At 40.4% G+C, this 235,918-nt stretch overlaps 7 protein-coding genes, 1 long non-coding RNA gene and 2 other non-coding genes across 15 annotated transcripts in view; 6 read left to right on the plus strand and 4 right to left on the minus strand.

Moving 5' to 3' along the window:
- Nucleotides 1-60,207, minus strand: part of cacna1ha (calcium channel, voltage-dependent, T type, alpha 1H subunit a) — a 131,252-nt gene extending 71,045 nt beyond the window's left edge. Inside the window, exons 1-2 of one of the 3 annotated variants that reach the window (XM_008416667.3) lie at nucleotides 59,652-60,201; nucleotides 57,551-58,071 (exon numbers count right to left, since the gene is read on the minus strand). In XM_008416667.3, coding sequence (XP_008414889.2) covers nucleotides 57,551-58,047 — 497 coding nt within the window. In that variant the 5' untranslated portion in view covers nucleotides 58,048-58,071; nucleotides 59,652-60,201. Of the gene's footprint in view, nucleotides 1-57,550; nucleotides 58,072-59,651 lie in introns of all 3 variants that reach the window. The other 2 variants (XM_008416668.3, XM_017306279.2) reach the window with 2 other exon arrangements.
- Nucleotides 60,208-96,872: 36,665 nt separating this feature from the next.
- On the plus strand, nucleotides 96,873-100,213 carry b9d1 (B9 protein domain 1). Its single transcript, XM_008416666.3, has 7 exons — nucleotides 96,873-97,065; nucleotides 97,227-97,295; nucleotides 97,464-97,572; nucleotides 97,940-98,036; nucleotides 98,168-98,230; nucleotides 98,400-98,467; nucleotides 98,593-100,213. Exons 1-7 carry the CDS (start codon nucleotides 97,000-97,002, stop codon nucleotides 98,736-98,738), a joined length of 618 nt encoding a protein of 205 aa, XP_008414888.1. The 5' UTR covers nucleotides 96,873-96,999; the 3' UTR covers nucleotides 98,739-100,213.
- Nucleotides 100,214-100,307: 94 nt separating this feature from the next.
- On the minus strand, nucleotides 100,308-126,140 carry epn2 (epsin 2). 2 transcript variants are annotated; one of them, XM_081609834.1, is made up of 10 exons: nucleotides 125,952-126,140; nucleotides 116,665-117,371; nucleotides 114,871-115,025; nucleotides 110,072-110,184; nucleotides 109,108-109,212; nucleotides 108,717-108,837; nucleotides 106,228-106,377; nucleotides 105,761-105,853; nucleotides 104,531-104,758; nucleotides 100,308-104,216 (listed from the first exon to the last, which is right to left on the minus strand). In XM_081609834.1, exons 2-10 carry the CDS (start codon nucleotides 117,090-117,092, stop codon nucleotides 103,903-103,905), a joined length of 1,707 nt encoding a protein of 568 aa, XP_081465960.1. In that variant the 5' UTR covers nucleotides 117,093-117,371; nucleotides 125,952-126,140; the 3' UTR covers nucleotides 100,308-103,902. The 2 variants fall into 2 exon arrangements, with proteins under 2 accessions (XP_081465960.1, XP_081465961.1); XM_081609835.1 differs by lacking the exon at nucleotides 105,761-105,853 and having other exon boundaries at nucleotides 125,952-126,137.
- An 8,708-nt stretch (nucleotides 126,141-134,848) lies between these two features.
- On the plus strand, nucleotides 134,849-168,329 carry grapa (GRB2 related adaptor protein a). The gene is made up of 5 exons (XM_008416665.3): nucleotides 134,849-135,205; nucleotides 141,592-141,689; nucleotides 143,507-143,626; nucleotides 154,215-154,383; nucleotides 166,687-168,329. Exons 1-5 carry the CDS (start codon nucleotides 135,128-135,130, stop codon nucleotides 166,870-166,872), a joined length of 651 nt encoding a protein of 216 aa, XP_008414887.1. The 5' UTR covers nucleotides 134,849-135,127; the 3' UTR covers nucleotides 166,873-168,329.
- Nucleotides 168,330-172,235: 3,906 nt separating this feature from the next.
- On the plus strand, nucleotides 172,236-185,881 carry LOC103469150 (uncharacterized). The gene is made up of 5 exons (XM_081609836.1): nucleotides 172,236-173,267; nucleotides 174,594-174,761; nucleotides 179,618-179,742; nucleotides 180,396-184,134; nucleotides 184,742-185,881. Exons 1-5 carry the CDS (start codon nucleotides 172,815-172,817, stop codon nucleotides 185,330-185,332), a joined length of 5,076 nt encoding a protein of 1,691 aa, XP_081465962.1. The 5' UTR covers nucleotides 172,236-172,814; the 3' UTR covers nucleotides 185,333-185,881.
- Nucleotides 185,882-197,925: 12,044 nt separating this feature from the next.
- Nucleotides 197,926-219,408, minus strand: LOC103469144 (sphingosine kinase 1). The gene is made up of 5 exons (XM_008416664.3): nucleotides 218,920-219,408; nucleotides 209,019-209,168; nucleotides 205,559-205,653; nucleotides 205,094-205,209; nucleotides 197,926-203,903 (listed from the first exon to the last, which is right to left on the minus strand). The coding sequence occupies exons 1-5, from the start codon at nucleotides 219,344-219,346 to the stop codon at nucleotides 202,997-202,999; spliced, it is 1,695 nt and encodes a 564-aa protein (XP_008414886.2). The 5' UTR covers nucleotides 219,347-219,408; the 3' UTR covers nucleotides 197,926-202,996.
- A 1,219-nt stretch (nucleotides 219,409-220,627) lies between these two features.
- Nucleotides 220,628-222,125, plus strand: LOC103469143 (uncharacterized). The gene is made up of 5 exons (XR_534311.3): nucleotides 220,628-220,857; nucleotides 221,069-221,110; nucleotides 221,284-221,337; nucleotides 221,517-221,575; nucleotides 221,766-222,125. It is a non-coding gene; the product is annotated as an uncharacterized LOC103469143 (long non-coding RNA).
- LOC145552698 (small nucleolar RNA SNORD49) lies at nucleotides 221,376-221,450 on the plus strand. The gene has a single exon (XR_014088829.1). It is a non-coding gene; the product is annotated as a small nucleolar RNA SNORD49 (small nucleolar RNA).
- Nucleotides 221,618-221,691, plus strand: LOC145552697 (small nucleolar RNA R38). Its single transcript, XR_014088828.1, has one exon. It is a non-coding gene; the product is annotated as a small nucleolar RNA R38 (small nucleolar RNA).
- Nucleotides 221,852-235,421, minus strand: fbf1 (Fas binding factor 1). Of its 3 annotated transcripts, XM_008416661.3 has the most exons (31): nucleotides 234,966-235,421; nucleotides 234,757-234,787; nucleotides 234,248-234,298; nucleotides 234,118-234,163; nucleotides 233,971-234,034; nucleotides 233,840-233,890; nucleotides 233,618-233,750; nucleotides 233,422-233,496; nucleotides 232,119-232,259; nucleotides 231,920-232,031; nucleotides 231,566-231,693; nucleotides 231,380-231,473; nucleotides 230,198-230,617; nucleotides 230,052-230,117; nucleotides 229,938-229,984; nucleotides 229,518-229,826; nucleotides 229,111-229,163; nucleotides 228,990-229,037; nucleotides 228,767-228,898; nucleotides 228,592-228,692; nucleotides 228,292-228,498; nucleotides 225,240-225,347; nucleotides 224,378-224,517; nucleotides 224,176-224,294; nucleotides 223,934-224,056; nucleotides 223,665-223,841; nucleotides 223,383-223,559; nucleotides 223,171-223,308; nucleotides 222,988-223,087; nucleotides 222,772-222,902; nucleotides 221,852-222,003 (listed from the first exon to the last, which is right to left on the minus strand). In XM_008416661.3, exons 1-31 carry the CDS (start codon nucleotides 234,966-234,968, stop codon nucleotides 221,914-221,916), a joined length of 3,615 nt encoding a protein of 1,204 aa, XP_008414883.2. In that variant the 5' UTR covers nucleotides 234,969-235,421; the 3' UTR covers nucleotides 221,852-221,913. The 3 variants fall into 3 exon arrangements, with proteins under 3 accessions (XP_008414883.2, XP_008414882.2, XP_008414884.2); XM_008416660.3 differs by having other exon boundaries at nucleotides 229,518-229,984; XM_008416662.3 differs by lacking the exon at nucleotides 229,518-229,826 and having other exon boundaries at nucleotides 234,966-235,420.
- Nucleotides 235,422-235,918: the final 497 nt, after the last annotated feature.

The raw sequence follows: 235,918 nt of genomic DNA on the forward strand, positions 1-235,918 counted from the left end.
ACCGTAATGTAGGCCCCCTAGTGGCCAGGTAATTATTGCCCCAAATTAACCAGATTGTGAGTGACACACTGAGCTTAACTTTCAGTTTCAAAAATCCAGCATTCCTTGGGGAGTGAGCTATCCGCAAGATGAGAACAATGGATTGCTGCAGTTTTAACTCAGTTAGTGTTGCATCAGTCCTGTAGGAGTGGTACACGTGTACAGTTGCGTTTTCACAGTAATTGGTGCATGTGGTAAGCGAAGAAACGAGGCTCTAGCCAAAATGTAATTAATATTTATGCAGATCTGAATTCCAGCGTGCGATGCACTCAAAGAGAGAACTTTCATTAGAGTTGAAAACCGTGTGTGTTTTAGAGTGGGGCCTATATTTGCTAAAGATAAAACAGTAATTATTTATGTTGCAGTTAGGTTCAGGACATCTTTGCACAGGAAGCAGTGAAAATATCCAAACCGACTGGCTGTACTCCTTCTACATGTACAAAAATGTACTAAAAAATTCTTTGCTTGGACTCATGCAAAGAATTGACAGAGAAAATTCACATTTTAATTTGAAGACGTCTATTTGGAGGGAAAATATCCTTCATTGCACACCATTACTCAATCTAACAATTCTGATTAAACAAATACAACTAAAGAAATGTTTGCTTCACATGCGTGTATGTTTGTTTAAGGTGATCAAAGTATCCAAGACGTTTCAATCTATGGTTTCCTGCTTCTCTTGGGTACGTCTGTCACTCTTCAGAATGGGAAAGACAATGCTGAATGTGTGGACACGTAATGCTAAACGTTACATCAGAGCAATATCCAAACTCATTTTACGAGTCGAGGAAACATTTATATCAATTTCCCCAGCATTCATTTCGCTCGACCCGATCAGCCAAAGAAGCGAATAGGGAGACAAGATGAGTTTGCTTTAGCTTGTTACTTTAGCAAACTCCTCCATGTGCAATCATCATCAGCGGAATCAATTTTGATTGCGCTACATTACAGACCGAAGCTGCATGTATGGAATCAGATATTTATGTAGAAACCAAGAAACCAACAACAAAAAAAGAGAAATCCTCGAAAGTCCTCTGTGACTTTGCCTAATCCATATTTAGTTCTGCTTACTGTGTTTTTTCTTCAAGAATTGAATGTATTTCTATTCTGACTCATGCTGCAGCCTTTACTTACTATTCCCAGGTTTGTCTGTTTGTTTTTCCATTTCTCTCAATCTCTCAGTTCTGTGCCATTCATTTGCAAGCATGCTGCAAATGAACTAACCCGTGAAGGATTCCGGTAATTACTCATCAGTATTCAAGAATTACTTTCCTGTCATTCCTTGTGGATATTCCTGCTGTATAACTAGGGTTCTTGGAGGAGTCTCCCTCTCCATGGTCAAGTTACAAGTCTGCTGAATAAGTTCTTTTGTTATTTTTATCAAATTGTCAAAATGCTCTGACATCCTCGAGGAGTGCTCTGAATCCGAGTCCTCTGAAAAACAAAACTCAAAGCCTGAACACAAAAGATTTGTGTAGTTTAAGGTGAAACATCTTTATTTATTTAAATTATGCATTACGTGAGAGAAAGAAATGTACTGAAGTCCTCTATTTGATGATATATTTTCTTTTTCTCAAGAAGCAGAGAGACTGAAAACTTGTCTCCTTGTTATTTAAAGTGAGATGGGACTTTTTAAAATTGTACTATTTGTTTAAAATAGTACAAACAGGAATTATGAAGATTTCTTAAATTAAAACAGCTTTTGTTTATTTGCCTAAACATACCAATGACCTTTTGGGATTTTTATCCAATATGTGATTATATACTTTTTAAGCTGAAAAACATAAATATAAATCAAAATCTTGGAAAAAAAACAACTCTTAAATTTCATATTGTTATTATGGTCTGTTTTGCAGTGCTCTGTTGAACCTGAATAGCGTAGTAGCTAACCACCGACCACACTCCAACAAAATTAATTAATTACAATTTGAAATAAAGTTAAGAGCAAAGTAGGCATTCACACAAGGATAACACACACTGAGTACGCAGAAGTACTTCACGAAGCTCTGCAAAGAGAACGAACGTAGGCACAACACTTTTAAAAGACGGAAATTAAACAATCCCAGCCTGTCTCCACTAATTTACAATATGCTTCTACATGCGATGACATAAAGAAAATTAGACATCTGGGAAATCCAGTGTGCGTATGCGTTCCATCTGAACACGTCCCTCAAACGCACACCAGCGCAGACGGATTCGAGTAACATAAGGTCGACCTTTCCTTCGCAGATGAAAGATGCAGTAATCTGCAGAGGCATTAAAAAAAAGAGAGATTTGAATATTCAAAAAAGCTGTCTTTCTCTCTCCCCCCCCCTCTGTTCCTTCTTGTGCTCTGTTTTCTCTAATTCCTCTTTAATCTCTAGTCAGCACCTCATGAGCTCCCTTCTGTCTTCAGTTCCCTGCACATGCGCAGAAACACGCAAGTATAATGTGTGAGTCTTCAAAGCAAAGCCAGACTGTCGCTGGAGAGTGAACCCGGTGCACACTCTGACTTTCGTTTTGCAATATATATTGTGCTCCATGTTACCATGAGCGGGTTTAAGCGCGAATCCTGATGTAAACGACGCCTGACTGGCCGTTAAGGTCATCTAGTGTCTGTGCATAAACTGAGTGGGCCAAATTGGATCTGTGTTGTCATTCTAAATGAAAATGCATGCCACGAATCGCCTCTCCTCATAAATCCTGCATTGAGTGACTGTCCAATAGCTCAGTGCTGCTTAAAACCTGCCCCTTGACTAAAGTCCTTCAACACCTCATTAGATCTGTTTGCCTGGAGATTATTTACTCACTCGCTGAGCTGTGTCCACACCGGAGCTCAAATCAAAAGTTATAGCAGTTTGAAACTATATCATGTTTTATTTCATGTTTAAAAGAGAGAGAGAGAGAGAAAAACTAGTAGTAAAGGAAATATTTCACTGCAGGTTTTAGAGGTGGTTCCGAAAATTTTACCAGCCAGCGGCACCTGCATCAGTGCAATTATTCCCCACTAACAAACGTGAATGACTCAGCTTGTGTTGTGGAATTACTTAACAATGCAAGCCGTCCAAGGTAAACAAAGCACCAAATATCACAAACCATCCTTAAGAGCCTGTTAAATGTCTACAACCTTTTGCCATGGCAACGTCTCGCACCTGCAGCAACTGTGACGGCACTCAAACACATTCACAAAGTGAAAACTCACACAAAGTCAGATTAGTGGTATGTGATATGTCCAGGATTTAGTTCTTTTACAACGTCTTACAAAAACTAACTTAACGTGAACGCCATCATTTTAAACTGTGAACCATTAAATTTCATATTTCCGTGCTGCTACAGTGCTCTCTACGAACTAAAGGAATTTCTAGCATCAACAAATAAAATAAATGGATATTTTTCTTTTACTGAAATAAGGCAACAACAAAACTAACTGACAAAATTTCGATAAAAATAACTTTCCAGGCACGTGATGGCCAAATATTTTCCAACTCATCTGCCCTATTATTCTCCTCCAAAACCCCTTCAAAGGCAAAAAGGTACATTTTGCACATATAAACCTTAAAAACTGAAAACTACTGCTAAAAGTAGAAATATGTTGCAACAGACACCAACCAGTTGGAAGAGAGAAAGCATTGACCCCATGAGTCCTCTGTAAAAGGTGTACATGGAGGCACAGCGGCACGAACACACAGGTGAGATCTCACAGCTTGCACAATGTCAAGCCTATTCTGCAATGCACACAGTGTCAGGCCTACTTTTGTTAAGCTGTCAGATCGGCGGTGTGGCATGTATGGGCAGAGCCAGGCTGCAGAAAGCACAGAGAGGAGGAAGGAGGCTGCGGTAAACATTGGAGATGCAATAAAGCTCCACAGAGAACAGAGATGTCTGGTTGTTTGCCGTCAGAGCGCTGATTCATGCCGATGGCCGCTCACCTTGAGTTAGGTTAATTAACCCCACATTTTCAGCGCTTTAACTATTTATTTTTTTTGTGTTATTATTTAATTTTTTCTTTTCCTGCCTCTAATTTCCTCCGACTCTTCTCCATCCGGTCTCAGTTCACTAGTTTTTTTTTGTTTTGTTTTTTTATAAAAGAGAAACTATAGCTGAATCTTAGCTCAGAGGCAGAACTTCTCCCTGTCTGCTTCATGGCTTTGTGTTTCTGTTCTGCAAGAAGACCCCGTTTTAAGAAGCCCCATCTGGCCGCAGCTCTTAAACTTCCCACCGCAGCAGCATGAATTGTGTTTTATTAATTTGTTCCTTTGCAACATTCTCACACAATTATTCTTTCAGATTCAAGCAAAAGGGTGCTCAAATAAATTGGTGCAATGGTTTGGAGCTTCTTTTCATTTTTGCATTGTCTGTAAAAAGCAATAGGACAGAATGCCAGTGGATCCAGTGGCATGCTACATTTCTGGTTGTGCTAGTGGTCACGTGAAGTGGTCACAGTTTAAAGAACCACACGATTCTCGTCCAGTGCTCACTGGGTGTTGCGCTCAGTCGTTAAATGTCATCTTTCATCTCAAATGGATACATTTCAGACAGTGTCTCTGCCTCATCCTTCTCAATAAATGGGGAGGATGAGAGGAATTAGGTGTCTAAGGTTCGGATCAGCGACCAGTCACAGCACTTAGCTCTGCCACGAAGACAGATGGCCCAGGGAGGGCAAAATTATGCATCCACACACACACAGAGACAAAAGAAGCTGGGGAATGAAACCGGCAAGAATGAAATACCTTTTGTTTTTTTTTAAAGGTTTGGGGGTTAGCGGGGCTCTTACGTTTCTTACTATGGAAAAACTGTGAAAAGAAGGTGGTGAAGGGAGACCGAGTTAACATAAAACGTGAAGCGATATTTGCCCTGTGACAGACTGGCGACCTGTCCAGGGTATACCCTGCCTCTCGCCCGGAGCGTTGGCTGGAGATGGGCATCGGCACCCCTCCCGACCCCACTAAGGGACAAGGATGCAAGAAAATGGATGGATGGATGGGTGAAGCGATGTTGTGTAACAAATCTACATTGTCACTTTTACACATGTGATAAAAGTTGCAAAAGTAGTATTTGGTTACAAGCAACTTTTTTATCATGTTCCACTGGGTGAGCCAGTTTAACCAACAAGTTTCCATCACACATGCTGTTTGGTACGCATCATCTTCAACTTCTTTAAAGGTTATTTGTTTTACTGAACTCGTCTTTGTGTTTCTTCCTGACTGATTAAACATTGGCATGGTTCCTAGAGATGTCTTCATCTGTTCACATAGAGACTTGTAGCAACTTTGCCAGGCAAAAGTGTCTGGAAGCATGGTGGTTGGGCTTAGAGCTAGCTGTTGTTACATTTGATGTACTTGGTGTCAGAAGTTATGAGATCATTGTGAGTTTCCCCCAAAATCTGACCAACGTGAGTCCATGACGGACATCTTCTGCAGATTATTTTATCTAATATGAATGCTGATGCTTTAAAGCAGTGGTCAAATTTTTATGTTTCAACCATAAGCTCCACTGTATTTTACTGGGATTTCAAATGCAAGAAAAGTGCTTCGCCACCCCGGTCCTCAAGACGTACTGACGTACATTTTATAACCAACTCGTACGTTAAATAGCTGCTCCTAATGTGTTTTCCTGTACATGGGTGCCGAACTGTTTCACATAAATCTCATCCCTCTCCTGTGTGTCTATGGGGAGCACATGTAATTTCTCTAATGCACCACATATTTTTTGATTTAATTTTCCAACATGACATCAATTCTTGCTGATGTCAGAGGAAATTTAATCTCATTACCGAGTGGGACTATTAACCACAAACCACTTCTGAAAACAAGATTCCCATGCCTGAAGGTATTCCTTTCTTGTAAAAAAAAAAAAAAAATCCCACAACACCTTCAACTTGTTCCTCTCCCCTCCCACTTACCTTGACCCTCAATTTCACCCCATTATTTTCCTTCCCCTTTCTTCCTTATTATCCACCTTCTATCTCTACATCTTTTACCTCCCCCTTTTTTCTTTACAGCTAAACCTCATTCTTCTCCCTCTCTTCCATGTGTCCAACCAATATCTTTAAACGGCTTTTTTATAGAACGGTGGTGGAGGTGCTAAATGCAATACCATCACGGTTAATACTCACACCCCAACACTCCTTACTCAGCTCACTCAGCCTAATAACAATTTACAAGCATGAGTGCAACGTCAAAAGCACAGATATGCATGCATTTGAATTAAATCCTTGTTGCAAAACAAATAAATTAATAATAAACCTTAAACCTCAAATAGAGAAAGACAATTGCAAATGAGATCCTGAAAGTACTCTACTTCGCTTTTCAGAAACCCGACAAGAAAGGATATCACATCGTGTAACCGCATGATGCGTCTATTACCGCATGTTCGTTTGCTGGTTTTACATACGAGTTAATGCAAGACCTGCAAGAGCCTTAGTTTGAAAATGGACAAATCTCCTCTGCTAATTAGTAAATAATATGCGCTTGGACTGGAGGTCTCACACATCACTTTCACAAAAAAAAAAGCCTCTCTACGCCACTGAGTCAGTGGTGAGCAAATCTCAGAGGAACTTTTTTCTACTTCAACCAGAACGCAGCTTTGAAGAGCGCTGCAGGACTCAGAGCTTCTCCAACTGTTGGCATCGCATGACTGACCGTCACAAGCTGTTGGTCCTCCTTCCTTCACCACTCCATTCCCTGTTAATGAGCACTCTCTCCCTTCTTCCATCTTTTTTTTTGCTTTTTCCGCCCTAAGTCCAAAAACCAATCCATCCTCCCTTCCTCTCTTGTTCTCTTCACGTCTTACTGATCTGCCTATCTCTGTCAATGTGGCGATGGAGCGCTTCCAATCCAGTTCCCAAGTCTTCTTTTTGATTGAGATGATTGTTCATTTGCTTCACCATCTGCCACATAGGAAACACAACGATTACCTCAAATTTAAGAGATCCTCCGCGCCACCTACTGCAAATTGCTACTTTACGGATTTTGCCAGCAGGATGACAACCTGCAGAGCCGCCGGAGTGTCTCGTGTGTCTGCTGTGTGAGCGTGTTTTGAGCCGGTTTTATGTGTGAACTTCCAGATTGGCTCGTCTTGCTCGAGTCCCAGAGGAGAGCCTGATTCAGAAACAGAAACTCATAAATCAGCCATGTCCCTAAACTCGCTCCTTTTTTTTTTCTTTCCCTTCAACTCCCTGCTCTGTCTTTCATCTCTCCATCCTCGAATCCCATCGTCCCTCCTCCAGCAGTGCCTCTGAGAGGGGGCTGAGGCATCAGTGACGCAGATGCATCAGGATTCCCTCTGTTTTTTTTCTTACATTCCCCTCTGCATGCCTTTTTTTTCCCTTCTCGATTAAATATTCCACCTGTGAATCTTCCGCAATCACGACTCTTCTGTCTTTGAAAGTGTGAATCGTTCCGAGCAAATTACATCAACCAGAAACAGTAGACTATGGTAGCAAGATAAAACTACACATAGTTTTTAAGATCTTTCGCGAAAGAAGACACATTGCTGTTGTGGTGCGTTTTGCACAAGACAAACTGTTCTGAATATTACAATTCCATGGTGAGAGTCCAATTACTGTCATCTGTTACATAATATACAGCCACAGTCCGTATGTTTCCAAGTATACCAAGGAAGAAAAATGGTGACTGTAAAGGCAGGAGGGAGAAGAAGCCCTAAATAGAACAGCTGCATCTGATGGGGATTGGCCTTAAACCTGCACTGCATCACAGACTCACACACCACAGAGTCTCAGACATGTACATGAACAACAGTAAAACCATCCACTCTGAGGTACTGCACTCCTTATGTCTATGTACACAGAGTCACATACGGTCCAAACTGTCTAAAACTTTTTTTTTATTATTCCCCTGACATTAATCTTATGACAGAAGCAACGCTGAAGCATTCTGTAATCTCTCTGTTCGGTCTCTTATTTCTTTTTTTTCCCCTTTGCCTCAGTGAGCAAAAGCAACACGACCGGTGACAGCTGAAAATCTGTGAGGCGTTCGCACATAGCAACGTGAATGTGCAAGTATTTGCGATGGCGAGACTCAGATTAGTACTCCTCTCAGCATTAGCGAAAGGACGTAAGGTTGAGAGAACAGGAAGAAAACTGAAGGAAGTGTTGTGGCCATAACTTCTATCAACGTAGGTTTTTATTTAGGCAGGTAGAATGAGCTATAAATTATGACTACTTTGGGAACTGTTGGACCCGTTATAGAAATCAAGAAGGGATGTGGTGGAGATATTTCTTGGTTTGTTAATGTTCGGTGTGATAAAATGATTCTTTTGAACACTTTTTGAACTTGTAAGATCAATTTTAAGTGAACTTTCGTTCACATCTAAGTTGTAAGAAATTGTTGGTTGCTATTTTTTGCTAGAAATTAACAAGATATTTTTCAAACTATCAAGTCAGAAGTGTTTTCAACAAACAAACCACCTGTTGCCACCCAAGTCCTTTTCTTGGAATAATTTGGGTTTCGGAGCTTAGAAAGCTGTGACTGGTTCTGCTGGAGATTTCTTCCTATTATAATTAAGTTGTTTCTTTCCACTGTCGCCACTGGCTTACTCAGGATGAGTGATCGCATTAAAACAAGCAACTTCATGCAACTGGCTGAACTTTCTTAAAGAGATAAATCGACTGGCATTAAACAATCAACTGACTCTAGAAGTAGTGCGTCATGAAAGTAATTTAGACTAAACTGAATTGTGCATAAGTGGAAATGAATTGTATCGTTTTGTTTCAAACTGTCTTGAGATTCCCGTTTTTCCTAATCAGGACATACATTTAAATAAATTGAACAAGAAGCTCCACCTGGATAACATTGGGTTCTTCCTTATATATCTATTTGTGTTGGCTGAAGCTATTCACCCATTATTTCAGAGTTTGATTTCTCCTGTAGTGAAAAATGACTGCAGATGTAAATAAAGGCAGTTTTATTTTTGCCATTACTGTTAGTATTTTTGCAGTTATTTAGTAGCTATTGATTTGGCTGTTGGTACTCAGCATGTGGTCCTTCACTCAAAACAAAGTTGGTGTCATGAATAGAATATTTTGGGGTCAGTTAAATCTTTATATCTTAAACATAAGAAAACTGAGCTTTGACCATGAAATCATCATGCAGTTTTTCTCAACCTGGTCAGACTAAAAGCAAAAGCGAAAAGGAATCTTTAACCCTCCTGTTGTCCTCGGGTCAAAATGACCTGAGATTTGTATGTGTTTTCCTCATAGTGTACATTTATCATCTTGGTAATCTCAACTGACCCGACAAAGGAAAATGTTTCTTCGGATTTAATGTTAGAAAAAAAGGTTACATGTCTTAATAAATCGCATACAAATATGTTTTCAGCTGTTCTATTTACAGTCAGAAATACAATAAAATTGAAAACTTTTGTTTCTCTAAAATTATTGTTAAAAATAATTTAAAGAGCACCGCTTCTAATGTGAACTGACATTTGTTTGATCAAACTCACACACTCTTTCCAATGCTTTTAACCGATTACCAGTGGAACGACGGACATGTCAAATAAGTGAGAAAATCATTGGCACAAAGATTTTGCTCATTTTAATAATTATGATCTATGAATGACTTTGACTAAAATAAATGTTTGCATTCAAAAAGTCCTTTTAAGTTGTTGTGTGACTATTTCACACTGACTAAGGAATGATTAAAAAAGAAGAATCTATCTGAGCCCGAAATTAATATAGGACTCATTACGTAAAAAAAAAAAAAATAGGCAAAACTGAGGAGGCAAAAATGAAGACCGTTGTATATCTTCTGAATGACTGGGGCTTGGGCGCTATGCCATGACAAGACTTGAATAGCAGGAAGTGGCCAGAGCGAAGAAGCTTAAATCATTTTAGCCGTGTGTCTTAATAACTGTATCCCTATTATTAAAGTGTTTATAGTCTGTAACAGGGTTCCTGTAAACGTGTGTAAATCATTTCCTTGTTCCATCTCTAGGTCACGACAGCCGCGTCTCACTGTCAGACATAAACATTCTGGCTGATCGCTGTGATTACGAGGGCCACTTTCATCCTACATGCTACTCTCTTTCAGTCTCTGACACAGTTTCTACAGGATTCTGGTTGCTTAGTAACCAGCCGCAGTCCAAAGATTCCAGTGTCCGTGGAGAGAAAGGGAGAGAGGACGGGAAGGTGGAGCGTTTTGTGTCCTTTGTCTTGATTTTAGCCACTTTGTTGCAATTCTTCTTCATTTTCTCAAGTCTTCTTCCCAACCTTTCCTCCCTTCAAAGCTTTCTATCTCTTTTTCCTTCTCCTCCTCCTTTTTCCACACCAGTCTCACGCTCTAAATTGTCAAGGGAAAGGCACAGGGAAAAAAAAAAAAATCAACTCCCTCTCATTTCCCTTCTCCTTTTGCATTTTTCTGTGTTTCCTGTCTCTGCCTCTGCATGGCAGCTTCACCACAAACACAAACAACATAATACCAGTATAATCCAGTACACGTTTTAATCTCTTCTCATAAGAGTACGCTTATACTGATCACCCTATTAATCCTGAACTGTTAAAACACTCAGATGATTAACACAACCGTTAAATATTAAATATTTTCCAAAACCAAGTTGGCGGGAAGAGAATTTAAATGACACGATATCGAACAGAAGCTACAGCGGCGACGTACAGGAGTGTTTGGCCGATCAGGTCAAGTGTTTGTTTGGGGCCTTATGGCTCTCTGGGGAACTATATAGTGCTGACCCAACCGTACCGTTTTACTGCTTTAGTGTGTTTTATGGATCAGCACTGCTTCACTGATTGTTGGGCTGCACTGCAAACAGGGAAGGGGAATTGAAAGAATAGCGAGAGGGAAAGAAAGGAGAAGAGGGTGAGATACAGACAGGTGAAAAAAGGTGCCGCCAATGAGAACATGCAGAAATATGGGTATATGATAAATTATGCAGTATTTCCATTTATTTAACAAAAAAATCAATTTTATATATAGATTTTTTTCCCCCAAAACATATATCTATGTTTGGAATATCCTGCCTATCCAGTCGCAGTCAATAAAATTGACCTAAAATTACTTAAGGATGTGGGGGAATCCAAAATAGTGAGTCAGAATTTTGTAGGTGTTGGGTTAAAAAAAAATCTCTCGACAAAAACCCTTGAAGTCAAATGAAATTTAAAAAAAAATGCACCTAAAATGTTTCCGACATTGTGTCAGCATGCCTGAAAGAATGTAAAAATCCTTAGACAGGTTCAGGTCGCAAATGAAACTTTTGTTTTCCTTATTCCTGGTTACCTATGGATAACATTTAAAATCCTGAGGATATATAAGTGTTTACTTTTAGGGTGAGAATAGGGGGTGAGTGGGTGACAAATTGAAGACAAAGTGTTAAGAATGATGTGCCTTTTAATTTGACACGTTAGCATTCTTAACGTCATCAAAAAAGAAAACTGAGCTTTTACGATAAATGATCAATAAACAAATACTATAGGTGAAATCCTTCATGCCTCAATTGAGCTATTTGATAGTTTTACAGCATCCAGTATTCATCCTTCATTGTATGATTTAGTGAAAGATAATTCCACTTTTGATTACATTCTGATGATTCATGTCGACTGTCTCTCTTAATAAGACAACAAATTGAAATTTTGGTTTTATTTGTTTAGCAGTCAAGACAATTCATGAAAATAAAATAAAAAGACTAAAGAAAGCATCTTCAGCAATGTGTATTGATGCAGCCCAAATGGCCAACTCGCATAGACCCCCATCACATGAACCGAACCAGAAAGGTCAAAGCTTATTGCTTGTATTTCTCTGCACCAGCAGATGGCCATATGCCCTGCCCTGCCTGGCAGCATATGGGCATCTGGACACACACCAAGTCATGAGTGGTAAGAACACACTGAGAGACATTTTTACACACCGCACACACGTCCACATACTAATGATGCAGCCTAATAAATAGATTTAGCAAAACTCTGCAACATATGCATCGATTAAGATCCAATCTAATACAAATACCCAAGCCATCAAATTCGATTAAAACGCCCCAAACCCAGATTAATATGTGAATTCACTTAGGAGCCTTCTGTTGGATCTCTGTGTGAACCGTTATGTTTGGTGTGTGTATGTATATGCAAACCCTCCACGTGTGTGGAGGGTTTGCATATACATCCGCCTGTGTGTCTGCATATGTGTGTGGCGTATCCAGACTAGAGTGTAGCCATGCGTGAACAGTTAATCTTGGCAGCTTTCTCTATGAGCTCACCTGATTCACTTGCACAGATTGCCCTCTAATGACCGGCCACATTCTCGGGTTACTATTATATAAGCACCGCCTCGAGGCTTTTATCTTTGTTGCATTGTAGTCCAAGACACTAACTGTTGAACACTCTGTAAGAAAAGCGAAGCTAATTTGATTCATGCTTGCCACCCAGCCAGGAAGGGAAATGATTAGAAAATAAGGAGCGTGAATCTAATGCATTGTTAAGCTAATTATTTTTCAATAGTTCATCCATTTGGCTTGATCAAGTAATTGTTTTAATGCAATTTTCTGCTTGGTTCAATTTCAATTTCACTTCACTGCGACATTTCAAACTTCATATGCTTTCACTAAATAGTGTATTTGGAGATGCAAATAGGAGACGGCTTAATTGAAACTGTGGTTTTCTTTAAGTGGAAGGGTGAGGCCATTTGAAGGGAAAGTACTCCATACAACCTATAAGTGCACTTGGTAAAGTAAGAATTTTCTTCCTCATGTTTCAAATCAGTCTGTAACTGACCCATGCAGGATTCCATCAGCAGGTATTAGAGTTACAGTACCGATAACCCTGTTCAGATGCATGTTGCATTACTCAGGACCGTCTCTTTCAATGGGAGCAAATTAAGCTGCGAGTAGTATAGCATATGTACTATAGCTCAGTGAACCACGTGCTCTATGTCTGAACTACGTTTTAACAACACAGCGTTCGAGTATTGGGCTACTTCGTGCCGTTTGTGCACCATTTTGTCCTTTCGAGTCCAGCACTCGCATGGATGCTGGTGGTTTGGAATGATCACATCTTTCTCGTTTGCAGTAAGAAGATACGGAGTAGGATATCAGCAACAGATGCAACCGCACCAACTGACCTGTGTGCTGTCATGGTGAATAAGATCCGATGACGTGGCTTTACCACGTTATGTAAGCAAAGGCCACGGTGTGCTCACTGATACATCTGTCTGCATGTTTTCTGCTCTGAACTCGTCCTCCGGTGTTGGTTGATGCTGTCGTTCTGACAATTGTCGGCGAGTCTTGCATTAACAACCAAACTTGCAAAACTGGTGGTAGAAATGTCTTACATACTTGGGATTGTGTGCTTTCCTACTTGCTTGAGTTCTTAAAGTTGGTAATCTGTCATGATATTTCATATCAGCTGAAATAGGGATGAGAACCAAAGTAAATCCAAGTAAATTGTTGTGTAAAGTAATAATTTATGTAAACAGTTAACTGCACTGGAAATATATAGTTTTAGGTGAACAAGTATGGTAAGAAATAAATGGTAATTAAAAAAAGGGACAAAATGGTTTTTTAGTGGATAAAACTTGGTGATACTGACCCAGAACCAACTGACACACTTTGCAGATATCTGCCTTGGACCAATGCTTAGAGCCTTGGAGAAAATCACACAACTTGTTTTTCAGGCCGCAGATGAAATTCAGTGCTTGTAGTAAAAACTTTGGTTTCCTTTCAATGATTGTGAGCGGTAGAAAAAGTGAGCTGCTAGAGGGATTTTTGTTTTTTTTCCTGAGAGGACCAAATACGGTCCTTGTCCTTGTGGACCGTGTTTAGTCCACAAGGACACAGACGTCTGTGTGGATGACTGACGGAACCAACAGAAGTATCGCCACCCAGCATAGGAGTCAACTTTACGTCACTTTGATCGTAACCTTACACATTGGTTAGCTGACATAAATAATCGTGGCTCTTAGTTAAAGCGTGCCAAATCGGGGTAATCTTTCTGTTCACATGTGGACATGATTGACCAAAATGCAACCATTGATTCCATCTGCATATAGAGTATGTGTTGACTTCCTCACCTTCACCTCCCCTCCTCAATAACATGCGAAAGTTACAGTACCTGGGGCATAATGGGGCCCTTTAATCGCTCACTGAGAAAAGATTGTTCCTGTATAAGAAAGACTCCGGGCTTCAAAAGGATGACATTTATCTTACCTCCATTAAACCTGTGTGGTTTTTTTTTTCTTTTTCTATCAGGCGCTTCTCTTTTTAATTTAGCAACAGAGAGCTTCACTTCTGTAGCGGAGCTGGAGGGTCTGCCTTGTCCAGTGAATTATTGGGGGACAGAGACTGAGAACGAAAGGGGCAATAATAGAAAGACCAACAGGAATCGAGAGAAGCAGAGCAGACATAAAACTCAAGCGCGACACCTGGAAGATGATGACAACAGGAAAGGACAATCTAACCTTTCCAGACACCAACTTTGGTCGGTGTGCAGAAAATAAAACAAAGTGTTCCGGGTATTGTCACGGAGATGAAAATATAGCTCTCTTTTTTTTTGCTGTATTCATTCCCGGCATGGCCAAATATAAACAAACATCTGTGCCAGATTCTGACAGATTAGTAAATGTCATGTTTTCCTGCTCCTTCATTGGAAACCTAAATCACCGGAAATCAGTTGCAACTACTTCCTTCCTGAGAGTCGACTCCAAATCACTTCTGCTACAGAGAGACAGGCTGAGAATGACGAGACAAAAAAAATAAGTTTGAGGAGGCAAGCAATTCCAGAGAAAGAGCAAAGGGCAGTGTTACTGTACCTTTTTGCCATTTTATTAATCCGAACAGAGACATTTGCATTTTTTTATGAAGCTGCAGATATTGCTTCCTAATTTTGTTACAGGGAAGGTAAAATGGACTGTTTAGTGTAGTTAGTCGGTAGTGGAGCCCAGTAGGAAACTCCAGCATATATCTGGTGCTGTAATTGGTTTTTATTAGGAGCAATTAATCCAATTGATGCAATTAGAGAGGGCACTTCAATTTTCTTCCTTGGCTACATGGTCCTCTGATACTGATCTGCAATGACATGCGCACTGAGAGAGGTGCTTTCAAGGACGTAGTAAATGATAGTGGAACTCGAGAGTTTGTGATTTCCGTTTATGAAAATGAAAATGCTTTGTTATAAACCAGCTTGTCTTTGAACAATCCTTTTTAGCCTGAAGAACAAACTAAAGGAAACACATAAACAGTTTCAAATGTAGGCAGAATATGTGTTTTGCAAAATCTGGCTGCTGTGATGTAATGAATGTCGCTAAGTGCAGACATATTTTCTAAAGTCCCATCAACAAAATCTGCATTTTACACCTTCTGCACCAATCAAAAACCTTCTAAGCAATGTGCTTTTTGGTAACTAATTCAGCTAATTAATAAAATGCCAAACCAAATTTTGTCATGATTACATCTTCGTGATTTTTGCCATCTCTTGGGTTTCCTTCATTGCTTGTGGTAAACTGCAAATAGCCTTCTTATAACTTTCCATAAACAATGGGTTTCTTCTTGCCACCCTTCCAAAAGGTTGGATTTGGAGATCACGAGAGCGTAGATCTCCTCAGCTAGTTACCATTTGTCCTCGGATGCTTTCCTAATTAATGTCGCGACTGTGGACTGCAATGTTTTGTATATTAAGAATCAAACAGTGCTCCAGGTTATTAAAGCGTGGGATACCATTCTAAAATCTAACACTACTTTTAGCTTCTCTACGATATTTTTCCTGACCTGTGTGATGTGTTCTGTGTTTTTTATGATGCCGTTTGTTCATTTATGTTCTCTAATGCCCGTGGGACCTTCACAGGATGTCTAGATTCTCAAAAATGTTAATTTACAAACCAGTGAGCTATCTTCACTAATGAGGTTACTTCAGAACCCAAATGGTTGGATTTTGATTAGGGGTGTTTATGTCAGAAAAACCAATGTTTGATATCATTGATCGTCAACTTTTCAGTTATGCATAACAGTAGATTAGCTGTAATGTTACAAAATCTAAAACAATTGAAAATGTGTATTTTTGCAAGGCACTGTATTTACAAGAAGCTAAATTTAGCTGCTTTATGAAGTAAGAAAGAATGGAAGCACCGATTTATTGATTTTTGGATAAATCTAACAAGTCTGGACTATGATTTGGTCAGTAGAGTAACCCTCTTGATCTACAGGTATCAGTAGTCCTTTTCACATTCTGCTTAAAGCAGATAGGCTCAAAGTGGACTTCATTAAGAGCTCAGTGTCTCAAGTAATTGACACAGAATAAAGACCTCAACTCTGGTATTATTTGTTGCTTATGCTGCAAGTTAGCTTTGCATAATTGGCTTTGTGTTAACAGCATGGTTGGCTAGAGTGACATTTTCCGTCAATGCCAAATCCCACAGACCACCTTGGCACTTCAGCTACCTGCATCAACAGCTTAGTAAGTATCAGTGGCTTCTCACCAGAGACCTCATCACCTATTCCCCTTTATCTAAAACCATGAAGCAAATCTGTCTTTTAAAACGATTATGCAAATAGAGTTAATATCCATCATGGAAGTGACATTTAAACTAATTCTAATGGATGTGGGTCATCCGGTCAGGCCCAAAGAGGCTGAATCAACTGGTTGCCTCAAATGGCAACCTAAGCAGCTCCACTGCCTTTTTGTAAATGACAAACAGAGGTTAGTATTCTTTTGCTAAATGTGGCCAAGAGTACAAGTGTACCATTTGTCGACTGAACAAGGATGACTTTCCATTCCACACAAGCACTGACGAAGCATAAGAAGGTCAAAATAAAAAAAGAAACATTTGCCAAAGTTAATGGTTTTCTGTCTTATTTGTCTCTCTGCCTTTCTCTTCTCCCATGTGTTGGAATTTTTCCCCATCTGTCTTGAACAGAGAGAGAGAGAGAGAGAGAGAGAGAGAGAGAGAGACAGCATCATGTCCAGAGGATGTCTCACTGCGCTAAAGGTGCTTTTTTATGGCACATTTACAGAAGAGCAGGCAAGATACATGTTTCTGTATCATTTTATCTGCCTGGAAAAAAGCAAAAAGAAAAACAAAAAAAAAAAGATACAGAGCGCAACATTCACATCGAAGACCTTCTCACAGAAGGAATAAAGGAAAGCTATTCAAATGTAAAAAGCAAAAAGAAAGTTTATTACATTGACATTATCTCAGAGATAAAAAAAAAAAACATATTGCAGTGATTCAACTGTACGGAGGGCTCCGCGGTACACATTGTTCAGTAAACAATAGTTAAATAGCATTTAATGTAGCGATAGCAACAGCTGACGACAACGGGATGCACCTTGAACAGGACCTACAACCTGCCATGACAACTGGTTCACGTCAGGATGGAGGATGGCTGAGTTTTTTTTCTCACAGGAAGTACACGGGTTAATATTAACTTGTGCATATGCAGAAGGCAGATAAGATTTCAGGAAATTAGCTTTTTTTCTATATACGAGATGAATCATTTGAAATCTCTGTTGTTTTACGGGGGGAACATTCTGTATGCATCTTAATAAATACACGAAACACACCTCAATATACTGTATTGCATATTAACAACCAGACTATCGGGCCTAGTGAAAATTACCATGGAAACAGAGCTCGCATGGACCGCAATGAACCAAAAGCAAAAGGCATCAGGGGATAAATTTGCTGTTTTTTTGTGATTTCCATATTAGGATTTATGTTTATCCTTGTTCTGACAATGTACCATATGGTGTTATTTTTAGACAGTACCTTGGAAATTATTTACTACGTGTCCAAAATGTTGTAGTCTTACATCTGTAAATCCTGGTTGTGTTCTTGTTCAGTAGCACAGTCACAGTTACAGTAACAGTCCTTTAAGGCCTATTAGTTTGTTTTGTTTAACTGCAGGTTCGTTAATTAGGGCTATCCGTGTACAGTAAGAGATGCTTATTACTCTCATTAACAGAATGGGAAAATGTTGTGATTAGGACGTTTTTAAGTCATTACACCAATTATACACATGCACTTAAAAGCCTTTGCTCTATTAGCTACCAACATTCTCTGTCAAATGCACAAGCTGCAACTGTCTAAAACAATACAAATGTGATATATTTGCACTTATCTGCAGTTTTTTTCTCTCTCTCTCTTGCCTCTTCCAGTTGCTTTGTCCATCTCTGAATCTGTTCGCCATCATTTCAAGCCTTACTCCCTCCTTCCTTTGTTTTCTTGCTTGTCCAATCAAACGAGGAGCTAACGGGATTTGTGATGTTTTCCCCTTGGGGGAGGAGCACAGTGAAGATTTAGCTTATTCTAACACTATTTCTTTCAGACCTGCATGTGCGTCATCACAAAGCTGAGGTTCCGTTACTTCAGGGTCCATAGTATGGTCTTTCATTAATCTTCCCCAGGATTATTTGCTTTAGAAACTGCATTTAGTTAATTTACACAAATTGTGTTCTTGCACTCTGCCTGGAAGCTCACATAAGTTTTGAGAGAGAAAATGCAACACTGTCAGCCCAAACCAAGTTTCCGATTAATGAGTTTGAGCATGAGTTGATGATGACAATTTGATACAATTTTTAGTATTTACCAATTAGTAATGATACAATAGTATTTTTTTTATAAGCAGTTACAGGTAATATGAGCCATACATTAATTCTGTTCATGTCATGTTACTTACTGAGGTACTCATATTCAGATATAAGTTAGATAACTGTAAAAGTTAGTTCACTTCTTTTTAAATGGTAAAAGGACAGAACTGACTTTTCCAGTCATGCTGATCACTCAAAGTGCTTTTACTGCAGCCTCAATCACCCATTTGCACTGGCAGACATATACACAGATCAGTAAGCAACTTGGGATTAAGTTGTGACATGCCATGCTGAGGTGGAACATTCACACATGATAGGAGGATTGCAAGACAACTACCACTGAGTCATATGGCCCAAGCTAGTGTTAAACAACTGGCCAATGCTTAGTTGTTCAAGACGATGTAATCACAAGATCTTCTGTAGCCAATGGCTACCAAGCGTAAGTGTACCAAGTGTTCAGGTGTGTGAATTGCAATCTGTCAAAATGACTGGTGGCCTTCAGATTTTTCCATCATTGTTTAAAGATACTATATACTGTAAGGCAGGCAATACAATAAAGCTTCCACCAGCAAGCTTAACTTTTGGCTTATTTTAAGGGTGATGTGCACAGAAACCTTGCTTTTACCAATTGTTCTACTGGGTACTAAGAAACCTACTGTCAGCTAACAGCTAATAATGATTTGCGTAAACATAAATACTTTCTAAATACTGACAGATTCTAGTTGTTTTCTTGGCTAGCTATGTCTAGCATCTCCTTTACTTCATGTGATCAATATTCATTTCCTGTACCATTCCGCTTCTTTACACATGGCTTAATTTATGACCAGACTATGATGTTGCTTCATCTGCCTTCCCTCACAGAGTTCCTTTTGAGTGTGACTGCATGTTGTTGAGAGCCACAGCATTGGTATCTGCTTGATGGGAGCCAAGTGCAAACATACAGTGTTTTATCTTGATCAAGAGCCAGATCATTGATGGTGTACATTATTGTGTCTCAAGTTGCGGTTTCCACGGAAACAGACACCGTATGTACAACAGCCTCTCTATCTCTGTGAATGAGCTATACCATGATGTTCAAAGTGGTGTGGGTGGGCAGAAGTCTCTTCGCTGTGTAACACACAGCTCTGTCTGCATAATGCCGTTTTCTTAGACAACAGCAACATCTTCTTCTCCCAAGCCAAATGTTTTGCTTTTTGTCCAAAATCAATGAATTCAAAATGGAAAAATAAATAAATAAATAAAATATTTTCGCAGTATTTCAAAAGATGTTGTAGTGTCAACGATACTGAAAAAAGACTGCAGTGTGGTTCTCGCATCTTTCACAGTGAGCGTGATCCAACACACACACACACACACTAACTTAGACGTCTCTTAAGACCATATTGCAGTCTCGTGTAGGTGTAAGACAACATAACAAACACATTTACTGTTTGGTCAGCTAATTAATTAATGGCAGTGATATAGATTTGGCTACGCAAACAATGTTTTTTTTATTGGTAACGATTGTTTCATAGCACCACTGATGCAATAAAGGACAAATGGATATTCTCACCATAGGCCTGTAGATGTATAGTACAATCACAATCTTCTGTCAGTTGAATAGTTGTAGCGGCACAAATGGAAATTGTTAAATATTAATCAAAGAAGAGCTCTCAGTCTGAAGGTAACGAACAGACATTGCCAAGTAAAACTGTAGCCAGTCACTGCCCTAAAATGCTTCTTAAAGTGGATTTGAATTATTTAAGCACAGCTTTACATAAAAGCACTGTTGACTCAGACTGAGAGGATACAATAAGCTTCCACCAAAAAGGAAGTTAAAAGAAATTAAAATATATTTTGAAAACAAGAAGCATTTATAAACCCAGGGTTTTCATGCCAACTAACCTCTGTAGAAGAGTGTGACATTTCTCTTCAAAAAGTGCAACTAGATTCAATAGATATTTACTTAAAGATGTTCTTCTGCTTGTTTGCAGTAAATCAAGTTGAATCTATACTAAACTTGAGCAGCCTGAGTTGAGTTCTGACTTTACAAGAAAAGATGCTAATGCCTACGGTCATTCAGAGGGTTATAGCCACTCACACACACACACCTTTCATTTAGCTTATAATTCAATGTATTTTAAACAAGGTTTGCAGAGGCTTTAGGAAAGAAACACGCCGAAGGTCTCAGATATCCTCCACTGTACTTAACAGAGGGAATGAGCGACGATCCTGCTCGTCTCTGCCCTCAGAAAGCCTTTTAAAACTAGAGCCCTGCAAGGTAAAATTAGGAAATCAGAAACATTAGGTAAAAGATTTAGATTGTCCTCGGTTTTTCAAAGGCGAGAAAATCAAGAAGATGTGAATTTTTTCTGAAGAATAGAACTGCGCAATTATGCAGACATAAAAAAAAGTTTACTCCTTCTAACATCTACAGATTTAAGACAAAAGGCAGCAAAATAAATGTATACAAAAAACTCATTACTGCTCTTCTTAACGAAGTTTACATAGTTTGTTCTGATCATTTGCGACGCATCTTTTATTTAAATAATGCTGCTTTCCTTCACATAAGGATCCTTATTTGAATGAATACATAAACTTGATCAAAGTTGTGAGCCTCACTCAAACTTTGAGTTTTGCATAACTTTTTAATGCATTTGCAAAGAAAAGGTGCCAAACTTTAACACTTTTTTTTCTTCTAAAAAATGATTGAAATAGGATTTCTTTTGCCTTATTTCCTGCTTCTGTACTTGCATGAATTGACTCAAAAGTAACGTCTTCACAATTTGATAAAGTTGCAAATATTGCAACCTAGAGGTTGCAATATTTGCCACCTCTAGGTGGCAAATATTGCAAAGTTGAGATGAGGGGTGGCAAAAGATGTCGTATGATGTCATTTTTTCATCAAAAGGTGCCTTAAAGAGTTGGTGCAGAGCTGTGCACACGAATGCAACCAGGGTGTTAAAGTCTTTTTTTAACATTTCTTTTCCTCCCCTAAAACTGGTTTGTTTTTCACTTGGACTATAAACGATGTAAATCCCATTGATGGCAACATTTTTGTGTCTTTATAATCTCCTTTATTGTATCACTAAAATATTGCATTTTTAAAGGGTATGTGCACACTTTGGACAACAACTGCATAATACCTTTGTTAAAAAAAACAGATCTATCCGAGAATACTGATTTAAACAGCATAAAATACAGTATCTACATTTTTTTTTTCTTTCCAACCCTCCTGTTGCATTTTAGTCCCTCTCTCCTATCAGTGAGCTACTTGGCAGCTGAGCTCTCCACTGTCTCCCTCCTGTTATCCAACCTTATCTCTCTCCCCACGTCTGTAGGGCCTGTCACATGCTTGAAGAAACCCAGCAGCCCACCACGGCCCTGCTTGACAGCCTCCTGCTGTACACTCGTGTGCATAAATGGCTTTGTCCAATGGGTATATGAAGAGATTATTGGCAGCTTTCATAGCAGAGCATGACAGTACACAAGCATCTCCCACTCCCACCTCTGTTTGTAAAGCGTGTGTAAACACAAGCATTTATTGTGCGTGTATTGATGTTTCTTTTTCTTCTTGTATTTGCAGCTACAGCGTGCATGTGGTCTAATCTCCGGATCACTCGTTTAACAACTACAGCTTAGAAACCAACTTTGATCCAGTTGAGTGCATCAGGGGCTTAAACCCTCCATGTGTACCGATACTCACGTTGCACCTCACAGACACGCGCGTGCGCTCACACACACACACACACACAAACAACCGAAAAGAAAAACAAACAAAAACAAAACCCTCATAATCATCCTCGTAATTAGTCTATGTTGTCTAACCTCTGTTGAGACCATCAGCTCAGTTAATTTTCAGACATAATTTGTTATCTTGAGGCCCTGCTTGTGATCCTTTCCAACAACGCAATAATGTGTACGCCTAAAAACATTGCTTCTGATGAAAAATATGTCTAATTCGTTTCTAACCAATACGACAATTCTGTTTTCAATTACTCCCCTAAGAGATAAAAGAGGTTTTCTTTGGTTTAATATTTTTAATGAAGTAAAACAAAGTCCCATGGGCATAAGATGACCTTCCTGAATACTTTGAAGGCAGTCTCACAATAAGTCACACAATTAGACTTATAGAAACTTCACAACAAACTGCACAGCAAAAGATATACAAATAGCCCATTATATGCATAATCCATGCAGTGGTACTTAAGTTAGAAATTACACCAAAAGACAATTGTTTTGGATAAATCCATCATTCTGGTAGCACTTAAAAGTCAGATGGATACCATTCTGACACTCTCAACCAAATAAAATAGTTTATTTCGTTGGTAGCAAAAAAAAAAAAGCTCTTTAATTTGATTCTTTTTCTTCATGGTGTGACATGTTTAAAGATTAAAGTCAGAGATATTAGAATCGTGCCTCTGTAATGGGTGACTATTTCCATGATATATATCAACGTGTGTCTATTCGCTCAAGCAGCAAGAGATGGAGAAGGAATTAGATTTTCAGTGAAAAACAGGAAGGCAGAAAATATTGCAGCAAAGTTGAGCATTCTACCTACATCACTGTTGGAATTGTTACAGGAATGTCAGAGATGAGGTAAGGAGTGAGATTTTCAAGGAATGCTAAAAAAGACTGCTACCTATTCTAAACGATGCTACTTGGGAATAAGACAATTTAAGATGTAAACTACTCATTTTGATTTTGTTTAAAGTATCAGTAAAACTGCTTTATGATGACACTGCTCTGACGATAAAGACATTAGAATATTGCTACTCATAATATGAAAAATTACTCAGCTTTCACGATGGCTGGGAAAAAAAATTCTTAAATGCTGTTTTTATATTTTCTTGCATTATATATCTTCAATCAGCTAAAAACTGTGTCTTCATATTAAGCTTTAAAAACAAAAATAAGAAAATTCTGGTCATAACGTGTGTGACATGCAGGGGCACAACTACACATTATTCAGGTGGATGCGAAAACATAAATATTGGCGCCCCTCCCCAAGGAAAGTACGTCAGGGTGAAAGAGCGTAGAAAACATACGCCCCCCCCCCACAACCCGAGGCGACGATATGTGAAGGGTAAAACTCGTTACATTTAGTGTATGGGAAAACATCATCGGCCCGCCGCCCCCTCCAGACTGGGTTTTGACGCCCCCTCTGGTGCTGCGCCCCTATGCGTAGTATGCGCTGCATACCTACTTTTTGCGCCACTGGTGACATGCAATTAGAGAATGCAAGTAAAGTTCGACATTAAATAGATATATATTAAGTTTTAACCAAGTACTACATGTTTTAATTAAGTATACCGGTATTCTTTCCTTCAAACAAAATTTTAATGATAAACATTACATTTTAACTAAGTTACTCAGGACCAGCAGTGTCCATTTACTTTGAGATTTAACCAGCAATTCCACATTTAGTCTAACTGAGGTTTGCCCTTCCAAATGTGTGCGCAGATACATTTGCTATCAAAATGACTTTTTGTACATCGTGTATTGTAATTCTCAAAGATAATTTCAAAAACTAGCCTGAATGTTATTGATAGATAAACATAGGATCTGAAAATTTAAAATAGAAATTGTGCAAGATAATTGCATCTACAGCATTTCTTTTTATCGTTGATTTTTACAGAAAGTATGTCAGAGGAGAGCTGATCTGTTTTGTTTCCCCATTTGCAGCGCTGGTTAGTTTGTGAGCAAAGAGTTTCAAACTCCCCACTGGTCTTACCCCTTGCTCTGATGTACACCATCAACCTTATTTGTGTCCTTTTCTTGTTCCGTCTAAAAAGAAATTTTTGGCCCTAGTGGACTCCAGTAAAAGGAGTCGAGGCGTTTAAAGCACTGCAGCTAGAAGCAGGGGCACACCAGAGCACAGCTGTGAGTGTCATAACAAATCAGTCTTTTTATTTTTAATAATTTAGGAACTCAGAGAGCTCAGCATCTAAGGCTGCGGTAAGAGGTTACAAGTTGACAAGGAAGCCCGAAGCATACCTGCGAGAAAACACAGTGAGGGCTTTGAGAAAGCTCTGACTAAACCCTTTAGAGAATGGGACATTTTATTTATCCATACCCCCCAAAAATTGTTGTGCTTAAATAACTCAGGTACACTGGGAAAAACTTTACACAAATTTTAGGCAAATGATCGAAAAGCCAGCTTTTCAGGGTCTCTCCTAGGGGAGGGAAAAACTTTATTTCTGCTTTGAGAAGTTGTTTATCCACATACTAATTGGATGGAACCAAAAACTTCAGCTATTGTGACACTGTTCACTCTTGCATGTAAGTTGGCATAATGAAAAACATGTAATGTGGGTCTAGGATATTAAGTGCTTTTTCGAATACTGCCTTGCCTTTAGTTGTCGTAGATGCATTTTATTTTCTATAATAGATGAGCATTGGGATGAAACCACAGAGTTATATGATGGAGTACAATACTGTTGGAGTGATGTTACTATCATATTTAATTTTCTTTCTGTGCTCAATATACTATTATTATTATTTATTAACAATAAACAAATATAATTGCAACAGTCATTATGTTGCATTATTTGTGCAGCCATAGGCAGAAGAAATATTATTCTGTTTCAAATAAAAGCAATCACTTTATAAGTATATTTATATATATATAAGTGTATTTTTTACACAAGGTAATATATGGAAAAAACCTCATACCAACATGTGGTTAAAAGGGAGTGTACTTCCTGTTAGCTACGACGGTAAAAACTGATCGTCTTTCCTTTTCTTCTCCTCTTGTTACATATTTTTTCCCTACGCGTGCCGCTCCTCCTTTCCTCTCCTCCTCGTGAAAGGTCAAATCTGTCTCCGCCTTTGAGATAAATCAGCTCCCATCGCATCAGTGTGCTTACGTCGTTATGCTAAACCAGCATCTAACAACAAGTTTACGCACTTAGACACAGACCCCCTAACATGAGTGGCATTCACTGTAGAGTCGCATAAAAACAGAAACATTGCAGGGAGCATAATTAAGAGAGTCATTCTCCGTAGCTCTGTTGGCTCATAGTTACTTACACACACTCTCTCACACACACACACACACAGGCACACCCCCACACACACCCGCACCACACACACACGCACACACACACACCCACACACACATTTATGCACAGGCCCGGTCATTTGATGTCGCAGCACTACAAAGAGCTTTAATATCACATTTATCTTCTGTCAGAGACACTTATTGCTGAATCAAGTTTTTTTTTCCCCTCATATCTCTCTCTCTGCTTTTCTTTTCAGGTGAATCAGTTTCTCTGCGTACACTGAGAAAAAGAGACGGCGGTTTTTTTTGTTTTTTGTTTGGTGGTGCTGTTGTACTAGAGAGTAGATGGATGTAACACTTGGCATCTTATGGACTGCACTGCCTCTGCGATTAGGACTGAATATTTTAAAAAGGCGATGGAGACAATATGTTGGCTAACATCAGAGGAGATTTAAGGAAAGACGGATATTGAAAGTTCTTTTCCCCCTGGCTCTATGTTTCCACACTACTATTAGGGTCTGCGTTCATCTGTGTGTATTTGCCCATGTTGGGTGTAGGCATGTATTTTATGTTCAGGAAGAGATGAGGCATAGGTTGATAGATTCTGCTTATTCGACCTTCAAAACTCTGTTATACTCCTACACTCTGTCTCTGTTTGTCTTGTTCTTTCATTTACCAAGGACTCTTTCTGAACCTCTTCATCCTATATCAACTCTTTGTTAATGAGATTAACCCGTCGCCACCCTTTCTGTACTGATCGTTCTGTACTTCTGCCTGAATTATTCAATTCCATTTGATTTTCTTTTACTCATGACCTCTCTTTGCTGAAGCTTGTAATGCCCTGCCACCCAGAAAATTTTGAAAAATGTTCCAAGTCCCTCCTGCTTGGTGTTTGTATGCCTTGTTGATTTGGTTTAAAAGTATTGCTGTTTCATGAGCTGCAGCTTCTGTCTCCACACACACCACATTCAGTGCGTCCTCCCTTGGTTAAGTTGGCCGTCTCCTCAGGTGCTGACCATGCAACTCGAGATTCATTCAACCAACATACATGTATCTTTCTTGAAAGAACCGTGACCACAGCAAGCATTCACGCCATTCTTAAACTCCTCTTTTTGTTTGATCAATCATGTCATGAAAATCATCTTTTCATGACTCGGGCATTTTTCTTTTCTACACCGTGTACATTTATACGCTCATTTCATTAAAACCAATGAAGGACAACTGCTAATGTCCAACTCTATGAAACCCATTGGTAATGAGCCATATATTAACCACACCGCAGTGTTCAAAATGTGTGAAAAAAGTAGTTGAAATCGCTGTAAATATTACAGTAAAAATTACATCATTCAATATAATCTTCACTTTTAGAGTGGAAGATGCTTCCTGGAATGGATTTATTAATTTCTTTCGCTGAATTGCTAAGGATCAGCCAATATAATATATGAGTAGGTGTATAGACACACCAGAAGACAGACACAGATTTACAACCTAAATGGGGCGATACTTCAGCTTGAACTGACGCATGTGAGGCCAGCCAAGGTAGTCTTAAATTACCGCAAATATTGGCCTGTTCCACACGTCTTCTGAAACTGCATTCTGCGTTTTCTCTCAAAAATTTCTGCCAATACGTCTACCCCTTTAGATGACACTCACCTCCCTTAAATTAAATGTCACTAAGCTCACCCTTAGAGCCCTACTCTTTTCTGCTCTCATAAAATGCATATGTGCATGCGTCTGGATGGAGCATCAGTCGTGTGCCACCAAATCCATTTAGAGAGGCTCTCCATTACTCCTAATCAGAGAGCATGCAAAAGGACCGTCGTTCCATTAACCTCACCAGCAACCTCTCCCACTGTAACACACACACACACACTCAAGCAGAAATGCTCAGATCAAAGTTTAGTTTTCCATTTAAATCTATCAATACAGCATTCACCAGTGACTGATGATGTTGAACTCCATGACTCGGTCAAGTCTGGGACATTTACACAGATGATTAGGGCTGAAGCGATTCCTCGAATGATTCCAGTACCACGATCATTAAAATTCCTCGAGGAAAATTTATCTGCCCCAAAGCCTTGTTAAATTATGTTTTATTATGTAGCGCACCGTGTTTATTATTTGTGGTGGGCAGCGCTATTACTTCCGCCTATGAGTCGTCGTGAAGTGCTAGCAGCATGGTGCTGGTGCTTTGTCAGGGTTTGGGGACAAATACGGATTGTTGAAGTTTGCGGCGCGATGTTTGGACTGCAATAGCTTTTCTGCCATCGGTACAGCGTAACCACGGTTTTGGAGCGAACGGTAGGAATGGCAGAGAGAGATCCGATTCCTCGAGTAATCGTAAAAATATTCTAAGTACTCGATTGCTAAAATATTCTTTTACAACAGCCCTATAGAAGATGTAATGAAAATGCAATTAGATTTAAAAAATGAAGCATAACTATAAAACCTTTGTCGGACCTGATGCGCAGAGAAACCCAGCCATCAAGTTTGAAAAGCTAACTGCTCAAAGTTACATATGGCAGTAAATGCACTAAAAAAATACAGTGCAGAAGCTTAGCAATTTGCAAACTTAGTATGATTTAAAAATATGTACAGTTGCTCATTTTAGCAATTTTAGTAGGCAAACAAAAGACTGAAATCAAATCACTGGTCGGTTTTATTACTTTTTCTCCATGAAGTCAGCTCTGAGTGAAGGATTTTCTGACATTATAACCCGGTACCACATTATCCAATTATACTAAAAAGCAGTTAATGAAACACCCTCATTAACGGAAGTGGAAATAGCTGTGGAAGAGGCTTAAAATGGGTGAGGAAGAGCCAAACTCTACTTGCAAGGTGAGATTGTGGAAGACAGTTTAATGTCATAGGTCATTTGCAATGACAATAAGACACAACGCAGTTGTCCTACAACAGCACAGTATTACCCAGTCTAAGATTTTAAAGCAGACGGAGCTTTTAAGATGTCTAGTAGAAGCTCTCTCAAAGAAACACAATGGAAAGGAAAGCATTAAGGACTACAGGAGCAGTGACAGGTCAAAGATACTTGAAGAAGTTCATTTTCCCTGAAAACCTTTAGCATCTCCGGTAGTGCCATCTCTTTAGAACTGGCAGGAAATAGTGGGGCTACAGCCATCTAACATCCATCTAATGAGAACGACCAGAGGTGGATCTCACTGAAAACATGCACTTGCAACATGTCAACAGGGTAACAGAGCCAAGCACCTTAACTATGGATTAAAATATAGGTGCTGGAGTACAAAAAAAAAGAGCTCAGTGCACTCGGTACTGATGAGCCAAAATCTGAAATATTTATTTGTGGATAAATATTTCATATTATTTGAGTGTCTGCAGGCAACAGTGACATGCTAAAAGTTTGGGGGCTGCAGTTCTGCAACTTGAGATACAGGAAGATATTTATCCACCATACATTATGATGGTCCTCCATGGCAGCAGATATGAATATGCATATGCTCATGTCTGCAGGCAAACCTTTTTGGGTTTTTTTTGGGGGGGAGGGTTCAATAATGACTTTCTGCCTTTTTTCCAACTTATCTGCTGTGACACTTATAGCTCAGTGGCATTGCTAGCTTACCAAAGAGTGAGTGACTTAGTTGGTGTCACCCAGCTTAGCCAGTTCTACACCGGGCTTTAATTAGGAGCATCAGAGTGAGGGGGATTGAAAAGAAACGAAAGCCACACTTTTCAAATTTTTATTGTAAAAACCTTTCCACCTCTGTAATGCACCATGATTTTAATCTATTGTGAATAACAGGATAAAATCAATAAAGGTCTGTAGTTGTAATGTGAGAAAGTATAAAAAAAAAGATTCAAGAGAGAGGAAAACTGCGAGGCACTGTATCACTGGATAAAACATGTTTCTTAGATAAGAAGGGCATTTAATAATGCCAGCATTGCATAATCACAAAACTGCGCCAGAGTTTCAAGCAGCATTTTTTCTGTTGATTCAGCTCAAAAACTGGTTTAATTTGCGTCAGTGTTGGTTTACCTGCAAAAAAGGATCCCTCTTTTTCTTCTAAAGCTGTTTCTTTGTAAACCATAAACTTATCTAAATGCAAATCCTGCCATAAGCAAAAACTACAGTCCTCCCACAAGTCCACAAATGGGGAACAAAGTTGTGACTATTCGGACTTTAAGTGTTCTTGTTCAAACAGTAGTAAAACTTTGTTTTGTCCTCTGCTGTGTCCTCTTCTCTCTGTTAATACTAAGATTGTCTGAGCTTCAGTAAAAGAATTATAATCTACTACTGTTTTTTTTAACATCGTCCTCTGGTTTTCTTCCAAGTTCTCCCATTTTCTTGATGACCGCGCGTTGCTGGTTTCATTAGCTGTTGGCGCTTTGGCACATCTGCATGTCTAGGTGCTGCTTTGACCTTGCGATAGCTGTTTATGACTAAGGTGGTTCGGAAAGCATTAAAAAACAATTTACAGATCAGCTGCTAATTGAAATGAAGAGAGCATCAGCGGTGTCAGAGTGATTGTTCATTGTTTGAAAGCCACCTGGAGCCTTGCCCTTTGGGGACTTGCAGGCTTATACGCACAAAGAAAGTCCAATGAAAAGGAGAGAAGACATGCAGAGGTTCCTTCTTGTTTTGCTTATGCAAAACAAGAAGTTGTAGTATGTTTTGCTGCATCACAGCTGAGACGCGCACAGAGAGTTACAATTAAAAAATGTGCATTTCTCGCACTTATAGTTCTATGCAGATTAAGCCAGAGAATAAAACATCTCTTGGCTGTGTGCTGTGCTGCAGCACTGCAGCAGAAGACTCAACTCTCTTCTTCTTACTTCCTCCTCATCCTCTAGTGTTTGTACTGTTTATCTTTAATCTTCATCGCTTTCTTTCTTGTTACAACATCACCTTTGTCTTTCTTTTCCTGTAAGTTGCCGGTCTTTCTCATCTTTTGTCAGCGCTTTGCTTCCCCCAGTTTTCTTTCTCCTCACTCGTCTGTTTTCTGTATTTCCTCTCTTTGTGTATGTGTTATTTCGGTGATCTTGTCATGTTTGAAGTTCCTGTCTCTTATCACTTTATCTTTTTCCCCTTAAAAGAAAAAAAAACCCATCATCCTCGTTGTTATGCCTCATTTTTCCATAGTCCCATTAGCCATGTTTACGCTGAAGCTGCGACTCCATTAACAGAAATTAATGGAGTCCAATTTAGTGATTGAACCACCTCATTCAAGCACTTCGATCAAAATATCACGCCCATTGGGAAATGAAAATTTAATTTCATGAATTCCTATTGCACTTTGATAGATGACAATTCTGTTATGTAACCATTACTCCCATTACTGCCTATTGTCAGGGAGGCTGATCATCTAGAATCAAGTCCAGTCAAGAGAATCAAGGTTGTTTCCGTTTCTTACGGTTCCCATTTGCTTCTGGCCAGGTGTTGAGAAACGCCAAGTAACACTATTCATGAAATAATGTGTGGATTTCTCCTTACAAGTCAGAGTCTCTTTGCCCCAACTTTAAGGTACATTTTTTCCACACTGTGAAATCAGAACAACCTATATTCACATCCAGGAACAGAACAACACAAATCGTATGGACCAGGACATGACAGATCATCCAGCAGCGTCAGCAGACAGATCCACTGTAGTCTTAATTTAGCCCATTTTAAAGGAAGGTGTTGTTTGTTAGCATAGTGTTCTAGAATAGCCAATGTGTAAAAAAAAAAAGTCAGTCATTCAATATGAGGTTAAACTACAAATGCTCTCGGTTCACCAGAGAAAACTGCTCTGTTCAGTCTCTCCTAATTTCCTGCTTCATGTTGCTCAAATACCAACTAAACATTTGCCGTCTAAATTCAAATTCAAGTTGTAGACCCGGTTATTACTACTGTGTCATTTGTTGGCCATTGTTTTTGGACTGATGTCTTTAGTTTGGTAACATCAGCTCTTTTTGCTAACTTTTGGCTATGCAAGTTAGCAAAAAGTTCGTCAATTTCTTCTTTCAATATTTTTTTTTTTTAATATTTTTTGATTTTAGACATGTAACTATTATCAGTTGAAGCAACAAAACAATGACCTTGACAGTGCTTGACCTTTAATAATCTTACCCTGTAAGCATAATTTCACCAGGGCTTCATAAGTGAATGAAGTGAATTTTCTAAATCACCAGGACTGGAAGTTGTTCAACTTTCTGCACAGCTTGAGAACAGTGCACCTAATAGTTCATGTTTCTTTTACAGCCAGGTCTACAGCAGTGGGCAGATAAGCTGATGAGTCAACATCGCCATCCCATGTTTTTTTTTGTTTTTTTTCCCGTCTTTTTGTAAATCACTGCAGTAAGTCTAGCCTTACAAAATTTTAGCCGAGCTCAAAAGTACTGCAGAGCACTCTGCACTTACTTCTGTGTGGAAATTCACAAAAATGCCGCTTTCGTAAAACAGACACGTTTTCAACAGTCTTGATCTGTTTAGAGGAGCACAGCAGAAGACATGGAGACACAGTTTAGTATCTCAAATTTAGCAATTCTAATGAGTTCATCAAATCTGTGTAAATCCTACTGTGTTGGAAAGACAAGCAACAAATATTATTATTATTACTTCATTTGACATACTTCCATCTGTAGAGCACTGGTTTCCCTCAAACCAAGTTGTTTTTTTCCCTTGCTTAACCCCATATGACAGTCTCCTCTTTAGATAAGTGTGCCCTTCAAACAAGCGCACAAACAAAGCCAAGCGAACCAGCATCAGTGGAAAATAAATGTCACATGCCTCCTCTCGTGGCTGATATTGTTTTAGCCATCACAGGGGGTTACTATCAAACACCATCAACAAAGGCGGGCACTTTACTGGGCGAGTGGTCATCTTTTACTAGCGTGCAATCCCAGCCTATTGAACATACAGTTCAGAATACTAATTTTTTATGTTATTTTTTTCAAATTTAAGCACGAGTAAGTCCTCTGTCTTTTGAAAAGGTCATAAAATAATAATAAAGGAAACTGCAGCATCTGATAAAGATCTATGGAAAACATGGCCATAAACATATATTCCCAGTCTCTTTACCCATAACCAACCTCTCCCCCCGGCACACAAACACCCACACACATACCAAAACAAAGTGCCGCTCTCCATGTCAATTACCAAATTAGGAAAAAATATTCAGTATTCCACAGACATCATGTTCTTCCCATACACATGCATTTGATGTACAACAGAGAATATATTTTAAGAATGCTAAAATACTAAAAATAGAAATAATAAGTAGCAGTGTGGTGAAATGCAGTAGTCTGCAATGTACTATAAAAATAAATCTATTTTGCAGAATAAATGTGGTATTAGAAGTCCTGCTACTGGTCTCAAATATTTCACACAACACTACCTGTCAATAAGTGAAACCTAGGAGAAATTTATAAGCTTGCTTTTGTTTTTCTTCCCAGAGGCGGTTGTACACAAAGTAACAAGGACCATTAATTCAAAACATTTCGTGATTACGGGAAAACCCTTGAACCTCATCTGCCTTGCTGCCTGATTGGGACTAATAACGTTGCCAGAGATGTTTATGTTTCTCGTGGTAATAACTTGAGAAATATTAAGAAAGGGCAATTCAAAATTTTTTATTTGACTATTGCGCTGAAGTATGAACCATTATCCACATGATATAGTCCTAGTTATGCCTGAACCCAATCAAGTTTGTCTCAATAACAAACAACAAAAATATATCCCTAAAGATTCATCTGAGTAAAACAAGCCACTGGACTGTTAATAGCCTAAAAAATCCATTTGCTGCCATGAAGCTTAGCAAATCATCCAGAAGGGTGCTGATCTGGTGCTGATGGCAAAAACAGACATTATCCTCTTTGAGCAATTAATACAGCATAAAGTACTGCATGTTTTTTAAGACTTTTATCAAGAGTTTTCTCTCATTTTCTCTCAGGTTGCAAATGCCGATTTTGTACAGCCGATGGTCCTGCTGCTGGCGTCACTGCTGGAGAGATTCGCTATTGAGAGTTTGCTAGTTTGGACTTAAAGCGCTCCGATCCGACAAGCATCCTCATCTAACTTCCTCTTCCTCACACATACCCACACATCGCCCTCAGCCCGTGGCTATCTGATCTGTTTGTTAGCGCAGCATCTCATTAAGTCTGTGCTCCCGGTGCTCAGCGGTGCCAAAAGAGGGGTCCGTCCAGCGTCCGTGGCCACGCTGACACAGGGCCGCCAACCGGAACAAACTAGATCAGCGCGCGATGCGTGGGAGGTCCATCACACACACTCATATTAGCGCCCCTCCGCAGAGCTCGGCGCACGCACACGCACATACACGCACACACACCCACACGCAGTGTATGGTTTGCTGGAAAATCTGAGAACCAGACACATGGACACACAAATGACAAGTCTTGCAATAGTTTAGATTATCTAATACTGATTGCAACCCAGAGACGGAGATGACATTTGGACTTCCATAAATGCACGTTAAGAAGCTCATACACGTTCAAACCACCGAGCACCGCCAATGCTACGTCTACGCATCCGTAGCTGAAGTTTTTAAAATGACTCATTGCTCTCACTGCGCTCGACTGCAAATGAAACTTTTTTTTTTTATATCCTCAGAAAACAAAGTACATGAAGTCTGGATCTAAATGACAAACACTGCAATCATGCAAAAGTTGTAAAGAGCTAGTTTTCATTCCGCTTCCCCTTGTGTTTCCCTACATGCCTGTGTCGCCTGCAGCTTCAACGGAACTGCCAGGAAGAGTTTGTTAGATGCTAACATCAAATAAAAATGCTTACAACATCCAAACTAATGTCCATTAAGTCAACGGGGGTAAGTGGCTGACTGAGTAAAGGGATGAATTAATAAATAGTCATAAAGCATATCACTTTGAAAGATATTTCTTCACCCTAGTCCTAGTTTTAAGTGCTTGTCTGACTGTTATTGTCTGATTATTAATATTTTTAACCAAATATAACTGTTTTCTTTTTTTGTCACTGTGTATATCAGTTATGTCTTTGTATAACAGTGATGGAAAACATCCAGAAAGATGTCAATATTTGCATCTGTCCTATCCTTACTGACTCCAAAAGCTTACCCTATGACAAGGTAAGAAATAAATCTGTTACAAGGGCTTTTAACAAATTTTAAGTGGAGTAATGGCTTTTGATACGAGTGATATGGATCGGTGCCCAGGGCGTCAATCTGTCTGTTGGCAGCATTGGCACTCAAGGACGAGACCAAAAAAAGAAGTCAGCTGCTTCACAAACAAGATTTCAGTTGTTTATTGGGGCATTCATGAGGCCAGGAATCAGCAATCATCAAAGACTGTATATCAGATTCAAATCTTTAAGGCGGACATTTTGGTGCTCGTACTGTTGATTTTTTTCCCGCAATAGTTGTGTCTCCTACAAGTTTACTGAAAAGTTTAAAAATAAAAATAATTAAAATTAATAATAGTAATCCATCCATCCATCCATTTTCTTCCGCTTATCCAGGGTCGGGTAGCGGGGGCAGCAGCTTTAGAAGGGAGGCCCAGACTTCCCTCTCCTCAGCAACTTCTTCCAGCTCCTCCGGGGGAACCCCAAGGCGTTCCCAGGCCAGCCGAGAGACGTAATCCCTCCAGCGTGTCCTGGGTCTTCCCCGAGGCCTCCTCCCGGTGGGACGTGCCCGGAACACCTCGTCAGGGAGTCGTCCAGGAGGCATCCTTACCAGATGCCCGAGCCACCTCAACTGGCTCCTCTCGACGTGGAGGAGCAGCGGCTCTACTCTGAGTCCCTCCGGGATGACAGAGCTTCTCACCCTATCTCTAAGGGAGAGCCCAGCCACCCTGCGGAGGAAACCCATTTCGGCCGCTTGTATCTGTGATCTCGTTCTTTCTGTCATGACCCAAAGCTCATGACCAGATGAGGGTGGGAATGTAGATCGACCGGTAAATCGAGAGCTTCGCTTTTTGGCTCAGCTCTCTCTTCACCACGACGGACCGGTACAGCGCCCGCTTCACGGCAGACGCTGCCCCAATCTGCCTGTCGATCTCCCGCTCCCTTCTTCCCTCATTCGTGAACAAGATCCCCAGATACTTAAACTCCTCCACTTGAGGCAGGATGACCCCCCTGACCCGGAGAAGGCACTCTACCCTTTTCCGGCTCAAGACCATGGCTTTAGATTTGGAGGCACTGAGCCTCATCCCGGCCGCTTCACACTCGGCTGCGAACCGCTCCAGTGACAGCTGCAGATCACAATCTGATGAAGCCAACAGGACCACATCATCCGCAAAAAGCAGAGATGTGATCCTAAGGCCACCAAAACGGATCCCCTCAACACCTCGGCTGCGCCTAGAAATTCTGTCCATAAAAGTAATGAACAGAATCGGTGACAAAGGGCAGCCTTGGCGGAGTCCAACTCTCACCGGAAACGAGCCCGACTTACTGCCGGCAATGCGGACCAGACTCTGACACCGGTCATACAGGGACCTTACAGCCCGCATCAAAGGGCCCGGTACCCCATACTCCCGGAGTACCCCCCACAGGGCCTCCCGAGGGACACGGTCGAACGCCTTCTCCAAGTCCACAAAACACATGTAGACTGGTTGGGCAAACTCCCATGCACCCTCCAGGACCCTGCTGAGGGTGTAGAGCTGGTCCAGTGTTCCACGACCAGGACGAAAACCACACTGCTCTTCCTGAATTCGAGATTCGACTATCTGACAGACCCTCCTCTCCAGGACCCCTGAATAGACCTTAATTGGAGCAGGGGTGTGCTCCAATTACCCCCCTGTAATTGGAGCACACCCTCCGGTCCCCCTTTTTAAACAGGGGGACCACCACCCCAGTTCCCCTGTTAAAGATAATAATAATAATAATAATAATAATAATAATAATAATAATAATAATAATAATAATAGCATAAACAATGGCTGTTTGTTTGCCACAAACTCGGTCCACTACCTATTTTTTTGTTTTCAAGAAGGAAAAGTCATTGGGAAAATCAGAATGCTGTGCTCTCAGAGGTCTTGGCTAACGGTCCCTTTGTGGCCATTTCCACCAAACTGGTTCCCGTGGTTCCCAAGCACACAGACACTAAATACTGGGTCATGCTTTAAAACCTGCTGGGCCAAAGCAAAGCATTGCTCTACAGCAGCTAGGGTCAAGCTAATTGTCATGAGGCGGTGTTTTCCGGTGAGTAGAAACGCAGGCAGGAACCAGGATGTAGCAAAAATGATGAATTTAATGACAAGAACTCTCACAAGGAACAACAGGGAAACAGCACGAGGAAAACTGGTAGCACGGAGAAGGTGACATCAATAGACGTAACAGTTGACAATCAGTAGACATGCAATTGACAAGGACCCGACGAAGAACACAGACAACAGGGGAGACTAAATACACACGGGGCAATCACGGGAACGAGACACACCTGGGAGACAATCAACGGGGAAAGACGCAGAGACAGGACTAACAGGGAACAGAATCACACAGAAACTAGAAAATAAACACATAGAAACACGGATCATGACAGTACCCCCTCCTCAAGGGGCGACTACCAGGCGCCCAACAAAAAGAGTCCAAAAAACAAAAAACAACCCAACAGGGTGGGCGGAGGGGCGACGGCAGGAGGGCCAGAGTCCAGAAAACAAAAACCAGATCCCAACAGGGTGGGCGGAGGGGCGACGGTAGGAGGGCCAGAGTCCAGAAAACAAAACCCAGATCCAAACAGGAATCCAAACACAAAAACCCTTCCGGGGGCCGTCCACGGCACAGGAGGTAGACCTCTCGTGGGAGGTCCGGCGGGCGGCGACGCAGGAGGCGGAGCTTGAGCCGCGGTGGGCGGCGACGCAGGAGGCGGAGCTTGAGCCGCGGTGGGCGGCGACGCAGGAGGCGGCGCTTGAGCCGCGGTGGGCGGCGACGCAAGAGGCGGCGCTTGAGCCGCGGTGGGCGGCGACGCAGGAGGCGGCGCTTGAGCCGCGGTGTGCGGCGACGCAGGAGGCGGCGCTTGAGCCGCGGTGGGCGGCGACGCAGGAGGCGGAGCTTGAGCCGCGGTGGGCGGCGACGCAGGAGGCGGAGCTTGAGCCGCGGTGTGCCGGTCGGAGCGCCGGCTGCTGCAGGCGCTGGAGACTGGGGTTCGGGCGGAGCAGAGGCCGTGGGCTCGGGCGGAGCAGAGGCCGTGGGCTCGGGCGGAGCAGAGGCCGTGGGCTCGGGCGGAGCAGAGGCCGTGGGCTCGGGCGGAGCAGAGGCCGGGGGACCGGCAGGACGGCCGGGCGGAGTCTCGGGCGGAGCACCGGGGAACTGCGCACAGGCAGCGGACTCGGGGAGTTCTGGAGCTGGGAGCTCGGGAGGAGCACTAGGGGACTCTGGAGGGACGCTAGGGGACTCTGGAGGGACGCTAGGGGACTCTGGAGGGACGCTAGGGGACTCTGGAGGGACGCTAGGGGACTCTGGAGGGACGCTAGGGGACTCTGGAGGGACGCTAGGGGACTCTGGAGGGACGCTAGGGGACTCTGGAGGGACGCTAGGGGACTCTGGAGGGACGCTAGGAAGCTCTGAGGGGACGCTAGGAAGCTCTGAGGGGACGCTAGGATGCTCTGAGGGGACGCTAGGATGCTCTGAGGGGACGCTAGGATGCTCTGAGGGGACGCTAGGATGCTCTGAGGGGACGCTAGGATGCTCTGAGGGGACGCTAGGATGCTCTGAGGGGACGCTAGGATGCTCTGAGGGGACGCTAGGATGCTCTGAGGGGACGCTAGGATGCTCTGAGGGGACGCTAGGATGCTCTGAGGGGACACTAGGATGCTCTGAGGGGACACTAGGATGCTCTGAGGGGACACTAGGAAACTCTGAGGGGACACTAGGGGACTCTGAGGGGACACTAGGGGACTCTGAGGGGACACTAGGAAACTCTGAGGGGACACTAGGAAACTCTGAGGGGACACTAGGAAACTCTGGAGGGACACTAGGAGACTCTGGAGGGACACTAGGAGACTCTGGAGGGACACTAGGGGACTCTGGAGGGACACTAGGGGACTCTGAGGGGACACTAGGAAACTCTGAGGGGACACTAGGAGACTCTGGAGGGACACTAGGAGACTCTGGAGGGACACTAGGAGACTCTGGAGGGACACTAGGAGACTCTGGAGGGACACTAGGGGACTCTGGAGGGACACTAGGGGACTCTGGAGGGACACTAGGGGACTCTGGAGGGACACTAGGAAGCTCGGGGAGCTGCACGCCGGCAGCGGGCGCAGGAGACTCGGGGAGCTGCACGCCGGCAGCGGGCGCAGGAAGCTCGGGGAGCTGCACGCCGGCAGCGGGTGCAGGAAGCTCGGGGAGCTGCACGCCGGCAGCGGGTGCAGGAAGCTCGGGGAGCTGCACGCCGGCAGCGGGTGCAGGAAGCTCGGGGAGCTGCACGCCGGCAGCGGGTGCAGGAAGCTCGGGGAGCTGCACGCCGGCAGCGGGTGCAGGACAGGGTGACCAGGCTGTGGCGGCTGGAGACGGGCAGGCTGTGGGAAGAGACGGAGCTGGCTTAGGTCTCGCAGCCAGCGCCGCCACCACTGCCTGCCGTTCCTGCTCTACCTCTTTGTAGAAGTCCTCCAAGCCCAGCAGAGGAAGAAATGGGATCCATCTGTCCAGGTGGACCGCCATACGTGTGGTGGCGTTGAGACGGCTGAACAGGGAACTCGGATTTGCCATTTCGACGTCATACTTCCTGATTTCCCTTAACAGGGAACGACGGTCTGCTGGGTCCATGGCGGAGTAGGCTGCGCTCCTCACCATTTAGTGGTCGGGTCCTTCTGTCATGAGGCGGTGTTTTCCGGTGAGTAGAAACGCAGGCAGGAACCAGGATGTAGCAAAAATGATGAATTTAATGACAAGAACTCTCACAAGGAACAACAGGGAAACAGCACGAGGAAAACTGGTAGCACGGAGAAGGTGACATCAATAGACGTAACAGTTGACATTCAGTTGACAAGCAATAGACAAGGACCCGACGAAGAACACAGACAACAGGGGAGACTAAATACACACGGGGCAATCACGGGAACGAGACACACCTGGGAGACAATCAACGGGGAAAGACGCAGAGACAGGCCTAACAGGGAACAGAATCACACAGAAACTAGAAAATAAACACATAGAAACACGGATCATGACACTAATGAGGAACAGCAAATCTAAATGTCAAAAGAATCATCTTCAAAACTTATGAAATGGAGTTCACTTTTTCAGAAATTATTTGACTACTTTCCTTGTGTTGTGTGTTCCAGCTTACCTCAAAATTTCTGGGTTTACCGTTTTTGCTCTCTGTTGTATTTAAATATTGAGCAACTGTTTCTATTCCTTCAGAAAGTTGAAGAAATACTTTTTGACAATGATTCGACAAATTATGGTTCACTTTTGATTGTTTAAGTAAAAAAGGCCCAAGATTTAAGAATATTTCATCCTAAATGTTTAGGATTGTCTCTTGTCTCTTGTACTTTGTACATTGTTCTTGACTGTACCACAGAAGTATGCATGTGCTTCTAGCTAATTGTTCAACATAGTCTCACTTCTCCCCAGACAAGTATATAACTGCTCAATTATAGCGCTACTTCATCTAAAAATCAAGCTGCTCAACAAATGGAAGGCCTCCCGGACTTCAGCTGGGTCAGCTGTCTCACATCCCTCTTTCATCTTGTATAAAGGTTCTCTACGTGTGTGTGTGTTCATCCAGGAAAAAGCCATGCGTATGTGGCGCAGTTTTCATGTCTGTTTGAACTCTGATAATAGGGTCCATTAGAACGTAGACAAGAGGCCACAGAGAGCCGCGATCCTTTATTACGGCCTAATGGACGTTAAACGGCAACGTCCCACGTGCACAACAACCTCACGGCAGCAGCAAATAGGCAATGCCTGCAATGAGACAGATCACTCTCCAGGACATAATTAAAGATCATCTGAACTGTCAGAATTGCAATCCAGTCATATTGACTCGGTGCTGTCCGCGAGACTGCACGCCTGGGACAACAATGCCAAGTTCGATGCGGAGCAGAATAGATCAGCTACAGGGAGGACGGTTCAATGGGTTTGTTTTAATCACGTCCGTGCAGAGATGTGCAGCTCCTGGTTCCAACTGATGTACTTCCACAGTCTCTTTCCCATTGTAGCCTCCCACCTCTTATCTGTTTCATCAGAACAAATGAACCTTAAGTACGTTCATAGGATTAACATCTATGGAATTTGACAAAGTAAGGACAGACTTCCCTTAGACAAAGTTCCTTAAGAGTAAAATTGTTAAAAGATGTGGCATGAAAATGGAATCAGCCTGGTTGAACATACTCTTCAAACTTCCTACACCTACACATTTTTATTTCATTTTTTTGCCAAATTTTCTGCATAAAAAGGCTGAATAGAGGAAATCTCTGAGTAAGCATTCATGCTAAATCATTCCATTATAAATTTGACAGAACCTTTAGGGTCATTGTCCTACTGAAAGAGAGACAACTAAGGCTTTCAGGGAACAAACAGATCAATTTATACTGAGAATAAATTACACACAAGTGGGCTATTTCATAATTGTTTGATTAATGAAGGCATTTGGCAGCACAACATTTTTTTAGGGGTTTTAGACTAAAGGGGCTGAATGCACAAGAGACATAATTAGATGGGATTACAGAGCAGCCCCGCCTTTTTTTTTTTTTTTATAATGCGTGAAGCAGATTGTTTAATGGGTGATGGAAGAAGTTCAAACTCCGACTTGACATGCATTTGGTCGTATGCTTTAATTCAGTCATGCAGCATAAAACAAGCAGATGCGATGGCTCCTCTCTTACATCGCATATATCTTTGGGAGTTCACTGGCAGTTCAGTTATCTCCTTCAATGGGTACAAAGTCAGCCAAAGAGATCAGACATGAGCAGCCGTTTGGGCTCCGAGCATGAAGGTCGACCTGGCCTAACAGTTCCTGTCTTGATCACCTCTAGTGCTGCAGCCTCCATCAGGAACTTCAGAGAGAACAGTAGCATGGTTTGAAACGCAAATTTATTTTCGACGCATTTTTTTGTCCCCCTTTCTTTTATTGACACCGATGCGTTTCATTTAAAGCACAATGAGCGACAAAAACTGCAGTATTGCCTTCAGCTCCCCTCCCCCAGGCTTTATGAACACACACTCTTACTACTGAACAGTCATAAATAATACAGATATTGACTCAGCACTCAAACATGGACACGCACGCACACACACCCGCGCACACACATACATATGTTGTAGGCCGGCGATCCTTCCCCTCCCCTACGCTCTAACGTGCAGCAGTGCTGTTCTGTTGCCTAGAAACCAGGTAGAGTTTCCAGTTTCCAGCTAGATCTGCACTGTCGAGAGAATCCCACCATCCCAACTTCTCCCTCTGACTCCCTCCATGAAAACGCTCATTTATTCACATGTGGTTATGATGTCCCCATCATTACATGTACACAGACTATCCAGCTGGTAGCTCTTTCAACTCATCAATCTCCATCTTCACGCAAAGCTCAACTAGACGAAACAGGGACACGGAGCTGAAAGAGAGAACGAGAAGAGGCTGCAGATTTTAGGGTCTCTAAAGGGAATGCAGTGGAGTATCCAGATATATCTATTATACACAACTGCGCTGAAAGCATCTCTTATCTAACATGCACACAAGGGTGAGCACATCTGGCACAATAAGCAATTGTTTTTTTGTTTGTTTTCTTACCCTCTGTTTAATTTTACCCCCAGCTTCAAATAGCTGAAATACACAAACATGCAAATATAACCCAAATCACAAATAAGTATCACCTTCATTTGCTTTTAAGTTAATTCAAGCTTCTTTATGAGCAACAAAAACCACAAACATTAATCACAAACATTAATAAAGGAATATGCTTGGAAAAAGAAAAAAAAAGTTAATTGCGCTTCCTAAAACATCGCCGTGATCTCCTATTCGCTCACATGGGAAGACACACTTGGCCGTACCATTGCCATGACAACCCCGAGCTGGATGCTGATGGGTTTCCCGGATCTTTTATTTATTCACCAGCTCGACATTACTCTTTTATTCGCACGCATGTGTATCTTGAAGCATATGAGCATCCATGCGTGCACGCCCTCACTTCCCTGGGCACACAAATACGCGTTTTACAAGCCCGTCCAAACAGCGGCGTCAGCGGCGCAGAGGAAGTCTGGCTTCCCAACGTGTTCTCGGCAGAGCCGATTGGCCCCCATGCGCACATGTGTCGAGCTCTTGCCTCAATATTGTGATCTGCCCTGGCAGAAGAGGTCATTATGGTCAAGTGCTATGTCATTGCCTATCTTTTTTTTCTTCTTTTTCTTTTTGACAGTAATTTCACCCATCTTTCAATCAATAACGGAATCAGCAGCAGCATAAGAGCTGCTGTGGTATTCTTGTGAGGAAACAGAACAGAGCACTGCACGTTGTTGCACACGGAACATTTTTTAAGCTTATTAGGAAACTATAGCACAAATTGTACACTGCAAGCACAACAAGGCAATTTGACATAAAAACATAACTGAGTGCTACTTTGAAGACGTTGCGCACAAAAAGAGATTAATGATCCCTTTAGGAGTCTTTCCCCAACACCTCAATGCCGACCTCTGGACTACAGGTCCTTCTCAAAAAATTTGCATATTGTGATAAAGTTCATTATTTTCCATAATGTAATGATAAAAATTAAACTGTCATATGTTTTAGATTCATTGCACACCAACTGAAATATTTCAGGTCTTTAATTGTTTTAATACTGATGATTTTGGCATACTGCTCATAAAAACCCAAAATCCCTGTCTCAAAAAATTTGCATATTTCATCCGACCAATAAAAGAAATGTGTTTTAATACCAAAAAAGTCAACCTTCAAATAATTATGTTCAGTTATGCACTCAATACTTGGTCAGGAATCATTTTGCAGCCTTCAATGCGGCGTGGCATGGAGGCAATCAGCCTGTGGCTCTGCTGAGGTGTTATGGAGCCCAGGATGCTTCGATAGCCTTAAGCTCATCCAGAGTTTTGGGTCTTGCGTCTCTCAACTTTCTCTTCACAATATCCCACAGATTCTCTATGGGGTTCTGGCAGGCCAGTTGAGCACAGTAATACCATGGTCAGTAATACCAGTGGTTTTGGCACTGTGAGCAGGTTGTGCTGAAAAATGAAATCTTCATCTCCATAAAGCTTTTCAGCAGATGGAAGCATGAAGTGCTCCAAAACCTCCTGATAGCTGCTGCATTGACCCTGCCCTTGATAAAACACAGTGGACCAACACCAGCAGCTGACATGGCTCCCCAGTCCATCACTGACTGTGGGTACTTGACACTGGACTTCTGGCATTTTGGCATTTCCTTCTCCCCAGTCTTCCTCCAGACTCTGGCACCTTGATTTCCGAATGACATGAAAAATGTGCTTTTATCTGAAAAAAGTACTTTGGACCACTGAGCAACAGTCCAGTGCTGCTTCTCTGTAGCCCAGGTCAGACGCTTCTGCCGCCTTTTCTGATTCAAAAGTGGCTTGACCTGGGGAATGCGGCACCTGTAGCCCATTTCCTGCACACGCCTGTGCACGGTGGCTCTGGATGTTTCTACTCCAGACTCAGTCCACTGCTTCCGCAGGTCCCCCAAGGTCTGGAATCGGCCCTTCTCCACAATCTTCCTCAGGGTCCGGTCACCTCTTCTCGTTGTGCAGCATTTTCTGCCACACTTTTTCCTTTCCCACTGAGGTGAACTGATACAGCACTCTGGGAACAGCCTATTGGTTCAGAAATGTCTTTCTGTGTCTTACCCTCTTGCTTGAGGGCGTCAATGATGACCTTCTGGACAGCAGTCACGTCCGCAGTCTTACCCATAATTGCGGTTTTGAGTAATGAACCAGGCTGGGAGTTTTTAAAAGCCTCAGGCATCTTGTGCAGGTGTTTAGAGTTACTTTGTTGATTCAGATGATGAGGTTCACTGCTCGTTCAGAGAACCTTTTCATGATATGCTAATTTTTTGAGACAGGGATTTTGGGTTTTCATGAGCTGTATGCCAAAATCATCAGTATTAAAACAATAAAAGACCTGAAATATTTCAGTTGGTGTGCAATGAATCTAAAATATATAACAGTTTAATTTTTATCATTACATTATGGAAAATAATGAACTTTATCACAATATGCTAATTTTTTGGGAAGGACCTGTAGTCCAGAGGTCGGCATCGAGGTGTTGGGGAAAGACCTGTATGTTTGCATCCTCAACCGTGATGTAGGGCAGCTCCTCTAAATCACTTGGTTTTTCACCTACAACTGCTGACACTCCATCGTCCTGTTTTATAGCCTGGATAAATTTACTTCTGCTAGACTCAGTCCTCTTCCATACTTCTCACTTTGCCATCAGGAGATCACGCACCGACGGCCACCGTAGTTTTATCCACGCATGTAGACCAATAAACCCGCAGGGTTCAATCCACTTCAAACACTGAGGAACTGACAGGAATAATAAAAAGGAAGAAAAATGCCCCAACAATTTTAGCAATAGGTCTCACGTTGAAAATGATCTATTTGCCTCTCATGCCTGCGTTTATATATGTGTGCGTGCGTGCGTGTGTGTGTGTGGGGGGGGGTATGCAAATATAATGCAATAGCCTGAAAATAAAAACGAATCCCTCCCCCCAATGGAGCAACATGAAAACATGAAAGATAGGAACAAATCACTGCTCATGCATGTTTGAGCAACATAAAAAGACCAAAGAAGGAGAGGTGAAGGAAACGAGGGCAAAGAAAGAGCAAACATTATTCAGCTGCAGCCAGAAGAAGAGAGTGAGAAGGAGGAGGAAGAGGAGAGGAGAGGAGAGGAAGGGGGTAGGGATAGGGTGGTGTGGGGGTGGGGGGTTTACTTGAGAGTGGAGTTATGTCTTGATGTTGGAACATCACTGCATCCCCACTGCAGCAACCATCAACTGACAACAACAAAAAAGACAATAGGAAGCACAACATAGCTGGCTGAGCGCAGAAAAGTGCGTGCTCATCCCTTACACCTGTGATTGGCTGAAAGCCGTGACCAACTGACAGACGACGGCAGCAGCAGCTTGTTAGAGCACACAAACTGTCCGGGAAGGGCTGGATTTAAACGACTGGGTTCAGCTCTTTTCACCGCTCACGCTGGCCCTGTTCATCTTTCTCGGCTCAGCTCAACTCTTGCACCATTCCTCTGAACGCCCAGATTTTCCCCCTTTTATCCTGTTTATCCATTTCATTCTTCCCTTCTGCTCTTGTTCTGTTTTTGACTTCCTGTCCTCCCTCTTTGAATTCTCTTGTCTGTTTTCTGTCTTAGACTTTAGGGGAGGGGGGGGTTTCCTCAACTTTCTGGATTTGTCAATCTATCTTTGGCTTTCTTGTTCTCTTTTCTTCTTTTTTAGCCTCCCATTCAGCAGTGCACATGTCCCCTCACTGGAATCGTTCAAGTGCAAACAGAGTAATTCTCCAACTATCAAAGTTGTGATTTTTCTTTTTTCCGTTAACATTTTTTGGAGGATGTTTTCATTGAGAGGTTGGATGGTGGTGGACTGATGCATGGAAACACACAAGCAGACCATCACCAACAGGAGGCGCTTCCATAGCAACAGCTGCTGAAACATCCCAACCCACAATATCAATTGGCCAATCAGTGCGGCAATGCCGCTACAGGGAACCTGAGTGATGGCTTGCCGAGTTAAAAGACAAACTGAGTAGATGGAGCAGTAACTCTACAATGACCCTATTGTTTTGTTCTAGTTTTATGCCAGCTTTTGGTTTACATTTTGTCAAGTCTTCCATCGGTCTCCACATTGAGGTAAATGTTCTCAGAGCTGTGATGAACAACCGCATGAACCTGGAACATGTCAAAGAAGGAGGTTGGATTACTCAGCTGGACAGGGGTGAAAAGAAATGCCTGGTGGCTTCTCCTTAGAATTGTTAAGAGTCGACAGTGAATGTGGTCCACCGGGATGGAAATAGGAATGTTTCTGTGTTACGGTTATTTTATAAGATACTGGAGTCAGACAGTAGAGGAATGTTGTGCAAAGGACAGTAAAGAGGAGCTAAACAGAGACATAAAGCATGCAAGATAGTAACATACACTGCATTGCAGAAGTATTCACATCCCCTGAACTTTCTCCAACTTCTAACAGAGAAACGTTCAATCCATCTGAAAATGTCGCAGATGACATAACTGCGAGCCTACCAGGAAGTGGAGCTACCCGCTAACGACGACCATTCTGCTTCGCGAAACAGAAAATAAGAAACTCACCAAAGCTGAAAACCAAAACATGCTTACACAAGCTGGTAAGAACAGGACCGAAAAGACTGTCAAAATTACGTAATGTACAGTTTATAATGTTTATGGTAAATTATCAAACTAAGTCTTTCAGTTTGTTTTGCTTCTTTGTAGTTAAATGAGGTCTAACAGGGCAAAAGTCAGCCTTACAACAACTTCTAGATTCATATATGTAGAGATCTACAGCAACAACACAGAGTATTGCTCAGTAAGGCTAATCATGTCAAAGTATTACTGCTTGGATTTTTACACCAATCTCATTCGTCATATGTATACTCACTTGAGCTTAGTTGTATCCTGTACAGCTGTAGAAAATTATTTGACAGTTAAAACCGTGCAGAAGAAGATTGTGATGAGGATCAGGGTGGACTGGTATATAAAGATTGTCTCATATCCATATCCAACTGGGAACTGCAAAAACAACAGCATCATCTACCACAGCTGCCAAAATGCCAACAAGTAGACAAGGTGATGATGAATCCATTCCATCCAGCAAACGCACCATGACTGCACACCGAGAACGATCCAATGTATGTTATTATTAATAGCAGAAAAGGTGAGGTGGGCCGTCGCAGAAGTAGTCCTTCACAGGTTACCTGGCCAAGTCTTCCATGTTGTTTATGCACTTTACAAATAATTTAGTGTACAAAACAGCTGCTTTAGATATTCTCTGCCTCAGTTCTGCGTTTCACAGAACCGAGGCAGTATCAGCAGTATACCATGTCATCACCACTTGCTTCAGCCTCTCAACAGCATCCATCATAGCTAGTAGATCATCAGAGTCGTCTTCTAGCTCAAGCATAAAAGGCTAAACCATTTACAGAAGGAAGGCTTCCTTTATCTTAGTTGTATTATTTGCTCAAAAATTGTGTTTGGCTATTAAGGGTGTCGGAGTCTGCCAGAGTCTGCTTATTCTGCACAGTGCTCACTAACACAACAAATAGCCCTGAAATGTAAATGTGTCCCCCATTATTAATAACTAGCTCAGCCATTCACTTGCAGACATCACCTCTGTTGCTATTTACTCTAATAAAACCCATGAAATACGACTGGGAGAACAAGATCTTAAAAATGAACTGGGTCACAAGACAAAATAAATATGCAGAAAACCTAAAGACTAATGACAAAAGTGTGTTCGAGCAGTTGTTCCAAGATTCCTTAGACTCCCTGACCCCAGAAACAAGCAGCTACCTTCTTTATTCAGACTAGCCTTAAATCTCTGACAAAGCACCTTAATTACAATCTGACAAGCACGACTTGGCAAAGTAGCAGAAAGTGCTTAAAAATGTGTCAGCAGTAACGTCGTGGTTTTTCTGCAGCCTTCTACAGTCGTGGCTGGTAAAGCATGACTTTCTTCTTTTCTTCTACCAATGTTGTAACAATATAATCTGCGGGTCCTCCCATAATCCCTGTGGCAACATACATTGAGAGAAATGTCTATCATCTGGCCAGACATACTAACATTGGGCCACAGTCATTTTCACATCAGACGCTCAGCGCCTTGGGCAAAAAGTAAGGGTCATTGCCTGGACACGCGTTGTGTGTGTGTGTATGCGTGCGTGCATGTGTGTGTGTGTGTGTGGGGGGGGGGGTGTGCGTGTGTGTGTGTGTGTGGGGGGGGGGGGTGTGCGTGTGTGTGTGTGTGTGTAGGTGTGTGTGTGTGTGTGTGTGTGTGTGTGTGTGTGCGTGTGTGTGTGTGTGTGAATACGCACAACTCCCCGTTCATCACTTGTAAGCACTTTGGCACACACATGCATACGCACACACACACACAAATGAGAAGAAGCACTATTAGTTCCAGATCGTTTTGCGACGCAGTCTGTAAACATTGAGCAGAGGGATAAACAAAGATCCTATTGCACTTGAAGTAATCCCACAATACACACACCTTAACACCCCGCTTGCACACAGGGCAAGCTGGCTTGCTTAAATGACTTCCATGCATACTTAGACATAAACATTATTAAACACCTGGAGGGGTACAAGACATATTTGTTTATGCATTATGTTTAGCTAATGCACTGAGAAACAAAAATAATGTTCAGTGTTGGATTGGATATCGGTTCGCAAGTAAAGAGGAAGTAAAATGAACTACTCCGCTGATCCCTTACAAATGTTTTACACTCTTGGTTAACATTTTCTCACGTTACAACCTGAAACTGTAACGGCTTAATATGCAGTTTCCTTTACTCCGATGCCCCAAAATAAAATCCAACGCAATCTGTGGGTGGTTTAATCTCAGCGTGAATCCCACCGCTTGGTGAAGGCTTCAGAGAATCGGGGAGGATAGGAAAGTCAGTCAGAGTTCCTGGAAAAAAACCTCCTCAGGAGCTGCAAAAGACTTGAGTCAAGGGCAGAGGTTCATTTTCCAGAAGACACTAACCTGAACATAAAGCCAAAGATACATCAAAATGGGTTAGAGCAACACATGCTCATTGTGTTAGAATGGGACAAGTTCAAACCAATATCCAATGGAGAATTTGTGGCAAGACATACATTTTGATATCAACAATCTCCATTCAGTGTGACTCAGTTTGACCTGTTCTCCAAATAAAAATAGGCAAAATCTTCAAAGCTGTTAGAAACATCCAAAAGAATTGCAATCATAACTGGGACAAAAGGCTGAATACAAACACACGCCACAGTTTATTTTGCTTTTTTTTCTGATTTTAATCTGTTTAACGAACAACTCTGTATAATTTTCTTCAATCTAATTCATAGCTACGCAACCCTTTGGGTTTGTCTATCGCATAAAATCCCCCAAAAGATTGCGATTGGAATACAACCAAGTTTGAAAACATCTAAGAGCCATTACCGCTTTTAAATGGCATTGTTTCAAATTAGTTAGCACAAAATTGGTAGCCACACACTGCGGTTGGACTGCACAGGAGTAGCAGAGTTTCGTACGTCACAGAGACAGGATCCCTCAAGTCTCTGCAGAAAAATGCACCTAACGACCCTCAATCTGCTGTTATGATGAGCACAGGCCAAATATAATGAGTCACCTAGCAGGCTGGCAAACACACATAGATGCAATGCTTAATATAAATTGAGCAAGACAAAGCATTTCACCTGTCAAGGAGGGAGCAATGAGCAAAACGCCTGTCTTTTGTACACACGCCCTCATCCTCTCACTTTCTCCTCAGGAGGCATGTCTGGGTGGCAACAGACGGACAACCCACCGACATCAAGGACAGCTATCATCATTCCTCACTCTGAGGAGATAAATTTGATTTCGGATGTAAATACACAGAGACAAAAAAATATAAATATATATCTGAAATTATTTAAATGCATCACGAGTGACAGGATGTGGGTTATGTCAAATTTGTCACCTGAGGGCAGAGCTGATTAGGATTCCTTTCGCTGATAATGTGGTTTATAAAAATAAAAAAAACAGCCCTCCTTCAACTTGAATGATCCCACTGAAGCAGCTTCGATTCTGCCAGCTATCTTTCTAAAGATTTCTAATCCATCGAAATTGCAAATAATATCTGAGATTGCAAATGCTTGAGTTATTTCTCACTGACATTTTCGCTACCAAAAGTTCAATGAACACGTCGGTTGCTTGCTTCAGATGTATAAGTTTACCTTGTGACGGGAATGTAACGCAACTTTGACAACATGGCAAGTTGGCACATACAAGGGAGAGAAGACCAGAAGCAAGAACGCTACGAGTCTCTTAGCTGACCTGACATGTTCAGAACACGAAAGCGTGAAATCCCATTGCAACCATTTTCCAAGTAAAAACATGAAGGTATTTGCAAAGCCCTAAGCATTTTGTTGTCCATATAGGGTTCTCTGAGGCTGTGTACCGCAAAAGTCCACTTGAAATTACCCTTCTTGTGAAGATGAAGCAGCAATGAAAAATTATCAGGGGCTGCCAACCTTCGGTCGCTGAGAGCAAGGCTTGTGGGCTTTTCACCGAGAGGCACCAGTAGCATTGAACTCATTGTTTATGAGACATCTGTGAAGCAATAGGAGGATTACTGAGCAGAGCAGAACAGGACAGACTAATTGCAGTCCACTGTAAAAAATAAATAAATAAATAAAATGTGAACATGTGTACTTTTATTGTTTTCGCCAGAAAGAAAAAAAAGTTTAAAGAGGGATGCTAAGGTCTAGAAATGCAGTAATAGAGACAGTTAACAGTGCTGCTAAGTCAACTGGATTTCTACTTTTTTTAACACCGTTTTTCTTGTTAATTGATTGAAGATAAAGGTGGAACCAGGGATAAAGTACAAGACCGCACTGGGCGCCACCTCTGTCATCTAAGATCCAAAACTCAAGGCTACAATTCACACAGGCTCCCCAAATTTGAGCAATATTGGATTGGAAAAATGTCACTTAATCTGAAGAGCGTCGGTGTCAATTGCAACATTCATTAAGTGGAATCAGAACATGACAAAAAGCATGGATGAATAAACACCATGGGCAACGTTTTAACGCCTCAGCCTACCAGAACAACGTTGTTGACTTAGTTCGTCCCTTTGTGACCAAAATGTACCCGTCTACTGATGTCAGTTTCCTGAAGGACAGAACTAGAGGACACATCTGTAACAGCTGTATGATGCTACCATGGTAATATAAATCAAAAAATGTATCAAGAATGTTTTTGGCATCTTGTCGAGGATGTGTCTGAAGAATAAAGGCCATCCTGAAGGCAGGGCGCAATCTGTAATTGCTGCCTGAAAAGAACCAGGGAATTTTCTGGACATCTTCAGCAGTTACTGTACAGCCCTGAGTGCATTCAGTTGATTATTGATGACGCACATTTTTAAAAGATTAATGACATCGGCTGTCGCGCTGAAATGCCATTAAGGTAATTGTAAGCAACTGCTGACAGATCCTAATTGCCACAGCAAATTAATGACTCACAAGTTTAATATTTTACAGTCACTTCTATCTAATTTTGATTTGTTTCAGTTTTTTTTATTTGCACCAAGAATACAGGTAGAAGAATAGTTTCTTCTTTTTTTTCTCACCACTTTCACTGTACCTCATTGTTGCAGAGCGTGAAGCTGCGTTTACAATTCAAGTAATATTTACAAAGTCTACTATGGACCACCGGGTTTGTAGTGTTTATAATGGGCCGTGAACACACACCCACTCATCTAGAGACACATAGGAATTAAACACGGCTAGATATCCTTTGAGATCAGCTCTTATGACATAACCTGGTTCAATTCTTATACAAGCGGTTATAAAAGCAATAGCAGGCATGTGACAGTGTGAGCCCTGCTCATTAGCCATGCTCACGCATAAAAAATATTCAACTCTCTCAACAAATTCAGGGGAAAAAAAATATGTATTTTTTTATATTATATATTTTAAGACATATTTCTATGTCTTAAAATATAAAAAGAAAAAAAGCGCTAAACACAGGAGCATGTACTTTTTATCACAAACATCCTGGTTAGCTATTACTCTGTCATAACAGGGACGTGGAGAACAGGCAAAATTGTGGGTATCGAGGTATACCAATGTTTTAAAAAGTTATCTTTTGAAAACAGTGAACATTTTGTGTTGTGCTTTTCCTGGTGTCCTTTCAATGAGATGCAAACATGGCCCTAGCTTCATTGCTGTGCACTGCAGGTCAGCTCACTGAAACGTCACAACACTTTTCCATTGTTTGCAAGAAACACATTTAGAAATGTATCCACTCACAAAACAAAGTGTGGGAAGGAAATGAGTGCACCCTATCACTCTTATTAGGGTTATAATAAACAGATTCACATTATATGTGCTATAATAAACATACCTAAAGTGGTAGTTCTGCATGCAAAACCAATTTATTTTATTTGAAAGACACTGCTGTTGATTCTATTTTCTTCCGAGTTTCTTAAGTATTATCATTTGTCAGGTCAAAAATAAATAATAACAACAAAAGCAGAATAATAGAGAAAGTAGGGATTTTTGACAATTCATGGGCTTTTAAATACGGGCTGCACAATATATTCGCTGAAATGTCTCTGTGTGAACAATAATAATATTGCTAAGTACTCAAAGGAATGCAATATTTGTTGCCTGCTATTTCTACCCACCACCACCTGATGCTCACCTGATGCAGATTTTAGTCAAGATCCTAAAGGTCACAGAGAATTTTGAAAGCAATAATATCGCAATCCAATTTCCCGACATCATGCAGCCCTGCGCCGTACTTGCTGAAGTCAAATAAGTGAGTGTTTGTGCAGAAAACACAGTTGTAATCTGGGATCACAGCTTGAATTAAAATAATCAGACTATAAACACAGTGAAATTCAACATCTCAGATATTTTCCTTGCAGTTATTTCTCTAAAACATGGCAATTTACATAAAAATGTAGTTTTGTCACCAGTGTAGCATGTCACATTTTTTTGGGATCAGCTGCAATGACTGCCAGAGGCCCAGTGACTGCAGAATGAAAATCAACTTTAGAGGTATTTTTGTTTTGTTTGTTTTTTTTAGCAGGAATAATTTTTACAACCAATTAGTTGACCCTAAGCAATGCATAAAATTAAAGTTACTCAAGTGGCCCTTTGGACAATTCACTGAGCAGCCCCGCTCTGCAACAAGGAAAATGGTCCAAAACAATAATGCAAGCTACTAATAGATTTAACAAGGTTTTTTTTTCTTTAAATAATTACTAATATTTACTAATAAATATTTTGCTTGTTTTTTGTCTTAGACAATGAATACAAAGTAAAATACCAATAAATAAGTGGTATAATCAATATAATGACTGTGGTAGCATACCAGACTCACACCAATTTATGGTAACAGACATATTTTTTGGACTGTGGAATGAAGCCAGAGAGAACCAAGAGAAACTCATGCCAGCAAAGGGAAACAATTTGATCGCATTTTAAAAAATGTAATGCATTACATTTAACATGCAGCTGTGTTGCATACTTAACATCTGTTAACGTTGACTGTTTTCATAATCGATAGAAAGGCCAGTCTCGCATTGACGTTGACCTTTCATGAGCCTATTAAGACCCGGTGGACACAAAAACATAAAAACAAATGTTTCAGATACTACCTAAGTGGGTTTGCACAAGCCATTAATCATTCAAAAGCCATTTGGATAAAATAAAATAATACAATCAAAAAAACTGAATAAAAATCTTTCACAACAGAATATGCCAGTCAGATCCCCTTTCTCTACCACAAATGCACAGTCAATGTCATCACTCCCATATTTATTGAGACATTAAAGCACTGGATCTATACTAAGCTCTCCTGAAGAGAAGGGTCGTGTAGAACAGCCGGCTGACACACACCGACCTGTTCAGGCAGATCACCGATATGAGCTTTTGACCTACGTCACGGCACCGTGCTGAAGAAGATGTGATTCATCAACTTCACTTGCGACAGCTAATCAACGAAAGTAAACAAATTTTTGCATATAACATTGAACTGATGTAACTGATGCTGCATGAATGTTTCAAGGGTGTTTTTCTGAGAGTTTGCTCATGTTTAAGAATATGGAAACACACAGGATGTAAGAGACCCTGACTGTATCTACACCTTCTCAAACGTCAAACAACTTGACGATTCATCTCCAAACCACTGAATCCCATAAGAGCTCCAGACTTTTATGGACTGCTGTCACAATGAAACTTCAACTTCACATACATACACAGAAATACGTAAAATATGCAAGACTTTGAAATGCAATCAGTCGACAGCAATAGGGTGCTACAACTACATATGACAAAAAAAAAGAAAAAATCCCAATTGAAAGAAAATATTTGGTTTGCATTCTACAAACATACATGTAGAAATAAAGAGTGTTGGTGTCAATATGCAAAATTACTTTAGCAGCAGTAGCATAAGTGTTGCTTTTCTGTTGTCAATAAAAGCGATTACAATAGGTAACACAATTTAATTGTCATTGCTGTTCAAATACCATGAGAATCTCATATTGTATAAGTAAAGCCAGGCATAAAATCATTTACACCTCCCACCAAATTAAGTTAAAAGTAGACATATAACTTGACCCAAATGGTTTTTTGGCTGGAATTAGCTTTTAACATTTTTAAGGAGTCCCGACTTGAATTTATGAGAGGATATCTGTGAAGGGAACTAAAGATTAGGATGATGGCAAGGAAGTCGTCCAACCTCTGACTTGAAGCTCATCTCAAAATGCTTGTCCACAAATGTGAGAGGGATTTTAATACTGGATTGTTAATACATGCTTTTGTAATTCTTCACCAATAATTGCCTGCATGAATTTTTCAAAAGTCTTTGTCATTAAGAATCTGGAACAAAGTTCGTGGTTTGACAGAAATAAGTTTACACCTAAAATCTGTCATGGGTGACGTGGAGGGGGGAGAGGTGGAGGTGGTTAAGACATTTTCAGAATAACTACACATTTACATCCTTAGTAACTTTCAAATAGCAGACACACTGTAATGTATGTGTGTCAACATTGCATACACCACCCACCTAAGTGCACCCTGTGAGAAGTACCTGCAGTCATTAATCTTCAACTTCTTTTTGACTGCCGCCTTTGTTCTTTTTAGACTCAGCTAAATTGTAGTGAAACGTCCCACAGCTGGATATTGCACGGGGAAACTGTCTAACAGTGAACATAAATGGGTTTCTGTTAGTATTATATATAAAACTGAAGGGAGCAATACTGTTCATTCAATTAACATTTTTGGAAAACCGCAAACTGCTTGGTTATTGGGAAAGGCTGAGAGGTAGAAAGAAACAGAGAGAAATAACAAACTGAAATCAAACATACAGTATAAAAATCCATCTGATTCTAGTTGGAAAGATTTTGCTGAACACAAACCACTGTTTGTAGATTTAACTTGACTTCATGTGTCCTTTTTGTGTACATTTTTTCTTTTCTCCTTTTTTCTGCTTATATCTGCACTGTAAAAAAGAATAAAAGATTCAAATCGGATTTAAAACTTTCCCCCAATAGCTTAATCAAATCCTAAAGTCGTGATCAGAAGAACTTAGTTCCCTGCTGAGATGTCTATTTATGCATGATTATTTTAATAGAATCATAATAGTTTCTTATGTACAAGTTTGTTATCAGGATTACCTAAAATATTATAGACATAAGCTGTTTACTGGTACCAAAGTATACAGATATTTTAAGGAGCTACAGGTCTAAATCCATCTATAATTTCCGTTTTACTCTTTCACTATGAGATACTCATAGTGAGATACCAGAAATACCGCATGGTTTTCAGCAGCTTTTGTGCTGACTCTGTCGCTATGAGCTCCTGGTCCGCTGGCTGAAACAGTTCAAGTTAATTTAGTTTGTGGTAATAAGACCAAGTTACAATAAATCCCATTTTACAAATAGTTACAGAAATAAATCATTCCAATATATTCCCATCATAGAGTTGCAGTCAAATCCAAATACAGCACAAAGGAATCCTTATTAAAATACAAAACTTATCAAAATCAATTGATCATTCATGCCCGTTGGTGGAACGATATCGACCTAACAAGACACAACAGACTGTAATAAGCCATGATCTTTACAAAAAAATGTAACTTTGCCAACTTGTGTGTTGCCTGATAGAAGTCAAAGCCTCAACTTGGATCAAAATGACTCCAAAGCCAAACAAAAAAGTTCAGACCATGACGCCATGGTGCGCAGTGTTTGCTGGGTGTTTTCACCAACGACGGGATCAGCTGATCGACCGATCAGCTGTTCCCGCTGATCGGGAACAGCGGGATCAGCGGTAAAGGTTTACCGCTGAAAAGTAAATGTTTACTACATCACATCTTCGCGCTTTAGCACATTAACTATTTTCAGAAGAGAAAAAGTTGTTTTTTACGAAACTGAGGAAGCTATTTGTGCTTTTCTTGCGCGATACTTCAAAATGCAAACAAAAATTGTTACTGGAAACACAATTATGATTTTTTGGTTTTGCAATACTGGCATTAGGGGATTGAGATAAAAAATGAAAAACACATTGTATGGACTACTCAAGCCTTGATTAGACTATTATACATTAGAATTTGATCAAAAACCAATTTGGTAAAGCTTGACTGTATTTGTGAAAACAAAATATATGACTCTTTATTCTTCTCATTCTTGTGACCCTAATATTGTATCTGGTCTTGTGAACAGGATGTATTTTTACACCCCTAGCATTTATTAACGCCAACAAGCATTCCTACACAAATAAGGTCAGCTTGACCCTACTGGACCTCACCAGACTGCATCCATTAGTTCTCCTGTTTGGGAAAAGGTGCTGCTTTCACTGTGCAAACAGTGCTTGATTGACTGACTGGATTAAGTACCAAAGTATTTTTTTACTAACAGCACGTTTTTACCAATCACCAAAAATTCACCATACTGATATATTAAATCAGCTAAGCACAAAAGTTCATCAAAAGCACCATCCAACCATCTACAAGAACAAAGGGAAGTGATGCCTCTCAAGGCTATTTTCCACACCTCCGAATATTTACCCATTAGTTCAGACAGGTGACTTGCTGCATATGTTGACAATGCTTTGAAAAACCAAAACTTTTAGACAGACAAAAAAGCTTTCCATGTCTAGTTTATATGGATACAGGATTTTTGATTCAGATAGAAAAAACTAGAACTTATCTGCCAGTTCTGCACCGAACAGGTTTTCTATTGCTTTTATGTGCTGTACTGGAGAGATGGTGGCCCCTTGTATTGACCATCCAACAACCGCCAACGACTCATACAACCTTTACCATAACCAGACAAACCAGGACGAGGACACATTCGGGCTTACCAGTCGTCGGATCATGATCTCCGGCATATGAAAGGATATGGGTTACAGACCATACGAAGACACCAGTTGCGGGGCCTTGTTGTTTGCTTCAGGCAGAAGAAGGCCACAGGAGCCAGGGCCGGATACGGCTGCTGCTCCTCCTCCTCGGACACGCAGTCCGGGTCGCGGATTGGAGCCGTGATGCGGACTCCCAGCGTAGGCCCAGCTTCCATTTCCAGCTCTGGCTCCTGCTCCTCCTCACATTCCTGAACTTCTGCGCTCCACTCGTCTCTCCTTTCTCCTCGACCGCCACAGCTCCCTCTCCTCTTCTTCTCCACCGCCTCCTCCTTCTCTTCCTCCCGCTGCTGCTGCTTCTGCTTCTGCTCCTCTTCTCGGCCTCCTCCTGCTCCTCCTCTTTGTCCTTCTGGGTCACCATTGTGATCTGGGGCGTCGGTCCTGTGGCCCGCAGATACAGAAAGCCTCACGTCCTCCTGTACCTCGCCCTGCTCCTGGCACTCTTCGTACTGAAAGCGCACTCTCCCTTCGCCATCAGTCATGATAGAGCATCAGGCAGAGCCACTCTAGAGGAGAGGTCAGAGGATTAGAGGTTGGAGGGAGGAAGGGAGTGGTTGGTGTTCGGAGATCAACACCAGACATGCAGGTGGAGGAAGGATTGTTTGCGAAAAAGCAAAGGAGTGACAGAGTAAAAAAAAAAACAACTAGAGTGAAAGAGTGATCAGCTCAGCACAGATAAATCACACAATGAGCCAAGTAAACACTTAAACCATTCTGTCCATCAGTCCCTTGGCAACACAAGAACTTGCTTCAAGTGAACGTACTACATAGCGGCAGAATTTTGCAAACCCTCGACACTTTTGCGCAATCATTCTTCCAACTTAGCTGGTTCTTAAAAAACATCAAAGACAGCAACACCTTAAATTCACTCAAGTGTTATATACAGACAGATTCAGAGAGATTTAAAACCCGGGTAGAGGTTCTTCCTTCTTGCAGGACAACAATTTTAAACATGTAGCCAGGGCTGAAATTCTGTGCCATTCTTACCTGCAAATGTGTGTGCTACAATGGCCCAGTCAAAGCACAGACTTAAACTTGACTAAAAATATGTACCAAGAGTTGAAACTTTCTTTTTACAGACATTCTTCATTGAATCTTACTAAGCCTGAGCTGTTTTGCAAAAGGGAATGGGTAAAATCATTTTTTTTTCAATGCTCAAATCTGGAAAACACCAGCTGCTAAAGATTTTCAGCTATAATTTCACTGACTGTTTTTTTTTTTTTTTCAAAGCATATTTATTCTGAGGAAGCCCAAAGGCATGTCACACTTTAGATTTTTATTTTCTTTGTGAAAACTTTGCTTCGATTTCTTCCCATCTCACTGTTCTGCCCAATTTATCAAACATAAACCCACTAACAGCTAAGGTTTGTGGTCATAATTGGGAAAAAAAAATGGCAGTGGCACATGAACAAACCACTGGCAGTGAGATTTTCCAAGGCATCCCACATTTAGACAGGCTTTTTGAAGCGTATTGAGTGCAGAGATATCTTACTTCCACAGATTTACACTGTGATATAATAGAAATAGTAAAGATTTTGTTTATTTATTTATTTATTTATTTTATTCCTGACTCCTTTTCTCTTCCTGTTGCTATGTGATTGAACAGATGGACCGCTCTGTCTCTGATATACTGAAGGTTTTTAGCCCACACCATTCAGTGGTAGGCATACAGGAGTATGCGCCAAAAAATGAGGGGGGAAAAAGCAATTTACGCCACACTAATCCCGATTATTATAATAAATGGAATAGCATCAAGAACGAAACATTAGCCCTGATAATCCAACAAAGCAGACTTTACTCTTTTGAAGCTTTTTTTAATGGGCTTTTGTTCTGACATGAGAAAAGAAAAGCGCATTAAATTGTCCAACTCGTTTCATAAAGGATTTTTTTTCAGATCGCCATTAAAATAAAAAATTAAAAAAAACGTTGCAGTTTTTAAGTAACTGTGCCAAAGGAAACAACACCGGAGGAAAGGGAGCGCTCGTCATCCCTCTTTCTGATTCTTTTGTCGCGTGAAGTAAATTCTGGACTTGATGAGCTTTCAAAGAACGGAGGCAAACGAGACAACTTCTTTGTTTTCAAATACCTTATCAAGACGGAATCGGGAGTTCCCATAAGCATGATCCGTGACTTTCCGACGTTCTAGCGCACCCAGCCTTTCTCAGCAACCTGGACCTTCCCTTTTCCTTTCTTTCTTTCTTTCTTTCTTTCTTTCTCTCTTTCTTTCTTTCTCCCCTTTCTCTCCACACAGCGCGTGTCTTTCCTTTGCTCGTAAGTAATAAGGAAATAAAACCAGTTAGTCCTTAAAGAAAAAGAATCACGGACTGAAGTCAAAGAAGTCGCTTTAAGTGGTCCTCATCTGCGCCTTCAGTCAATTAAAGACGGAACATCTCCCCATGCCTCCTCTCTGCTACCAGTCCATCCTCGCTAAGGAGTTGGTTACGCAGCGTGGAGCGGAGATGCGCGCGCGGGTGGGTTGGGCCGCGTGGGCAGCCTACGCCTGAAAATCCCCGTGTGGACGGTCTGACACGAAGAAACTTGGCCCAGGACCTGGAAGCCCTGACACGTGATTCGACGTCCGCTAGGAGGAAAAAAAGAAAAGAAAAAAAAAGAAAAAGGTTTCTCGCTTTGAGACTCACAAGTACACACAAACACGCGCGCGCGCGCGTTAAAAAACACCCACCATGCTGTGCGGGCACGAACCGCAGTGTAAAGTGGAGCAAATGTTAAACATGCCTGTTTTGCATGCATTATTGCTCTCTCTAATATTATGATTAGATATGTTTTTCAGGGTTGAGTAAAAAAAAATAGCTACTCTGCTTACTACGAGTAATCTCACTTAATGAAATACAAACATATTTTAAACAAAAATGCACCAGACACAGATGCAATCCTACAGTTTATATTACAGTGAGACCTCTTGCGTGTACTCAAGCTTTGTTGTTCTGATGTCATTTTCTCTCTCCTGAGCCTTTTGTGCCGTCTGGAAATTAAGAAGGCTAAGGTACAGGCTGTATACTGTTATTGTAAGCAACAAGCTCTTTCATATTGCTGGAATATTGTTTTTTATGCTTTAACTGCTTTCAGTTTCTTCCCCAAGTTTCCGTCTGAGCTCTGACTGACTGCTGCTTGCTCAGTTAGCACCAAGGATAAAACCCCCTGGGATCTGCACCAAACAGCCATATTATATTGTGATTAAATTACACAAATGCTGCGCTTTTTTTTTTTTTTTTGGTGGTATCAGAGTAAAGGGGATGGAATAAAATGCAAGTCAGACCTGCAAGTGCAAGTGATTGGAATGAAAAGCAATTCCACAAGAAAATACACTAAAGTTTGAGGCTGCATTGTGATAAGATGTGAAAAAAGTTTTTTTGTTTTTTTTGTTTTGTTTTTTTAAAAGAAGGTGTTTATATTTGTACGAGGTGCAGTAAGTAACAGGAAATTATGTCTTAACATCCAGATCCTCCAGCAGTACCTGGAGAAGTGCTTTCTGGTGCTAAAAGTGGCTTGCATGCTTTCATTTATTTTCAGCTGTGAACAAAAGCTTAGAGTGTGCTGAAAGATCAAGCTCTGCACCACCCGCCCCCTGACACCTGTCTTTCTCCCCCACCGGTCTGTCTTTCCTGTCTGCTCCTAGTGCATGCACAGTTGGACTCCTATGCTCATTACTGTAGGCTTGGCCCCAAAATGTCTCGTATGAGGCCTTAGCTAATGTTGCCTTCGCTGTCACACCCTACCCAGCTGCCCCACGCTGCCCCTTTGTACCCTCACATAACACCAGTCTACTTGTTATTGCATTCTTTGGTTTGACTCTCAAGTTATGTTTTTTTATTCCTCCATTTACCAGCCATAAGCTGTGACTTAAATAAGGTAAATTCAAAATCTCAGAACGTGTCCTGCAGGTGTCTCTGCAGGATATAAATGCAGTCTGTTGGAGCAACAACGGGTCAACTTTTGTTGTGTACTTTCATTTACACAGAACACATTTTAAATCAAATGTTCCTCACTCAAATGACATTCATCCTCCCCTCAGCTGGAACTATCAGTCTACCTTTGCTTAGTACTTCCAATCACTGCCCTTCCTCTTCCACCCTCATCCCGTCATAGTCCATCCTCGTGTCCACTCCAACTCCCACACTCCCATCATTCAGCCGTTTCCTCTTCCGTTACTCATCTCTCATCAGTTGATCCTTTTTTTTTCTACTGAAGTAGAGTAGAAAAAGAATACCATCACCAACAAAGTGGTGAGACTTCTGTCAATACAAATATATAAAAAAAAGGTCAGGCATTCAATAACACACTGGAGAAGACCAAAACAAAACATTGCATGATTGTGCCGCCAAGTCAGGTTTAATCGTATAGCACATTTCAGCAACAGGACAGTTCAAAGTAATTTACACAATAAAAGCATAATGCAGTAATCAGTTGCGAAATAAGTAACAAACCTTGCATTTTGTCAAATGCCGTCATGAAAAAGATCAAGAATAATCATTTTCAAATTTGTTAATCAATGTTCTGGTTATCGTTAATTCAATAAAACTCTTAAAAGGTGGGTTTGTATCCTTGGTTTAAAGCGTTTTGAACAGTCCCATAATGAAACAGTGCTGTTGGCAGAATATTGCTGTTCTTCATTCACCACGGAGACTTAACACTGATAAAGTTGGGAGAAAGATTGATGTCTCTACAAATAAAACAAAAAAAATGTCAAAAAGCACATGTGTAAATAAAACGTAAGCACTTTAGAAATGTTTGTTGTCAGCACATTTTGTGAAACTTACACGATGGTTCGGTCAAAACTGACTGCCGTTACGATAACTGTAACAGGCATTTTAAAAATGTGGAAAGGTGCATTAAAAGCATAATGCGGAAACCAAAGGTCAAACCAGTATATGAACAAAAAACATGGTTACAAGTTACTTACATTTCTCACTTTGGAATGTTTCTGTAAACTTTTAGGGATTTCCATGGTGACCTGCAGTTGTACCAAAAGGTATATGCCATATTAATTCGGTGGGACTGGATGCAATTGCACTCTGTACTTCTCATTTGTACTTAAAGTGATTGTTGAAACTATATACTCTCCATTTTTCACTTTGCAGTTATGAATTTTGTTTTTGACGAATGACGTAAAATCCCATTTACGTAAAATCCCATGTGGTTTTGATGCCACAAAATGCACAAAAAAAAAGTTCAACGGGTACAAATACTGTTCTAATTCGCTCCAAATATTGTGGGAAAACTGCTTGTGCCACATGCAAACTCATACCACTTTAAGAAAAGAACAAAAAAACAACGCTGACAGAAACTGCAAGCGCCATCCTGTCAAAGAGACTCTGTGACTGACAAGTGATGTCTGCAGAGGCATGAGCCAACCACACAACAAAGACATCAAAGTCATCTCCAAAGTCATGAATAAGAAAAACAACAAACACAACAGCATGTAAGGATACTGCAATTTTCTTTTTTTTATTTATTTTATTTTTGTTTTAAAGCATACCTCGGGTCTCAGTTCAGTCTGCATCCATGCTTGCCTCGTTCACTCCTCCCACTCATGTCTCTGCTGGCTGGTGTCTTCACTTTTGCTCAGCTGACGTATATGAGGAGGGGGAGACCCTGCACGATCGACATCTTTCAAGGAGCTTTCCTGGGAAACGGGCCCAAGAAAGGAGGTTGCGTCAAGTTTGCTCTGCATAAAACCTGCTGAATTACGGGGCGTTCGTGAGATTTAGTCAAAATCTGCCTGAAAAGAATCCCACACTTTATAGGTAGAGGAGAGATTGCAAATTAGACAGTATTCTGGTGCTTTTTTTATTTTTTATTCCTCTTTAAGTCGGATGCCAAGCTAATCATTCTAATTAGGGTAAGGGAGAGGGAAAAAATACCAACGTATTCATAAACACACAACAAGAACAGAGGAAACGGTTATATAATCATGCACAAACACACACACACACACACTCTCTCTCTATCACACACACACGTGCACACGCACGCATACACAGAGTCAGCAGGGGCTCTGCAGCTTTAGAAGGGAGTCTGTCATACTAAATACTGCACCCAACCACATCTCAGTCACAGATACCTGCCTATGTAAGCTACATAAAAGAGCAGTAGACCGGCTTATTTTTGCAAGTAAATGTGATTTACTTCAAGCACATTTCTGTTTTTTTTTTTTGGGTGGGGTGTTTCTGTACAAAAATACTGAGCTGCAAGTAGGAAACGGGGCGGGGGGGGGGCATTGACTCTGAAACCCCTCAACTGTTAATAAAGTGTAAGCTGATTTTGACATTTTTGTTAAAATCAGAATGGAAATACAGACTGTGTATTAACAGGCTGGAACACAAAGAAATGCAGTTTTCTTGATTGTTTTACAGTGGTTCTTTATAGTTCATGCATTTAATTATCAGTTTGATACCAATTGATTGCTTAACATCTTACTTTGCTACCTGCTGCACATTGCCATTTTTTGCAGTGCAGCTAACCCATTTGAAACACTTATTTTGATGATATATGAAAACAAAGATCAAACATTCTTTTCCCCTATCCTCATAAAAAATAAAAAAAATCCTATTTTTTGTCTGTTAACAATGTCTGATTAATACATTTAAGTTTAAAAACTGTGGTTAAAGAAAAAAAACAAAAGCTGGCTTTTTTTGGTAACCATTTCACCTTTCCTCAGACGCGGCTACATTACTGCGTTGTGTGCCGACTTGGATCAAGCACATATCTAATAACATAATCTCTGGGTGATCTAATCTTTAGCTTTTTAATAACATACTCTCATCCAGTGTGTGGAGCACATCTCTGCTCCATCTCAATGTAATGAAACTCCTAAGCCTCTTAAATATGAACTCCTCCACAGGTTTTCACCTTAGAAGCTCTTTTAATATACAAAATGCTTCTTCAGGCCATGTGATGATCTGGTGACATGGAGAAAGTCACCAACTCTCTATTAATGGCAAAGACTGAATAGTGGATAAGAACAAAGCTCCATGTGTTTTTTATTTAATCTATAATGAATAATTCAATAGTCACGTTTTTTTTTGTGGCCTCGAATGTGTGCTTGCTTCAAACAGTTACAGCACACAGCACTTTGTAATTTAAACATCTTTTCATCCCTATTTCTTTTCTGACTTAGTTTATTAAGAGATTTGGTCAGAATCATACATTTTACTTCACATACTCGCAATTTTTAATTAATGATTCTTGCAGAATTTGAAATGTTGAGTTTACTTGTTAATCATGATTTTTTGGCATAAATGTATAAATTGAAGGCATAGATGTTTAAAATCAACTACAAGGTTAACTTGCCACAATCTGCCAAGAAGTTGACATTGAGTACTTTCAAACTGTAAGGAAGTATGTTGCGCATAAAAATTAATACTTGAAAGTGAACAGGGCTGTTCCAACTTGCTGGTATAGTAGCTATGTTAGTACACTGCCCTTAGGAGTTGTATAATTTAATCAAAATGTTGATATTTGATCTTTTTATTTTCTGAAAATGTTTCACAATAAGGTTAAACTTCATTTCCTTGTCATTTATGCAGTGAGTCCCGTCCATGCAAGGTTTGGCTCCACGCTTTTGCTAGCTGTGTTTGTATTACTATTTTAAACATGGCGGGTGTAGCATCCGCTTACTCTGTAGCCAACCACATAACTTTTCAAACTTTCCAAAAACCAAATATGGAAATACTTCCAGTTAGGCGATAATAAACACGTCTATTTGATTCGTAAGCTTCATTAGGAACTGAAGCAGCACAAGCACCATATGATGTCCGAAAGTCAAACCCGGGGACTACAGATGAACAACAACAACAAAAAAGGGGAAAATATATTGCAGTTTCCTTTCTAGAGCTGCTGAATGCATTCTGAAATTACATCCATTGCTATGTTTTCATTTTGTCTTAAACATTGGAAAGATTAGTAACTTGTGCCTCTGGCTCGCTCTATAAAAGTTAAAGAAAGAAAGAAAAAAAGATCATATTTGATTATGTGGATAATGTGACACCAATCAAAATTAAGTAGGATAATTTTCTTAATGGTAGATGTAATAGAACAGGTGCATGGGAGGAACACCAGCCCATCTGTTTAAATTGTTGTATGATGTCACTGATTGCATCACTGGGAACTACCAAATGGAGGGTGTTCTCTTTTGTCACGTGTTGTTTTCTTTCTTTAAAGTAGCCTTTTGAGTTTCCCTGTATGAAATGTTTTATTTTTGCAGACAATTTAGTTATGTAGATGTGTTTGTAAATTAGATTAATAATCTTACCTGTCTCCTTGTTTAGATTTTGTTGTTTGGTTTCACCTGTTTTCTCATGTGCAGGTGTGTTGCCAGTTCTGTATAGAACTAGTAAGATTTTGGCTACATGAGAAAAGGAAATCAGAAAACAAAGATGTTAAAGGATAAAATCCACCATAAAAACTTGGAACTGGCTGCTGATTCTTCTTCCTTATCACGTTTTCTGACCCTTTGACAGCACTATCCCACACCAATAAAGGTTATCAACTCTCAACAGCCATTAAAAGAAAGGGATGACAACAGAAGCAGAGATGCAAGGACGCAAACCTTCCTGTTACTGCACGAAATGGTTTAGCTAAACAAAAGCCAAACAAAAGGTTTTTGTGCACAAAACAAACAAAATTGGTTAGATTTTGTGAAACATCTCATATAGGTCACAGTATTTTCAAAGGAAATCACAAGTCAGCCACAGGAGGAGCCTAAACCAAACTACTATGAATTAAAATCAGCAGATTATTAATGAAGTACTGCATTGAACTTTACAAATGTAGTTTTTACTATATACAATGAAATTTATTTGGTTTCTAAGACAGGACAACATGCTGTTTTATCTTTTTTTTTTCCTGTGAAAATCAAATGCTAATGGAGCAATTTACTTTATTTTTGTTTTTTTCTTCATGGTTTTTTGTTTGTAAAATATAACAAATTGATTAGATATTTTTTGCCACAACATAAATATTAACAAGAAAAGATAGAAAAAATACATCCTAAGGCATGTGATAAATTTGAGAGCTTTTTTTTAAATTATTTGTTTGCTTGTTTTGTGTTTTTTTGATTAATAACTAAAATTAAAACTGACCAAAAATGTTTTGATGAGAACTACTGGATTAAACCAAGATCATTTTTATGATCATTTCTAACACCTCTCCTGTTCAATGGGAAACCTGTCTGAGAGAAATCTTTATCAAGTAAACACATGGGGCCCTTCATGGGAAGGCCTTAGAATTTCATGCTACGCCCCTGGCCTCATAGTAAAGACGACCTGCTTGCTTTCACACACAAACATTTGAATTCTGGCTGTAGCACAGCAACATCCTCCACCACAAGCCTTTTGGTTACGTTTAGCTTTTTATTAGTCGATATATTAATTCATTATGCAACCAGTGTAAACATGTCAGCTTTACCCTTTTCTGCTGGAACTGCTTCACCCAGAGAATACAAAAAAGGGTTTGATTATCCCATGTATTTATTCATATTCTCTTGACATTTTAGGTAAATTAGCACCCAAAATACAAGAATTTAATGTTGTTGGAATTGAACTGTTATCAAATCTTACAAAACTCAAGTGCTTGATTTAAATTATTTAGCGCCCCCTCCTCACCAATCCCCTGTCCAAATGTTCCTGATGTGAGAGAATTAGCGAGTGGTTCTTGATTGTAAAGATCTTTCACTCATTATTTCACCAGCACATATTTTTCTCCTTTCAGACTGAAGCAATGAAAATGTCTCACCGCATGTGTTTTGTATTTTTTTTCTTCTTTACCAAATTAGACCACATTGATTTTTTTTCCTGTAAACATTGCTTGCTTAATACAGAACTGTCACCAGAAATAAACATTATCTTTATTATTTTTTTACTGTGGAGTTATCCAATGTTTTGAGTCATAATGCATAGTGATTTGTCTAAGGTGTGGTAGCCTGTCTGAATAACTTTTCTTTGACTAAACGGGAGAATATTTTGCTGCTACAACGTGGTTTTGCTCTACTCATTGTGACTAAAACAGCTGCCATATGTGCAGCGCCGAATGCCACTTTAAAGGCTCCTAAGTCATCCTAAGGATGACACATTAGAAAGAGTGATTAAGGTGAAGATGACACAGGGATGAACAACAAAAGCGAGCAGACAGACAGAAAGACATAGAGCTCCTCTGCTGACTCATAAAGCTCTGTTAAGTCTCATAACTAGAAACGTCTTTGCAATCCCTGCATTCTCAGCTGTGTGACAATATGCGTGTGCATTTTTGTGTGTGTGCATGTGTGTGTGTCCTTGTGCAGCTGTGCATTCCAATCAGAGATTTAACCCTCTTGCCTCCTCTCAGAAAGTAACCCCCCTCCTCGCTTCCCCTTGCCACCAAATTCTTTAATATCCTTTGCTTTCCTACCATCTGGAGGAGTCTCTGATACAGTTCAAGCGATAAGTGTGTCTATTCCTCGGTATAAACAAGTCGGTTTGTCTTGTTAATCTGCAGTAAGTTGTTTTTATCAGAAAGTTATGAATTGCAAAGATCTACTTTTTTTTCCCCTCTCCAGTTCTCCTTTGCAAAACAGGTCAGGCTCAAAGACTCAATAGAGAGTACTAGTTTGTTTTGCCCTGCCAAATATTCCCAATTGGCCCTTTGACTAGGCCATTCATGCACAAAAATGTGCTTATGCATTATTTAACTAGGTGTATGATTATGGGTGTTTTACTTTGGAAGATGAGCCTGTTCTTTTTCAGACTCTCGCTCAGTAACTGCTGGAAGTTAGTCTTCTTTCAGATTTAACCAGGGCAAAAAGCTAAAATTGGTTTCATCTGACCAAAGCTCCTTATGTGCTTATGGCAAACTTTATAGAGAATAACTGAACCCTCTCAACAATGTTTAAGGCTATAAGCCTCTTTCTGAGACACATAATTCTCAATTTCACAGAGTCATTGAGTCTGTTTATGCTGTTTATGCAAGAAACAGTATTATCATTGTGTTTTTGATTAGTTTTTTTTTATTTATGGCAATTAGTCACCACATTTAAACCAATAATTAAAGTGAACACTTTTTTTTCTTCTTCTTCTTTTTCTTCTTTACAATATAATGCAATATATAGTCTAACTCGGCTGGATTAGGTTTTGGATTTATACCAAACACTTCCTAAAGATTATTTGTTATTTCTAAATTGGCATTCCAAAAGAAATGTAATAAACCATGTCGTAGTCAGAAACTGGAACAACTAGATGAGCAAGGCATTCACACTGCCAAGACCCCTCCTGTTACAAACCTGAATATTTTATGAGATAAATCCACCGTTAGCTTAATATTATAAAAGGAAAGTCAACACAGAAACTGACAGTGCAATGGGCTGAGTGTGCACATGTACGTGTATACTTTTAGATTTTTTTTTTTTTTTAGAATTTATTATCATATTTAAATAAAGCCATTTGAAGAAATAAAAGCAATTTAATTTGGCTTCAAAATATTATCATCAAGAGTCAACTTCTTAGGAGAGAGAACACAAAAAGATATAAAAGGGTGAAATAAATAATGAAACATCTGTCCATCATCTTCCACTTATCAATAGAATGACACCTGCACCCGGTGCCCTGATTCATCCATCAGTGTTCTACTCAAGTCCTTAGGTAAAAATACTCAAACTTCTCTACTCGCCTCGTCAAACCTGTAGAAAGTTTCTCCACTTTTACAAAAAAGTTGAGAGGCATGGCCTCAGAACTGGAGAAGTTGACTCTCGCCACCATCACTCACCTTGCAAACCACAGCAGTTCATGAAGTGAAAAGGCTACTAGCACAACACTGCAAACCCCTCTGTGCTTTACACACAAATGATCCCCCTGTTTAAATTCTCAATCTACCCCAGCATTTCCTAAACAAGATTCTTAATCCCCCTGCCTGTCATATTTTCAGTGTTCTGCTGCTCCAACAGGCTTCATTCAATTAAATGGATCATTATCAGGTTTGTACTGAATTAAACGAAGGACTGACATGCTCAGCCATTTATTTTAATCATCTCTTCTGTTAGAGGAAATGTGATACATGCCAGGGAGGCTGCTTGAGGAACAAGACTGAGACTTACTTACAGAAGTGCCGTACACCAAAATGTGTAGCTGCAGAATCTCAACTTTTGTCTTTTGCGTTTTTGATGAGTCCCATGCAAATTACATTTTTGGTAATTTTTATATTTGTCGCTTGAAAGAATATACAGGCTACGTACACATATCTTGCAGTGACAAAGTTTCTCAGTTGCAAATTTGACCGAGCGCCTGTCTGTGGGGAGTTGACATGTTACATCCATGCAATGGTCTAAATTTACTTGTCTAGCATTACTCCAAAGTTCATCTAGGGTCAATTGAATTTTCGTATTGCAACCAATAGGGCCAGTTTGATGGCAGGACGAAGAAGATGAGTAGGAACTGCATCATCTGGGGTTGGATTGGAGAAGAGCCACTGTTCCTTCCCCTCACAAAGAAGTCAGTACGGTGGTAATGTAAGGGTCTTCAAATCCAGGCCTTGAGGTCTTGTGTTTTGTTTTGTTTTTTTTCCAAGATGTCTCCTCACTCCAAAAACACCTGAATCACCTCCTCAGTGCAGTCAAGCTCTCCAGAGTCCTGCTAATGACCTTCTTATTTGGCTCAGATGGGTTGAAGCAGAGACACATCTAACAGATGGGACCTCTAGCCCTGACTTTGAAGACCCCTGGTCTAATGCCTTCTTTCAGTCATTGTCTGAAAAGCCCCCCTCCCCCAATGTAAAAAGACTGCAGGAAAGACCCTAAAAGTCACAGGAGAGACTACACATACCCTAAGGCTTGTTAACAACTTGGGTTTAGTGTAGGAGGTGAGAAAAGTGTCTGAGTACATTTACTTGAACATAACCAGTACTCTTATTTGCTGCACTTTCTACCTACATTGCTGCATCTTGACTCAACACCGAATCGAATTGCATCACTCTCACTCTTACCCACAAAGGGAAAAAAACCCACAGTACACAAATACCTGCACACAAAATAAATTGAGAGGCTTATTACAACTAAGTGTCAACTATTGTCCTCCGTGGCAAAACGCGGTATTTGTCAGTGCTCTGAAATGTGCATTTGTGCGTTTGTGAGGAAGTTTGTGTATTCCGAGGGTTGCAAGGTTGGTGAAACCTTAACAAGGTCTGTTGCAACCTTGCTTCCATGGAGTTGGCCTGACTACCCCTGACTAATGAGGCCACACACACAAACATGCACAGGAGCTGATCTTTAAAAGTCTCAAAACAAGCATGGTGTCTCACAGTTTCCTTCAAGCTGCCTCGGAACAACCTTGCTCATTAATTCATTTCCTGAGATCAAGTATGTGGGGAGAAGTGCATGCATGAGGCCAAAAGGGCCGCGCACCCGCAGTGTTTTTCCTCAGCAAATCCTCCCAGTTGCCTCATTCCCCCTCTTAAAATCACTTTTATTATAGATTTCAGGAAAGTAACCTATAAACATTAACCCAACATGTTGTTCTCCATTGGACAATTTCCATCCATTGTAAATTGTTGGTGTGAATATATGCTTCGGGGAAAGATTAAAGCATACATTTGTCCAGATGTATTACAGTCACCCAAGCATACTGTGATCCAATCTCAACACAGCCCTTGTAGCAACCTGCTGATTTAAATCTTACACACACACACACACACACACACACACACACACACACACACACACACACACACACACACACACACACACACACACACACACACACACACACACACACACACACACATTCCTGATCTACAGATGTTGTGCGGTTGGAAGATGCGGAACAAGAAAACATTTGCATCAGTTGGCGATAATCACAGTTTCATCTTGGCAACCAATCAGAAAGCCGCTTACAGGAACTGATGACAGATGGACTCGTAAGCTGGCGGTACGTTTTTACCTCGGGGCATCATCGTTCTGTCGTTCTTCAGGAAGATTTGTTAAAAACTATTAGCTCTTGACGTGACCTGTAGCTGATGGTGTATGCAATCAAATCAACTGTAATGACAATAGCAACCCTTTTTTTTCTCATGTGATTTCTTACTAAAGACGATCTTTCTATGGCTGCTTCTGATATCTCCACAGTTTTAGGCGTTTTCTTAGGCAAATTGCTCAGTAAAATTCTGTGGTTTGTAAAACTAAAAATGCAACAGTTCAAGTCTGCAGTGGTCAACGATAGTCTGCTGGAAAAATAATAGCTGTGGGGGCTTGCATCATTATCTCAGCAAGTCAGTAAGATTTACAAGTAAAACTAAATTGAGATTTGAGAATATAGACATTTTTTAAGTTGATTATGTAATTTAAGACTGTTCAGTTGACAGCAATAGCAGCGCTGAGGGAAAGTCGAGTAAAGTATGTGTGAGACCTTTTTTTTTCCACTTCTTCCATCCATGTAGTTTTTAATGAAATACACAACCATCTCAGTAAAGGAAAACACCGTCAACTGACTGTCTGATGCTAAATGTTTCAAATAAAACGATGATCTGTTATGAAATTGTAGACTGTGAATACCCAAGTGTTGTATCCCATTCCGAATTGATTTAAACAGCAAGTCAGTTTAAGTAGCTGAGGTTAGTATGTGGTTGCGAAGATGGACCAAATACCTTGCTGATGACGGCTCCACCATTTTAAAGATGATGTTTTTGTTTTTGAAATGACAAAACCAAGACAATCACCAAAACAACGAACCCATTTCAAGTGGTCAACAAAAAAAACAAAACAAAAAAAAAAAAAACATTGTGAAGGGACTAAAACTCCAACACGAAAAAACTGTTAAGTTACGTGACATATTTTTACAAAAAAAAAAAAGAGTTTGCTCAATGTCTTTTTTTTTATAACTTTTTCTAGCTTTCTTCATTTTGCGTTGTACACATTTAACTTGTGATTGACCAACTGGCTGCTTCTGCTAAAGCCCAACACATTCCTTTCAACTACTTTTTCAAAGGTATGCGTGCGCGTGTTTGTGGGTATGGTATGAACATACACATACATACCTTATGTGTGTGTGTGCATTCGTATCATAAACTGTATGGTTTATTTAGGATGGTGTGGAAAACTACACATTGCAGCTGTCTCACCTCAGATCAAGAAAGAGTCACAGACAGACTAAATAGAGACAAGAGGAATGGCATAGAACAAGTGACTGATGCATTGAGGAGGGTTATGTTGTACTATGTTAATGTTAAATAAATAAATACATTGGATTATGTAAAACTGCTTTGAGAAAGATGAAGTTAGATTTTAGATCAGACGTATTTGCAACCATTACTTCCTACAGCTTAAAATGAATCCAACACAAAAAGCATTGAGGGGCAAGAAATAAATCAATTTTGCCACTATTTTTCCCTCCGGAGGCATTAGTGCAGCCTTATAAGTCTGAGTTGTTGTCACTCTCACGTCCTAATTGATCTACCTTATGTTTTGTGACGAACCTAAAGAACTTACCTTTTTTCCAAGTTTGTGCATTGTATTTATTTTGTTGTTAAGATTGTAAATGATTTCAAATTGTATGCATGCGTACAGCTCATTGCTTATTTAATACACGCCACAGATAATTAAGAAGTAACACTGCCAGCATCTAAACCTCAAAGCTTATTAACTGTGGCAAAATTTTGCTCGAGTTCTTTCCAAAGCATCTAACAGCTTTTGGTTTTCTTTCATTAACTTGTGTAAATAGCACTTACTTTGTACTATAAAGTTCTTTTATTTCAGAATGTTGCGATAAAACGGTTTCTCTCCTACAGCTGGCAGCTCATATATACTAGAATTTTTTAAAAAGAAATTATCTTAAGACTAAGTTCTTAAAAGCTAAAAATGAAACATAAAAAAATCAAACGTGGCGAAATGTTGGTGTGTCAGACGTGTCCTTATTTTCACACCATATTCATCTTATGAGCACGAGGAAGGAAAAGTTTGTTTTCTTCAAATAGTATGTCATTACCTCCATAAAATCTCAATCAATTTGTTTTCTCGAGACACTGCAATGGTCATTTCTATTTTATGCTGCTGGTTGAAATTTACTAAGGATGCAACAAATTCAGCATGCTTAAATGACATTTTATTTTCAGTCGTATTCACCATAAAGCGCAGCTTAAAGATTTAAAAAAAAACTTTTATGAGGTCTAGTCCACGTCGACCCCAACTGGTTACTGGCACTCACACAGGTGTTGCTTTAATGAGCCGTATTAAACCTCAGTTAAAATTAGGCACACCAATGCCGAACGTTATGAGCTCAAAACCTACATAAAAAACTTTCTGTGGGTGAAGCTTTATGTGAAAAGCAGTTTTCATCCAGATCTACTTCACCCTATATTACACAGGCTATTACGGTTTTTAGTGTTCCTAATAAATCTCAATCGGTGTCATTTTCTTTTAAAGCAACTTAAAGTCAACTAATACTTGACTTGCAGTGGTGAGAGAGCACGAGGGTTCAGGAAGTAGCTCTCTGACTTTCTTGCTGCAAGAATCTGGTTTATATTAATATAATTTAAAACAACGATTTTTGAATGATTTTTTTTATTTTATTTCTTTTTTTGTATTTGAAATTTATGCCAGTGCCATAAAAAAAAAGTTGAACTGGTGTTATAACAGCACAAAAGCACAGCTTAACTACTAATAATCCAGATTCATAGCAAACGGAGAGAAATGAATGAAACAAGGTACAAAGAAAGAAAACATGGGCAGGGGGGCAAGTGTCAGGACAACTGTCAAGACAGATATGGGAGTGTGGAACAACTTGCAGTCAGTGAAAAAAAGATGAGTCAGATGAACGGGTTCACGTTGGTTCAGTGGGCGCACAAAAACGGGGTTTACTGACAAGCCCGGGAGATAATGATGACAAAACACTCATTAAATGAATTAAGATGAACTTACTGCTATTGCAACATTGATTCAATTAGAACGAAACTAGAGGCCGATACGAGACAGAAAACAAAATAGGGACGCAGAGAATTGACAGAAAGAAAAATAGAAGGAAGACAACTGATGGTCAGGTCCAATTACCGAGAAAAATGTCCCCTTCGGCACATGACACGGTGTGCAAACACAGGCCTCTGACAGGTGTGTGTGTGTGTCTCTGTGTGTGTGTCTCTGTGTGTGTGTCTGTGTGCGTGCGTGCGTGCGTGTGTGTGTGTGTGTGTGTGTGTGTGTGTGTGTGTGTGTGTGCGTGTGTGTGTGGGTGTGCGTGTGTGTGTCCTGCTGTTGTGCTAGACAGAGAGTTAACTTGTGCATGTGGTGGTTAGTGCCAGCTGAAAACGTGCTTTTATCGCTTTCGGTTATAACACATCGCCCTTGTTTCTTCAATCTGACACGAAACGGTTAGCATAATTTCCTCCGACATATTCAATGTACTTTGTTAAATGAGGGGACTGTGATTCAGAGCACAGCACGTTAAGTGTTTGACTCCAAGTGGAAGAAAAAGGAACGCAGCTTCTGCCGAGTTACATCCATTTGTTCTTTTTTTCTCACGTGAACTGCCCGGGTTCAGATCAATTTATAATGCAGTAATGGATGTTTAAAGTGTTGCCTGAGGTTTTGTATGCTTTAACAGAAAGCAGCTTGCCAAGGGAAAAACATTGTTTGTTCTATTGCCAGTATCCTCTGGTTAATTGCCAGCCTGTTGATGCTTTATTTTGGAGAAGATTGTTGCCCCTTTCATGTATCAAAGGATGTAATAACCGTGTTGTGCCAAAGCACAAAATTGCTTTCTACCACCAAAAACTTCTGATGAACAGATTTTTTTTTGGTGGAGAATTTTATATGGTTTTTGCATACAGTCATGGGAAAAAAAATAAAAATAAAGCCCACTTTGTCAATTCTGGGGTTTTATACTTCAGCGTTCCGGCCCTTACCAGGAACTTTTCTAATCTCGACGCCACAAAAGTACAGTTCTGATTTCAAAATATTCACATATACTCACAAAACAACTTGATTGGACACAAGTAGTCAACTGACTCTGAATCAGCCAATCACACGGCAGCAAACCAAAGTATTTAGGTGAGCTGGTGTGGTGAATGTAGGTTGCAGCACCAGAACTAGAAAGAATATGGATTTAAGAGATTTTGATGCAAAATATTTCCTCGGTAATTTGCAGATTTTCTTTTAGAGAATGTGATTAAGTAAAAAAAAACCCATTAACCTTAACAGTAACCTTCTGCTTTGCCAAATCCTGCCTTTCTTCTTTGTGACTTTTCTCCTCCCCGAGACAGTCGAGCCTCAAGACATTAATCCTTGTACATCTACACGCCCAGTCGAGTACACGAAAACAGACATCTAGGTTTGAGGCACTAAATTCACACTCACTAAAAGTGGATGGTGAGCCTTTTAGCATTACAGCCAGTTCTGATATTTGTCCAGCGCTTAAGTGGCTGGTGAAAAAGAAGATACAGTACAACCAATTCCGACAAAAGCCTCAAAACAAACATTAAAAATATGCTCAAGAAACCGAGTCGGCCTTCAAGCTGTGTCGCGCAAAGAGTGAGCGCATTAGCGGCAGCTTTAGTATAAGAAGGATTTATCTATCCCCTGGAGAAGTCCTTGCTCTGCCGCAGCACAATACCACTGGAAATGCATATAAGGAACACCTGCACGCATGATGCAACGCTCACGTGTGACCGACTCATGCAGACAACATCCTCTGTCCGGGAATTCTTCCCTTCACCTAATGGAGCATTTGTGCATGTAGGTCATTATGCAGTCAAACTGTATTCAGCGTGAGCGCCCGCCTCATCGCTGTGTAAGCGACTGAGTAAAAGCAACACATCACTGCACAGGGCTGCAACTGGAAACAAATCTCTGTCATTCATGCGGCCCTCTAGTGTTCCATCACTTGCCTTTTGACACGACGAGCCTCGCTGAGCAGAACTGACAAGGAGAAACGTGTAGCTCAGCGGGCTGAACGTCCAGCGAGCTCCAGAGAGCCACCGGGAAGCAGAGAAAGCGTCTTTGCCTCCTGCACTGCTTTAAATCAAGCAGACGTCCGTCGTAAAAGCAAGTTACCCAAGTTTTACTGATGTTATTGCTACAATGACGTTTGCATTTCTATCACAATGGCAGTGTCTTTTTTTTTTTACTTTTATATACTTGTTGTGCCTGTTTTTAAAGAAATAAAAGTGTCACAACCCGCCTTGGAAGCCTGCCAGTGTGGCCAGAAACATCCAATACCATTTGTCGGGCAACTCTCCTCAGCCTTTCAGAGCCCGGCGAGATCAAATCAATCAAGTCTGTGATCTCGTAACAATCTTGCAGATTACAAAAGAGGCCAGATTGTTGGATTTTCTGTGATTTTTGAAAGTTCTCACCGCTCTTGCATGTCTGTCTTCTGAGGCACAGCCCCGTCCTAGCACATACACTCACAGAGCAGCAATCCCTCTGAAGATAGAGCTTAATATACTCTTCAAAAAGTTTCTTTAGGGACCCTGCAGATTGCACAATTTTTCTGTGGTTACAAAAAAAAAAAAAAAAAAAGAAAATCTTCACACAGTAAAATTAGGAGAAATCTGCAATATCTGCCACATGTTTCTGGAATATAAAACTATAAAACTTATAACTTTAAGCATCGCCTATTTGCACATTTGACGCTGTTGCTTACATGATCTGAACTCCATCTACGCTATGGTGACACATTTCTTAATATATATTTAAAAATTCTTGGGTATAGCGGTATTATGATGCTGTTTGCTGCACATTGCCACTGGAATAGGATCTGTGTAAATGTGACACAAATATCATGTAAAAGACTTCAAGTAATCATTTGAAACACTATGCAGATGCTCTATCTGTACTGATGAAGAAGGACTCATGTCATAATGCCAGGGGCTTTCAGTGACTGATGCATGTAAAAAGTGCTTTCAAAAGTGAACACTAAAAATACATGACTGTAGAGTCTTTGTCTCCTTTCTGTCTGGAAAACTTTATCTTAGTCTCAAAGTTTTCATTAGATAGTTGTTGTTTTTTCCTAACATACCTCCCATGAAAATTAATGTTTTTGCAAGGAAATGTTTTTTTTTTTGTTCTTTCATATCAAAAGTGACAAGTCTTTAGACAAGTCATTGTCTAAAGACAATAACTTGTCTTTAGACTTCTTTTAACATGCTGTGGTCTGCTTTCAGGGTGAACTCGAGTGGACGTCCAGACTTGTTGACAGTTGTTTTGAAAGTTCTGCGCTTGTCGACTGCACTCCGCTCTATGGAATGGTTGATTTCTTGCTGCAAAACTCCTCACCAGACAGATGCTTCTAAAACCGTCTAACTGAGATGCTCGGACAGCTTCTCACTTTATTCTCGCTGTGGCTTGCACTCTCTCTTCAACAGTCAGGAACAAACTAAACTCAAGTTTTGAGGGCGAGGTGACTTCTTAGTTGTCGTCTCACGGACCCGACGCAATACACCTGCTTGATTTTTAACCACGTGTCTGAATTGTCCAAATTTATTTCTGACAAGAAACTGTTTCTTTTTTTTTTTTTTTTTGCATGACAGAAGTGTATAAAAAGTATTTTGCTTCGTTTTTATTGTTTATTTCAAAAATGTTACATTTTCACTATTGTTTACATTTGTATGGTTCTTTCGAAGCTTGCCATTTTAAGGTCGGAGAAATGAAGCGAGATGGTACGCGTGTTCATAAAGGGAAGTTTGAAAACCCGGCTTGAGTCTCTGCGCTTCAGAGATTTAAAAGCTTGACAGTGAAGTCACCAGAGTTAGGGAGATGCAGTCTGACAGCTCTCCCTGCCTCCAGTCGCTTTATTTATGTTCTTATACTCTGTGTCAAATAGAATCAATCACCCGCTTATTTTCTCTCTCCTCGTCCACACATATGCACCCATAAATGCAAAGTAATACTCGTCCATGAAGTTGAACACACGCACACGCACACGCACACACACACACACACACACACGCACGCACACCCCCACACACACACACACACACACACACACACAGAGTGCAAATCGAATCAGAAGAGATGGGTGTTATTGAACCTGTGGGCTCCTATTTACGGAAGAAGGAAAAAAAAAAGATGTGATTATTCAGCTGTCAATAACTACTAAACTGTAAGCAATGGTGTGCAGAGACTTTCTTAAACATACAACAGCGTATTGAATGTGTATTGAATGTGAAATGTTTGTGAGCAGTGCAGCCTTGACATAATTAATGCTAGAGGTATATGACTTTTGTGTAGAATAGCTCATAAACATACAGATGTCTCTAGTTGAACCTCTCTCTCTCTCTCTCTGTGGGAACAAAAACTGTCTCAAGCTATAAAACTATATACACATTTTAACTGTTTTCGGTCTGAATTAAAAACTTGGATTTATTCAGACTTATCCAGATTTTCTGGTAAAAAAAAATCTACATCATTTTATCAGATCATTTTATCTTAAAATAATAAAAATGTAAAACACTTTCACTTGACATTTATGGTTTCACCTGACATACATTGAGCAACAATGCGCCTGCAGTTGCTGCTCACGCTTAAGCTGCGTGGCAGTGCAACTTCTGTGCAGACAAGATCACACTGCACATCAATCAGTTTGCATATTTTTTTTCACAATTGTGGTTTACCTTGTGTATGGTCACATTGACTGACCGCTGGACAACTGTTAAATGAGCAGTCTTTTCCCTGGTTGATTATTTAAGGCTCAAAAAATAAACATTGACATAAAATTTAGCTACATGCATAAAATGACATAAAATCACACAAGTTTTTACTAGGTGTAGGCCATAATGGTCACAATTAACAGAAAAACTGACATTTGAAGCATTTTTAGCAACCGAAACAAAGGAACTTGTCCATTCAAATTTACTGTGATGCAACGGTAGACGCACAGCAATGTTAGGTAAAAAATATTTCAGCGCCAAAAAAACTTTTAATTAGCCAACACATTCAAAATTCATGTCTAGACTTTTAATTCAGGCAAGGATTGATTTACAGCTAAGCCCTGCAAGATCATAGCCAGGAGGAGCAATACAATTTACTCGTGTGTTAATATAAAACAAGGTTTTACGCAGAGTGAGTGTTTCAAAGTTGCACATCTCGATCTACAGAGTAACGTAATTCTACGTGGCGTTCAGATTTCTTCTGATATCTCTGTATTCCAGTGGTTGATCTGTCATTATCGCATTAATCCTCCACATTTAACCATCATGAGCCAGATTAGGATCAAACAAAGGAGCCCAGGAAATCTGCTTTTTGTTCTTCCTGCTCTCTGTGACAGCGATTACATAAGCCTGCCCTTACTTACGTAAGCGTCGTTAGTCAGCAGTAAATTTCAACCTGTTAAAATGCATTAGAGAAATATTTGTTTGAACAAGATTTATTATGAAACATAAATACCTTTGTTTCCGACGGTAATCCTGACGAGCGTCTTTTGAAAAGCAGGGCAGTGTTAAGAAGCGTCATAAAGTAAATGTAATTATTTGTCATTAAAATACCCAACGGTGTGAAATATTTCATTGGGAGACTTGGAATATGTGTGTAAAAATGCTTGGGTGAGTAACAGGCAACTGTTACATTTTGATTTGGTTTTTGCTTCTGCCTAACAACCTTTCAAAGCTTCAATAAACTGTACCTTTTAAGCAAAAAAATTAATAAATGTTTACTTTTTTCTGCTTCTGATTGATATAAAACTATAGTTTACAACCCTACCAAAGCTCTTAGACTAAATGAAACTGTGTGTGTCATTGTGAGTCAGTCGCCACTACTAGGCAACCATGCCAAGGCTGCGAAATGACCAGCTGGTGCAAAGAACATTACATCCAAAAAATGTGTTGCCAAGGAATTTTTGCATTTGCATGTGAAATTATTTAATTTTTCTCCTGAGTATGCACTCTGTTAGCCAGTATCAGTTGCAAACGGACAGAGACACGACTCTGTGCCTGGCGGGTAATGCACGACGGACAGAATGCATGAGAATTTCTCTCCGTAATTTCCTTTGCATATGATTTTTATTATTTATTTTCAACGAGAAGGATTGCGGAGGCAGTTAAAGGAAATAACTGTGCTTTCTCTTTTATCAACCTCAGTTGATGTGTACCCAGTTCAAGGTGAAAGCATAAAAACCTTAACTCTGCAATAAATCCTTTCTACAACTGCTGGAACTGCTTTCAGTTTCTCAAAGGAAGAAATGGCAAATATCTGCAGTGGAAGAAGACTTAGAAATCTTAGGACGACACTCATTTTGTTCAGGCTTCAGTGTCCTCATGTTACATATAGGTCTTCCATGAGATTTATTTCTTCTGTGTGTTTCTTAAAAGACAATAACCATTGCTTCATGTCAGCATCTGCAAACCAACAAGCTGCCATCTTTGCCAGATGCTTCAGATGTAAGATACAGTGATGTGTAGTAATGGGCATTGGAACTATGTACGTACGTATATACACCTAAGCCCCAAATCATTTATACGCCTGGCAAATTTAGAATATTAAAATCAGATTTAAAGTGAAATGATACAAAAAAAACAAACATTCTTCATCGAAGGCACCGTCTTGTTTTAAACTGATGGTTTCCAGAGTTCAAGTATGAGGATATTTTTTATTTGCCAGTGTTACAGTTATTATGATTCACAGCAAGCAGAGATATTTCATTAATAACCTTAAATGTGTGATAAACGGCAAATTAAGGAGTTGCATTGTTGAAATATGATCCTCCTTTGGAGTTTGACCTCTACCAAATCGTTAAAGTCGGTTGATTGATCAAGGCCTACGTACTTAAAGAGGTCCTCAACTCTCTGGTCATCAGGGGTCACTGTACTGTTTTAGGCGTTTCCCTGCTGGTGCACACCTGGCTTAAATGAATGAGTGATTAACAGACTTCTGTAGTAAATGGAGGCATGTTATGACATAATGCAGTCATTTGAATCAAGTGTACTGAAGCAGGGACTCATCTAAAACAAGCAAGACAGTGGGCCCTTAGGATCACAGTTGGGGACCAATTGAATAGTGTAAAATGTAATAATTTATGAATAATTTAAGTGGATTTACACCTATGATCAACTTAATGAAAAAAAACCATTATTCATATGTATGTACCCCAGGGATTAAGATTTTTGTTTTGTTTTTTGTTACTTTGTATTCTGGTGCTTTTCCAAGTGCAGCTCCTGTCTGCTGCTTGCCTCTTTCTGCACCTGCTCCCTCTTCTGCTTCCTGAACAGCCCATCTGCTTCCACTTGTCAATTACCTCAGGTGTATTTATAAAGCCACTTTACCACTCATGTCACAGTCAGAACTCATTCTCATAGGCTAATGCATAGTCTCAGCGTACGAGGGCTTATGTTTGAAATTTGCCATTTTATTTGGTTCCCCTTTTCAGCCTGGGGTCTGGCAGAGGTTTACGGGTGTTCACTTGGTACTATGTGCATTTTGAAAATTGAAATGATCTTCAGGTAACCAACTAAAAATACACCAACAGTCAACAAAAAAATAATATATAAATAAAATAACCGTACAAAAATGGGGGGAAAAAGAAATCAATTGTAATACAAAGAATACACCCCAAACAATTTCACACATGCGCACACATGCAGATTTAAATTTTGAGGAAACAAAGGACTCAGGACACTTAGTGTGGTGAGGAAGTTGAACTTAAATTGACAGCCAACTTGGCAGATTTTGAAGGATCGTCTCTGTAAGCTAAAATTCTGCTGTAATTTGAGTCCCGGTGGACTGCGACTGAGCCGTCTCACTCATAAGAGTGGCCAGGAATCTTGCTCTGTACCACACGGTAAAAGGCACAGGGAGAGACAAAGTGTAGGAGACGGAGAACCACTTTGAGATGAAAGGAAAAACAGGGATGGAGACAAAACAGCAAGACCGTACAACTCGCCCTGCCCTGCCTGATTCCCAATAGTGCTGTTTAGCTATTTTTTATTTTTATTTTGAAACCACAGATACTTAAACCATTTTGACAGTCTACTTCATCAGTTTTAAACAGACTCACCTTAATGTGGTTGTATGTCATCTTAGGGTGTTTGTTTGATTTGTAATTATGTTGTTAGGACATGAAACTACAATCAGAGATCAGTGGAGCGCTTTACAACTATTGATCTTTGCTTCCCCGAAGGAGAAATCATGCTTTTTTCTTCTGTATCTTAGAAAGATAGCATCAGCGTTTAAACCCTTTTGTTATTGGTGAATGTGTTAAGAAAGTGATGGCAGTATAATAATAAAAAGTAGAACATTTCTGATCAATTTTAAGCGGGGCCTGCCCAACTGTGCCCATCAGATGGAGCCCAGTGATCTGGTGCTAAGAATTAGCATCAATGCTAAAGTAAGCTACAATGTACCCAATAGCATGTGGTAAATATACTATAAAACACACATTCAACACAAAAGTAAAAATCAGATTTATACGTCGTCATAGTTCGTTACCAGAAAAAACAAAAACGCTCATCTCTTAACACCAAATTGATAAGTATATTGTTTATAAAGCATAAGCTCTTTCGAAATACTGCTTATGTGCTTCACAAGGCATTTCAATGCTCTCCTATGCATTGCCATAGCAGGCCCCAATGATAGTTTGTTAAAATAGTACCTTTCAATCTATTAATTGTTTTTCATGGGATTTCTTTGAAAGTAAGACTCCTAAGGAGTGATGATTCATGAAAAGGCCGGAAAATGTGTTTTTACAGACACTCTTACTCCAATCTGACTACAATTTCCATTTCTGGATGTGTAAAGATGGTGGAGACATACAATAAATTTGCAGCTGTATTTTCAGCAAAAAATAAATTCTATAAAGTCATTTAAGAGCGGTGGAAAAAAAAGAAAAAAGAATGGCACATTTTTAATGGCCCGTCCAGAACACAAAACATCTGGCCATGTGTTGTGTTTGTTTATTAAATAGTCCCAATAAAACACATTGAAATAGTTGGTTTGGAACATTGCAAAATATTACATTTGTGCATGGCTTTCACTCTATGTGGGTTGATTATTTTCCCCAAGCAACACATTCTGGAACAATATAGTTTCTATTCAGGACCTAATAAAACACCCGTTTGTTCGGTTTCCAGGAGAGAATGGGCCTGGTATCATAATCATAACAAATGATTATTTCGTTACCTCATTTGAGCAGCAGTATTTCTCAGCTCTTATCAAAGCAGGTCGGCTTGGAGAACTTGTCTTTGTACAGGGGGAATGTCCCTGGCAGCATTAGCACCCCAACAACCCCCACTGTCCCGCTTTGTTTTACCTTCCTCTGGCAAGATTTAAGTTTTTTTTTAAATATTATTATTATTACTAATGTTTGGATTACTGGGTCATAACAACCTCTCTCCGCTGGCTGCGCGGCGAGATACCAAATTATCCAAATCCAATCGTCTGGCATTGTCAAAACGTGGCTCGTCCCCGGCAGCCGCCGACACGGGGCGCTGCCTCACTTCGCCGCCGACACGGGGCGCTGCCTCACTTCGCCGCCCTCTGCTTACATTAAACCAGCGCGAGCAGCAGACGCACGCGGTGACACATCTGCGAGCACAGAATTACAGCGCAGACATGAGCCTAATCTAGAGCTAAAATGAGGGGAGCCGGGGGAGAACCGGGTGATGTAGCTGTTTTTGAACTGTGTCATGATTACTGTTCAATATGGAGATGTTGCCCGCAGGCTACTTGTGTAACATGCACCAACAAATCAGCACGTCGTCTAACCTCTCAACGGCGAAAAAGGGGAGAGTGCGACAATGGGGAGGTTGTCACAGCAGTCGAGTGGGTAATGAAACTCAGCTCCGCCGCGTCTGTTGGTACAGTGAATTATCCGGCGCACTTGTGCATCTGCAGCGGTAAATGAAGGAGTTATGCATATTTCCCTAACTAGGCCACAGGGGAAGAAGGGAGGGAGCACGATGCGGTTGAAGGAGGTAATGTGATTGTCAAGGCACGCAGAATTCCCACTTTAGCTGTGGCCGTGTGTATTGGAGAGACGAGAGGGAAAAGATGGATGGAAAAAAAAAACTGACACTAGAAGATGAAAAGGAAACCCAAATTATGAGAATATTTTAAAGCCTTGGCTGATTATTAGTGGGAAAGTATTATTATTATTCAAACGTGCAATGAAGCTTAACTTATTTTATTTTATTTTTTTTGCCAAACTGCCCAGCAGAAACGCACAACCTCTCCATCCTCTTTCCTTCATTCCTTCTTTCCTGCGTACGGGCTTCTCGACTCTGAAACCGCACAAACACAATCGTGCGCATGCGCCGGGTTGTTTCGCAAGCAAGTACGGTGGCACTCTCTGAGGTGAGTGCGCAAAAGATGCATGGCTGTTTTCAGGTTACGCTGCAGTTCAGACGCTCACACGGAGGAGAGGCGAAAGAAAAGGAAGAGGTGGGGGGGAGGGGCGGGGAGAGGGGAGCAGACTGGAGGGATGGGGTACTTTTGTTGCTATGCGACCAAGCTGCGCTGTTTCAGAGCATAAGAATCCCCTCAGATATGACTTACTGCATGTGTGCACACACACACTCATGCACACGCAAACATGAATGCACCCACGCACATGCGGAAAACGCTTTAATCTGACAGACACAAACAGGGGTTCAGAAGTATCTGATTGGTTTTTTAAAAAATTCCTCTTTACTATTGAAAAGTCTCTTTATTGGCAGTTTTTTTTTTCAGTAGTTTTGAGGGGAGAAAAAAATCAGTTCTCTTTGTTATTTCTATGCTAGAAATGCGCCCACCTTCCCGAAAATCAGAAAAAGATATCCTCAACTCTTCCCAGAAAGTTATATTCTGACTGACCAGACAAGCCTGTCCAGTCTGTGGGTAAATCTATTGAACATTTGCATCTGCTGTCGCACTCTTCAGAAATCTGCCCACTCCGCCATGACGAACATCAAAACAACCTGTGCTCATTCCTGTAAAGTTTTCCAAAAACACAAACAACCAAATATCGCTTTTATTTAATAAAATTTCATAGTAAAAATGGTCGTAGGGTGCTGCGCGGCTGGCTGGACAAACAGACAGGGATGCAAACCAAACTTGTCATTTTATTGTAAACCAGTCGATGGACAGGACCTGCAGCCCTTTTACAAAGTAAAATCCATCCATATACTACACAATTAGTAAAATACAAGATACATTATGGAGAAGGTTTCCGTCTAATCATTAGTAACCGGAGAGAAGACGCCCCATCCTGGAGCCTCTTACAAAAGAAACAACTGATAAACACCTAGACTTTTGTGTGCTTTTAAGTATTCTCCAGTGTTAGAGAGAATTCTGCATTAGACATAATGGTATAAATCATGTGGCATGAATTAAGACAAAGTTGGTGATTTGTTCAAATTAAACATGTCAGGAGGGATGAGTTATGGATCGGTTTCTTAGCTATTTCCAACTCCTGTAAATACCCGTCTTTGAGCCCCAATTAGGTGTACTTAACATGAACAGGTAGAAGCCATATTAGCAAAAATAACTTAGGAAAATAATCGCCATCTTTCTGTTTAACACTCCTGTCCGTCACTTCCAAAGTCCGTCAAATCGCCTCGCGATTATTAAGTGACATAGATGCAAAGGATCAATAGCTAACCTTTAGCTAACCTGCATTTCAAGTGCATCATTTGTAGTATTTGGTCTAAAGTACTCGTACCCGGGGACCAAAACAAGCCTTTGATAAGATGGAAATTTGGCAGTTCAAGAAATGACATGTTGCAAAGTACAAAGATGGCATTGGTCCGTCATTGTTTCTTAAGTTCAGGCTGAAAAGACAAAAGAAGAAAGTCCCTCAAGTGACTTGAATGCTTATATTAGTCTAACAATGTTATAAGTCCACGACTGCAATAAGGATCAGGTAGAGTCAACATGGTTTTCCAGACTGTCCATCACCGATACCGATACTTTGGCCAAGAGAGTGTTTACTTTATATTCCTTACATCTGATCCTGACGCCATGAGGGGAAATTGCTTTACTGGTTGGCTCACTCAAGCATATTATTAATAGGGCGACTTGCCCAATGAATGAGACGCTAAGACAGAGCAGACAGAAGGTACAAATGTTGGGCAACATTGTTGAGGTAATGCAGTGCCAAGTGAGCGGAGGAGGGCTTTCAGTAAAATGGCAATGTCTGTTAATTAATGAATTAATTCGCTGGACAGCACTGTCCGAGACCAGCCATCGTTTGGAGTGTGATTTTGTTTGGGTTTTTTTAAAACATTGAATCTGGGATTGTTGTTTTGCCATAACTTCCTGCATGCTGATTAGTTCAGTTTTCTACCGTTTTTCCCTTCCTGCTCTGTTCGTTGTAGCGTTTCAGCAGTCCATCTCTCTTCCTGCAGTCGTTGGCCTCTATTTCTGACATCAGCTCTTTCACTCTCCAACACCACCATGCTCGCCCTTTCTAGTTTCCCCACCTCTCCTCCCCCCATCTTGGTCTTCAAAGCAGCAGGCAGAACTCTACAGAAGCTCTGCAGCTCTTGAAATATAGATTTTATCACCAGTGGGACGCTGCCTGCTGCACTGATACCCTTCAAGACGGAAACACACTCAGCTTTACGTCTCTTGGCTTGTTGGCTTAGGAAAACGAGGCTAATTTGTCAACAAATACATCTACGAAACAAAGAAAAATGTTATCCAGTGTTTTTTGTTTTCTTCTTAGTTTTATGATATCAGCTCATCAGTATGGACTGAAATGCAGCCTTTACTAGAAAGAGCATACGCACAACACAACTGACTAAAAATGGTATCTAGATCTTTCTTTTGTTGGTAAATATTTTTGTTGCAAGAAACACGGATGACCACTGGCTAAAAATGTAAGAACGGCCACTCAAAATCACTCAAACTCACATGACACTAACATATGATCGAGCAATCTTGGAATCATGCAATCTTGGAATATTTTCCCAGATGTTTACGTTTCATTTTATTATTATTGTGCTTTTATCCCATTTAAGAATGTACTTTCTTAGGGTCAATACACATAAAAGTTTTCTTTGTTGAGATCTCACTCCCTTTTTCTCCCTTTTCCATTAGTAGTGAGCAGGTTTATGGCAGAGTAAAGGAAAGTTGCACATGTCGGCTATCCAAAGCACTTGGATAACTTAAGTTTTAAGATAAGTTTTCCTCTAAGATGCCTTTTGGGAGAGTAGGCCTGTAAGGGTTTCACTGTAACCGCGCTTCCTTGTAAATAACTCCCACGGGACGCCTCCTCCACTTCCACCGTTTCTCTCGGTTTTATCGTGGCTATTTCCCTCCAGTGAATCTCGTCCGACCGCATGTTCGAGTGCTTGCTTGCTTTCGTTTCCTGCCCTCGCTTTGCTCGTTATTGATTCGGTAAAAAAAAAACCAACACTCTCATATGTCATGGCGTCGCCCCGCTCGGGTTTGCACTGCAGGACTTCGGCAGTAAATTTTCTTGATTGACAACAGCAGTTGCGGTGTGCGTTCGCAACGATGGTGACCCTGTTGTCCGGGTGACGGCCATTATGTTGTCAAAGAAGCACTCAAGCTAATGGAGAAGTCGTCTTGATGATGATGGTGTGCCCCTTCCTCCCTCTTTGGTTGTTTTTTTTGTTTCCCCTCTACACACATCCAGATATGCATGCATAGCATCTATGATCAATGGCACCTTCGTTCCTCTGACTCCTGCTATAAACTAATGACATTTGCTCTTGACCTCCGTTCTTTTACTCATTTGTCGATGCATGCATGGACACAATTGCATTGATGGGAACTCCAGGAGAGCCCTCTACCCTATTGATTAAAGTTTTATGGAGGACACAGTTAATATCTGTAAGCAAAGAGAAACGGCAGACACTTGCCAGTTTGATGGGCATGATCTGCTTTTGTGTGCCTTGTGGAATCACTCTACAAAAACGCAGACATAAATCGGTCGAATAGCGAAAGGCAAATTTGCCAGATGAGGGTTAACACAGAGGCGTGTGGTGAAGGAAAAGCAGGAGGATAAGTATGTTTCCATGTCCAAAAAGTCTTTTGACTTTATTGAAAGAGTTACGTCTGAGTATTTCTGCCTCTCCGTATCAGATCTTACCAAAGCCCTGCCGGATTGATCTTTGCAATAAGTGACGTCAGAGATCAAACGTGTCAGTCTGAGGAAATATCACCAAGAGTCAGGAAGGAGCGTGATAGATGGCTGACGGAGAGATGGATTTAGCTGGTAAGTAAAGAGTGAAACGTATGTGTGTGCATTTTAATTCAGCTAAGAAATTTCTCGAGATTTATGTCACATTTTTAAACATCCATCCCGGATGGGTTTTTTTTCCCCCCTCCTCTTTCTGATTCAAACACATAAAACACACAGAGAACCGTGTATAGTTATATTAAAATATACGCTACTATTGCAGCGCCTCGAATCTCTTTCACTGATTAATATCATTTCCATTCATGCCAACATAATTTTTTTAAATTTCCAAACATCTGGTCCTATTCAGGAAGGTATTTAGAAGGAAAACGACTAATATGTCACAGCCCAGAAAGAAAAAAAAAAGCTTTTGATGTTCAAGTTTACCTTTTGGTCCAGTTATGAGAGATTTAGAATATATTCAACTGTATGTATTGGCTTCATAAATATCATTCATGTATTTAAATTCAAAGATTGGTTTCAGGAATGTAGGAATTGGATGGAAAGCTTAAGTTTAACTTTGAACTCGTCACGTTTGTGATTTAAAGGAGCCAAGTGCAAAGAGCAAAACTACAGTGAAGATGTAAAACTGTCCTGGAGTAATGCACGAGATGGAACAAAGAAGTGAAGAGACGCTGCAACAGAGGATCCTGCAGACAACGGAACCAGACAAACTAATCAGAGGCAAAAAAGGAAACAGCTGAGGCCGAGGGCAGGCGGAGAAAAACCAGGAGACGGAGAACAGCTGGGGAAGGAAACAAACTGGCTGAGGGAATGTGACCAGGCACCGGACAAGGGAAGGAGAAAAGAGAAAACTCCAAGCAAGGAAAAAACAAAAAACAAAAGCAGTGTACATATACAGCAAGACATTTTCAGCAATACTAATGAAACTAAATATGGCAAGAAGAGTTTATACTGGACTTTCAAAGGTGGGCTCCACTCCGTACAGCCACTAACTATTAAAGGGACCATTCTGGAGAGAACAGGTGGCCGTAGGTTTCTTGGTCTGTGGATCTCAGACGATCTCAGACGATCTCAGCCGGAAAGAGAACACCACCACATTTGTGACAAGAGCCCAGCAGAGATGCCACTTCATTAGAGTGCTGAAGTCATTTGGGCCAGATAAAGACTTGGGCGTCAGTCTTACAGAAAGTCTCGTCGAAAGCTTCATCACAAACAGGCGTCGTAGTATGATTGAAGAAGCAGAAATGATAATTGAGTCCAAGCCTCCCCTTCGTGAAAGAGAGCCACACGGAGTGAAAGCGTAGTGGGTTCTCGGGGACATTGAGCTTGATTTCTCCGGTCGAACATCATCCGGTTGCCCCTAAGAAGTTTGTGTGACATCGACTACATTAATTAAAAAAACAAACAAAACATGCAAAACCTGAATGTTGCTTTGATGATTCATGTAAATAATAAAAGCATTTAACAATAAAATCAAAATGCAAGATTGCAGCAAATTCCGAGGTTCAGATTTCCTGTGGACGGGACCCGGCATTAAAGAGTAAGAATAATGAAAGGTGACCAACATGATTTTTGCGACTGCTCTGAAATCCCCGGCATCCACTTTATTTCATCTTGCGGGCAGTCAGCCAACGCTTTTCATGCAGCCAGCTCTGAGAACAACAAATAAAAGGGATGAGCCTAATTCCAGTAATCCACATTACAAGAAATCAATAGCGCATCACGGAGCACTGAAAGCATGATAGATGCACAGAATAACACTGAAACGAACGAGAAGCCGAGCCGGTCAACAAATCGCAGAAGAGAGTTTACGAGTGGTTGTACTGAAAACTGTTTTTGTACAAACCTTTTGACGCTCTGCCTGTTAAGAGCGAAAAGCACCATGACTTTTCACTTCCCCCACTGGGAGATCTGTAAACCAGGCTGAACGTAACGAATGACTCCAATTCCAGTTTTCCTATTTAACTGTTTTATTGTTTTTATTCCATCCTCTATGTATGCTTCGTCATAAAGCTAGCATGCATCTGTCCCTTTCAGCCGGTAGCTTTTTCAAAGTTGTCCCCGTATTTTTTACTCTCGTGTCACCTTGCTCTCTCCCTTCCCTGCTTTCATCTCTGGTTGTCTTTTTACTCTGTGAAGGACAGTAGAGGTTACAACATTCGGTGTCAGCCTGCAGGCAAAACCGGCTCTGAAAAATCGAGGACAAGGCTAATGCTTCTTTATGGGGGACCTCTCTCTCACCAGCCCTGCACCTTCAATAATTGACTGAGTTTTGGTTGATGCGGGGCAGGAGGGCAGTGCCAGAGAGACTGTGATTGAAATGCACAGAGTACCCAAAAAAATTGTTTATGTAGAAACGGGTAATAAGTGGACCAGTGTTCACGACGGCCTTCGTGCACGGAACCCAATTTTTCAGCAAAACCAGTTGGTCGCCTTCTTTGGGCCTTACTTATGTCTCAAATTTGTATTGAAAGACAAGACAAGTATGGCTCCCATGTTTTATATGGATTGACGTTGCATGTAACCCGTACAGGAAACTCATTTCAGACGGTCCCATTCGGGTCCCGACTCTCGTCCAATTCTCTGTCTACGTGAGCCTCAGATGTAAAACCCTTGCACAAACAAGCTAAGGAGGACCATACAAGGTGAGATTTGGGAAAGGAGTCAGGACTAAAGAGTCCTGTGATAGCTTGGAGGACAAGGTTTAAACAGATCCAGTAATGTTCAGTGAACTGACAAAGTAAAGCAAAGATGTGATGAGGGCTGCCTGAGTGCAGAAATGAGGAAAAAAAAATGAAAAGGTTCTTGAAACTTGGCTGTATTGATCACTTTAACTCTTCGGTCAAAGATCAACCAAAACATTTTGACGTTTTCCAGGCACATCCTGCTGACGGAGACATGGTGGTTGCATGTCAGCGTCACTTTCTGGGAAATGATGCATTTCAGATAAAACTGGTGGATGAAAGTTTTCAGCAGTTCCAAATGACAATCATTCTTGCATTTGCTGTTGTTTCCAGTGAAACATGTTAAATGTCAGCTTACATTTAACACGTCGTAGCCGTTAAATGTAAGCTGACATTTTAACCGTGCTGCGTACACGCATAAACCAAAAGTGACCTGAGTGAATCTGCTGATTTTTAGCTAAGGATGTAATATTTATCCCAGGACTCAACATCACACCCAAAAAGAATGTGTAGTGTCAAATAAATGCATTTCTACACCATAACAGTGCTGAGAAGTGAACCCGGTCACAGCTATTGAAGTTTTTATGACATTATCCAGGATCTGGGGAAAAAGAAAAAGGTCAGATTATGGACAGATACGTCCTTGAGAGACTCCCAAGTCTGAACCGGAAACATTTGGATTTGGAGCGTGGCAAAGACAGTGAGGGCTGCAGGAGAGTGGGGGAGTAGTTTAAAAATACGACGTGGAGTTTTGGTGCCTGTCCCAGAGGGAAAACAAGACAAACTGGGCCAAAGATGGACCACACACACACACACATATGCACCCTTGCTCCAGTCAACCCATGCACTGACAAGACACAGGAAAACTGCAAAAGTCACAAATGCTGGATGCCGCGCATTCCAGGTAAGGCGATGAAAAAGAATTAGAAGAAGAAAAAAAAAGACTCAGACAACAAAGTTGCATCGACAGTTTAACCTGAAACAGATGGAAGAAGCAACAGGAGCGAACTCGTTAATTTGGGTTTTGAAGGACGGCGACAAACAGCTAGGATTTCTGTTTTCTCAAAAAACAGCTGCAGGTGTCTCGACTTTGGTGGTCGACTTTGAAAGTCACAAGGCGACGACGCAGAATCCCACGGATCTGCTCTGCACACATTCACCCTACCCATCTCTTAACTTTCTGCCTCTCGTGCAGCAAATCTGGTTATTATTTTCGCCACCTGCTCATGCCGTTTAAAATTTTACCCAACGGCCATAAAAGTACAAAAGTTGTCCTGCAGAACCTCGATTATTACGCTGTCGTCCTCCGCCACAAAGGAGGAGGAGACGGTACGGATGTCGTTCGTGAGCAAATTGGTTTGTGTGAATGTCAGATCGAAGTGCCACGCTGGAAACTGCATGATATCGCCGAGGACCGATTTGAAATGCGGTGGGCCTTTCGAGCAAAAGAACAACTTCAAATGCCACAAAGGCAAAGATCACATTTGCAAGTTAATGCGTGAGCCCACTTAAGCGATCATGTTTTCTGGGTTTGTAAAAGCAGGTTGAAGCACAGGTATGACTCAGAATACGTGAGCTAACTCAGGAGCAGTACTTAGAGGTTCATCTAATATCCTGTCATCAGTATGAATGTTTGGCTTTTTCATCTGGGCAGGTCAAGTTTCTGTTGAGCTTAAAGATGTCAGTTTATGAGCGGCCGCTGCTTTCGCCAGTCCATTTTAATGGCAGTCGCTCATGTTCTGGCGTCTTCCAGGTTGGACTTGAGATTATGTTGTTCCAGGTCATTCTTAAGCAATTTAATGTAGCCTAAGTGTGAAAAATTTGGTCAGATGGTCAAAAACGTGAACATAATTGGGTGGGACAACTGAAAAGTAACTACAAACATACTTTGTGCATATATATATATATATATATATATATATATATATATATAAAACTGATCAATGTTCCAGTTATTATGAATCAAAGACAACTCTAAGCTTACTTAAATACTTATTTCACTCAGTGAAATACATTTTTTATTAACCATTTGATCAGACTGTGTTTTTGTTTTTAAGTGAGCAAACTTCAAAAACAACTGGAATTATCAGATGAGAAAAGAAAAAAAAAAGAAATGAAATATTAAGGAGATTTTAATGAGGAATATCAGTGGTGAGTGGCTTCAAATGTGGGAAAAAATTTAGAATTTTTGTAGTGTGGTGAGGACTAAAATGAACAGTTTAGATTTTTTTTATGCTAATATCATAGCATTTTTATGTCAATATTTAAAAGATAATTGGAACGCGAAAAATACATCTGGAACACAAATTTATGGGCTCCTTGTCCTTAGGTTAGCCAAATCTTATAGCAAGGATTGATTATGCAAACCTTATGAAGATTTAACAAAATGAACTGTAAACTCTCATCTCACTCAAGCTCACTCCATTTCTCCCTAAGTCGGAAAATAAAGTTGTTTCAGTTCATTTAAAGAGCTACTGTAGCATAAAATGACCAAACTGTAAAAGATTTCAAGATTCGAAGATTTCGTGACAGTTTGATGCCACTTTTGAGAGCTTCTTCACAGAATACATCCTGGATTAAATCACTGAAAGCAGAGAACAAAATGTCAGTTGCAATCACTATCAGCCAGTGAGACACACCAGCTAACACTGTAGGCTTTCATGTTCACTGCTCTAATGCAATGCTTTCGGCTTAAAAACGTCTCTGACTTAGTGAAAAAGTCCAAAGAAGTCAAATCCCCGCTTTATCCAAAAGTGACACCAGAGCGACTTTTATTGGGCCGCTATCCATGAAGCTGTACGAATCTAAATCAGGCGTTTGGCTGAAACAACTTCTGCTGCAGAGATGGAGAAAAGTGGAGGGGAGGGGGGGACAGAGGGTCAGAGAGATGAAGGCAATGAAGAAAGATGAGCAGAGAAAAGATGAGAGGACACACAAACAGGCTAAACGGGTGAGGAAGCGATGGGCGCATGAGGCATCGAAGCGCTCAGGATGAAAGAGAAGACTCAAATGAGATTCAGCAAGGAAACAATAGAGAGGCGCCGGGAAAGTCACAAAAATTGATGGGAGATGGCGTTGCAGGTCATGGAGTAAGATAATAGCATGCCAAATGTGTACTGACACTAGAGGAGGAGTCAGAGGGGGGCAAACGAGTGCCCTCGGGGGAAGACGCATCGCAAACCGATGCCGGTACACACAGAGCTGGAGGCGCAAAACTGATACGGCGTGGGTGAAAAAGGGGGCGAACCTGAAGGGGGGTGAAAAGAGAGCAGCAAAGGTCAGAGGCTCAGGGTGGGCCTCTGAGTCGGCTGGAGACAGGCAGGAGAAAAAAGGACGACGGCACAGACACACTGGATGGGCGGGAGGGGCTGGGGGGGGTGGGGGGGGGGGGGGGGGGGTTACTGCTCTGTGTGAAACAGCTGAACTGGCCACACCCGAGAAAAACAACAAATGATATGGAAAATACTCTGATGTTTGAATACGCTCGACTTAGACTAATTTATCTTAGATCTGGTTGTATCTTTACTGGCCTGCTGGAAGGTGACGTTTTGTTTGTAAACTCTAACAAATTTTCTCTAAGGATTGTGCTGCTTTTTGAGTTTGGTTATCTTCCTTTTCCCTACCGAGGAAAAAGCATCTATCAAATCGTTCAACTTGATACAAGAAAGACATGTGAGGAGGAGCTTCCGCAGGATTTGGGCGATCGATACCACGTATTTGAGCAGCATATTGTTTATTATTATTATTATTATTATTATTATTATTATTATTATTATTATTATTATTATTATTATTATTATTATTATTATTTCATGTTACGTATATTTATTACAGGTCGTCTCATTGAGATCCAAGATCTCACTTGCAAGACAGACCTGTTAGAGAGAGACCTGTTAAGTTGCTGAAATTTAGGATTACATAGCAGGCCTCTTGATTTAATTTCTTGATTGAATTCAACTGAAGGTAATTTACCTTGTAGCCTTAGAAAAAAGAAAAGAAAAGAAGGCTGTATATATTAGGTCTAAACTATTAAACTAGACCAGGGCACCTACTGCACACCTGTCAGTGCGGCGCAGAAAGTTGCGGCGATACCCGCAGTGCAGTCGAGCGCAACAGAGTGTTGTGGGAGTTTACATAGAGAGAAGCTTTTCGTGTCACTCATAACACACTTAAACACCTGTGTTTTCCGTGTGTCACAGGAAACACAGGCAGTGCGGGGGGCTTATCAGGGTCACTATTAGTGTCATCTTTCTAATGTCCTGTATGTTCTGCAGGAACCGTTTTAAACATTTCAAATGAATTGTACTTCTGTTTTTTTTTTGTTTTTCACTTTTATGTGGACAACCATCTTCCTCTTTTGCCCAGTTTAGTTTTGTGCCAAACATATGCACAAAATTAGCCCTATTTTTTAGTTTTTTATTCATTTATTTTTACTTTTTGACAATAACTGCATCCTTTAAGCTCAGAACATCAGCGTCATTTGCTTTGCAGACCTTGCATTCATTAACTATGCAAAGTCTGTGCAAGAAGTTTTTGGGTGGAGCACATAATAGGCTTCTGGTTGTTTGTGTCTCTGTGGTCGGATGCAACCTAAATGAGAACCACCACTTACCAGAGTGGAGAATGAAGCTCAGAAAGAAGTGCATATGAGATGAAACATGAGCTTTACAACTCTAACTGGCTTTATTAGCTGTATACATAAAAGTCTTGGAGTAAGATGTGCAATATTGAGTCTTTGGGGATTTTTTTTTCTCTCTCATTCTGATCCTGCTAATGTAATTGTTCGTTTAAGTGCTTTGAATGAGTTCTATGTATTTCATGCTGTGTTCTTGTGATCTTGACTTGATTCGTTAATGCACATCCATTCCGGCATTTCTGGCCGGCACTGCATCCTCAAGAGCAAGTCGGGACACAAGCCAATTAGAGCAAGTGACAATAATATATATATATATATATATATATATATATATATATATATATATATATATATATATATATATATATATATATATATATATATATATATATATATAAAATAATAATAATAAAAAAAATTGCATTTTAAATATGGGATGACATGACACATGTCCAAGCTGGTTGACAAGCAAATGAAAAAAAAAAGTTGGATGGTTTAAAAAGGAGGATTTGCACACTTCTACTTGTACTGCGCAAAAATATTTATAAATTATTCAAAGAGCTGAACTTTCAGAGCCTAAAGAGCAAGGGTATTCACGTAAGCTGTGCTGCTCTCAAAATACTGCTGAAAAATACAGGATCATACTAATGAGCAACTGAAAATACTATTAGCAAGTTTTGTTCAATCATGCTTTTATTATAAAAAAACATGAATTTTTAGAATATTTATATTTGTCCTTTTCCACTATATTAATAATATCCTCAAGTTTTAATTGCCGCATTGCACTTTTTTTCCTGTTACTGATTTATGTTGGAAATGTCGTCTTTAAACTAAAACTGTCCCCGGGACGACTATTGTAGTTTTGTTGGATTTATTTTTGGGACAACACCGCCCTCTTGTGGATAGTTTGATCATTTTACTAAAAATCGTTGTGCTCGTTCAGTTTGCTCCAACCTAGTAGCCGTAGGGAAACACAAACGTTGCCTTAGCAACGAGCTAGGGCACGCCAGGAGTTATGGTTATCGACAGGTTTAATTTCGACATTAATTAAAGAAAACTGAACTAAAATACACGATGGAAAAAACAAGCAATTCTTCTGTGTTTCTTCTTACGGTGAACGGACAAATAGAGGGAGCGAACGTGAGTGGTTGTTTTATTGCTTTAGCTTAGCAGCTAGTATTAGCATTATCATCACCAGTGTATTTAAGCGGTGATTCTTTACTGTATTTATCTTTCCGTCGTTCACCTTAGCGTTTTTCCTGTTCTTAAAATTAAGTTATTTTCCCTCCCTTTTATTCCAGTTTCCAGACTATGACAATTTATACTGTAAATATTGTTACGTCTACGGCCATGACTGGGCTCCCACCACAGTAAGTAGTCATTTGTAACATTTTAAACATTTTCTTGTCTGATATCTTCAATGTTGCTCATTAGAAAAAGCAGTAGAAAAACACTGCACATCGAATAGGACAGAGTAGTTTGTAAAAGTCTTGTGTTAACAAATGGGTTGTGTGCGTGTGTGTGTTTTCTCTTTTAAGGGTTTGGAGGAAGGCATCACTCAGATCACCTCTAAAAGCTCCCAGTCTCACAAGTTAATATGGAACTTCCCTTTGGAGACAACATTCAAGAGTACAAATCCTTCTGGATGTAAGTCTTTCACACTTTCTGATTTTTAGAAATCATCCTCAACATTTCTGCACTACAGACACAATTATTAGGCCAGTTGGATTACAGATTATATATATATATATATATATATTTTTAACAGAGAATATACAGTCATCTTACTGAATCAAAAATCCAAATAAACTATGAAGGTGTAGTTAAAACCACATAATTACATACACAGAGTAAAAATACATTTTAAGCCACTAATTTTCCAGCATGCTTAGGGCCTCTATGCCCTAAGGGTGTAAATGGGGGAAGTGGGTAGCCAGTAGCGTATGGACTGAAAAGGGCACTGACAGGAACATACCAGCTACTACAGATGTACAACTTCCTGTAAATGTTCCAGGGCCTCAACTTGTGGTGAGCGTGTACGGACCGGACGTTTTTGGCAACGATGTGGTCAGGGGTTATGGAGCAACGCACATTCCATTCACACCTGGACAGTGAGTACTGTCATCTACCCTACTGCTGCTTAAAGTATGGTGAACGTTGCCTATGTTATTTAAGGAATCCGAGATATAAACTTTGTAGTTGCTAATTTGGAATAAAAGATAAATCAGTTCCGTTTCTTCAGACACATAAGAACCATCCCGATGTTTGTTCCCGAGCCCACATGGAGACTTCAGAAGTTCACAGGGTGAGTTGTTGTGGGGATGGGAGGGGGTGTTATTGCCCTCGCATTAACAAAATGTGAAAAAGTTCAAAGGGTATAGTTTTGGAGAGTACTTTGATAAACTTTGTGAAAGCATCACAAAGTTTTTTTTTTTTCCTGAAACTTAAGTACTTTTTTCCCCTCCCCTGCTCAGCTGGTTGCTAGGACGACGACCCGAGTACACCGACCCCAAAGTGGTGGCACATGGGGAAGGCCGAGAAGGTCCGTCACGCTTACCGTTCTTTAATGAGCCGAACAGCTGCAGTTTCCACAGCTTCAGCTGAGTAGTGAAAACGAGAGGAAGCATTAGTATCCGTCCGACGTTTGAATCTTCTTTTCTGTTTTAGTGACGAGGGTTCGATCTCAGGGCTTCGTCACCGTCTCCTTCCACATAATGACCAAAGACATGAAGAGGATGGGCTACGACACTGGACCGACGAACTCGTCAACCGTCCAATTCGCCACTTCCAGTCAGTCAAGAGATGCGCAATGATACGTGAAGTAACATGAAAGCTAACTGGAGTCGCTACATATCAGTTGTCATCGTGACTGAACGCCAGTTCAGATTGGACTGCAAACACTGGAAACTCGGGGAGTCCAGAGCAGTGCATTGTGATTGCTTCTCAAAGTTGCCTACAGAGTGATACCTGTGGAGTGGAGGGGCTCGGTAAAAGCCTCCTCAGACTCTGCTGATTTCGCATTCCATGCCGCAGAAGGCCGTGATGGTAAGGGAGAGCTCCGTTGCTACGTTGGGTCTACACAAAATGTGAATATTGGTTATAAGACTTCAAAGCCCGACGCAGAACGTTTGTATTTTCAGCTTAACATGTAGTTTTACTTCTCCAGACATGGACAGGTTTGCTTGCAACCCATGGCGTCATCGTGTGGAAAGGATTCAGATAAATTTGACAACTGAAAATGTTAAGTCCATTTATTCACTGGATATTCTAAATGCCTTGTTATCACAATTAGGAAAGTTTAAAATTTTGTCATCTATAAAAAATTTTTTTAAAAAAGTGTTAAATACTTCCAGATTTTTGATACTAGTTGTCAGATTTAAAACACTGGCTGACGAATTTGAGCCATTAGATCTGTTATTTACTAATAACTCCCTTGTCATAGAGCAGAGTGTGTTTAATTAGATTTGGCTTAACATTGGACACATTTCCTAGAATGTGCAACTATGTAATGGTTTGAAATAGTCATGGTGTAAAAGTATCTTCTGGTATCAAGTAAGTTAAATGAATGTCTTACTTCCCTTAATTGACTGAGGTTTTACATTTAACATATAAAAGGTCCTAAACTGATGTGAAAACGTTTGACATTTAACAAAAACCTTTAAGAAACATTTTATAAAACAATTTGGGAGCATTTATGCACCCTCCTTTGTCAATAGGACGATACTTTATGATCTTGCTGGACGATACAAACCCCACACAAAGTTTTCTGGCAGAGGCCACCGGATTTTCATGAAAGATATCCAGTGATTTCAAACAGTTTGTGATGCAATGAACAAGCCCACAAATCACAAATCACCATACTTGACAAGGGGCTTTTCAGCAAAGCCATTCTCTGTTTTACTCATCAGTGTGCGGTGGTGCATGAAATGAGTCCTTAATAATATGTGTCATATCTATACTCCAAACCTCTAAGGAGATCTTAGAGGTTTGGAGAAACTGATCAGTACAAATTCAGAAATTAATTTTAGCTGAAGTTTTAGTAATACCTGCAGTTTTGTCAGTCATTTCTCAAGATGATCCTATTGTGAATTTATTGTCAAGCTTTGTATCCGAGGTGCCAACAGTTTTTGCCTCAACTCTCACTTTACACTCCTACAGCTGACTGGTGTTAAAACCAAGCAACGCAGTCCAGAAACACAAACGGCTTGATGCTTGGTACTTCTAGATATTTCCTGTATTGTATAGTTGCACCTTTTTTAAGCATTTTCTTAATAAATTCTAATCCAACCATTGGTGTCGTTTAGTCCATACCAAGACCCGATTGATTTTGATTTACTTTTCGATCGTCAAAAATCAAGAAAAGACAATGAAGGCTACGGAACTGAAGTGAAATACATTTTATTTTTGAACCAGTGCAACTACAGTTGTCCTCATCCAAACAGGGTTCGGTCAGCTGCGCTTGCTCGTTTAGAGGCAGTTAAAATACCACAACTTTTTTTTTTCCTACAAAAACCCATTACACAGAATAATAAGGTATACAGAAGAACAGTATGTTACAATAGTACAAATGATAAATTATATTATACAGTTATAATGCCAACAGGTAGAGCACAAATCCAAAAAAAAAAAGAAACGCAATCTGCTCCCAGTACTAAGAAAAGGGTAACTAATCAGACAGGAGAAGGGAATAAAAGGAGTCAGTTTATGCATATAAAGACAAGACAGCTCATGAAGTCAGTTAGTTCTCTGGAGAGGAATAAAAAATAAAACATATTTAGTACGCGACTCGGAGGCGCTCGCTGCATGGGGCGCATTTTCACTGAACCACAGTGACGAAATCTGGTTATTAATATTTCAATATGTCAATATAGACTTTATTAGCAACCCAAACCCTCTTCTCTCCCTACCCTCACCAAGCTTGCATAATGTTTTCTAGAGATTAAAACACATTTGCTGGTTTACAAGTACGCTTCACACCCACAAAAACCATCATAGCCATGTCAAGAACGTCCCATATCATACACACTTGGAGCAGCTCCTATTCTATTTTTATTTATTTTTTTCCTTTTTTGTTTCGCCTGAGAAATGGGGAGGTCTGCGTTCAGTGGAAGCATCCAAAAAATCTGCAGTGAAGCCACGTCATACCACAAGGAGGCGACAACCCAATCCAAATGGAAGCAACAAAAAAAAAAAAAGTTCGAACACCCCACAGACTTAAAGGGAATATCTGAACATTCTGAAGTGAAGGAGTGTGAAGTCGTCAGTAATAGATCCATAACCTGTAGCAGACTGATGGAAATGTCACAGTGGGTTTATAGAAAAGAAATCCTCAAACTGGACAGCAGGGAGAGACAAACTTAAAATAAGTTAAACTCATAGGGTTTGAGCTCATGGAGTCCAATTAATATTTCGCTCTAAAATTTCCAGGGTCAAATCTTTTTTGGATTTCCCTGGACAACTGAATGGAAAACATTTACCACAAATTGTGCAAATCGTGAAACAACCCAATGGAGAATCTTTGCGTTTAAGAACTAGTTCATGTCATTAAAATAAGGAACGGAGTTGGGAAACGCAAATATTGTTTTCCAAACTTGCTTCTGTTCCACCCTGTTATGAATACTTGGCAAATGCTTAAAATTGAATCTGTTACCTTTCCAGATTACGCAGAGCTCCAGTAACACCATATTCAATTAAACATGTTTCTATGTTGAGGTTAAAATGGCTGCTGGCTGTATCCCTCCACTTGTACTCGTCAGGCAAGAAGGGCGCACGTTTTTGGATTTTGTTACATTATTCAGAGGTGCAGACCCGGGATCAGGTGGACTGATACAGCAGCTGGAACTCTAGCATGGATACATGATCAGTTAACACAGAACTGTATCTTCTGGATATGAATATAAGCTTGAAATGACTAAAATCGGAGTAGGTTTCCTTTGACTAGCTGCCAGGCTTTCTTCCTTTTTGTACAAGCTCACTGTGAAACGGCATCTGTCCATTACAGGATAGGAAGCTATTGCCATAAATTACTACACAGAACTTCATAGAAAAAGGAACTGTCCCTTTAAAAAAGAAAAGGAATGGGGAAAGTCTACAAAACCTGTGCATTTTATTTTAAGCCGCAATTCATCAACCCACTTTTCTTAACCAGCAGAAGAGACAGGGAAGCTCAAACTTGCTTTCTGCAAATCTATATATAATCAGCCAAAAGTAACACTATTACATAAACACTTGACAGAGCCGTAAATTAGCACAGAGTTATGAACCTGTCTCGTCAAAGAGCCTCTTAAATCATAACCTTTAAAAAACAATAACTAAGAAAAAAAGATTTAATGCCAACTAAGTGTGACGTTACTGTTCCACTTACCGTCACAAAAAAAAAAACAACAAAAAAAACAAATCAGTCGCTATGACTTCGGTAACAGTTGTGCTTCGAGGAGTAACATAACCAACCCATAGGGCGGCACGAAAACAAAACCAGAATGAAAATGGAGAAACTACTAAAACACGGCTTTTTTTCAGTAACAAAAAAAAAAGTAACAACCAACTGTTTACATTGTTGTTTGCTGTGGGATTCCACTGTGCCATTAATAGTCCTGTGCATGTGTGTGTGTGTGTGTGTGTGTGTGTGTGTGTCTGTGTGAGAGACAGCACTGGGTGATGATCTAAGAGATTATCTATAAAACAGAGAAGTCCTGTTGGATGTGAAGGTTCTTCTCAAGGCTGAGGCCTCTTCACCACAAACCAAGTTAGTTAGTTAATAAGTTAACTGAACTACCCTTTGTTTTAGGTTGCAAATTCTAACAGAAGGTGAAAATAGAAAAAAAAAAAAAACTTGAGTAAAGTACACTTGGAAGCTAAATGTGCGTGCACACACACACACACCGTCTCTCATCCCTTTAACCCTAGGAAAAAAAAATTTAAAATGAAAAAAAAAAAACATTGTTCCACAATGCTCACCTGCATCCACTTGTTCGACTCGGAAAATACTGACACAGTTCGTCTTTATCTTCTAAAAAAAAAAAAAAAAAAAACGCTGACCGGGATGGAGACGCAGTAGAAAGCAGTAACAGCACGACTGCGTCTGAGCACATACACACGTAGAAAACATCTTTCCTGGCCTCTCTGCAGTCTTTTAGGACTGAAAAGAGCAGTTCCATTTCCTCTAAGGGAGTGTTCTTTTTTTTTTTTTTTTTGTCAAAGTTCAGGTCAGGAAAAAAAAAAGAAGATCCAAAGTGAAGATGAAGGGTTCGGACTGAGTTAGTACCAAAGAGCCGAGGCAGTGTACGGGTGTGCCTTGTCGTTAGTTTTAATCAGACTTACTCTGTGAGCTAAGGTGTAACGGTGAGTCCAACAGTAGCTGAAAATAAAAAATAAAAAAACAAAAATAAAAAAAAGCAAAAATTGTGCAAAATTCCTGCTTTGTAATACACACAACATACACGCAGGGAGTATAAACACATCTCTCATCCTTAATCCAGTGTGTTGGAGGAAAACTCACTGGGATATACACAGTGTAAAAGCACTGAGATGTGCACTCGCTCACACACGCATACACACAGACACGCTAGAGCGGATAGGGCTTATAAAAGATTAGTTCTAGAGAAGAGATAAGATGCTGGAATTAGTACAGGCTGACTCTCCGGTCACCCCATCACAAAAAAAGAGGAAAAGAGCAGTCCGAAAGGGTGAAGAAGAGGAAGAACGGAAGGAGAAACTGGGTCCAGTCCCACCCTGGCGGAAACTCTGAAGTCCGTAGACGGGTGCAAAAGGTCTGTGTGGTCACCAGCATCATGTTAGGATCAGCCTGGAACTCACGAGACGAGGCAGCTTGTAGCTGAGCAGGACAGGAGCAGAAACAGAGTCAGGAAGTATTTTAGTCGGGCACCTGGCTGAGAGTGGCTTATAGATGGAAACACGGGATAAAATATCTCCTTGTTCGTGTCGAGGAGCGAGTGAAGGAGAAAGCGGGTCCTCCTTTCACAAGAGGAAGGGGTTGGTGGTTCCGGTGGGTTGCGACCCGGCCTGGGGGGGCATGCTCATCAACGGCTGAGGCATCGACATGGAGGGCGGGGTCCCGCCGCCGCCCGTGCCGGGCATCCCGTGGCCCATGGGGGCCATCCCTGCCAGGGGGACCATGGCGACGGGCTGAGCGGGCACGGAGGCCAGCGGCATGGGCTCGGCTATGCTGCCGAAGCCGGAGGGCATCGGGCTGACCCGCATCTGGTTGAGGGTGGGCGGAACCGGCTGGGTCATTTGGAACGGGTTGGCGACGGGAGCAGGAGCCGAGCCGCCTGGATGGAGCAAACCGTCGGTCAGTTCAGCAGAAATATCAGAACGGGACGCTTGTTTATACCTGCTTTTTTTGTTTTTAGGTGTACAATTAAAGTCAAGATAATAGCAGAAAATGTTCAATTATTCAACTACTTTTATGTGTTTCCATTTCTGATTCACAATTGTTACCCGCTTTATGTCGCTTTTACTTCAAGTTTGTTGGCGTGACGAGACAAAATTACAAAATATTCAAGCGGTATGAATGAATGGTTTCGCATGTTTATGTTTCCAGAAAAAAAAAAAAAAAAAAAAAAAGAATCATCTGAACTCCTACCTGTAGCAGCCAAGAACGGGTTAACGACGGGCACGGGCTGAGCCGGTTTGGTCACCAGAGAGTCCAGATTGACCAGCGCCGCGTTGGGTCCCAGGAAGGACTCCGGAGTCTTTCTGGTTGGGTTTGTGGAGATCGAAGCGGAAGTGGGCAGCGGGTCAAAGAGGTCCAGGCTGCCGCTACTGGCCAGACTGACTTGGGAGGGGAGAGAGGACGTTATGCCCGCGTCGGCTGAAAACGGAGAGAGGAAGGACGTTAAATCCACTGATGAGAGGGTTTTGTATTGAGCGAGCAAAACACTGGACCTGCATCTCTCTAGCGTAAATATTTCTTGCACATTAATCCTCTGTCCGCTACACACAAACAAGTGTCTCTCCATCTGCACTTAAGAACTTCTGTTCACGATGGCGTATATAAAAGACGATGCTATTATGAGGGATGTCAGAGGCAGACAGACTGGCTGTCATTGGTGGCAACAGTCAGACGGCAGTGGAGACGCTCGTTAGTGCATTAATCCAACCTCAACATGCCTGCGAACACAAGGAAATGTCAGAGACAAAAACCACCGTGGCGCAGCAGGAAGTTCGACACAGTCTCCCAAAATTCAAATGAGGAGATCGAACTGATTTACAGTGTTGGTGTGCGAACTGCTAATACACTTAGATATTTTTCAGTTCCGACTGAAATAAACATCAATCGATGAAAGGCGTTTTCTTCTCTTCAAGTTCTCTCCCACCCCCCTCGGTGTTTATTTGGGCTAAAGCTTAGATCCAGCCACCAAAATCCCTTTACACCTTCAAAAACTAAGAAAAAACACTTAGATGGAAATCCATTCAGAACCTGGTTCGAGTTTCAATTTGTTCGTTTTGATTCCAATTTAAATGAAATATCACAGATCTGAGCGGGTTTCCATAATTTAGCCTGACAGAGGGGCCAACAATGAACACAAATCAATAAAAACATCACAGTGATATGAAAAAAAAAAAAAACAAGCAGACTTGAGCCAGGCAGTTTATTTCTGCGGAGAAAGAATGTCTTTTGCCATGTAAAGTCAATCTCAAACGCTGCCTTCGCTCAAGTCCGTTGGTACATTTAAAGAAAGACGAGACAGTGTGTCTGTGTCCCCCCCCCCCGCAGAGAGGCTACGTCTGCTGAGGGGCATTTTCGGAGACACTGAGGGAAAGAAAAAACACACACTCCGTGTCATTAGATGGACGAAGACAGGGTGAGTACCAGTGGGGACAGAGGAGGAAGAGCGCAGGCTGTCAAACTCTGAGAAGTCTTCCTTGGATGTACCATTGGATGTACTGAACAGGTCAAAGTTACCTGGAGGGAGACAAACCCATTCACACAAACACGTGCGACACACACAAAAGACGACAGTAACTCACCAAGTGAACAAAAATTACAACAGAAACAGAACACAGACGAATGGAGACGTTACGGGTACAAAAGTGTGCGGAGATAAGCGAATAATATGTTAACCCGTAAAGCATGCAGGTGGATGGAATCCTTTTCATTTCTGTACAGATTTCGTGAGGTCAGAGGTTACCCGTCCACTGGGAGGTACTCCAATATTCACAGATGGTTGATGATTAACTAAATACTCAAATTAAAAGCTTCTTTTTTGATTATTTGGTGAGTGAAATGTGTGCTTACAAGTGGAAATAATAATAATAAAAAAAAACAAAGGCGTTTACTTGTGTTGGAGGTTTTAGGGCGGCCAGCTCCAGACCCCCAGGGGTCGGACGCCGGAGCGGAGTTTGCCCAGGGGTCACTGGCCTTTATGGCAGGCAGAGTTGCAGGAGCAGCCCAGGGGTCGGGTGGCACTGACGGCCGAGGGGCAGAACCTGGGAAGAGAGGCGAGTAAAAATAAAAATGTTTATGCAGAAACAAGCTCTGGTAGGGAGGTGGAATATTTTTTAAGTTGGCTAAAATCCATCCATCCATCCATCCATCCATCCATCCATCCATCCATCCATCCATCCATTTTCTTCCGCTTATCCGGGGTCGGGTCGCGGGGGCAGCAGCTTCAGAAGGGAGGCCCAGACTTCCCTCTCCTCAGCAACTTCTTCCAGCTCCTCCGGGGGAACCCCAAGGCGTTCCCAGGCCAGCCGAGAGACGTAATCCCTCCAGCGTGTCCTGGGTCTTCCCCGAGGCCTCCTCCCGGTGGGACGTGCCCGGAACACCTCACCAGGGAGTCGTCCAGGAGGCATCCTTACCAGATGCCCAAGCCACCTCAACTGGCTCCTCTCGACGTGGAGGAGCAGCGGCTCTACTCTGAGTCCCTCCCGGATGACCGAGCTTCTCACCCTATCTCTAAGGGAGAGCCCAGCCACCCTGCGGAGGAAACCCATTTCGGACGCTTGTACCCGTGATCTCGTTCTTTTGGTCATGACCCAAAGCTCATGACCATAGATGAGGGTGGGAACGTAGATCGACCGGTAAATCGAGAGCTTCGCTTTTTGACTCAGCTCTCTCTTCACCACGACAGACCGGTACAACGCCCGCTTCACGGCAGACGCTGCCCCAATCTGCCTGTCGATCTCCCGCTCCCTTCTTCCCTCATTCGTGAACAAGATCCCCAGATACTTAAACTCCTCCACTTGAGGCAGGACGACCCCCCTGACCCGGAGAAGGCACTCTACCCTTTTCCGGCTCAAGACCACGGCCTCGGATTTGGAGGCACTGAGCCTCATCCCGGCCGCTTCAGACTCGGCCGCGAACCGCTCCAGTGAGAGCTGCAGATCACGATCTGATGAAGCCAACAGGACCACATCATCCGCAAAAAGCAGAGATGCGATCCTAAGGCCACCAAAACGGATCCCCTCAACACCTCGGCTGCGCCTAGAAATTCTGTCCATAAAAGTAATGAACAGAATCGGAACTTTGGCTAAAATCTAAAGGCATAAATACATTTAAAAAATTGTCATAATATTGGAAAAAAGACAAAACTATCAGAAGAAACCTTCAATGAGCAAAAAAAAAATATACATATATTTATCAGGATCTGGTGTGATCAGCTCAGTTCGTGTAGTTTTCATCAAAATAGACTTGGCTGTTTCAAAGTACTATTACTGATTAATGCAATGCTGATGTGTTAAAAGATGTTTCTATTAAGTATTATTCGTAAAAACCTACGTGAAATGATAACTTCAAAAGATGCTCAACAATCCTCATTTTAATTTTTTTCCCCTAATATTACTAATATTACAACCTTATTCTGATGGTTAAAACAAATCTTAGCCTGACTAATATTCCATCACAGAGTTTAACTTAATTTAAAGGTGACATAAATAGGAACTTTGAAACACACTTATCAAACAATATGTTCAGCATTAGGCATGCTGACATCACTCTGAACTGTAGAAACCCAAGGAGAGCGCAAAAAAATAAAGTAAAAAAAATCCATGTTTTCCAAAAATGAAAAATATCATTAATTGATAAAAATCAATTCATCGCTCAGCGGTACTGTCTTGTTACAGTGATAAATAGCTACCATTCTGTAAATGCAGCCAAAAATGAGGACAGTTTTTAAAAAGGGAAACATTCTCCGGCTCCTCAAGAGCAGCAATATACCTGCTGTCAGCAGAAAAGTACCAGAACCCAATGATGTGATGTGCAAAATAACCCAAAAATGAAAAAAAAAGAAAAAAAAGCACATTTGACTGCAACAGGGTGTGCAGCATAACGAGACAGGGGGAGCCAACATGGCCTATTAGTGTGAGCTTAATGGACACATCCTGCTCCCTGTTGCTTGACTGAAACGAGTGTTACACTTTTATCTCCCCAAGAATCCCTTCCTGCATGACAAACGCCCTGCACTCCCTTTCTTCACAATCTCTTCCTCTAACTCGCTCCCTGCTCCCAGAGCAGCAATGCTGCCGAGCCAGCCGAGCCGCATTCCGATTAAACAAAGACTCACAGTCCAGAGAGCTGCAGGTGGAGAGCAGCGATGCCTTTCACACACGCACGCACGCACACACACACACACACACACACACACACACACACACACACACACACACACACACACACACACACACACACACACACACACACACACACAGCCACTTTACTCTGTTCCTCTCCAGAATGACAGTAAGGATGTGGACCTTTCCCAGTAAGAGTGTGTGTGTGCGTGTGTTTGTGTGCGTGTGTGTGCGCGCGTGTGCGTGTGTGTGTTTACCATAAGACTGCCATGGGTCTCCTGATGCAGCTGCAGCTCCGGCCCCGCCCCCCATTCCCCAGGGGTCAGACTTGGGACCTGGCTCAGGGACATCCATTAGATCCATCAAAGATGACTGTGGCTACAAGTAAAGAAGAATAAAGAAAAGTTTAGGAAGCTGGGACAAAAGATGAAAAAACAAAACAAAAAAAAAACAAATTCACTGAAGTAATAATTGGGTTCTGTTCAGCATGTACAGCACAGATCACTAGCCGGACATCAGCAAAGGAAAGAAAACGGAGACAGAGCTGTTTCAAGTGCGTATCTGAGTAAATGTAATGACTGAGTCACCAAAGCTGTCAGATTCCAATGCCAAAAAAAAAAAAAAAAAAAAAGTTCCCTGTTGCTTTACCTCTTTCTTCTTCTTGGGGAGCTTTGCTGAGACTGGATCTTCTTTCTTACTCTCCTCCAAGGCCATCTGTAGTCTCAGGTCGTCCCCTCTGCGTAGGCGCTCCTCCTAAACACACAACGAGTCTGAATTAGCAGCCGGCGTACGTCTTGAGCCAGAGGTGTCCAAACTGTGGCCGGGGGGGGGGGGGCATTTGTGGACTCCGAATGATACAAATTTGTCCCATCGGTGCAGGTGGTTGACGTTTTTTTGCCCCAATTAGGAACAGAACTATGCCCCACGAATTAAAATCTTCTCACAACAATGTCAGATTTAACACAAAGTATTCATCTATTCATAACTAAGTTTTCTGTTTTCTCTTTAACTTCATAGGAAACAGGAACATATCTTTCCATTGAGTTAATCTCTGAAGTAGATCTCGGCACACCTAAACCTGCTTTTAATTACATAATGTAAAACTTTACCGAGTGTTAAAAAATTAAAAAATAGTGAGCTAAGTAATTTTTTTTTGACTGAGAATAGCTCTGTGGAAGCTACCATTTTTCAGTTTTATTCAATAAAGCCCAAAATAAAGTAGTAAAGTAATATGGAAAACATGCAAAAAATCTTTTTAAGTTTTGGATTTATAAAGACCGACGCGTCTCTTTCCGTCCAAAGGATCCATTTTACTTGCTCAATTAAAACCTTTCATACCATGTTTACTGTTAAGCAGGTTAAACTAAATAAAACTTAATGATTTTAGTTTTTAAGCTTTTTTTTTTTTTGGCTTGAATGTACTCCTGCTGAGGATTTTGACCCATGTTACAAAAGTTTACACACTTCTATCTTATACCATGCACAAGCCACAGCATGTACATATGTATCTGTTTGAACTAATATCTGTTAGTGATGAAAGCCGAGATTTGGCACACAATAAGGGAGGAACAGACGCATGTCGGAGCACGTATCTGAGACGATGTGTGCATACCTGCTCGGCTGCTTCTCTGCTCATGGCCAAGGCGAGCTGCAGCTGGAGCTCCTCTTCTCCGCTGGTCTGAGGTCTGGCCTGCTCCAGCTCTGAGCCCGCATTGGGAGATGTGGCTAAAACACAAATTCAGAGTGCGTATTCAGCATGGAAAATAACTATTAAGCACCTTAATGTGCCAAAAGGTAGTTCCATCTTTTCTGTTAACCTGAACAAATCAAGTAATGCAAATAGGGCTGCAAGTAATGCTTATTTTTTTGTAATTGATTATTTATTCTATCGATTACTCGATAGAATAATCAAGTAATCGATTATTCTATCGATAAACGGCCTATTCTGCAGACTTTTCATTCAATAATTTCAGGATTTTTATTCTATATTACAAATACATTAAAAGATGCAAATAAACAATTTTTTCTTATTGCCTAAACTGTAAAAACAAGGCATTCCTTTAGTGTAAGTTTGATTATTATAGCAAAGCATGTATCTGCAATACTGTGGGTACAACATATTTACATAGAAACCTCTTTTTTTTTTTTTTTTTTACAGTTCTGACTTAATTATTGCTCTGTGTGTGATATCTTTTCAGCAAACGGCCTTTGTTTTTTAAGTCTGTATGCTAAAGTTAACAAGAGCTTACTAACTTAGTTGATGATTTCAACTATCAAATCGTTTCAGCCCAACATGCAGAATAAGAACAGAAAAACAAACTGGTTTTAGGCATAATTTGTGTAAACAAAATAAACGTAATTGCAGCATTTGATTTAAAGTGTAAAAAAAAAAAAAGGTGTGACTGGATGATGTGTGATAGCACATCTATAAAACCCTTAAAAGACGACAGGTTCACTCATATACTTGGATTAGGACAGGCCATAGTGGCAGCCAAGCGCTGCATGTGGCACACTCTCCACCTGGCCAGAAAAATGCGCTACGACTGGCACACGCTCGGTATGATAGCATACACCATTTACACCAAGCCCACTTTTGACTCACTGCAGTTGGAAGCCACAAATTTCAAAATAAGGGCCCTCTATGACTCGTATGGAAGATGTGGGTTTGTTGGCGTTTTAAAAATGTAAAACGTTAAAATGTTTTCTTCCCCAGTTCTCTTTCCACCGTGACCAGAACCGTGTTTGGTGAGTAGGCTGCGCCCATAAACGCCGAGTCGAACAAAGGAACACCGACACAAATATGTTGTGACTGTTTCCCTGTGTGACGAGGTTAAACTTCACACCCAGCACTCCAAATATGACTGACATCCACCTGCCTGTGACGACGCTTCAGACACGTCAGTCTGATCTCTGCACACGCACAAAACGCCTGACGTCAAATCTTTCCGTTATTTAGGGAAGTGGAGACGCCGACCTCAATAATTAAATCGATCTGGCAGTCAGAGAACGCAGCTGACGACAGGTTTAAAAAAAAAAAAAAAAAAAAAAAAATCACACAAACCACCCAGGGAACAACTCAAAATAATACTTGTGGTCATGAATCAAAACAACTATGACGTACTGACATCATTTTGTCGACACCATTGAGTGGTTCTGTACGAGTCTGCTGACTCGCACTGAATCGGCTCTGATCTGATATTTGATCTCTGCATCCATCAATATTGGACATATTTAAAATCATCAAATAACATAACTGTATTCAAGTTTTTTTATATATTTACATCACATTTGATCCTTCAGGCAAAAACAGATAGAAAAAAAAAGTAGTAGTAGTGTTTAGTGACCCTTGGAGCATTATGTTGGCACCACCGTGTCTCACTATGGCGACTGTGTGACTATTGCTTTTCACTATGGCGATGGTGTTTTCAGTGTTTTGAGAGAAGTGTTAGTTTTCCTCCACACAGTTTTTCAAGGTTTCTGCAGGTTTCAGCAACTCAAATTTAAAACTGAAGACATTTTTAAGACGCTTATGAGTGAAATTTAAGAACTATATCTCCGCAGAAATGTACGAACTCAGTCTAGTCAACTGGCGATAAGTTTGACCTTATCTGTGATAAATGCAAAAAATGCTACCTAGTTAGCAAGGTAATGTTAGCAGTGGGTTACCGGTAGTCTGAGTCTTAAATCTTAGATCCATAAATTTAAGGCCTTTTAAGGATGCGAGGACACCCTTGCTTTACATGAAGGCCAAATGGCTTTTGGTCTCATCTGGTTGGACCGGGGTCAGGAAACTCTGCATGTTTTGAGCGTTTCCCTACTTCGGCACACTTGATTTGCTCAGATGGCTGATTGACAGGCTTTTGCTGAACTGCAGATGCTTAAAACAGGTGTGTTAGAGCTGGGAAGCATTTAAAACATGCAGGGTGGTGTGCCTTGAGCAGTAAGAGATGGAAAACACCAGGCTAGAGCTTCTTCTGCACTTTTGCTTATAAAAAAACGATTTTCAAATCTGGTGTTTTATCTTTAAAACAGCCAGTTCAAACCGTGACACCGGATGAACTAGCAAGAAATCTTAATAAACGTGAAGTCGACACTGTGATTGATGAGAACTTTTCCCTACTCACACTCAAGAAGTCACATTCAGTTCGCATCTTTAGATTCACACACTCTGCCTCATTCTGACCGTCTGTCGACAAAACTACACGTGCCAAGGGAAAGTGACCGGAGTGGATTTTCATTTGTATTCAACAGAGATGTACTTCCTTAGCAGATTAAAGCAGAGTCAGAGTCAAAAGCAGCTGCATGTCTTCCTTAAATAAACTTCCAACACATTTGGGACACACAATTGTCAGACACATGAGAATAAAGGCATAAAGATTCTATCAAAAGAAACGTTTGAGCTCATGGGTTTAATAAAGTGAGCAGCAAAAAAGAAGGAACATGGTGGCACTACTTCAACATGCAACACTTCTAAGGCTTATAAAACACTATGCCAACTAAAACACACCGCTGTGGGAATAGACCATATACGGCATACTGTTTAAACGCAGCTGCGCCTACATGAGGAGGGGCTGGGGGGGCAAGAATGTCTGAAACTTTGATTCTCATCTACTCTTCTGCCATTTCCTGCCAACTTCAGACTCCCTGAGGACTACGCAACTTTAACTAGGAATAGAAGGCTGCATTTTCAGAAAGTAGAACACCCTGGTGTCACCTCTGGTGGATTTATGGACTGGTAATGGTATATAGCATTTTAAAATCAAAGGGAAGAGTCAGGAAATCCCATCACATTTGCAGACACGTCGTCTCTTGCGTTGGGAGATAAGGAATTTAGTAGCTGTTGTGGGAGGCAGAGTCCAAATGTGAACGCAAACTAAAACCCGCCAAACACAGAAATCAAACGTACATGCGTTACATGAAGCTTTACTCCTAAACGTTGAATATCTGCTGTCACAGCTGCATGGCCATTCATTTGTTCGCTCATTCACTCGCGCCACGTCTGTACAACAATACTCGGAAGGTTTCACTGGAATCCCAAAAATCTCACGTCACCTCCCACGATGACGACCCGACTGAACTCTGACTGGGTCTCCGCTGACGAGTCAGCTGCTGAGGTTTTAATCATAACGGGCAGAAGAAGAAGAAGAGCTTCGAGTATACACACACTACAATCCAACAAACTAACTACCTATATGCATGATATGTATTGTACATTGTATTCAATATTATCAAGTGGTACATTTATTAAATTAATATTTAAAGATCAAAGTCAAATTAAAATCATGTAAAGTAAGGTATTTGATCATTTTTTTTGCACAAAAAAGTACAAGTCATTAAAAGAGATCAAATAGACCTTCTGATTGGTTAACACGCAGAGCAGAAAAACTGCAGACCAATCACTTTGTCTGTAGCTGTGCCCACCCTGCCCAGTGACTTTTATTAGCAACGTAGATGAAATTGATTGTCTATGCTCTGATTTATAATGAATAATTATTTCAATATCTATTTACCAAACTAACTAAACATACACTTGTTTGCAAATGCAATTACGCATTTCCACTTTCATACAAATTACATATAGACATTTACTAAAGTCAGTTACTCATGGCGCTGAATGGCGGCACTTCTGACCCTCCATACGGCTGCATCGCATCTAAACCACGCAGGTTAAAACGGCGTGTGAGGCCACAGACAGACGAGAGCCAACAGCCATCCCTGCAGACACAGTCATCCTGCTGGGTGCAAAGGAATGGAGGTCAGAGTGTGAAAGGAAAAGAGGCCAGGGTTCACTCTTTCATTTCATTCTCAGTTCATCTCCACTGTGGTAACCTACTTCGCAAATGTGACTCATCTTTTCTTTCTTCTTTTTTTTGTGTATATATTTGTGACCTCTTCCTTGCAATCATTTTCTAACTAATTGCAATGCCCCACGGACTGTATTCGACTCATTATAGAGTAATGTGCATGACCTTTTTGTTGTTTTTTTTAAAAACTAGAACAATTCCTCTAAAATGATAAGTCATCAGTGACGCCTGCTGCACTGTCACCGTTTCGGGAGAAATGAGCGCATCGCTTAAAAACGCCAGCAGATTCCTCTGTCGTATGTATAAAAGATGATTTTGGGGACGGGGGGTGGCGGTTGGGGAGGTAGGGAGTTTGGTGGGTGGTGATCTTCTTCCTCTTCTGTTTGTGTGTGGGGGAGTGGAAAAGAGCTGAGGAATGCGGCCCTGGTGCAGAACGGCCGGGCAGGGATGGAGCGGGGGGAGGGGAAGGTGACGGCCTCAGAGTTTTAGGCAGAAGTTGCGCTTCCTGATATACGGTGACAACAGCTGATTTAGTCCTTCTTTATCTGCCGTTTAAACATAGGGGGACCAAACCCCGTGGGGCCTCCGTAACGTCTGACATACTTACAGCCGTGGTAGGAGGCGGGGGAGCCCTCCGACCTGCCGTACTCTTCGCTGTAGGATGTGGAGAGGTTGGGCTGGGACGAGCCTCGGCCGAAGCCCATCTGAGTGCTTCCTGTGGACACCTGGGCCATGCGCTCCTTAGTCTTCAAAGCCTGAGACCTAGCATGACAAAAAAAAAAAACAGGAAGCGTTCATATCGTTTTGACCCCTGCCGGTTCAAATCTGAGCAGGAGGAAGTAGCAAAATAGGAAATAACATGGCAGCCAGTCAGGGTTACGGATTCAGATTAAGCAAAGTTCTCACAAGATTTTTGGTCCGTCTCCAAAAGTGTAAATTCAGAGATTCATAATAAGTACAGGTAGTTTTACTGCACAGAAGAAGAAGAATAATAATAAGAAGAAGAAGAAGAAGAAAAAGAAAGGACAAGTAAATAATTTTATAAAATGGATAGACTGGTGGATTAATGGGAAAGTTTGCAAAAAATAAAAAATAGGAAGACAGGGATTCATCGGGTGCAAATTATTTTAAAATTATATTTAAACAGACGACTTGGATGGACAAAAATGGAAGAATGACTAAAAATGTAAAAATAAATTTTTACAAAATAATTTTATTTTATTTTAAATCAATATGTGTATTAATGGTTGGAATAAAAAGAGAAATTGACGAATGGAAATAAAATGATTGAAAGAGAAAGCAATATTTTTGCTTTTTCTTTCTTTTTTTAATAGTTACACAAACTCGGGGGGGCGGGGCGGGGGGCTTAAATCAAATTTGACTTTTCCAGACTGTGTAGGAACCCTGTGTCTTTGGAGATCAGCGTCAAACAGTACTAAGAGGAAATCTGCAAACAAAATCCAGAATTACAGAAAACCAGAAGATCGTCTCAACACAGCGTGACTTCTCGCCAAAGCGGTTTTCTCAAACGTACCGGCAAGTTGTGTCTTTTTTTTTGCCATTCCACAGCTATAACATCTTCATTCTTAAAATATTTCCCACCAACACAAAGTCCAACAATTTAGTTTCATTAAACCCATAGCTTTGGTGTTTGGTAATTTGCTGGATTATGTAAGCAGTGTTTTCTGCAAGACATCCTGCCATTTCATCTTCTCAGTTTAAACACCACAGGAAAAAAAAAACTCAAAAGAATGTTTGCTGCATAAATACTGAAAAGTAAAAAACATTTCACTAAGTTTTGTTTATGCAGCAGACCGCTTCAAATTGGAGAGGAACATTCTGTTGTATTTGCTTTTTTCCCCCCCAGAAACTATGTTACAAATAAAAGGTGGAAAAAAACAGTGTGCAGGACGTTATTTGATAAAATAAAAAATATTCTCCATGTGAATCAACCAAAGACAAATTTACAGACTGAAAACTGTCCGATTCTTAGATTCGATGTGATTAATGATCAATATCAGGCCGCCTGACTGATGTGTCTCCACTATGGAGTAAAAGATTCAACAACTGTTTCAGTTTTAATGTCAACCAAAACAAAAATGTATTCAGATACAGACTGAATTAATACAAACTATTTCTTAAAAGGAGCAGTATTACGCGTTTTCTAGCTACATCATGTCATCTTATACCACAATTAAGTAACTATGTCACTTTCAGTTGTTAAAAAAAATGTTGAAAATATCAAACATGGCTTCAACGAAGTTTGACTTTGCAATTTAACACCTTGAAATTCGGCCTCTGTCTCTTTAAGGAGCACCTGCTCCTTCCCACACTCTAAATTCAGAACGTTTCTTCGTTAAGCTAAAAAGTCAATTTTACATAAATTTGCGATTGACCTCACCTCTCTCCTTTAAGGCGTTCCTCGTCCTTCAGCAGCACCACCAGCTGCTTGCTCTTCTCTCTGACGTTGATGCCCTGGTCTTTGCCGTCTTTGTCAATGTACTGGAAGTCCTTAAGGGTCTGGATGGCGAAGATGTTCTCCTTGCACTGCAGCGCCACCCTCTCCGAGCCCGTCTTTATCAGGTAGTCGAGCAGCGTGAGCGCTTTGTAGACGTGGCGCCAGTTCTTCCCGTGGTCGTTGAGCCGCTTCCAGATCATGTTCATGATCTCACTGAAGGCCACCACGTTGTAGGTAAGGTCGGCCACCTCGGACATGAGCGAGGACGACGGGCCCCACGGGTCGTTGGACGTGGCCTCTCTGACTTTCTTCTCGGCGTCAGAGTAATTGTTGACCATGTTTTTCATCTGCCGGCGGATGGTGCTTGGCATGGTGGCGGTGAGGTTGCGACAAAAAGGAAGAAATAATATAAAAACTACACGAAAACGGAGAGGAGCTTGGGCTCTGGTAGTGTTGGGAATGAAAGAGAAGTTTGTAAAGTCCACGTGTCAGTGTGTCCTCGACAGACGTTTATCCTTTTGTGTAAAGTGTCACGTTTGCTTAAGAGGTTTCTTCAGGCCAGCGCAGTGTTCCTGAGTCCTCCAGAAGAGCATCTGTTAAAACCATCTCCACACACGCAGTGCAGGCAGTACACAAGACCACGCCATCACCTAAACAACACACACAGCAGATGAGTGTAAGGACAGGGGGGAAAAAAAGCAACAAAAAAAAAGTATAAACCATGAACTATTACTATGGGATAATATGTGCTAATCTCTCCAGAAGTTCTCGTCGCGATCCTGATTTACACACCTCAACAATAACATGGTGTTGAATTGCATTTATAGCTGCAGTGGCTTCCGTTTTGAAACTAAACAAACATGTTTCATACTTTCAGATAAGCACTTTCCATGCCTGCCCACTTCAGATGACACGGGGCCCCGCGTGTTGTGAAGAGAATGGCGTTTCAGCTTTCACAAGATCATTTGCGTTTACAGTAACTCGACACAATGGCAAATTAGAAGGTAGGCAGCTGAACATGAGTAATGTCTGGAGCGCCAACTCCGCTTGTTCAAACCCCTTGGAGAAAACGAGGTGGTGATGGTGCACTCTGGGTGGGATAGGAGGGAAGTTGACTGGCTAAAGTATGGAACAGCTCCTCTCTGAGTTCACCTGAACTCGGTGTACAAAGTATATTTACAACCTATGGGTTACAAACTCTGGTACGAGAACCACTGGAGATACCTCGGCTGCCTTTAGCACAGTTTTACTGAAATTTTTTCAAGGAAATTACAAACAAATTAACTGTGTGTAGAGCAAATGAGACGTGCTCTTCATGGTCATTTTTGGTCGATTCTCCATAAAAGTCTCAAAAAGGAAGTGAACAACAGAGACCCAGAAACGAGAATATGAACATGATGTGTTAATTTCACCTCAGAGTCAAAACTCCTGGGAATACCATCCAAACTCAACCTGCCTGTAGTCCTGTTACAACTGCAACAAGCAGTGAGCTTTGCTAATTGATGTGCACACGGCCCAGGCTAATCACTACTAGCAATTTAAGCTAATTATGGATTTTTCTGGATTTTGAACTTGCTCACCCAAGGAGGTTTTATAATAGTGCATGAAAAGTTAACGAGGTAAGAATAAATAAATAAAAAATAGAACACATGCCAAAACAAAACAACAAAAAATACTGCAAATATATCTAGCTTTAATGCATGATAGGCTTTTTGCATACTTTTCTTTTTGCACCAATGTATTCTCTTGTTTCATTTTAAACATGCCATTAGCAATTAAAATACCCAAACTGAAGTCTTGCAACGGAATCCATAATATAGCATTGTTGAGAGAGCAGCAATAGGTGACTATGACTTAATTTGAACATAATGAGGGGAGGTGTTTTTAAAAAATGTAAAAATTATGCAATGTTCTGCAGAAACTCAGTACTTTGCTATATTTGTGAAACTTGAATAACAGTAAATGTTTACCTCTTTGGCATTAACAGCAGTGACTGTAAGGAAATATTTACAAAAAATGCATGAAAAAAAAAACTGAAAGGAAATATAAAGTTTTCCCAAACTAATAACAATTACATAAGTTACTGTTATTCAAGTTTACTACGAAGAGATTTAAGCAAAGTAGACATGGCAGCTTTAGCTTGATTTAACAAAATGAAACCTGGTAACAAAAAAAAGACAAAATACAGAAGAAAATCCATTTACCTGCCAGAACATTGAGAGCAAAGAAATAGCCAGAGGCTGGAAGTAATTATTTTCCACTGTTTGGTTTTGATTAGAGATGTGCCGATCAGGTTTTTTCCTGCCGATACCGATCACCTATGAGGGCCGATCACAGATACCGAACACATAATTATTATAATTTTTTTATCATAAACACTACCGGTTACATTATTTGGAAAAAGGAACCATGAATTCACCTTAATCACCTTAATTTAGACAAAAACTTGTTTTTAATAACTTTTTCCAAGAAGAAAACTAAACAAAACAGGCATTCTGCAAATTGTACTGTATCGGTAATACTATCTTTAACAGACTGATAACATATGAAGGCTCTGAAGAGGCTAAATAATGCAAAGAGCCAAAATAAAACCTCTCAACATTGCCAAAAAAATTTCAAGTATAAAACTTAACACTCAAATGCAAATACAGGATCCATTACAATAAACAATCCTGAGTTACTGAATGAAAACTTCCTGATAGCATGGCGGCTAGCTAACTTCCCCATTCACTCAGTGCGTTATAGTTCCACATCGCTTAGAATTTGTTGCTGCGTGTTTACGCAGTGTGAAGGAAAGAGGAGACCAGCTGCACAGGCAGGCTGCGAAATGAGATGCAGGTGGTCGGTATCGGCAACAAGAGCCAATGATTGCCGATCATGCACTTTTTCACGAAAATCGGCCGATTATGATCGGTGACCGATCGATCGGCACACCTCTAGTTTTGATTATTGACTGGTAGATCAATACAGAAAAACCTAAGTAGTAATAACTCTTAATTTATCAATCTAATAGAATGTACTAAACATTTTTACACATTAAAATTTTACTGATAGCAAATTCTCTTGCAAAATAAAAAAATAAAAATCCAGGATAATTTTCAGATCTTCTCTTTCCCTTTTGGTTCTCAACAAATGTAAACAAAAGTACAGATGTTCTTTGATCCTGCAAAGCCCCACTGTATGACAAAATGTGTTTCCACCACATGGTGGGTGGCAGACAAAAAAAAAATAAAAAACTAGAAATGAGGTCTTATAAATAGCACTTCCTGACAAATACAGAAAGTGAGGGTAAACTGTGCTACACCTCCATGTTCCACATAAAACCTCTAGACCATGAGAACCTCAGTGTTGTAGTGCAATGAGTCTATTTTAACAAGTGCTGCAGTCAGGTGGAAAGAATAGAAAAACAATTCTCTGAAATACGAGGTTTATTTGGAAACTGCATAATGCTTACTGACTCAGCTGATCTCACTCAAGTCGATGTAAAAGTTTTCTGCGTCCTCTCCATCTGCCATGTAGGTAGACCAGTGATAACTTATGCAACTCTGTAATCTGATCTCTGCATTGAGCAAACAAGCCACACCCACACCAAGTGCTTTCACAATGATTTTGATTTCTGTGCAAATTGAGCGTTTAGACTTAATGACGTAATTTGCTCTTTCTGAAAAACCATCGAGCGGCTATTTGCGCTGGCCTCCATGCTCATTTCGCAGACTTCCTGCCAAGCAATGCCACAGACGAACAGCTGAAGCCGACACAGGAAAGGAAACAAAGAGTGTATGTTTTTTTATGGGATAATAAAACAAGTTGGCACATCCCATAAATTCACTTAACGCCAGGCGAAACGTGATCCCTGCGGAGCACTCCCTCCCTCCAAAATCCAAATCCCTCATCACCCGCCACTCCTTCCCCCCCAAACTCTGCATCCGCATGAATGCAGCTCAGACCTAATGACACATCTGCTGCTATAATCACCTATTCACCCGAAGCTGACAGGAGGAAGAGAGGAGAGTCTGTCTCGTCCGTCCCACCCCCCGTCTCGTCCCGGAACATCGCCCCCCCCCCAATACGAGCAGATTCGGCTTTGGAGTCAGAGAAGGTCTACAAGATGTGCGTGTCGAAATGCATATTCATGAGTCAGGGCAGGTCAGCTATATCGCTACGTGACTGATTCTGTCATCAATTTTTGTACGCTATCGAAAGTCAAAGGGTAATTTAACATCGAAATCTGAGATTGTGTGCTGCCAAACATCCCCACTTCCTGTTCGCTCATTCTGGATTCATCCGACAACCAAGCCAAGGCAAAGGACACAATCACTCCAACCGCGTTGCCTCTGTGGAAACGTCTCCATCATCATCTACACATCAAGCTGTGATTTTCATTCTACATCACTGTCCACGTCATGCGCTGCCTCTTTTCCACCTAAATGCGAATGATAATGCATTAGAAATGTGTGTGGTGATAAATGGATCTCCCACATCCTGTGGTTCATAGATATTTCTGAAGACTGATAGATTTTAGGAGAATTTCTTATGAGTAATATGCCCAAAATATTGTTTTTTTTGAATACGCCCAAAATATTGGGCGTATTACTAGTTTAGAAAAAAATATATATAATATCGATAAATATGAGTAGTTTTTAAAAAAAAAAACCTACTCACCGTGTGTATTATTCCTGCTTTTTTTCCTACCTAAATCAAGGTAGATTCGTAAAAAGGCCGAAAATTCAGAAAACTCAATAACGTGTCATGACGAGCAAGTCAAGTATGGAACTATTCTGGCTACAGAAAGAAAATCCTATGCAGACTTAATGAGATTATCAGTTTAATTGCAGCTTAAATGTTATTCATACATATTTCTAGTAGAAATATTTTCATCAAACATCTCTATTGGACACCTTTATGTCAGGGTTGTCTCGATACAACATTTTCACTTCCAGTAAGATACCAATACTGCAGCTTTGAGAACTGGCCAATACCAATATTAACCCGATATATAATCAGCACAAGCCATTCGTACTTGTGTATCGTTTATTTTGTAGTGCAGAATGTTAGAAAAGGCTTGATCAAGTCATATTTCTCAAAAAAAAAAAAAAAACAGTCGACAACAATAGGTATGAGAACAACTGACCTGCTTATTATTAACCAATGGGTCTGTGAGTGGGATGCAGAAACGCTGGGTTGGACTAAATGCTGGAGTGCAGTGATTCCAACAGCGTGTTTATATTGGAGATTTTAGATTCAGAGTGACACAATCTGATACTCGTCCACACTGTAGCTACACTAAACATTTGTGCTACGGTGGATGAAATATCCCCGTTTTCCAGTTGTTTGCTTTATAGATGTTTTAATCAGATGACGCTTGAATGGTAGTATTACAGATTTAAATAAAAATGCAAGCTTAAATATCAACACCATAGTTTCAAAACCTTTATTATGAAAACCGCTTGAGCCAAACTATATTAAAGCTAGAGTATGAACCTCACCAAACAGGTGGACAAACAAAACTTTGAAGCACACAACCGCTACACCGGGAGAATTTACGGCGAATATATAATTGCAAAGAAAAGAATCGCTAAGTCAAAATCTGTGCCGTATTCAGGTTGTACGATACTGAAAAAAAAAAATCTTTTCAGACACGTGAAACAAGGGGAACCATTTTAAATGTTTCAGCCCAGACGTGTAAACAAAATAGTTGACCTTTGCTGCTACTATAAACCAGAAGTCCAGAAAGCTAGTGATACTAAAGATCCGCCCTAAAACTACGGAGAAGACATTTAGGGATGAGCGATATATCGGTATGATAAATAAAACTGGGCCAATATGAACGCCCGATATTTATTCCCATCTTCTTGCCATTTGTTTCTTGAGGGAAAGTGAAAGAGGTTGGTCACGTGGTAGGAGTGGGACTTACGAGTTTCATCAAGATGTTTTCTGGTAATATTGTGATGACAATAAAAGTGATGATAAAAACTATCCATTACTTCTTTTTTAGGTAACTGTAAAAGTTACCTAAAAACTGCTGCATAGCCCATCAATCATAGCCCCACAAACACTGCTCTTGAAAAACAAATCCATTTGTAATGTTTTTTAGAACATCAGTCACAAAAAGAAGCGTTTTTGTTGTTTTTTTTTAATCACTAAACATCACACAGTAACTACTTTTAGTCATATTTTTTAAAATAACATTTATTGATGCTTTAATTGAACAAACAGTGGAGAAAATATTAAAACTAATAAACTCGGCAATACTGACATTTTTGGGGCGTTTTAAACCTCATTAATTGGAATTTATGGTAGCAAAGATAAATGAGAATGGCTATCATACTTAAATTTGTCAAGATAAACAAAAAATTATGCAATAAATGCTAACCCCCATCATGTGGTATGTTTTGGTTGTGTGACAGTGGTAGTGTGATGCAGTGCCAGACTGTGGGGGCGATAAAGTCAGCGGTATGGTTGTTTTTTCTCCAAGGTGTTGAAAGGGCAGTAAAATAAATTTAATATCGATAAATATCAGAAACAGAGTAACTGGATCACAAGCAGCTAAAATATCCCCAACAAGATGCCTGAAGAGCAGGTTTCAAGGAACATCATAACACCCACGCTGAGCATTTATGATGCAAAGTAGCTAGCATGTTGCATATTCCAACATATTTGACGTGTTTGTCTAACAGAAGAACAGCAGACGGGTAGGGAGGATTTAGTTTAGAAAAGTCAGATCTGTAGTCATGAATGCATGGCAAGTCAATTCAATGTCATCATTTAATTTATAATTTTCCTACTTGGTTTTCTAAATCATCACGAGTTGATTTGCGAAGTGCCTAAAGATTCTTTAAAAGAATGATTCTTATGTACAAAAACATTGCTAAAATCCGATTTACGTTTGTCTGATGCATGCATTGTCACATTCCTAGTACCTTCACACTAAAGTAAAACTCTTATTATCATATTGACCGTTTTATGCAAATGTTGCCCTATTGTCTGTATCTTGTTCATCCAAATTAGGGAACTGGCCAACAGTCTGACACGTTATCGTGGCATATGTTTCAGGCTGAACGGTTTTGATGCAAAACAAAATTGTCTTCAAAAGATGTGTTGTATTCCGGAAAGGCAAATTCCAAATAACATTCACAGTGACTGACACCTTTATTTAAAAAAAAAAAAAAAATGAGGAAGAAATTTACATCTTTGTTCAAAGAAACGAACATGCTCTCCAGTACAGTTGACCTTATTAGCAAGTTAAATTCCTGTGCCGATTTATAATTCACAACAAAGGCATCTTCACCTTAGGAGGTCACAGCTCAATATGTCAGATTCCTGGTGCATTGCATCAACGTTTAAAAAAAAAAAAAAAAAAAAAAAAAAGGCATCTTCCCAGCTCTACAATGTTTACTTCAAATCCAGCAGCTGATGAAAGTTTTTCACAGATTAAAACACAACCTCGCCAATCCTGTAAGTGAACTAGAAAGCACAGAATCCATTTAATTTTGTCATTCCAGAATCGCAAACTCTGGGAAACTAACGCGGGCTCGGCCAAATGTGAGAAAGCTGGCCAAACTCCCCTTGTTTTTACATTTTCGGACATACACTGCAATAACAAGTAAGGGAGTGAGTTTATGTGTGTGTCTGTGTGTGTGCCACTTGGCAAAACCCAGGTAACCTTTGATTAGCATTAAGGATTGAGAAGGCAGCACTCAGAACAGGTCCACTTTGTCACACAGGGACTAAAGCTGATCTGGTGAAAGAAAGTCTTGCGCAACCAGGCACCTGTGTTTCAGTGTGACAATGCAGAGCGTGCTACATCAAGTCATCGAGCCTGTTTCTGAATCACACGGTCACTTCCTTTTAGTGACTTAGCACTTACCACAAACCAATATCTCATCTCCTACATGCAGCTCTGTGACCATGTAAAGACTGATTGAAAAGTGCAGACTCAAATGGAATGATTTCTTCAAGGTATAATAAAGATCAACCTTAAAACACCAGGGGAGAAACATAAGGAGGAGCCACTTTGTGATGGCCCTTTGTCCTCTCTAGCTGTCCCATAGAGACAGGGACGGAAGGAGGACGGTGATGATGCATTTGTCAACCAGTGTGACTGATTATTTCTGACAATAGACAAAAGCCGTGCTCCTTTCTCAGACTAGTGTTGTTAATGATTTCAGCAAAACAATGTTAAAGAGCTTAAATCCCAACGTATATATAAGATCGTACTATTAGAAAAAAAAAAAAAATCAGTCGCCATTCACTATCTTCAATAAGACAAACCAAGTAAGACGTCTGGAGGCAGACAGCGCCCAATCTGAGAAGAATATCCCTTTTTGCAATTATTCCAAAGATCGCTTTCGGGATAGATTCTTTTAATCCGAGATAAGCAAACAAATCAAATGGAACAAAGATATACTTTTAGCAAAAACAAAAGTGAATCACTGTGCCGCCTTTAGGTGATGTGATTGATAGCTGACGCCACTTTAGCTTTTGTGCTAAGATTGGTCAATAACATTTTATCGACTTCTGACTCACGGTTCAGTGATGGGTGTAGCACATATCTAACTTTAAGCAACGTCAACTTTAAACATCCACCCCAACAAATACCCCCCGCTCGCTGCCTAGTAATGTTCACAACTTGAGTGAAAACCTGCGATAAACACTTTTCGTTAGCCATCGGCACAAGCTAGCGAACGACGTTAACTTGTGGCTTTAATTGAGATTTTGTTTTTCGCCAACTAGTTTCCCTCAGCAGTAGACACCCCTAACATGTCCCCGAAAGTCGGTTTTATTAGTATCACATACTTTATGCTGCTCAGTAATGCAAATGAGCTGTTTGCGCTTGAAGAAATATTAAGTGACAATTGTACGTTAATTTTGGAAGTTAAAACATTGCTTTGAAAAAGTTGGATAAAAGCTAACCAAGCTGATATGTCAGCTAGCTTTTATTCTTTTTCAAACACTTTATTATTAAACGACTATTGTTCACCTATGGTGGGTATGTAAAAACAACAGTGTTATTTTCGAAATTTGCTGCCTCTACTGTACCAAAATGCACATCTACCACAGGGAGCTCTCCAACGTATTTTCATTAGCATGCTAGGCTAGTTAGCAGTACTTCGAGCTAGCAGCCAAGACACGGGTGCTCGGTGGAGACATCACCAGAGCAAACTGGATTACAGGACACCCTGGAAAAAACAAAACAACTTGACTCTAAATGAAAGCAAGTGGTCACTCACCATAGTTTTTCACGCTATGTCCGGTTATGGTGCTATTCCAGAAATGTGAACATTAAAAAAACAATCAGGCTAATTCCAAGTGGGGAGAAAAATCTCGTCAGAGAACTTATTTCGGCGTTCAAGGAGCTTGTTGCGCCTCCGCCTAGCTGCGTGCTGCTAATGCTAATCCGGCTACAGCCAGGACTACACGTATCTCCTCCTCTTCTCCTCCTACTTCAGAACATGGCGGGCAGGGTAAGAAAGGTTGGGGGTAGTAGCCGGGAAGGGTGTGACCGAGACGGCTTGATGTGTCAGGAGGGAATGACATGGACGTAATGCAAAAAAGGGACCGACCGACCGTCCCCCCTGCTTTATTCACATGGCTTTTAACATAATTTCACCACTTTTTTAAAGTTTCTGTGCCCTTTCTTATTTCTTTTTGAATTAATGTTTTTTTTTTGTTTACAATGCCATTTGTTGATTTTGATTTTGATTTTGTTTTGTGAATTTTTGTCTCCTTAGAATTCTTTTAATTCTTATTAGGTCAATTTTCTTATTTTCACTGCTTCACCAGGCAAAATGGGATGACTTTATATATATATATATATAGTTTTAACCCTTCACCATTTATCTTTGTGGTTTTGGCAGTTTTGGATACAATATTTTTTGTTTTTTAGAATTAATGTGGTTTTACCTAAAAAAAAAAAAAAGGAAAAATTAATATCAAGTCCTGTAACAATAATATATAATTAATTCTAATTCATAATTGTATGACTATCTCCATAATTAGTGAAAATACTTAATTACAAAGAAAACCCAATGGATATGCAGTGATTTAAGTATGTCACCCAGTTGCTCCCAGCAGCATGTGTTTGATATTAGACAGCAGCCAGAAAGACCATGCTTTAGTCAATATTGCATAGGCATCATCCTACATTAAAAATATAACAAGTAAAGGTGAATGGGAGCAAAGGTGAATGGGAAAGGCAAAAAACAAAAAAAAAACAATAATTAAAATAGCCCAAAAGACTGACAACTTTTCCTAAAAAGAACAAAAACATATCTATGGGGGAAACGTATCCAACGACAAGTGGCTCATTACACAATCACCTGTTTGCATCTGCCTGTCATGAATTTTTGAAGCAAGGGATTGCCTAATGTGTTGCTGCAGGTGTGTCAGGGCAAACTATGCAGAGCAGCATTCCACCTAGCAGACTTTTCCACTGTCTCCCCACTAACCGTCTCATTAGCGGGCTTCAAATGGAGAGCTGGACAAAGCGTTCACGTGTTTTGGACACATGTGACAAGCATGCTTTTGTTTCGTCAAATTAGGTTCTATGAATAGGGATGAAAGTTTCCCTGAAAAGCGTACAGTGCGCTGAGAATAGAGCGAGTAGCTAAAAGGTAGGGGTGGGGATAAAAAACGTCACAAACCTGGATGTCTGCCAGCACAAATCGGCAAAGCCGACAAGAGCCAACGCAGACCAATAAGATATCTCCTCTAGGTTTCTCCTGCAGGGTCGGTTTAACTTGGCTGGCAGATACATTTTATTTTGGTATATCACTCTCTTTCTTTTTATAGAGGTCTCATTCAGGCTCCTCTCACATGGCTCAGAGTACAGGATAAGCCAAGGGGAGGCTAATCCCATCTGATTTAACTGTGTTTGTGAACAGAGATTGACTTGGGATTCAAATGTGAGCAAGCTTTTAAAACAGTATATTTATTCAAGAAGCCTTTTCTTTATTGAAACCTAATGGAACAAGAGACTTTACGCTTGTCTTGAGGAGAAGATTGTTGTAATCATTGGAGTTCACTGAATTATCTTCCATACATCACAAAGTTTCAAAGTTGTCGTAGGGACATCTTAGGCAGTGGCCTATCATCAGATTTTAAACATACTACTAAATCCACATACTGCTTGAATTATATACTGACACGTGGATAGAGCCTTGGGAAAGTATTCATACCCTCTGAACTCTCCCACATGTCGTTGACATCCAAACCACAAAATTCAGCAGATTTTATGTGACACACCAACACAAAGTATCCCATAATCACTAATTGGATGGAAAACATGCATTTTTATTTAGCAAGTGAATACCTTCAGAGCCCCTTTTTACTGCATTTTCACCTTCTGGTCTTTCGGGGTATGTCTCCGCCAGCTGTAGACATTCAGAGAGCGTCATTGTCTTTCAGGAAGCTAAACATCCACCTGGTCTAGAGTTTTTTTTTTTTTTTGCTGCCTCTAACTTGTTTTCTTCCAAGACTGTCCTGCGTGTACTTCCATCCATCTTCCCATCAACTTTGACCAGCTTCCTTCTGGAGAAAGAAGCTGACTCACAACATGCTAATGTCACCACCACGTTTATAGAATGACTCCTTCGCGGAGTTGACCTATAGTACGTAGCATGTTGGACGTAGGTCAAAAAGCTGAAAGTTTAGTCTCAAAACACCTTCTTCGACATGGGTGCCAAGTCCACTAAGTGGCTCGCAATAGATTCTAAGTTGTGGATATTTCCTTAAGTGCTACATAATTAAATAAATTTGAAATACCTTGAGGTTGTTCTCAGTATGACATAGTGCAGGTTTGTGGTTAGTAGAGGACATTTCAGTGTGACGCCATGTGGATATTTTCCCAAAATTAAAAACCTACAATACATGCCTGCCTATCAGGTGAACAACACCTGATCATTGAGTGAATGCATTCAAGATGAAGAACAAATAAGACGAGGGAACATCCTGCCAGTTTTATTATGTAAATTGGAAGCAAATCTTCTTTCAGCCACTAGAGGTCAGGAGAGCTCTCTTTTCCAATTACCCTGGGGTTTTATTTTATTGTAAAGGATCTTTACGAGGTCTGCCCCACAAAAGGCCCACAGCAGTGAATGTTCTTCATAATGTGATTAGCACTGCTGGCCTCTGATTTAGAAGGACATTAAAGCGTATTAACATTAACCACCACAGCAAGCTTGCTTTGACGTAATCACCCAGTTAGGGATATTTTTGCCCCCCTTAGGTCAAATGTAACAACCAGAGTAATTTATTTATATATTTTTTCGTCATCCAGAGGTACAGTGTATTACTAATAGATTTACTGGCACTGGGTGAGCAGAATAAAACACAACTGAGAGCTCCAATCCATCATCAGGACAATCAAATACAAATGGTTCTGTTGCCAGTGACAAGTTGTGTCTTCATTTTCCCCCGCTTTTTTTTTTTTTTTTTTTTTACAAAATGCAAGAAAATACAGATGAGCCCCTCGAATGAAGAGAAACTGACAGTGTTCACTTGCTGTCAAATGGTCCACATACCTCTCTCTCACATTATATAACTGAGCAGTGCTTGTCACACACACACACAAGCGACTGAGGCACGGCAAAGCTAAATCTGTTACAAAGGCAGCGATGTATGTGAGTCATGAAAAATTTGCATTTTTTTTTCCTCTTTTTTTTTTTTTTTGCAGAACATAGGAGCTCCACAGAAATGTATGTGACGTTTTCACAGGAACAAAACCGACGCGATGAAGGAAAGCTCAAAGGCCGTCAGGATTCCGCTTTTGGTCTGCAGAGGTGCGCAGTGATTTTCCAGGTAGAGCAGGAGAGAAAAGGAGAAGAAAGAGTGTGAAACAGGATAATGTATAACACCCACCCGTACTACTGGGATATTAGAGTTATCTTTTTCATATGCAAATAGGATCAAGCTCATGAGGGCTTTACATTTCAACTAAGAAATGGCAAAAAGAGAAATAAGAGACTAGCAACTTCTGGATTAAATTATGTTTTTTTTTTACATATTTTCCACACATATCACCGGCCTAATGCGCTCAGTTTATTGTTTTGGCTTAAACTAGGGGTGTCCAAAGTGTTGTGTGAGTTGTGTGGCCTGAGGGCCAATTGAGGCCCCTAGTCTGATCGTGTGTGGCCCCAGACATCAGTTCAAAAAGGATGCAAATTTGCTCCCCGCCCAGTACAGGGCTTTGATATAGACGGATACTTTCTATCTTTAAAATGATCAAGACAAGTAAAGTCTTACAATATAAAATGATGGCTATAACACAAAGGATTCACTTTTTGCATTCTCTTGAAGAACCAGAGACTTTTACTCGAAAGCAAACTTTGCTTAACTCTAGTCTGCTTTTCATTACTTTAATAAAGTTGGCTAAATACAGCAGGTATTTTCAAAGAAAAAGTGACCTAAATCCTGACTTTATTCATCAGAACTGATTAAATTGTGTTTTATTCCCCCCCCCCAATTGATACCTAGAAAACGAGCAATATTATTCTTAATAAGGGTAATCTACAGAAAACTTTTAAAATTTTATATATATAATAATTTAAATTTTTTTCCCCAGCAAGAAATCTTCTTTATTTGTTTAATTTAAGTATATGTGTAGTTTATTGTTGAGTGGGTAAAAAACAAACATTTTTTGACTCCATGGGCCCACATGACAAAAAAAGTTAGACACCCCTTGCTTAAACCTTTTTTCAAATTTTTTGTAAATACTTGTTGAAGTAAATGACAAAAACAAAGCAAAACAAAATGAACAGTCAAAAAGAGAGGGACAGAAGCAACAGAACAAATCTAAGTTTTTAACTGCAAGAAACAATTGTTTGACAAAGAGCTTTGGTGTGTTAGTAATGTTAGACTGGCTTTTTTTAAAGTCAACAGATTACATAAACAACAAAACCTCTGAATTAACTTAAAAATAATATTATTATTAACATCTTGCTTGACTGGAAGCTCTTATTTTCGTGTCAAAACACCTTTAAGAGCTTTTTTTACGTTTTTAAAAACAGCAAACTAATGATTTTTGTGCAACTCCCCAAAGCTATTATGGTGATTACGACAATTTCATTTAGAAATGTAACAGTTATAACATATGCCGTCGTCTCAAGTAACATTTCATGCTTTGAAGTAAAGAGTTTCTACATTACCTTTCATATCACAACTTGTTGCAGTGACCAAACACCAAAATGAGCCAAATTTAAGAGCTAAGAATAGAAGTCAGTTGAAATCCCCTCCAAATTTCGCAGAATTTTTTTTTTTTTTCTTTCATGCCTTTCAGTGGCCCTCGCTGTTGTGGGTTTTCTTTCTGCGCTGGAGCATTTGTGACAAACCACAGAAATGGCAAAAATAGAAAACAATGTCATTGGAACAATACAAAGCGAGAACAAGAGCTTAAGATATACTTTAGACAGTTGGAACGAAAAGATTAAAAACTTTGCGTTAGTCTAAACTAGGCCCTTTTTTTCTTTGCAGGGAAGTTGAGAGACTTTAACCCACCTGCCTTTTTTCCGCTGTGGCCCACTTGCTTCCTGTGACACACACACACACACACGCACAGATCTAGTGGTTTTTATGCTTTTTGCATCATTGCCCCTGATGGGATGACATGCTACTCTCTCTAGCAGAGAAGCTTGTGTTGTGGGTAATAAACGCTAAGCTAGAAGACTAAAAAAAAAACATGTAAAGAAGGAAACTGAATTCTTTCCATTGCAATGAAAATTAAAGGGTTACTGTACAGAAATGTATTTTCTTTCTGCTGTTGTATGGTTTTCTCAGAGAACAAGCAGTAAACTTGACAGACGTTTTCTCTTATTTTATTGAATTGTTGAAGCGGCCCCTCAACTTAAGCCTCAAGCTAGAAAACGTGTCGACGTATACAAATCGACTGATCATAAAGGCCTTTGGCAATGTGTTACCCTCCGGCTAAGGACACAGGAAGTGATATAACTTCATCAGCTGAGCCTTAATAAAAGTGAAAGAAGAGCCACGTTGTGGCCGAGACAAAGAAGCAACCACCTACAGACAAACACTCCAGAAACAATCAACCTAAAAGAAAATATAATAATAACGATCACCCACTCAGTTGTTGACAAGCGGGTCTAAAAAGCTCCGCAGATAACCCACATTGACAGTGCCTCGTAAACTAAACACTTAAACTTTTTCACACTTTGTCACGTTGCAACCACAAACTTTACTGTCTCTTATTCAGATTTTGCTTTGGTTTTTACCAGGCTAGGCAACAACTACTCCATGGAACAGACAGAGATGCAATGGAACAGTTCAGATCAATGCATGTTAATATGTTACAATGGTCTAGTCAAAGCTCAAACCCAAGTACAAATCAAAAATATGTGGCACGACTTAACCTATAATATAATATAATATAATATAATATAATATAATATAATATAATATAATATAATATAATATAATATAATATAATATAACCTATAATCCAAATCACAATATGCTGATTTTTTTTGGCTGTAACATAACAAAATGTAAGAAAGCTTTGAATTTCAAAAGCTAAAATAAACCTCGCACTAAAATTACAACCGATCACAGAAGCGAGGGGGGGGGAAGGGGAAGGGGCAACTCAGCAACTTTTTTAGCTGAAAGCAACTTCCACTTCCTCTTTCCTTCTTCAGTCTCTATGTCCAGCTCTCTTTACTTCCTCCTGCAATCCTTCTAATAGCTGAGTCAAACAGCCACCTGACAGGGGATTTCCTGGACAGATCAGGCTGCAGATGCCACGGCGACAGCTTTCCTCCTTTTCCGCTTTGCCTACTTCTGCTACCCAAGTGTTTTGGTAAAAAAGAGAAGAAAAAAAAATCCCTAAAGATTCCAGATTCCTCTTTATGTGGATCTCAACCTTGGAACGTAAAACTTGCTGCATGCTGAAAAGCGTGTGCAATCTCAGTCTCCTGAGCTGAACGTGGAATTAAGTCTCAGAGAAAATGAATTCTTATCACAACTCTAAAGAATTCAAAGAGTTTTATTCCGTTCCAGTCTGTAAAACCTGATTTATGGTCCTCTCTAGATATGAAAAGTCAGTCCCACTGAGGTTTCCCCTAAACAACCCTTGACTTTTTGTGCAGATAGCGCTGCAACACTGGACTCATTTGCTCTTTTGGACCTTAATTGAAAGTATCACCCTCTGTAAATGTACCTGGTTCTACTTCCTGTGCAACCAGCCATTAGAGAGCTGATTTATTTCTGTTACTCATAGCAACTCAATAGTGGTGTGAAGAGACAAAAGGGTCAGGAGGAAATGACTTTATCGGAGACCTGCTGATGAAAAGACATGGAACATGTTTTGACTGTTGACTTAGTTTGCATTGATGCTGCCGATGTACAAAATGCAGCCATTTGTGGCCCTTGAAACCATTTTGGAGGCTCCTGATAGTAGCTTTTTTCTTTGCTTTGCTTTGCAGCCGAGGCTACTGGAGGAGATGGTCATTTTTATTTAGGGGGTGAGATGCTCTAAAAAATGAAAATCTTGATAGAGTAGAGGATCTTATGTTTTAAGTCCCAAAAAACTGGCTTTTTTAAAAAGGGGTGAGCATATTCTTGAGAGTCGCTGCATCTGAGATGCTCTTCTGCAAAAAACTCATTTATCGGCTCTTTGTAAAGTCAGTGCAAGCGAAATTATATTTGCATCTGCCACCTTCTGCTGCTTTCGTCTTAAGATGTGGTGAAGCAAGTTTTCAAATGAGCCTGTTTTCTGGGAAGCCATAACAGGAAGTTTTATTTTAGGAAATCTAAGGAGGGGGCCCTTCCTGTAGTCTCCCAGTTTTGTCTCAAAAATCGATAAGCCAAAAGCTGATTTTAAGAGAAAACCAGTCGTCTCACATCAATTGGTCTTGGACCAAACCAGCAATGATCAGAATCTTCATTGCTGTGTGTCATTTAAGAGGCTTCATGGTTGATTGAGGAACTGAAGATCATGTTATTGTATGATTTTATGTTTTGGAAAATCAAACACTTCTATAAATAAGCGAATCAATTTTTTGTTTCTCCACACTGACATCAACCAACTGTACATTTTAGACCGTTTTCATAAACGGGCAAATTTAGAAATTCAAATTGTTGGAATTTCCGGAACTGCGCTGCTCATTTTTTATATATTAAAACCCATTTTTTCACCCTGTAATTCTTCCTGAAACATAATTATTTTGCACAACCATTCTGCTGTGCAGCTGGGAGGTTGTTTTACTAACACTTTTTTTTTTTTTTATTACTTTTTGAGCATTTGTTATGATGCATAACCATAGTAACAAGGCAGTTTACTGCTGGGAGCAGGTGATTAACATCGCCGTAGCTGAAATAATACCTCGACTGCAAACCACACATCCCAGATGAGTTGAAAAGAAGGTGTCGTGGATTCAAAGGAGGAGTAAATGGGAGAGAGAAGGAGAGGAAATTATAACAAAGTCTTCTGTTGGTCATAATGGGGAACGTGAGATCATTTGCAAACAAGTTGCATGCAGTGGAAGCTCTGAAGATTAATGTGCAAAGTTGGATTGATTATGAAATGGAGAACATTACGGACAACCCTTGGCATCCTCTTCATCAGACTGTGATTATCTTCGGTCAGAGGCTTCCTCAGATTTGCAGCGTGACAGACTGCTACATGAGCTCATCGCCCGCCCACAGTCACTTAGATAATAGACGTTATAACAACATTAAATATGCCTTTAGTAAAGTATTTTTTTAAAATTGAAATGAAATAAATCACGCTTGAATTGAGACGTGTGAGGAGTTGGGTTTTGGCGCTCCAACCCGAATGGAAACAGGGTCGCTGAAACCGGTAGATATAACGGGACAAACGTCCGAGATTGCGTTTACCTCATCTACCTCAGCGGTGGGAAACTGAACGTAGCTTGCAAGATGACAGGATGATGACAAACCGACCACGGACAGAGACATGCATGCAAAAAAAAAACCCTGATTGAACAAAAGAGCTCATACAATCCACAGAAGCCACTTCGAGAGTATAAGATAAATATACACACAGGAAGTGCCTCCCACTCTTTTGCCCCTGTCAGTGTTCTCTCTCTCTCTCTCGCTCTCTCTCTCTCTCTCTCTCTCTCTCTGTCTCTCTCTCTCTCTCAGAGTGTTACTCATGGCACTGTGTTGCTGAGCAGCAGCCAGTTGTGTTTTTCCCCTCATCGAGCTCAGTCACTCTCGTCCTCTGATCTGACTCTTATGCACTCTGAGGCTCACAGGACAGAACAGACCTTTCCTCTCATCCTCTTCCTCCAGTCTCGCGTCTGACAGGATTTCTTCTTTTTCTTTTACACGTATCTCCCTTTTCTCTCTCTCTGCCGGTTCCTTGGGCATTAGTGGGGTGCCTCCGTGTGTGTGTGTGTGTGAGTGCGTGTATGTGCATGTGTCTGGGGGTTTCAGCATGGAAGCAGTGGCACTGTACACATTTCGTGCCACAGAGAGTGATGAACTCAGTTTTAACAAGGGAGACATGCTCAGGGTAAGAGAAACCATTTTTTACTCTATCTATCTATCTATCTATCTATCTATCTATCTATCTATCTATCTATCTATCTATCTATCTATCTATCTATCTATCTATCTATCTATCTATCTATCTATCTAACCAGTTTTTTAAACTTTTTTTTTGTTATAAAAGTTAAGAGCTTATAAGAGTCACTTTAATCCAAAGCTTGAGAAAAACTGTAGTTTGTTGCTCATTTTGAAAGACCCACACTGCAATGCAAGGCTTTAGCTTATTTTTTACATTTACCATGTGATGTGTAAAAATCATCACATGGTTTGTCATCAGATGCTTTATAGAGATTTTAGGTTTCTCATGTCTGAATTGTTCCACTAATTAGTGCTGGTTTTATACCTATAGCTGCTTCTTGGTTTGTTTGTTGTTTTTTTTTGTCACTGGGTCTTTTCACCACCTTCGCCAACTATTTGTTTTTTTTTTATTTAGTTAAGTATTATTTCTATAAATCATGGAGGTAAAGGACAGATAAAGGACAAATCACATTAGTCCTTTATTGTAATTGTTTATCATTTCCTGAAAGCTTTTGGCTAAACCATATCTGCATTTATTTTGGTTTTTATTCCCCTTTTATGGCAATAGACTCACATAAAATGTGACAGATTAGTAGCCTTGATCAAACCAAAATAATTTAAAAAAAAAACCATTCTGATGGCGATAGATAATACTTTATGGAGTCACATAACATAGTTCTCTGACAGCAGTAGAAAATTACTTTAAAACTTCAGCTGTCAAAGCGAGTACAGTTTCATACATGACACCATTTAATACATAATGTCTTTAACAAAATGATCACAACTGTTAAAATACTGAATGGGGGTAAAAACAGCATCCCGTTTCAGTTTAGATACTTCTAGATTTAAAAAAAAAAAAAATTATAAAGTCTGTTCTTGTTGATTACGTCTGACTACCCTGTGTATGTTTTATTCTCTTCCAACTAGAACTTTCCAGTTATTCATTATATTTTAGTTCCCTAAATGTTACAGCAACTCAGATTCTGTTGTTTAGCATGAAAACTATTGTTCATGTCAGGTTCTTAATATTATATATATATATAAAAAAAGTTAAGTCATTATTCTTTATTGCTCTTTTTCTCATTTCCCAGTGGGTGATGGCAAAGTGCCTTAGGCCTGCTAGCTGCATGCGTTGGGATTTATTATTTATTTTTTTTGGTTTGTGAGCTGAGAGGAAGTCTCATCACGTCACAGCAATGCTACATTGCATTCATACTCTGATGTTGTTTCAGGTTCAAAGTGACAGTTTAAACAGATCACTCATTTAAGTTGGTATCGGAAGTCAAAGTTTCTCAAGTCATGATGAGTTCAGGATCCAATATGGCTGCCGAACGTAACGTTAAGGTGGCAGGAATGCAGTTCTTATCATAACTTTTCATGCTTTGTACCTCAATAAACCATATGTACACACATTACTGCGCACACAATTTGTAATTTTGTTTCATTAAGTAATGTTTTATACGTCTTACTCTGCCTTTCATATTTTTATTTTATGATTATTGCCTCTGATATATCCGTTTCCACTTTGGGTAGACATATTGATTTTCTTTTAAGTACACTTTATAAATAAAAATAGAATGGAATATGCATTGCCACAAAGACTGCTAAGAAGAGAATACTCTGATTGCGACATACTCTCTCTAAAATTTCTAAGCGGTCACAAAACACTTGCATTATTGAGTTCTTAATTCATTCTCTTTAATGTTCATTCGGCAGTAGATTTTGTTGCCTTCAGTTGTTTGAAAGGTTTATATTTTGACGAGTTCAATTTGATATTTAGACTCATTCATACACAGTTCAAGCATTCAAAGACAGTCCTTCAAGTAGAAGGATGTCTGCTCAGACATTTCTCTTGTTTCCGTTGTCTTGAGGTAAACCATGCAAATACCTTCTGCCTTTGACACTTACAACACAAGCATCAGAGTAAGAACAGCCATCTCTGCTCTCAGTTTAAAATATGACATGGAGACGTTTCGCAAAATGACAGGAAAGTAATTTCGCAGAGCAATTTTTCTGATTTTATTTGAAGCTAACTCCTATGTTTGCTGAACAGGTGAAACAGCAGCTTGTGCTTCAACTGCTGGAAATTGTTGTAGTGGAAAGTTTTTGCTGCAGACACCTGCTCAAAAGCACAAGAGGTTGTCGAAATTTATACTGCAGCTCCAGCTGGTCAGCAGTCACACAGAGACGAAATCCAAGGGATTAAGTTAACCACAAGATTTTGTCTCTGCCAAACAATGCCAAGTGCTTCTCTAGGTCAGGGTTTAACTGCAATTTCAGTAACCCTTGAATCATAGGGAAATTGTATTAAAGTGTATAAAAGTTACAGAACAGTGATTTGGGATACAATTCAGATGTTTTCGGTTTAGATCTTTTCCTTTCATGCACTTAAACATTCTGAAGATCCTGCTAATCTCTGCGGTCTGCAAAGTCATCTGTGCATTCAGGCAAAACGAGGCGGTATTTACATCTGAAGCATAAGTAATTATGGTCGGCCTTTTGGGGAACACAAGCTTTATGGTTGCAGTAAATAGGACAGTCACCTGAAGCGCTGCTGGGTTTTACGTGAAATGAGCTTTTTTTGTTTCCCCCTGCTGCTGTGGTAAATGGCTGTCTTGACACTGCAACCTTAATTCGTGCATCAAGTTCGAATATCGTTTATATTTCCTAATTTGGGCCCAAAAACCTCCTCGTATACGTGTGCTGGTAACACTGAGGGATTAAAAAAATCAAAAGATTATTTTAAAAATACATTGATCTGTTTTCCTGTTGACGCTGGATGTCGGCGTCTGAAGCCGCCTCTCCGGTTAATAATCTATCTCTGGTCCCAGAGAGGCTCATTTTCAGACTTTGTTGCCGGCAAGAACTGGAGCTTATTCTGCTGGGGTGCGTTGCTTTGTTCATGCGTTATTGTACGGTAGCCGTGCGGAGCCGGATCCATCACAATGAGAAGAGAGGTGACTCATAAAGAAGTGGTAAAAATAGCTTTGCAGATAAATAAAAAGTGGCAACTCTAAATTTCTGCTTAAAGCTCGAAGGCAATGTGGACAAGTTTGGACTCGACGGCCACACAAAAAAATAAATAAATAAATAAAGGAGTGCACCGAACTCTAATTAACAGATGTCAGAGGGTGAACATGTGAAATTTATTTATTTTTAAAGATTAGTATTAAATAACTACCAGCAGTGTAATTCAGTCTGATTGTGGCACACTAAAATAATGTTATCATATATTCTATATTTGTAGCTTACAATACAATTAGTAGTATTTTGTTATTGCCACTGCAACTAAATGAATCTAAAAAAAGCAACACATTTTGTCCAGTCAAAAGAAATTCAAGAGCAGATGGGAAACGGAGCACTTTCTAAGTGAACCACAGTAGGAGTCAACAGCCATGAGTAGAGAAAACGTGCTAGACGGAGATTAACCTTTCTAGAAGTGGAAAACATGGTGGTGGTAGTGCGATGGTCTGTGGCTGCATTGCTACATAAAATAGCTGATGAGTGTAAAATGTTCTCCTTGCTTGCAGCACATCCTGACAAAATTTAATTTATTTGTATTTACTTTGTTTCTTCCCTCCATTTTAAATAAAAAGCAAAACCAAAAGCATGGCGAATGCATTTTCATGACACTAAATGAATGAAATTTTTTTGTGTTCTCAAAAAGTATCCAGCGAATACTTTTTCATGACTTCTATAGAAAAAAGCATTTGCAAAATACTGATATTTTAATACGGCTTTTGGCCTCGCAGTTGTATTATTAGTCACAAAATATATGGAGGTGAAATCTATCAAAGTCTGAAAGTACATTTATATTGAATTATTCCTCTTTGGGGGGGGGGGAAGGTACGCAATCCGTTTCAGACTTTGCTTGTGCAAGCCGTATGAGAGAGTTGAGACTCGATTTTAACAGCACTTACAAGAGTTAACATCTGTCACTTCCACACTCGGCGTGATGCATTCACGACGGAATAATCGAGGACGGGGAGCTGGAAAAAAGAAAATCCCTCTAAAATAACGCCGACTACGGCCACACAGGGAGCTGAGGATTTCTTTCTGTACTTCTGCGTTCAAAAACACTTTTGTTTGGTTGAGTGTCGAGCGGCCAACTCAATAATAGGGCAATCATTTAGCTCTGTGAGTGAATGATGATTGATGCTACGAGCAGTAAATCAATCTGTGGTCTGGATCACATTTTCAAATGCTCACATAAACGTGAGCATGTAGCCATTACGGCCAGTTGATGCATGAAATTAAGTTTCTGGAGGCAGGGAGGGGACAGGGGAAATTGTTTTGGCAAAACACTCCAAAAACTTCAATGTCATTGCCACATTTAAGTTCTCAAAGCCAGTAAATGTACAGTTATGTGGGCATAAAGACTTTTTGATGGGGCCACCATTTTGTGTGTTTGAAGCCAAAACAACTAACCTTTACAAAAAAACAATTAATTTGCATAGTTTCTGTCTTAAGTTGTACAGAATTAGACTAGGCTAGATTTGTTTGCGCTTTACTTTTAGTAAGAACTAGTTCTAAGTTCAGCTAATTTAAAACAGAACTAATTTGTGTTCATAGTTATTATGGATTAAAGCAACAGCTGCAACATGTACCAGATTTTAATGGTTTGAAAATGTGTATGTTTATTATTTTTGGGTTTTTTTTAGTCAGATTAATACACTTAGGAAAATCAAAACTTCAAGTTCACTTGTATCACAAGTGGTCAGATAAAATTCAAACCACTATCAGCTCGAACTTTATGTCATCACTAAAAGAAATTTGTAAAAGTGTTAGACGATGTCAAAATTTTAAATACAGGATTTAAAATACAGCATTTTAAAAGAGCTCCTGAACTCATGTTTCACTACCAAGTGCAAGACGAGGGTAATATTTAGTTACACAAGTTGTGAAACATCTTAAATAGCAAGTCATATATACTTGAGTAAAAATACCTTCCTGACAGGAGTGGAGCATTTTGCAAAAAATATAAAAATAAAAATAAAAAAAAGAGATAAAACAGGCAGCTTTAAACAACACACAGATCATAAGATGCTTTGCCTTTTATTAGCTTCAATGCTCTCTGTTTCTAAGGTTGTCTATAAAGTGTGTTTGTTGTATCAGATACTTGAAGTAATTATGCAAATTGCAATCAGGTTTTTACCAGCAAATGTAAACAAAAACCAAATCATTATTACCATAATAATCTGCGTAGGAGTTTTAGAACAAGACTTTGAAGGTGTAGATGAGGATTTTTGAAGTGAGGTTCGGTCAAAAAGTTATAAGGAGTTAAAATTTTGCCTTGTATGGGTAAATCTCCTGATGTTTTTTTCTTTGGTTGAAATTCTTGGTCCTTGAGAATCGGGCTAACGGCTAGTCCAAGATAAGTTAAGCCCAGAGTGGGCGTACCATTTTGAAACAAGCCCATGTCGAAAATATCCAAGCAGCTTATGCAAACGCTGTCCTTGCTCTGGACTGTTAGTTACAAACAAAGTAATAACTATTTAAAAATTAAGGTATGAGGCGGTGTGCCATGAATTGTCTTCCTATGTGAAACGAGTGGTGAGAATGGAAAGAGTAAAACACTCCGCTCTGAGTTGGAACCTGACATAGATGTAAATAAGTTTGAATTTAAGCAAACACAGTTTTGAAATGGCTTGCATGTCCTGTTGTCAGTGCATTTTGCACATGAAGGTCATTGATGGTGCACCAGCAACTATTTGTCATTTTCCTCTGTGAGCTATCATGAGCGGTTTTGTAAGTAGTTGCCCACTGAAAATGTCACGAAGGTTTAGACGTCCTTAAAATAGAGCTGTCATCAGCCTCTGTGACATCCTCTGAAGTTAAAGTTGTTTTAATGCAGCATAGTTCATCTGTGCCCTTTGAGACTCTCGAACTAGCCGTTCGTTTTAACTCTAGGATCAGCTAATTTGGACTTTTATGAACAGATGCCATGAGAGTTAATTGTTGTGGGCATGAACTACCTCCTGAACTATTTCTACACGTAACTCTAGCAGTGTGAAACTCTTCAAAAACATTGATAAAAAGAACTTTTTGAACTATTGTTATTTTTTCTGCAAGTGGCAACCAACTAAAGTTTGGTAATCAATCAGATGAAGTTCTGATTGACCTGTCACACAATTGAAAAAAAATAAAATTGATCTTGGTAACATCACCACTAAACCTAAATGTATTCGATTGCAGTGCATTTTAAAAGCCGAAAGGCATTTCGGTATGAAACACAGACACACTGAAGAGTATACTGTTGCGTTTCAAATTTGCACCGACTTCTTTACCAGCAGCATCTGATGTATTTACCCGTCTGTGAATGTTTGTTCCCAGATCACCAACATGGAAGATGATCCTAACTGGTACACAGCTGAGCTCCACAACAGGAAAGGCTTTGTGCCAAAAAACTACATCAACCTGAGGCCACATGCGTAAGCTCACACACACACACACACACACACGCACACCCCCACACGCACACACACACGTGTGCATTGTGCCCCCACACATCCTCGGCTCTTCTGCAAATTGTGTGAATGCGTTTCACACATCCAGCGCTGGTCTATCTAACCGCTCATCAGTCAGTGAATGTGTGCAGCGGGTAGCTCCAGGCGCTCTGTGCTCCGCTTTGGACATCTGCACTCTGGCATAAGGCAGAATACCCAAGGGGACGCTCTCACTTTATGCCTTACATAAGCCCACAATCCAGCCGTCTGTGTGTAGTGTATGTGTGTGAGTGTGTGTCTTTTTAGTGTTAATCTGCTTGTATACCCCATGTTTCCATCAGATGCTTGGACACCAGCTGGATTGTACATTCGCTGTGACAAACAACAAACTGACTACAGAACAAGTAGCTCAGCTGTGGTTTATTAGCGAGCACTGAAGCCTGATCCAACTGGAATAATATTTTTTGAACACCCTTAGGAGAAATTTGTGGAGATCTTTATCAGTTTCTTCATTCTCGCTCACAATAATGTGAAGTATAAGGGAAAAACATTTTCTAATGTGACAAGAGCTACTAAGAACGCCCAAGAAATTAATTTCGCTCTGCTTGGTGTTTATAGCCTTGTTTTACTAATCTGGTTCATAGGAGCTGATTTTTTTTCTTGGAAGCCTTACTTCCAAGCAACTCTAGCAAGCGGGCAAAAACTTTGATATAAAACGACAGCGTTACTCAACCTGCACGGCTGACAGCCATATTTCCACTTTTATTGCGATCTGTTTTAAGTGCAAATTTAGCATCTTGTTTCAAAAATAACTTCACAAACTCGTTTTATCTTTGCCTCGTTTCTCTTGTAAGTACCTGTCAGCCCTTTTTTTTCCCCCTTGAAATTCTCAGCAGTTTCAGGGTTGGTACTTACGCACTAACAGCTTGTTTTTCAAGAGTGTGTAATTTCTGGTACAGGAGTTTCTCAGTGCAGCATACCTTTGTATCTACAGTCCCTTACAAAAAAAAATACTCAATTTTCAGTCTTGAATTAGTGGCAAAACGTAGGTCTGGACTTTGATTAGGCCATTTCAACATATGAATATGGCTTTTATCCATCCAGACGGCTTTCTTTAAATACTGATGTTTTATGCTACCTTTTCATAAAAACTAAAAAACCTACAATAAAAACCCACTAACCCACTAAAAACCTAGTTTTTTAACCCACTAAAAAAACTAGTTTTTTAGCCCACTAGAAAACTAGTTTAGCCCACTAGAAAACTAGTTTAGCCCACTAAAAAACTAGTACCCACTAGTTTTTTACCCAGCTGGAGGAGACAAATTTCCTCCTCCAGCTGAGGAGGAAATTTGTCTTTCCTCCTCAGCTGGAGGAAAGACAAATTCCTCCAGCTGAGTTGTGGATCTCTGCAGCTCCTCCAGAGATATTGTGAGCATCTTGGCTCACAAAGGACATGCATACCTTTTGATGGTTTGCAGTTTTTCCATACCCATCATCAATGTTTGGTGGTGAGTTGAATAGTGCCCTGCATGAGGAAGCATAACAGTAGATGGGGATGATTACAAGTAGTCAATGAACGTTTCAGGCTTTTATATACACAATAAAATTAAAACCGATAATTTTCCTTCCTCTTCAATATACATGCAGTAATTTGGTCTGTCACGTAAAATTCTATTGATGCTCACTGAAGTTTTGTAGTGTGAAACATGTTCTATTGGGAAGAACATTTTCTCGGTGCGTTCTAACATTTACATTGGTGATATCTTTCTTTGTCTGTCCGTGTGTGTCTGTCCATCCTCCAGATGGTTCGCAGGGCGAATATCTCGTGGCGTGGCGGAGAGCCGGCTGAGACACAGAGAGTGTGGGGCCTTCCTCGTCAGGGAGAGCGAGAGCGCTCCTGGAGAGTTTTCAATGTCTGTCAGGTAGGAGATAAATGCTTTCAAATCATATGAAAACCATGGGATACCAAGTTTTTCCTTATGTTATTCATTAGGCAACGAACTTTCGCTGGCTCCCTGTAGCTCAGAGAATAGACTTTTAAAATACTTTGTTAGTTTGTATGTCGCTGAACGGCTTAGCACCACACTACTAAAAAAACCCCACCTGTTTATTGCTGCTTTTGAACCACAGTAAATGAGACATTGACCAACATATTTTGATGCATATGATTTTGGTGATGGCACTCATCAAAATTTGAACGTTTGTTCAATTGTTGACTGTCTGGTGTTTTTCTTTGTGACTTTGCTAATTTTGTGTTTTTGTCATCTGAGGCACTTTGAACTGGATTGCTGGTGAAATGTGCTATAGAAATAAATTTGATCGATTAATAGGCAGCTGAGAGATGATTTAATTGAAAGAAACGCAATGAATTAAATAGGTCAATTTGAGCATGTTCTGTTCGCTTGATTTTCACTCGTTTTCTTTCCTTTGGTTGGTTCAGGGAAATGTGGAGAGAAAGGGGGGTTTAGACGATGAGGTGTGAAGAGAAGGCAGAGGGTAAAATGGAAGATTTGCCACCCTTCTGGGCTGATGTGACTTAATCTTGTCTGGCACAACATCTGGAGCTGCTGGTGCGGCTTTATGTTTGGCGTTGTCAGAGTGGGGAGGTGGTGGTGGTGCGGGGTGACGGTGAGGGATGCAGCTGAGCCTTATTGCTGGACCAGAGGGACAATATGCAATATTGGATGTGGAGAGCCTTTCTGATTGGCTGATCATTGGGATATAGAAAAAAAAACACATTTGAATAAGGGGCTTTCTGCCAATATTTGATGTATAGGACATGGAAGAAGAGCGTGGCTCCTTGTTACAAAACAATAAATCTGTCACAAGGGGACAGGAATGGTTTCGATGCCAACGTTTTTTGAGCTGCTGATCAAAAATGTCTGACAGGCTCCAGTGTACGGCTGGTGCAGCAGCTTGGAAAATGGGTCAGGTGTTGTCTGTGTGGTTTTTGTGAAGTGACAGCGCTGCTGCCAGAGGAGGCGTCTCGGTGGCAGTAGCCATAGAGATCCCAGTCTCGGCTCGGCTTGGCTCAACTTTGATGTCCGTTCTAGAGCAGAGCGGATCAGGCTTGTTTTCTCGTTGAACTCTGTTGCTAAAGATATGTTTTACAACAGACTGCAAATGATCAAAAACATGAAGACGTTGTTATCATACATGTGGCTCATTTCATGATGATCCGCACTTTATTCCAAAACTCTAGGCTTGACGATGATTCTGTGAGGATATGGATTTTTGGATGTTTTTCTGTTAATTTAGTTCCTGTGTAGTCTCGTCTTCCCATTGGTTGTCTCCAGCTCTGGAATGGTGGAACAGATCTTTATGGACCAGAGCTACTGAGAGGGAAACTGGATTTCAATAGTCTGGTCGACATGTGTTTAGTTGACCTGCAGAGGGATGTGCCTTTGGCCTTTTGTTTTGGGTTCTTGCTAAAGTCTGAGGGGCCATTTGTTTTTAGGTGTCCAGTCTACATCCTCAAAGTAGCTTCCTCTGTAGGAACACACAAGAAGCTAAAAGGACTAAACATATCCCATCTGGCTTGAGAATACCTCGAGATCCCCCACAGGGAGCTGGGGAGTGACTATACAGAGAAGAATATCAATGTTTCCCTCCTGAATTGTTTTTAACAGGTGGGCATCAATAGATTGGCGAATGGCACAATACTGAATGGTGTTTCGTATTAAGTTCATAATCGATGATGCACACAAGGTTCTTCATTAGAAATGTCCCAAAAGTGAAATAACCACATTCTGAATGTATATTAAATTCACATCACTAACAACGGACAACTGTCTTTACTGGAAAAACCAATTCTGACAGAAAGCAAACAACAAAGACGTGGAGTTCGCGTGTCCTTTTTACAGCTGTGGTTAGAGTGGGGAGAGTTGAGATTTGTTGGGTAGCAGCAGCACATGGGGCCTTTTTTTAAACAGTCCAAACTTCAGGAACTTTTAAAAGGCAGAATTCATGTAGAGGGACTTTCTGAGAACACGTCAGTGAAACTGTCCCTGTTGGCTCTTTAGTGAAGGTACGCCAACCCCAACTTTCATCGGTACAGAGATCGTTTTTTTTGCCTCCCTTGGACAGTTTCCCAATTTTCTTTGACTCAGCAGCAGATGTACCCAAAGGATAGCTTTGGTGTGTGTTTTTTTTTTTTGGACTTTGCACAATGCTGGAAATTAGGTCTTTGCTCTTCTCTGTGCATAGTTTGTTCCATTTCCTCGTGCTCTTGGCATTTACTTCCAATATCTTTCCTTCCAAGTAAATGTAGCTGACTGGGCGTATCGACCTTGTACAGTCTCTATGAGAAGACTGAGTGCATCAAGATAAAGCAATTACACTTCGAGCAGAAAATGTTCCACACACACGCACGCACACACACGACTGTATTTTTTCCTGTTTTCCTTAACTGTTACCCCTTCGGTTTGAACAATGCCATGGTCAAGTCATGAACTCTGGGACACAGGTGCACCCAAACAAGTACAAACTGGTTTCCTGTTGCCTTTTTCCTGTCCTAGCTGAAGGTCATGTGAAACAAAAGAAATTTTGTCCCCTTTAAAAGCGGATTCCTGTTTCCGTAAGCCAAATGGGTCTCCGACACATTGCGCTTTTAAAAATCTGTGCACTGCTCGAAGTCAACACGTGAACTCTGTTTATCTAAGAAGGGAAGCCTGTCACTGGCTCTCCGTGAGATTATTATCGTTAAAAACTAAAAACACATCATCCCCATTAATAATGCAGCCTTACTGCAGAATGCATACAACACAAAACCTTGAAATATTATCTAAATGTCTAATAATTTGTGTTTTAATAATAATAATAAAAAAGCATCCTCATTACACACAGTAATGTATTTAAAATACTTATTATGGTTGTAGCTTTTTAAGCTAATAGTAATGTACAAATTAGATTTGATAAAATTATTTTACATTAGTATAATTAAAGTTTTTTTTTTATGACTATTGTCTACATATCAGTTGTCCAGCAGAGAGTCAATGACATTCCCCACAAGGAGAGCAAGCGACTAAAGATTATCACCACACAAGCAATCTGTACAGAGGGCTGCAACCAAGCATTTAATAAAAAAACGTTAAGTGAAAGGAAAAATGTGGTGGTAGACAAAGGTGCACAAGCAGAATAAATAATTGTAGGCTTACTGGAAGTATAAACAAAGCTCATTGAAAAGTTTAATTATATTATTGAGATGTTAAGAGACACCAAACCCAACATTGATTAAGGGCTCAATCTGGGCTCCTTTAATAATAGTTCTGCAGAGCCACAGGTCCATCGCCTCCATGTATCACCACAATAATGGAGCGATGTATGAAAACAGAACTCAAGTTTGTGTTAAGACAACAAACTGTAGAAGCTTGTAGATACTTTGAAAAATGTAATGTATAAAATATATATATATATATATATGGTCATTTTTGAATACCAGCACCATAAAGCGTCCTTGGGTATAACTGTTTTCTATTTGCTCAGGCTCTACAAAGACCGAACTGGATCTGGTTGTTCACTGGGCTTGTCATCCATCATCATTAGGCTCGTATTAGGGACATTACTCCAGAGTGGAGTTGTTAACGAAAGCTGACCCTCCAAGCTAAGCCTATGTTACAGTTACATACTGTAAGCTTCTCTGAGCTTTGAGTAACACACAGTGAGTTCAGTATCCTATGAATATCGTGACTTGAGGGGTAATTTCACACTTGATGGGCCTCGGAAAAAAATATATATATAAAAAATAGAATAAATTAAGTCATGTGGAGGAGAAATCGTGTCATAAAATGAAAAAGTAAGCAAGTTATTGTTATGTAACCTTTTCTTGGTGTGTGTGTGTGATAAATGCTGATTTTTTCTCTTAAGTTGTATTTTTGCCTAACTAGTCTTAAATCAATTATATATAGAGAATTTTAGAAACACTTTTAAATCTCAAGTCAGGACCCCTGAAGCACCATTCTTGAGTGCGCGTGCATGCCCATTAGACCATGAACAGAAATAGATCCAATGAGACCAGAGCTAAATGGAAGAACCCTGTTGCAGTAGCAGAAGCGATGTCTATATGTCGCTGGCAAATGGGTGTATTTAAATCAGATTTGTGTTTCGCCAAACCAGGCTGTATTCTGTCTGGTGCTTCAAGCAATTAATTGCTTAAAATAGTAAACACTACTAGACATAGAATGCTATTTGTATGCAAAAACTTGCATATTTATGCGAGGCCACAAATACTTTTTGTTCTATTTTATAATTCTACTCACTACTGGGGGATCCGTTCCCATCTTAAGCCATTTCTGGGTCGACGCACACTTTGGAACGGAAACATTCATTTCAAATACAAAGCAAAGTAAACAGCAACGAAGGCAAAGTGCACATTTGCGCATATCAGATTGGGAAATTGAGATAGTTATGAAGAAAGGGAAATTATATTTGTATTGGTAGGGTTTTGGTTATGGTATCGCTAACAGCGCGGAGCCGCTTCAATGGAGGAAAACTGAAACAAAAGCAATCAGCTTTGTTAGCTCAGAGAAATGAAATCTGCAGGAGTAGAAAGAAATGATCGGATTATAAACAGGGGGCCAAAAAGCTGCGCAGCTTATGCACAGAATCAAGGCTTTGGCAGAAATTCATCACACCGCTAAAGAAATACAACCCTAAGCAACCAACGATCAGAAATGATGTGCTAAAACTCGTTTTCTTTCAAAGACTATGCAGCAACCACAAGTGGTAGTTCCGCATAAATGTCATGCCACGGGCAAATGCTTCCTTCTGCAGCCCAAGCACAGCCAACACACACGGCACAGACCACTTTGCAAACAAAAATGGAAAACAAAAACTTTTTGTTATCTAAGAAACAGTAAGAACAAAAAAAAAATTAACAGATAAATAACATCTGCTCAAGGGCAACTGAGAAATACGCACTTTTTGTTTGTTCTGCAGCATTTCCACCCTAAAGCTGTGCTGCCTTGGGCACAAAGTTGTCCCATCCAGAGCAGAAAGGCATTCCTGTTACGCACCAATGAAGTTGGTTTGCCTAACGCAACCATAAGTGAAAAATGATTTATCAAGAAATAAAAAAATTAACAGGTTTTCCAAGATCTAAACTTTACCTTATTTCTTATTTAACAGTGTTTTTATTTATTTCTGCTTGATTATGTCAGCTCTAAGAATCTTCAATTTCTTAAAAATACTGTATTCATCCCAAAGGTGGTAAATTAAATATTGATCACAAATGGAAATCAAATCAAAAATAGCAAATAAATAAATAAACGTGAGTCACATTTGAGATTAGAGGGAAAGCTGTGGCTAAACAGAGTGTTTTAATAAAATAAGGAGAACTTCGAGGGAGAAATCCAGGAAGAGTGGGAATGCAGATGGTGAACAGAAGAGACCAGTAACAAATGAAGGAAACCAGTGAGTTTATTACTGAGGTAGGAGTGGGTGGAAAATGACAAAGGAACCATGAAGTAATAAGAGTTGATGAGGAACAGCTGTGGCAGAATGAAAGTGAAACTGACGGAGAGAGACTAATTAACACAAGGAGCTGAGCTGAGACTCAGAGAAACTGCAAGAAGGAAAAGATTTAAGAGAACTACATCCAATTTCAAGAGCTAAAATCAATATGGTAAGTCATTAGAAACACAAATGAATAAGGAAATGCTTAAAAGTTGAACACAAACAGATACAAAAACACAAATAACTGCAGATCATGACAGCCTGTGAACATGTGGACTGAATTTTGTAACCAAAAAGTATGAGCAGGATTTCAGTGTGTACCCTGATGTGGCTCAGTAATTTCTTTGCTGGTTCAGCTTCATTAAACAGGTGGACATTGATATTGCTAGGTAGTGTATGGATATATAAAGGATGACAGCACACAGTCAGGCTATCTTAGCATAAGGGCAGGAGGAAGCGGCTACGGCATAAATTTCCAAAGAAACACATTCTGATTTCCAAAATGAGCATCAACTCTATTCTAGGCTTACAAGTCAGCACAATTTGGTTAAAGTTTATCAGAAAACAATGTAACTTGTTCTATTTCTTCTGTTACAAGGGTAAGCAAAGTACTTTTCTTACATTTAGCTAACAGAAATCTTAGTTTCACACAACCTCAGAAATTTAAAAGTAGGTTAATCCGTTGACAGACGGAGTCTAAGATTTAAAAAAAAAAGTGTCCTGGTTGCTATAAGGCTTGAAAATATATTTCCCACAAAAAGACGTTTCTTTTGGCCAACACTTCTAGCCATGAGCCATAAAATGGAATTGTATTCTTTTATTGTTGCTGTTGGTGTGGTTTACTCTTTGAATTCCTCAGTGTGACCCCGGCAGATCAATGGTAAAATTTAATATCACGGTTCAGTGATCAAAGCACAACTGAAAGGTAGTGATAGAAATAGACAGAAAGATACAACACAGAAAATGTATTGAGTTCGATAAAGAGTGGAGGAGCAAGCGTTGTGGATGAAATAGGTCAAAAAGGTGACAGTTTAAGATAACATGGATTTGGTGGATGATGCAAGTCTGCATTTCACTGAAACTGAAATATGACCAAGTCTGCAGGAAGTCCTGAATCTTCTTTTAACCTTTGCCTTCAATTTCGCTACAAAAGTATAGCAAAAAAAAAAGTCAAATTCTTTTAGTGTTGGATTTTTTCCCCAACTCAATGTATAAAATGTAAGATTGGAATAGGAAAATCAGCGCAACATCACCTGAATTCATTTAAGATCTCTTTCTATTTTTTTTTTTTACATCCTCTGGTTACCAATGAGCCACAACTCCGACTTCTTATTCCCCTCCCCTAACGTGTTTCATTACTCTCATCTCCAGGTCTCAGTGGACAAAACAAACTCATACACACATCCTCCCTTTCATCCCCCACTCGGCTATTGAAACAGGTGATGCCTTATTAATGCTACAAGAGACTCGAGCCCCCCCACCATGACACGCATAGCTGGCGTACAAGGGCAGACTGACACGCACGCTGCCAAAATGCTACGTCTCCAACAGACGGAATACAGTAGAGAGTCAGCAGCACACACGCATGGACACACACGCTTTGGTTGGCACAAACGCGTCATATAATCTGCGATTTCCAGCACATAAGACTCTCTGTTGCACTCGACACAGTCACAGAGTTGCATTGACAGCTGGAGGTGTCAGTGTGGTCAAGCGCAATATTCCACACATCTGCAGCAGCAGCAGCTTATTAGGAGCGGAACAGTGGATCAGTAAGAAGAGAGGCTGGCAGAGTCCAAAGAGAGACAATAAGAGCAGGGAAGTGAGAACAGACTTGACGGCGGGACGCAAAACGGCAAGGCGGACCGTTGACCTTCACGCCGACCGGATTGCGCCGGCGCAAGGCAAAAGTTTTGAAAAAATAACTTGTCTTCTCCCACAGCGCGTCTATCCGCTCCATCTCCACATCCATTTCATTTTCTCTCTTTCATTCATCCATCCACACTCTCTCTTTCTTTCATTTCCTTTCACTTGGAGAGAGCGAGAGCACAATCTCTCCATCGCTGAGAGCCCTAATTACAGTGGATGGGAGAGATGAGACGGCACTTGCTGAGAATGTGCTGGGAGTGCTTGTAATCCAGCGGAGACAGATGTGTTCTGCATTATTACAGCTAACTGCTTCTCCGCCGTCTCTGGGTGTTAATTATCAAAATTGTCAATGTGATTCCGAGCAACATAACGCATTCTTGCTTCCCTTTTCCTACAAATATTTCTTTCTTAGTTCAGCCCTTTGCAAACAACTGCTAACCATTGTACTGTCTAAAAGGAGCAATATGATACTCGCAATGAATAAGTGGAGCTTATAGGGCGACGGATGATCTACAGGGTGAAAAAAGTTGCTTGCTCATTACTTTACCCTTAAAATTCATTGCAAGTATTTCGCTAAATGTGTGTATTCATGCAGAAGTTATACGCTGCATAGCAAATTAGGAGCGTGAAGTTTAGTATTAATGGCGAATAAATGTTTGATTTGATTCTGGTCAGATGGATGGAGCTGATTATGCATCATTAATCTTTTGCCATCTCCTGTCCAGAACTACAACTGCATCCACTATGTGGCATTAAAAAAATTAAAAAAAAACTTGTTGGCGTAAAGCAGACAAGCCGACGAACTATAAAATCCGGCCAGTGGCGACACAATATCCCACAGAGAGGGTGCAGCAGAGGACTCTTGTCGGTGCTAAAAATGATACTTCTGACCTAAACACATGGGTTGAACTAGTCAGTGAGAGATGGATCTAAACGAATCAAGGCAAGAAAAACCCAGACCCGGATAGAGAAGTCTGATGACAAAAGAGAGCATGAAACCCATGGCTAAAGCACGAGGAAAGAGGGACAGATGGTGCTTGCCACTTGCAAAGATGGAAAACAGTGAATATTTTTAACATAAAGCCGCCCTGTTGAGCGAGGTGGAGGAGTAGCTGAGGAACGTCCAACCGTGAGGCAGGTTGTTCACGTAGCTCAGAGTCTGGATAGAGAAAGATATTCTGGGTCACCAAAAGTGATGCAGGAGGAGATCCGGTCACATCGATGAGCATGAAAACATTTTTATCGCATGTAAAGAATAAATCCATAACATTCTATCACTGAAATTAAATTGAAAAAAATAAAAGAAACGGTAACGAGGATTTTGCCAGTGTTTATTTTTTTCTCATGTGTAATGACATTTTAAAAGTCATTAACATAAGCCTAACACACACACACAACACACACGCACCCCTCCTCTGTGATGTGTTTAGAAATATGGGGGTGTTGTGCTGATTCCCACTGCATATTTGAAGCAGTTATATAAGCACATAATCACAGAGAAGATGTCCAGATTTCTAAAGATAAGCTTGCAAGTTACTTAGCAACCTCTACAAAGCAGGACACGGGTGCAGGTGATTGCCAATTTCTCCTGGCCAAACTCTTTTAATTATCACAACAAGGCACGTACTTGAACACCGCAGCTATTTTTATCCGTGTCACTGGGTGCGATTTATCATTATTCAGCTGCACGAAAGCACGCCGGGCTCTCGGTAGACCCTTATTCATCAAAAATATTTCATGAAACGTTGGCAGCTGCTTGGTGCAAACTGCCACAGATGAACCACAGACCTCCGTTTAGCTCTACGGTCGGAGTGCTTTGGGTGTGCTGAAACTAAATGACCAAGTTAGAAACACTCGGTTGGCATGATCTGCTTTGCACAAAATTCCCGAAACCCACTGGGAAGCCTGGGTAAATGTCATTGTGTGCTCTTTTAGCACCATGAAATGACACACATGCACGCACACACACACGCAGACACACACACACTAAAAGCAAAGGTTGAATTATTAATTGCATTCACCTCCTCACCATTGATTCAGACTTTCAGATTTTTTCTTGTTTTGTTGGTCTTGAAAGTTCTTTTATTTCAAAGCAGCCTGCGATCTGAATTCAATTAACAACTAAACTAAATGTGAAATAAGGTCACTGCGTTTCTTTTTTTAAGGGATAAACGGATAAGACTGCACTGAATGCATGCCAGCTCCAACAGCTGACAGCTGCGCAGCCAGAGGGAAATCTCTGCAGACTAAAGGCCAATAGTGTTGGTGTCTTTCCAAAGCTGGACCTGAAATAATTGTCTGCCAAAAACAACTTGTGATGTGAAGACACTCTTTTTGGTCCAAATGGGTTCCACTCTTGACTTTTGGTGTTAGAAGCTGGGGGCCAACTTGGTTGCAGCTCCCCCTTGTGGTGGCCTATATAGAAACCAAGCTCCCCACTGGTATGGAGGAGAAGGAAAAAAATTAGTTTTTTAGCTACTGCTAGCAAAATCAAAGATTTGTCTGTATTTTAAAAAGTCTAGATTAGGTAGGTTGTCAATATCCATAGGAGGCAGTAGTCTTCAATACTTTTTCACTTACTGAATATTTGGGTTGTGGCTATAAAACACCAAGAGGGCAAACTGAGATTCTTGAGACTGAGCCCAGCCACCCCATGGTTTTGGCCACTTCTGTCCAGAATCTGTGGGTCAGTCTCCACATCCCATGAATGTAGTTGAGGTTTAAAACATGGATGGACTGGAAAATTCAAAGATTTGCTTTTCATCACTGCTCTTTCTTCCCCACTCCCTAATTTGTTTGTGCATACTTGAACGCCGTCCTACCATCATTCAGGAACAAGATACTTGAACTCTTCTTGGATTTAGCGAATTATCCCTCAGACTTTGAGTAGCAACTCATTTTATGGTTATACATCTTATGAAATAACAAAGTAGGATTAACTCTGCAAGCACAGCTGATGGCTACAGGAAGTCAGAAAAGCAGAGGCAATGAATTAAGAACTTTCATAATCGAAATTAGGTCAGAAAGTGAAATTTGTGATTGCTTATTTCTACCTTGAGTTGCCGTTTCAAGATGACTTTGCGGCGTATCGTTCTCAGTGTTGGCGCTGCGACGGACGCTGACATGTTATTTGCATTTAGTTTGTCAACGAGAAGCACTTAATTTGGCCTCTGCTCTGCTCTTTCACAGCTACGGGGACCACGTTCAGCATTTCAAGGTGCTGCAGGACCGCTGCAGCCAGTACTACGTGTGGGACGAGGCCTTCTCCTCCCTCAATGAGCTGGTGGAGTTTTACCACAGCAACAGCATCGCTAAGGAGAGGACAGTGTTTCTGAGAGACCCCGAGCAATTCGCCAGGGTGAGCATATATGACTCATTGTTTCTGTCTTTCTGCCTAGCTTTTATTCGACCATGGCAACCATGGAAATTTATGCTTTCCTTTGGCATTTCAAGCCCAATTTGAACAAGTGAAGAGAAGTGCTTAGATTAAGTTGAAAATGTTTTTCAATTGGGCATGATTTTTTTAAAAATTTTATTTTAAATATATTTATTGTCTTCTTTAAAAAAAAATAAAAATAGCCATCCGCATAAGTGTGTAGACTCCATTTTTTTCACTTTGCTCACCAAACCATAAAAAGAACATCTGCTCCCATCAGCCACCTTCATCACACTCGCACTCGTCAAGAATCGGATGAAACTTTGCGGTGCAGTAAAGTAATTGCTGTCTGACGTCCTGAAGGTGTAAGGCAAACACACGACTTACAGTGTTCGTTTTTCCATCTCGTTTCAACTTCGAGGCACGAGCTCTAAGTAATGGAGCTGACAGATCCGGGAGCGCTCCATATGCTCAGCGACTGCAGCGGCAGAGTTTGATCCAAAGGTTTCTGCTTGTAATGAAAGATCATAGAAATCCTTCAGTGTCCGTCGCTGAGATGACAGAACGCAACACGGGAGAGGAAAAGTGTTTTTAAGCGACCAGCATGCAAAAGAATAAATTAGCTTCCTATATTTACACTTCAACACATTTTCCCCCCGTGGGACGCTGTCAGACCTTCTTCTACTCCATAGACATATATCTATATATATAGATATATGTATGCGGCGGCGTCCCTGTCGGGGAAAGGTGATGATTAGACTGGCGTTAGAAGACAAGCTGGCACTGCATGGCAGCAATTCCTGACAGTGGTAGACGAGCTGCACCCCGTAGGCTTATGCAGTCACTACAGATGCTTTTTGATCCACGGCGGCGCTGAGAGCGCGTTGGGATCACTCTGGCGATGTCAGAGTGGAAATGCTCATCAGGTTACGTTTATTCCTCTTAGCTGACATGTGAGATCAGGGCGCAGCTCATTGGAGGTAATTTATCAAGTGCCGTCTACATGAGGGCTGAATGAAAAGTATGGGTTTGCATTGGAATGAATTCGTGCCTTTTGGCCTCATTTCTGATGGTTTGGGGTAAGTTGTGTTTTTCCAAACACTCTGAAGATGAAAACAGGAGCGCAGGATTCCATTCAAATCGGCATACTAATACATTTATGCAGAACCAATTCAGAATATGTTTTATATATGGTGACTTTATAAGAAAATCTTTTCAATTCAATCATAAATACATTCCTATTGATCATAGCGGTCAAGCAGTACAGTGAGATCTGTTAATTATTTTAAGTTTCTATCTAAATGTCAGACCCAGGAGGATTTATGTGGTTTGGAGAAACTCCCTTTAGATGGCTACTTAGTTTTTGGATAAACTTTCACAGTGCAATGTAGGCTTTCTGGCCAGTCTGAAACATATAATCCACTTGGTCTTCATGTCTTCCTTGCTTCCTTTCTTAAATACTTGCTTACGCCCCCCCCACTTTCCTTTCCATCTTTTATGACTTTCTTTCTGTCTCCTTCTGCCTATAATCTCTTTCCATCCTTGTTTCCTCTTTTCTTTTAGTACTCCATCCCTTCTGTGTCCTTCCCTTTTTGCTTTAATGTGTCCTTTCCTTTCTTAAAATCTTTTATTTGTGTGTTATTTCTTGTTTCTTTGTGCCCTTTTTTATTCTTCCACCTTCTTCTATGCATCCCATGTGGTCTTCCCTTCTTATGTCCGTCTTCCCTTGTCTCATTGTGTCCTTCCTTTATTCTTCCTTTCCTCATCTCCTTCCTTGTTTGTTTATGCTCTTCATTGTGCCATCGCTTCCTCCCTCATGTCCTGAAAATATCTCACCTTTAAATTCCTTGTCTTTATATTTAATGCAGATATTAAGTTGGGGAAATGCTTTTCCAACTGCATGCTTCAATTTGTTATCTCATAAAATCATTTTTATTCATGTTCAAATGTTCTTTGAACAAATGTTCTTTGAACATGAATTTTACCTTTACTGCAGCAGCGTAATCTCACATTGAACTGATTAAAAAGCAAATGTGCAACTTTCAATTTGAGGACATTTGCTAATGAGAAAATAATCCCCATGTCAAGAGAAGCATTGGCGAAAACCCTAGAAACTTAAAAAAAAAATTTATTTCTACTTCAGTTTTACCAATGTATTAAAACTCCGGCTTCCTGTTTTTACGAATTAACATGGTATGACAGAGAGGCTCAGTTCTTTTAGCAAGCGGCTACGCGGCTGAACAAGGACCCATATTTTTCTTGACACCGCCTACAGAGAGCAGGACGGAAAGGTTGTGAAGAAACAAAAAAACCCCTCAAAACTGCAGCGTAAAGTTTCATGTTTGGGTTACCAAGTATCCATAGCAACCATTAAACTCTATCTACATGTTAGTTTGTTTTCATGATCAACAAAAAAAGTCTCTCGTTTCCCACCATCACAAATGTAGATGTGTAGAGTTCGCTGGACTCCACTGGCACTTCCACTGCAGCCACACTTGAGGAGAGTGTTTCAGATGACAATATGGAAAAGCCTCTTACTTGAACTTTTTATGTTTCTACTTAAATTGCCATCCTGTCTTTGAAAAGGACAATGATTTGAAAGAATATGGAAAAATCAACACAGGAATGTAGCTTTCATCACATAATCAGTCTCTTTCTACAGTTATCCAAGCGTGCAAACCTAAATAAATAAAAATAATTATTCATTTAAACCACAAAAAAACATATTTATTTACTGTTTTGATGTTTAATATATCCTTACGTGTGGCCAGCAATGTGACCTTGAGTAGAATGAAGCTGCACAGACATGAACTACAGCTTAAAATTGAAACAACACAGTGATACAAGTCTTCCAGAATGCATTTTTAGCCTCCATGGGTTCAAAACCTGCCACTTCTAACTGGCTGCAATTAAATAAATCACAATGATTTGCTCATAGTCAGATAACCATGTTGCTGCACTCACTTTAAGTCAGGGTCTAACAGCAAGTGACAGGGGAACATAAAGGTCACATGAGTCATTAGAGCTTGATCTCATACACTCATGATGATGAGCTAATCATGCTGGTGTTAAAAGCCAAATATAAAATCCCTGTTTTCCTGTGTGGTCGCCTCTAACAGAGCACAGAAGATCAGTTGGTTTTATGGTGATTATCTTTGGTCTCGTAAACCTGAGGAAGGCAGGATGTGTTGTTACATGAATCCCTCCAGTAACACGAATCCATTTTCTCTTTGGATCTGATTTAGATTTTAATGAGGGAGAAAAAATATGGATTATTAGAGAAGACAAATTAGCTTCTTTGATTTGGCTCATAATCCAGTTGATGCGATAAAAAGCTCTTCATTTGTATTTTAGGGTGGCTGTGTGCACATCTACAGCAACGTCTCGAGCTCTTAAAAAAATAAAAAATCTATTTTTGGCTTCATGTGTGACAGCATGGGACGTTTTTATTGCAAATTGGAATAACTTTCGATGATGTATGGCAGATATAAGGCTTGTTAGAGAGGAGCAGCATCATGATCGGCGGAGCAGGCCGTCAACTGAACGAGCCAGCAGAGAGGAGGCACAGAATGCTGTGTGCCTGGAGACGCAGGTAGTGACGATTGTTTACAACCGCAAGTGCACGAGAACAATTTACCCTCGGCTGTTTGTGTTTTTCGCCATTTCCGTTGCAACATTTACTGCTGGCGTTGGTGACGGATGAGATGATTTAGTCCAGATCATGGAAGCGATGGATCTGTTGCAAAACGTCCATCCATTTGGTGCAGAATCTGAGATACATCACTGCGGGTTTGTTTTGCTAACCCAGCGAGATAGCTATCACAAATTATAAAATTATGGCCTAATAATTTATTTATTTTTTTTTAATTTACAAAAGTTACCGCCACAGAACTTGCAAGATGACTTGACGCGCGACTCACCGCTCATGCAGTTCCCACAGTCTCGTCTGTTGTCTTGGCTTACGAGGAAATCTCAATGCAAACAGCTGTTACTTTAGCTGAAGGTTGTTCACGGACTGGAACTACCGGTTCTGGATCAGGTTGTCGGATGTCTTGGTGGTTCCTGACCTTGAATCCGAAACCATGTTGATTACAGAACGAAATACTTCTACGGAAAGTGAGACGAACTCTTGGAACCGTCTTTCATTCCAGTTACGTCTTTCGAAAGCTGTTTTCAAGTTTCAAAAATGTAATCTTCTCGTTGGATAAGCATAAATTTCAAGGTCAAAGCGCCTAAAACAATAACCAAAGTTTAAAGCTGCAACTAATTTTGGATTATTGGGAGTCTTTATCAAATTTCCGAAAAGCTCTTCACTTATATCCTCTAAACAAGAGAAACATAGTTGTGTGTTTGTAAATCTGCTGTGCATGATTTACATGAGTTTCCATGCTAAAATAAATTATTTTAACAAGCAGGCGAAGAGGTTAAGAATACTTGAACTCCGGTCCTAAAAAAGCAAACAGAGGTCGCCTCCAGATAAAACATGTCACAACTCATAATAATTTAAGATGTTTTTTTTATATTTGTTTTATTTTTAATGCACTCGCGTCTTTCTGAACCTTGTTAGGACAGCGTCTTTCCAAAGCAGCTCAAAAACACCGTCCACGTATGTCTGTACTGATGCCATCTGTTATTTCGATCCTGCAGATGCATCTGGCTGCAGCGCAACAATTTTATTTTTTTTTTACTCCTTTCAGATATCAACCGTAGCCTTAAAAAAAAAACGCTCCCTCTGGAGAGCGTGCAGGAAAAGGAGAAGAAGGGAAAAGGCGCTGATGTAGCCCGCAGATAGCCAGTCACTACGCCTTTGTAGCATTTTGAAGATGATCGGATAAGGAAGGAATGTTGGAAGACTTTTTTAAAACTTTGTTATAAAATCTTTCCCCTTCTCCATTTAATCTGTATTCTCCATCTATAAAATGGAAAGAAAAAGTAGTAACAACTGCAAAGAATATAAAATGTGTTGAATACTGGGGCTGTATGCTCATCTGAGGATGATCCACATATATTGATCTTTGAGATGGGGGAGATTTACTGCAGTAAATCTGGTCCCTCAGACTCAGACAGCTCTTTTCTCCCCAATGTTATGAAACGCGATTGTGTGACATTTAGGAAGGCTGGACTTAAGCTTTCCATCAACTTTTTTAAGTCCTGCATTTTATATTTCAAATCTAGTTATCGATATGCAATAGTAAGAGTGAAACACAGGGCTTTTTTATGTTTTGTTTTGTTTTCTCAGTTCTCGAGAGCAGCCAACCTATTGCTTTTCTAGCCGGATGGTGTTCAGATGAACACGTCTGGTTTGGAAACTCGCAGAGAAAGCGCTCAGTTTTCCTGCTCAGATTTATTGCGAGTGCGATTCTTGTTTAAACAATTGCCTCGTGATCACACTGCGTGTTTCAAGTGACTCGGAAGGGAATGCGTTCAGTTGTCGTAACGGGGACATCTGGAGCAGGTGCACGCAGGAGGAATTTAGCTGTAGGGTGCCGCAATGGTGCTTAAAACACACAAAAACGAAAGTTGTCACATGGGAGGCTGGTAAAATGTACGACCTAAATGGAGTGGCAGTCTGATTCAATCCAGCGGGAGCCGCTGATGCAAGAAAATAAATCACATCCACTGTGTTTTCCTGATACATCCACTGTGTTTTCCTGATAAGATGACGTTTTTAGTAAATGGCAATTAATGTGCGTAGAAACTGAATAAATTGAATTAGCTTAGGTCAGAGTTGCAACATCTTTGTGTGGTTTATCAATGACCTTGACTTGAATTTACTCACCACTCTACAACATGGTGAAATATTTCCATAAAAGTCCCCTCCATCTGTTTATAACAATTTTTTTTTTTCAAACTCAGTAGCCATATGGGAGAAAAGTGAGGAACTTTCCTTTTTTCTCTTCTCTAAAAGTAATAAAAATAACCCATTTTTTTATCTGTAAATGTACTAAAATAAATATATGCTTCCCTTGATGTTGTTTCTAACATACAAGCTAGCATTGGTACTGCAGCACAGCTACGCTCAGCAGGAATGTAGAAGAAAGGCAGTCTACCAATTGTTTATGATATATCCGGTTTTTATTTGTAAGGCAACAATCATTTGGGCTTGTAATCACAATAACATCTGCTCAGTAGTATCAAAATCGGTTAATAAATACGTTAATATTAAGTGCTGGCCACAAGTATAAAGAGTTCTTAAGCAAGGAGAGATTTTTTTTGTTGCTCATAAGAAGGAAAGCTGAAACAAAAGCACTGTGGTATTAACATATTCATTGAAAGCATCCTCAGTTGTTGCTTATTGTGACAAAAGATATGCATAATTTCAGAGGGAAGGTTGCTGTTATGCTGCAATTAAAAAAAAAAAAAACAAAGTTGATAAAATAAAAAAATCAAATAAATATAACTAAGAAAATCTGAATTATAAATCTCATTTTAAAAAAGTACATCCGATGTTGATGAACGCCAAATCACATAATTACAGGATTACTTTTTTCTTTGTTTCAGCTATATGGGCCAGTTTCACAGACACGAACTAACTGAATGCTGCTTTAATTGCGTATCCCTCTTTTTGTATTGCCATCCCCATTGTCCTGTCAGTCCTTCCAAACTAATTCCTTCCCAGCTCATTACATGGCTCATTTTTTTTTATCTGTGCACAGCAGAATAGAAAATAATTTTCAACCTTTTCTTTTTCATATTTTTCCCCACCTCATCCTTAATATCCCCGTGTTCCTGTTCCACTAAGTTTTCTTTTTCAAACAAAAACCCCTATCAAAGCAAAACAAAAAAAAAATTATTTGGACCTTTCTGTCATGTATCCCTCACCAGTCTGTTTTTATTTGTTTTGTTTTTTTCTTTTCATGTCTGAAACACTAACAGGATGAAAGACTTTATTTTCTGCCTTAAATGTCATGGGTGCGAAAATGTGGAGACAAAATTAGAACAAAGACACAGTCTGTTCACATTACTAATTAAATTGTACCACTGTGAGTGCTCTGTCCGGGTTGAAGTGGATCGTGGAAAGGATGCCAAAAATTGATGGGTCCTGCTACTCCTTTCCAAGCTATCACTAATCACAAACTGGCACAGAAAGAAGAATGGGCCATTCTTTAATCGTCACTCACGTGTCCACACGAGGGACGCTCACACGGCTCTAGCTTGTGTCTTATCGTTCCCAAGCAGCATATTGCAAAAAATATGCTGCTTGCAAAAAATATGAATATACATTGAATGTTCCACATCTTGCCAAAGAACAGCCAATAAAGCCAGAAACCAGGAGTAGCTCTCAACAGTGTCGCCCCCAGAATTTTTTTATTTATTTTTTATTTTTATTATCAATTAGAATAGAATTGAAGCAGGTTTTAAAATTTAAATATATTTTGAAAATATACTTATATATATTTAAAATAGTTTGTTTTGTGTTTTAATGCAATAATTTTTTTTTTAATTCGATTTAAATTTGTTTTATTTATATAGTGCCATCTCACAGTAACGCCGTCTCAAGACACTTTGCAAAACAAACAGATTGAGTTTGTGTGCAGCAGTATTAAAATGTAGATGTAATCATAATGACACAACAAAAGTTATGGATATGGTGGAGTTTGTGTTTTTTTAAAGAAGGCTATATTGGCTCTAGAGGCCTTTATTTGATAACGACATGGCAGGAAAGTGAGTAATGAGAGAAGGGGAAGGACATGCAGCAAAGGTCACCAGGCTGGGAATCGAACCCACAACGGCCACGCTGACGACTAAGGCCTCCTTCATATGTGGGTTGCGCCCAACCCCTGCGCCACCACAGCACCCTGTAACTCTTGTCTTTTGATGCTAGTTCACTCAGATTTATTCGTGGGTTTTGTTTTTCCTTACCATCACCTTCAGCCTGAGTACTAAAATAGACAAACCTACAGTCGCCTAATACCCAGAATTTTAGCAATGATACTTTGACACATTCACACACACACACGTATCCAAGCAGCATTCGTATTCCTTTCAGCCTCTCGGTTCGCTCCTAGCTCGTACCGCATCCGCTCTCCTCTGCGGGAGCGCCGCTGACAGCTAAAAGGTTAGCTACGTTTAAGATGTTCCCTCCGAAAATAGCCGCTTTAATTCTGCCGCTCTTAAACTGCTTTTACTTCACCAGTCAACAGAGATCAGAGGAGGCCGGCTACCGGGGGAGAAGAAAAGCACCACTTCTGTTTAAGCTCAAAGAAAACACAGCGAGTCAGAGAAAGCTCGCCGTCTGAGGGCTGAAGACGTGAAGGCAGTCCCCATCAGAGCCCCAGATGTTTTTTTGCCGATGTTTCGTATCGCCGTTTTCTGTAGGTGTGCATATCTGACCGTCACACTCGTCGTGCTATATTTTAAAAGCGCCTTTCCTGTTGCAACCTTTTCAGGCTATATTCTGACTTTTTTCTTTTTTTTTTTTTTTTTTTTTAAGTCAGAGTTGTGTAACTTTCATACTTCACAAAGATGATGATGAAATTTTTATGAAAGCACATGCCGCTCGTCAGGCTGGACCAGAAAGCTGCGCTGCGATCTAAAATATTTTCCCTAATTGAGATTTGCCGTGCAACACCAGCAGTTGTTTGGTAACAGCGTGCTAGATTCAAGAACTTTAATAAATTATAGGTTTTTTGAGTAGAGGAGCTGAAAGAAGGTTTTGTCTACACAAGGAGAGAAAAAAAACAACTATTGTTTTTCTTCCTTTGATTAGTTTGACATGTAGGAGATTGCTTGTCGCTATGCCCTCATTCTTGAGAAATATTTTTAACTGCAGTAAAACAGCTCCAAATATGAACAGATGGGAAATCTCCTGCATATTCTGACACCCACAGTGTTAAATTTACAACCATGTTTTTCACCTCTAATCGAAATTAGACATCTCACTCTGCAGTTATATAAAGCTTTGACCTTTTGGCACCAATTTTATTCAATTCAGATTCATCTTTAACAGCTGCTACATGAGAAGATTGAAAAAGAATGTGTAAAATGTTTTTTTTTTTTCTGGCCTTTCAGCCAGGTGAGGCAAGTAATTATTTTTACTAGAAGAGGCAAAACATCCCAGCACGTGTGAGATAGTGATCGGTGTAAAAACAGAATTAATGAAATTTTGAACAAAACAAAACTAAACTAGTGTGTGGTTGATATTTTAAACTGTCTTTACCGTCTTATCTCAGCAATGAGTATAATATTCTAGCATTTAATATTTTTCTCCCTTTAATGATTGCGTAGCGCAACGATTAATGACAGTTTCTTGTTAATCAGCTCATTCAAACTTCAAAACAAAGCAAAACCCAAACAAAAAAAAATTAGACATATCAAGTGTTTTACTTTTAGACCTTATCCTAATGTCTATGGACTGTTTAAACATTGTTTAATTATGTCCAACTGTAAATATCCCTCATAGAGTTCCTTACTATTCTTTAGAGAATGCATACTTGTATTAATGTGGAAGTTTTTGAAAAGCCTACCCATATTTTCAAGTCTGGTTTCTTCCATGACAGGACTTGAAAGCTTAAAAATGAACAAAACACGATAAGTTTGGTGTATTATTTTCAACCTGCTGGATATCTATTGGCTCAGGGTCAGTTTCTTCCTTCACCAATTTGAGAAAAGGTTCCCTCATCAGAATTTTTACTACTTAAAACAACAACAGGATTAAAACTGCAAATGGCAAAGGTACTTAATGGACGAGCAGCCCCAGAAAAGTCCAGCTATGTGCGAGCCTGAACGTACAACCAACATGCCTTAGTTGAAAATATTCGTTTCAGGAGCTTCTTCCGTCTCTGTGCTTCTTCCGACTTTATTTTTAAACACCTCGCTCACGCTGAAAATAGCAACCTTTGACTCCTCTTCCCTCAGAACCAGCTTCCACATCAAAATCGTTGCGTCATGCGCTCGCTAATCCGAAACAGAACGTTTTACTTTTCTCTGAATAATCATAATAATTTGACTGGTTGACTAAAACGTAAATATGTTTTTTTTGTTATTATTTCTGATCTAAAAAAAATAAAAAATGAATAATAAAGAAAAATACAGTTAGAGAGCAAAAACTTCACAGAAGCGGCATTCTCTGTATTCCGGACCGGGTTGCGGATGTTGAATTAAATAATACCTCTCCAAAGATGAAAAACAAAAACTACTCTGTCTGAGTTTTACCATTTCTTCAGTCGAGAGTTTTCTCTTCCAGACCCTTTGAAATATTGTGGGGGGGTTTTTGGGGAGACAATTTTAAAAAATAATGATGAGGAATAAAAGATCTAAACTGTAGTCTGAAGATTAAAAAATAAAAATACAGCAAGGCACAGTTATTGCAAACAATTCATTTAATGCGTCGCAATGCGTCTGCCACTGGATTGTTTTAAAAGAGTCTCAAGGAGGCAAAAAAAAACAATCTCTGATTTCCAGTTGAAATTAATTTGTTTTTAATGTCCAATTATGATAGATAGATAGATAGATAGATAGATAGATAGATAGATAGATAGATAGATAGATAGATAGATAGATAGATAGATAGATAGATAGATAGATAGATAGATAGATAGATAGATAGATAGATAGATAGATAGATAGATAGATAGATAGATAGATAGATAGATAGATAGATAGATAGATAGATAGATAGGACAAATAAAAAGTTTTGAAGACATGTTGATGAGTAATTTCTGCTTTAAGTCGTTATACAGCAGAAACTGAATTGGAGTTAATCAAACCACATGCAACTCGGCCCAGACTGCTGTGGCTCAGCCGTCCTACATGCATAGAGCTGGTCTCCGATGACTCAGACTTTCCACTCATTGTATGTTTCATTCTTGAAATGTGTCTGTGGGAACAGTGCTGAGTCACAATTACTCTACAACCACATGTTTGCTTTTTCGTCAAACTTATAATTTATTAATCAATTTTTTTTTTCTGAAAACATTTCAAATCTGTAATGTTTTACGGTCAAACATTACATTATGAGACTTACACAGTCTCATAGCAAAAAGAAACAACTTGCTTTTTTGTTAGCATGCTTGGAACAAAAGAGGCAAATAAAGATGCAGCGTAGTCCCTTGATGTCCATAAATATTACACATTGTTCCATTTTTTTCAAATGGATATCTGAAGTGACCCAAAAAGCTCGGATGAAAAATGAATATTGTTAGGTCGTTTTAATGAAGTATTTGCATCAGGGAAAAGTGAATATATTGAAGTTCTTTTGCTTAAAAAAGGCATTGAAAGTCATACTTCATTGTTTTATATATATATATATATATATATATATATATATATATATATATATTTTAATATCAGACAAAGGTAACATTAGCAGTTTAAAAAGGCTGTTTTTTTAAATTGTGCTTTAGCATATTAAGGGGATAAAAAAAAACTTCCATACTAACTTGCCTTGTGTTAAAAAAAAAAAAAGTAACTCCTCCCAGAATTAGTAACTGGTTCAGCCAGCATTGGTTTCCAACTGCTGTCATCAAGAGTTTTACGATGAGTAGCGATGAGTCTTTTACATCAGAGGGATGAATTTTGGCCCACTTATCGCTGCTTCAGATGATTGTACTGCTGCATAATCCATGCACACTTCAGCTAAGGGTCACAAGCTGATGATATTCTCTCTCGGGATTTTCTACTAGAGCACAGAATATATAGCTGTGACGCAGCCGAGCGGTACCATCACGTTTGAAATGCTGTGCTAGTTTAAGTGTGATTGGAGCACGCCTATAGGAAAATCTACTTTTCTCTCATTAGTTCACAAAATAATTTTCCCATAAATCTTCTGTTATTTTATTTTTCATCAGCTCTGGTTTTGGCCCTGCGTGGCCTCTGTGGTCCTGCAGTACTTTAGCTGTTTCTCATCTCCTTTTGAATTTATTAAGATGTGTTGCTGTTTAGTATCTTCTCTATTTAAGTTATGTGCTGACTGTTCTGGTCTAGCGGAAATCAGGCCTTAGTGTGACCAGGTAAATTGAGCTAAAAAAAAACAAAACACTGATTTATCAAAGTTAATTCATGATTTCACAAAGAAGGGTAAGTAGTTTCTCCACATAGCATGAGATAAGCTTTGTATTCATTGTCTAATGAATAAAATAATTGTTTAAAAGCTGCTTTATGGATTTTCTAAAGAACGGCTGTTCTCAGATTCCTTATAAATGTTTTGTAGACTACCAAATTCACACCATTCACTGCTGCAGGAGGTGGAAACTTTTCAAATTTCACTCATATTTTTTTCTTGTTCGTAAAGGGAGTGTCTCAGCGATTTTAACAAATGTTTCTCTCTCTGTCTCCCTCCCCCAGCGTCCCCATCACGCCCATGCTCTCTTCGACTTCAACCCCCACCACCCGTCGCAGCTGCGCTTCGTGCGCGGAGACCTCATCGAACTCGTCGACTGCTCTGACTCGGTACGTTGGAGGGGTCGCTGTCACGGACGAGTGGGCTACTTCCCCCCCGAGTACGTCCAGCCCATTTATCAATACCAGTGACCCCATATAATGACAAAGGCACGGCCACTACCCGAGGGTTCGTCCACCGAGGCGTTGGGACCCCAAACTTCCACCCTGTTGAAAAGAAAAACAAAAAAACACTGCTCTCCATCTCCACGGCTTCCCGCTGACCTCTGGAGTGAATGACTGACTGAGATGACCTCTTATGTCCAGGTCATCTCCGCTTTCACGCTCTTCCGCTTGATTCTTCATCTCAACGATATAAAGTGACAGTCGAAAACACACGCGATCCCAGGCGTAATTATTCCTTTATCTTTACAAGAGTTGGCGAACCCTTGCTAAGGTGACAAGTGAAGGCCCCGAGGATGTTTTTCCCTCTGCAGATTTTCTCCAGTGTCCCTTCAGAAGGACATCCAGTGAAGAGCAGAAACTCTGAGGCTGATTATTTTTGCAAGGAACATCTGGAGATGACGGCAAACAAACCTGTCGACTTCAGAGGCCATGATATGAGAAGATTGTCTGTTCCTGGGAATTTAGATGCAAATCTGACTGAGTTTGGACTTGTTGCTCGTGTGTGTGGGCGTGTATGGTATGTCTCTGTCGAGAGTTGATTGTGAACCACTAAAGGAAGTCCCCCGAAGTGCAGTGAGGACTCGGTTATGATACAGTATTGAAAATACACTGCTTAAAATGTAATGAGCTTATTTCGTTCGCCGTCCATTTCTGTATGTATTTATTCCTACTCATATGTAATCTATGAAAAAGCATATATTGTAAATAGAATTATTCATTACCGGAAGGAAACATTTGACAAAATTTACAACGTGAACTTGGGCTGGTCTTCCATTACTTGTTATAAGAAATCAATTCAACAAACTGATGCATTTACATCTTTGAACCTGCTCTCTTAGCACAAGATAAATAAAAGAAAATATTTGTCATCAGTTTGTCTTTTGCAATAATTATAAGTCACAATTTAATAGTGTCACGCTGAGAAAAGAGAAAATTTTGAAAAAACGTAACCAAATACATTTGAAAGATATAGAAGCATAGTTTTTTGGCTTTAAGTAGGTTTAGTTTTCCAACGTTTTTGTCTGCTAAAAAATATATATAAAAAAACAACAACCATTGGAAAAAATTGGGCGACAGCTAAACGAGAATCAAATGGTGACAGTACAGTTATTGTAAAAAGAAAATACATCCCCTTCACGTTCTGTTTTCACATTTTGGTCACTTCTAGTATTTTTTTTTCTCACTTTTTTCTGTCTTTTTTTTTTTATCAAACTTTTCCACTCTGACTTTGTTGAATAAATAATGACACGCTGACATCTGTGGTGTGGGATCTTGTACACCTCAGTTGGGATTTAAATAATTGAAGGACCTGGTAGAGATGAAGATCTTATTTACATTAAGACTCTGGCACTAACTGGAGGTGTACTTTCTTTTTTACTGTGACTTTAGAGGATGATGACCATAATAAAACCTTTGTGCCAACAGCTGTTTTATTTAATGCATCTAGGAAGAATGTACCCTTAATTACTGCTTTAAATTATTTCTAAACACCGCCCTGCACATGGGTGTAAACAGTATTAGGTTATTTCATTTAAGTGGCTATTGTGCTTTTCATTCATGCGTTCCAAGTGAGGCAATAAGAGCAAAAATTAAATCAGATTCTGAGAATCCACCAGCATAAGCATCGATCATCTTAGTCACTAAAGTTGCAAAGGAGGACCATGCTTTCACCAAAGTGCCTCATAATCTAAATATCTACTCTGGTATTTTCAACCATATTGGAAATTATAGAGTGGATGCAAAAGAGTATTTTATTTTGTGCATTGTCTTCAACCTTGTGATATTTGGTATTCAGAGCAAGTAAACAACTCATTGAATCTGTGCCAAACATGTTCATGGTGGGCAACTAACTGCTTAGAGAGCTTGTCAGACAATTAGTGCTTGGTCAATTAGAAGTGATGAATAAATTACTGACAGGTCAGTGGAGAGGAATGAAATTGAAGACGGATTATATTCCTAATGCGTTAATCACTAAAGTCATTCACAAGCACTATTTAAAATTTACTGGCCTAGGTTCCTTTCTCTCCAGCGATTTTTGATTGTCTTCGATTTCTAGATGTAATCGCTGGTCAAAAGTAATTTATAATTTCAGTATGCATGCCACATATCTACAGTGAACAGACCAGCAGTCAATTTCAAAGCAAACAACATATGAATAAAAAAGTCTGACTTGTCAATAAACTCATCTTCTGTATTTGATGATGAGTCAGAGGAGAGCTCACTCCAGTCCGCTCGCGTTATCGACATATTATCAGGTCAAACTTTATCCAGGGAGTTCTCTGACGGTGCATGAGCAACAATTTATCTCTGCTTGAATTGAAGCTGGCAGCAGGGTTGTAGTCTGTAATTCCCAGAGACTGAATCGCTTGAATTTGCTCTCCTTTTACGTTCTTTTCTCCTTGTGTTGTTTTTGTCAAACCAGCTTTTTTTCCCCCTCCTCTTCAAAGAGTCACCTCTGGCTCTCCAGTGACAGGTAGTCAATAAACTAACACCGTTCTAGAGGAGAGCGTGGGAGAACAAAGGAGTTAAAGGTGTATCACAAATAGAATGGCTGTAATCTTCCTCTGATACTTTTGGAAGCTGCTGAGCCACTTTGAAGTCTCTGTGTGGCAATAGATATTTGTCTCATACACTGTAAAAGCTCTAAATGTCACTGTCACAAAGTAAAATGCATTGGGGAAAAGTAACTTGATGAGGCAGAGACAAACAAGCTGTGATTATGAAGAGAAAAATGACACAAAAAATCTGGGGTATGGCTAGAAGAGAAAAACAAGAAAAACCAGAATAAAGAGGAAATATGGCCTATACTGAGGAAGCAGAGTGTCAGAAACACGAAGAAAATCATCAGCAAAGAAAGTTTTAGAAAGCAAATAGCGAAGGAAGGTGTGTGAGGTGTGACATCACTGCTATTCTAGGGTGCTAGATTGAAAAAACAAACTGAACCAGTTTATAATGCAAATTGGCCTCCAGCTGAATAATTCCCAGTGAAGAAAAATATAAATTTTGGAGAACAGCTCTGTCAAGAAGCACATTGACACACTGAGATTCTAGGCTTTAAAGGCCAAAAATATGCTAGACTTGATTGTTTTAACTTCATCCATCCATTTTCTTTACACCCTTGTCCCTTAGTGGGGTCAGGAGGGTTGCTGATGCCTATCTCCTGCTAATGTTCCAGGCGAGAGGCGGGGTACCTGACAGTCATGTTTTTGGACTGTGGGAGGAAACCGGAGTACCCGGAGAAAACCCACCATGCACAGGGAGAACATGCAAACTCCATGCAGAAAGACCCAGGCCAGGAATTGAACCCAGAACCTTCTTGCTGCAAGGCAACAGCTCTACCAACTGCGCCACCAGATTTAACTTTTTCTCAGTTTTTGAGAAAATCTTCATCCAGACGATTTTTTAAAAATTATTTCACCTAAAGTAATGAAATACTAAAGCCAAGGCAAGAGGAGGCACATAATAAATAGACAATGTGTTTTTATCTTCTATATTTGTTTTGAATTATTTCGATTTTTAACAACAAAAAAAGCTTGTTTTATTCAGTTCAGAAAAAAATGTAAATAGGACAGAAGGGGCAAATTCATACCTTCCTGTCTGGCCCCCCTGCATGTTGGGATTTACCACCCAAATTCTCGTGACAAACACTCTGTGTACACTGACATTTCAAATGATAGAGCTCCCATTCAAGTGGTGGCACTAAATCCACCACACATGACAACCTTACTGAGTCGTTGCAGAGGTGATTTCTTCTACAAAGAAAGTTGATGAACCTCATCTCCCCCTATGAGACTAAGTCTTAGGGGTAAAAAGACTAATGTGGACTTCTACCATTTTAAGCCACTCCAGTCATAAAGACGTGATAGTCTTTCGTGTGAATGCTATTTCCAGAACAAGCGGTGTGTTCTCACCTGCTACTTTTGGTCCGCTATAAGTTTGTTTCCTCCATTGGTCTGGACCTTTTGTGCCAGTTGAGAAATATTTGCTTGCCAAGTCGAGAAATGCCCGTAGTAGAGGACGAAAATAACATAACATGCAAAACTGTTTTAGATATCTCCTTTTTGTTCTTACCAAAAACTATTTTCATGTAGGCAAAAAGCAAAACTGTAGCTTTTGCAACCGTATTATTCCAAATCTTGAAGTTGAGTTCGCTATGAAGATTTCTCAGATGCTCCTCATCACGAAGTCAACGAACAATTCGCAAAATGGTAGCAGATGTTCTGCATCATCAATTCTTAAATAGAGTCTGTGCAGCAGATTGTCATATCAAATCACATTCCATGAATGTATGTCGCTCCCAGAGCATTTTAAGAAAGCATGGCACGATGTCATAGCCTGAAGCCAATTTGAACACTTTTCCCCCCAAAGGCACAAAGTTTCTACAGAGGAGTCCCCTGCACTGACACTGTGTCAGCCCACTATGCCATAGACATGAGCAGACTGTCTGAAGTGTTCTCCAAAAGCCTATTATGAGTGGGGAAACAGCCTGGAAAAGTTGAAAAGGTCACAGATGTCCAATTTCGGCAGTGCATGAAGCAAAAAAAAAAAAAAAATGTCAAAAAGAATGAATTCAAATATGTACATGACTCAAATATGAATACAATGAGACATTAAAACTTTGGAACATGTGCTTCTATAGAGTCCAAAATCTGTAAAAATAATAATAATAATAATAATAATAATAATAATAATAATAAAATAAAAGTTGAGCTTTTTTTCCTCTCCACCTGTTCTAATAAGCTCCAGGGAAATGCTATAGGATGGCTGGTTTTTCAGTTTCATAAACTTGAAAGGACAGTTTTTTGTTGTTGTTACATGCAATAAAGTTTCTAGTCATCAGAGCCATATGACTTAACTTACACATGTGCACTTAAAGTCTGCTAATAAATATGTGCACAACTTATCACTGGACATTTCAGTTAGGTCTAGAGCTGCCAAAGTGACACTCCTGTTGACCCCTTTTTTATTAAACAGTGAAGTAAAAAATCATGCTGGACTGTGTTAACCTAAAAACAGTTATTTGAGGTTGAATCTGTTAGAATATTAAACAAGAATCCATATGTGATGTATTTGTTTTGACAGATGTATTTTCAAAAACGTACTTTGTGATTTGCAGAGAGGAGTTGCGTAAATGAAACCGCTATTAACTTAATTGCCATATTTGTGGAGTCTGGGTTGTTCTAATGCAAAATGAGGGCAGTGAATGCTGTTACAACAAGTTATCAAACTAATAGGGTTTAAAGATTATGTAGGGTTATGAAATAAGTTAGTGTGCTTATGTAAAAAAAAATCCACAGGGCTACTTTCTGTTATGACTATAATTATTATTGTGCTCTGTCCAAAAAAAAAAAAATTAATTATCTTCTTTATTTTAGTATTTTAAAAACTGGTTGGTGCAAATTTCTGCCTGCAAAATAAAAAAAACAAAAAAAACAAGACAGAACAAGTATAACAACACATTCTAAGATGTGCTGGCGGCTAATGATTTAATGAGACTAGGAATAAGGGCGGCATATCTCCATCCATCATTTTTATGCCATTCAAAGTTCGTGAAACAAGCTGCTGCTTGGAAAGTCTATCACGTCACGCGTGGGTGGGTGCTTTTTTTTTTTACCTGTTGGCGTGGCACCTGTCCCGTAAGGCGGTGCAGCCAGAGGCATGTCACTCTCACTATCTGCTGGGTGACTTCTCCTTTCCATACCAGCAATGGCCGAATTTTAAAACGCACCACTGGATTTTAGGAGCGACTTTGTCTGTTTATTCTGACATGGTCTAAGTCCTAAACGTCAAAAATGCTGAGAATGAAGATATTTGTTTTGCCAAAAGTCTGAAAAAGACTGGAAGAACTGCGGAGTTTTAAAGTGTTCATAGCTGTGTCATAACCTAGTAAATATTTTCAGCTCAAAGAAATGGCTCTATCCCAGATCCAGTGCCTGGATGATAACAACGTAAACCCGCGGATCTACGAGTCCAAACCGGAGTTCTTCTACTGTGAGGAGCAGCGTCTCGCGCTTGAAGCGCTCCTCCGGGATGGTCGCGAGACTTTCGCTAAGTACCTGGAGGCTCGCGGCCTGCGGGGTTTCCTCTCCGACCTGGAGCAGGAGACACTGACCGCCGCTCTTGAGCCCTTTGACCCGGACGCGGAGCTTTTCTCAGGGGAGGGAGAGGACGAGCCGGAGCCGCTGTCGTTGCAGTACTGGCCGGACGTTTCGGACACCTCTATCCCGCAAATGGACCTGGGCTGGCCTGACAGCGAGGCGTACAGAGGGGTGACACGCACGACAGTGTACACGCAGCCCCCGATGGAGGGTCAGGCCCACATCAAAGAAGTGGTCAGAAAAATGATTGCACAGGCGCAGAAGGTAGGTGTTTGCAGTTTACTTCAGTGTCATATTTTATGTACCATCTCTGTTATGTGATAAATGAGGAAAACATTAAATAAAAATAAAAATGAGCACATGTAAAAATGAACATTTAGTTTTTCTTTTATCTCATAGAATACCATATTTTTTGCTGTTCTGCTCTGTATAGCAGTAATTATTATTTTTTATTTTTTTTGTGAGGTATGTGGTTCTTTGCCCGGGGCGGCATGGTTAGAGGAGCACTACAAAACGAAACAAATACGTTTTTTTTTTTTACCCAATTGCTTGTCCATTTATTAGAAAATATCACTGAACACAACTAATGATGGTGATTACTGTGTGTGATTTTAGGGTACAACTTAGCCCTTTACTCTATTTGTGAACATACAAAAATGGACATTTCTTGTACCATTAGGAAGATCCTAGATAACTACTAGGAAAATTGCCCTTATTTGGTTGCATATGTTCTAATCCAGATATTGTAGTTTATAATGGTTTGAAATGGTGAAATTTAGTTTTCTTAAATGCTGTTTCAATCTATAAGGAAAGCATTGCCTTTTTTTTCAGAATAGTTGTTTTAAAACCTTTGAAAAACCATGACCAGAATATCCAGTGTGTGCCTAATGTGTACATATGAGTAAACCAAACCATGCTGTTTGGCTTTACTGTGGGAAACTCTCACATACGTTTGATTTCTCAGCCCTAAAAATGACTGTCAGGTAACTAGGTTCCCAATTTTAAAAACAAAACTCAGCTAAATTAAAACTGACTAACTGTATACATCATGTGAGGACCAGAGTCCATAGTCCACTGCAGAGCAAGTGTCAGTAGAGAGTAAAGTGCAACGTGATTATGGTACTTTATCAAAGAAGTACTTCACACTGTAGCCATCCCTGCAACATTAACGCGTGTTAAGCCGAATATTTGCATGAGCATGTGCAGTGTACTGATAGGGCGCATGTGCATGAGTCAGCTTATGCAACTGACTCATCCGAGGCCTCACAGTTTATGACTTGTTTTAGTCCACAGCAGCTGTTCTCCAGAAAAAAAAAATATTTGAATGAAACATTCTCAGATTACTTCATTGAAATGCTTTGTCAATGAACAATTGGATGATTAGCCCTCATTTGAATTGCGTCTCAACTACAGCAATTTTAATTGTTTTGTGTGAGATGTATTAAGACGTGAAAAGTCTAAGGCATTAAACCTGCTAAAATCTAAGAGCACCATCATGTGTGCATTAATATGCATATTTTAAAGCTTGAACAGGTGGTGAACATTATTTAAGATTACCCAGAGGGATACAAAAGTCGTTTTCTTTTCCAGGTGATAGCCGTGGTGATGGATGTCTTCACCGACATCGACATCTTCAGAGATCTGTTAGATGCCGGGTTTAAAAGGAAGGTGTCTGTTTACATCCTGCTGGAACGCACAATGCTACCTCATTTCCTCTCGATGTGTCGGAGGGCTAACATGCATGCCGGGCACCTGAAGGTAAGCTGCTGTTTCCCACCTCAAAGTCGGTATCAAAAAAACATCACAGAAATGTCCGTCTTGGAATAAATTAGCCGTAAATTAGCAAATTAGTACTTTATATAACAAGGGTAGGTGTGCCAGTTTGGTTTGGCACGCATAACTTTTTACAAAATGACTATCAAGTGTTATATATAATTAAAAAAAAAAAGACTTCTGTGTTGCCGTTGGTTTCTCTTTCACACTGAATCACAAACACGCTCAAATAAAATGCTTTAGAACACTCGGTTGGCACTGAACAAGGAGGTGTGTTTATGTTGGATGTTATTAAATGTAATTAATTGTCATAAAGCGGAGAGATGGTTTTGGTAAAATGAAGACATGTCAACTTAAGTAACTGTGATTGAAATGAATTGTAAGCTGAGGTCGACTCCACCCTTCACATTTACTGACTCCCCTGGTATAGATGTTCTAAAACCCTTAAAATAAATGTGTTTTTTTATTATTATTATTGCAGTAGGACGATCTCACACTAAAAATAATGAAAATTCCAAGCTTTAATATGAATGCTCATTGGGGAAAATAATTCCTCATCAAGAAATAATTGTTTTATGTTGTTTTCAACAAAATCACTGATGCTACTCCTATTTGCAATTTGTATGTAAAAAAAACCAAACAGTTAAAACATTTTTCTAAAAACAGATGCTTCCTATACAAACCTTATTAGAGAAATCTAATGACCTTTGACAGAAAATAGACATTGTGTCACTGGGTCTTTCAGTAAATGTATCCCCAAAACCACGTAGAGATGATATTTAATGGCAACATGATAGAGGAAAAAGGACTCTGGGTAATCTGAAGAGACTTCACCAAAGGAATGGTAACAGACCCCTTTCTGCAATAAGTGGGACACCAGTTGTTCAGTAAAAAACAATTGCTTAATGGGATTTGATTTGATTTTCCACTGAAAACATGGACTTAATATTTCCAAAGCGAGATTAGGCTGACGTATTTGATCAAAATTCATTACTAAATTGAATCGTTTTGACAAGACAAGTTGGAGATACTATATCCTTTATAAGTACAATGTAAACATGTCCCTCACATTTCTTTTCCAATCAGTTTTTTAAATAAAAAGTGCTTAAACTTATTTACCTGTTAAGAATCTTGCTTCTGTCTTAGTGGTGGTTTTCTAATATTTTCTGGCCACCATCTCAGCAGAATAGATTTTAATGAAAATATCACAAACACTTATGGGTGGGAGTTTTTGCACTGCACAGTAGATTTTTAAATACGCATAAACAAGTCATGAATGTGCAAACTCTTTCCTTGCCAGATGATGGTTGTCAGCTGAGGTGATTCATGCAGCGTGTAACAGCTTAACAGACTCTCAGTGCCATCTGGGTGCAACTTGCAAACAAAACAGCATAAAATGCCACTGTGTCATTTGAGAGTATCTAGTTTATGAACATGAACTTCTGTTTGCATTGCTTATAACGTGATAAGTGAATGCGGACGTTTTGGTTGAGCAAGATTTTCTGTCCGTTTCATCATTGTTGCGTTTCCCTTCGTATGAAAATGAGGAGCATTTTGCTGTCTGCTGTTTCTCTCCAGGTTGTCTCAGCTCTGCCTTTCTTCTTTAGTGTGAGATGCCAAGTGCTAGTCCTGCCCTTAGTAATACATCTGCACTGTGCACTTTTAGCCTGAAGTTGCCCTACTTTTTAAAATTAGTCAGGAACTAGACAGCAAGATGTCTCTGTTTTAGGGAAAAGACAGTCGGCATCTTACCGTGGTTTGACAGGCGCTGTGTTTACAGCTCTGGTCAAAATGTCTTCCATACTTCTGTCATTTGCAGTCGTAAAGCAGCACTCCTTTTAAGTGTGGCGCAATAAAGCAGCGTTGAAATATTCAACGGTTATAAAACCATTGAATAGATAGCAAACTCCGGTTTGCTATCAGTCTCATGACTATCAGTCTCGTCTCAAAATCATTCAGAAGGATGAAACACTCTCCTATCCACTGAGCAACGTAAATGACACAAAAGAAGAAGAGGTTTCCCTACAGGAACACTTTGAAAATTGGCTATAGAGAAAATAAGTGATAATTGGTAATAAACCTAATCAAGAATTGATTGAAATTTCAAATTGAACTCTATGTGCTGCGACTAAATGGACAATGTTTTTGTCAATGGGGAATTGAACCTTCAAAAATATTATCTAAGCTCATAAAAAATTATTTATCAAACATTTATTGTCAACTTAGGAGCATCAGATAAGGCAATTTATACCCTAATTTAATTCTTATCTCTACTACATGAGGGGAAAGGAAAATAAAGGATGGATTCAACTCAATCTAGATGAACTGCCTTTCCGTACTTGAAGCAACACTAAAAAAAGAATAAGATTCCTTATTCTTTTTTTAGTGTTAGGCTGTTGTTTTGCTTACAGGTCAGACTGGATTTCTACAGGCCTGACCGTCAATGATATCTTGGCACAAATGGGTGAAGATTAAACTGACTGACAGACTGTTGATTTGGCAAAGGTATTGGTGATGTTGGTGATTCTCCACTTTGGACTCAGAACGGGGATGTGCTGAAAAGCTCTTAAAGAAAGTTACCATGTTCATTATAGATGAATGGGAGAGTCTCTCATGTCTTAGTCAGAAGGGTTGCTGATGATTCGGCTCGTTCCTTCTTACCGACGGACTCTACCTGGACTCCTTTCTTCAGCATGTAATTTTAGGAGAGGAGTAATCGACTGGCCTGTGGCTTATCAACCAGTCACAAGAAGACTGGGGTAAAAACAAGAGAAGTGTCACATTCGAGAGACAATAAAAAGAAAAGATTGAATTGTTTTTTTTCTAAGATTCACATTCTTTAGACTCGGGTAGCCTGAAACTGTCAACAGCCTATTATTCAAGACATAAAAATATCTCATGACTGAGGCTGCCTTTGCATTCATGGATTTTCTAAGCAATTGATTATTCTAGTAAATAGAAAAAAAAATCCACACTCAAGCATTAATATATTATTCAACATTTAAATTTGTGCCTAATGAAGGATTATGCAGAGCTTTTTGCATGGGGTTTTTCAGATCATCAAACATGTTTTATTATCAGACATAGATCCCTGCAGTAAACACAAAATTCAGAGTTTTTTTTATTGAGAATTTTATTTACTAATGGACTGTTGCCCGGTGTCGGATGCTGAATCATGACTACTGTGCTTAATTCTGGCAACTGCTTCAGGTGTTCTTGTTGGATCTTGTGTGACTTCCCATGTGACTGTGGTTTGCTAGAGTCATAAAGACTTGAAAATGGCTTCGACCTTCTTCCAGACTAATAGATGTCATTGATGTTGCTCCTCATCCCTCTGAAAATGCCCAGGGAATGAGTAGTAACTTTTTTAAATGTTTCAACCTACCTCGTGTAAGGGATTTGTTGATTCTACAGGGCATGCAATAATCAGAAATAGGTGCAGCTTGTGAAAATTAACCTCGCTCTTAAAAAAAAAATAAGATCACGTTAATTTATGATTTAAAAAGAAGGTCGCCAAGAAAGTAGACCCTTTAAGATGTTGTGGTATTTTCCTCTCATAGCTGCTAATCTATGCTGGAAAACTGAACTACTGTATCGCAGTAATGACACAAAGACCTTACATGGTTCACACAGTGCTTCAAGGAAATGCAATCTGTGTTTTAACGGCATGTGGGGAAGCAGACAAATATTTATTGCTGAGTCATGTCCTTCATTTCTGTTGGGTTATGCCTGGAGGACACAGGAGGTTTTAGCTTTCCCTGTCACCCAACATAGTGGTGCCTTGAATTATTGGGGAGCAGTAGCCGGAGCAGAACCTGGTACGTCAAAGAAAATGGTATAACCTTTAATGATATTAATGGTGGTGTATACACACTGGCACCCCTGCAGCTTCCGCTGACAGCTCGGGAAGTGTGTATGTGGGGCAGCTGTAGAACATTAAAGAGGAGCTAATGCCAAATCTGCACAAGTGACAAGTCTGCAGGAAAGCTGCGACTGGGCGCCTGAATGAGAAGAAGGTGGCTGGCAGGAAGGAGGAAGACAAGTGTGACAGATTGAGATTTTGCTGCAAGCTGTAGGCGATGAGTTGGAGTTGGTGGAGGGCTGGATAAACAGAAAGGGTGGAGGAGCAGATGAGTTCACATGCGAGTGAGAGAAAGAAGAAGAATGTTACACCTCAGCAGGAAAAAAGAAAATCTGAGACTCTTCAGAATTGTTAGTTGTCCAACAGTGTTTGTAAAATAATGGAGATTACAAATCCAGAGACGGATTTTGCACAAAAAAAAAAAATTGTATATAAGAGAATGTATTAGGTTATGTTGACACAGCTAATGTGTTTACCAGGAGAACAAAGAGAACAGGAAGAGAAAGTTAAAAGTGCAATCAAGTGAAGGAATACATGTGTCTCGGCCCTTTAAACAAGCTATGCAAGTATCTTTCCACTACTACAAGTATGTGGTTGCACAATGTTTTTGCTGCAGTATTTTCGTACGCAATCTTTCTGGAAGACACTGAACACAAATAATTTTTTTTATGAACTTTCATAACATTAACACAGATTACAACAAATACATTTTGGGCAAGGTCACTAATGTCATAGTTTAGATGAAATTAGAATGGAACATTTTGAAAAGAAGAATGGACAAAATGCAAGTGCACAACATACTTTTGAGTATCATTTTTCTTTGCCTTGTGCTGTCTTTTTTTCCTCATAAAATCCCAATGAAATATACTGAAGTTTGTGGATTTAATGTACAAAAAGAGAAAATGTTAAGAGGTAAAAAATGCTTTTGTTATAGAAAGTATAAACTTGGTCCTAATAGAAATATCTGTTTGCGTTTCAGCATCTTCGTGTACGCTGCACAGAAGGCGCAGAGTTTTACACTCGGTACTGCACCAGGGTCAAGGGGCAACTCGGGCACAGGTTCATGTTCATTGATGGAGACAAAGCTGTGTCTGGGTCGTACAGGTCAGTGTACAGTATGTATGATTATATGTTTTTCCTGGATGGATTTTAGGGTTTCAGGATGGGGTGATTGGAATAAATAATGCATTTTGTTAATTTTAGGCTAAATTACTTCGTTGATGTACAAGAAATATCTTCTGTCCATGCGATAAGCAATTTTGTTACTGCTATTAAAGTGTGCATCTCAGGTTAGTTAGAAGGTAAACACCCACATTTAATGATAAATAATGTAACTTTGCGTTTTTATCCATAAAATATTTTACTACTATAGTTTCTATTGATTAGCAAAACACCCCATTGATAGATTTCTATTTTGTTGAAACAAGATCTTTAAAGCACATTATATAAAAAGGGACAACCTTATTCTCTCACTGCTTGACAATAAATCAGACTAAACATTTCCTGTTTACATGACATGGTAAGCTACTTTTTTAGGAATGAACAAATAGGAAAAGTTTTGTCTGGTTTACAGTGGTAAAAAAGTGATATGTTTTTGTACAATTTATGTAAATATATATAAATATAGTATTTAAGTCTGTTGTCGTAACATTTTGCATTCCAAATTTGCTGAGGTAAAAACTCAAAATAACAGAACCTGTTAAAATAACCTGCCTGCTCATATTAATGATCCTTCCTTATTATTTTTTTCTGTTTAGTTTCACATGGATGTCCTCACGTCTGGATAGAAATCTCATCACTGTTACCACGGGCCAGGCTGTGGATGCTTTTGACCAAGTGTTTCGCTACCTGTATGTTACGTCTAGTTTTGTTGACCTACGCCAAGTCACCACAGATCCTGAGCCTGAACCAGACACTCGACATCAGGTTTTATCTGTGGCTCCTCCTCCTACTGCTGTTGCTAGAAAACTGTACAACCCCAAATATGCACTTGTTGCTTTAAGTAGCCCTAGCCCCGTGAGCTCGAATAGCAATGATAGCCCCAAAGAGTCTGAAGTTTCAGAGGAACCAAAAAATAAGAAGAAGCAGAAGAGAACACGTGAAGATCCGCCACAGGATGCTCCTCCTATCCATCCTGGACTTTTAGGTCTAGAGAAAGCATGCTTACTCTCATATCTGCCCACCTGGCCAGAACCTGATCCACCAAGCGATGTGATAGGGTTCATTAATATCCGGGACTCTAAAAAACCAACCCAAGTTCATCTTCAACGTTCTGAGATGTTTGAAATCAGCCAAGCAATCAAGTTTAGCAGTCCAATCAGCAAGCCACAGGAAACTTTGCCCGAGGTTGCAAAGCCCAGAAATCGAAATGCACAAAGTGAACCCAAGATTGACGGTTTGTTGGTGGATAAAGCAAAACCAGAAAAGAAAAGTGTTGACAATAACAATGAAGAAATGGCACCTGAAAAAAACTCACCTTTGCACAGACAAAAGTTAAATTTCGACAAAAGCGAAACTCAAATTCTCCAAATGGAGAAAAAACTGCGTTCAGATTCAGATTCAGGTCCTGTTTCTCTTATTCCACAAACACTACCACAATCTAGCAACAAAGCACTCACACCTAAAAATGAACAACCTTCATACAAAGCCCAAATTACCTCCACAACCAGTTCTTTGTCAGAGTCCCTCAAAGAATCTATATGTGTAAAAGAACCTGAAATTGCAACTGTTTCACAAACACAAAGTACTTTGGTGGATCGAACAAACACCCTGAAGTCAAACAATGCACAAAAATCTCAACTGCACAAACAAACTCAGTTAAATACAGAAGAAAATGATGTAGCATCACATCTAGAGTCACACAGTAGTGCTGCTAATACACAACTTAAAATCTCCTCTGAAGAGACTTGTGACCTCCAGAACACTGACAGTCCAGGGCACATTGCAACTTCTTCTGCTTGTCCCAAGCAATCTGAAAGTTCACTTTCCAAAAATAATCTTGTTGCTATTACTACAGCAGCTTCAACCACAGCTACACGTTCTTGTAATCCAACTCCCTCTACTAGCTTACCTTTGACCCTTCCTCCACCCACGTCTTCTTTTCCAAAATTACCTTTACACCCATCCTCTGCATCTTCTTTTACAAGTTCTGTTACTCCAGACTCTAAGCCTTGTTCTGACCAAATACATAAACAAGATAGTGTCAAAAGCAGTACTGAGACAAATCCAGATATTGTTGTTGTTGAGAAGTCTAAAACCAGGTTAGGGCCACAAATTATTACTGATGCTTCTGCTTTAACAAGTTTGGTGCAAACATCTCCAGTAAAAAATCTTGAGAGTGGCCCAGATTTGCGCAGAAACAGTGTCAGCAAAACAGGATATCCAAAACAAACAGAGAACACAAACATTCCTGAAGATACCAAACAGGAAACACAGATTGTCACTTCCCAAAATGCATCAAATCAAGAGTCACACAGTAGTGCTGCTGATACACAACTTAAAATCTCCTCTCAAGAGACTCATAACCCCCTAAACCCTGACAGTCCAGGGTACATTGCGACTTCTTCTGCTTTTCCGACACAATCTGAAAGTTCACTTTCCAAAAATAATCTTGTGAATATTACTGCAGTGGCTTCAACCACAGCTACAACTTCTTGTAATTCAACTCCCTCTACTAGCTCACTTTCAACCAATCCTCCCTCCACATCTTCTTTTCCAGAATTACCTTTACTTCCATCCTCTGCACCTTCTATTACAAGTTCTGTGGCTCCAGACTCTAAGCCTTGTTCTGACCAACTATTTAAACAAGACAGAGTCAGTGACAATACTGAGACAACTCCAGGAATCTCTGTGGACAAGAGGTCTAAGACCAGTTTAGGGCCACAAATTGTTACCGATGCTTCCGCTTTAACAAGTTTGGTGCAAACATCTCCAGTAAAAAATCTTGAGAGTGGCCCAGATTTGCGAAGAAACAGTGTCAGCAAAACAAAGTATCCAAAACAAACAGAGAACACAAACATTCCTGAAGATACCAAACAGGAAACACAGACCGTCACTTCCCAAAAGACAAAGGGTAAGGAAACTGATAGAAAACACAATGACAGACCAGAAGTGCAGTCTGTTACTGAAACCCAACTTGAAACAAAGTCAGATGTTTCAGCAAAAGATTCATCAAGCTCAGCCATTGTGAATGTTAATGAACTAGTCCCTAAAAGTGTTGATTCAAAGACACACAGAGACTTTATAGCCACAAGTAACAGCACTTCTGATAAAACCCTGGTGAACTTGGAATGTGCCAAAGCGACAAATACTCAAACATACCTTGCAAGATGCCATGAACCTCAAATAATATCATATAGTAACTTTACATTAGATGATATATCACACAACACTTACATACTCAAAGAAAACCATGATGGCAGTATAAACAGTGCTGCAAATGCACTGAGTCAGCCTGGTAAACAAGCACAAGTCCCATCAGTAGACGGCACAGACGTCACATTAAACTCAGTAAAACAACACATGCACAACACCTTTCAAGAACAAGCTTGCATAACACAAGTACCTGCATACTTCTCCAGAAAAACACTTCATTTACCCTTTTCCAATGTGCAAGCAATGGATTTGAGTTTGCAAACCAACAAACAAGAATCACAGTTGCCCACAGCTGATGTACAAAGCTCAGCTCCAAAAGTGTCTCCTCCAAATCTACCTACCACAGATTCACGAACAACCTCACCAGACCTACAAACGCCTACAACTGATATCAGTGATGATTACTTATCACCAAGAGAGGACTCCACTACCTCTGAAGAGTACTTTGAATGTAGTGAATCTCCTTCACATGAACCTGATCTTGACACAAGTGGGAGTCGCAGCCATGGGACAGGAAAGAATAGCAGCCCAACTAACTCAGATTGTTGTTTTTCAAGAAATGTTGGCACTAGTTCTGCTGACTTGGATAATAGTTCCAGTGCTTCTACATTAACCAGTTCAAGTCATAGTACTTCTTCCAGTGAATCCAGTATTTTATCTTGGACTTTTAGAGACCCCCCTACCTCTGTGCTTGGGACAAAAGGTCAAAACAGTGAGTCAAAGATAACAAATAGAAGAAATAGCAAAGAAGGTGCTAAAATTGAGGTAAGCAGTAGCAACACAGAGAAAAAGGAGCGAGTACACCAGAGCACGGAGGGGACAGACAGTAAGGAGTTAAATCAAATGCCTAGGTCTTTGAAAAAGGAGAGTGATTTAAAAGAAACGGCCTTAAAACTCAGTAAGGCCCCTGGGGGACAGGTTGAAGGAGCCACGACAGACGGAGAATCAGTGCAGAAAGAGACAAAGCGGTTGTCCACTGGTGAACTTAAACCAGAAAGGGTTTTATCTGAGGCAAAGAAATCCCTTTCCAGCAAGAATAAGCCAACGAACCAGGCTGCACTAACCCCCGGCAATACGGAGATAAGACAGAGGCAATCTGCAAGGGAGACAACAGGACAGAAGGTATGGAAGTCATGAATGTCACATTTTCTTATTAGATCATTTGTTTCTTTAGAGAGAATATAGACGTTTCCTACCAACTAAAAATCTCCAATAGACGTCGATCAAAGTCACTGTAACACTGCTGAAAAATTAGAAAGTGTATTTCTAGAGCAATGATAGCTTTGTTGTGGTATTGTAAGTACCTGTGAAAATACAGTGATCAGATATAATATTGTTATCACCTGCCTGATCAAGTGTAGGTCCCCTTTTTTGCTGCTAAATATGCCTGACCCACTGGGTCATCGACTCCTGTAAATCCTTGAAGGTATGCTGTGAACATGTTTCGTGTTTATGAAAGTGTCATGACAGTCTTATTCACCCCCTTTCAAATAAAGTGTTACCCTGAAACGTTAACAACATGTTAACCGTAGTCCAATCAGTAGTTTTTTTTCTTGTGGTGAGGACGCTTTATCTTCCTGCAAAAGGCCGCAGCCATCTCGGATTATTATTACCACACTGACTATTCGAGTCGTATTCTCAGCAAACTGCAATTCACTTTGTATTCAAACAAAGTGAACTGTTGCCCTGTTTTACCTGTTGGTTAAGTATGCCTTCTGTGTCTCTGCAGCCTTTGAATCCATCACCCAAATCTCAGCCGCATCAGCAGCCAGGCAGTAGAGGCTCTTCACCATCGCGACCACTGAGGTCCCCTAGCGGCTCCCAAGCTCAGGCACCTCGTCCTTCGGGAATCCGTGATCTCAGCCCAACAGAAAGCAGGGCTCTTCAAAGTAATGTCAAAGAGTTTGTTTACAAGCCACCTCCTCGCAGATCACAATCCAGATCCCCCTCTCCAATGAAAGCTGCTCCCATGGGGTCTGCAGCCGGGCGGAAGCAGGTTTCCCAGAGCCAGCTGCTCACTCGGCAGCTTCCAGCAGCGCCAATTCGGTCAAAGTTTGACCAACCACAAATCCAGCCTGCAAAGCAACAGGCCTCCACTCTCCACACACTTTCCAGCCTGCAGCCTCAGGCCCACCCTCTTGCCCACCAAGTGTCTGAACAGGCAGCTGAAGAATCAGAAGACGCAAGGGCTCCTTTTAACTTAACTCTCAGCAGGTTATACAACTTCAAGGGATTAAGAGACAAATGGACCAAGCAGCCGACTCAGAGCAGGAGAAGTAGCACCGGCACACCGGTGAAAGAACGTAAAAGCACAAGTTAAGGAGGTTTATCTGTTGTCCTGTCATCGCAATATGTTACTGAAACATCAGACCAGAGAACAGGGATTAAAAACTATCTGAGTCCATGTTGAAAATGACAAGTGGCTGCTTTTGATATTATTTGCTATTATTTCTGAAAAGTTCATGATGTTTCCTTGTTCTTCTTTTTAAAGTGTTAAATTTGCACACTGTTATTACATAATAAATCTCAGATGTACTGTATGTCAGTCTGCATGGAGTACATGCCAAAACTTGCTGTAGAATTAAAATTTAATTCTGTTCTCACTTTATTTGGTGGTGCATATGAATTTGCCTTCTTTTGCCCAGTTTATGGTTTACTGTATTTACCAAGTTTATTTACATATTTTTGAGAGGTTTTTAAGCTGAGCATTCAGCTGAAGTACAGCTTTGAGTTGGGAATATGATGAAAACAATTAACCGATCCCGCGGTGCCTTTTCAATCCAAAACATTGTGACAGTTTTAATGTGGTTTTCCTGCTCTGACTTACTGTTTAAACAAGATTTTTCAATAAAAAAATTTTGAAACACAACACAGGATGTTGTTCTATTGTTGTTCCTGGCGCGTCGTACGTTCTGTCGCGACTGCTTTGTATTCATTCACGGTGTGTCATCAAGCCTATTGATTCATTCTTTGTTTACACCAAAATCCATTTACATTCAAATGCTTCTGGCCGGAAATACAAAGTCACAATGCCTTCGCCCAAAGCCAAGCAGGAGCGAGAACTGTGGGGATGAACACAGTAAACACCTGAAAGGCTTGTTATGCAAAAGACGGATCCAGATGTCCTGCAGATTACGAAGACAGGGCACAAAAAGAAAAATGAACAGGTCATGTAATTAGATTAAAGGGTGTCTTTTTTTTTTTTACTTTTAAACACCTTTGTTTTATTGTATGCAACATATTTCCATGTATTATTTTGTTAAAAGTATTAGCACCAGTCAAGGAGTTTCACAGATGAGTTTTTGCTTGTTTGTTTTGTTTTGAGGAATTGGATGTGTAACAATCTGCTTCCGAGAAATGAATTTTAATGTCCAAGACAAAGTAGAATGAATTCAGTGCTTTATGAATCATTCATGACTGCACTTTGAGGCTATGGGAACCCTGCCAACTAAGATAATTCATACATCATCCAGGCCTCAGATCTGAAAAAAGAAAAGAAAAAGAAATTTTTAAAATGACCAAAAAATGTCCTGCTGGGGTTTATTACTCACATTATGTTTCACAGCATGTAGCGATTTTGCAGGTATCAGTCATAATTTACGTCAGGCCTGCCTGTGAGTTATCACCCGACTCCAGACTCTAAAACAGGGTCTTGTTGGCATTTTTAAACATCAGTCATTTAATTCTTTCATGTAATTTGCAAAAGTGTTGAGAAAGGGATCTTTTCATTTTATGTTGCTTGAAAGAAAGCAGGATTCTTATTGTCCTGTGCAATAGTTCTCAAGGCAATCTGTATTTTATGACCACAATGCTAGTTATAACTTAAATGTACAACCTACAAATGTTAAATCTTCTATTGTGGTCTGACACAAAGGAAGGCAAGAAAATGAATGAAAAAACAGTCAACATTTCAAAAGGTGCAGACTAATACAAAAATGCCCTGGAAAGTTACTGTATTGTGGTAAAGATTACATTACAAAATTGTTAACATGTAGAAATCTATACAAGTCAGGGCTTTAGAACGTTTTGGCAATTAAGGGATTAACAGGAAGGGAGATAGAAAAACAGGTCTTGTTGTGCTGAGGTGGGATAGAGTTCACATAACTAAAGAGCATCAAGGTTCACAGAGTTTTAACTTATTAATCTAGTACTGAAAGGTTCCCGTCTCTGTCTTTGTCTCAATTTCCTCGTCTTTATCCCCTGTTCTATTTTACAGAATTGGTTCCTCATTACAAGTCTCTATTGGTTTCACCTCATTTCAGTCCAACTGTTTAAACCTATTGCAAGTTTAATTCTGTCCTTTTTTCAGGCTTTTTTTTTTCACTGTTTCCCCCCCAGTGCTGTATAATTATATAAATATATATATTATATTTTTTTTGTTACTGTTGTTCTTTCTTCTGATATTTGTTTTGTTAGGCCCCCTGCCCTGCAGCACCTTCTGTTATTAAGGGTTTTTTTTAGCTTTTTTCTTATCTATCGGCTTTTCTGATGTAAGTTTGGGACACACCGGCATCCCAGTTTGTTCCTTTTGAACTCTGTGTTTGATTAAACCTGCTGAGACTTCAGTTTTGTATACCCAGTATTTTGTGTAGTCATTAAATCCTGACTTAAACCACTTCTGTTATATATAAAACCTGTTTTTGTTGGTTTTTAAGCACCTTTTTCTGTATTTATTTTACAAGAAGTTCTGTGGAATACTAATCAATCAATCAGATTTATTTGTGTAGCACATTTTAGCAGCAAAGCAGTGTGCTACATAATAAAAACACAAAATTACAAAGTTTTAACAAAAACACCAAACAGTCAACAAATGAACAGACATTACATTTTGAGGAGTGCCGTCAACATACATCAAATATTTTGGTCTGTGTTTCATTTAATGTGGTTCAAAAGCAAATCTCGACCATACTTGGAGGACTCAGTGAGCATGCTGGAGGCAAAAGGTGCAGAAAATAAAAGAAGAAAAAAAATCCTCTACATGTTACTGAGTCTAATATTTGGGAAACAAAAGAAAAACGATGGGAATCAAGCTATTCTAAAGATTTTTTAAATGGTCAGTTTTTGTGAATTTTTGCCAAATTATTTGTAAGGAACCCTAACAATGACAAACACATCAATTAGGATTAAAAAATGCTAGAGAAATCCAGAGATTGCACTTTTTTTTACCATTTTGTATTAAAATATGAACAGTCTAATTTTTAAGATCTGTAACTTTCTGAACAATCATAGTTTTACAGAAACTACGCAATCATTTTCTATATTTTGCAACTGGAAAAATGTGCAAAGTGCTAGGTTTGTCTGTTTTTGTAAGCAGTAGTCAGTTAAGAGACCAGCAATAAACGGCAACACTGGCACTTTCTCTGGCAACTGATTGAACAGCCATTTAAGCTGCAGGAATGACATGATGGAAACTTCCAGCAGTTTTCAAGCTAATTTTAAAATCTTACTACAGCTTGATATTGTCAGGTCCTGGGTCATTATGAGGTTTAATTTATTGATTCTAGTTTCATTATTCTGTATTCCTGAGTTTCTTTCTTGGATTAAGTCAGCCTAATTTCTGTTTTACCTCAAGTTCTTCTTTGTGATTCTAGCTTACTATGTCTATTTCTTCCTTATGTCTAGTTATTTCTTAGATACATTTCTCTAGTCCCCCTGACTGTGTACTCTTCCTCGCTTCTTGCTGTCTCTCTCACTCTCTCTCTCCTCAGCTTGCCTTCTGCTCCTTCACACATGCACCTCGTTTATAATCAGCCATCTGTTCCTTATTCAGTAATCAAACTCCCCAGTATATATACAACTTATTATCAGTCACTCCTTGTTGGTTCCTCCAATTAATTTCCTTAATTCCGTGGTTTACCCTGCTGGCCTTTTTCCTGTGTTTTTTTGCTTTGCTCTGGCTCCCTGTGTTCTTTTTCATTTTTTCATTAAGTGTTCATCATCAACTTGCCGTTTCTGCCTCTCTGGATTTAGACTGATCGCTCCACAACTCACCATGACAGATATTGCCCAAATTTGTAAACTGCCTAGATTTACTATGAATGTAGTCAACTGTAAGTAAGACAGTGACTGCACACAGCTAGTCATAACACCCTCGCTATATATTTTTTTATTTACTCTCTGCTCAAACATTGCAAATGTCAGTGTCTTTTTTTAACCACACACATAAAATAAATCCTGTGTGTAAATGACTAAACTGGCTCATTCTGAGAGAAATAACTTATCTTACACTAATCCAACACCCACACAGCCAAATCACAATTTATCCACTCTCCTTAAAGTCTTTTATGCGGGTTCAGACGTTGGATACAAAACACACTTATGCGTTACGACATCACCCATTCAGTCCTGAGCTACTAACTCATTATGGCTTATAATGTCAGATTTACACTCGGCCTCGGATGTCCCAGTAAAAACAAAGCTGAGACAATGAAGCGACACATGCACAGCTTACAACTCTTATGTCGTTGCTTTTGCTGGACTGAACTCGGGGCTTTCGGGAGCCGAGCGGGTTCACATGAGTAAGAAGGCGTGCTTGTGCAAATGCGTGAGCGGTTTGGAGGTGGGGCGTTGGGGGGGTTGTCAATACATACTTGTTTCAAATAGCAGTTTTGTATTCTTTGTTGTTTTTTTTTCTTAAGCAGGGGTGTTTGGTTGCTCTGCTTTGATTGAATACACAGAGGTCGTTTTACTTCTTTTGTTTGCCTGGAGTGTGAAAATAAGACAAAAAAAAGACACAAATATGACATCTGCGTTCAGTTTCGTTCTGTGAAGTCGAGTTTCACAGACAAAAAAATAATAAAAAGCTGATGTTGATGATGACAGAGTTTGTGTTTTTATAAAATGCGTCACTCCAGATTATGAGTGTGCATACTGACATATTGAGTTGTGTGTTAAGCTGTTCAAATGAGCTGATGCATTAATGAAATGTTTTCTACACTTGATGAGCCTGCTCTTTACCTGACTAACCTGAACTGGGTGCATCCCCTCAAGACCCTCCACCCTCCCTCCACCCCCAGCCGTCTGCTGTCCACAGTCAGTTTACAGCAGATTGTTCTGGAGACGTAACGAGCCATAGAAGCAACAACATGCAGCTGTTTTTTACTTGTGCATGGTTGGTTGACGCCTGGCCTTGTTTGTCACATCCCTGGATGTTTAAATGATTTGAAACATTTTTTCCAAGGGTTTGTTCTCTTGTCCTTCCCATTTTGAAGAGTGGACAAGCTGTTGGTTAACTATTAGCGATGTTGTAAAAACAGTCACTTACAACGGATTTGTTTCTCCTCTCAATGTTTCAGGTTCTGCTCAACCCGGACTGAGTCTGTGGCGTCGACCTGCTGGCCTTTGGGAGTTGCGTGGAAATTTCTGCGTCAATTTAAAGAGGACAGCCAAAATTGGCACGGCACGTCGCTACAAACGAGCCGGCGTACCTGATCTCCCTGTGAAAAACGCAACACACCCTGCCTCCCAGCAGATCCATGTACACATAACTCACCCGGGAGAGCTGCAGCTCCCTGACGCCGCTTAAAAACCTGCTCTGTTTTCCACGCGGGATGTTTTTTGTTTTTTTTTATGTTTTTACCAGGTGTCGAGGTCTGATCAGATGTCCGCCCTGTACACCCTGACGCAAATGCTTTCGAAACAGACATTTAAATTGTGAGTGTGCGTGTCTGCCGCCGCCTGAAGACGGCAGGCAAACTGCAAATAGCTTGACAGGGTGGGCCCCGCAGCTTTTGTGTGCTGCCACAACGCATTTTTGGTGTCCTGCTTTGTAATGCCGCCTCAGTTGACTTAACGCAGCATCCGAATCTGCTTAAGACCACAATAAGCAGCTTCTCTGCGTATGTTGAACGTAACGCTGAGGACCAGTCAGAGAGAAAACACGAGCTAAACACTTGCATGTCTTTGTTGGTAAGGTCACTGAGAGGAGCAAGCGCACAATGCTTACTGAATGCACCCTGTTCCTTGTTGTTTTCTGAAGATATGCTATTGTTTGTAAGAGAAGCAGGTTGTGTGAGGTTCATTTCTTCATAGAGTTACTGTGGTTCAGGTTTCTCTTTTCCAATTTTGGTTTAAATCAAGTTAAAAGTGAATGCTCGTGTTCTGAGGGAAATTCACACTCCCAGATTGAACAGGTGTGATCGTATACTTCCATTTTTAACAAGTCTGGCTCGTTAAACGTGTTCTAGCGTTGCTCTTTGTCAAGCTTTTTATGTGCCTCTCTTCCCTTTGTTTTCAAGTATAGCTTAATCTTTGTTTCCTGGATTCTTTTTCTATATTTTTTTTATGTCAGATTTAGTCCAATTAAAATCACAATGAGCTGCACAATGGTGCAGTTGGTAGAGCTGTTGCCTTGCAGCAAGAAGGTTCTGGGTTTGATTCCCAGCCCCGGGTCTTATTGCATGGAGTTTGCATGTTCTCCCTGTGCATGGTGGGTTTTCTCCGGGTACTCCGGCTTCCTCACACAGTCCAAAAACATGACTGTCAGGTTAATTGGTGTCTTTAAATTGTCCCTAGGTGTGAGTGTGTGTGTGCATGGTTGTTTGTCCTGTGTGTCTCTGTGTTGCCCTGCGACAAACTGGCGACCTGTCCAGGGTGACCCCGCCTATCACCCGGAACGTTAGCTGGAGATGGGCACCAGCACCCCTCCTGACCCCATTAAAGGACAAGGGTGTACAGAAAATGGATGGATGGATAAAATCACAATATCAAAGCACAGTAAAATCAATGCTCTATCTTAATTAAAAGTAAAAAAAAAAAAAAACTAAACAGAATGCACACTGTAGTACGCAGAACTGAACATGAATACACAAGTTAACAGTATCGACGGTTCTCAAATTCTGCCTTAGGGTTTCAAAGTTTCAAGTTCCCCAAGCAGGTCTCTCAGTTTGATGCCAGAATTATTTGGTATTGTGAAAAAGGCTTGAAATAAATCAAAGCGGCATCGCAGGAGCATGACATCACACACAAAAAGACTTGACTTTTAATACTTATAAAGTTATTATGTTGGTATGATAAGAGTGATTTGCTCCTTTATGTTGGGTGGGGAATGATGTGAGCTCATGGTCAATTTTAGAGTTCAGTGTTTGGACATGTGCAACGCTAGAGATTTATTTTGTTTATTTGTTTATAAAATGTTCTTTTAAAAAAATAATCTCCCATACCTTAACCTTAAAAAAAAAAAGACAATAGTCAGTAGCTATAAAGATTTTGTGCAGCTCATTGGCTAAACGCTTCCCAGCTTTTAAGCAAACTCAAGCTCATGAGAACGATTAAGCGATTTCTGACATTTTTAGACCATCTTTTTTTAAAGATTAGCTTCCTGGATTAGTATTTTTGAAAATCCAGACTGAGCAGCAGACGTGAACCAAACATCAACAGGCTTGCTTTGTGACTTTTCTACGTTGTGCGGTGATGTTGTCCCTTGAAGCTGTTTTCCTGCGGAGCATCATGTTCCAGCAGAGGCCCGTCCTACCAGAAAGCATGCAACAGGTTTGCCTTCTCCTCCGAAACGCTGTGTCACAAACCTCTGTGCGAAACTGTCAGTTGGTGTCATGTGTTTGTGTGTTTGGGTATCGTCTAACACGAGAAGCTCTAAAATATGTGTGGAGTACCGTGATGTTTAACCCTAACTCTAGTCTAAAATGGCCTCAAATTGCGTCTTATTTGCGATAAACCAAGTTTGTAAGCAAATGGCTACAAAGCGTGTTGTGCATTTACAATCAGCTCTGACCGCAATGACACTAAACAGACTGAAGAGGTTGTGAGCACCAACACCTGCAACAATATTCAAATACTTATTTCACATCAGTAACTAAGTGGCGTATCCACGGACATTTGACAATGTATTTCACAAACACACCCTTTATAGTGTTATTTGAAAAATATGTGTTGCAGGTGGCAGATCTTTGGACCGTAGCTGTGTCGCACTTCTGCTTTTTTTTTTTTTTTTCATGCCATCTACGAGTTGCGACCACATTGTGCTAAATTTATTGAGCAACACGTCCTCAATAAACTTGACAATGGGTTTTTTTTTTCTCTATTTCGCATAGTTTTGAGATCCTCCAACACTCACTACGATGCCTTTCCAATGTTAAGATATTCTACACTTCAAAATAATAATAATAATAATAATAATAATAATAATAATAATAATAATAATAATAATAATAATAATAATAATAATAATGATGCAGAGCAGTAGGCAGGGTCCTGCTTTAGAAAACAAAAGGATGTGGTGTTATGCAGTCTGACAAAGTTGGGGAAAACGTTTGTATTTGTGGACATTTTTCTCTTTTTTTTACTTTCCAAGTGTTGTGGCCAGGCTTTTGTTCCTTCCTTCTTTCATGCTGTTAACAAATCTCTGCTACGAATGTGAAGGTTTGTATTTTATGTCATATTTTTGAAATGGTTATAAGGGACCAAAAACCATATAAAGTTGATTCTAGAAAAATAGGTAATTTTTACACTAACAATGTGGGGAAAAAAAGAGCCTGAAGAAGGTCATGGAATGTCAAACATTTTTATATCCAGCAAATCGTCCCCTGGTCCACTTACTCTTTTGGCATTCAGCAGTTTGTTAGAGAGGCCTTTAATTAGTCCTGTCAGAAAAGGCTAAGAATAAAATTGGGGGGAAACGGAATTAAAGACTGTGATAGAGATTTTTTCTGAATGGCTTTATTTGTCAAAGAAAAAGGAAACAATTCAACCGAGCGACTCATCTCATTCTGACACTGCAAACAGCCGGATTCGCTCCAACTGAACTCCTAGCTGGATCCAGACAATTTCTGAAGTAGTCTTTTTCGAGGTAATTGCTTAAATGCTCAGCTACGCCAGATTGTTGTCAGCCTGTCATCAAAAAACACACAGACAGAACATTAAAAAAAAAACACACAAAAAAAACCAACTCCCTCACACCCAAACTGGAAATCATGTTTTATATCCAGTTATTGCCAGAGGCTCTTTGAGGCTCAGTTAAGAAGATATTCCTGGCACAGATTCGTTTGCAGCAACAACAAAAAAAAAAGCGTAGCTGGATGCATTCGGGTTATCTGGGAGATTTTTTCAAGAAAGAATAAACTGGAATAACGTTTTTCCACACAGTGATAGCGAATGGAGCAGTAGCAAATTGTGTCTGTATGCTATTTCAGGGCTGTGCTTCCCTGAACCTGCAGCTTCCAGGTTTATTTAATTTGATTAAATACTCATTTAAATGCATCTTTTTTTGTTTTTTTGTTTTTTTGTTTTTTTTTTGTTAACTAAGGCTTAGAGAAGCTTTGAAAAAAAAAGCTGTTCTCTTCTTCACCTCGCAACCTAAGAGTAAAATAAAAGCAGCAGGAGTTGCAAGTCTTTTTAAACCTTCTTACTCACTGCTGTGTTTAGCAGCTGTCCAAATAATCATAACCATCATCATCATCATCATCATCATCATCATCATCATCATCATCATCATCATCAACATCTCATTTGTCCAGTGCCAGGAGCTGCTCCACTCCACAGCGATGCTGTTAAAGGTGACCCGTACTCACACTGACTTTTGATGTCTATGTCGTCAGAAGTTGATGGCACGCAGCCCGCCCACGCCGCAGCACGCGCACACACCGACGGACGCACAGGACACGGAGATGACCGGCGGCTTCCTGTGGAACATCTCTGCTGCATCCTTCTCAGCGTCTCCTGGGGATCGTTAAAGTGTCATATACACCTGAAAACTGCTAGGCTACGGCGCCATCTGCTGGATTCTTTTGGTTTCACGAACTCAAATGATCAGTGTCTGAAAGACTCTCGCATCCAAACTAGAGTATTATGACGTGGAACAATGAAAAGAGAGCTTCAAATGGTCTTAGGATATTGGTATCAAATACTTGTTAATTATTTAGGAATTGGACGTTGTCTCCCTCTAGTGGAAGAAGAGATTTTGTTCATTACATTGACTGTAACCTGCTGCAGCCAGAAGAAGGCCACACTTTATTGCCAGAAGTATTTTTTTTAAAAATCAGAAGTATTTTAAAAAAAAAATCATTCTTCTAGAAGATCATTTTTGAGGTCAGACACTAATGTTGGACTAAAAGACCTGGCTCGTAGTTTTCTAATAATTAATCCCAAAAGTGTTCTACTGGCTTCACATGAGGGATCTGTGAAGACCACTAACGGTTTTCTACACTATGTCTTTATGGATTTTGTTTAGTTCAATGGAGGGCAGTCATGTTAGAACAGGAAATGACCATCCCCGAGTAACTCCCACAAAGATGACAGCAGGAAATTCCCCTAAAAATGTCTTGTTGACAGCATGAGTTACTATGAGCTCCTTTCATTGGAATCAAAGGGTTGAAACGAATTCCTGAAACACAGCTTCACACCGTAGTCCTCTTTGGAATACAGCCAGGTAAATGCTGTCGTCTTGGCAAATGCCACATCCAGACTCATAACTGGACTTCTTGGATTCAGCTGCTTGGCCACAAAAGTCATTTCAGACACGCTCATTGTTCTTTAGCCAGTCTGACAAGAGCACAACAAACAACTTATGTCAGTGCAAAAAACTATCCTATCTAAAGTGTAATGTTTAGGAAGACCTGTACCTTTGCTCATACAGGGGCACCCTGGAAGTAAATTTGTTAGGGTCTGTAAAAGACTGCGATGGAGATTTGCCCTCTATCAGGACATCTGAGCTCTTAGCATAAAACCAGAGTGGTGCGCTACCTTATTTTAACTCAAACTGATGTCAGGCAGGGTTCGATTTTAAAGGAGTTTGAAAATATATTGAAAATTCATCATAGTTTATTAAGAATGTGATGTGGATGCAATGTAATAGGCTTCCTATCCAAGATTTTGATGGCCTGATTGTACATCATCCCCAGTGGTTTGAGTCGTCTGCTTGAGGCCAAGAGGTTCTAAAGTAATTAGATGTTTTTTTTCTAGGGGGAAAAAAAAAGATAAAATCAAGAATATATTTTGATTAAATGGTGTACAGTTAGATAAATGGTACATTTGTCATAGACATGACTTATAGCATGTAGCAACAGACTCGAAGCAGATCCAATATTCTAATCATCTACATATAAAACCATGGCATTAGTATTTATTTACACACAAACTAAAGAGAATGCACCAAGAACATAGCCTTGGGGCACACCTATTTTAACTTTGATACTTTTTGAAGTCAACCTGGAATCACATCATTAATCGTCATCAATAATTCTGTTTAAATCGTAAAGTTTCTTTAAATAAATGAACAGAAATGAGCATAAGATGTATGCTTGTATGGATCACCATTGCAGCAGTGCTGAATATTACTCACTCCATTTCTCTTTTTCTGTGGTGTCCTGCTTTTTTAACTGGAAGGCAAAACCTTTAGAAAGAAATCATTAAATATTCAGGATGCACTCCAAGCACATGTTAGCTCAAAACAATGTGTAACATTCCTGCTACTGCTAATAAAACGGCAACAGGACATTCGATCAACTGGCAGGTGTTTGTTTTTTGTTGTTTCTTTATTAATAGTGAGCAGAAAAAAGGTGATTCAACTGTATTCTCTATAAGATTTTCAAACATCTCTTTTAGTTGCCATGGCCTCATATCAATATACTTTTTAGCAAAAGTCTTAAAAAAAATTTTTTTATTAAAACTTCAATGCTTTTTGAAGCCTGAAGATAAGCTTGGAGAAGCATTGACTATAATCATTGGGAATTAATTATGTTTCACACAATATGAAAGAACATGATCAGGAACACAAATATATATATTTTTTACATTTTTTATTGATCTTATAAAAAAAAAGATATAAAAACTTACAGAGAAGAAAAGATCATGATGTGTGGCTGGTCATCAAACCAAACTCACACACACACACACACACACACACACACACACACACACACACACACACACACACACACACACACACACACACACACACACACACACACCCCTCCTCCCCCCCACACACACGCACATACTGTTTGAGTTTGTATCATATTGTGTGCAAGTCAAAGCCTTTAAATCTGTGCATGATGTAACTGCTGTCATGTGTAGAGTCTAAGGCACTGGAACTCCTTCCTCTTATTTCCACCTAGTCCAGAGAAAAAAAAGAAAAAGAAGAAGAAGAAGCTGCAAACAGGTGGCACAAGATTCACTAAACAGAACCACGTTCTTTTTGGCTTCTAACACAAAACCACCAACCTACTGCACTAAACATCAGCTTCTACTTGCACATAAAAAATAAAAAACTATAAGTAACGACTACACACCTTTCAGAAAATTTGCCCTTATTTCAGGCTTATGACAGCAGTGAACTCTAGAGCAAAACATGACATTAAAAAAAATATTTTAAACTGAACATGTACATGGTACAAAAGGATTTTAAATGTTACAGTTTTAATAAAAACATCATTGAGTTTGTTTATGCTATTACCTTAAATCAATAATAAAATAACAACGGGTATTAACATTTGTGTAAAAATAAAAAAAACAACAGTCAGTGGAACTGAACGGTTCAGAACCATAAATTAACAGTAGTCTAATGCCACACACCGCTTTCGTGTTCATTATTAACAAGAATCAAGTCATTTCTTAAAGCTACAATAAACTGGATGTCATTAAAAGATAACAAACTTCAAGTCTTTCGCTGCTGAGCTCATGTGGTAAAAGATAATCTGCATCTGAGTATAAAACGGGAGGGGAACAGGTGGCAGGATGAGGAGACCATGTTGTGCAACAGACGGAGAAATTTTCCAAGCTAAAACCGTTCTGGACTGTATGTTCTCCTACGGGCCAGCAGGGGGAGCTCTTACTTCAAAAATCCGCAACAATGACGAGGCATTTGCATAGCTCATCTTGACTTAATACAGCAGATAATGAAGAGCGAAGCTGGAATTTCAGGTCAGGGCAGGACAGGATGGGACAGGATACGCATTCCAGGCAGCCTGGTAACTCTGTCATGATTGAGGGTGTAGTATGCCGGGCATGGGCTGTGACCAGGACTGTTGTGCAGTCTGAATAAAGACCTGGGAATGTAAAACCAAGTCATGGAAGAGAGATGTATTATGTCCACCATCAAGGACGTTCCAAGGACTTTCTCGAGTTATTTAAAGGAGGGGGAGTTTTTTGAGATGCCGACTCTCAAAGTTGAACTTTGAAACATAATCACCAGGGCTAGAAATGTTATCCTTAAGATAGACAAAATCTCAAACTGAATAATGTATAAAAAAGGTATTCTTAATTTAAGCTGTATAATTTTTTAATAAATATGCAGAAAGGGTAATTTTGGAGAAGTTGGTAATGAAAAAGTGAGCTAACGGCAGTTTGCTTCTAAATACCAATTAGTTGGAGAAAAAGTGCTGCCTGGGCGACTTCAGAACTTAGCACTGCCATCACGCTACTGGCTATTTACTTTTCATTTAAAGGGTGTAGGGAGAAGTGCTAGCTTTGGTAAATAACATTTTAGAATTGCCTTTATATTTAACACTGTAGAAAGCACAATTTGATCACCAGCTAAGTCAGGTTGTCACATATTTTCTGGACCTGTCAATTTTTTTTTACATATTTTCAACAGTGTGCAACAACAGTGACCCCAAAATAATACTAGCCAGTCTATTGTAACACTGTTCAAACACTCTGCATGTGCAGTTAAAGACTCATTCATGTCAGGATGAAGGAAACTTGAAACCAAAAGTAAAACTGTAAGCATGACCTACTTTCTGATTAATGCAGCTGATGCGTATCAAAATCAGATACAAACACACGACGGATTCTACTTTTTAAATTATATATTAACTTTTCGTCAGTTATTTGAAAGCTAAGTTTAACTTCACGAATCACATTGCTTGCTTCCAAATCATTAGAATCACCAAATCCTTTAAACAGAACTAATCTGACAGCATGAAGTAGGCTAAGAAATCATCCTCAACTAAAGAAATTCAGACAAAGATATGAACCAAAGCTATTGACATCTACTAGCATGGGAAAATTATCAAGGCGATTTCTAAGGTTGGAAGTGAAGCACTGTGAATACCCTTTGGATGCACTTAGTTGAAATTGATTGAAATGCCACCTACAGGAAAGCTGATTCTTAAACCTAGAAAAAATAAATTAAGATAGTGACAATCAGAGCAAGAAAAAATAAAAATACATTAAAAAAAACGTACCATGTCCTGTTTAATCGAACACTGTGGATTCCCCACCTGTGATCCCCATACATGCACACTATTCAAACCAGGCTTAGACCTGTCAGTGCCCCCACACATGAAGAGCAAGATCTGAAACATTGTGACAGCAGCTGGACGGAAACATGAAAAATTAATACAATAAAACAAACATGAGATTTTTATTTTTAGGGTCTTTCTTTGACAGAAAGTCACATTTTAAAGATAATAGTGAGAAAAAAACATAGCAGTCATTTTTTGGAAAATCTTTTTAACGCAACAAACAAAAATGTTGTTGGCTGAAGCCGAATCAAAAACATAACACAACTGAGGCTCTATATGTAAGCTAGCATCACTGCTTCAGCACAGCTAGCTGCACAGGAAGTTAGAAAAGTAGCTGTTTTAAAACTCCCTTTTCTCAATCAGTGCTGTCACTGTGCATTATCCATCCATCCATCCATCCATTTTCTTTATACCCTTGTCCCTTACTGGGGTCGGGAGGGTTGCTGGTGCCCATCTCTAGCTAATGTTCCGGGCGAGAGGCGGGGTCACCCTGGACAGGTCACCAGTCTGTCGCAGGGCAACACAGAGACACACAGGACAAACAACCATGCACACACACACTCACACCTAGGGGCAATTTGGTGAGGCCAATTAACCTGACAGTCATGTTTTTGGACTGTGGGAAGAAACTGGAGTACCTGGAGAAAACCCACGCATGCACAGGGAGAACATGCAAACTCCATGCAGAAGGACCGGGGCCGGGAATCGAACCCAGAACCTTCTTGCTGCAAGGCAACAGCTCTACCAACTGCACCACTGTGCATTAGGACCATGAAATTAAAAAAAAAAAGTCAAGACAGCTGTTTTCACGTTACTCAATTGGGAAACTTTAGGAAAACTGTGTCCAGGCTGGTTTTGAATTTCTGGTTAAACCTAATTCTAAAGGGATCACTCAGCTTCTGCTTAGTTGTGCAAAAAATAATATAAAAAAAAAAAAAATCAGGAAAATGCTAATTTGAATAAAAACTTGGTTTTGCTCCAGCTGGGCCTGGTAGGTCACGATCTTTTGACTGATTTGAAATATTAAAAAGCAACTTTGCTCACATTGGTGGGCTTTATTAGGAGGCAGGCGATATATATAACACGAGGCACAGTCACTTGCTCACTATGGGTGAAAAGTAATGATAACTGACTTTATGAACCAATTTAAGTCACACAGTTTACATGATAAACAACAATGGGGAAGTAAAACCTCCAGTAACAAAAGACAAGTTCGCAAAAACAACCGAAGTGACGCCATCTTTTGAAAACAACACAGTCCCTTCACAACCAAAAGTAGCAGCTTAAAGTAAATTAGAAAAAAAAACAACTAAAGTTTTATAAAATATAATTTACTTTTTGTGAATGGATCTCCACAGTCGTATGAAGTTTAGAAAATCTAGAAGAGGAACATGATAAATTCACATTCGTGTGTGCTAATGTCTATGCGGACCCCGAATTATCGAAGGTGGCACAGCACCAGAGTCCTTCCTCGATTGATCTGCAGCGAAGATCCATCTGAAAACCTGTTTTTTTGGGGGGGAGGGTTTGACTACAGCTTGAGAAACATACAATGTCTTGCAAAAACAATTCACATGCCTGAACCTTTCCATGCGTTGTCACATTAACAAGAAACTTGAAAGGAAAGTTCGAATTGTGAAGTAGAAGGAAAATAATAATTTGATTTTAAGTTTTTACAAATAAAGAAAAAAAAGAGTTAGTTATTTGTCAGCTCTATTACTCTGAGTGCAACTACTCTCTTCACGTGCCACTTAATTATTAAACAGGGTCAACCTGTGGAGGACGGTGTTCTGGACAAACAACACTATAATTTTAACTCTTTGGTCAACCTGAAAACTAGTTAAGACATAATGCTGTCAATACCAAGATGTGTTTTCTTCGTATTTACAGCATTTGAAATTAAATGTAAAATACATTTATTTGAAAAGCAAACTGAAAACCATGTATCCTTTTCCTGCCACTTTACAATTATGCTCTCCTTTCAATCATGTTTTTAAAAAAATGCTTCAAAGTTTTTGGGCTGTAATGTGAAAAAAGTCCAAGGCATATAAATTCTTTACTGTATGAACAGACGCAGCAGTTAGCAAGACCTTACCAACTTCTCCAGCTGACAGTCCCTACAGCTATAGATGAAAACAGCTGAAGATTTAAGTGCTCCATCAGCTGACTGCATCACCTTTTTCTTACTCAAAATGACAGATGCCCTAAAAAACTTTTCTTTTTTTTTTTTTTGTGGAAATCAGCACTTTATGGTTCCCCCGCTAGCCAGTGAACAGTCAAAAGTGTCATATTTTCTTTCCTGTCGGCACAGGAAAGGACTTTATTTTCATCGGTTTGACCAGTATTTTATTTTGAGAATACAACAGTTAAAGCAAGACCTGCTAAAACGGTCCGATACGCCTCAACTGCACACGTTGCAGATGTACAGTTGTGCTGTAGCCAGAGGTAAACTGGTGTGTGAGTGTGTGTGCGAAAGAGGTTGCGGGGGGTGGGGAGGGCAGGAGGGGGTCATGATGATAACGCTAACATTTGCACTCTGGTCCGCTCCAGTGCACTAATTGCTCCGCAGCACCGACAGCCACCGAGTAGGCCGCACGGAGGAGCAGAACACCTGCCGCCCTCCGGCTTCCATCGATCACACGCCTCTCAATATGCAACTCTAACAGGGCCCGTCTGAAACTGCACTTTATCCACTCGAGTGTGCTTTGACCAACCTAATATCCGCTTGAAAACCCACCTAAGAGCTTTCACGACTTTCTATTTAGCGCGCTTTAGCCGATGTAAACCCTCATATTAAGGACACATTAGGTGCCGATGGTTCATTAACCATTGGTGGGGGAGCGAGCGTACAGTCTTGAAGAGAGGGGATCATATGCACAGTAGCAGATCGCGCCCTTCCCCCTCGCTAAGTGCTGCAGAGATGCGAGGGAATGTGTGTGTGTATGTGAGGATCTGAGCGTAAGAAGAGGCGGGGATGGGGAGAAGAAAGTGTGCGAGTGGAGGCGATTCCTACAGCTTAATGATGGTTGGAGATGAAACGGTACAGGAAATGGAGAAGACGGTGGTAAAGGTGTAGAGTAAGCTGGTAAAATCTGTTTGGCAGGAAGGAAGAGGTGGGGCTCTAACATGAGCAAATCTAAAGTTTCTTTTTATGTAAACTAAGCAAAGATTAAAGATCTGACAAAGCTAAATCCCTCAGGGGGGATTTATATCTCCTCAATTTTCTTACAAAGCTCAAGGGCAGGCAGTGTTGTCAGGGCGGCGGCGGCCGGGGTGAGATTGAGGGCCTGTAGTGGTACAGCGGGGCAAGAGGCAGGGTTTCTCCAGGAGTCTCTCCCGGGGAAAGAAAAACTTGCTTCTCTTCACATGTGCCATGCTTATAAGGTTCGACAAGCAGAGTGCAATGTGCTGCCACTGTACTACCAAAGCCCCTCATGCAGAGTCCCGCATATACATACATTTGGGTATGCACAAAAATGCATAAAGATCTGGCTTGTTTTTTTTTGTGTGTTTGTGTGTGTGTACATACATTTCCATCTCCATCTCATTTCCCTAAGCCTGGACCAGCCAGAAGTAAGAGCAATCCTCCATGGCTTTGACCCTGAATCTAACACTGAGAGAGAACGAAAAGTCCATAAAAATAGGCCAGGTTGTCTCTGTAGAAAAATAAAGGAATTTCCAAAGGCTGATTAATTGTCTTTGGCACTTCTGAGAAGACGGCACACATAAAGAATCTGACAATGAGTTCAAAAGGCCAAACTAGAGCTATAAAGTAAAGCACAAGTTCATCCGCATATAAGCCTGGCCATTCTGGGGTGGACTTGAGCCTGGATGGGGCCGTACTCCACCACCTCTCCGTCCACGGTGATCATGCCCTGTTGTGAGACGGGCTCTAACCGCAGGGCCCTCACCTTTTCGTACACAAGATGTGGGCAACCGCACGCTAAATGGGAACCCCTCTCCATGGCGAGGAAGAGACGCAAGAGGGCGGGCCGGGATATCCCCGCCGTCACGTAAAGCAGATGAATCAGCCCATCGTCCGCCATCGCTCCCGGCACCGTCCACAGGTCCTCCGCTAGGTGGGACTGGTAAATAGCCAGCACCAGAACAAAGTCTTCCTCATTGACCACCGTCCAGTTTTCAGGGACCGGCTGGTCCAGGCTGGGGAGGAGAGAATCCGTAGGTGATGCAGTCTTATTGTTGCCATGCGTCTCGGGCCTCATGTTGGTGATGACGCTGGAGGAGTTGGTGATGGAGTTTTGGTTAAGGTTCGTATCGACGCAGTTTTTGACAGAGCTCTGCTTTGGCGAAGTTCTGGGAACGAGATGACAAGGAAGGGACGAACAGAGAGATGGCTGCTGAGGTGTGAACGGAGGACGGGTCACCTTCACCCTTTCGTTTGGAGGCTTTGGTACCTCTTTAGCTGGCAGGTACGCTAACCTGCCCTGATATACTCTGAGCGAGGCCAGACGCACCAGGGTGCCCATTAGGAACCGTATAGCTCCAACGTGACGGTACTTCTCGCTCTCGATATCCACATCTGCCACAAAGCCCCAAGCCAAGGAGAGGAAGGAGAAGAGGCGCTGACTGGAGGCCAAATGGACCGACACCAAGTCAAGAGGACCAACCAGACCTTTGCACAGCATGAAGCCACAGCTCAGGAGCAGCTCCTCGTTCCAGGCAGGAGGCGATCTGTTGAATCGTCACAGAAAACAAGATAAGACAGAAAATACGGCAGCGCATTAAATAATGCAGTTTTTTGACTGAATACTTTCTTCTTTAACGATGCAAAAACTAAACTAAGAGAGTCAAACCGAACATGTTATTGTAATAAAACTATTATCATGATAAATTTATTTTATGCTTCTTAAAGTAAATTAACAATAAAACTAGGGTTGCATCAAATGAGGAAGTGTAAGGCTTTGTCCTCCATCTAAGGCACAAACTCAACCGAGAGCCTAACATTGTTGGTAAATACTCAACATGTGCAGATGAAACAGGTTTTGTGTTTTGGAATACTATTCGGTTTATACGGTGCAAGAACCGTATGAATCGGACATTTCGCACAGAATAACTGCTCTCCTCCCAGATCACTTCAAAACTGAATCCTCGGATGTTTAAGATTTATTCATAACCAGTTCTTCTGCTGTGCAGATGATTTTTTTATGACCTTGAAATAAGTGATCTTATTCTTTGGTCATTTGCTGTGAGCTGAACCAGCTACATATCAATAGATCACAATTGGTATAAAAACCATGTGAGATCTTTGTCAGATGCACAACAATGAGATGCTGCAGATTTGTTCCCCTGTGTTTACTATGCCAACAAAACACGCGGCAGATACACAATAGAGTGATGAGGATATTAGAGCTTCTGAGAAGTAATGAAGTTGGGTGGTCCAAATCCACAGGTTGGAAGTGTTGCAGGAGCTGATGAAAAGGTTTTTACATCTACATGTTCATTAACATAAACAAGTCCATAAATCAGCAGCAGGTTCAGAGTCATCCAAAGTCCTGACACCTCGTAAAGCAGATGCGCTCATGACATTTCCGGCTCACCAGCGGTGGCTCTTTGAAATTGTGCCAATGACCAGGCGCCAGAAGGGGATGATAACCTGGACACGTGCTGGGTCAACACAATGCACCGACTTTTCTAAACCCCTCGCATCATTGCTTTGGAGAGTTTATGCAACCAGAAATGAACTCTCGGCGCATAACAAAACAGTCCCGGAACGTCCTCTCTCCGGAGGAATGACGAGCCCAGTCAGCCCTTTGCTCTAATTACACAGGAAGAAGACAAATTGTCTTCTGTAAACTAACGAAGGCTCGTCTTTTGCACCGTTAGCCTATGCATTTAAATGACTCATTAAAAGGTGGACTCACTGCGAGTAGTGGTGGATGGATGCGGCCAGGGCATTGCCAGAGCCACCTGGCAGCATACCTAGAGGAGTCTGGATGGCCTGTTGCCAGTCTTCACGCTCCATCAGACCATTTATCACCTGAGTGAACAAGAGAGATGACCGAAATTTAGCTTTGGCTCAAAAATAAGAAGTTGTAGATCTGCAAGAGACAGAAACATGTTGTTTTGTAATGTAGTGTGGCACAACCAGGGTGACCAGATGGTGCTGTGGCTGAGGACAAAAATACTTTCTGGATGACTGTGGGTTTTTTTTTTCCCAAGCAAGAGCCCCAGCACCTGATCTCCTTTATCATGTGTGAGATCAAATTAAAATTTTATATTTCTGTTCCAAGAAGTGCCATAAATAGAAGCTGGAGTTTTGGAGGTCGATCCAGCACCCACTGATTAACAGCTCTCGTCGCTAAAGAGCGGAAGCGGTGCCCGCGTACCTCAAACAGCAGCCCGTCACCAGACATGATGACCAGCGCGTCCCACTGCGTCAGGTCGGCGTTCCTCACCAGCTCCCGCGCGTGGTTCTGGTGCTCTGACGGACAGAAGAAACGCAAGCGTCAACTGCTGAGGCAAAGCAGAAAATGTGGGACAAAGTGACAAAAATGAGGATTGAAAAGCAGCAAGGGCAGAGAGAGAGAGAGAGAGACAGAGAGAGAAAAAGACATGTTCCCTTCATCACCACAGGCTCTGGAGTGGGATCAGGGAGATTAGGCAGAAAAGGGATTCAATTTCCTCTTATCGGACCAGACATATCACATTAGCTCATCCAGTGGCTACTCAGCAGCTCTGAGGCAGCTTAGGCAGCCTGCAAACATCTGTGACTGAGAGCGCGGGAGCATGTGGTCGCGTGTTGGTAAAATGTGCTACTGGAGGAGTGAGCCATTTGTTCAGCCTAGTTTTATTGGCAAGCGTCCTTGAGTCGGTCCCTGCACTGAGGGGTCTCTGCGGGCTCATCCTGCCAGCATTAAAGTCTACAGTCCTGCCAGCCGAGACTCCCCAGTGTAGTCGCGTGTAGAAAATGGAAACAGCTTTAGAGAGGGAGACAGGGGGGGGTAAAGGGGGGGAAAGTCGGCAGACACGCAGAGGCACGGATGTGCTGCCACTATGATGGAAAATATACCTCCTGAAGTATTGATCGACTCTCGGCTTTTACTTTGCTCAATCTCTACATGCCCCAGCCCCTCTTACCCTGTCACCTCACCCACCTCACCCACCTCACCCCTCCTGTGCTGTTTGCTGTCTGCCGGACGGACTGGAGGTGGTTATGCGGAGCTGCGTTGACAGGAGTAACTGCACAGCTGACTCAGCATTTTTAGCCGGCCTGACCGAAGCTTTACTTTCCAGATACTTACTTATTGAAAAGGTCATCGGAAGACAAACGTACACAATCACCGCAAAATACGACTATGACTTCTTTTATTTCCAGTTATGCTTTTCACGTGGTTTTTGGCATATTTATGAATATCTTCGGGTCAAAATCAGACCTCAACTACAATGTATTTGCCGAGCACTTTTCATACAGTTAAATACGAAGCAAAGGTAAAATAAATTACATTTTCATAGGTTTGCTGCTGCATAAACCAATATTTCTGGGAACTGCCTGATACTTCAGTCCAGAGATCTTTCACGTAAAGAATGGCTGACATACAGAAAGACGCACAGGTCATCCAGCAAACCTGCGCCAACAGCCAAGATAGTCAAAATATTCATCTATTCCAGTAATTGAATCAAAAAAGTGAAACATATAGAGTTTCATTACTGACACAGGTACCGTATATATTGTGCTTTCTTCTGTTAATTTTGATAACCGGCTTAATGAAGACTCAAAACTGTGAAAATGTTCTGAGAAAATATGATTTATCACAAAAGCCCGAAAACCAAAACATTGTCTGCTAACTGAAAAGTGTATCTATGTACATTACAGTATCGCAGGGCTCCTTTTGCATGAATCAAATCTGAAGTCAAAGGCTGTCGGTCTAATCTTTCATGAGATGCAAACACTCTGTGCCAAAACAAAGATAAAACCACCTAAAATCTGGGTCAAATTCCCGTCCTTTCTTTTTAAAAGCCGCGGATTGCTTTATATGTTAATGCCTTCTGCCTTTTTCCGAGGTTATTGAAGGTAAAGACTAAAACCGATTCACTCAGTGCTTCATACAGTATGTAAAATGTACAGGCCGACACGACAGGAGGTTCCTCGACGACGGAGCCTGTCCATCCTCAAGCAAAAGCAGTTTTGATACACTCATCAAAAAGGCGTATGCCGAGTAAAGTGGACTACAGCCTGTTGACCCGGTGCATGACGGATCATCCCACTCGGAGGCCTCAGTGCCCCGTTTAAGACTCCCCTTCCTTCCTTTACGTCTGTCTCTGTTCCTCTTCGTTGGCCTCAGTAATTGGGCTCTGTGTTTTCATCTCCATCCAGTTGCTGACCCTCCTTCAGGTCCCGGGAGCCCGTTAAGTATGTGCGAGCGTGCCAGCGTGCTTTCTCAAAGAGACAAAACCACACAAGCGGAGTTTCTGCTCCAGCGCTCTGCTGCATTCGCTGTCATAATCCATCTCAACTGTGAGCTGCAGCAGAGATTCAGCTGCATAATGCCGAGCTGATCCAAAAGGAGACAGCATATTCATACCTGTCAAACTGCTGGTCGGCCTTAGCCAAGGGGGTAAGCATGCGGGGCGCAGAGGGAAAAAATACAATTCCTCTCAACGTTGGTAAGTTTTATTTTTTCCCACATTTTGTCACATTGCAACCACTGGAATGGATCCACACAAGCGGATATCTTTGACGTGGAAACAGAATGAATTAAAGCAGATATCTGACGTTTCCATAAGGGAAAATAAAAACATTTTAGGAGAAAGTCTGTGTTCAAAGTAATGAAGATATCTGAATACGCAGACTATGCATCTAGTTGTCCTGATCTGTTCTTTTCATTGATATACGCTTTCTTTACCAGCTCAAGAAAAATACAAGTAAAGTCAGTAAAACACATATTTGGAAACAAACAACGAGCAAAGATCAACGGATCGAGGTTCAAGCCTGGCTTTGACATCTGAAAACAATTTAAAACATGTTCATTTCCCTTCGTGACGTAAAAGGTCTGTCTAGCTTTGGAGGTTGTTTTATGTTTGCGCTATTATTTTTATAAGCAGCTTGTATAATACAATCTTGCTGACTGATGTTTATTTTTAATTTTGACATTAAATACATACACACACAAGGTTCTGATTGGTGACAAACCATGGCGGTTATAAACCGCTCATGAAGTTCTTTTGTCTTAAAAGTACGGTTCCACTTTCGTCCATTGTGATTTCAAATAAAAGGCCTCTCCAAACCGAGCTCCCGGTCTGAATTTCACCCTGTTGAGAACTATATATATGGTTTTTCTGTTACTTCATGCTTCTGTGTTGGTCTATCACATAAAATCTCAATAAAATCTAGTGAATATTGACATGGAATTGGGTAAATGATGAAATTTGAGCCATTTGGTATCCAGACGTGGCATTAAAGCTGTGCAGAGTAACAGCTTTCTTGTGGTGAAAATAGCCTAGAATAACAGTAACATGCACAATGCCGGTAAAGGTCACCGAGAAGCTTTAGCAAATCGTGCTGAATGCGCAGCAGATGGCACGAGTAGAATGAGAATTTAATGCTCATGTTGTCTGTGAGCACATGCCTTGTTGAATTTGCGATCGCAAAAACAATGCATAATTCCTGCAGAGATTAAAACTTGCTTCCAAGCGTTGCGGGTTCGGCTCATGTTGGTGCGTGGCGCAACTCACAGCGTGACCCAGTTCTCAGACCGATCACGCTGCGATGTAGCGGGACATTTAATCCTCTGTTTCATACAAAGACGACAAACGGGACGCGTTGCGGGGAACGTGTTTGTGACTGACCTGTGATGACGAGCGTGTAGGGAACGGAGGCCTCGGTGAGCATGGCCTGTATGTGGCCGGTGAACAGCTGGAGAGCCTGTCCCCGTCCGCTGTGGGGGTTCACCAGAATCATGGTTCTGCAAGGTCTCCTCAGCTCCGTGTACGTCACACCTACAGCAGGCAGAAACAGTGTGATGTGAGTCAGAATAAAGAGGATGAGAGGAATAACTTAAAGAATAAATAAGAAGAAGAGCCATCTCCTTCTCTGATAATATGCATAGAAATGCAGCATGAGAGGGGGAGGGGGAATCGTAAGAACTCCGCATCTGTCGGCTGGGCGAGCATCGAGACTGACGGTGATCAATTTTAATGTGACGCTGCAAAGAGAGAAGGCTTACACATGCATTTTATTTAGGGTCTTACCAATTATTTATGATCAATGCCGGAAACTTTTTATTCCATGACTACAGCAAACGACTGCTTGCGCCTGCAGGTTTCGAAGAAACACAAATCAATGGGAGGAAAAGAAAAATCTAACCTGTTCAGTCTGTGTGGTGACCTATTAAACAACCACACTCACAGGTTTAATCATTTTAAACTTTACTGTCTAGATGAATATATTTTTCTGGAGATATCTGGACATTTGGTTGATAGACGATTTTGCAGTAGCCGTTTTACGAGTTATGCAGACAAACAGACATCTACCTTACCACAGGGGTACACTCTATTCTCTTTCCTATTTTAAAACACTGGCTAAGATCAGTATTTTAATATTGTTATGAAGGTCCACTAAATGTGGATCACTGCACACTTGAGGTAGATGAGATGAAAACGGACTTGGCCTTGTTGTCTGAGCCTTTCAGCTAAAAACTAATGGACCACTTGGACCCTCTTCAGTTGTGGCCAGTGCTGCACTGTGATGCTGAATTATACTACAAGGGTCATTCCTTGTTTCAACAGTTTGGGATCAATTATGTACACCACATGTACACATTAACAGCATCAGTGCTGACGGTAATTAATCAGCTGCAACTTAATTGAATCTCAGCATCACTGAGGTTCAAACCAAGCATCATATTTTGACAGAAAGGAGCTAAAAGGAATCTTGAAGTGATAGGTTTATGGTAAACTGCATATATGCTGTTTTTCATTCTTGTGGTCAGAGGAGAATGAAAAACATTGGTTCAAAATGAAGGAAGGGCAAGAGTACCTCAAACACCTTTACCTCAAAGGTATGCAAAATACCATCTCTGAGCACAGAACACGTTGAAACCTGAAGCCAGTGGGCTACAGCAGTAGAAGACCAAACCAGTTCCACTGCTACTTCAGCTCCACATGGCATTTAATTTGCCCTCAGCATGAACTACTGTCCATCCTCCCTCGCGTCAACGACAAAGGCACCTGGGTGTAAGGATGTTTTATTGACACAATTTAGGCAAATTAGTACTAACGCATCATTTAAACTCCACAACCTCCCTGAGTACAGCTAATGAACATGTTCATCCCTAACTCTAACTGCAGCGAACTATCCTTTGATGACTAATTCCAGCAAGACAATGCACCGTGTCACGAATCATCCGACATTTCTTTCTAGTGCGTGAAGGATGAGCTCACTGCACTGCGATGGCCTCCCGGTAGAGCGCATTTGTTGAATGAGAAATTTGCATGGCGGATGTGCAATAGGCAAAGCCCCTGTGTGACGCCGTCACGCCAACGTGGATCAAAAATCTCAGACCATGTTGGAACTACGCTCCAAAGATGAAGGCAGTTCTGAAGGCTAAGAAGGAGTCCAAGGGGTGTCTAATAAAGTGACTGGTGAGTGTATGTACTCTGTAGCGGCATGAGTCAGCCCACAGGCATCAATGCTGAGTGACATCTCTGGGTTTCAGTGTTTATTGGAATGAAAAACATTCCATTCCAGTGTTTGTGTATATGCGAGCCTGCCCGTTGTTTTGTCTTAAGAAAAAAAAACCATACCAACTCCAGACTCGGTTATTTTCCAGACAGGTGAATTTGATTGCTCATCTTTAACAAACTGCTTTGATATATCACATCAAAGCAGCAAGAAGACGGCAGAGTTCTGTTTGTTAAAGGAATGAACTTACTCAGCTATGGCTTTTTGCTAAGCCCTGAAGGAAAAAGCTAACTTCCTTCCATTGCCTAGTTTATAATGCAATCCACCTTTGTGGTTTGTACAAAATCCAGCCTCTACTAGAGCTTTGTTAGATGCCTCACTGAGATTCCTGAAAAAAGTACATCTGGAGTCAAGCTTGCCTTCCAGGAGTCAAAAGTTTCCAGCAAAAGCCTGTTTTATCAGGATAGAAAAATCTCATTTGAGGACAGAAGGCAAAAACATCAGTATTTATTTCTATCATAAAACTATGCTGGAGATGATGCTGATCTATTTCTGACGGTATAATATAAAAGTTATAGATCTGACAGGAATGCTCTAAATAAAAGTAATTGCTTTAGACAGTCCAGCTTAATCTGGGTGAAATGTTTCTAACCAGACAGTCCATATTATTGCTCAACAAAGAATCTGGTACCTTTTTACCGCCAAATTCAATTAGAACCGATTGAAACACAAACTATGATCGGAAATGCCTCCAAACAAGACACGAGTAACCCCAATAAGAAGTGGCGAGAGTCCCCAAAACACACAGGCATGTACCAATCTACCTCTATTCATTCACACAGGGATGCCACTATTGTTTGCTAGTCGCATCCCTGCACAATGTGGCTTTCAATTGTAAAAAAAAAAAAGATCCATGCGCTTCCAGAATCGAGTGGAAAGCAGCTTTTGAAGGTCAACCAGCTTTTAGATTGAGGTCTTGCACTCAAGTGAACTGAACTGAAAAGCATCCAATTAAAAAAATCCGCACGCTGTCAAGTTCATGAAAAGGTCAAAGTCAGATGAAATCCTTAGTGGATTGGTACGGATAAAAAAAGATCAGCCAGAGAAATGTTATGTTACCATAATCTGCACCTATCGATCAAAGGTTCTGTTCTTGATAAATCAGTTTTAATGGGAACAGCATTCATTTGAAACACTGATCTCAACTTTTTGGCACTGACCAAAATGTATTGCTATAAAAAAGTATTGCTTTGAACTTTTTAGTGCAAAAAAAAAAAAAACTGAATAGAATTTTTCCTCAAGCCTCCAAACACAATACATCTGGGTACTACAACAAAGCATTCTTATATGTATTCTGATCAATTAAAATGTTCTGATCAACCTAAATGTAAGCAGCCATGAGTTGTGAAAGGTGAGTAGTTCTCTTGGGACTTTATCAGAGACACGGAAAAGAAGAAACTGCTCTTAAAAGTTTTACTAACTCTGCAAAGAAAGAAAATACCGAATACGTTAACAAGCTGCAATGTCTGTTCAAAGATATCCTCACCAAATGGTATCTTACTGAAAAAGAACATTTTCAGCAGTTCTACAAAGCCAGAGGGATCATTAGTAACTCCAGCATTTGTCCCTGAACAGTACAAAACGAACCTGTGTGTGTCTGGGAAATAAATGCAGTACCTTCCTCAGGATTAGGAATCAGACTTTATTTAAGGCTACTAACAGTTCATAACCTTAAAAGTATGGTTTAGTATTTTTACTGAGGCAGTTTATTGTTGTTTCCATTCTTTTAAAAGATTGTTCTATTATTTTAATAATATCACATTGTTTCTACTTAAACAGAACTACAATCTAAACCTCCCATTAAAGAATTTGTGGAAAACTTTACAAAAGGAAATGATAGGATCATGACTGAAGCTAACTCTGAAGCTATGATGTTTTTCAACCATATCCACTGTTCAAACTTATTCTAAACAAAGTTATTTAAAGTCAGGCATAGTAAGCTCCCTTTATCAACTTAAGCAATATTCCACCCCTATTTAGATGCAAGAAAAGGTCATTCACCTTTCACTTTTCAACCACATTTCTCGTTTAGACTAAAAGCAAAGCTGGCTTTTTTTTGTGTGTGTGTTTTCAATAGACTCTTGTTCTAGGGGTTTGTTCACTTTCACCACTATAAGCATTTCAAGCCAAATGTTGACTTGGAGAATTTTGTAAGTCTGTCATCTCTGAGAGATTAAGGTCAGCCACTGTGCAGATTTCATAAACCACCAAGCAGATTATTATTTTATAACTCCCTGGTTTCTACAGGGATAGATCAAGAGCATATTTGAAGACATGACGCATCACAGTGACCATAACCTTAAAGTCTCAAAAGCACATCCAGAAGATAAATAACCTAAGTACGAGATTGAGAGATTGATTTTGTTGTTGATGCGGTGATGTTTTCTAAAGTTTATCTAAAGCAAGAGACGATATTATACTGAATTTCTTGGAAATCTATTTAAAAGTTGTTAAGAACAACATGTATTCGTATATATAAGCTCTGAGGTATCAATAGATTACAGATCATCAGCAAATGTTTCATGTCACAGGTGTAAAAACAAATGGATCTGAAATCCATTCAGAAAACTTCACAGTAAAGCAGTGAATTGACAAAGATAAAGTTCTTCGGAGGGGGAGGGTGGCGAGGGCATGTTGTATCTTTATATTGCCTTCAGTTTTTATGAAAATGTATATATATATATAAAAAAAAAACTACTTAAATTTGACTTTGCAATCATAGTCATATCTAACACCTTGAAATTGGCCTCTGTCTCTTTAAGAATCTCTCCCCTTCAGTGCATCATCACAGCGGTGCTTTTGCATGATGCTCGTTTCTCTCTTAGGAGAGCCGGACTCAGAGGTAGTTTGTTTCATTAGCTCAGCAAGCCACACAGTTCCACCAGGTGTTTGCTAATTGCTGCCGCTAGTCTGGAGGAGCTGCGTGTTCAAGGCCAGGGGAAGGGTGCTTGATTAGGAGACAGACGGGAGCCTGAAGCTCCAAGGCAGAGCTTTAGGTAAATAGGCAGTGCATTGTGGGAGCAAGCGCTAAAGAGGATTTGTACACTCAATTATTTGAGTCACCTGTAACCTTAAATTCTTCAGTGGTGACAAAACCGCCTTGGTTTCTGGTTTGTAAATTCATAAGAGGTTTTTAAAGGTTGCCTTGAGCCCAAATTTCGTAAAACAACACCCCTGGGGCTCCGCATGAGTCACTAAATAAAATCTGACTCAGAGTCGAGAGCAAGTTACAAAATAGTGGGAGAACAGCCGTTAATGGGTATGGTCTGTGGATCCAACTGACTGTGGAGTCACTCAGTCTGACTAATTCATAGAAAGAAAGAAATATGGGACCCACAGATGTAAGTCGTCAGATGAGTCTTCCTCAGTAAACCAGCCGAGTGGATTTCCTGATCTCGGCAAAACTCTATAGGTTGCATTCTGTGTGTTAGCCGTAAAGTTTAGTTTTTGTCTCATCTGACCAGAGCAGACCCGTACTCTGCTAATTTGGATTACATCTCAATGGTTACGCTGGATTTTATTTAGATGTATTTCAGTTAAGTGGACTGAATCCATGCATGATGTTGTGTCAGTCTGACTGTAAAATGCCAAAATATGAAGAGTAAAAGAGAGACCTTTGAAGACCTAAGTTTTATCTTTAAAATCATCATCGTCGTCGTTCTACCTTGTTTGAAACACAGCTAACAGCGTCAAACTCTCAGTAAGTAAAGTTCTTTTCATAGATTTCTCTCTGTCAGAGTCAGTACGTGCTGTGTGTGTGAAATCTGTCTCAGGCAAGAAGTCATAAACCTGCAGGCACATCCTGTCCATCAAGCTGGCACATAAAGTTTCTGCAGTGATGTGTGCATTTCACAGTTGCAAGAAAGTAAAGACACACACACACACACACACACACAATGAGGTGACAGGCGGACTGGATGTGACAATGCGTCAGAGCAAACAAGTGGCTTTCTGATAACTTTTATTGTCGGCGCAAACGCTACAACCACCCTGAGCAGAGCTTAAAGCCTTTATTAGACCTTCGGCATCACACCTTGCCGGCACCAAAGTGGGATTTATTAAAACAGGGGAAGCATTCAAGACAACTGCTGGAACAGAAGCAGATATTCTGTGAAAGCGTTCTTGTTCGGGAGCGGCGACGGTGGCGGCTATATTCAGACTGCAAACAAGCCGCTGTCTGAGTGTTTGCTGAAGAGGAGGGGAGGAGGGCCGCGGAGAATAAACACCGCTGCCCGCAGAGACAGCACCAGGAGAGAGGGGGCTGGGCGGTGGCGGCGGGGGTTGACAGGCCATCACATCCATGTGTCACGGAGCAACAAGACGAACGCTCCGCTGGGACTGAGATGCTGGCTGGGGTGAAAGGTCGCCTGGTGACGCATTTTAGCTCCTTGCCGAATGAGCCACAGCTCAGTCCCCACCCAGGAGGCTCGCTCAGTGACAGGCTCACCTGACCAGCTGAAAAACACTCATTTTAAGGGGTGCGGGGCGCTTACGGATTTTTTATTGTCTCTCTGTGACGTGGGCTCTGCCACCAGCAGCAATTATTTGTGTATCAGAATGTTTTCAGCTTCAACGACATTTAGACTTTGAAGTGTTCCAGAGAATTTTCATGCGGAAGAAACTGTGTGCCAAGCTCATAGGGACACACCCCGAATAGGCTATTTCAGCTGTCACTGCAGCAAATGGTCATTCTGTAAGTTATCGATTGGCTCAGGTGGACATACCGATAACAAATGTATGTCACACTTTTCAGACTTTTACTTGCGAAAACGCGTGTTTTTTCGTTGCTCCACAATCGTGCACTACTCTGACTTGGTGTATCACAAAACAAAAAACAAAACAAAAAATCCCTATAAAACCATTTTTTGGTTCTGACGTGACACAAAGTAAAAGAAATTCCAAGGCGTGAATACTTTGGCCAGGCAGGGCGCGGACGTCGTCGCCTGCAACTCTTTTAATTCAACTGCCAAAAAGAAGAAAAGCCCTAAGCGGCTTCTGAATGGATTTCATATCGCAGGCTAAATTAGGAGAGTTACATCTCCAATGCAAGTAATTCCGTCATATTTTGTAATGACGTGTCGAGTCACCCTCGACGGCCCGTCTCCCTAAATACCAAGCTCGCGCAGTAATTTCGCTTTTAATCCAACCTTTCCATCTGCAGTGCCCAGATGAGATGACATGCAATTAACTTGAGGGAAGTCCTCCGTGAGGGATTAGCGAGTCTCGCTGACTTTCTTGCACCCTCTGCGAACGAGTAAAAAAGGACAATTCTGGTTCATTCATTAGGAAAATAGGACTCATTTAAAAGCGAATGAAACATTCCGTTAAACAGCAGATCTGAAGAGCTAAAACAAGCTTATGAATTAATCATCTGATCCCATCATCGCTGAGAGGACTGTGCTCAGAAAGGAGGACTGGAATAAGAGGCAGTGTAAGCACAGGGACAAGCCCTCCCAAGATGGAGCTCTTTGATGAGTCCAGAGGGAGGACAGTGACAGGGAGGGAGGCAGGTTACCTCACAGGTTACCATCTGCCTGCCTGCCTGGATGGCACACAGGTCTGAATCTCAAATTCCTGTGGGCCACGGACTGTAGGGAGAGAGGCTGGCTGGATGTTTCTCCTCACACAGCTCCCAGTGTCTCTATCTATCTATCTATCTCTCTCTCTCTCTCTCTCTCTCTCTCTCTCTCTCTCTCTCTCCCTCTCTCTGTCTCTCTCCATGTTTGCAGTGTACACCTGGAGGCTGCTGCCAGGATCACAACCTCATTCCTCATCCCACAGCTCATTCTTGCCCCCCCATCTCTGGCGAGTCAACATTCCCAATTGGTCACTGCCAAGTCAAATATCCGCCTCTTCTCTGAGCTGAACGACTGAGTTCATCCCTGCTTTATAGTGTAAACAAATATAAAAGACTGTTTCCTGACCTGGAGTGGAGTATTAGCAATCTGCTCCTCCCTCCCCCCCATGATAAACAGCATTGGAGACAGCTTTGTAAACGGAATGAATGTACCTTTTCTATGTTTGTTTTCTTTTGTGTGACATTACAACTACAAGTTCGATGTATTTCACTGTCACTCAACGTGCAAACACACAGCTAAGAAGAGGATTTTTTTTTTTATATGTGTCCATATGAAACAGCTGAGGCTCACTCAGTTTGGATAAAGCGTCTTCTGTGAACATCGGTTTTCAAGCCTTACCATAAAAGTTCTCAATTGGATTAAGATTTCGGCTTTTACTGGGATATTCTAAGACATGAATACGCTTTGATCTTCTAACCCAACTTGTGGAGTTCAGCCTCGTCAACAGAAACTCCTTTTTTTTTGATGATAGACTGAAAAATGCTTTACGAAATATTTCCATAGCTTTCCCACTGACCTGTCTGCTGCGCTCTTTGGTCTTCTTAGTGTTTTTAGTTCATAATAAAAGGGGATGCACACATTATTTGTCAAAATTTATCAAAACAACTCATCCTTTTTTTTAATCTATCAAATAACATCCTATGCCGATTACAAAAAGCTCAAGCAGTGTTACTGTTCCAAGGCACTGTAAATAGATGCGTCGTTTCTTGTAATTTTTTATTCATGTTAATGACTCTGTCGCCGATGTTTACCGAAGCGGAGCAAAGAGAAACCAACCAGACTGCGGACTGAGTAGCATTTTACACCGAACAAGACAGGATGATACCCAATTAGAAGAGGCTGCTGTGGAGGCAAATGACAAACAGCCGTTGTTTTGATGTCACTTTTTTTTTTTTTTTTTCCACCCAACCTGAGTTAAGTCTCACCGGGAATTTACTCAGCTGAAATAATGAAGCTTGTTAACACGCAGCTGCTGACAGAGGATCAAGCTGAAGATCTGCTTATGGTGATCTTTGACAGCAGACTCCAGATGCTGATCAAGATCTAGATTCAGATTCAGATTAAGCCCCTTCTCTCCCCAGGCTTGCGAAATGGCACGAAATGTTCAGTTAACGGTAGTTAATAACAGACGTTATTGGATGTGCTCACTTTCCACCCTCCCATGCAGGCAGAGCCGGTTAGAGAGCGGATGGAATGTGCACCTCTGCCTCTTTGTCAAACCTGTTTCAAGCGATAAGATTTGCAGTGCCTTGCTAGCGTTGGGTATTCATGCATGTAGTTCATATGTTGCCACAAAAACTTTAGGGATCTTTAGGGGAATTCAAGTGAAACCCAAGCATAGAGTGGTGATAATACAGGATTAAAATAGAAAAAAAAAAATCAGCTGTGTGCTGAGGGAATGTTTTTCTTGAGAAATACCGTTTGCCAGGAGCCGCATCAAACATGTAAGAAGAGATTCTGGTCAGACGAGAAGAACAACTAACCAACGAAAAAAAAGAAGAAAAAAAGCTAACACATCACCACAAACAAAGTAACTGTATGGTGAAACATGGTAGCAGAAGAATGTTTTTGATCAGAGTTGAAAGAAATGAAGATGAAGATCAGTGGGGACCAGTCCTGGAAGAAATCTACAGTGGCTACAGAAAACTGAGATGGGGCTGGAGGTTCACCTTCCAGCAGGACGAGGACCTTTACAGAGCAGAGATACTGCGGCTTACATCAAGGCAAATCATCTCTTAGAGTGGCATCCATCAAATCTGACTGAGCTTGGAGCAACTACAGAGAAAATTGAACAGAAATGTACAACTATAGATGTGCAAATCTGGTAGAGATTAAAGGGTTGAGTGCAAACGGACACTTCTCAGATTCAGTTTGCAAAAAAATATATAAAAAGAAAAAAAAAATAAAGAAACAATTATCCATCACAAACAGTAATCTCATCAAAGTCTAAAATAATACTGATTTAAGCTGTATAACAACGAGTCAGATCGAAATTTACACAAATGTGAGAAACTTTTTTTTTATTTTTAATGGAAAAAAGTGTCTGAGTCTGGCTTCATGGGCATACAATAATTTATTCTATTAATAAATGCGTTATCTAAAGTTAGATTGTAAGTTTACAGGATCCAGAGTGTTGGTGCTTCCTCACCGTCTCTCCGAGGAGCCTGCAGCACCGAAGCATCTCTGATGGCATGAGCCCATCTTTCAGCCTCCCGGAGGTTGACGAGCGGGTCCTGGACCAGAGCGACCCGAAAGCACTGCTCCACCCTCTGCCGGGCCACTCCGGTGCTCATCCAGCGCCTCTTGAATGGGTAGAAATAAGCCGTAAAGTAAGCGCCGATGTCCGCGCTGTCCGGCCCTTTATACGCCCGACAGCCGATGCAGTCGCTCAAGTTAAACACCACCTTCGTCCGGTCGGGAGACGAGGAGATCCTCTGGATGGTCAGGGCGCTCTCCGTCAGGCTCACCGAGTAGCGCACCCCGTCGTTGAGAGTGTCGGTGAACTCTCCGTACAGCACGCCCGAGAACCCGTTGCACTGCCGGGATGGGTCCGGCGCTGAGGCGTCTTTCTCCATCCCGGACGGAGAGTGAGACGCGTCCCGGAGGCCGGTGCCGAGCACACTCTGAACCTGCCAGCCTGCCGTGGGACCGTTTAAAGAGGAATGGGTGCAGCTAGCCTGGTTCACCGCCTCCCCCTGCCGTCTGTGAGGGGAATTGCATCAATGGAGCAGGAGGAGAGAGGAGCAGACTGTCCCGGCTCTTTCTCAGGAATACTTCAGAATTACACCTGTTCTGCTTTGCTTGCTGTCATTTGTTTGATGAAGCAATACGATTTTAAATGATTGCTTTTTTTTAATAACCTTTTTTTTATGCCCGAAAACAACTTTAAATAGTGGATTTAGACCCTTTAGTTATGTTTAAAATCCACGAGGCAGTGATGGCATAGTTACTTTGAAAAATTTAACTTTACTGTTAACTTCTTGAAAAAGTAACTTAATTAGATTAATGATTACTTGATTTGGAAAGTAACGGAATTACATTAAAAGTAACTGAAAGTTACGTTCAGCAGATGTGGACAATAATGTTCCACCACCTGTGAAAATTATATTGAGCTTTGCCAATAATTGCGAGTTATTGTATGATGGTAACATCAACTATGTGTCTCTAGGTTGAACTGAAGGGGAGATTGATTAATGGTTATAACAGTACAAAAAAAAAAAGAAAAAAAAACTTTAGTAATTTGTGCATGTTTTTGTGTGGTCCACTATTGTCTGGAAAACTCTTAAGTACGATTTTTGAGTCCCCCCCCCACCCCCACCTGCTCACATAGAAGAAAATAATTGTATGCATTTACTGAAAAAAAATCACAGCAGATTATACCGTCGCATGAGTAGTTTGTTTGATTTAGCTTAAATACAATTAACAAAGCCTAACTTATTCAAGTTAATTTAAAACTGTTAGAATAAAAATGTAAACCCCCAGCATACAATATTAATAATGTAAATGTGTATGAGAGAAAAGTGTTCATTACAAAAAAAATCGTACTTTGTAACAACTTTGATAAATACTTTCCGAATAACTTTTCGGTTTTGTTATTATTAAACATAAACTGTGACATCGTTTGTCATAAATGTATATAAATAAACCACAATAAAAATTTTTAAAAAAATTCACAATTATCAAATGAAGCTTTGTTCTTCACAGAGTTTACGCAAAGTGTTAGTGAGTCCAAATAACAGCTCATATGAGCTAAGAAAACGCCACGATTGGCAAATACCGGTTTTTATGTCAAATGTAGGTATAAGAAGCTAAACGTATTTGGTTCTCATGCTTTCGTTGTTGTTTTTTCAGCGAAAAAGTATCAACTTTAAATTGTTTTTTCCCTAATGAAACGTAATAAATCACGTGACTCGTGACGTTTGCGACATATAAAAACTCAACACCGCGAGATTTCAGACACTCCAGATCTCTCCGATGGGAAGTAGTGCATTCAGTGAACATAGCGGCTTTGTAACAATGATTATAGCCATACAGTTGAACTTGCCTGATAATGTGACGTCCTCCAGAGATGACCCGCCTTAAATAGGTAATTTTTTAACAACTAACCGAACTTATTTGTGTAAAAGCCGGCTGGTAAATGAAGCATGTGTCGCTGCTAGCTAGTCGCTAGCCAGGCTACCACGTGTTAAAGTCCGGTGATGTGGTGCAATGAATGCTGTAATAATGTGAATGAAACTTAATGCTTATCAGACAACCGAAACAAATATATCTATTAATAACAGTCTGCTTATTTGCAGGTTTCTATCTGGAGATGTTGCTGAAGACTTAACTTTGAGAAGGTAAAACATCCAGACAACTTGTGAACTTTTCTTTTTCTACAGTTGATGTGACGAGTTTGTTATCCCTGTCTGAAACAGTGGTGTGGAAATCAATGCTGTCTGATCTACTGCACGGTGATGTGTAAAGACAAGTGTTCATGATGGAAGATCAATAACGTCATATCTTGTTGCAGGGCTGTGGAGATGATCCATAAGTAGGAAGAAGAGGTGTACAACAACAAAAAAAGGTTTGTCCTGCACAATTTGTATTATTTATTCTGCCTTCTTCAGTGATGAAAACCGCTGCATAGGAAGTGCCGTCTGATGCGACAACTGACGATTATTGAGAGCGTTTCTGAGAAATTAAATACTTGAGTTTTATGTATATTCTAATAATACAATAATCAACAGGTTGTATCTTTCCTAGGTTCAGCATCAGTCGCAAGAGCTGAATTTTTAAGACTCTTGGCTCTTGAGGACACTCGTGTAAGTTTTTTTTTTTTTTTAAGATTGGCTTGTAATTTTAAATCAAGCCACTGATGATACAAGTTATCCCTGTCTGAAAAAATTATTTTGATGAGTTCTGGTAACCTGAGGCTTGGTTCATAATGCCATGCATCATATTTCTATGAATCGGTGAGATGTAATATTTTACATATTTTTCTTTACCTTACAGATGGAGCTGACACAAGAGCAGTTTGAAGGAATCAGGAGATGTGATGCTTGATTAAAAATTGAGAGCAAAATGAGCCAAACCACATGTATTGGAAAAACTTTATTTAAAAACTGTACAGATGTAATACAAATCCAAAGATGCAACCGGCTCAGCAGGTTTTACTGTCTGCGTTGAACTTGTAGGATTTCTTCTTTAGATTTTCTAGAAAAATCTGCTCCTCGAGGAGGAATTCACGGTCCTGTGGGAGAGAAAATGAGAAGCTCTTGGTTTCTGAAGATGTATAAGGAAAGCTTTTGTGGAAGAAAATGACTTGGGGTGTTTGAACCAATTTTCTGAAAATAAAATCTTTAATGGAACAAATCTCTGGTTTAAGTTGTTTAATTCATCTGTTACCAAGATTACTGAAAACTGAAATGTATGAGTCGGACAATATGTGGCTTTTGCAAAATCTTCGAGGCCACAAAATGTCAGTTTTTATGCAATGTCTGCATACAATATCTGCAACCAGAAAGCTTTAAAAGGTTTTTAGTTTTAAAGTGCTTAGTACTAAGTGGATTAAGTTTTTCACATTTATGGAAAGGGTTCACTCAGCTTCATTATATAAAATATTTGTAAAAATATAAATGCATTTTGGTTAGATTAGCTTTCATGACATTTAAATCACTTTTTGTATCTTGAGATTAAGATTATGGCAGTGAGTCGTCATAAACACTTCCAGAATAACTGGATTTTTACGCTGAAATTTATTTACTGGAAAGTTTTAATAAACACTTTCAGGAGCATTCCTAAGTACAAATAACTGGACAGAGTTTTAAAATGTATGAAAAGCAAATCATTTCTATTTTCAGGCTGCTTCCTAATACTTTTAACCATCTTCCAGTCTGAGGATTTGACTGTATTCACAATCCGACCATTAGAAATGGCTGCATTCTAAGATTTGTATTTATTCTTTAAAAGCTGGCAAGAAAAAAAAAGTCTGAATTGTGACTAGAGAATAACCAGTTACCTTTTCCGCTGTGTACTTCCATAGGGCCAGACTGGCCTCAAGCGTCATGGACTGATAGTTGTCCAGAGGATTTGAAGGATTATTCCTGACGGATGTTGGTTCAGGAAAAGAAGGAAACACTGGAACAGAGTCTACAGAAGAAACTAATAAGTTAAAATTATTTTTTTTGCCTCTATATAGAAAAATATACATCTTAAATCAGACATTCAATCAAACCTGTTAAAATAGGTGGAATAATATGAGGTAAAGGTGAGATGGTGGAATATTCCCTAAGCCTTTCTGTATCTTCCTGCAGATGTTTTCCTTTCATGCGTTCCTGTAACATCACATTTTTATTTAATACCCAATAAAAGTGTTTTTTAAGACGGAGCGAGGTCTTTGCTTTGTGCAATGATGCACCTTCAGGATCCGCTGCTCCTGCTGCCTCAAATTCTCCGTTTGAACCTGGATATTTCTTAGTCGAGTCACATGATCCGACTCCACGCGTTTCGCCTCTAGCAATGCTCGCTCGCCCTCCTCATACTTCTCTGCTGCAAGCTGTGAAAACAAAACAATTCAGTCAAAACTGAAACATTTTGAAGGCTGCGGAGGTCGACGTGGGAGGAAATCACCTTGCTGAAGGCCTCAACCTCTTCGGCCCTTGTTTTGAGTCTCAGAGCCATACTACTGGCTGTCTCCTTCTCTCTGTCCAGTTCTTCCTTTAGTCTCGCAAGAGTCTCTTTCTCTTGTGTCACGGCCATCTCCTTCTGCTTTAATTCAGCCATGCGAAGCTTCAAGTCAGCCTGTTCCTGCGAAACAGAAAATACATTAATGGAAACCTGGATTTCCTTTCCTCTAAGACTACAGCAGCCTAATAAAGAAAAAAGAAAAAGAAAGGGATTTGCGTGACTCACTTGCACCAGACCAATGATGGATCCTTCTCTCCTCTCCAAGAGGCTGTTGACCTCCCGTTCGGCTTTGTCATGCCTCTGTTTCTCCTGTGTGTGGAAGTGAGCCCACTCCGCTGCCAGTTTTCTCCTCTCCTCTGCACAATGCTGCATCACAGATTTCTGCTCCTCCAGCAATGAGCTCTGAAGGGCAGACAGGCGCGTAGCAGACGTGGTGAGGTTGCACGGCAACCGCTAATGCCTCAGTTGCAACTGTGGTGCTTGTCGGGTCTCACCTTCGCTCTCTCCAGCTCCTCCCTTTCCATGCTGATCTGCATGGTGAAGACGCGTCGCTCTTCCTCCAGGCCCCTCTGGGTGGACTCGGCCTTGGCCTGCTCCGCCGTTACTTTCCAGCGTTCCTGAAGCAAATAAAAGCTAGCGTCACGACGATTTTTGAGGATCTACAAGAGCCGTTTTTAGAGCAATCGTAACAACGCACGTCGACCACGGCGATGATTCCCCGGCACGGTCTGCTCACCTTCTCCAGCTGCCTTTGCTGCTCGCTGATCTGAGAGTCCATCCTTGAGATAATTTCCTTCAGGTACGTTCGCTCCTCTGCCATGGCTTTCTGCTGCTGGGCCAGACGTTCCTGCATTACTGGAAGATTTGGAGAAGCCAGGTGCGTACACTTTTAGTTTTTAATACAGATTCTCCTGCCCATTCAGCGTGGACGTACGTACTTCGAAGCTGCTCGTCCCGGTGTCGTGCCCCTTGCTCCAGGCCGTGGGCGGTGTGCTCGTGTGTGCTCTCCACTCGAGAAGAGAGCTCTCCGAGCCGGGAAGAGAACTGCTCCATCTGCTCAATCACCCCTGTGAGAGATCTGTACAAATGTAATGTGGAAAGTTAGACATGGATTGGCTTGGGAGTTGTTCTGAGAAATGTACGTCGGGATAGCAAGAAAATCATACTACAAATTATTTTGGTCCTGTTCAGTAAAGAAATGCTTTTACAGAAGGAAGTTGGGGATCAGACACTGACTCAAGTGGTAGAGTTCAAGTATCATAGTGCCTTGATGTTAATGGGAGATAGACTATCGGTTTTAAGCTTCAGCCGCAGTAAGCAGGGCCCTGATCGGGTCTGTTGTAATGGAGAAAGAGCTGCCATGCTTTGTGAGTGGAGGTGTTTCACGGCATTCAGGGGTATCTACCTTTGGACATTTTCTAGACATGTCACACACAAAGGAAACCCCGATTCAAACCCAGCAGTCTCTGTAATTCATTCTGGACTGGAATGCCTCTGGATTCCCCAGACTGAGGTGGAGAGTGTCCTTGGGGAAGAGTCTTTCCTAAACAATATCACCTTTTTGAAATCTGATGCCTCATGCAGAAAAGTTTAGAAATGTTGCCATTTCCTATGCCCTGTCTTGTTAATGACAGGACAGAGGGCAGAGCAGTGGGGATTAGAGTTGGAAATGTGCTGTGTTGACACTGCCATGTCTGGGCTCAGCATTAAAATAGAAAGTAGAGTCCCAATTGTCCAGTTTTGCCTGCAGGATGAAGAGAAAATGCAGAAAATGGAAGGTAAGAAATGACCAGGTCTCACCTGGTCTGAGATGTTGCACTTGTAACAGCGTCAATCTCTTCGTCCTTTAATCTCTTCAGCCTCTGAAGCTGCTCCTCGTGGTCTTTTTTCATCTCTAAGATGGATTTTCTAGGAAGAACAATAGGATAAATGTACCAAATGCAATCATGAATGTTTTAACCCACTAAATTAATACATGGTGATTTTATATATATATATATATATATATATATATATATATATATATATATATATATATATCAGTGATCCTTGAGATGCTTGGTTATAAGAGCAACCATGAGACCCAATACCCACCATGGAAAAGACGGTTAGAGGCTAAGATCAAGATAACAAGGAGGGAAGTGAGTCAACTGTCAGAGCTCCAAAGGGGTGCAATGAAAAGATCAGTACCCAAGAAGTACAGCCAGATGCCCATACCTGAAGCACTCGAAACTGCCAAACAAAGGCTCCAAGCCTTGGCCAGCCGCCTAAAGAGATACACGAGAGAGAATGAAGCCAGGAGGATTAACCGGCTCTTCGCCACCCAACCAGCTAAAGTGTACTCTCAATGGCAGGGTAATAACAACAGAGCAGGCCCACCCAGGCTGGAGACTGAACAATACTGGAAAGGCATATGGGAAAGGGAGGCGTCCCACAACAGCAATGCACAGTGGCTAACCTCTCTACGAGAGGACCACAGCAACCTCCCTGAACAAGCCCCGGTAACCATCACTGTGGCAGATGTCCAAGACAGAGTCTCGGGTATGAAAAACTGGACAGCACCAGGACCTGACATGATCCATGCCTACTGGCTTAAGAAACTCACTGCCCTCCATGAGCGACTGGCAGCTCAACTGAACCAGCTGCTACAAAATGGGACTCACCCTGAATGGTTAACTGAAGGGCGCACAATCCTGATACAGAAGGAACCCTCGAAGGGTTCAGTCCCATCCAACTATCGGCCAATAACCTGTCTCTCTACAACATGGAAGCTCATGTCAGGCATCATAGCGGCTAAGATAAGCGGGCACATGGATACATACATGAGCAAGGCACAGAAGGGCATAGGCATAAATAGCAGAGGAGCCAAACACCAACTCCTTGTAGACCACACAGTTGCCCGAGACTGCAAAACCCGACACACCAACCTGTGTACCGCTTGGATTGATTACAAGAAAGCCTATGACTCAATGCCACACACTTGGATCATTGAATGCTTAGAGATGTACAACATCAATAGGACTCTAAGAGCCTTCATTGCAAACTCGATGGGGCTGTGGAAAACCACCCTTGAAGCCAACTGCAAACCACTTGCACAAGTGTCCATCAAATGTGGCATATACCAAGGAGATGCTCTGTCCCCACTGCTGTTCTGCATAGGCCTGAACCCTCTCAGCCAAATCATCAACAAGACTGGCTACGGATACCGACTCAAGAATGGGGCTACAATCAGTCACCTCCTCTACATGGATGACATCAAGCTGTACGCCAAGAGCGAGCGAGACATCGACTCACTGATCCACACCACCAGGATCTACAGCACTGACATTGGGATGTCATTCGGACTAGAGAAGTGTGGTCGGATGGTTACAAAGAGAGGAAAGGTCGCCCACACAGAAGGGGTCTCACTCCCAGAAGGAACAATAGCAGACATAGAGCACAGCTACAAGTACCTGGGAATACCACAAGCAAATGGCAACCTCGATGAGGTCACAAGGAAAGGAGCCACAGCCAAATACCTTCAACGAATAAGGCAAGTCCTGAGAAGCCAGCTCAATGGCAAGAACAAGATCCGTGCAATAAACAGCTATGCCTTACCAGTAATCAGATACCCTGCCGGAATAATTAGCTGGCCAATGGAAGAGATGAAGGCCACGGATGTTAAGACTAGGAAGCTACTAACCATGCATGGAGGGTTCCACCCCAAATCCAGCACCCTGAGACTGTACACGAGCCGTAAGGAAGGAGGCAGAGGACTAGTGAGTGTGAGAGCCACTGTCCAGGATGAAACATCCAAGATCCATAAATACATCAAGGACAAAGCCTCAACAGACGATGTGCTCAGCGAATGTCTCAGGCAATGGGGAACAGAAGACAAGGTGCTGGAAGTACCATCATGGGAGGACAAGCCCCTACATGGGATGTACCACCGACAAATAACTGAAGTGGCTGATGTCAGGAAAACCTACCAATGGCTGGAGAAAGCTGGACTCAAGGACAGCACAGAGACTCTCATCCTGGCCGCCCAGGAACAGGCCCTAAACACCAGAGCAATAGAGGCTCAGATCTACCACACCAGACAAGACCCAAGGTGTAGGTTGTGCAAGGAGGCCCCTGAGACAGTCCAGCACATAATAGCAGGGTGCAAGATGCTGGCAGGGAAAGCGTACATGGAACGACATAACCAAGTGGCGGGCATAGTGTACAGGAACATCTGTGCAGAATATGGACTGGAAGCCCCAAGATCAAAGTGGGGAACACCCCCAAAAGTGGTGGAGAATGACCGAGCTAAGATCCTGTGGGACTTCCAGATCCAGACAGACAAGATGGTAATGGCGAACCAACCGGACATTGTGGTGGTGGATAAAGAACAGAGGAAAGCCGTTGTGGTGGATGTAGCAATACCAAGTGATTACAACATCAGGAAAAAGGAGCATGAGAAATTGGAGAAATACCAGGGCCTCAGGGAGGAACTGGAAAAGACCTGGAAGGTGAAGACCACAGTGGTGCCTGTGGTCATCGGGGCCCTCGGGGCAGTCACCCCCAAACTGGAGCAGTGGCTCAAACAGATCCCAGGAACAACATCAGACATCTCAGTCCAGAAATGTGCAGTTCTAGGCACAGCCAAGATACTGCGCAGAACCCTCAAGCTCCCAGGCCTCTGGTAGAGGACCCGAGCTCAGAGGATGAAACAGACCACCCGCGGAGGGTGAGAAGGGAATTTTTTTTTTATATATATATATATATATATATATATATATATATATATATATATATAGGAATGCACACAGTATTAAAAATAGATGCTGTTTCTGTTTTGGGCTCTTTTCTTGCTTAAATGATTCCATCTTACCGTTGAAGATCTCGGAGCCTCTCCACCTCTCGGTCTCTGTCCTGTTGGGCTTGGGCCAGCTTTCGGTGGTACTGAGCCTGCAGCTCTGAGCGCTCCTGCTCGGCTGACCTTGTTAACGTAGCCAGGCGCTCCATTAGCTCCTCGCACTCCAGCCGAGCTCGGGTCTCTCTTTGGGCTGCCGACTCCTCCAGCAGCTTCACACGAGTTCTTAAAATAAACACATGCGACACTTGCAAAGCACACGCTACTTTAAATGCAGAGAGTTTATCCCCCCCCCCTTTAACTCGACATGTGTATTACTTGTGTGTGTTCTCCAGGAGCTGCATATTCTGCTTATGCCTGTGTTGGATGTTCTCTAAAATCATCTGGCTTTGGTCCCGCTCCAGCTGCAGCATCTTCACCTGAAATGTCAGATTTGTGTTCAGGGCAGTGAACCCAACCAGCGAGGGAAAAGCGGAGCTTGGCTGGCAGCTACCTCTCCCTCCAACTGGATGATGCGAGCTTGTAAAGCCTGACATTCTCCATGCTGCTGCTCCTTCTCTTTAAGTCTCTGCAGAGCTCCTGTGTCAGCAGCACTACCCAGACCCAGCAACTGAGTCTGCATCATCTTTAGAAGAAGAGAAGCCGGATCGAGAACGATACAGGAGAAGAATCCGATGTAAAACTCTATCAGCAGAGGACAGTGGATACGTCCTTACCTGCTGCTGTAGTAGCAGCTGCTGCAGATTGTCTGCTGTAAATGACACCTATTCAGGAGGAGGACAATGTAATATTATCATTTGCAATCATAAGAGCTTCATGTGAAAATGGTAACAATACCTGTTGTTGAACAGTAGATGATGTTCCCTTCGTTGGGTTTCGCTGAGGACTTGCTAGAAAGAATACAGTAATAAAAGTCTTCACAATGAATATTCAAAGACGGTGTCAAAATGAAGTAGAAAGTCTGCCACTCCCTAAAATCTTTTGTCTCTTTTGTCACATTATAGTCCTGTTTTAATGGATTTATTGGGATTGTATGTGACAGACCTACATAAAGTAACACAACATCATGTTTTAACATAAGCACTGTGTACTCAGAGGGACGTGTAGTAGTAAGTATTTGTGTTGATCTGCTGCATAAAATTCCTGTAGAATACATTGAAATCTGTAGCTGTAGTGTGACAAAATGTGCAGGGCGCTGTGATTAACTCAGTGGTTCCCCTGAGGTTACCTACTCCACACCGTACCAGGAAGTGCAGCAGAAGAAGGGCCCGGCAATCCTGGCTTTTGCAGAGATTCGCCTGAAGTGGGCTTCCTCGGCATGTCGGATCTCTCGTTTGATGCTAATTGGCTGAACTGAGACAGAGGATGACTATTTCCAACACTGGAATCTACCACAAGGCTAGCAACCCGAGGGGGGCGATCAGGAGAGTGAGACGAGCTGAGAGTGTGATGAAGCGGAGGGGCTGCTGGGGACGAGGGTACGGGACACTGAACAGTGGGTGAATCTGTGTTTACAGTTAAAGCTGACTGGTATGAGGAAGAATTAATGCCTTCTATGTGGGGGACGGAGGCACCAGGAGGAAAAAAGCCGAGAATGTTTTGGTCTGATGACGAGATTTTGATTTTATTTAAATGAGTGGATGAAATGCAGAGGAGGTAAATACCTTGACTTGGCTTCTCCTCTCTGATTGGAGTGGAGTGAGCCACAGGACTGAAACAAACAAAAGTTTTATTAAAGAGGAAAGATTTGATCTGATGTTAGAAAACAACGATCTTACCTGGTGTCTCCGATAGATGTGACTGTTTCCTCTCTGTCTCTGAAAGGTGCCGCCTTATCTTGGTTACTGTAGAAAGGATTGACATAATGTTCAATACTAAGAAACTCAATCTATCATGTCAGCTGGCGCGTTTCTCGGCGCGATACCTGACAACCGACTCAATTTGCAGAGACTCTCCCTGCTTAGGAGCTTTTGCCTCTGATAGAGCCTTCTTCCTGCTCAGTGCCCCTTCCAACCAGTCATACTCTTCCTCCTCATCCTTCATCTTGCCTTTAGAGACCTCCGATCTGCTCTGTTTGAAGTTCGGAGCATCTTCTGTCATCCTTGCGACAGATGCGGCTTGATTTCCGGCCAACGAAGACTTTCTCTCCACTACAGGAGAGGAGGGAACTTTTGGAGACGGAGCTGAACTTTTCACTGCTTTGGAACCTTCTTCTAAATCGTCAAGCTCGTCGTTTGCTGTGAGGCCAAGCCATTCCGCCGAGTTTCTGTGCCGGCTGGTTGGCGGGGTGCTGGGTTGGGGTTTTTTCTCTGGGGAAGAGACTCTGACATCTTCGGTAGAAAATCTAACCATACAAACAAAAAAAAAAGTTGAAACACAAATTATTATAGGAGTGCATGCCAGATAAAGCTATTTTGAGAATTTGACCCATTTTGACCAAAGTATAAGTACAAACGTTTGTCACAAAATTATAGAAGATATTTTTACTGAACAAGATAGAGGGGGTAAGAAATTGTAGCTTTTCCTATGAACTTATTTTATTTACATATTTAGGAATTTGAATCAAATTCCAGTCTTTTCTGGTTTTGTGGAAGCTGTTACTGAGTTTGTTAAATCCCATTTGATATTTTACCCCATCAGTGCAGTGTTGTGGGACATGCTGGATTGGGCAACTTACAACTGGCATAATTTGCAGTGGCGCCCCCAAGTGGAGACCAGTCGGGGTTGGAAGCATGACCCCCTCTTGAAAACTGCTGCCAAAGCCATTGGACCCACTGAGTGTCGTGTTCATTTCATAGAAATGCATACAGAATCAACTTCTTCAATGAAGACATAAATGTAAAACCCAGGACATAAATAAAAACATATCTATATATAAAATTACAGATTTTTTAAAAATGTTTTTTACTGTGCCACCATGCATAGGTAAATTAATGCTTCATTGAGGTTTTACCTCTCAAGTTTCTAAGGAAAAAAAAAAAAGATGATGTCTTTAAAGGGTCACACCTCTAAAGCAGAACTCATTGCTGCCTGAAGGCCCCATTCGATGGTGCCACTTTATGACTTCTGACTGAAAAAAAAAAAAAACTAGGAATCCTGGACACACCTGACAGACTGCCTGCGGGACTGGCGGCCCTCGGGTGTGGTCACTAATGTCGGCTGATAGGACCCAAATGTGAGGTCATCTTCCACAAATGGATCTGACGAACAGAAACCGGGTTGTAACATTAATATTTCAGGGCAGTAGTTGCTTGCAGACGTTCGAACAACAAGAGCTGCAGTGTTTTCCCACCTTTCAGACTATGGTTCTTCTCCTGCTGTAGCTTCTCATCCTTCCTCTCGCCTGTGGGCAGTCGGGCTGAGGTGGAGGCATCCAGAATATCTTGAATTCTGGTACGAGGTCTCTGAGGGGCTTCGCTCCTGGAAATAAGAAGGAAGAAGACACGGGAAATATTCTTGGGAATCGCATGCAGTCAGCCAATTAAAACAAAATAGAAAAAGACTGTATATGTGTTGGGAAAACATTGTCTTAGTTCAGAGCTGCACACTAAAGCCCAAGGCTCACGGTAATTATTTATCAACTGAGCACTATAAATAAGAAGAACAAAAGGAGCGAGAAAGGCAAAAATGAAAACTGAGCCCTTACTTCTCCTTGGAAGACCAAAGTGGAGACTCTTTCTTCCGGGGATCGTCTTTGTGTCTCTCAAACCCGAGGGCGTCAAGGAGATCATCCTTATCTTCTTTTTTCGCCGTCTTTGCTGATAAACAGGCAGAAACATCCCCGTCTTCACTAAGTGTACGCTAGACGCCGGAGAAACAAAATCCTCGACAAGCATGCGGCTCACTCGTTTGGCTCCTCAGGACGGGAGAAGATGCTGATGCAGGCGGCACAGATTTGTCAGGCTTGCTCTGCCGGGCTTTAGGTTCGGGCCTGGTTTCATCCGGAAGCAGGTCATCAAGCGAATCAGCCAGGGGGTCGTCTAGATCTGCAGACGTAAGAGGACTCTTTAATAATTAATGGTGTTTGTTCACATCAAAGTGAAAAGCGGTAAACGAGATACAGAGGCCTAGAACCTTATTCTGAAGTCATGCATCTTGTAAATCACTAGGAGAGAATGTGTTGAAGGAATAATATTATCAATGCCATCTTTCCAAAAATGGATTTGAAAAGATTGAACTAAAAGTGAGAAAAGGGCGGAGATAAACATCAACTCTGAAATAAAAAAGATTAAAATGTGTTCATCTCTTTAAAAATGTAATACTCTTGTACCCTTGAAAGGCACAAATTGATTCTCTTTGGGTTTTTTTTTACTGATTTATCTGAAGCAACCAAGGAGTTTAAACTGCACACTGTATAATTCTGTAAATATTTGGAGAAAAGCTTGAGAGGCGAGACAGTGGAGATTCTTTCGACGGAGTACACACAAGTCCTTTTGATTGTTGATTTTGCCAAGACATTTCTAAATCTGTTGATGTCTTTAAAGTTCATCTTTAAATTGAATTGAGCCTTAAAACCTTTTTTTCCCCACTTCAAACACGTCTGGTTCCCTTGAGACATTCTGTCCATGGACAGACCCCTGTTAACGAGTGTTAGCCCACCTAAAAGCTAATCCAGAATTCAATATTACGCACTGCTGGTAGTTTAACCACAGAAAAATATCTAGAAAAAATATTGTGTTCACTATCAGATATCTAAATTTGTTGGTTCTTTGACACAGCGGTCATCTTCTATCTCTCTCTCTGCCCCATTATCTGTCTGAGCAATGCAAATAAATTCCACTAGTTTCACATTTAAAAAGTAAGTTATCTTCCTCTGGGTTGAAATTGATACAAAAAATATGACCTATCTGGCTGTTCAAATTATTCAAATGATCTTTTTTTGAGGTGAAGAACTGAGCAAATACAAGACTTAGTTGGAGAAAGGTGTTAAGTTGAATTAGTGCCAATTTATGTACAAATCTGAAACCGATTAAACCTTAATTTCAATACATTAAAGTTAATGTTCGCAAAACTTGATCAGATGTGCGTCGTTACCTCCATTACTGATCAGAGGCAGTGATTAAAGACAAAGAAAGTAAAGCTGACGGTCAACAATACCCAAGTTGTTTGAAGCTTAATCTTAACCTGACATTGATGCTCATCACTCACCAAAGAAGTCATTGTACTTATGTGCTGAGGATGATGGGGCAGTGTTTGGCTTCTTCCCTCCTCCTGTCGCCTCATCTGAAAGAAAAAAGGAAGACAAACCCTTTTTTGATTGCACTGGCAACCTTTAAAGCCCGTAGTGAGGGAAACATAATAATGAGAACAATGTTTTATGCAAGAACATGCTGCTTTGAATTACCTGCTCCCTCAAGATTTGCGTTACTTTCTAACACAGCGGAGTCTTTCACTGGGTCTTCATTACCGACTGACTTTGTTTGCAGGGGAGGCTTTTTCCTTGATGGAAACAGGTCGGCCTCTAAATCATCCATGTCCTGAGGAGCGAGAGTAAATTTTATTCAATGCACAAAATGTACAAGAGGCAAATTTAGTCGCTGCTTTTGCTCATTTGATACGAATCTACCTTCAGGTTCTTCAGCACGTCGCTGGGATCAGCCTCAGAGACATCTGAGGACTTAAGCAAAGGTAACAATTATCTATGGCATACAAACAGGCAAATATTGGTCCTCTGTTTTAACATATTTTCTCTGTTACCTCCAAGTCGTCCCTCCTGACTTCCTCCGCCATTCTACTGAACATGCTATTAGTGGGAGATGAGCTGGGAAAGCAAGAAAAGAAAGCCCATAAGGAGTACTCGTTTATTACAGTTAAGTAGACAGTTCCTGGATTCCTTCAGCTTACACGTTTGGCCGTCCAACACGAGCCCCCTTTGATCGCGTTGGTTGCTCTAAGGGGTAATGTGATCAAATAAATTAGTGTGACAAACTTCAATACTTTCTATATGAATTACTAACTCGTAAATGTCACTTACTTGAATCGTCATTGAATAAGCTGTCAAGTATGTCATCGTCTTCAAAAAGGTCTTCAGGAAACCACAGCAAATGTACAATTAGTTAATTTTGATACATTTATGAACACCTCTGATAAAGATGTGCTGCGAGACAGGAGTTGGTAGAGAGAAGCCTAGAAGTGTGGGATTTAAAGATTTGATTTTAAAAAATCTCAATTTACAATTATTTTATTATTTTTGAGGGTGCTGTCAAGATCAAAATTGTATTGCACATCATATACAGGCCGATAAGTTAGAATCGCAAATAGTCCCAAATAGTTTGTCAGATTAAAAGTACTTTTTGAAAATAACCTTTTACTTAAAGACTTAAAAAACGTACTTATGAAGACATACTTTTCATATCTGTTTTTAAAAATAAATTTTTTAATGGTTTGATGTATTCCAATGTTAAACATGTATTCATTTACTGTTAAAAAAAATCAACTTAACAAACAAATAAAGGCTTTCAAACATCCAGCCGGTGAACTTACTTTGGGAGGCTTTACTCTTCGGCTTTGTAGGCTGCGGAATGCCAACAAAAATAACAAAAACTTATAATTTTATTTACTCTAACACGGATGTTATTATTTCACATAATTCCTAAAGAATGGAATTGAACAATCTAGATCTATACAGAAAAAACATTGTGTAACAACTCCAGGACAGCTTTTGACCCTAGAAAAAGGACAGGTTAACTCACCATAATGAATCTTGGCTGGTAGCGGAAAGATTTGAAGGAAGCTAACGAGCTAAAGCTAGCTAAATCTGTTTAGGCGTCTCCTGTCTCCATTGGTAACCACTCCGTCGCTCTACTGTACTACTTTCTGTCGCTCTAGCTACAGAAAGAACTATAAACAGCGGGTTTCATTGTAACAGATAGATAGACATGCTTTTTATCCAGAAGGATGTCTTTAGCGTTTATTTACCCAGTTCTTAAATGAGCCAACCTCACGGTAATATAGCCCACCGTGAGGAATACCGTGTGTCAAGCCCCGTTACACTCTTTAGCTAATAAAGCACAAACCTAATGGTTAGCAGTACACATATATAAAAATAATGAGTACGAAACAGTGTTTCCTACACTTGAATAGTTTTCATACAGACTGTTATACACGGTTGTACCGGTAAAGCATGAGCTTCCTGTTTACTGATCCAGGTGCAATCTGGGTAATGTAGTTTTATTAGAGATTTTATGGTAATACGTTGAATTTACAACATAGCTTGGAATATATTCGAAAAATTTATTTCCTACACATAACAGTTGACATTTTCATCCGAGAGAAAAAAAAAACGGCATTGGTGCGACTAGACTAGACTAGACAGGTTCACCACTAGATGGCGTCAGACGTTTGTAATGGTGAAACTGGGGTTGCCACCTTTCAGAAATCAAAATAAGGGATACTCCCCACGGCGCATCGTCCTACCCTCATGGGGTGGGATGTCCGCTGCAGTGATAGACATTATTTTATGGCGGTGCTTTTTGTTTTTAGAAAGTGATCCGTAGAGCAATCGTTCATGCATAGTTGGTTAGAGTACCCCAAAATTGTACTCCAATCAGAGTAGCATACCTTAAAAACACGTTTAGTGTAAAACGTATTTGGTAAACTACTCAAGTATTGAGTAACTGATCATAACACCTGATTTAATATTCAT

Source organism: Poecilia reticulata, chromosome 8 (genome assembly GCF_904066995.2).
Source record: "Poecilia reticulata chromosome 8, P_reticulata-male-v2, whole genome shotgun sequence".
Classification (NCBI taxonomy): Eukaryota; Metazoa; Chordata; class Actinopteri; order Cyprinodontiformes; family Poeciliidae; genus Poecilia; species Poecilia reticulata.

Excerpts from the sequence above, each read along its gene's own strand:
- b9d1 (XM_008416666.3), top strand. The coding sequence starts at position 97,000 with ATGGAAAAAACAAGCAATTCTTCTGTGTTTCTTCTTACGGTGAACGGA. Across the intron at positions 97,573-97,939 it reads GAGTACAAATCCTTCTGGAT|GGCCTCAACTTGTGGTGAGC; the intron begins GTAAGTCTTTCA and ends TAAATGTTCCAG. Across the intron at positions 98,468-98,592 it reads ACATGGGGAAGGCCGAGAAG|TGACGAGGGTTCGATCTCAG; the intron begins GTCCGTCACGCT and ends TTTCTGTTTTAG.
- epn2 (XM_081609834.1), bottom strand. The coding sequence starts at position 117,092 with ATGCCAAGCACCATCCGCCGGCAGATGAAAAACATGGTCAACAATTAC. Across the intron at positions 110,185-114,870 it reads CCCCGCCTCCTACCACGGCT|CCACATCTCCCAATGCGGGC; the intron begins GTAAGTATGTCA and ends TTTGTGTTTTAG. Across the intron at positions 106,378-108,716 it reads AGACCCATGGCAGTCTTATG|GTTCTGCCCCTCGGCCGTCA; the intron begins GTAAACACACAC and ends CTCTCTTCCCAG.
- grapa (XM_008416665.3), top strand. The coding sequence starts at position 135,128 with ATGGAAGCAGTGGCACTGTACACATTTCGTGCCACAGAGAGTGATGAA. Across the intron at positions 135,206-141,591 it reads ACAAGGGAGACATGCTCAGG|ATCACCAACATGGAAGATGA; the intron begins GTAAGAGAAACC and ends GTTTGTTCCCAG. Across the intron at positions 154,384-166,686 it reads ACCCCGAGCAATTCGCCAGG|CGTCCCCATCACGCCCATGC; the intron begins GTGAGCATATAT and ends TCCCTCCCCCAG.
- LOC103469150 (XM_081609836.1), top strand. The coding sequence starts at position 172,815 with ATGGCTCTATCCCAGATCCAGTGCCTGGATGATAACAACGTAAACCCG. Across the intron at positions 174,762-179,617 it reads TGCATGCCGGGCACCTGAAG|CATCTTCGTGTACGCTGCAC; the intron begins GTAAGCTGCTGT and ends TTTGCGTTTCAG. Across the intron at positions 179,743-180,395 it reads GCTGTGTCTGGGTCGTACAG|TTTCACATGGATGTCCTCAC; the intron begins GTCAGTGTACAG and ends TTTTCTGTTTAG.
- LOC103469144 (XM_008416664.3), bottom strand. The coding sequence starts at position 219,346 with ATGGAGAAAGACGCCTCAGCGCCGGACCCATCCCGGCAGTGCAACGGG. Across the intron at positions 205,654-209,018 it reads CTACACGCTCGTCATCACAG|AGCACCAGAACCACGCGCGG; the intron begins GTCAGTCACAAA and ends TCTGTCCGTCAG. Across the intron at positions 205,210-205,558 it reads GTGACGGGCTGCTGTTTGAG|GTGATAAATGGTCTGATGGA; the intron begins GTACGCGGGCAC and ends TTGTTCACTCAG.
- fbf1 (XM_008416660.3), bottom strand. Across the intron at positions 229,164-229,517 it reads TTCTTCTGCTGCACTTCCTG|CAAGTCCTCAGCGAAACCCA; the intron begins GTACGGTGTGGA and ends TATTCTTTCTAG. Across the intron at positions 228,899-228,989 it reads AGCTGCTACTACAGCAGCAG|ATGATGCAGACTCAGTTGCT; the intron begins GTAAGGACGTAT and ends CTTCTTCTAAAG.